The 288,358-nt window shown below is 37.5% G+C and overlaps 2 protein-coding genes, 1 non-coding gene and 1 pseudogene across 3 annotated transcripts; 2 read left to right on the top strand and 2 right to left on the bottom strand.

Annotated features, from left to right (window-relative positions):
- Positions 1–55,793: 55,793 nt before the first annotated feature.
- On the bottom strand, positions 55,794–237,064 carry VPS13C (vacuolar protein sorting 13 homolog C). The gene is made up of 83 exons (XM_061180247.1): positions 236,920–237,064; positions 221,487–221,530; positions 218,947–218,989; positions 215,538–215,633; positions 214,032–214,133; positions 199,088–199,197; positions 196,717–196,776; positions 194,206–194,265; positions 192,757–192,837; positions 191,771–191,828; positions 189,012–189,139; positions 187,492–187,598; positions 186,745–186,916; positions 185,515–185,577; positions 181,418–181,547; positions 180,365–180,459; positions 170,015–170,157; positions 168,973–169,165; positions 167,633–167,747; positions 166,914–167,050; positions 165,827–165,950; positions 164,349–164,466; positions 161,538–161,667; positions 160,651–160,729; positions 159,846–159,985; positions 156,478–156,631; positions 154,744–154,823; positions 153,096–153,155; positions 150,638–150,800; positions 149,757–149,873; positions 148,774–148,877; positions 148,401–148,568; positions 147,595–147,899; positions 143,239–143,386; positions 142,077–142,185; positions 137,528–137,664; positions 135,666–135,822; positions 134,616–134,695; positions 134,060–134,119; positions 133,198–133,354; positions 131,281–131,397; positions 129,731–129,834; positions 129,154–129,321; positions 127,632–127,936; positions 126,514–126,661; positions 123,344–123,494; positions 121,203–121,315; positions 117,162–117,331; positions 115,554–115,801; positions 114,175–114,404; positions 112,564–112,656; positions 109,591–109,956; positions 109,123–109,209; positions 107,314–107,469; positions 106,848–107,112; positions 106,049–106,209; positions 104,927–105,048; positions 104,120–104,414; positions 102,457–102,846; positions 100,836–100,940; positions 99,948–100,112; positions 98,292–98,420; positions 97,871–98,004; positions 96,005–96,131; positions 92,456–92,691; positions 80,867–81,008; positions 79,690–79,830; positions 78,817–78,898; positions 78,636–78,705; positions 77,896–78,007; positions 77,664–77,777; positions 75,569–75,708; positions 73,565–73,646; positions 72,476–72,589; positions 70,884–70,959; positions 70,304–70,467; positions 69,033–69,078; positions 67,307–67,430; positions 66,671–66,785; positions 61,789–61,877; positions 58,301–58,424; positions 56,881–56,964; positions 55,794–56,568 (listed from the first exon to the last, which is right to left on the bottom strand). Exons 1-83 carry the CDS (start codon positions 237,017–237,019, stop codon positions 56,467–56,469), a joined length of 11,133 nt encoding a protein of 3,710 aa, XP_061036230.1. The 5' UTR covers positions 237,020–237,064; the 3' UTR covers positions 55,794–56,466.
- On the top strand, positions 143,845–145,798 carry LOC133085140 (protein LZIC-like; annotated as a pseudogene).
- Positions 237,065–244,378: 7,314 nt separating the features above from the next.
- On the top strand, positions 244,379–246,188 carry LOC133085138 (C2 calcium-dependent domain-containing protein 4A-like). Its single transcript, XM_061182044.1, is given in 3 exon segments — positions 244,379–244,467; positions 244,938–245,431; positions 245,434–246,188. Coding segments are annotated over 2 exon segments (1,113 nt in total). The 5' UTR covers positions 244,379–244,467; positions 244,938–244,986; the 3' UTR covers positions 246,102–246,188.
- A 30,325-nt stretch (positions 246,189–276,513) lies between these two features.
- LOC133085913 (U6 spliceosomal RNA) lies at positions 276,514–276,620 on the bottom strand. The gene has a single exon (XR_009699712.1). It is a non-coding gene; the product is annotated as a U6 spliceosomal RNA (small nuclear RNA).
- Between the last annotated feature and the right edge of the window lie 11,738 nt (positions 276,621–288,358).

Raw genomic sequence — 288,358 nt, 5'->3', positions numbered from 1 at the left:
ACCCCCAGAGCACTGAACTTGAATCTAATACTCCCAGACTTGGTCCAGACTTCAGGCCTCTCTCAGGCCCACACCACACTCCTCCTGACCTGGTCCCAGCTGATGCCTTCCCCCTGGCAGCTCTCATCCCCACTAAGTGTTCTACGCCCAATTACAATGTGTGTGTGTGTGGAGGGGTGGAAGTTCCCACAAACAATGCTCCCCACCAGCTGGGTGCCCTACAATTCAAGTCAATTCTGACACTGTCTCCCTGGAGGATGGGATCAGATCCCACAGGTTAAGGGCTCAGTCCCAACCAGACTGCCCCCACTCCTACTTCAGAAGCCAATCTCAAGAGCAGCTTGTCACCTGTGCTTCTGGCCGACTTTCTGACAGACTAATCAAGGGTTCCAACGACCCACTCCTTGGGTTTGATTAACTTAACGAAAGCAGCTCACAGAACCCAGAGAAATATTTTACCTACTAGATTACCAGTTTGTTATAAAAGGATATAACTCAGGAACAACCAGATAGAAGAGATGCGTAGGGCAGGGTATCAGGAAGCTTCACAGAGCTTCCGTGCCCTCTCCAGGCGCACCACTCTGAATTCCATCTTTTGGGGTTTTTATGGAGGCTTCATTACATAGGCACAATTGATTAAATCATTGGCCTTGGCAACTGAACTCAATCTCCAGCCCTTCTTCCCTTCCCAGAGGCTGGGGGAATGGAAGTGAAAATTCCAGCCCTCTAATCACCTGGTTGGTTCCCGTGGCAACCAGCTCCCATCCTTAGGTGCTTTCCAAAAGTCGCCTCATTAACATACCAAAAGATACCTTTATGGGTCTCATCACAAGAAATTCCAAGGGTTTTGGGAGATATGTGCCAGAAAAGGCCACAGAGACCAAATATATACATTTCTTATTACAACTCACAATATCACACTCACCCATCTGGGGCTGGACAAGAGACAGTGTTCATGCATGCTCTCATGTAGTTCTTAAGTAGATATTGTTACCATTTTTATCTATCTTAACTACAATAGTAATATTTATTCTCTGCTCACAATGTTCCAGGATCTGTGCCTAGTACCTCACCGACAATAATTCACCCAATCCTTGCAACAGTCCTATGAAGTGGCCACTTTTATCATCTTCCCATTTTATGGATGCAGAAGCTGAGGCTCAGGCTTAGTATCTCTATGACCCTAGAGACACTAGGTGCTGGAACCAGAATTTGAACCCAGGTTCACCTCAACCCAAAGCCCATGTCCTTAGCCAAATGCTTCATTGCCAAATCCATCCTGGCATTGATCTTGCCAGAACTCTTTGTGGCATTTGACACTATCACCCATGTCTTCCTCCTAGGAAGTGCCTCCTCCTTTACAGGCTTCCAGGTGACTGACCTGGACAGAGTTTCCTCTCACCCCGATCTCTTTCACAGGTGCTCCTTGTTTTGCCCATGAATCCTGGTGTTCCCCAAACTCCCACCTTCTTAGACACAGACTCCTCAATTTCCACATTCAACATGTTCAATTCTGAACTCATTACTTACATCCCCGTCTCAGTCCCTGGCAACACCATCCACCCAGGCCCCCAAACCAGAAGCCAGAGTCAGCCCTATACAGCCCTGTCACTTAATCTCACAGCCCATCAAGGGATGCGGCAGCGGACTCTCCCTCCTGAGCACCCTGAGGCATCCCACCTGACGTCCCCAGAGCCTACAGAGGAGAGCCCCAAGCCCCCACCAGGCGCCCAGAGCGCACTTCTCCATCCTCATCATTTACTCCCAGCATCCACGCCTAGAGCCCTGGAGCCCTAGCTGCCTCCACCACCTGCCACTTTCCACTTCTCCACCCAAAAGCCTTTCTCTTGGGTTCTGAGCGAGGACGGGGCACTGTCATCTCTGCCCTCAGCTCTCCGGGGACTCACCAGTGTGGCCTAGTTGGACTTTCTTCTGACTGTCCTGCTCCAACAGCCCATGCCAGGCATCAGGATCTCTCCACGAGGCGAGGGGGCACGGGGATTCCCCTCTTCCTTTCTGCCTCCAGCCCCACCCCACTTCTAGCCTTCATCCAACATTTAGGTAATTAACCAACAACTGGCAACAGATACAAAAAAGCAATTTCTCACCCCAACAGGGGAGTGTAATGTTCAATTCTATTTTTCTAAGGGCAGTGATCAGAAGCCTGTGCACACAGAAGAGACGCTTTGATAGGGTCGCCGACATCTGAAGTCAGCAAGGAGGCTTAAATGAAAGAATTAAGAGAAACAGATCTCAGCTGGAGCTCTATGCAGGAGGCTATGATGCTAAAATTTGCATTTAATAGGGACCACATGGCAGAAACGTTCCATCATGACAAGAGTGCCACAGAATGACGTCAGCGGTGAGTCCCCAGTTCCCTAAGGCTGTGTCCCCATCTACAAACACACAACTCACCACACACCCCACACCGAGTCAGTTCCAAACTTTTGACGGATTGGCCCCCAACAGGTTGTTAAACTGCATCTCCTGCTAATCCCCAGTCTATTCCTTATCAGTTCAAATCCAAATGTTGAAATACTTCAGGTGGAAAAGGTAACCAAAAAAGAAGTACAAATGGCTAATAAACATATAAAAAAAATTCAACCATAGGAGTAATGAAAGAAATACAAATTAAGACATGATACTATTTTTATCTATAAAATTGGCAAAATTAAGACAATGATAAAATTCCTCCCTGCTAGAGAGGATGCTGGTGGCCTCAAGGAGCCACCCACACCCCAGAGCAAAAGAAACCTCGGTAGTCCTTCAACAGTCTTCAAGAGTTAACTTATCAGTGTCCTTAAACATTTCACCATTAGCAGAGCCTTGCTGAGCATGAGGTGGCTTATGTGTGTGAATGGGGAGGGTGGAGAGAGGAGGGCAGGGAATGACCACACACACACACACACACACACACACACACCCCGACACATCCACACTGTCTGACCATGAATGGGGCCATACTGCACCCCACCCTGCCACACTGGTCTGTTAAAGAGGGCATGACCAATTCTGCCTTTATAGGCTTACAATTTAAAAGTGCAGTCAAGACTCATACCCAAATCTGTAGAAAATAGGCAAACAGAATTAGATGCTGTCAGAGAAGAAAAAGTGCTGGGTGCGTTCAGAAAAGAGGAGATTATTTCCAACTAGGCCATCAGGGCGGAAATGAATTTTGTCAAAGGTATAGGGTGAAAAGTATTCTAGGGGCAAGGGAAAGATTAAGGTCACAGTCAAAGACATTTCAGTATGCATTAATTTAATCACTGAGGTCCTTTCCAGCCTTTACATTTTTATAATCTGATACTTCCTCTCCTGTTAGTTGGGTGAGTTCCAATGACCCCAGAAAATGGATGGACGCTGCAGTTATATGCCAGGCACTGTCCTTATACGCTATACAGATACGCTTGTTTAATTCTCAAAACACCTTTAGAGTAAGTGTCCTTAGGTCTGTTTTACAAATGAGGAATCTGAGGTTCAAAGAAGATTTGATTGCCCAAGATCACAGAACTAGTCAGTGCTGGGAGGTCAGACATGAACTGATGTCCACCTGACTTTGAAACCTCCATCCATTCTTTATTCTACAGCATACAGCCTCACTTCAAGATCACTTTCTTTTTTAAAGTAAAGCCCCCAAACTGATCTATAAATGATGCAATCTTGATCAAATCCCGGTAGGCTTTTTTGGTCAAAGTGAAAAGTTGATCCTAAAATTCTTATAATAATTCAAGGGACCCAGAAGAGCCAAAATAATCCTTTAAAAGAACAAAGTTGAAGAACTCACACTTCACAACTTCAAAACTTACTACAAAGCTACAGTAATCAAAACTGTGTGGCATAAAGTGCTGACATAAGGATAGACATAAAGATCAGTGGAACAGAATTAAGAATCCAGAAATAAATCCATACCTTTAAAGGGCAACTGATTTTTGACAAAGATGCCAAGACAATTCAACGGGAGAAAAAAGATAGACTTTTGAACAAATGGCGATGGGCCAACTAATACCCACATGCAAAAGAATGAAGTTGGAACCTTACCTTACATCATATAAAAAGCTGACTCAAAACAAATCAAAGATATAAATGTAAGAGCAGAAACTATAAAACTCTTAAAAGAAAACAGAGGGGTAAATCTCTGTGACCCTGGATTAGGCCATGGTTTCTTACTACCTAAAGAACAAGCAACCAGAGAAAAACAAAAATAGATAAATTGAACTTTTGATAAAAAAATCAAAAACTTTTGTGTTTCAAAAGAAATTGTCAAGAAAGTGAAAAAGACAACCTAAAGAATCTGAGAAAATATTTGCAAATCATATATCTGATAAGGGTATAGTCTCCAGAATATGTAAAGAACTCTCTTATAATGCAACAATAGAAAGACAAATAACCCAATTTTAAAATGGGCAAAGGATTTGAATAGACATTTCTTCAAAGAAGATACACAAATAGCTAATAATTACATGAAAAAGTACTCAATATCATTAGTCATTAGGGAAATGCAACCTGGAACCACAAGGAGATACCACTTCATACCCACTAGGATGGCTAGAATAAAAAAGAAACATTACAACAAGTGTTGAGAAGATAGGGAGAAACTGGAACCCTCATGCATTTCTGGTGGGAATGTAAAGTGGTGGAGTTGCTGTGGAAAGCAGTCTGGCAGTTCCTCAAAAAGCTAAATTTAGAGTTACCATACAATCCAGCAATTCCATACATAGGTATATATACCCAAGACAATTGAAAACATATGTTCACATAGAAGCTTATACATCAATGTTCACAGAAGCATTATTCATAACAGCCAGAATTTAGAAACAACCCAAATGTCCATCAACTAATGATGGATAGACAAAATGTGGTATATCCACACAATGGAATATTATTTAGCCATAAAAAGGAATGACGTACCAATACATGTTACAAAATGATGAACCTTGAAAACATGATTTCAAGAAAGAAAAGCGGGCTTCCCTGGTGGCGCAGTGGTTGAGAGTCTGCCTGCCAATGCAGGGGACACGGGTTCGAGCCCTGGTCTGGGAAGATCCCACATGCCACAGAACGACTAGGCCCGTGAGCCACAATTGCTGAGCCTGCGCGTCTGGAGCCTGTGCTCTGCAACGAGAGAGGCCGCGATAGTGAGAGGCCTGTGCACTGCAGTGAAGAGTGGCCCCCGCTTGCCACAACTAGAGAAAGCCCCCACACAGAAACGAAGACCCAACACAGCCATAAATAAATAAATAAATAAATAAATAAATAAATAAATAAATAAAAATTAAAAAGAAAAGAAAGAAAAGCCAGTCACAAAAGACCACATATCATGATTCCATTTTTATGAAATGTCCAGAATACACAAATTTAGAGATATAAAGTAGGATGGGGGTGGATGGGGAAAGTGGGGAATGACTGCTAATGGGTACAGGGCCTCTTTTTTGGGGTAATGCAAGTGTTCTAAAATTGATTGTGGTGATAACTGCACAACTCTGTGAATATACTAAAAAACACTGATTTGTACACTTTAAATGGATGAATTATATGGTATGTGAGTTACATCTCAAAAAAGCTGTTTAAAAATAAATAGGCCAGAGGGAGGGGCAAGATGGCGGAAGAGTAAGACGCGGAGATCACCTTCCTCCCCACAGATACAGTAGAAATACATCTACACGTGGAACTGCTCCTACAGAACACCCACTGAACGCTGGCAGAAGACGTCAGACCTCCCAAAAGGCAAGAAAATCCCCACGTACTTGGGTAGGGCAAAAGAAAAAAGAAATAACAGAGACAAAAGAATAGGGACGGGACCTGCACCAGTGGGAGGGAGCTGTGAAGGAGGAAAGGTTTCCACACACTAGGAAGCCCCTTCGTGGGCAGAGACTGCGGGTAGCAGAGGGGGGAAGCTTCGGAGCCACAGAGGAGAGCGCAGCCACAGTGGTGCAGAGGGCAAAGCGGAGATTCCCGCACAGAGGAGCGGTGCCGACCAGCACTCACCAGCCCGAGAGGCTTGTCTGCTCAGCCGCCGGGGCGGGCGGGGCCTGGGAGCTGGGGCTCGGGCTTCGGTGCTAGCCGGGAGGGAGTCCGGGAAAAAGACTGCAGCTGCCGAAGAGGCAAGAGAATTTTTCTTGCCTCTTTGTTTCGCGGCGCGCAAGGAGAGGGGATTCAGAGCGCCGCCTAAACGAGCTCCAGAGACGGGCGCGAGCCGCGGCTATCAGCGCGGATCCCACAGCAACAGGGACGCAGAGGGAAAAACGGAGAGATTCCCGCACAGAGGCTCGGCGCCGAGCAGCACTCACCAGCCCGAGAGGCTTGTCTGCTCACCCGCCGGGGCGGGCGGGGGCTGGGAGCTGAGGCGCGGGCTTCGGTCGGATCCCAGGGAGAGGACTGGGGTTGGCTGCGTGAACACAGCCTGAAGGGTCTAGCGCACCACAACTAGCCGGGAGGGTGCACGAGAAAAAGTCTGCAGCTGCCGAAGAGGCAGGAGACTTTTTCTTGCCTCTTTGTTTCGCGGCGTGCAAGGAGAGGGGATTCAGAGCGCCACTTAAACGAACTCCAGAGACGGGCACAAGCCGCGGCTATCAGCGCGGACCCCAGAGATGGGCATGAGACGCTAAGGCTGCTGCTGCCGCCACCAAACAGCCTGTGGGCGAGCACAGGTCATTCTCCACACCGCCCCTCCCGGGAGCCTGTGCAGCCCGCCACGGCCAGGCTCCTGTAATCCGGGGACAACTTCCCCGGGAGAGAGCAGGGCGCGCCTCAGGCTGCTGCAACGTCACGCTGGCTTCTGCCGCCGCAGGCTCGCCCCGCCTCCTCCGTACCGCTCCCTCCCCCCGGCCTGACTGAGCCAGAGCCCCCGAATCAGCTGCTCCTTTAACCCCGTTCTGTCTGGGCGGGGAACAGACGCCCTCAGGGGACCTACATGCAGAGGCGGGTCCAAATCCAAAGCTGAACCCCGGGAGCTGTACGAACAAAGAAGAGAAAGGGAAATCTCTCCCAGCAGCCTCAGAAGCAGCGGATTAAAGCTCCACAAACAACTTGATGTGCCTGCATCTGTTGAATACCTGAATAGACAACGAATCATCCCAAATTTAGGAGATGGACTTTGGGAGCAGGATATATTAACTTTTCCCCTTTTCCTTTTTTTTGTGAGTGTAGATGTGTATGCTTCTGGGTGAGATTTTGTCTGTATAGCTTTGCTCTCACCGTTAGTCCTAGGGTTAGGTCCGTCCGTTTTTTTTTTTTTTTTTGGCTTAAAAAAATTTTTTTTTTCCCTAATAAATGTTTTCTTAATAATTTTTTCCTTATTTTCTATTTTTAAAAAAATTTTTAATAAGTTTTTTCATATTTTTTATTTTAAAAAATTAAAAAAATTTTTTTTCTTAATAAAATTTTTCTAAATAATTTTTTTCTTATTTTTAGTATAAAAAATTAATAAATCTATTTTTAAAAATTAAAAAAATTTTTTTTTTCTTAATAAATTTACTCTTAATAATTTTTTTTCTTATTTTTTATTATAATTGCTTTATTTTATTTTATTTTATCCTCTTTTTTTCTTTCTTTCCATTTTTTCTCCCTTTTATTCTGAGCCGTGTGGATGAAAGGCTCTTGGTGCTCCAGCCAGGCATCAGGGCTGTGCCTCTGAGGTGGGAGAGCCAACTTCAGGACACTGGTCCACAAGAGACCTCCCAGCTCCACGTAATACCAAACGGCGAAAATCTCTCACAGATCTCCATCTCAACATCAAGACCCAGCTTCACTCAACGACCAGCAAGCTACAGTGCTGGACACCCTATGCCAAACAACTAGCAAGAGAGGAACACAGCCCCATCCATTAACAGAGAGGCTGCCTAAAATCATAATAAGGCCACAGACACCCCAAAACACACCACCAGACGTGGACGAACCCACCAGAAAGACAACATCCAGCCTCATCCACCAGAACACAGGCACTAGTTCCCTCCACCAGGAAACCTACACAACCCACTGAACCAACCTTAGCCACTGGGGACAGATACCAAAAACAACGGGAACTACGAACCTGCAGCCTGTGAAAAGGAGACCCCAAACACAGTAAGATAAGCAAAATGAGAAGACAGAAAAACACACAGCAGATGAAGGAGCAGGGTCAAAACACACCAGACCTAACAAATGAAGAGGAAATAGGTAGTCTACCTGAAAAAGAATTCAGAATAATGATAGTAAGGATGATCCAAAGTCTTGGAAATAGAATAGACAAAATGCAAGAAACATTTAACAAGGACGTAGAAGAACTAAAGAGGAACCAAGAAACGATGACAAGCACAATAAATGAAATTAAAAATACTCTAGATGGGATCAATAGCAGAATAACTGAGGCAGAAGAACGGATAAGTGACCTGGAAGATAAAATGGTGGAAATAACTACTGCAGACCAGAATAAAGAAAAAAGAATGAAAAGAACTGAGGACAGTCTCAGAGACCTCTGGGACAACATTAAACGCACCAACATTCGAATTATAGGGGTCCCAGAAGAAGAAGAGAAAAAGAAAGGGACTGAGAAAATATTTGAAGAGATTATAGTTGAAAACTTCCCTAATATGGGAAAGGAAATAGTTAATCAAGTCCTGGAAGCACAGAGAGTCCCATACAGGATAAATCCAAGGAGAAACACACCAAGACACATATTAATCAAACTATCAAAAATTAAATATAAAGAAAACATATTAAAAGCAGCAAGGGAAAAACAACAGATAACACACAAGGGCATCCCCATAAGGTTAACAGCTGATCTTTCAGCAGAAACGCTGCAAGCCAGAAGGGAGTGGCAGGATATACTTAAAGTGATGAAGGAGAAAAACCTACAACCAAGATTACTCTACCCAGCAAGGATCTCATTCAGATTTGATGGAGAAATTAAAACCTTTACAGACAAGCAAAAGCTGAGAGAGTTCAGCACCACCAAACCAGCTTTACAACAAATGCTAAAGGAACTTCTCTAGGCAAGAAACACAAGAGAAGGAAAACACCTACAATAACAAACCCAAAACATTTAAGAAAATGGGAATAGGAACATACATATCGATAATTACCTTAAATGTAAATGGATTAAATGCTCCCACCAAAAGACACAGACTGGCTGAATGGATACAAAAACAAGACCCATATATATGCTGTCTACAAGAGACCCACTTCAGACCTAGAGACACATACAGACTGAAAGTGAGGGGATGGAAAAAGATATTCCATGCAAATGGAAATCAAAAGAAAGCTGGAGTAGCAATTCTCATATCAGACAAAATAGACTTTAAAATAAAGACAATTACAAGAGACAAAGACGGACACTATATAATGATCAAGGGATCGATCCAAGAGGAAGGTATAACAATTGTAAATATTTACGCACCCAACATAGGAGCACCTCAATACATAAGGCAAATACTAACAGCCATAAAAGGGGAAATCGACAGTAACACAATCATAGTAGGGGACTTTAACACCCCACTTTCACCAATGGACAGATCATCCAAAATGAAAATAAATAAGGAAACACAAGCTTTAAATGATACATTAAACAAGATGGACTTAATTGATATTTATAGGACATTCCACCCAAAAACAACAGAATACACATTTTTCTCAAGTGCTCATGGAACATTCTCCAGGATAGATCATATCTTGGGTCACAAATCAAGCCTTGGTAAATTTTAAAAAATTGAAATCGTATCAAGTATCTTTTCCGACCACAACGCTATGAGACTAGATATCAATTACAGGAAAAGATCTGTAAAAAATACAAACACATGGAGGCTACACAATACACTACTTAATAACGAAGTGATCACTGAAGAAATCAAAGGGGAAATCAAAAAATACCTAGAAACAAATGACAATGGAGACACGACGATCCAAAACCTATGGGATGCAGCAAAAGCAGTTCTAAGAGGGAAGTTTATAGCAATACAAGCCTACATCAAGAAACAGGAAACATCTCGAATAAACAACCTAACCTTGCACCTAAAGCAATTAGAGAAAGAAGAACAAAAAAACCCCAAAGCTAGCAGAAGGAAAGAAATCATAAAGATCAGATCAGAAATAAATGAAAAAGAAATGAAGGAAACAATAGCAAAAATCAATGAAACTAAAAGCTGGTTCTTTGAGAAGATAAACAAAATTGATAAACCATTAGCCAGACTCATCAAGAGAAAAAAGGAGAAGACTCAAATTAATAGAATTAGAAATGAAAAAGGAGAAGTAACCACTGACACTGCAGAAATACAAACGATCATAAGAGATTACTACAAGCAACTCTATGCTAATAAAATGGACAACCTGGAAGAAATGGACAGATTCTTAGAAATGCACAACCTGCCGAGACTGAACCAGGAAGAAATAGAAAATATGAACAGACCAATCACAAGCACCGAAATTGAAACTGTGATTAAAAATCTTCCAACACACAAAAGCCCAGGACCAGATGGCTTCACAGGCGAATTCTATCAAACATTTAGAGAAGAGCTAACACCTATCCTTCTCAAACTCTTCCAAAATATTGCAGAGGGAGGAACACTCCCCAACTCATTCTACGAGGCCACCATCACCCTGATACCAAAACCAGGCAAAGATGTCACAAAGAAAGAAAACTACAGGCCAATATCACTGATGAACATAGATGCAAAAATCCTCAACAAAATACTAGCAAACAGAATCCAACAGCACATTAAAAGGATCATACACCATGATCAAGTGGGGTTTATTCCAGGAATGCAAGGATTCTTCAATATACGCAAATCAATCAACGTGATACATCATATTAACAAATTGAAGGAGAAAAACCATATGATCATCTCAATAGATGCAGAGAAAGCTTTCGACAAAATTCAACACCCATTTATGATAAAAGTCCTGCAGAAAGTAGGCATAGAGGGAACTTTCCTCAACATAATAAAGGCCGTATATGACAAACCCACAGCCAACATTGTCCTCAATGGTGAAAAACTGAAACCATTTCCACTAAGATCAGGAACAAGACAAGGTTGCCCACTCTCACCACTATTATTCAACATAGTTTTGGAAGTGTTAGCCACAGCAATCAGAGAAGAAAAAGAAATAAAAGGAATCCAAATCGGAAAAGAAGAAGTAAAGCTGTCACTGTTTGCAGATGACATGATACTATACATAGAGAATCCAAAAGATGCTACCAGAAAACTACTAGAGCTAATCAATGAATTTGGTAAAGTAGCAGGATACAAAATTAATGCACAGAAATCTCTTGCATTCCTGTATACTAATGATGAAAAATCTGAAAGTGAAATTAAGAAAACACTCCCGTTTACCATTGCAACAAAAAGAATAAAATACCTAGGAATAAACCTACCTAAGGAGACAAAAGACCTGTATGCAGAAAATTATAGGACACTGATGAAAGAAATTAAAGATGATACAAATAGATGGAGAGATATACCATGTTCTTGGATTGGAAGAATAAACATTGTGAAAATGACTCTGCTACCCAAAGCAATCTACAGATTCAATGCAATCCCTATCAAACTACCACTGGCATTTTTCACAGAACTAGAACAAAAAATTTCACAATTTGTATGGAAACACAAAAGACCCCGAATAGCCAAAGCAATCTTGAGAACGAAAAATGGAGCTGGAGGAATCAGAAATATAGATCAATGGAACAGGATAGAAAGCCCAGAGATAAGCCCACGCACATATGGTCACCTTATCTTTGATAAAGGAGGCAAGCATATACAGTGGAGAAAAGACAGCCTCTTCAATAAGTGGTGCTGGGAAAATTGGACAGGTACATGTAAAAGTATGAAATTAGAACACTCCCTAACACCATACACAAAAATAAACTCAAAATGGATTAAAGACCTAAGTGTAAGGCCAGACACTATCAAACTCTTAGAGGAAAACATAGGCAGAACACTGTATGACATAAGTCACAGCAAGATCCTTTTTGACCCAGGTCCTAGAGAAATGGAAATAAAAACACAAATAAACAAATGGGACCTAATGAAACTTAAAAGCTTTTGCACAGCAAAGGAAACCATAAACAAGACCAAAAGACAACCCTCAGAATGGGAGAAAATATTTGCAAATGAAGCAACGGACAAAGGATTAATCTCCAAGATTTACAAGCAGCTCATGCAGCTCAATAACAAAAAAACAAACAACCCAATCCAAAAATGGGCAGAAGACCTAAATAGACATTTCTCCAAAGAAGAGATACAGATTGCCAACAGACACATGAAAGAATGCTCAACATCATTAATCATTAGAGAAATGCAAATCAAAACTACAATGAGGTATCATCTCACACCGGTCAGAATGGCCATCATCAAAAAATCTAGAAACAATAAATGCTGGAGAGGGTGTGGAGAAAAGGGAACACTCTTGCACTGTTGGTGGGAATGTAAATTGATACAGCCACTATGGAGAACAGTATGGAGGTTCCTTAAAAAACTAAAAATAGAACTACCATATGACCCAGCAATCCCACTACTGGGCATATACCCTGAGAAAACCATAATTCAGAAAGAGTCATGTACCAAAATATTCATTGCAGCTCTGTTTACAATAGCCAGGACATGGAAGCAACCTAGGTGTCCATCATCGGATGAATGGATAAAGAAGATGTGGCACATATATACAATGGAATATTACTCAGCCATAAAAAGAAATGAAATGGAGGTGTTTGTAATGAGGTGGATGGAGTTAGAGTCTGTCATACAGAGTGAAGTAAGTCAGAAAGAGAAAAACAAATACAGTATGCTAACACATATATATGGAATCTAAGGGAAAAAAAAAAAAAAAAAAAAGAGGTCATGAAGAACCTAGTGGCAAGATGGGAATAAAGACACAGACCTACTAGAGAATGGACTTGAGGATATGGGGAGGGGGAGGGGTGAGATGTGACAGGGTGAGAGAGTGTCATGGACATATATACACTACCAAATGTAAAATAGATAACTAGTGGGAAGCAGCCGCATAGCACAGGGAGATCAGCTCGGTGCTTTGTGACCACCTAGAGGGGTGGGATAGGGAGGGTGGGAGGGAGGGAGATGCAAGAGGGAAGAGATATGGCAACATATGTATATGTGTAACTGATTCACTTTGTTGTAAAGCAGAAGCTAGCACACCATTGTAAAGCAATTATACTTCAATAAAGATGTTTAAAAATAAATAAATAAATAAATAAATAGGCCATTGTAAAGCAATTATACGCCAATAAAGATGTTTAAAAAATAATAATAAAAAATAGAGGTGATAATCAGAAAAATAAAATAAAATACATAGGCCAAAAAATTAAAAAGTAGCACATGCTCACTGACAGTTGGAATATACGGAAAAATATAACAAAGGACAGAGAAGTCACTCAAGACCACCAGAGCTAAGTGTTGCTCACATTTTGGTTTCCTTCCTTCCCAAATTTATCTTCAATGGTTATTTTTATGGTTGAAATTACACGTGGACACTATTTTACCTGAATTCACTTCTTGCCTCAGAATAACCCCTGGTGATATGGTCCAACCTTTGTCCCCACCTCCACCCAGCCAGCTCCCGGGGACCGTGTTCTCACCCAGATGGTGTCCTCTGCCTGGAAGGCCCTTCCCCTGATCGCCTGGCTGGAAACTCCCTACTTTTCCCCTCATCGTCTGCCCAGATGCCTCCTCAGTGAAGCTTCCCCAGAGCGCTCAGCATTTGCTGCTATTGATACGTCTCTCACCTATCACCCTTTGTTCCTACGACTGGCTTCTGCTCCTAAACTGGGCTCCCTGGGCGCAAATTCAGGATTTATTCCCCTTTAGGAGAGAGGGGCCGAAGGGAGAGAGCATTTGTGGGAGGGTATGGCGTGGGGAGGCTGACCCTTCTCTCCTCAAGAGCTCCCCCTCCTTGTGACTGATGTCCCTCCACGCACACAAAGGCGAGGGCCCTGCAGCCTTAGCCTAAGATCCCCCTCCTCATCCTCTAGCTCTTCCTGGATTTCCTGCCCCACCCCACCTGGGCGTTGCAGCCAGTGGCTGGCAGGCCCTCCTCCCAGGCTGGCCTCCCCCTTGCCTCCACCCTCTCTCTAAAGCAGATGGATGTCCACCACTGACCCCCAGTGAGGACTGGTTTGGGGGCCCTAGGAAGAAGCCAGGCCGCACGCCTGGTGACCCCACCGACCCCTCAGCTTCCAGGAAAGGGGCCAGGTCAGTCAGACTGAGTCCCTCGTGCGTCTGCTTGACCACAAAAATCTGGATCCAGTGTATTACAACTCACACAAGAAGATCGGTCTCCCCTTCTCTCAACAGAGATGGACTTACACTTACATCGCAGAACTCAGGAAATGGAGCCCATCTCCTTGTTATCAATGTAAAAACTGAGCTGAGCTATTTGTGATCTAAATCAAAATAGAACTGTGTCTGGCAAACTCATTTTTCTCAGGCCCCCGCAGCTCCCCAAGATACATTGTCTACTGATGCGGGGGTGAGGGGGACAGACAATGGCAACTGCCAGGAGCCATTGATCACTTGTTTTATGTGCAGAATGAATCCTTAATCACTGTCGCTTCAGAAAGAAAGGGGAAATTGAGATGGATTCTCAAGTGCCAAAGGCAGGGAGCTTGGTAATTGTAGCTCTTTCATTAAAACTTTGGAGCGTAATAAGTTAGTCAGTGGCTGTGCATCTCCGCGTTGGCGTCCGTGGACCCCATCTTGGCTCACCGCTAAGAGGCGACAACGAGGAGTCCTGAGAGCCACAGGGAATCTCTCCTCCTGTGAGCTGGGAGGTTCAGAATCTCATATGTCACCTGGAATTGGACATCTCAGGCTGGCATTTGAGGACCTAATTACTGGACCCAACTTACCCCTCCAACCCTGTCTCTGAGCCTGGGTTTCCTTATTTGTAAATGAGAGCAAAGCCCTGCATTGCCTCATTCACCTATGCTATTCTATTCTTTTGCCCCACTTCTTGCAGTAGTTCTTTCTACTGGTGGTGACATTTATGTATTCATTCATTTTGTAAATAATGATCAACAGCTTTATTACGGGCTCAATGGTTAGTAAGAAGAGTTTCAACAAGGGGCAATATTGCCCCTTTGGTTCTGGGGAGCAGAAAAAAATCATACTCTTTTTATGTATGAAGTCCAAATATACACGCAGTACATAAACAGATATGCATCCTATTTTTACATTTCATGAAGAAAGGTCAGAATGATTAGGATAAAGATGTCCGAAAAGGTTCCTTAGAGGAGCAATAATGAAAAGAAAGTCACTTGTCTACACTGGCTTAGAGTGGCTTTCTCTCCCCCTCATCTACCTCATGCATCAGAACTCAATAAATGTCTCCACCTCCAAGAAACTTTCCACGATCAATCCCCCATTCCTCTTTGGCCCTCCTCTTTGCTCCCCTGATGACCTCTACACAGCTAGTTCACAGCACTAATCTCTGCACACCCAACCATGACTCTGACCCATGGCTTCGTCTCCCATACTAGTCTGCAGGATGCACTCAGACAAGACTCTTGTCTTAGTCTATTTTAAACCTTTAGGGCCTAGGAAGGTACCCTGCATAGTAGCTGCTCAATAAATGTTGAATAAATGAATTAACGAGTGACTGACAATACATATCTCACTTTGTTATTCTCAAGGTAGAGAAAGGCAGAGTTAAGGGAACCAACACTTACTAAGACCCTTGGGTGCGCTAGGCACCATGATAATCCATGGCCCATCCTACCTCATGCCCATATTTACCACAGCCCTGGAGATTCCAGGGCAGAAATTATTACCTCTGGGGAAATAAAGATTAAACAGTGTTCCATGCAGAAGTGTACTGAAGCCAGTCCCTGTGGCTCACCAGAGCCTACTAAATTTTCAAAAAATTTTCAGGCCAGTTTTTAAACCATTGACAGTTTGAAATCAGCCATGATGAGAGTATTTACACCATGGAAATTGGCAAACATTACAAATCAAGGCTTTCTCTTTCCCCTGTGAGAGCCAGTTTACCAGCCTATCACTGCTTCCATGCCTGGCAAGTGGCTGCCACGAGAAAGTACAGGGTTTTTCCATTGTACCATGCTGCCTGCCTCCCAGTTGAGGGGGAGTGGTCAAAGGGAGATGTCCATCTTTGCATCATAAGAATTCATCCAGGATCTCACCTGATACCACTTGTCTTTCATTGGAATGCCTTTCCTTGCCCTTTAGTTAATTATTGTGAGGAAATAAACAAAGAAGACCCTTGAAAATTGCCCTTTTGAAAACCTGGGGTCACCACCGCTTTCTAGGAGGCAGAGGTCAGAGGAGAGAGTTCCAGAACCCTCCTCCATAATTGATGCCCCAAAGCCAAAGTCCAACAGGTCTTCCAGTTACCCTCACAGGGAGCCCTGCGGAAGCCTCACCTAGAACCTACAATCATTTATTTTGCCCATCTCTCTTGAGAGTATAGGTCCTTTAGGGCAGGGACCAAGGGTTTTTGACCTCTGCATCCATCTCTAGAATGCAGCCCAGTCCCTGGCATATTACTGAGTTAGCACTCAGTACATGCATGTGTTGAATAACACCCACCTGACCCAGACGCAGCTCATCAGGGGACTGCCCCATACCAAACCCAGGTATTCCAAGCAATGCCCCAGTGAAATTTAACCCACTGAGTCCACTTCGAAGCTCAAACAACTCTCTTAATTCCTTGACCCTTTTGCATTTCCCATAAGACTCAAATGAAACTTTAAATGCCTTGAGAACGCTCTAGCTGTATGTTCTAAATGCTAAATGTCTTATTAGACACAGGAGTGTGGGTCTGACTCCTTTAGAGTACAGACCTGCTCGGAGGAGCATCGGCAAAAGCTGGTATTTCACCACATCACAGTATCATTGACCACCAGACAGAGTTATTCAGTGCATACCTATTAATGTCAAGTCTCCGTTTTCTGATTGCTTGACAAGCCAGAGAGGATAAATAAAGCAGGCTCCTAATGCAGCTGGTTTTCTCTCACATTAGGTTCTCTGATGGGATCCCTGATTTAAGACCAGGATCCAGTTGAGAAGCTGTGCTGATAGCACAATAAATAATAGGAAAACATCAGGCCTGAATTGGTGTTTTGTGTTCATCCAGGACCATGTACTGTGTCATTATTTATATCAAGCAAACCCTTACTTTGGTCTCTAGAAAATGGCATCATGGAGAGAATTAATATTGAAAAGGAAAGGAAAAGGAAAGAAAAAGGCATTCATGGGAGGAAGAGTGTTTGTCCTTGTTGGGGAATGAGAGTCAACAGGTAAAGATATTTTCTATGGACATGTTCAAAATACTTATAAGGGACAGAGAAGGTTCTGCTTTTCCTGGCTGCTTTTGTCACGATCTCTACCTACGGCCTCTTGCAACTGACACTAGTAAAAAAGAATTAAGAGGATTCCTTATCAACAGTGATCAAACAGCCTAGATTTTTTTTTTTTTTTTTTGCAGAATTCCTAAGTGCTGTGAGTCTCTGAAACAAAGATTATTCATTAAATTATACCAAAATACAGTTTAATTCTGTCCCTAAGACTTTTCACAGCAATATATTCACAAATCAGAAAAAAAAAAAAATCCTAAGCCAGTTTTTAAAAAACTATATGGCCTCAGTCTTTTTATTCACCCTTTTATTCTCCCCTCCTTTTAAAATCTGTATGACAACCTGTGGGGTACACAGAGAATCACAGATGCAGGTACTGGAGTGCAGAGGTGTTAACTGCACGAAGATTCACGGCCAGCAAGTGCTGGCCCTGGGCTTCAATCCCCAGCCGCTGTCTCCAAGCACGTGACTCCCACCATCCTCGCTTCCACCTGCACCCCAGCCCCTGACGCCTTTCAGTCCCACTTGAGGGAACACTAGAGGTGCCCCACAGAGGCAGGGCACTCTGGAGAGCCCCTAGCCTCTTCCTTCGGCAGTGGTCCTGCCACTTCCAGAGAAGCGTGGGACCCATGCGTGTCACCCCAGTTCTTCCTCACGACAAGGTTGTACAGTAAGTGGTATCACCCCTATTTTGCAGATAACGCAAACGAAGCTCACAGGTGTGGAGTCACTTCCCAATGTCACACAGCAAATGGCAGGCAGGGCCAGGACTCAAACCCACAGCTTGGATTCCAAACTTCCCCCATTTTTCCACACTAGTATATAAAAAGTCCCAGTGTGGGCGACTTACGGGCTGGAAGGGCCAATTCTCTACACCTGTGCGGTTAGACCGACTACGGGCTGTGGAGTTACGAGCCCTGGGGCGAATGAATACTGCTCTGAGGCCTGAGCAAGTTCCTCAACCTCTCTGGGCCTGCGTCCCTCATTGCTCAAGGGAGGCGGAAACACCAGCTGCCGGGGTTGTTGTGAAGCCCTCGGACGACACCCATGACACCCCAGCAAGGCCATGCACGGGCGCAGGGGGAGGGGTGCTCACGCCATCCCCCTCAGGTCCCCGCCTCCTGCCGGGACGTGGGGCGTGTGCAGCAGCCGCGGAGCCTCAACCTGTCAGAGGCAGCAAGTGGGCACACACTGGCCCCTCTCACCTGCACGGGGTTCCTTCTGAGGGACCTTGTCCAGGTCTGATAAGGGGCCGATCCTCGCAGGAAGATCCCAGCCAGCAGCCGTCTCGTTAACCAAGGAGAGAAAACGAGGGAGCCAGGGCCAAGTTGACGCGGGACACATCGGGGCTGGGGATGTAGCCAGCCGTCGCTTGGGGCCTAATTATCTAGCAGTCAAAGCCCTGGTGACATCTGAGATCCCTATCAACCCTGAAACACTCTCCGCGGCCTTCCTAGTTTGAGTTCTCTCTCCAGGCATCCAAATGAACGAGGCACGAGGTGGCTACGGTGGCCTCCAGCGGCCATTTCTAGTGCGAGCGTTCTGAATCGCGGGCTCATAAAAAAGCTGTAGGTTTGGGTCTGCAGCAGAGAGGCTCCACCAAGCAGGAAAGACCCAGAAACATAAAACAGGAGCCCAGACACATCCAATTAAACCTCCTAAATTAACAGGTGAAGAAACTAGGACCGGGAGAGGGAGGTACCTAGTAAGTAGAGCACAGCTTAAAAAGTGGCACAGCTGGTGCCAGAGCCCCCAGCCCAGCCCTTCCAGCAGGCCTCCTCCCCTTCTCCACGTTGCCTCTTTGGTACTTAGATCCTGCCCTTGGCAGAAGCCATTGCCAGATGTGCTATCACAAAGACTCACTTTTACCTTATCCTCTGCCCAACACCTCCAGTGGCTCTCCCATGAGCTACTCAGTAAAGAACAAAACGCCTAGGCCAGCCAGCATTCAGGGGTCAACCTTGGTGGGCTTGACACCGCGTTTCTAGCCTTAGTCATTCATTCATTCACTCATTCCACAAGTATTTATTGAGTACAAAATTGAAGCAGGCACCAAAGGATAAAGTATTCAAGAACAAAACTGTTCCTGTCCTTTAAAAGCTAATTTAGTTCCAGAAACAGCCACAGAAACAAAAAATTACCATATAATGTGTTAGGGCAGGGAAACAGACATTTGCAGATACATGAACCCAGAGAAGGAATCCAATCTGAAGACAGAGGTTACATTTAGGAGAGTCTTACAGGAAGAAAGATGCCTGAGTTGAATTTTAAAGTGAGCAATGGTGAGTTTGCAGGGAAGGACCAGAGGGGCACCACGAGAGGGCATAGCTGAAGTAAGAGAAAGGCACAGAGAACATAAAGCCCACATCACATTCTTTTTCACCTCTGTGCTTTTGGTGACTCAATCTAAGGAATTTGGTTCTTCATAAATGGTCACCAGGTGAATAGATGACGCATGTGAGGAGCTTCAGGAAGGTCCTTGTCATTGTGACACCAAAGAGTGAACCAGGTGGACATGGTTACAGGCAAGGCCAGGCCATGGAGGGCTATGTGTATTATTCAAAAAGGCTTACACTTGACTGTGCAGGTCAAGGATTTTTGTTTAAAATTTTATTGAAGTAGAGTTGATTTACAATGTTGTGTTAATTTCTGCTGTACAGCAAAGTGATTCAGTTATATATATGTATATTCTTTTTTATACTCTTTTCCATTATGGATTATCACAGGATATTGAATATAGTTCCCCATGTTGTACAGTAGGACCCTGTTGTTTATCCATCCTATATATAATAGGTTGCATCTGCTAATCCCAAAGGTCAAGGATTCTTAAAGCCTGGCCTTCAGGGTCCAGCGTCCTCTCCCCTGAAGCTGTCAGCAAAGTTTTCTGTATGAATTCAGCTTTTATCAGATTTTAAAAGGGATTCATGACTGAAAGCATGCAAAGAATAATTGGGATAAGGATTGAAACACGTCAGAAGGTTTTAAGCCAGAGAGGGCCAGTGTGAGATTTATTAGTTATGTGGATCCTGCTGACGTATGAAAATAGGGTCTTTGTCTTTTTCACTGTTGTATCCCTAGCACGTATCACCATGCTTGGCACATGACAGGTGTTCGATAGGGAAAGAATGACAACGCTGCGTAGAATGGACTTGAGGGTACAGGAGCAGAGACAAGGGGCCTGTTAGGACGCTGCTGAAGTAAACCTCAATGGGGAAAGGGGGAGAGGATGGTTGTCGGTATAGAGTAAAAATGACATATTTGAAAACTGTTTTGGAAGTAAAATTTATGGGACTTGCTGATTTACTGAATATGGCGGTGGGGGTGGGGTGAGGGAAACAGAGAAGTCAAGGATGACTCCCACTTTTCCAGCTTGACAGACTAGCTAAATGGTGGTGCCATCAAATCAGGGAAATAGGAAACGGAGCATGTTAGGAGTGGTTGGTGTTTGGGTCTGTTGGGATGTGGCCAGCAGGGGGCGCCTGGATGACATCCAAGGGGAGATACACAGTAGACAGTGTCCTTGAGGCTGAAGTTTGGAGGTGAGATGTGAGCTGGGGACAGAGGTGTGGGGATCAGGAATATAAAACCGTTGAAACCCTGAGGGTGACTGAGGTCACCTAGGGAGAGTGTAGAAGGAACAGGGAACAGCCCAAGGACAGAACCCTCAGAAAGAACCAGCATTTGGGAAGTGCAGAGAGGATCAGGGACCTACAAAAGAAACAGTTTCCACGGGAGATACAATGAAATCAAGAGAAGGAAGCACTTGATGAAGGAGGAAGCATCCACTTCAGGCAGATGTGGCTGAGGGTTCAGCAGCCTAAGGATGAGAGCTAGACACTGATTTGCCAATAAAGAGGTCATCAGGGGCTTTAAGGAGAAGGATTTCAATGGAGCAGAAGTGAAAGTCAAATGGTGTGGGATTAGATGGGCAGTGAAGAAATGGCTACAATTCAAGGAGCCCATCCTTTCACAAAGTTTATATATAGACCAAAGGTGGAGGGAATTAGATTATATCAAGAGTGGACTTCAGGATAAAGGATGAACCTTTTTCAGATGAGAAAGACTTAACTTCTTGCTGTATTTCTCTCACTAGATGATCAATTCTTTAAAAGCAAGGATTGTAGTTAATGCTTTTTTTTAATCCCCCCATGGTACCTAGTAGCATCTGCAGAGAAAATGTGAGTGCTCATTCATTCATTCAATATTTATTGAGCATCAACTATATGCCAGGCACTGTTGTAGGCACTTGGGCTAAGTCAGAAACAAGATAGACTGCCCTCAGGGTGCTTAATTCTAGGGAAATGGGGTGGTGAGGGTAGGAAGCAGTGGGCCTCATTGAGAAAGCAAGAGTTGAGCAAAAGCCTGATGGGAATGAAGGGGTTTGGCTGGTAGGAATGTTGGAGAGGCATGTTCCAGAGAGATGTAGGATGATCAACGGCCTCAATTTGCCCAGGACCAAGGGGTTTCAGTACAAAAAGCCTAAGATGTAAGACTTTCAATACCAAAAGCCTAAGAGAGAGACCAGCTACAGGGCCAAGGCAGGAGTATGGCTGATGAGTCCAAGGCCAGTGTGACTGGAGGAGAGTGAATGGGGGGGGGGGGGGCAGGGGGGGAGGCAGCACAGACGCTCCAGAGGCCCTGGAATCATTCATGTGCCAGAGCAATTAAGCCCCTGTGCGTGTCAGGTATGTATACTGAGCCCGGAGAATATACCCACTAATAAAACAGGGGAAAATACAAGCTTCACACACAAGGGTGAAGGGCTGTGATGACCCTCAGGCAAATAACACTCACCTTTCCCAGCAGCTTCCAAGTGTGTTGCCCGCATCCCCCCGGGCAGCAACCCCATCCCATCCCCATGGGCTCCAAGCACAGTTCTGCCCTCTTAGTAAGACTACTGTTCACCTTCTCATCAGCTGCTTGGGGGAAAGGTCCTGAGCAGCAGGGCCAGCCTGACCCAGAGACAGAGCAGGATGTCACCTGTCACACACTTGTACCCTCCCCGCCCCACCCTGACAGATTCCACTTTGCTGGGCTGCAAGGTCCTTGGGGAGAGACAATGGTTCTCACAAGGGGTCTCCAGACATCTGGTGACCCATTCAGATGGCAATGAGGAGGATTTCTTATGAAATTTTCAAGGTTTCAAATAAGACACAGAAATAACGCCCACAAATTCTCTTTTGTTTTATAAAGTATAAAGATGCACGCATGTGTGGATCCAATTCCTACAAAGTTTGCTTCTTTTGCTTCTTCAGAAACATCTCCTAGAACGTAGGACTGGTAAGGAGAAAGATAGTGAGGGGGATCCCTAGTGTCAGCAGATTAGGAAATTCTGAGTTAAAACTTCAGCTAAAATGAAAGTGTGTTATCTGAGAAAAGCAAACGCATTAGGCTATCATCATTTATTAACATTTGAGTGTAAATTAGCCGGTGAGATTAGCTGTTCACAAATCAAAGATTCAAGTAGCACCAGGAAGGGAGAGGGAGGATGATTGGAGACAGTGAAGAGCCAGGACAATCCCAAATAGGAAACCAGGGGGAGGCATGGACCCAGGGTTCAGAGAACCTGAGGTCAAAATACCCTAAAAATAATCACACAGGCCACAGAGCAGTTTGACATTCTCTGCTTCATTTGCCCCTCCCAGTCCAGGATGGTGAGAATTATAATTATCCTCCAAGGAGCAGCGCGACATGGCAGACCCAGACTGCATCTCAAAGCCCAGCTCTGCCACTCAACGAGCTGTGTTATTTGGGAAACTTACTTAGCCTCTCTGTGCCTCCTACTCCTTATCCTAAAAGTGGAGATAATTATACTGCCCATCTTACAGGGCTGCTGTGAAAATTAGATGAGCTAAGTCCTGAGACACTCTTAGAACATGCTTGACACATGGTAAGCACTCAGTAAATGTTAGCTGTTACTTATAAATGAGGTTACAAGGCATCACCAGGTGGAGAGAGTTGGCCAAGGCCACCACCAGCAAAGTAGCAAAACCTAGATAAGGAGGCTTCACCTTTCCTGGAAGAAGAATCATCTGGGAACCTAGTTGCAAGATGCAGATTCCCAGGCCCCATGCTGGACCATCTGTGTGGGCGGGGCAGATGGGCTGGTGGAGCGGGTACCGCTATGCCCTAGGAGGGCAAGAATCTGCACTTCCTTAAGACAGGTAGTGCCCAGGTGATTCTGATAGAGAGGCTCAGCAGAGGACAGTCTGGGGAACACCAGCTGGGACTCAGAGACCTCTCCCATCGCACGTGCCACCGTCCAGGAGACAGTGGGACTGAGGCCAACCTCCTCCACACAACCCCTTGACCAACAGCTGGCCCTGCTGCTCCTGACTCACTGTGCATTTTTCTTTCTCTAGTTTCTAAAGGGAAAAGTGTTATATGACCATTGTCAGAGAGAGAGAGAGAGAGCGTTTTCTCCAAGACCAAGAGCTTTCAAACCAAACCCCACTTCAGAGTGGATTTCACCACCAGGTTCTGTAATGGAAATGCTGACATAATCTTAATTATGAGAAAGAATGTCTCTCGGATGGAAATGCGGTGACCTAGAAGACTCCATTTGCAAGTCCTCCTGACCTGTAAGAGAAGATGCCTGGTGGAATATTTTGGGTAATATATTATGCATCTACTTATCCTATGATCCCCATCTGTGGGCTTAGCAAGGCGGTATTTTGAAGACAGGGTGAAAAAACTATCAACACCAGGCTTGAGCAGACTCGCCTGGATCACAGACCAGGGTGAGCTTTCTACTCTGCACTGTTTTGCATTTCATATGAAGTGAAATCTATTTCAGGTGCTGCTGAAAATGCAGGACAAGTACCAGGGACTAGAGCCCTAGGAATTAAACTGGCCTCAGTTCAGAGACATGGAGTGGTCTCACACCATCTTTTCTGCATATTCATAATTCGCCAATATGTAGAGGTCTTTGTTACCAATAAATAAATAAATAAAGAGAAAGAAAGAAAAGAAAGGAAAGGAAAGGAAAGGAAAAAATTCCTTGGGAAGTATCATCTCATACGAACGAGGTGGTCCCCTTCACCCCAGCCCCAGAGGCTCCCACGTGTTATCAGCGTCTGTCCTCTAGCATTTGACTTTGTGCTACCCCTGCCCCCTGCCAGTCCCGTCCTTGCCGAGACAGGGATGGTGTGGGCTGCAGGTGGCATATATTTCTCAGAAAGCAAGGCTGCTTCCCCAGAGAGTGGGGCAGTATTTGCGTATTTAGCTCGTGGCTAGGATAACAGGGCAGAGCCCCAAGCTGGGATGGATAGCCACGGTGACTCTATTTCTTAACAGAAAGTGTAAACCCATGAGGCCATGCCGTCCTGAGAGTGGAGTCATCAGTTGGCATCTGGGGTGGGCTACAACTGCCTGGAAGTCTCTATCGATTGTACATTACCTAAGTAGTATTAAGTCACCGCAAGATTTTTTTTTTTTAAGCATACAGTTTGGTGAATTTGGGCAGATCTATATGTTCATTTACCAACACCCCAATCAGGATAGAGAACATTCCCATCAGCCTGGAATGTTCTGTCATGCCACTTTTTGGTCAATCTCCTCCTCTCCAGAGGCACCACTGTTCTGATATCTATCCCCATGGATGCATCATGCCTGTTCTGGAACAGTGATGTCAGTGGAATCATGTAGCCTGTGCCCTTTGTGTCTGCTTCTCTCATTCAACATGACATTCTGCAGATTCACTGTGCCATGGCGTGTGTCAGTGATTGGCTCTGGACTACTTTTTAAATATTGGGAGCTCACTCCACAGTCCCACTGCCCACAGAGGCATCCATGTTCCCGAGCAAACAAAGCCTCGGCTTCCCAGGAGCTCCAGGATCTGTAGCAGCAGCTCTTCTGGTTTCGGAGCTCATGGGGTGAGAGGGACCCCGGCTTTGAGGGAGCCCTTAACTTCCTGCCTCTTCTCCATCCTTCCCCACAGCTGTTCCCCAGTCCTGATGTGGAGCAGGGGTTTCCCCAGTAGCCCCTTCCAATCCCCAAATAGTTCATGATCTTGACCTGTGCCCCGTGAGTGAGGAGGGCAGGAGAGCCTGGAGGCACTGACAGTGAAAGGTCTTATTAGATGTGATAAGAAGCCAGCGGTGGGGACCAGGGAGGGCATGCTTTCCAAGGCCTCCAGAGTCTGTGCTAATTTATCCTTCCTCTCAAATTGCCTCCAAACTTCGGTAATAAGCGCGCACGTAGTTCACTGATGAAACATATTCTTCCAAAGCAATTTTAAAATAATCGTAGTGTGTGCTAAACCCTAAAAAAAAAAAAAAAAAAGAAGAAAGAATGAGAAAACCCTGCAGCCAAGTCATCCTAGACTGAGCGGCAACGACAGAATTTCATAATTAGGAAATGCAATGTCATTTCTGAACATTATTGCACCTTTGAAAAAACGGTATCAAACTGAGGCCTGCATATTTGATACCCAATTGATTTCAGGTTTCAAGTCAACTGCAGCAAAATAATGAGCTGCCTCTGTCGTGAGCGGCTGAGCTCCAGCTCAGAGGGCCTGGGAGGGAAGGCATGAAGGGGTACCGAGCCCCAGGGCCCCAAGGCCTCAGAAACAAAGCTGAGGGGCCACTGGGCTGGCGGGCATGCAGGATCCCACACTGTCTCCTGCGTTAATTTTTTTGCCCGAGGGGCTGATTTTGAACTCTTCAATTGTGCTTCAATTTTGCTCACCAGGGCTGATGTTGGGAATCAGAGGATCAAGGCCCTGGACGGGAGTCAGCCTGCAGTTCCCCTGCCTCTTATCCAGGGCTGTCCCCAGCCCGGGGAGCATGGGGGACAATGTGCACAGCGTGATCTCACAGACCTCCAACCCTGCTCCATCACCACCAGGCTCATCACCCACTACCCACTGCTCCAATGTCCATTAGAATTTCATTCATAAAATGAGAGCATCTTGGACCCAGAAAGGGACAGTGTATCATTCTTCTCAACACTCAGTTCAAAGCCAGCATGTCTGCACATTTTTTCCCAGATCTGGCCCCTCAGGCCCTGCTGCTGGGGGCTGCACTGCCTTGTGATGTCACCAATTCATGGAGCTCCAACTGTTAGAAAAGACCTCTTTCCCTTCACCACACATTTGCTTCCTGCAATTCTCACCCATATCACAGCCCTTCAAACATCTGAGGACAGTTCTGATGCCTGTCACACATGTGCTGGTACCATGCCTATAGAGCCTTCCTACTATCAGTGTACCATCTCTGAGTCTGGGGCTCTCTCTGAAGCCTTGGAGAGACCCCTGGGCACAGCCCTCAGTCAACGACAGATGCCCCAGAGCCCCCAGCGCTTAGATGGGATCACTGAGGTGTATGTCCTATGCCATCTCCCAGTTTCTCTGCAGAATTAAGCCCCCAGGTACCCACAGTGGGAGCTGGCTGGATAACACCCATTACTGGTTGCCTTCCCTTCACTGTCTCCCTTCTCCACTCCCCTTCCAGGGTTTTCTGTACTTCCCAAATAAAGCACGTACACCCAGTCCTTGTCTCACAGTCTATTCCTGGAGAACCCAACTAAGATGATGCTCTATTTAGGTTCTCTTCCTCAAGCCAAATAGCCCTCATGCCTTCTCCTATTCCTCATGTGATATTGTTCCGAGACCTATAACCTATAACCCTGGCCAAGCTTCTCCCCGGTCATTTCACTTGCAAATTTCTCTCCTACACTGTGGAGCTGGGACGGGACATGAAGCTCCCAGCACATCTATCTAATGCAGTGCAAGTTCTGGGGTGTCTCATGTTCTGAGCACACACTTCTCTTCTTAGTCTTTCATGATATCACACTCGTGGTTTATAATCTCCTCTTTGCTGGTGTGAAACTCCCAGACTTCTGACTTGACCTGCTAACAGGCCCAGTCTTAACTTTATTTTGGACTAGATAACCATGCTCTCTGTGTCTTTATCCAATTTGATGTAAATGCTACCTAGGACAGGCTCAAAGACATGACCCCCCAGTAGGGTACTAGAGACCTTAGGATGGTGGCAATTCATTAACCAAATCAGTTGAACAGCCAGGACACATATATCTAATTTTTGTCATCAAATCCACATTTTCGCTATTAGGTTCATAGGATATCATGAGAGACTTTGCAAAGGCCTTACTGAAAGCCAGGCCCATAGTCTAAAAGACTAGAATAAATCCCAGAATGTTCCATCATACCACCTGTCCTGTCTTCCCATGCTCCATGGTGTCACCTCCCTCAAGCTACTCCGATATCAAAAATGCTTTTTATATTTTTGTTCCAGGTTCTGACATTTTTTAAAATACATATGCTTTATTTTATTTTATTTTATTTTATTTTATTTTAGCCATGCCGCTCAGCATGCAGGATCTTAGTTCCCTGATCAAGGATTGAACCCGCGTCCCCTCCAGTGGAAGTTTGGAGTCTTAACCACTGGACCACCAGGGAAGTCCCCCGACATGTTTTCATAGGTGTTCTCCGGTGGGACAGTAACCTTTAACATAGGAGCCCTAGAAGACCTGACTGAGGGATGGAGAACGGGGGTCAGCACACTTTTTCTGTAAAGGGCCAGAGAGTAAATATTTTAGGCTTTGCAGGTCAGACGGTCTCTGTCACGACTACTCAACTCCACTCTTCTCACCCCAAAGCAGCCATAGACAGTGTATAAACAAAGGGCATGGCTGTGTTCCAACAAAACTTTATTTATGGGCACCAAAATTTGAATTTCATATCATTTTCACATGTCGCAAAATATTTCTTTTTCCCAACCATTTAAAAATTCCATTCTTAGCTCACAGAACATACAGAAATAGCCAGGGGGCTGGATTCAGCCCATGGCCATAGTTTGCCAGCCCTGCTATAGAGTAAGAGAAAGAACACAAGCTCCACTGATGTCCTGGATCCTGTATATCCAGCTGTGGGATCTTGGGCTCTGACTGTGCCCTTGCCCTCTGACTGTGCTCAGCTCCCAGAAGGGATACCAAGGGGAATAAATGAAGGCAGCCCCGTGCCCAGGGCTGGGGTGAGGAGTCCACATGCACAGGAGGTGATACATCTCAAACCTATTACCCCAGGCTGGCTCCTCCCTCTGCAACCTTTATTTCTAAATGCTCACAATTTAGATTCTGAGCAATTTGGGTTGTAATTTATTTTAGAATTTGGCTAACAGTTTATATCCAGTATGTTCCCTGCATGAAAAGCCGAATGCTAGCCTGCATCCCTCTCATCCCCTCTGGCTTTCTGTGATCTCTCTAAATTCTCAACAGGAGTTCATCAAACACATCTCCAGAAAATTCCAGCACCCTGAGTTGTAACAGGTCTCAGCCTAGAAGCTGGTTGATTTCAAGGTGCTTGGGTCTCTCTTCTTATCTTCAGCCTCAGATATCTCTCTTTTTTTTTTAATAACCTGCTTTTTTATTTGACCAAATGTTGTAAACAACATCCATTCATTAAGAAATCTTCATATCATTTTTAATGGTTGCATAGTATAGTATTCCCTTGTGACAATATCCCATAATTATTCACTTAATATCCTTTTATTGAGATATTTAGGTTCTCTGCCTGTCTTACTATTATACACAATGCTTTGCAGCAAAATCTTCGCACATATCCATGATTACTCCCTTAGGATAAATTCATGACTGTGTAATATTAGTGAAACGTAATTTAAACAGACAAACAAACAAAAAAGATACTGTTTCCCAAATCTTCAGTTATTCTTACACACAAGCTGAAGCTGAGGGTTCTCAACTCTGACGGTGCATCGGAAATAGATCAGTAACTTTCATCATCTTACGTGGTATCAGATCTCTCTTATACACTTAAGCTTTCCCTCTCCAGGTTAGAGATACTTCTCCTCAGCAAAGACAGAAGACAAGCAATCTGCACCCTGCTATACACGGTGCCCCCTCCACTGGCCGCCCACTAATTCTCAGTGTCCCCACCATGGCATCTAGATGGCCCTTCAGCCATTTCCAACTTAGCCTTCCTGGGATTCATCCTGTGGCCGGGCGGTGCTGTTAAACTGGCCCTTGGCTACACGCTCCTTGCTATGGTTACTTATGTGTCAACGGGGCTAAGCTATGGTGCCCCATTGTTTGGTCAAACACCAGTCTCGATGTCACTGGGAAAGTAGTTTTAGATGAGATTAACATTTTACTCAGTACACTTTGAGAAAAGGAGATTCCCCTCCATAATGTATGTGGGCCTCATCCAGTCGGTTGAAGGCTTTAAGGGCAAAGACTGAAGTTCCCCAAAGTAGAAGGGAATTCTCCTCCAGACTGCAACATAGGAACCTTGCCTGAGTTTCTAACCTGCTGCCCTGCAGAATTTGGACTCAAGACTGCAGAATCAACTCTCACCTGAACTTCCAATCTGCCGGCTTGACCTATGGATTTTGGACTTTCCCGCTCCGCAATCACGCGAGGCAATTCCTTAAAAGAATTACGTGTGTGTATGTATGGAGGTGTGTGAGAGAGTTTGCATGCACACACGTCTGTCCTATTTGGAGAACTCTAAGACACTCCTCCTCCCCTCTTCCATGTAGCTGTACTGGTTTCTTTACGAGCCTTTTCCACCTCTTTTTTTCTTGGTCGCTTACGACTGCATAAGCAGAATGGCCACGTAGAGGCTCCTGCCCTTGTAACCAGGATCATCTTTTAACACTTTGGGGGGGAAGAATCACCCCTCTTCTCTCCGACCCCTTTGCACTGGGTCCTGCTCGTATGTGGATGACATACCCCACTCCGTTCTCAGCTTCTCTTCCCTCCTAGATGGATGCCAAGGCTGGGGCCACAGTCCTTTGGGTTCTTGTTTTCTCCCACCCCAAATAGACTCCTTCTGGTCCCAATTACCAGTTTTCCTCTTTGCTTTCTCTCCCTTGGGAGATGAAATTGTCAGCAAGGCAAGACAAGACGTTATCTGTTTTTAGCTGCCTGAGACTCCGGCTGATGCCCAGATGGTTGAAGTCTTCCTTCACTCCTGGATCTTGCCTCCATGCCAGCTTTGTGTTAGGCCTTTAAAAAGTATTATCCATAGGCTCCGAAAATAGGACTCTTGTTGCTCTCTCCACCAGCGCCCTCCCTTCAGGTTGGGATTTGCACTCCAGTGAAAATTTGCTAGATTCCCACTCCCCTTCTATAATTTCCGGTTCTATTACTGTTAAACACATTTTATGATGTTCTCTCCCATTAATATATTCGACTGCTGAGTCCCAGAATCAGAGAACCCCAGGGTTAGAAGGGGGCTTACAGTCATCAGACCCTGGGACCCCATCTCCTCTATCAAAACCCCATCAAGAGGTTTGAGCACCTTCAGTGACTAGAAACTCACTTTCTGCCACCCTATGTGGCCCATTTCCATTTTTTATGGGTTTTTCTCACCAGGACTTGACAACAGTGGCACAGCCTAGAGGAGGGCAGACAGGGTGTTCACAGTTGGAATAGTCGAGCCACACTTTCCAAATCAGTCTTTTCAAACCCAAAGATGAATAGAGAAGGTAAGAAAATACTGGAGGGCTTTTTGCATTAAGTTCCCCCATAACAAAATCTGGCCAGACTTCCACTTGGCAACACCTGTGAAATTTATGTTTCTCCTTTGTTACATTCTTTTTCACTTTGTCACTCAATCTCTGTTTACTGGTATCTCTGAGGTCCTACAGATTTTTCCTAGCTTTCTGTAGCATTAATTTAAATGTAAGAATATGGGAAAAGAATTCAGCAAGGATGGTACATTGTATAAAAACTCAGGAACAGAGAAAACTGAAATGAATTAACAGATTTTACTGAATCAAAATGAAAACCTTATTTGAAAAGTAAAAAAATATAGTAAAATAGATTATAATGCTCAAAGTGCTTCTATGTCTTATACAAAAAGATCTGTAATAAATATATAATAAAAGTACTTTATAGAAAAACTAGGTAGAGGATATGAACAGAAGAGGAAATTTAAATGGCCAATAGACAAATGAGAAGATTCTCTAATTCATATCAAAAAGGTAATGAAAAATAATACGGAGGTTCCTTACAAAACTAAAAATAGAGCTGCCATATGATCCAGCAATCCCATTCTTGGGTATATATCTGGAAAAGACGAAAACTCTAATTCAAAAAGATATATGCACCCCAATGTTCATAGCAGCACTATTTACAATAGCCAAGACATGGAAGCAACCCAAGTGGCCATCAATGGATGTTTGGCTTAAGAATGTGTGAGATATATATATCATATTATATTACTATCATATTATATCGTATATCATATTACTCAACCATAAAAAAAATAAAATATTGCCATTTGTAGCAACATGGATGGACCTAGAGATTATCATACTAAGTGAAGTCAGAGAAAGACAAATATTTTATGATATCACTTATATGTGAAATCTAAAAAATAACACGAATGAATCTATATACAAAACAGAAACAGACTCACAGACATAGAAAACAAACTTATGGTTACCAAAGAGGGAGGGGAAGGAGGGATAAATTAGGAGTATGGGATTAACAGATACAAACTACTACACATAAAATAGACAAGCAACGAAGACTTACTATATAGCACAGGGAACTATATTCAATATCTTGTAATAACCTATAATGGAAAACAGTCTGAAAGAATATATATATGAATCACTTTGCTGTACACCTGAAACTAACACAATATTGTAAATCAACTATATTTCAATTTTTAAAAAGATGATCAGTGAAATGTATATTCAACAAAATACCACTTTTCACTCATAAGTCCAGCAGATCTTCTTTTTGAAAATGATAATATCCAATAATGTCATGGTCATGGAGAAATAGAATTGCAAATAGAAATTGGTGCCATCCTTTTGGGTGTTAATTTTGCAGTATTTATGAAGATCAAAATGGAGATGAATTCTGGTCCAGACACACCCACTTATAAGAATGTACTCAACAGAAAGATATGTAAAGATTTTGTACATATGTAAAAATATGTAAAAAATGTTTAATGAGGCATTGTAATAGCAAAATGATAATAATAGTACCTGAAACAAGCAAATTAACAATAAGGGAGAGGTAGAAAAATTACATTGCATTCACACACTGGAATGCTAAGCAGAAGTTAAAAGAATCAAGAAGATCAATATTCAACGATCTGGAAAGAAGGATGTCTATATATACTAAAAAGAAAACAAAACAAGACAAAAACAGTTGCAGACCAAACATGTTTGCAAAGACATGTCTGTTAACGACATAAATACATCTGTGTTACGTGAAAGTCAGGAAGGACGAGTCCAAACTGCTGCCTGAGATCCCTTTGGACCATGAGACAGGATGGCCCAGGTGAAGGCAGGGGACTCTCCTATCTAACTTCACAGAATCATGCCCACTACCCCAGAATAGCAGGAGATTATAGGACATTTTAATTTTTGGTGTTTTTCTCTATTTTTCAAATAGAAGGGTGGTCGGGAGTATTAAAGAAAATAACGGAGGTAAAAATACCTAGCACAGTGCCTGACACATGATCAGCACTATGATGTTAGCTCTCAGTCCTTTACTCTACTATGAATGCGTGTGTAACCCTTTCCTGGCAGGCAGTCTTGAAAGGGGAGGGAGAATGAGGAGGCTGTGTGTCTTAGGGAGGGCGCATCCCAACCAGGGAAAGGGCGAAGGAAGGACTGAAGTCCAGCTTTGCTGATGTCATAGGTTTGGCTCACGGATGTCATTTGCACTGATTTGCTTTGTCACCTTTTTGGGTGACATTCCCTCTCTTGTCCTCTCATTCTGGAGGGTAACAGTATCCCTGAGGTAGAGAAAATGATGAGAACCAATGTCTTTTCTAAGGAGAATTATCAGCAGGGCTGCATTGGTGGGGGCTTCTCATTTCTGGTTTGTGAGGTCATTCTTATGGACAAAGAAAGAAACCAGAACTTGGCCTCTGCCTAGAGGCACCAGGCCAGTTCTGAGCTCAGTTTAATTTGACCAGCCACAAATCTTTTTCAATGTCGTCCAACACATTACGGGCACTTGATGAATGTTAAACAATAACAATAACAAATCATTGTCTTCCACCTGCAGAGCCCCCTCTCAGCACCTAAGCCAGAGCTCGGTCCAGAGTTTTTGGAAGGAAATCCTGCTTATCTCCGTGTCCTTCCAGCACACCACCCAGGGGCAGAGAGCTCCCAGGCTACAAGTGATTACGGACCACAGCCTTGGCCCACACTAGACAGGGTCCAGCCCCTGCAAAAGTGGGCAGGCACCCAGGGAGGAAGGAGAAAGAAGTGCAGCAATGGTCCCAAGGGCTGCTACCCACCACCAGAGCCTCTTATTCCCGCTGTCATTCTGCGAACCCCACCACCATCAGCCAGAACGCCTCCATCTGCCCAGCTGCCATTTGGCCCTGGCTTCCCCACCACCCAGGGCAGCCAATTCATTTCATCTCACCTGTCAATTCCAATCCATCACTCATGGTTGCCTGGAGAACCGAATGAAGAAAGACTTTGGAAGAAGCTGCTGGTGGTGATTTTTGGGGAGAGGGGAGCAAGATGGCTTGGGAAGCCAGGATGATACCGAGCAGGACCCTGTGGGGCTCCTGGACACAAAAACCTATCTGTGTCCCCCATTTCTTTGATTACAGGAACTAGGCTTCATTCAGCCTCCATGACCTTCCTTGAGTTCCAATGGGCAGTTCAAGCAGTTGTTAATTAGGTAAGGGAGGGGATGTGCCACCAGGGAGAAACCAACAGTCAAGAGAAACAATAGTGCAGCCTTGGGGCAGGGTCCTGGTTCCCCATCAAGGGATACACACAACAATACCTTTGAGCTGTTTTGCAGATGCTGAAACCCCCGCCAGGTGGGAGAAGTTAACGATTAACGATGGTGTGCTGCCCTCAAGCACGGAGACCCCACACTGGTTAGACCTGAAGGTTGATGATGCTGACTCCTACTTACCTCACCACCAACCCATCAGAAGAATGTCCACAAGCTGATCACGCACTCTTTGAACCATTACTATAACACTTCTCACTACTCCCTCCAGGTGAGGACAGTTTTGAGGGCATTAGCCCACTGTGGCCCCCTTTGCCTGGCAAAGCAATAAAGATATTTTTTTCTACTTCACCCAAAACTCTGAGATTTAATTCGGTTTTGGGGTACAGAGGCCAGATTCGGCTTCAAGGATGGCAGAAGACCCTCTTCCCGCCATGCCCTTTTGCATCTTGCTGAGGTTTGTGTTATATGCATGTATGATCTATCAAAGAAGCTAAAATTCAAACACTTTAAAGGAAGGATGGAGAAGTTGCCTTTAAGAGAGATGGGACAGGGAACTGTGCTCTGTTACAAAGTCAGCCATTGTCGGGGGAGGGGCATGAGTGCAGAGATTCACTGAATTTTATGTTCTTGGTAATGGTTAACCTGAAAAAAAATCCTGGTTGAGTTACAGATGGCAACATGTGTTTTATCTTAGATCCCACCCCCTCCATGAGCAGACTTTCAACTCAAGCAGAATTGTCACCTCACCGTGGATGAGTAATGAAAGTACCCACCTGTGCCCTGTGTTTCTGCTTCTTCCTCCTTGCTCAGGAGAACAAATGATAGAAGAAATAATCCAAGCAGGGAGATTAAAAAATAAAAGGTTCAGAAGAGGCAGGAAGCAAGGGAAACCAATGTTCAGAGTTTAGAATATGTCACAAAGGAGCAAAACAAAAACGAAAAAAGCCCAGTGCCTTAAGGCATTGGCCACATGTAGTGAATTCACTTCTCGCCTCTGCACCCGGAATGGTCCTAGTTATGAACCATCCTGGGCAGAGTTGAGAAAACTGTCACTCAGATCATTTTCTGTGTTCTGTGGTTCCCGTGAGGAACCCCGGGGGAGAGGGGCTGCATGAGAACATCCAAATAAGCAAATGGGGTTCATCCACACAGGACAAACCCAGACCTTCCCAAGAAGCCATGGGGCCACAGGATAGAAGCCAAGATAACAATCATGGAACTGTCACCACGCTAATGAACATAATCATTCACCATTTTAGGTTTCCTCTGGCCTCCTTTAGACTAGAAACGCCATGAGGAAATGGCCTTGCTCACTGCGAATTCCCCCAGCACCCAGCCCAGCACAGGGAACATAGGAAGAGCTAAGTAAATACTCATAGGTGGAGATGAACAGTGGTTTGGCAGTGGTTTGGTTCAACAAGAATGGCTGGCCTGCTCAGCTGAGGAACCCAGAGAAACCCATTTCATAGATGCGAGAAGGAGGCCAGATGTAAAGCAGTCTCTGCCCCACCAACCAGCCAATGAGCGCCTTGTAGATGGTGACACGTCTCAGTCACAGTTGCGTCCCCTAAACCCACCCAGGACCTGGCATCTGCCTGTGTCAGCGGGACCTGTAGGACATGGGGATCGGGGAAGCAATCCGGGAGAGGGATGCGGATGGGGGTGACTGATGGAACCTCGGGCAGCATGGCCAAGGCCAGGGAAGAGCCCTCAGGAGAGTCCGAGGGGTCAGAGGAATTTCTGGCCCCCGTGGCCCTTGCCACAAGCCCTGCATATCTCCCTTTCTGCAGACCTTAAGCTTCGGGCTCTGTAGAAAATGAGCTTTGGGCTGGTTGTGGGTGAGGGAGGCCCCAGGCTCAGGGGCTTCTACCCAGGATGCCAACGCCTCCCAGTCAGCTAGACGGCCAGCGCGGGAAACCGAGGAGTCTGCGAGTCTGGTTGAAGGGAAGGGTGTCAGGGAAGGTGAGGCCCCAGAAGGACCCCCATGTGAGGCAGCAGGATACGGCGAGGTGGGGGGAAGGGAGGGGAGACAGCCTGAGAAGTTTGCTGAGATCAGAGTCAGGCAAGTTCAAAACTCACCTGGACTTGACTCCCGAAAGTCATGCCTTGCCTGTGTGATGAGGAGGGACAACCTAGGGACACGGCCAGGTGTTCTCACCCGGGGAGATCAGGAGTTGGAGGCAGACAGGGGACATAGCGGGAAGGCCTGGCTGGACCCTGCCAATGAGCCAGCCCCATGGGAGAAACCTCTCTTCAAGGATCACGGCAGCCTGGACATACCAGCTGGACTCACTGACACTGACCAGGCCCAGTGAGGGAGGCTGCAGGACAGTTTTTCTCCCTGTTTTACAGATTTGAAAACTGAGGCTCCGAAGGGTGAGATAATCTGCTGGAGGCCGCCTGGCCAACAAAGAGTAACCAGGAACTCAGGCCTGGGGTCCCTGGTGCTGGCCCTCCTGCAGGGTCTCCCTGACCCTCTGGGCCTCGCTCCCCATACCCCCTCCCCACCTCTCTCCAGCAGACACTTCCAGGGTGCCCCCCTGGTGCCTGGCACCCCCTACCCAGTGGATGGGTCAACTACTGCCCATCAGCCACCGCGGGCCTGGGCTTAGAGCAGCAGGAAGCCCCAGCGGACCTCAGCTCACAGCCCCTTGGAGCCGCCCTGATGGGAGCTGTCCCACCCTCTGCCCAGAGCTTGCGGTCCCTCATTCTCAACCCAGGGAACTCGGGACATAGCTCCTCCCCACACACCTTCAACACCTGGGGCAGGTGTGGCCCCAGGAAACCCTAGCTCAGATGTGCACACAGCGCCCTATCAGGGGCGCCTTTGCCCCCATGGGCGCCAGCATGGACCTGTGTCCTCATTACCAGGCCCTGAAAGGCCACATGGGGCTCCCCGACCTGGGGTTCTCCCAGAAATGGGAGCTCAGACCAGCTCTCAAGGGCATCCCCTGACGCCCTATAATCCTGTTGGCAGGAGAAGGGTCCTTCTGTGTTTCTGAAGGTCACACTCTCCTTAAGGGACTGCAGTTTCTGACACAGAAGCAATGCCTCATTGGGTGGCCAGGCTCCCAGCCAGGCCACCCAATCACAGGCTGGGGCCACAGCCCGTGTCCCTCACCCTCACTCCTTGCCCAGTTGGCCAGAGGGATGGGGTCAACTCTGAGCTCATTCTTTCACCACCTACCCCTCCCTGGTGGCCACGATGACGTGTCACCTCAGCGCTCCCAGCTCCCAGGAGACACTGTCCAGTTCATCTCTGGTCCTCACCTTAGCTGGTCCATAAGAACATGAGGATGCCTGTTAAAGAGGATCCTGGGAGACTTGAGATGACAGAGAGAAGGGAAGACTACGAAAGCTATGTATTCACTGAGTTCTTTCTATGTACACGATGAAAAGCCCTTTATCCTCATTCATTTGTCCTGACAACAATTTATTGATGTGGGGACTGCTCTTATCCACGTATTGGGATGAGGGAACCAAGGGAAAGACACACAGATAGGAAGAGCCTGGGCCGGGATTCACAGCCAGACAACCTAGCCCCAGCTCACATGCTCAGCCACACGGCATAGCCCTGCTTTTCTGCCAAACAAAGGATGGATTCCCAGGGGTCGGTCTTTTTCTAAAAATAAGCATGACTCTGATTCGTTTTAATTTGCCTGGCACACAGTAGGTGTTCTTTGAATATCTACAAAAGATTAGTAAATGAATGACATAAACATGGACACAAAAGCAAACACTGGAGGAGGAAAGAAGCTGTTCTGAAGCTTTAGCAGCAACGCCTCCGCTATTTTGTGCTGTGTGTGTGTGTTATATACGTGTGTGTGTCTCATACACAAACACAGGCACACACACAGGTCTATGATCTCAAATTTGAGAAAATGAATATTAATCACTTCTACGAAAAATGTTAGAGACTCCTCCATCCTTCAAGTTGGGCTTGAAAAATGTTCTCACGGTGAAATTCAACATTGCCTCTGCTAATCTTGCTAAGAGGACTAGAGCACATGGCACTAAACCTCTGCTGTCTTTATACAGTGGCATCCAGGGCTTGGCGGAACTGCAGGAGGTAAAAGCCCAGGGTTTCTTCGCCGGCCTCTGTGGGACCTGTCGGGCTCCAGCCCTCTCTATCTACCTGTGGGAGCCCAGTAAGGCCCATAGCATCTGGGGACCGTGGCTCACACCTGCACTGAGATGCTCACAGCAGGCCCCTTCAGGTCGAGGGTCCTCTATGCTCCCATCGTGGGGGTGTGTGTGTGTGTGTGTGTGTGTGTGTGTGTGTGTGTGTGTGTGTGTGTGTGTGTGTGTGTGTGTGTGCAGTGCCTGCATGTCCCAGGGACTCCAAATTTGTCCCACATTTAAATATTCTCTCACTATTCCCTTAAATACAGCCACGCATAACAGAAACATATGTCCAAATTTGGGGTTCAGAAATGGATTGTTGTCCCATTGGACTCTGCATTATCCTCCCCCCTCACTTTATACACACTTAAACTTTTAATAAATAATGAGTTTTAAAATGGGGAAAAGCAGTCTATAAAAGCAGAGCCCCAGGAAAGAAAGTTCAGACAGAGGGGGAGGTGGCAGCTCTGGAATTCTCCAGGACAGAGGTCGCTCAGCATCCTCCAGGTCGAGGGCCAGCGGGTGGGTCTGACTTGGCCATTCCGAGCTCCTTCCAAGGGCCTCTTCCACTGCTTCGGAATCGAGCACCCCGTCTCCTCGCTCCCTTCCAACACTGATGTTCTGGAAACAGAGATCTTTCTGCTCCCTTTTTAAGAGGTTTATAAACGGGAAGTCCATGTCACTCTGAACAAACTCCTAGCTGCTCCACTTTGCTCCCTTTGACTAGCGCCCAGCTTCCTGTCCTGACACTGAAAGGCGAGTAAGAAGCTTAAGTCAATCCGCCACCCTGTGGCCACTGGGAGAACTGCACTTTCCACAGGGGTCAGAAGCCGGCTCCAGAACAATGAAGTCGCAAAGCCGAAAACAATTTTTTAATCTATCATAGAGATGAGCACCTCCTGAAAGGCTCCACGGTAGTTATTAATTGGACTGGAAATTGCCTGTTTTCGTACAATTGCCCATAAATGTTCTTGCGTTAAAAGGGACAGTTTCGTCTGTTTCTGAGTGCTTTGTTCTACAGAACAGTATGGTTAGAAGCCACCTCCAGGGTTTGTCCAGTTAATCCTCCTGCCTCAAGGAAGGATGCCCTTCAACCTTTCCAGGAAAAAGACATCACTGACATTTTCTGAAGAGTATCTGGAGGGAATGTCACAATCTCCTGCTAACACACACACATGTGAAGGTCAGGGAGTCAGAGGTTTTCTCTGAAGTCAAACCCAACCATGAGCAATCCCTTTCGAATCAGATTATGTGAGTTCAAGTTGGAATGTCAGCACTTACTTGCTCTGAGCCTTGTTTTTCTCATCTGTGAAGTGGGAGGGGTAAGAGTCATGCCTGATGGTTGTATCAAATGACATGTGTGCAAAAGTATGCAGTAAGGCACAAAGTGCAGTGGAAACTAGGCTCCTGGTCATCCTCATCAAATGTTTCAAAGTGGCAGAAGTAATTCATACAGGGGTAGGTGGCTCAAAATTAGGTTCTCAAACACAGAGCCAGGAGAAACAAAGAATGGGGGAGACGTTCATCACATCCTCCTGCTTACAGAGCATGCTGAGAGGGAGCCCACCTATAGAACCAGTGACCTGTTAATTAGAATTCTAAGTCAAGAGTGATCACGCTCACCCATAAAATGCCAATGCGGAAGCAACACTGGCAGGGGGCAGGGAGACCCAGGGGCTCTGTGACAGAGAGCTTGCCCTGATCAGGGAAAACATCTATTCTGGATTTTCCTGAGTTCTGGTTTCAAATATTCCAGTCTATTGCTCCCATAAGGACATCTGTGTTTGCAGCGGTCTGGCAGTTGGGGTTCAGGAAATACAGTCCCCAAAGCCATGGGATCTGTCATAAGTCATCCCTGCAGTGCCCTTTTGAAACAAAGAGAGACGATCGAAAATGAAAAACCCTCACTGGGGTTTCTGAGATCCCAGTCCTGAAGGGCAGGGCTCTCACAGTTCCCGCCCTCCCCAGGGAGTTGGAGGGTGACCTCTTGAGGGAGCCCTGAACCCCAGGCTGGACCCAGAATCCTCCCAAGTCTGTAGCTGGCCCCAACTGTCTCCTTGGACCAGGATTGGAAAAGACCCCCTACTTGGAGCACTTGCACAGCTGGTAGCTGGGCGCCCTCTAGTGGAAGATGAGGGAAAGACAGATGCAAAATGAAACCTAACCCCGGCAAGCCAAGTGAGTTTTTCTCCCAGATTTTCTTTCCTCTGCTACAGAATTGCCAGCACACATCTGCTTCCACGTTGACTGGCGAGTAGACCCTGGTGCCTCCTACGATCCAGTCCAGGGAACGACCTTCGATTCATAACAAATCACAGAAACCTTGGAAATTTTTCTGAACAGCAGCTCTCTCCACCTCCAAGAAAAACAATGAAGTTGGGTTTTGGGAAGCCTGGCTCCCGTGATGTGTTTCTCACATGGTTCTCCTGGCTCAGGGAACTTTCAAGTCTGGGCATCAAATCCAGACACAGCTGTTTCACATAGGAGGTCTGAAAACCGAGACAAATAGTGGCTGTTCTTTTTAAAACGGATCATTTCATTTGCAAAGCGTTTTGGTCTTTTTATTAGTCCTTTTAAAGCATAAAATCCACTCTGCAGCGCACACCCATTCCTGTGAACTAGATTCCAGTAATGCTTCAAGCAGACACACTCTTCCTATTTTGTGGGCATGCACGGAGGTGGGCCTACATTTTCATGTAAGTTTAAAAATTGTCATCAAAATGGAATTATTTAAGCAGTATATAAGGGTTATTAATCTTTGTTTATGATATATTTTTGCAGTTAATTTTTGCATGGTTTTTGATACTGATACAACCTAAATGTAATAACAGTATTTGAATATGGATATTTAATAGGAATATTGGGTCAAATTATAAGATCAAAGACCACTAGGATTTAATTATTAGACATCTTGTACTTGGTTCCTCTGAGCATTGAGCACCTTGCCAAACACATTACATACACAATCTCGCTTAATCTTCCCAACACCCCCATGAAGCAGGTATTATTATCTCCATTTTATTGTTAAGGACACTAAACAGAGCCAGTAAATGATCATTCAGGGATTCACACCACACCCATCTTGTGGAAAAGCCTAGGATCTCCCCACTCTGCTTTACTGCCTCCTGTGTAAATGCTATCAATTCTGGCAAGGACAGCCTACTTCCAAAGTACCCTAAACCAGAGGATGCTGACTGAAGAAAAAATATTTTTTAAGACAAATAGAATTTCAAATCAGAAAAGTCAAATTAAAGTAAATGCTTAATCTGACCACAATGGCATGAAACTAGAAATCAACCACAGAAAAAGAAATGAGAAAAAAAATGATTACATGACACTAAACAACATGCTACTAAAATACTAATGGGTCAACAATGAAATCAAAGAGGAAATTAAAAAATACCTTGAGACAAATGACAATGAAAACACAACCATACAAAATCTATGGGACGCAGCAAAAACAGTTCTTAGAGGGAAGTTCATAGCAACGCAGGCTTTCCTCAAAAAATAAGAAAAATCTCAAATAAACAACCTGACCTACCACCTAAAAGAATTAGAAAAAGAAGAACAAACAAAAAGTAAAGTCAGCAGAAGGAAGGAAATAATAAAGATCAGAGAGAAAATAAATAAAATAGAGATTAAAAAAACAATAGAAACAATCAATAAAACCAAGAGATGGTTCTTTGAAAGGATAAACAAAATTGACAAACCTTGGGCCAAGCTTACCAAGAAGAAAAGAGAGAGGACCCAAATAAACAAAATAAGAAATGAAAAAGGAGAAATAACAACCAATGTTGCAGTAATATAAAGTAAATGCTTAAAAGGAAAAGACTGTAGTAGTAACATTCAGCAGAAGGTTTTCATACAAAGATGTCTTTAGAAATGTCCTAAATAGTGTCTCCAATCCAAATTACACAAATAGACTTGGAACTTTGAAGACCAAAATCAAACTGTACACAAAAGAGTGGTGAATATTCCCAGGAGGACACAACATCCAAATTTACCAAAAGCACAGCTTTTGAGTAATAGATTTGAAAACACATGTAGAGATGCTCTTTGCAAAAAGAAGACTTCGGCTTTTCTTTGTAGCATTTTCTAAAACATTATAAATAATGTAAAAAATAACTTAAAATGATTAATTAATCTTAAACTTCACCTTTCCTAAAATTAAATGCCTCCAGTCTAAAGGCCTGGCTGCTTGATCTAGGGGGAATTTCATTAGCATTTATAAACTGTTAGTGTAAATATCTCTTCAAGAGACACATATGATTATTTTAATTCAAGAAGCCAATTCAGCGTTTATAAAAGGTAACTAAATCTGTCAGCATGCCACTCCATTTTCTTTTTGCATTTGTAAGACTGTGCTTCCTAATTTAATTCTGAAGTGTACAATTCAAGTGTGTTTAGATTAATGATAATTATGCACATATTAATATATGTTTACTTTATGGCAATATAATTAAAATAGGGAAACTTTAATCTCAAAATTTCAAGAGCAATGAAAATGAGGAAGTTTCCTTAGACCTGATTGTTTCTTCCTTACTTTGGTGCCTCCCTAGGCCAAATGGCCCAGATAAGCAGAGACTAGTTACATGGTTGGTACTCACTGTTTCTTTAATTGACCTGTGCTAACAACTTCTGGGTTGCAGTTTTGATCCCTAGCAAAGTCTCTAAATGTCACCAAGGACAAACGTACCTGCCATTCTTTAGAAGAACTCCAAGCTCACTGCAACCAGGGCTTTTTACTCTTGGGTCAAACCAGTCACCCCACTGAAGGGTTGGCAGGGCTTTCAGAACCAATCTGTTAGGTGCCCATCAGGTAGACAGGCTCAGAGAGGTGAGGGCAGCCCTGAGACCCCTACCCAGGCCTTCCCATTGCAAACCGGTGCTCCTTTCTTATGCCTGTGCAGCTGGCACCTCAGGGCATGCCCACATCCCAGCAAAGCAGCATCTTCAAGATAAATCCCAAGAGCTCTTCTCTTCCACAATGGCTAACCAGCTGCCACATGCTCTGAGTGGGGTAGTCCAGGCAAACACAACAAGCAGTGTGATGGGCCTTGCTTCATGCCGAGGTAGGTGAGTGCAGAGTCTCTTCCGCTCGGCGGCTGGTGACTGGAAAAGGGGGCAGATTACAAAAGGGAATTTGAGGGAACAGAAGTGAAAATCAAAAAGTGCAATCAAATGCAGGTAACGGAGATTTGTCGGAGCTGCCCCTAATCATACGCTCCACTATGGTCTTGTGTTGGATTGGGTCTCCTGTTTGGATGATCTGCCCCACAAAGACAAGAACCATCCTGGAAGTAAACGTGCACCATTTCTTTACGCAAAGGCACTCTACGTATTCTGTCCCAGGAAGAATAAAAGACATGGCAAGCTTCCTCAAAGAGCAAATGAGGGGAAGATTATCTTTCTACAGGAGGCCACATTATCCGTGTTTATCGCTGTTTTGACAAAGAGGTTGAATCAAAAGCAAATGCTTCTCGAAGCAACAAGCTAACTGCCCAAAGCCCTGGTTTCTTAATTAATCAGCTCAGCCCAAAGACATGTCTGTTTCAAATATGTGCGTTCTGCTTTAGAAGGGGGAGATTGCCAATGGAAATGATTAATCGGTGGCTAAACTGAGATATACTTGGGGCTGGGCTGCCAGTGTAAATGCTAACAAGGGCCCGCAGAAGGTCAGAAGCTTTCTGAATTCGAACTAGGTTCCCGTCAGGCATAGTAGATCCAGAAATATCTTCTTACCCAGCAAACCTCCTTAGTGTGGACTGCCAAAGTGATTCAAGCCAGCCTCTGCTCTATCAGTGAAATTAAAAAGTTAGGTAGAGCTGATTAAGAGTGTAAACTATCACTTAACTTACCTTTCAAGCATTCTCAATTACCTTAGAAGCAGCAATTGACAATCACTCGCTATATGAGATATGAATCAACTTTATCTAATTCATTAAAGCAGGTTCCCCAGAGCCCTGGCCAGACCATACTTTGATAGCCTAGTTTAAGTGACTGAACCATTTGTACCTGAAAGCAAAAGAATCGACTTTCCTTAGATATTGCCTTCTGCACACTCTGGTTTTTTTTATTCCATTTTACAGCGTTTCTATCTTCCAGGAAACAAGTACCTGCGCTATGTGTAGTAGCAGATGGTCTGACTTCTTTTCCGTGTTCTCGTGTGCAGGCCCGCCTTTCCTGGGACTGAGTTCCTCGCTCTGTAAAACGAGGGGCCTCGTCTCCCAAGTTCATGGGTCCCCTTTGTTGCAGCTGCCATCCCGGGTCAGAATCAGACCCAGCCACTTTGCTGGGAGACCCTCACATGTCAGAAATCTCTAATGTCAACATCCCAAAAATGTCAGAAATCTCTTGGGAAAATCGGTTTCTCCGGAGGAAAAGAATATCCATCCTGACGGCCAGTGTTTGGGGAGCGTGAGGAAAGAAGGGGAAGCAGGCAGGGGTCTGCTTCATAAAAAATGTTAATTCTTCCTGCGTGGCGCTCCATTTTCAGTGTAGCACCTCAAACTGAGGTCAATTTCTCTGGGGCACTAACTGCCTCACCCATCACACCTCTGCACACCTGCCTCCTTCAAAGTCCAGAGAAAGGAGATTAGCTGGCTGTGAGAGGCTGGAGAGGAGAGATGGGGACCTAATTACTCTTTTTAAGACTTTCAGTGCATCCCCCTCTGTTCACTTCCACCCAAAATACAGCCTTCTTTACTCTTTAAGGCTTCCCAGTGCCCCTCAGTGTACTCAGCCGCTCACTACTCTTTGGTATCCTTCCAATCCCCACAAAACCATCTAAGTGTCAGCTCTATCCAGGCTGCTAAACCAGTTACGGTCAAATCTGTCACATCTCCATCCCTGTCCTCCCCTTGTAGGTCTGTTCCTTCTTCTTTCCTTTGCCGTTGTCTGCGTGGGGGGAGGAGGGAGAGCAGCTCCATTCACAGTTCCATCTTGCTCTGTTTCAGCGGACATCCCCAGCGGAGATCCATTATGTATTTGGTCCTCCCCCTCTCCCCTGCTTCCCCTCCTTGACATTTGCCAAGACCCAGAGTCACTTCAACATTCGCTGTCTCCCTCGCAGCCTCCCCTCTCAGCAGGAGCCACCCACCCCCTTGCGGGTCAGTCCTTTCTTTAGAGAGTGCGTGGGGCTCTGCGGAGAGAAAGCCCTTCCACATTCTGGGCTCCCTTCATCCAAGGATGAGGGCGTCCAACTTCCCCAGCTCTGCTAACAGTTCTTCAGTCCAAATATTATCCTGGCCACCAGGCCATGCTCTTCTTCTCTCCCTCTCTCTTTTCTTCCTTCCTCCCTCCCTCCCTTCCTTTGTTTTAAATGTGACATGTTTTGTGTACAGAAAGTGTGAAAAATAATCTTATAAACACTCATGTCCTTATCACCTGGATTGAACAGATACTGACATTTTGCCGTTTTGCTAACGATCTCTCTTTTGCTTGTGAAGAACAAATCATGGCAGATGTAACTTTTGGGGTTCACCTTCCTGTTTCTTGAAGGTCATATTTTAGTAATTTTTAAAAAAAGGATCTGAAAGTGGAAAACTTTTTTTTTCTGAAAATGGAATTATTTAACCCTCATTCTTGAATGATAATTTAGCTGATTAAAGACAAGTAGGCACACAGTTGGTTTTCTCTCAACAATTTGTAGATATGCCACTGCCTCCAGGGCCCTATCGTTGAGAATTCTGCTAATTGTTGATCCTTTGTCAGTCATATGTTTTTATCTGGTTTTCAATTTTTCTCTTTGTATTTGCACTGGTATAGTCTCAATCCAATGTGTGTTAGGTTTGGATTTATTTTTATTTATCCTGCTCTGGGCTCATCTTGTTTCCTGCATTTGTCAAATCAAATTTTTCTTAAACTCTTCTGGAACATATCAACCATTTCTCTATTCTCTCCTTCTAGGACTTAGATTAGAAATATGTTGGATATTCTCAGTCTGTCCTCTATGTTGCTTAACTTCTGTTTTATATTTTCCATCTCTTTTTCTCTACTGCATTCCAGGAAATATAATGAGTCAGTTCTATCTTCCAATTCATTAATTCTTACTTTACCTATGTTTAATTTACTATTGTCGCTCTGAAACTGTGGACCTCAGATTGGGACTTGAACCCACGCCTGGGACTCAGCCAAAACCCAAATTGGGACTTGAATCCACAGTCTTTTAACTGAGATCACACACCTGGTCTCAGGATTTAATGAAGCTCAGGTCCTTGATGTCTCATGGCAGAAAGAATTCAGTGAGAGACAAAGTGGTAAGTAAGTAGTAGATTTATTTAGAGAGAAACACACTCCACAGACAGAGTGTGGGCCATCCCAGAAGGTGAAAAAGGCACCAGGGTATGGGGTTGTCAGTTTTTATGGGCTGGGTAATTTCATAGGCTAATGAGTGGGAGGAGTATTCCAGCCATTTTGGGGAAGGGGTAGGGATTTCTAAGAATTGGGCCACCACCCACTTTTTGGTCTCTGATGGTTGGCCTTGGAACTGTCATGGCACCTGTGGGTGTGTCATTTAGCTTGCGGATGTGTTACAGTGAGTGTATGCTGAGGCTCAAGGTCTAGTGGTCTGCTATCTTGGACCTATTTGGTCCTAATCAGTTTATGTCATGTCCTTGGGCTTCGTCATTCTTTTAAAGGTTCTGCCCTGCCCCCTTCCCTCCTGTTTCAGCTGTCCATTGATTTTTTTATTTCAATGATATTTTTCATTTCTAGAAGATCTATTTGGTTCTCATAATTTGCCTTTTTTTTTTCTTTAATAGTATCTTGTTTTTAATCCTTCTTTTAAAGCATATCCATTTAAAATTTTTTATTGGATATTTCTTTTTCTAATTTCTTGGTAATTTAATCCTACCTTTTTGCTGATTTGGTAAATTAACCTGTGCAAATTAATCCACATGGGTAATATTTGTAATCCTTTCTCCAAAGCAAGGACTCCAACAAAATTTCAGATGACAGGGCTGGGCAGCAGGGGAGTCTTCTGAGTGGGTGATTGTCTTAGTCCATTTGGATTGCTATAACAAAAATACCATGAACTGGGTGCCTTATAAGCAATACACTATTTCTCATAGTTCTGTAGTCTGCAAGTCCAAGATAATGGCGCTAGCAGATTTGCTGTCTGGTGAGAGCCCACTTCTTCATAGACAAGATGGTGCCTTCTTGCTGTGTCCTCACATGCAGGAAGGAGGCAAGGGATCTCTTGAGGTCTCTTTCATAAGGGCACTAATCTCATTTGTGAGAGCCACAATCTCATAATCTAATTACCTTCCAAAGGCCCCAACTCCTTAATGCCATCGCCTTGTGGGTTACAATTTCAACAACTGAATTTTGGGGACTGAATTCAGTCCATTGTAGTGTTATCTCATGGAGAACGTAGGTTGGCCTGGTGTTACGTGATGACTGCATTACACAGCCTGGATCCTAAGACAACTAAAGGGCACTGCTAAGGGTAAAGCTCTGAGAAATAAGATCAGGATTCCATTTTCAGAGCAATAAGCTGGCTCTAGACTAGACCATTCCTCTTCACAGGCCATCAAGGGGGCTCTCTATTAGCACTCTGCCCTCTCCACACCAGACCATTCTCACACACGATGATTAGCCACACTACCTCACACTTCCTCTTCTTTTTCTATTAAAGGCTTTGTGGAGGGGAAGCTGGAGCAAAGTGAGAGAGTAGCGTTGACATATATACACTGTAAAACAGATAGCTAGTGGGAAGAAGCTGCATTGCACAGGGAGATCAGCTGCGTGCTTTGTGACCACCTAGAGGGGTGGGATAGGGAGGGTGGGAAGGAGACGCAAGAGGGAAGAGATATGGGGCTATATGTATACATATAGCTGATTCACTTTGTTATACAGCAGAAACTAACACAACATTGTAAAGCAGCTATACTCCAATAAAGATGTTTAAAAAAAAAAAAGATTTCCCATAGCATACCAAAATGTTCTTGTTTATTAAAATACTATATTACTGTCATCCAACTTTTCTGGAACACGTTTACCATAAAAAATGAGAATTTTCAAAATGCAAAAAATAAATAAATAAAAAAATAAAGGCTTTGTGGTTTAAAAAAAAACCACACACACACACACCTCATTGGTCATTAAAACATACACATGTCTATGGGGATATTGTGGGAAAGAGGGAATAAGACCTCCTTGAAGTAACACATCTCACACTTGGAACTAACAATGTTAAAACCCATCACTTTGTCCATAACTGTATAATCCATGCAGAGCACAAAAAGGAAGATCTGGTCCAGAGGTCTTATTTTTCAAATGAAGAAACTGAGACTGAGAGAGGTAAAGGGATTTTTTTCAGGGTCTTTTGATTTTTAAATTTGTAGTACCACACAAATTCACTATTACTTTTAGTAAGAGGTAAAAGGGATAGTAACATTCTTATATAAATAGAAGTTACAAGACTAATAAATTATAATCAAGAGGAGAAGTAGTACAATAGTGAGGACATTTTACTTCATGTAAGTTAATTAGTAAGTTGGGATACTTATAATATTACTATTAGAAAGGTAGTAGAAAATATGGGATTGCCCAGGTACCGGTCTGCCTAAGTTGTCTCTGGCAACACTCACTCAGATCAGGTACCACATCTGAGAGGGACATGGATGAACTGTTGTATTTAGGGAAGGGCCATCAAGATTATGGGATGACCTGAACTTATGTCTAATCAGGGATGGTTTAGGTAGAAAGAGATGAGAACTTGAAGACTTACATGCTTTACTGAATGAATGGCAGGACATGAGGTCAGCCTTCAATTCTATTACTCAGTGCTTCCATATACAGGCTTCCATTTATATAAAGTCATTGTTTTAAAGAATCATTCATTAAAGGATGGGTGGTTTTATCCAAGGTCAAGAAGATGGTATATATAATTTTGTAAAGATTCTATGGTTCCATCATGAAAGGCTTAAAATATCTGTGACTAAAGGGACTTCCAACTACTCTTACAATATAAACAGAGTTACTAGGTAGGCTCAGTATCCAGAATTTAAAGCCATTGGATTTATAGCTAGAATTAGGTCTTTAATTTTTAATTTACATAGTTGAAGGTTTTCACCTATTATGTGGGACTAGAGGGAGTAAATGTTTTTCAAGTCTTCAGTTGTAAAAATAAAAGTTCTCAGAGTTTAATAAACATTCCGTCATGTAAAACAAAACCTGTATTTCTTCTCTCTGAACTAGGAATACATGTGTAATGCTGGGGGGAATTCATCCCACGAGAAGGACATCAGCCAGCAGAGGAAAGAGCAGTTATAACTGGACTTCATCTGTATAAAAAGTCATTCTTAGTCTAATGGACCCAAGGATTGGGACTGAGTTCAAAGGATGGCAGCCGCAGGAAAACAGATCTATGCTTAATATAAGGACCTTCCAACCATGGACCATTATCAGTCTATGAATTGAAGTACAACTAAAACAAAGGCCCCCAAGGGAATTATTTTCTCCAAAAAATGAGTGATAGTACTAATTAAAAATGAATCCATTTGACATAAAAGCATTATTGGTGTTTCTAAAAGAGCTACATTATAATTTAACATTAATTGATTGAGTCATTAGTTTTAAATAGAACAGGCAATATATTCTTATTCACCAGTCTGTCATGGGTAATCAGTCTTTATGGCCCTTACAAAACAATGTTTTCAATAGTATCCATTCACCACCTAGATTGTAGTAATAGTCATGCAAAATTTCCACTCTGTTCATTTGGGGTCAGCTCCGAAGGAGCATTTTCTAGGTCTCTAAACTTTAACCAAAGGAATCTTTTACATGGGCAAGCAGTTATTTCCTGCAATGTATTTCCGGTCAATAATTCCAGATATATTAAAATGTCACAGAGACCTTATAACTATTCCAGAATCTCTCAGGAGTATGACTCCCTTATCTTCCCTTAAAGAAAAAAAAAAAATCTACTACTTCCATTACACAGCTACTGATATTCCAATCACTGCAGAGTCCAGGAAGTCTTTAATGAAAAAGTTAACTCTGTTAATACTCTAATTCATGCCCTCCTCCCTTCCCCCCCCCCCACTACTTCTGAAAGTGTGAATCACTGTGAATTGAATGAAGGAAGATTTGATCAGAAATATCAAAGTAGGTTAAGAATCTCCAAAAGAGCTCTGTAGGGAAGGGAGATATGTCCTGTTCAGGTGTGCTTCTTAATCTAAACCATCAGTAAGTGCTTGCTTATCTCATTTGCAGCACCATCCTCTGGTGAATCTAAAATGTTATAGCTTCCACTCAAATTGCAATCTTTGAACACCTGCTCATGTTACATTATTACTCTTTAATATGACCTACTATGCTTAAAAACATGTAACTTCCTCCAGTGAGGCCCTAGCTAGCTGGGATACAGTATGCATCTTGGGCATTTTTTTCATGCCTCTAACAACAGAACTTTCTAATGGCTTGATTACGGTATAACACCATAATCACGTATTTGATTCTTCGTTCTGACCATGCATTAGAAATAGAGACAAGTTTTAGGTCCTAGCCAAAATTATTTCTTGACGTTTACACCTCAAAAGCTCTATTTGCTAGTAAACTGTCACAGTAATATCAGATCAGGGCTTCCCTGGTGGCGCAGTGGTTAAGAATCCACCTGTCAATACAGGGGACACAGGTTCGAGCCCTGGTCCGGGAAGATCCCACATGCCGCGGAGCAACTAAGCCCGTGTGCCACAACTACTGAGCCTGTGCTCTAGAGCCTGTGAGCCACAACTACCGAGCCCATGTGCCACAACTACTGAAGCCTGCGCGCCTAGAGCCCGTGCTCCACAAGAGAAGCCACTGCAATGAGAAGCCTGCGCACCGCAACAAAGAGTAGCCCCCGCTTGCCACAACTAGAGAAAGCCCACACGCAGCAACGAAGACCCAACGCAGCCAAAAAAAAAAAAAAAAAAAAAAATTAGATCATATGTAAGAATTCTCTAAAGAAAAAAAAAATTCAGACAAAGGGCCAGTTTAGATTTCAAGTGCTACTATGGGAAGTGCTTGTGTCACTGTTAGACCTAAAACATAGAGTAGGAGAAAATACATAGATAATTTTGGGATAAGGGTATAAGGTTCTAAAAGAAATCCAAGAAGCCAACATCAGTCATGTTCATTCAATACTGACACAAGTATCCTCATTTCTAAGACGAAAGAAGGGGAAGAGGTGGAGATAAGAAAGAGAAGCTGGTAGGTGATGAATCCTAATTTCTGCTTCTATCTCACCATAGGATTTTGGGTAAATTATTTAGTGTCTTGTTTCTGTCCCATCTCTAAGATTAATTTTATATTGATAGTATAATGTAGAGGTTGATGTTCTTCTGTAAAGTTTCAGAGAGTAAATATTTTAAGTTTTGCTGGTCATATTGTCTCTGTCACACCTACCCATTTCTGCCATTGTAGTGTGGGAACAGCATTACCAATGCAAATGAATTACCAATGCAACAGCATTACCAATGTGTTCCAATAAAACTTTACTTACAAGAACAGATTATTTGGGGACTTCCCTGGCGGTCCAGTGGTTAAGACTCCGTGCTTCCACTCTAGGGGGCACAGGTTCGATTCCTGGTCGGGGAACTAAGATCCCGCATGACGCGCAGGGCACGGCCAAAAAAAAACAAAAAACAAAAAAAACACCAGATTATTTGGTCCATGGGCTGCAGTGTGCCAGTCACTGGTATAATATCTATTGATACTTAATAAAGAGAATTCAATAATATCCAGAGAGGTGCCATTAAAAAGAAAAGATAAAGAAAATAATGTATAAAGAAGGAAGGCTTAGAAGATAACAAAAGAGGAAAGCAGTTTGTGTGACAGAAAAACTAGTATTATAAGGTAAATGTTTTCTACAAAAACAAACAATAAAACCCAAAGACCAAGATCTGAAGTCTTTTTTTGATGAAAATTATTTATCATGGAACTTAAACCACAACTGGGGAAATTTAAGCATTATAGTCAATCTCTGGAGAAGTCACTTGGTCATTCTTCAAGATAAAAATAATACTAAAGAATTAAATCTTCTTTGTAAAGTATTCACTACTATCTTAGTGGATACTATCAACCTAGAGGATCATGTTGGCTTATTTCATTACCATTCTAATTATTTTCACCCTAGAGGTCAATTCTAAAAACTTTTCATCCACCAGATATTTACTTAATTAATACACTAGGGGATAGAAATCATGACTATGTTCTTCTGTTTTGTTTTTTTCTCCACAGTTGTCATGAATCTTTATGAAGCACCATCATATGGCAACATTTCAGTCTCCTACATGTCGATGCCAATGACTTTGAATGCTTTATCAAAACAATTTGCCAGCATAACTAAAATGAAACATTGATACGATCTGAAGAGGGAAGAAAATCCTGTTGTTCCTCATGGCTTCTCCTACAGTTTATGACGTTTCCAAAATTCGGGAAGCAACTTTAATAAACTGATAATTTTGAGGTTATACAGATTTACAATTTCTTATCTAACCCCTGGGACCAGATGTGTTTCACAATACAGAATTTTTCAAATTTTAGAAAGGCAATACGGTTTGTATACCACATAGCTTGTACCCCTCCAGTGAAGTCTGGAGCAGCACCTCATAATCAAATACATTAATTTTGCTACAGCCAAACTCATTTACACAAATAGAATAAAGACCACAAATAGCCTCATGTCAGTTCAGTTCAGATTTTGCTGTCAAATGTTTCTGTTGCAAACTTACAAAAAACCTTTTGGCTTTCAGAGCTTTTTCAATTTTTGAATTTTGTTAGGGACTGAGGGTATGTAAAAACAAAACAAACAAAAAGTTTTTCCGAAGGCTTTTTCAGTGCAAAGAGACGCTCAATGTTGAGTATTTGAATGATACAGCCTTGTAATGGAAGCATAAATTCAAGAACGATAAGCCTATATTCTACTATAGGCACAATTACTGAGAAAAATGGGCTCCCTCTGTTCCAGGGAGTCTCAATTTCCTTTCAGAGTCAATACACACATAGCATAGAATCCTCTTTCATCAGTATTAATCGTGATTCTGAAACAAAAGGGCTGGTGCCTCAAGGATAGATGATTTTGATATGAGTAATCTCCTATCCCTTAAAAATCTTTGGTTTTCTCCCCAGTAAAAAGATGGTTCTTCTAGCTCTGGCAGTAATTGCAATTCTGTAATTTAACTGCAGAGCTCTTCAAGAGTTTGATTACTTTAAATCCAGAGCATTAATTTTTTAGTCCCAGGTGTACCTTAGAAATACACATAAACCACTGTTAAAAATACAGATGTCCAGACAGCACCACATCAATACATTTAGAGGCCCACAGCACCAGAAAGGTGATAGTCACCTCCCTTATACATAATTCAAAATAAAAACAATACTAAATCATGAAACACGTGTAAATAAATCCATCCTAGATCAGATTTTTCTTATGAGTCTTTGAATCTTTTGTGCTTTTTTTCATTTTGATGCCCCTGTTTTGCTACATTCCTCAGGCTATTCTTCCTAGTGGATAACCCAGTACCGGGAAAGCCTTCAGACTTGTAGTCCGAGTTCCCAGTGGGACGGGGTGGAGGGCGGGAGACAAAAAAACAGAGAGACAGAGACAGATGGGGTGGAAGTCCCCCAAACTGCCGTGCAGTCTAAGAATGGTTCTGCAAGGCCACTGAGGAGTCTTCAAGCCGAAGTCGGCTGTCAGAGGAGCTCCCTGTCTCCCAGGGGTGGGCCTGCCCAGCATCCTTGCCACCCACAGTCAGCGACTGATAGAAAGCATGGAAGACATGGCAAGTGGGGCCACAAATTCAAAGTGTGGCAGCTGGTCACATCTGTTCTCTGTATTCTCTCAGTATTGAAGATCTGTGCCACTGGTCTCCAGTGTGGTAAAGGGGCTCCACACCCCCAGGAAAAACCTTTTCCTGCCTAGCATCTTTTTTTTTTTTTTAATTTATTTTTGGCTGCGTTGGGTCTTCATTGCTATGCGTGGGCTTTCTCTAGTTGTGCATGAGCAGGGGCTACTCTTCACTATCGTGCACAGGCTTCTCATTGTGGTGGCTTCTCTTGTTGCGGAGCACGGGCTCTAGGCGCACAGGCTTCATTAGTTGTGGCACGCGGGCTCAGTAGTTGTGGCTCGCGGGCTCTAGAACGCAGGCTCAGTAGTTGTGGCGCACAGGCTTAGTTGCTCTGCGGCATGTGGGATCTTCCTGGACCAGGGATTGAACCAGTGTCCCCTGCATTGGCAGTAGGATTCTTAACCACTGCGCCACCAGGGAAGCCCCTGCCTAGCATCTTTTAAAGCTCTCGGGAACTAAATTCAATATCCTGTGACAAACCATAGTGGAAAAGAATATGAAAAAGAATATATATATATATATATATACACACATACATACGTATATATGTGTAACAGAGTCACTTTGATGTACAGCAGAAATTAACACATTGTAAATCAACTATACTTCAATAAAATTTTTTTTAAAAAGCTCTCCGTAACTATTAATCTAACTTCTCACAAAAAGTAAAAGCAAGTATTATTGAGTATGTAACATAAACCCACAAAGTTTTCACACCTGTAAACAATACACCAAATGTTTTATTTCTCTCATATGCAAGCAGTTGACTCTCAAAGCATTTTAAAAAACACAATAGACATTATTGCACTTTACTAATGAATTACTTCTGTCCCAGGGGATTAAATCAAATGAAAATGGTACAAATATTTGGAAGTTTATTTCTGAGCCAACTGAGATGATGAATTTATGGGTTTCTATAAACTAATTTTTCTTAGTTCAATGTTTTGTACATGCCATCAGTACAATATAATTACTTAAATATTTAGGATATTGTCAATAGCTGTGATTCATATGAAAAATATAATCAGATACCTCAAATTCCTGATTAAGTCAGTTTTAAAAGATACAAAATATCAGTACACTTGAATAAACTGCAATTAACAGAAATTCTGCTTAAAGCTAGAAGTTTTGAATATAATACTTTCCTTGACAGAAAAAAAAAGTGATGTTGAAAAGGCAAAGACCGCCATAACATATCAAATATTTAGGGCATTAGTTATTATACCCTTTGTTTTTGGAGTCTACAGTAAATTTATAACTAGGAAAATTTTTTAAAGTTGTAAGGCCAGTCTTAAAAAACATGAATAAGGATAGCAGAAACATTACCACACATATCAACAAAAACAGAGCAAACCAAGTTTGTGCACAACTTCATTTCATCGTTAATTCAGTGATTTGAAGTAAATGCCATGTTAAAAACCATGAGCAAATTTAAAGATTCATCCAAGGAAATTAAGTACTTTTGAGCATTTTTTAAAAAGCTTTAATAGGCAGTGCATCTCTGACCAGCACAAATGAGATGCAGAAAGAACAAAAATGAGAGTGTACGGAGCTGATTCTTACAGGCCTGCTCGCTCAAAGGATACATCTACCAATGATTTTCCACAATGTTGTTAGATGCCTTACTTTATTTATATATAAAGCAGCTAGAGCTTTTTCATTATTCCTACTAAGCATTTAAAATACATTTCTACGTATGCATTAAAATTAAGTATTAATTATGATGCCCTTAAAAAATCAACTTATAAAAAACAAGTTCTGGAAATATAAAAATATTCATTTTTTTTCATGTTTCTGACTCTTGAAAAACTTAAAGTGCAATATTTTCATGCATCAGCACATTAATCATGCCATATAAGTTCATCTCGAAAGAGCATGTAAATAATTTCCAAAACTTCTAGAGAACAGAGTATAGATATTTTAAGGTTTGACTTTCCATTTGTCTTTATATTACAGTGCAAGGAGGAAAAATCAGCGCCAAATCAAAACATGTTTTTATTAGGAGAAAATAATGCTTTCATGAAAAGAAAATAGGAAACATGTCATGTCTCCCTTTAGTGGTTTTTCTTAAGTCAATCACCTGGTTTACCAAAAATGTTGTATCAGTTCAATTATTGAAAATATACAACATTCGTTCAAAGACCTGTCCAAAAAAGCTCTCACATAACACTAGTCATTCTAAGCTCCTTTCTTATTTTTCAGTAAGGACTTTAATTAAAAACAAGCTTATTACCCTTTGTTTCACAATTTTAATGGAAATTTCACTCTGAGTTTAAAGTAGTATTTCTTTAAGGGTCTGACCCATCCAGGTGGCAGTGTAGAAGTGGACTGCTGTCATACACACAGCTACAAAATTAGAGCCAAAACTAAGGGGGGAAAATGGAAAATCCAAAACTAACTACTCTAGAAAAAAATTCCAAAACTAAAGGCTTCCTTGAAGAAGAGTGGTTTACAGACAAGACTGTGATTGGTTTACTCCCAGCAGCAGCCCCCTGGGATCTGTGATTAAGATGGTATTTGGGGCCTGAGAAGTTTCAGTGATGATTGCTTCATCAATTTTTGCTGGTATCTCATTGACCGTGCATCCTCAATGGCACAATATGCTCTCTGGAAAACAAAATATTTACCATGAATGGTAAAGACAAGTACAGGCTCACGTGGTGGAGGAGAAAGGTACAAAACCAAGAGTATGAGCTCTCCACACAGGTCCAAAGACAAGAATACACAGTTAATACGTGTCATGCTAAGACCCTTCTGCCCTGTTAAGCCTACAACATATTATTTTAAGCATATATATCCATCCAAAGCTATAACTAGTTGATCTTTTGGGAAAAGTAATAAGTATTGTTAATTATAACATTTTTATTTCAACTTGCAGTGAAAACACTGAGAGGGCATTCTTTAAAATAAATCGTTTACCTCTGCTGTGGTGACATCCTGCAGGTAAATTTTCTGAACATAGCCTTGACTGGCACTGTCTCTTTTTTGGAACAGACCTTGTTTCTGTTTCAAAACAAACAATGACAGAAAAGAAATTATTATGGGGAAGAAAAAAAATCATAACCTTTAATTGAGTGCTTAAATGTCAACTCTATTTTATAATCACTAGACTAACCAAATACACATATTCGGTATGATAAGAAATAAATCATTTTGGTACAAGCATAGTGGTTCCATATGTGAGTTGTTAGAATTTATGAAATTGGATGAGTATCTATCTATCTGCATAAAATGATGGCTTTCTGCAGGCAATGATAAATAGCCTACAGAAATACCACTTGATAACTCATCACATCTGACAAATCAAAAAACCCTTCCTTCATTTCCTTGGCCGATAGATAAAATTCTTATATAATGTAAAATGCACTGAGTCAATTCTCACCACTGATGTGAAAGAAAAGTGATAACTGAGGAAACTGTAATATACATGCATAGTGACACAATCTTTCCTAGTCTAAAAACTATGTTTCATATACCAAGGCATTTAAATTTTGAAACTCTACAATGAGGTAAGGCTAAAATACAAAATGGAATGGTTTCACGGTAGTTTCTTTTACTTGTAAACTTCTATGAAAAGAAAGTAAATGTAAATTAAAGGATAATAGTACTTACATCTCTAACTATTGAATTTTATGATAAATATTTTTCAGATAGTTTCAGGAAGAGAGAGAACAATTACTGTTTAGGAAAAAATATAGAAATTACCATCTTTGGAATAGTAATTTCTAGTTTTTTTTAAAGGGGTGAAAATAAATTTATATCATATATAATAAAAATTATACATTTCAAAGTAAAGTGAGTCTACGAACTAAGCAAAAGATGGGGTATCATTTTTGCTAATTACTTGCTATATAATTAAAAAGTTTTTCCATAGAAAATGTAGAGGAAAGACATGAAAGCATTATGACATACTTAAAATGCATTAGCTTTCTATAAATGTCAAATATTATTAAATGTGAGTGTTTTAGACATAATGTTTATAATAATCTCCTAAAAGCCTAAAATGGGGAATCTTTCCAGAAGTATCTAAGATTATAGCAAAATAGTATCCATATGAAGTTAAAAAAAACCCCTTCTACTCAATAACGCTTTATTCTACCAAAAAGAAACCTAATTCTTTCAGTGAACAAATTTATTATTTCACTCAATGCAATCAAGGGCTGTCAGAAACTAAAGTACAGAACACAAATAGATTACATCTTTCCTTACTTTTCAGCATATAATAATAATAATACTTCAAACATTTTATTCAGTTAACTATAAAACAGAGTCAGAAAGCACTGGTTTCCATTCATTTAACAAATTCCTGGCTCTAAAGATGTGATTCATGTTTTCTTACCTCAACTGAAATTTTGAGCAGATTTCCATCAACAATAGGAGACTGTACAAAATCTTCAAATGGATATTGCCAGTCTACGGACACATGGCCTAGGATTTCAACTTCCGTTATACACAACACTCGCCTATTTTGCAAAAGGAAACAAAAACATACAGGTAGTGATAAAGACAGTTAATTATTCTAATATTTCACTCTGCTGGACGGAATTACTTGCTCAGTAAGCATTATAACCTGGCACACTAAAAAATGTATGCTTCACATTTAAAAAAAAAAAAGGTAACTCAAATAAAGAGCAAACATGGCACAAGTAACAAAGCAGACCTTCAAAAATTCCCCTTCTGCCAATCTTGCAAAATTCAGAAAAGTGTGTTTTCTTTTTTTTTTTTTTAACTGACCAGAAAACTGAAATCATTCTCTTTAAAACACATGAGGAACAGGCTATACTCTCATCTGGGAAGCAATAAAGGCAGAAGCCCCTGAAAATGTTTTACTTGGAAAATTATTAATTGCTTTTTACTGTCAATCACATATGCCTTCTAATCAAGAAAGAAATGTCACAAACCTCAAATGTCAGCAAAGATTCACGTTAGGCCTACTAATAAATATCAGGTTTGAACACTTTAATACTGATGTACTATATCACAGAGTGAGCATCCCATTTTACTCAACAGCAATTAAAAAAAAATTCACAGAATCCTTAAAGGGCATCCACACTGATTTCCCAGTGTGTGATTCAGATTTGTTACTGATATAACTATACTTGATTCTAAAGTTTCTATTACAGAAAGCAAAACTAGGAAAGTAGAACTGTTCATTCTACAAATGTGTATGGTACTGGAGAAACAAAGAAGACAGGGTTTCTGCTTGAGAGGTACCCATAGGCTATAAGGGGAAATAAACCTGCAAATAAATGCTACAGCACAGTTAGATAAGAACAAGGGCAGAGTGTGTAGAAAATTCTTTCGGCACACGGGAGAGAGGGACTGACCGTGGTGATAAAGTAGGTAGCGTTAAGAGCTGATTCTTGAAAGGAAGAAGTTCTCTAGGTAGGAAAGGGGAATTATACTCTAGACAAAGGAAACAGTGCATTAACATATATAGGAGTACAAAAAAGGGAAGATTTGGGACTTCCTTGGTGGCACAGTGGTTAAGAATCTGCCTGCCAATGCAGAGGACATGGGTTAGAGGCCTGGTCCGGGAAGATCCCACATGCTGCGGAGCAACTAAGCCTGTGCGCCACAACTACTGAGCCTGCACTCTAGAGCCCGTGAGCCACAACTACTGAGCCTGTGTGCCTAGAGTCCGCGCTCCGCAACAAGAGAAGCCACCGCAATGAGAATCCCACGCACCGCAATGAAAAGTAGCCCCTGCTCGCCACAACTAGAGAAAGCCTGCGTGCAGCAATGAAGACCCAATGCAGCCAAAAACAAATAAATAAAATTAATTAATTAATTTTAAAAATGTTTAAAATATATTTCTAAAAAAAAAAAAGGGAAGATTTATCTGAGGAATGTGGAGGTCTGTAGCTGGACTACTGGATATATACAGAGGTGAGAAAATTAGCTTAGCGCCCGATCTTGAAGGATTTTTGTTTTTTGGTTTTTTTTGCAGGGGTCGGGGGTGGGGGAGGCTTTTAGGAAATTTTGACTTTGGCTGTGAGAAGAAGAAAGAGCTAGATTCTAGATGTTTATAAGGTAGAGTTGAATGAACTTGGTGACCAATGGGGTGAGGACTGATACAGACCCCTGGCACTATATTTTTCAGCACAGGTGCTACTGAAATTGCGGGACTGTGTTGTGCACCGTAGGAAGTACACCATCCTTGGCTCCAGGTTACTAGGCGCCTGCAGGGCCTCTAATCATTGCGACAACCTCCAACACCCCTACACATTCCAAACAGTCTCTAGGAAGTGGACTCCACCCCCCACCTCCTGCCTAGTAGAGAATCAGATGATAGAGCTAAGAGTTAAAGATAACTATTACAAATCACTGCATCAAACGCAATTCACCATTCTGATTGTTTTAAAACTCTACTCTTGACCATCATACTCTTGAACAATATTATTGTTCTCCTGCCACCTTCGATCTCCTTCACTTTCTTCCTCCTGCACCATGTTTGCCAGAGTGCAAATCTTGGTCTTCTTCTGTTTAACATATTCTCTCAGGATGGTTTCTTAGATCTCAACTCCAGATCTTTACCCAAACTCCAATTATCTACACTTAAACCTGTATCTATATGTCTCCCTGACTACTGAGGCACCTCTACTTTGATATCTCAAAGCTATGTCAAACTCATTAAGCTCAAAACAGAAACAAAATCATCATCTTTTCCCTCAAATTACTGTAAATGGTACTCAAGCCAAAACCCAGCAAACTCATCTTGTATTCCCTTCTCTTCCATATTCAGTCACCCAACCCTGGTCTCTTAAGGCTATCCACTCATGTCTAAGGGAGACTGTCATTGCACTGGTCAGGAACATTATTTTTCTAATTGCCTCCTGAAAAGCTCTATAAGGGATTAGATTTCAAATTACTATGATTTTTCAATTTATTTGAAGAAAAACAGATGTATAATGTACACATTAATATTCCTACCAAATGCCTAAATCAAACAAATACTGAAGTATTACATATTACCAAAAAAAAACCCAAAAAAACCCACTGATTTCCACTGCTTAGTGCTGAATTACATAAAAAGTATAAAAACCATAAAAACTACTTTTTAGATTGTTTTGTGAATATTTTACTTCTTAATTAATGGGCAAATCAGAAGACTAGTTAACTCTCTCTTAGAAACAGCTTGTAGGTTTAAGCCTGAATCCTAATGCTTTCCTTTCTCTCCTTGCCACCTAAATATATTTAAATGCAATAGTAAGGAATCTAATGCAGATGTTACCTACTGTAAGTGCTTTGCCTTAGTCCTACAAAATACATAACTTAGAATGTTTTGAAAATTATTAACCTATAATTAGAATAAGTGATGTAAGGTAAATCTCAGGAAAATAAACTTAGTAGTTTAGAACAAGCTCTTTTACTGGGAAAAATTATCTACCACTCCTAAAATACTTAGAAAAAACTGGAACACAAAGAAATAATACCATCCTTTTAAAAGGTATGCTAATCATCCAAAATAAAACCTAGTGAGAAAAAGTGATTCATGAATTCACCCTCCATAACTGGATTTATAATTCACATATAAAGGTATCACTACTGCACTTATAAAGTCTATTCTAGACTCCATCTCTCAGAAGTTGTATAACTTGGTTAAGCCCCTAAACCATGCTAAGTCTCAGTTTCAGCACCTCCAAAATGAGAGGGTCAGAATAGATGATCTCGAAGGACCTATCCAGATCTGTATTTCCGTGATTGTATGACAATGAACATTTTGCAGTTGAAGCATAGTTATCTAAATCCTCTGCCATTTTAATCTCCAAAATTCTTATAATCTATATAGTTAGCATTTTAAAAAATGTCACTTGAAGTCAATACCTATTTGTAACCATAAGGTTTGTCTTCTTCCTTCCCAGAATAACACAGTGGTATCGGTAAGTCTCTCCTTCTAACTTTTTGATATGATTCTGAAAAGAAAAGAAGACTCAAGATTTGGGTTGTACATGCATCTAAATAGTATTTCCAATACTCTATATTAGCTAATCATAATCACAGTGCCAGTTAGGAAAAAATTATTAAAACCAAAAGCACAATTCTATAGATTGGCACGTGAAGCTAGAAAAATATTCATAGTGTAAATTAACTTTCACTGTGCCTTAAAAGACAAATAAGTATTAAACACTTACTAAGTGATCTTCTAATAAAATACATCTTGTTGCATAACTCAGAAGCTTTTGAATATTTACCAGAAATAATCAGACATTTTCATTAATATGAACCTATACTAAAACTGGACATTAACATTACAGGGGTCTTTACCCTGGGGTCCATGGAAGGACTTTGGGAGGTCTATGAACTACCATAAAAGAATATAAAATTTTGAAAATGTATTTCTGAACTTTTTTCAGAGGACAGTTCATACTTTTCATTAGATTTTTAAAAGGGGTCTGTGATCCTTCTCAAAGGTTACGAACCACTGATTTACAGAGAGGTAGATATACACATAATAAAATTCCAAGATAACTGATATTTAATATTTTTGAATAATTGGTCTTATACATTAAACATGCATGAGAAGTACAAGCGTGTATTGAATTATATTCCTGGTAGAAAAGAAAATTTAATGACAATCTTAACACAAACATGAAGAATTTCTAAGATTTCAAATAGCCAGCACAATTTATTACTAAAGACAATTACAAGCATAAAATAATTCAAGTATAAATAGTAGCACATTAAAATACATTTATTTTTTAACTATCTCAAAACTATTGTGACTTTAGTCAACACACATTAAAATTAATAAAGTTATTTTTATAATTAATGCTAATGAAATATTATTGATACTATATATAATAATTAAAAATCAGATGAGATAATATATATGAAAATATAAAACATAAACATACTTATAAGATATTAACATTTTATAACCAAGACTACAACATCAATATTATCAAAAGGAGAATATAATCAATAATAATAATCACAAGCAGAGAAAGCACACTTGTTATTATTTCAATACTAAAATACATAGTTTTTTAAAGATCCTTGGTTCCCAGTCATTCCTTGACAATTACAAAAAACCAAGAACAAGGAAGATGAATCCCCAGAGAATGGGGTCTCAACCTCGGAATGAGTCTCAGAGAGAAGTGGAGTTTAATAGTCACTTGTTTCACATCTTCCCTGTGTGAATTAGCTAAAATCTTTTAACATTTATACCTTAATTCCTTTAAAGAGAATATGGGAAATGAATATAACAATTTAGTGCTTTTATTTTCAGCTTTGAAATTTAAATATGTTAAAATATTTAGATTTGAGATGAAATGTACAAGAAATACTACCCACTTTCCATCTTGTATGCATTTTCATTAGTTATCAGGCTTTGCACTTTAAAAAAACTGAAGCTTTTAAAGTATATTTATCACCATAATACATTATAGAAACCTGGTTTCCAGCACTTCTAAAACCCACTACACTCTGAGATTCAGTCTTTGTGGCAGATTAGTTTATAAAATATTTACTCTCCCTTCCCAAAATGCAACTTGAAGAATTTATAATATTTAGCAAAACCATTCAATTTTTTCAAGTAAATTCTAAGGAAATAATACAAGATATGAAAAAGCATTACGTTTAATGATGTTTATCACAGCATTCTTACTGTTAGTAAAATAACAGAAACAATTTTAATGTCAAGAACTGGGAATGGTCAAATATACGAGGTAAATTTACCTCAACAGACAGTAATGCAAGAATTAAGAATGAAGCATTTCTAAGAACATGGAAAAATATAATTAAAACAAAAAAGCAAGGAACACCATTTTAAATATTATATAATCATAACTATGTGAATCAAGATGAATATTAAATAAAAACTGGCCATATATATATACATAAATATATATGTATGTGTGTGTGTGTCATGATAATTATCCTAGGAGAACAGAGGATAAGTAGAAGAGTATATCCTATGAAAACATAGTATATAATTCAGTAACTTTCAAAGATCAGTATTAAATTAAAGAATACAGAGCAATACTCAGGAGAAAAAGAAAATGGGGTAAATCAAAAGATTCCCAAATAAATTATTTAGAATGTACCCACATTACAATAAGCACTAGGAGGACATAATTTTACGCTCAAATGCTCTTTAATATTTACACATTTTGTTATACTAGGTCCCTTAAGGACAGAAGTCTCCTTTCTTCTGTATATCCAACACAGTCTAGATTATCAAATACTTTGTACCCAACTAACTGATCACAGCAAAATGGGCAAGGGATGAAACAGCCTAAATTTCTTAATTATCCATGCCTACCCTTGCTACCCATGGAAAAAAATTACCAAGTTCTGTTCTTAATGTACAATCATTCTATTTCTTCCAGTTCTCATATCTTAACAAAAACTACTAAATCAGATAAGATGACTATATTTAGCTAAAATAATAAAGTTTCTTGAAGTTTTGTGCTTACTGACATGCAGTTGTAAAAAGGGAAATCATGAGGAAAAGAATAACATAAAGAGCTAAACAATCAAAAAGTAAACAATAAAGAAAAAACTTTTAACAAGTTATAAGATCTTCCAGAAGTCTCATTAAAATTGTAATATATCGAGGAAAATTAAAAATCATTACTTTTACCTAAGAAAGAAGAATAATTATTAGTGATGATTTAAGACAGAATCTTGAATTAGTTACTGTGCTTGATTCTCACAGAAACTGTACATGAGGCAACATTTTTGCCAACCCTCAATTATTCAGGCACAAGAAAAGTCTGTCAGCTATAGTTCTAGGCTAGTCTTTGAAGGTCATTCTTTCTTCTTTAAAGAGTCCTTGTTTTAAATATGAAGGATTCAATTTATTCTTTTGATAACTATCGTTTAAAAAATATATAATCCAACTGAACAGTTGTATGTTAACAGCTTCATTCCCTTTACATGTTACAACACATTAAACCTAAGTTTATACTTTCACTTTTGGGAGGAAGCATGAAAGTTGCTAGATAAGATACTGCTAAATCAAACATTTCTATCATTTATAAAAAAGAAAAAACAAAATATAACTTATATTGAAATTAACTATGGGGCCACTAATTTCAAAATGATAGTTTATAATTTTTTTGTTCTCATTAGGATAATGAATCCTCTCGCAGGATTTAAAAGCAAAAGTGGTTGGTTTTTAAAAATAAAGACATCTATAAGCCCAAAAGCCACATAAGTAATCTGCTTAAATACATGTTCAACTTCTATTTACATTAATTAAAACTAATAATTGTCAAATAAGCATAACCAATAAGGAGACTTAATTTTTAAAAGGTATAAATACAAAAGGCTAGGAATATATATAACATAATTAGAAAATGATAGCCACTTATCCAGCAAGAGTACCAAGGAGTTAAAAAAAGAAAAAGAGATTAAGGAAACATATTCTCAAAATTCATGTGCCAACTCTTATTTGAGGTCTAAGGACAGACCCAGAGCAACTGATACTTCATTTCTTAAAATATATGCCCCAGTCAGTAGTTCTGCAACTTGAGTAAATTTAGGTGATTTGTGAAACATATAATAGTTATGTAACTCTATCAGCAGGACTCACATACATAAAGAACACATAATAGACTGAACATAAGAATTGTTCTTTTTTTTCCCAACTTTACCAGAAATGCACATGAATACCATAAGAAAAGATGAAATTCTCAAAATGATAGTAAAAGTATCCACTTGTGAGTTCAATAAAGTGTTCCTCCAACTAAATGTAAAAGAGAGTTGATTTCCTATATCCTTTCATCTTTTATATTGACCTCTTATTCCTGTACAGTATTACCAGGAATATCACAATTTTTATCTGTAGTCAAGCCACTACAACAAAAAGTTCAGATAGAGGTGAGAAATGTAAAGAAAACTTCATTTTAATGGACTCTCACTCTAAATAAACCAGGACAGTCAATTAATACCACAGTTGGTTTTGATTTTTAAGGATGAAATCAAGTAGCAGTATAGAAAACATTTAGTCCTGTATTTCCAGTTCTTGCTGTGTAGGCAGAAAAAGAAAGAAAATAAAGTTAGAAGCATGCAGAAAGATAAAATATAATCACATACTATAAAAGTCAAAGTCTAAGAAAAATGGAGTCATTTTATTTTAAAGTCAAAGTAGGAAAATATGACTAATTTTATTTTGGAGGAAAGCTAGTCATGGGAGAATAGCAATTTACATATGTGTGTATTATTTAAATACAGTAAAAATTAAAACTAAAATAAAAGCCAAAAAAATCCTTAAAAAAGTTTTTAAGGTTTAAAAAGATTAAATTGTACATAATAATCTTTTTTTCTCTCCTCCAGCTTCTGTTTACCTGAATAAATCTAGATTTACAATATAGTCCAAATAAATTAATTTGGTTGGGAGAAAAGGAAGCAGTGAAATTCCAATAATTAGCTACAAAGCAAGAGACCAAAGTTAACAATGTAAACTAAAGGAGCTAACGTACAAATAGTAATAAAGCCTATGACTTCTTTTAAGATTATCCTTTCTGCACTAAAAAGCTTTGATCCTGTGCAGAAAAAAAATGATGAGTTACTCCCATTTAATACATTATGCTAATATAATAAAACAAATAAATAATCAAATTCTACCCTACCATTGTTCCCTGTGTCATCTTTAAAGAAGTTCATGAATCAGGAACTTTAGGAACCACCCATGAAATCCTGATCCTAGAAATCTTTAAAATTAAATTTCACTCATGACCATGAAGAATAGAATTTATACCTCAAATAAATCATAGCCCTCAGATTCCTGTCTGTCATAAGGGCGAATGATGCCGTCCTCATGGATCAGGCGAGGGGAACGGAGCCTGGTCACTTCCTCAGTTGATTCTGCCACCCTGTGTAAGGCAGCAGAGTAAGTACATATAAGAAAACATGTGAGAAACTTTCAAAATAATACAAATATATATGTGTTGATTAAACACTGTACTACATAACACAGCGTATCAATATTTGATAAACACAGAGTAATTTTAAATAACTTGCCCAAAATAATGTGACAAGTATTAAAACCAAGTAGGTTTGACTCCAAGTTCCCCCACCTTTTCTTAAAGAAAAGAAAATGTCAAAATAATAAAGGCAGGGAGTAGGCCATCCACTCATTGTATCTGTGGTGTCTAGCACACTGCCTGGCATATAGTAGGGACCAATAAACACTTGTTGAATAAAAGAGAAACTGGCTATAAAAAAACATCTCTTCTTAGTCCTTTCTGGGGGCACTCTACCTTGTGAACCTGTCAGAGCTTTCAATTAGACTTTAAGGTCCTCACGCACAGGCAGAGTATTTAACCTACTTATGTATTCCTAGCAACAATTAGCACATAGACACATAGCTTGCACACAGTGTGCACTTAATTACCTCTGAATTCCTTGGAAGGTGCTGCTGGCCATATCTATTATTCCACCAGTTGGACGAGCCACCGCACCCACAAGCCCTTTTCCAATTCCTTTAAAGAATCCAGCAGCTCCTTCCTTTTTGGCACCTTCATAAAACCAAAGACAATGAAAGAAAAGAGATTTTAAAATAAGCAACTTTGAACTCAACAAAAGCCCAAGTCAAATACTGACCTGTTTTACCCAGGAAGTTCCTAGAATTTGACTTTCTAAAGAAGTTGAATTTAATCCTAACATGTGATACAACAGCAGTTTTCAAAGTGTGTTAAAAATGCAAATTATTAGCCTCCACTCCCAGCCAGTAATCTGTGCTTTAACAAGCCCCCAAGGTAACCCCAAGGCACACTCAAATTTTACAACTACTGATCCAGGAGTCTAGTCAGTACCTATGACTGGAAGATCTAAGAACTGACCAGAAAATATTGTGGTTTTTTTTTTTTCTTTGCCAACAATCAGGAGATTTTTCAAGCAGTGCACTTTTAAAAAAAATATAAGAACTTTATTAAAATATAATTCAAATACTATATAATTCACCCATTAAAGTATACAGGTTAAATGTTTTTTATAGTATATTCAGAGTTGTGCAACTATCACCATAATGAATTTTACAAAATCTGTTATTATCTCAAAAAGAAACCCCATGCCTATTAGCAATCATCCCCCATCATTTCCCCCTAAACCCTCTTCTCAATCCTATGCAATTTACCTCCTTCCTCCCCACCCTGCAGACCTAGGCAACCACTAACCTACTTTCTATCTGTATGGATTTGTCTATTCTGGTCATTTCCTACAAATGGAATCATACAATATGTGGTCTTTTGTGACTGGTTTTTTTCACTTAGAATCATGCTTTCAAGGTTCATCCATCTTGTACTTATATCAATACTTGATTTCTTTTTATAACTGCATAATAAGTTATTTGTAAGGATATACCACATTTTGTTTATCCATGCATTAGATGATGGACATTTGGGTTGTTATTACATTCTGGCTATTATGAATAATGCTTCTATAAACATTTATGTACAAGTTTTAAAAGCGAACATAGCTTTTTAATTCCCTTGGGTATATACCTAAGAGTGGGATCGCATATATAAACTCTATGTTTATATTCAGTTGTCCCAGCACCATTTGTTGAAAAGGCTATTCTTTCTCTATGGAATTATCTTGGCACCCCTGTCAAAAATCAATCTACCATAAAAGTAAGGATGTATTTCTGGAATCTGAATTCTATTCCATTGGTCTATATGTGTACCTGTACGCCAGCACCACCTGTCTTAGCTACTTTAAATTTATAGTAAGTTTTAAAATTGGACAGTGTAAGTCCTCCAACTTCTTTCTTTTCTTCCAGATTGTTTTGGCTATTCGGGGTTCCCCTGAATTCCTATATAAATTTTAGAATCAGCTTGTCAATTTCTGCAAAAAACCTAACTGGGATTTTGATAGGGGCTGTACTAAATAAAGTAATGTGCTTTTTTTTTTAATAGGATAAAAAAAAAGAGTCAACAGCTATTGATGGCCCAAGGGACTCTAGTCTAACTATGGCCCTGTTAAAAATAGCATCCAAAGTCTGAGACACAGTCTACTACTTAACCTCTTCATATCCTGAGGAATGTTACGCTCATTAAACAACAATTTACCATGTATCAACTCCTCAGACTCTGTACAGGAAGGAAACGTTCTCAACCTACCTTCCACTGGCTTTGTTATTATTCCAGTCACTCCACCAACGACTCCCTGAGAGAGAAACCAATCAAGTCAAGCCCGAAAGGAAGGTGCTTAATTTTAAACCAACCACTAGAGGTCTCTACAGACATACTAGAAATAACTTTTTTTAAATGAGGACTTGACAGAGAACAACATGTACATATAAGTGAGCACTATGATTTTTAAAATATTACATCATAGCAAATTTTAAACGGAGCACTTTGTAGAACTTTAAAATAGACAGAGGAGTAAAGCAGGTGAAAATTTTCTACATCTGACTCTGACACCAATCAGCAGTTGATACAATCTCTTTAAGTCTCAGTTTCCATCCATATCAGTAAATGAGTAAGCTGAGAAAATTATACATCTAATTATAAGTTCTAATGAGGTTACTCTATAATCTAGTGAAAGTATGGAAAACTGAAAATGAAGGGACCTCTGAAGGATAGCAAATATCCTGACAAGTAAAGCACTTTAGAGGAGACAATACACAAAACATTACAAATCACTGGCACAAACACAGCAGTTACAGTCTCCTGAATTATTTCCAAAATTTAAAAAATAATGTTTGTACATTCTTTAAATAACTGTCAAGTAACGGTAGTAACTAAAAATACCTGCATATTATATAAACACACAGAAAAGGAACTGAAGGATATATACTATATTGAAAAGATTAGATACCTCTCAGAAGAGGTGAGGGGTAATCAAAGAGTACTTCATAGCCTTACCTATGTTTCCATTACTCGTTTAAAAAAAGAACTCATAAGTTCTTATTATTACCTATAAGGAGGACAGTCATATATTACCTGTATAATTAAACAGTATTCGTATATACTTTATAATACCTGTACCTAAAAAGCAGTGAAAGGTAGTTCCTGGTTTATAACCTGTAGCATGTATACCTCCCTTCCATAGAAACGGTTGACTGATGATGACCTGAAGAATTCCTCCCCCCTCCAGTTACCACCACATTCCTCCGCTCTACCTGCCCCCTCCCCACTAGTGCTAACCTGCCATCATTACAGTTTTCACTCCAGCCGAGTGCCAAACTAAGTCCAGGAATTGGGGGGTAGATCTGATGGTGACAAAGGGAAGGAGAACAAAAAAGGAAACAGAAAGTCCACAATTTATCACTACTGCTACTCTGACAGACCTTTACTCACAAGCAGTATTCCAAGTGCCAAACAACCAGTACATATTCTAAAGTGTATATAAAAGTAAGCATTTCTTGAAGATTCAGCAGGAGACTTACACGCAAGAAGCCCTTTCCCCCTCTGGCCAGGCTGTCACCAAAATCTTTAGGCTGCCGACCCATCTCTTCTCTTCTTTTTTGCTGATATTCTTTGTCCATTGTAATTGCTGCCAAACCTTTTCCAACAGAACCAGTGATTCGAGATACCACTCCTGCTGCACCACCTATCAAAAGGTCAAGAGAAGTAAGTCACACTGTTTCTTTAAAGAGCATTACCACAATTTACAGCATGCGGCTGCTTTAAACTAACAGGTGCTTACAATTCTGTCTCATATACAAAAATGCATTTATTTTTTCCATTTCCCACTTACCAAGAAGAGGAATAAAACTATTTAAAGTACATTGATTCAACACAACAAAGACATATTAAAAAAAACTCAGCAGGTCAGTGTTAAACTATTTTCCACTTAAGAACAAGGGAGCACATCTTTTAAAAGGATTATTATAAAACTAATCCCTCTTTTATTAAACATAATCATTTGTTTTTCATAAACAATGCATTTTATAATAACTATAATTAAAAATATGTATATATACACACACACACACACGCACACACACACAAATATGTGATACATACCTACTGTGTGTCCAAAGAGACTTCTTACTCCAATTACTAACCCCTCAGCAAATTCTTCAGGGCCTTGAACAGCACCCTGGCCGGAAAAAAAAAAAAATGGTATACCTATTGTGTTTGAAGATACTTTCAACCCACATGATCTCAGCAAGCCCTTTAAGATGACAAACATTGGAGAGGAGTAAATCACTGGCTTCAGTCACAATCTGAAGTTGGCCTCCCAGGACCAAGTGCCATCTGACTGCTAAAGCAAGCCACACTGACAACAAGACTAAGAGCCCACACAGTTTTGGCTCTCTTGTTCTCCCCATTTATTCTCTTTGCTTTGTCCTTCTAAAACCCTCACCACACTAGGCTCCTGGATCCTTTAAATGGAGGAGAACAGGTTAGAGGAAAGCTTGACTATGAAACAAAGTCAGCTTTTAATGCCCCATTGTCCTTTCCATACTGGTGAAACAGCCTTGAAATGGGTCTCAAACTACCTAGGCACTCTTCCTTACAACTACATTAAATCCTAGAAAATGTGGGGATGTCTTCCAGACACTAGAAGTGCTCAATTAATTCTAAAACAATCTTTTAATGTCATCTCTAGTAATTTAAAAAAATATATTAAATTGATATATTTGTTATTTGAACATTATTCAGTCCCCAGATACAATTAAAATACAAATTACTTGTCACAAAAAATAGAACATCCATTTTTCTATACTACACTTAAAATAAATAAAAGATCAGAATGGCCATCATCAAAAAATCTAGAAACAATAAATGCTGGAGAGTGTGTGGAGAAAAGGGAACACTCTTGCACTGTTGGTGGGAATGTAAATTGATACAGCCACTATGGAGAACAGTATGGAGGTTCCTTAAAAAACTAAAAATAGAACTACCACACGACCCAGCAATCCCACTACTGGGCATATACCCTGAGAAAACCATAATTCAAAAAGAGTCATGTACCAAAATGTTCATTGCAGCTCTATTTACAATAGCCAGGACATGGAAGCAACCTAAGTGTACATCATCGGATGAATGGATAAAGAAGATGTGGCACATATATACCATGGAATATTACTCAGCCATAAAAAGAAACGAAATTGAGTTATTTGTAGTGAGGTGGATGGAGTTAGAGTCTGTCATACAGAGTGAAGTCAGAAAGAGAAAAACAAATACAGTATGCTAACACATATATATGGAATCTAAGGGGAAAAAAAAAAAAAGTCATGAAGAACCTAGTGGCAAGACGGGAATAAAGACACAGACCTGCTAGAGAATGGACTTGAGGATATGGGGAGGGGAAAGGGTAAGCTGTGACAAAGTAAGAGAGTGGCATGGACATATATACATTACCAAACGTAAAATAGATAGCTAGTGGGAAGCAGCCGCATAGCACAGGGAGATCAGCTCGGTGCTTTGTGACTACCTAGAGGGGTGGGATAGGGAGGGTGGGAGGGAGGGAGATGCAAGAGGGAAGAGATATGGGGACATATGTATATGTATAACTGATTCACTTTGTTATAAAGCAGAAACTGACACACCACTGTAAAGCAATTATACTCCAATAAAGATGTTTAAAAAAAAAAAAAAAAGATCAATACCTGGAAGGGTTCATAGAATAAAGCTTCAAATCCTTCTGACAGACCTCTAATTAATCCAAATGGGTTTCCAAGCACATCTAAGCCCAATACAAGGACATACATCTGTTTCAAGAACTACAGGGAAAAAAAAAATAAATGAAGTCCTTTGCAACTATTGTAAGGAACAACATCATGATGCAGTAAGAAAGTGGGATACTGACTAAATTAAGTTTGTTAAAGGAAAGCGCTGCAGAATAACCACCATTATGACCATTAATTGATCTTTCACTATGTGCCAGGCGTTATGTTAGTACTTTTACATGGGTCTTTCAAATTGGACAGAACTAAGGTTTGAGGCAAAGTCTGCCATTTGGCAGTTATGCAACCTTGGACAAGTCACTTAGTCTCTATAGGCCTTCCTCTTTTCATCTATAAAATGGGAGGTCTATTATACTGACCTTGCATGGCTGAGTATGCATATTAAATGAATATATATTTCAATAACTGGTACTTACTTTTGTTATTATCACTATTTCTATGAACTAGATGGGTTAAAAACAAAAAAAAAAAAAAAAGAAAAAAATATCCTTATTTGAACATGTAAAAAACATAATGTCTATACACCATAAGAGAAAGGACCTGCCAGCAGAGGAAGGAAAGAGGAATGTCACCCTGGAGTTCCACAGTATAGCAATGGAACCCTAGTGCCCCAAAACAACTACTATGTGTCTGTGCATAGAACTCGAACCATGGAGTAACAGGCAAAGGGAGGAACCTGGCTTCCTCGCAATTCTACTAGACTATGCTTAGAAACTATAGTCATTGAAGGAATAAAATGTATTGACTCCTATGTTACTATTCTTTCCCAAAGTGGTAAATGTACAATTGCAAAGGGAAAAAACACTAAGGGAAACTTTTAAAAAAAGTTTACACGGGGGTGGGGAAAAACTAAAGAAATAGAAATTAATCATTCAAGAAAACTACTAAGTAATGAGACTGAGAACTGCAGTAAATTAGGTAAACGTCACACACTGTACAATCACATACGAATGTTTTGTTTTGATATTTTATGAAGTATATTCCTTATGAGTTACTATGATAGGAAATTACCTGTTCACTGTAATGTCTGACAACACTCCACATGAGCTGATCTCTGTTGTAAAACTGATATCGAATTTCATAATAAGCAAGTCTGGGAGGAGAAAGTGTCAAAAGTACTAAGATTATTTTTTGAAAAAATAAGAGACTTAAAATTTCAATGATAATCATTGCTAATTCACAATTAGGTTTGTACATATAATTTGTTTGAGATCTTAAATATTAGGATAACAAAACTACTATAAAAATAGTGCATTCTCATGCAAATCTTTCATAAACACATAAAGAGTAAAAAGGTTTAAAAAAGTTGACCATAATCCCACCACACAGTGGATTTTTTTAAAAGTTTTTTCTTCTTCTCATTTTCCACTTTGAATTCTTTCTTTTCTGTGCAACTGAAAAATATTAAAACACTCTGTATGCATTTTTACACTCAGCATTGTGGATAAATATTCTTCTGTGTTTTCAAAATCCTATGTAACCATTTTTAATAATGCATAGCATTCCATCATGTGAACGTGTCATAACAAACGATTCTTCCACGGTCAGACATTTTTAAATTTTGACATAATAATTAATGTTGCTATGTGTATCTTGAATATAACTTTGGTTGCATTTCAAGATTATTTTTGGACCGAATTCCCGCCCAAAATAATTAATGAGTGAAAGACTACAAAAACATTTAAGGCCCTTTCCACTGATATAAATAGTAAAAAAAAAAAAAAAAAGTGCCCATTTCTTAGATCCACCCCTCTCTAGTACTAGGATTTCTAATATTTTGAAAGCTTTGATAACTTGTTTTAATTTGCATATATTCTTTGATAAATAATAAAGCTAACCATTTCTAATATCTATTAGCCACTGTATCTTCCCTTTTGTGAATTATCTCACATTGTCCTCTGGCACCTATGGCATTGGAACTTTTAGGTTAAAAATTAAGATTATTATCTTTTGTTATACTTGTCATATTTTTCCAGTCCTTTGTTTTTTAAGTGTTTTCATTGATTTTGTTGTAAGAGTTTAATTTTTATGTAGTCAAATCAATTTTGTATTTTTCCATTGGGATTTTTTCCATTGCTTTTAAACATAGAAAGGTTTCCTTTTATTCAGAGATTTGATAGAAATTAACTTCTATTTTTCCTTAGTCTTTGTTTTTCTATTTGAATTTTATGTTTAAGCCTTCAGTTCCTATGAAATTTGATAGTGTACAAGTGAGGTGAAAATAATATTAATGAATTTTTTTCTCCAGTACCACTGTTGAATATTCAATTCAATAAACATTCATTGAATTTATATGTATCTGGCACACACAAATATTCTTATATTAAATGTAGCAAGGAGCTATTATCTATACTTTGCCATATAATTATACTGAAATCTAATCCTGTTGCTATATATTTCTAAATATAATTCCTTTTAAAACATGGTCAATTTATAATATACTACTAAACTAATTCAATGTTTATACTATATTCATGTATTATCTAGATACTGATAACTGCAGAAGATATCAGACTCTTTACCTTATCTTTATGAGTAAAATAAGTATACCTAAAGGGCATAATTAGAAAGGGACCAAATTATTCAAGAATAAGTAGTAAGAGGGGCTTCCCTGGTGGCGCAGTGGTTGAGAATCTCCCTGCCAGTACAGGGGACACGGGTTCGGGCCCTGGTCTGGGAAGATCCCACATGCCGCGGAGCGACTAGGTCCGTGAGCCACAATTACTGAGCCTGCGTGTCTGGAGCCTGTGCTCCGCAACAAGAGAGGCCGCGATAGTGAGAGGCCCGCGCACCGCGATGAAGAGTGGCCCCCACTTGCTGCAACTAGAGAAAGCCCTCGCACAGAAACGAAGACCCAACACAGCCATAAATAAATAAATAAATAAATAAAAAGAATAAGTAGTAAGAATTATCATTTTTCTAAGCTAACATTCTAGCACAAATGGAGAGAATTAATATCCAGAAACATCATCCTGATATAAAAACCTCCCCAATACACTTTAACATAACTCTTACTTGAATATAAGGTCATCCACATCAGTCAGAGTAGCACCTATGCTTTTCAACAGCAGATTGACAGAATGAATTGGAATCATTTCCTGGTTTTCTTGGTCTGACCCTTCATTGCCAGAACCCAAAGACAAGCTCAAGTGCAACTAAAAGAAAAATAATGTTCAATAAATGAAACTAAAAACAAAAATATTTACATACATAGAAGCCAGATCATCCAGATACAAACAAATGTTGTATCTTTCAATTAGAGTCCTAAAGAAAACTACTATTTGTTACTCAGTAAATTACACTGAACAGCTCTGATTCTCATATTTACCTTTTGATAAAATACAAATCAGTCTGTCCCAAAAATTGAACTATAATTTTATTCAAAGCCTATAAATACCATTGTGTTTATATGGAGGAGACCAAAACACTTTGCAAAAATAGCATCATCATTTTAAGGAGAAAAGTGTGTCAACTGGCCCACAAGTAGTCTAACACTTGAAATAATGGCCAATCATTTATTTTAATCCAATAAGATAAACAACTTATGGTAACAACTAACAATAACAACTGTGGTATAATCATACAATAATAACAAGTAACAAGAACATGACAATTATGGCAACAATTAGCAAGTTCTAAACAAATTTTTTAAAGAGTAATAAGTTTTTCAGCTTCCACAGATCCTTCAACTCAGTACTTAACCATGAGATTTTCACATTCCCATTTAGCTTCTTCTACTTTGCACTGCATCATTATTAGTGCAACAGTGCCAGAAGGCAACAGTACCAGAAGACACAGGCGTAAGGTAATTCAACATGTGTAAGTAAAGCAGATAACTCTCCCTTCTCATTCTGCCATTCTCTAGGCATTTTCCCTCATCAACACAGAGCTCAACAGAGGGGACTTAGGGTAAAGCCAAGAAAGCCTGGTTGTTGAGTTTTTTTCTCTGATGTGGACTTTTGCCCATCTTCAGAGTCACAGACTGCTGGGATCCAGGAAAGGTAATCTTAGGTGAAAAGAGATCCAGCTTTTTCCAGGGCAAAGTCACCATGGAATAAGAAAATGACCATGGTTCATGATCTTAATTATTCAACTTCATGGCACAATTCCCAGTGCGCCTAAAAATACGTATAGGTAAGTCATCAATCTTTAATACCCCCTAGATTATAAACTCCATAAAGTCATTTTACACCTTCCACAGCAACTTTGATAGCAGGCCTTCAGTAAATAATTTGTTGAAGGTACTGCTCAATCTCATAAAGAACTGATTTTCATTTAATAATGGAAAAGAAGTTATGCATAATACCACATAAAACAATATCAATTTTAAACCTAACACTATGCATATGTCTGATAACACCAAACTAATGTATCAATTTAAAATAATAATTGCATTTTATAAATCTATTCATTTAGCTGAATGGACTGGTGAATGCAACTAAAAATAATGTGCTATAAACAGTTTTGGAGACTGTAAAGGATCATCAATATTTTAAAAGAGTTACTTAATTGTAAATCTGGCCCATTACACAAGTTTAGAGCTTCATGGTTGACAGCATTTGTGAATTCTCTAAGCAGTCACCTTCCCCTATAAAAGCTAAAAAGAATAACAAAAGGAGATAAGGAAATGGGTTCATAAAGTACAAAATCAGGCAAGTGAAAGGTATCCAATTTTCCACTCTCTTAGTTACAATCAAATTTTGGAAGGGTGAAAAACACCGCACCAACAGTATAATACTTACTTCAGCGTTTTCACATTCTGGTTAGGAAACCCATTATAGCTTTCTATTCAGACAGTGACAGTAGTTACAAAGTGCAACCAAAACATTAAACATTGGTGAGCACTTCTTCGCTTAATTAAGAAATGCTTTTGTCAGCTTTTTCCTTGAAGAAAGGGGTTATTAATTCAAGACTAGAAAGCATGCTCTGGTGGTTTCTCTGTGGGAATTATGGTTGTACATATGTCAGAGAACTGTCTTAATTATTTCAATTAATCAAACAAAATTCCCACCAAATACTTGGTGCAACAAATTAAAACCCACATTTGTACACAGATCCTTTAAAAGTTCTACAATACTGTCAAATTTTCAAAATAGTAATTATAACAAACCTTAATAGGAGAAATATGGAAATGTTCAAAGAAACTAAGAATGGACGTATCAGTCACTGAGGTCTCCACTAATTCTGTGTTTATAGCATCAGAGTCTTCCTGGATTAACTCTGTCTGAAAAAAATTAATCAAGAATTTCTATTTTAATTTTTTTTCCTACTACAATTAGTGCAAAGAATGGTTGATTTAATTTTTTTACTTTAAAATTTTCCCAAGAAATAAAAATTATTACCCATTTTCTTTCGGCTTCAGGGTCAGCTGTTGGGGTAAACAGTGCAGTAATAGCTCCTAGAAACCCCTGATCAACTTTTAAGGCCATTTCCTGAATGAGAACCATAAAATACCTAAGGAAAAAAAAAATTTTAAGTAGAAAAGGTTTTTTTAAAGATGAAAAAGGCTTTCTATCAAACCTTGTAATTTTCCATGTTAAAACTTTGATTTTGGCCAAAAACCACAGCGAGATCTTGTTCCTTGATCTCTAAAAAAAGTGTTATGTTAAGATCAAAGTCTACTTAGACTGAGAATTTTTTTTTTTCATTATAGTGAAGGTTTCACTAGAGGTAATACTGCTGTATTAACACTTAGCATTTAAAGTTCCAAATTCCATATTTATCATGATATAGAAGAGACAAAAGCAAAGATGATGTAGCATGTATTACTTAATTTTTAAAGTCCACAGGAATTACTTTAAAGAACACACTTCACAAACACACTTATCATTTATATTTCACTGACTATTTTATATTCTAATGGAAGTTACAAAGGAGAGAAAGTGGTTGAAGGAATTTTACTTTAAAATATATATTATTAAAATAAGTTTCAATATAGAAAATCACTTGACCAAAAGTAGATTGATATGTTCAGGTGGATAATAATTTTTATATAGAAGTCACTTTCAAAAGAGTAAAATTTATTTTCAAAGTAGATTCTCATTTTAAATTCCTTTAGATAAATAAGGGAATCTTTACTTACTTGAACTGTAAGACTTTACTGTACTCATTAAATCTTGTGATGACACTCACATCAATGAAAGGTTTGGGCTCTAAAAGGAAGAAAGAAAACAGGAAAAAGGCAATCAAGCTTTATAGTAGGTCAAAATAATGTCTACTCAACTTTTATATATAGGGTATATCTCAATTTAATTTTTTTTTACCTGAATCCAAAGCAATAGATTTTGGAGGGGCCACAGGATGAAATACAACAGGGAACACTGTACCTGGTAACTGACTATCAACCTGACAAAAAAAAAAAGAAAGAAAACTGATTCAGCAGGACTTGAAATAATTTAAATTTAAACTTTTGTTTCAGAGACAATATTATAGACGATGCCACTAATTACATCATAAATAAGTATCTGTATGTATATGTGCTGCTATTAAAAGTTTCACTTTAAATCTAAAGTTCATATAAATCTCACCAAGGGCAAGCTTTTACATAAAGGAATATATAAACATCCTCATAATTGCATTAAAATTGTGCAGCATGAACACCATTAATGGAAATATTTGTATCTATGGATCATGTGAGATTTCATCTATCTATTATTTAAATAAAAATGTAAGTAGAGACCAGATATGAAATTAGAGGTTAGGTATTAAGAAAAAAATTAAAACGTCCTAAATAGTAGTAATCGGTAGTTAAAAGCAAGAGATGGAGAGAGAGAGGAAGGGAGCAAGCAAACAAGCAGACAAAAACAGCCTCCAATAAAGCCCTGCTCATTCCCATATAGAAGGACAAAAGAAAATCCGATTTTGGGATCCCATGACAAATACAAAGGAATATTAAAAGTAACAATTTCAGTGTAAGAAAACACTCTGGCAGGCTAACTGGTCAAATTAAAGTCTCAACGGTCATTTAGCCTTAGATGGTGAATCTACAGGATATGTGGAAGAAGGAGAATAAACATATAAACAAAAAGAAAGATACCAATTATGATGCATGATAAAATCTTGTTTAAAAAAAAAAAATTCAGACCCAAGATTCCCAAACTGATTAGATATATCTACTGAATAGATGATAATGTTACCTGAAGCCAATACAATCTGGCCCTTAAACTTCTTTGGTGAGGAGACTGCTTAAATTCAACCTGAATTCCTGATAAAAAATCTCGCTTTATAGGGCACCGAACAGGGAGGCGCATTTCCATTGGGTCTTTGCCAAAATTTACCTGGAAACAAAGTACATGTGTTTGTGATAAACTGGTATGAGCAGTGAAGCCCATTGTAAATATCCACTCACTCACAAACTGAAAAGGAAAAATATCTTAATCTCTTGGTCTCATCAAAAGATCTACCTTAAGATGATCTACAGTTGAGATACTGGAAGCAGAATCATCACTTTTCTACCAAGGTTATAGGAAAACAAGAAAACAATTGGAGAACTTTTCAACTATATAAATGATACTTAAAGAAAATAAGCCATGCTTTTTAAATTTTAAAAACCTTAATTGTAATGGATAATTCTAGATAACACTTAAACTTTGTTTTAACAAAGTTAAACAAGGAATAGTTAATAGCTTATTTACGTCTGACACTAATTGTAGAGTGTTTTTTCATTTGAGCATGACCAACACTTACAGGGATGGGGGCGGGGTTGGGGAGCATATCTGGTGACAATGCAAACTCAACCATTAAAGACAAAGAGTAACCCAAATTGTATGACTGAACCTGCAGTCAAGCTTCTGGGGTCTTCTTGGAGCAAAAGTGACTTTCAGTTTCAACAGTGTAGGGGCCTATGTAGAGTACACATCTATCTGTGGACATCTACTCATGTCCTACAATCATTCACATTTAATGAATTTAATTGAGCAAGTTTTCTATAGGGTTTTCATCACTGATATATACAATTTTGCACAGCCTTTATTTAGCAATATATATTGGTATCATTCAGAACAGGAAAACTTTCAATAAGTAATCTTAATTTCTCCATAATCTTCCTAAAAACAAGTTACATGAAACTATCTGCTTTGCAAACAGAAGAAATTATAAAAATGCAGATAAGAAACATATTTAGATAATGTTTCATACTATATGATTCAACAATGTATTTTAATTTAAAACGTACTAATAAATTTTATTAGTCATGCCAATCCTACAAATACATTAGTTTCTGCATACACATTTTTATGTGGATAGTGAAATTTTATTTACTACCACCAGAAGCAACAAAATACATATATAAGAAACAAAACAATTTTGGTATACCTCAAAATTATCATCTAGTTTAATCCAGCCAAGGTCTCTTGATTCTAGATATTTCTTATAGGACTTTTCCAATAAAATTATCCGCTTTTGACTAAACGGCTTCCATTTCTGTTTTGGTTTCATCTCCCAAACAACACCAGAACTAAAATAATTCACAAAGAAAATTAATTAAATTAAATACATATTTAGGTTGTGGAATTGTCATTCAACTCCAAATTGTTGCAACTGTCAACCACCTATGAAAATCACATTTATACATGAGATTTTTTTAAAATACCAAAATATATCTGTGTTATAAAAGTGCATAAGGAAAAGAGGCAGGGGAAAATCTTTTTCTATCACACGTTGACATCAATGAGCTAAGGGACTAGCAAACTTTTTTCATATGGGGATATTTTAGGCTTTGTGAGCTGAGACAAAATCAAAGTTATTATGTAGGTACTTAAATAACAAGAGAGGAAAAACACTTCCACACATTTTTTAATTGATGAAATTCAAAATGTAAAAATAACAATCGGATACAATTTTTAAAAACAAGTCTATTAGTGAGAAAAACGCTTTCTCCCTCCCTTCCTCCCTTCCTTTTTATTGAGATATAGTTGACATATAACAGTATTTAGTTTCAGATGTACAACAAAATGATTTGATATTTGTATATACTGTAAAACTATCACCACAGTAACAGTTAACATCCATTACCATACATAGTTACAAAAAAATTTTTTTACTTCTTTTGTGGGGGTGACAACTTTTCACTTAATTAGGGCTCAAAGTTAGTGTTCCCTATTACCAAATTCTATTGCAAATGTTCATCTGTTAATGTTGGTCTGTAATGAGCATCTTTAAAAATGTCCTTTTGCGCAGAGAGATACTGTCAAATACTGATCTCAATCTAAGAGAATATTAGTTTAACTAAGCATATGTATTGCTTGTAATACATTTGTAAAATTCTATTCTATATTAGAAAAATTCTAGATCTAACTTTAAATTCTGTTTCCTACCCTATTAGATTCTTCTCTTGATTGTTGCCTTTTAGCATGTCAATACATTACAAATCAATCACATCCGATTGAAGGTTAGGTAGAAGCTCTTTCATTAATAGTTAAATGAATTTTGAAATGTGGAAATTTTCTTTGTACTTGCACTGGGGTTGGAAAACATGTTGTTGGAACTATAGTTGTAGGTCATAGAATATATCCACCAACTCCAAACTTGTGTGGGGCTGGAGACCTCACTTCTTGTTTTAACTTTGGACAGCAGAGGAAATATATAAAATAGACTAACATTATTTGCGATTCAAATGTTAGTCGTCATCAAAATGACTTTGCTGTTTTACTTTCTGCTTTTAGGTTTAATTTGCTATCAATTCTGCAGCAAAAGCTAACTTCCAAAGCCATTCAGTGTTCAATAATAGTGGCTGAGGGTGGTTCTTTTCATTTAGAAAAATTTTAATCTTGACCAGGAACTCAAAAAAAGTACAATGAAAAGTATTACCGTTACACAGTCGAATTGCTGTGTGTTAAGTAAGGACATTCGGCTTCTAGTTCTGACAAAAATTCGCTGAACTAATGATGGTTAAGTCCACAAGAGTGAATGAAGTTCCTTATTGGGCACTACTGGTTTGATAACAAATGATCAATTCAAATATTTTCTACAAAGTACCTGCTGACAAACAACATAATGAAACTATACACATTCAACACGACATTTTCACAAGCTTTGTGAATTTGTCCAACTGTGTCTTCTTGTGTTTCACACATTATTTTCTCATCATTAGTTGTAATATATCTTCGAAGATTCCACTTCATGTACTGAATTAGTATTACTTCAACTTGTTTGAAAATATTCTCACCTGTATTGTTCTATGTTGACTATTTATAGAGGCTAACTCTTCATTCACTTTCAAACTCAGTACTGGCTTCTCAAATATGCAACTGAGCGTATTGGTAACATCTATTCACTCATGAAGAGCCAAGGAAAACCACTCAAAATTATTTGCCTGTTTTCTAATTAACTACTGATGTTGCTCCAAATGTCCTCAATTCTTCAAGCAACTGTTCTCACCAAAAGGCTAATGCTCCTAAGTTTATATGCTCTGGACACATTTCTTTAGTTGCTACAATCAGACACGATTCAATTAATCCACCATAGGTAAAAGGCTTTCTCTGCATGGCTTAACAAATGGGTCACTCCGAAACTAACTTTGGTTGCGGCTTCATTTTTGTTTTGTTTTTTTAATCTTATAAAGAAATTCTTCTGTGATGAGATATTTTGTCTTAAATTTTCTAATTTTTCTGGCCGTTGCTTTCCTGTGAGTTGGATATATTCTGATGCATACCTAGTTTGCAAATGTCAATATATATTATATTCTTTAACTACACACAGTGTCATTACATAATAAAATAATGCTTTGCCATTTCATTTGATAACTGTGTCCTATAGGAGAGACATTCAAAGTCCACTTTTCTTATTTTGACGTGATGAGTATGCATTAAAAATAAAAAATAAATAAAAGTTGCAGTAGAGCTATATGTGTGGCACTCAAACATTCTCAAGTTATAACTACATCACTGTCATTTGTTATGCACTGAGCAGCAGTACAAAAGCAGTCACAGACATGCAAAAGAATAAGCAAGGCTGTTTTCTAATAAAACTTTACTTATAGGCAACAAACTCTGAATTTCATATACTTTTCATGTGTTACAAAATATTATTGTTCTTTTGATTTTTCAATCATTTAAAAATGTAAAAAAATCACTATTAGATCAAGGGCTATACAAAAACATGCAGCAGACTAGATTTGGCTCTTAGGCCATACTTTGCAGATCCCTGATTGGAGAATGTTTGCATGAAGATAAAACATAACTCCATAATGCATTAATTTACATAACTTGTTGATAATAGTCATGATAGTGTTAACAATGTCCTCACTACATAACGTGCTTAAGGGACACCAGTCAATGAAGGTAATGAATAAACTACCTACTATAAATTATATAAATTCAACATGATAAAGCTTCCACAAACTAGGAAGAGAGGGGAACTTCTTCAACTTGATAAAGAACATCTACAAAATACCTACAGTTAACACCATACCTAACAGTGAGAAACTAGATATTTTCTCGCTAAGATCAGGAACAAAGCAAGGATGTCCACTCCCACCAGTCCTAGTTAACATTGTACAGGAAATCCTAGATAATGTAATAAGACAAGAAAGTGAAATAAAAGGTACACAGATCGAGAAGAAAGACATAAAGAACTGATGACTTTGTTCTTAGATGACACAAATGTCTATGTAGAAAATCCCAGAGAATTAACCAAAAAACTCCTGCAACTAGTAAGTTTCAAGATACAAGGTTAACGTAAAAAAGTCAAATACTTTCTTATATACTAGCAATAAACAATTGGAACGTGAAATTAAAAACACGATAATGTTTACATTAGTACCAAAGAAATGAAATACGCAGGTATAATAAAATCTAACAAATCTGTATAAGATCTACATGAGGAAAAACCATAGGAGTCTGATGAAAGAGATCAAAGATCTAAATAAATCAAAATATCCATGTACATGGATATGAAGATTCAGTATTGTCAAGATATCAGTTCTTCCCAAGTTGATCTATAGATTCAATGCAATCCCAATCAAAATTCCAGCTAATTATTTTGTGGATGTTGACAAACTGATTCTAAAGTTTATATGGAAAGGCAAAGACTCAAAATAGCCAACACAATATGAAAGGAGAAGAAAAAAGTTGAAGGACTGACACTACCTGACTTCAAGATTACTATAAAACTAGAAAAATCAAGACAGTGTGATATTGATGAAAGAACAGACAAACAGATCAAGAGAACAGAACTGAGAGCCCAGTAACAGACACAAACAAACAGTCAACTGATTTTCGAAAAGGAGCAAAAGCAATTCAGAGGAGAAAGAACAGTCTTTTCAACAAATGGTAATAGAACTGGACATTCACATGCCAAAAAAGTGAATCTAGACATAGACAAAGAGCTTACATATTTCACAAACAACCCCTCAAAATGGATGACCTAAATATCAAACCCAAAACTATAAAATTCCTAGAAGATAACATAGGAGAAAGTCTAAGTGACTTCAGGTTTGGCAATGAATTTTAAGATATGACACCAAAAACACAATCCATGAAAGAAAAATAGATGTGGGACTTCAATGAAACTGAAAATTTCTGCTCTGAGAAAAAGACTGTTAAAAGAATGAAAAGACAAGCCACAGGCTGGGAGAAAATATTTGTAAAACACATATCTGATAAAAGACTGATACCCAAAAAATACAAAAACTCTTAAAACTCAACAATAACAAAAAATTTTAAATTGGGCAAAAGATCTGAACCTCATCACAGAAGATGTTCAAATGACAAATAAGCATATGAAAAGGTGCTCAACATCATATGTAATTAGGTGTTCAACATCATATGTAATTAGTCAAATTAAAACGAGATATCACTACAGACCTATTAGACTAGCCAAAATCCGCACAATGACAACACCAAACGCTGGCAAGGATGTGGAGCAACAGGAACTCTCATTCATTCCTGGCAGGACTCCAAATGGTGCAGCTTCTTCGGAAGACAATTTGGCAGTTTCTCACAAATCTAAACATACTCTTACCATATGATTCAGCAGTCATGTTCCTTGATATTTACCCAAATGAGGCAAAATCTCATGTCCACACAAAAATCCAGCACATGAATATTCATAACTACCAAAACTTGGAAGCAACCAAGAAGTCCTTCACTTGGAAGCAACCAAGAAGTCCTTCACTAGGTAAATGGATAAATAAACTGTAAATAAACTGTGTTACATCCACACATGCCACATTACTCAGTGATTAAAAAAAAAGAATCATCTATCAGGTCACAAAAAGACATAATTAACCTTAAAAGGATATTACTAAATGGAAGAAGTCAATTTGAAAAGGTTACATGTACGATTCCAATGATAAGATATTCCAGAAAAGGCAAAACTTTGGAGACAGTAAAAAGATCAGTGGTTTTCAGGTGTTCAAGGGGAGGGAGGGAGGAATGAATAGGTGGGGCATAGGTGATTTTTTAGAGTAGTGAAATTATACTATATGATCCTGTAATGGTGGATACATATACATTTATCAAAATCCTTAGAATTTACAACACAAAGAGCAAATGCAAACAATATAAACAACAGACTTTAGAAAATAATAATGTATCAGTATTAGTTCATCAATAGCAACAAATGTACCACACTATTTCAAGATGTTGATAACAGGTGAAACTGGGGTGATGGGTGGGGAGAAGGGATAAAATAGGAACTCTGTACTTTTTACATTCAATTATTTTGTAAACCTAAAACTGTTTTTTTAAAAGTCTATTTTTTAAAAAATTATGTAACTCATTTTCCTCAGTACACATCCTACTGAATGTGTACTGAATGTGTAGTGTGTCAGAAAAAGGTAATCAAGTTCTTTTAGATGAAATTTTAAAATGTCCTTATAAATAAAGGTCAATCTAACAAAATACACTAGCATATATAATATTAGAGGAAAAATAAGTTATATCAAAGAACAAGAGAGTGGAGAAAACCGGATTTATATAATTTCAAAAAGATTTTCGAACTACAATCCTGCAGCCTCTGGAACAAAAACCACATTCACAGAAAGATAGACAAGATGAAAAGGCAGAGGGCTATATACCAGATGAAGGAACAAGATAAAACCCCAGAAAAACAACTAAATGAAGTGGAAATAGGAAACCTTCCCGAAAAAGAATTCAGAATAATGATAGTGAAGATGACCCAGGACCTCGGAAAAAGAATGCAGGCAAAGATTGAGAAGATGCAAGAAATGTTTAACAAAGACCTAGAAGAGTTAAAGAACAAACACCTAGAAGAATCAAAGAACAAACAAACAGTGATGAACAATACAATAACTGAAATGAAAAATACACTAGAAGGAATCAATAGCAGAATAACTGAGGCAGAAGAACAGATAAGTGACCTGGAACACAGAATGGTGGAACTCCCTGCCGGAGAACAGAATAAAGAAAGAAGAATGAAAAGAAGTGAAGACAGCCAAAGAGACCTCTGGGACAACATTAAATGCACTAACATTTGCATTATAGGGGTCCCAGAAGGAGAAGAGAAAGAGAAAGGACCCGAGAAAATATCTGAAGAGGTTACAGTCGAAAAATTCCCTAACATGGGAAAGGAAATAGCCACCCAAGTCCAGGAAGCACAGAGAGTCCCAGGCAGGATAAACCCAAGAAGAAACACGCTGAGATACATAGTAATCAAACTGATAAAAATTAAAGACAAAGAAAAATTATTGGAAGCAACAAGGGAAAAACAACAAATAACATACAAGGGAACTCCCATAAGGTTAAGATCTGATTTCTCAGCAGAAACTCTACAAGCCAGAAGGGAGTGGCATGATATATTTAAAGTGATGAAAGGGAAGAACCTACAACCAAGATTACTTTACCCAGAAAGGATTTCATTCAGATTTGATGGAGAAATCAAAAGCTTTACAGACTAGCAAAAGCTAAGAGAATTCAGCACCACCAAACCAGCTCTACAACAAATGCTAAAGGAACGTCTCTAAGTGGGAAGCCCAAGAGAAGAAAAGGACCTACAAAAACAAACCCATAACAATTAAGAAAATGATAATAGGAACATACATATAATTATCTGAAACGTGAATGGCTTAAATGCTCCAACCAAAAGACACAGGCTCGCTGAATGGATACAAAAACAAGGCCCATATATATGCTGTCTACAAGAGACCCACTTCAGACCTAGGGACACATACAGACTGAAAGTGAGGGGGTGGAAAAAGATACTCCACACAAATGGAAATCAAAAGAAAGCTGGAGTAGCAATACTCATATCAGATAAAATAGACTTTAAAATAAAGAATGTTACAAGAGAAAAGGAAGGACACTACATAATGATCAAGGGATCAATCCAAGAAGAAGATATAACAATTATAAATATATATGCACCTAACATAGGAGCACTTCAATACATAAGGCAACTGCTAACAGCTCTAAAAGAGGAAATCGACAGTAACACAATAATTGTTGGGGAATTTAACACCTCACTTACACCAACAGACAGATCATCCAAACAAAATATTAGTAAGGAAACACAAGCTTTAAAAGACACAATACACCAGATATTTAATTGATATTTATAGGACATTCCATCCAAAAACAGCAGATTACACTTTCTTCTCAAGTGCACATGGAACATTCTCCCGGATAGATCACATCTTGGGTCACAAATCAAGCCTCAGTAAATTTAAGAAAATTGAAATCATATCAAACATCTTTTCCAGCCACAATGCTATGAGATTAAAAATCAATTACGGGGGAAAAAAATGTAAAAAACACAAACACATGGAGGCTAAACAATACATTACTAAATAACCATGAGATCACTGAAGAAATCAAAGAGGAAATCAAAAAATACCTAGAGACAAATTACAATGAAAGCATGACAATCCAAAACCTATGGGATGCAGCAAAAGAAGTTCTAAGAGGGAAGTTTATAGCAATACAATCCTACCTCAAGAAACAAGAAAAATCTCAAATAAACAATCTAACCTTAAACCTAAAGGAACTAGAGAAAGAAGAACAAACAAAACCCAAAGTTAGTAGAAGGAAAGAAATCATAAAGATCAGAGCAGAAATAAATGAAACAGAAACAAAGAAAACAATAGCAAAGATCAATATAACTAAAAGCTGGTTCTGTGAGAAGATAAACAAAATTTATAAACCATTAGCCAGACTCATCAAGAGAAAGAGGGAGAGGACTCAAATCAATAAAATTAGAAATGAAAAAGGAGAAGTTACAACAGATACCGCAGAAATACAAAGCATCCTAAGAGACTACTACAAGCAACTCTATGCCAATAAAATGGACAACCTGGAAAAAATGGTCAAATTTTTAGAAAGGTATAAACTTCCAAGACTGAACCAGGAAGAAATAGAAAATATGAACAGACCAATCACAAGTAATGAAATTGAAACTGTGCTTAAAAATCTTCCAACAAACAAAAATCCAGGACCAGATGGCTTCACAGGTGAATTCTATCAAACATTAAGAGAAGAGCTAACACCCATCCTTCCCAAACTCTTCCAAAAAACTGCAGAGGAAAGAACACTCCCAAACTCATTCTATGAGGCCACCATAACCCTGATACCAAAACCAGACAAAGATACTACAAAAAAAGAAAATTACAGACCAATATCACTGACGAATATAGATGCAAAAATTCTCAACAAAATACTAGCAAACAGAATCCAACAACACATTTAAAGGATCATACACCATGATCAAGTGGGATTATCCCAGGGATGCAAGGATTCTTCAATATACGCAAATCAATCAATGTGATACACCATATTAACAAATTGAAGAAGAAAAACCGTATGATCATCTCAGTAGATGCAGAAAAAGCTTTTGACAAAATTCAACACCCATTTATGATAAAAACTCTCCAGAAAGTGGGCATAGAGGGAACCTCCCTCAACATAATAAAGGCCATATACGACAAACCCACAGCAAACATCATTCTCAATTGTGAAAAACTGAAAGCATTTCCTCTAAGACCAGGAACAAGACAAGGATGTCCACTCTCCCCACTATTATTCAACATAGTTTTGGAAGTCCTAGCCACAGCAATCAGAGAAGAAAAAGAAATAAAAGGAATACAAATTGGAAAAGAAGAAGTAAAGCTGTCACTGTTTGCAGATGACATGATACTCTACATACATAATCCTAAAGATGCCACCAGAAAACTACTAGAACTAATCAATGAATTTAGTAAAGTTGCAGGATACAAAATTAATGCACAGAAATCTCTTGCATTCCTATACACTAACAATGAAAAATCTGAAAGAGAAAGTAAGAAAACACTCCCATTTACTACTGCAACAAAAAGAATAAAATACCTAGGAATAAACCTACCTAGGGAGACAAAAGATCTGATCTGTATTCAGAATCTATAAGACACTGATGCAAGAAATTAAAGACGATACAAACAGATGGAGAGATATACCATGTTCTTGGATTGGAAGAATCAATATTGTGAAAATGACTATACGACCCAAAGCAATCTACAGATTCAATGCAATCCCTATCAAATTACCAATGGCATTTTCTACAGAACTAGACAAAAAAATCTTAAAATTTGTATGGAGACACAAAAGACCCCAAATAGCCAAAGCAATCTTGAGGGAAAAAAACAGAGCTGGAGGACTCAGACTCCCTGACTTCATACTACACTACAAAGCTACAGTAATCAAGACAATATGGTACTGGCACAAAAACAGAAATATAGATCCATGGAACAGGATAGAAAGCCCAGAGATAATCCCACACACCTATGGTCAACTAATCTATGACAAAGGAGGCAAGGATATACAATGGAGAAAAGACAGTCTCTTCAATAAGTGGTGCTGGGAAAACTGGACAGGTACATGTAAAAGAATGAAATTAGAACACTCCCTAACACCATACACAAAAATAAACTCAAAATGGATTACAGACCTAAAGGTAAGACCGGACACTATAAAACCCTTAGAGAAAAACATAGGAAGAACACTCTTTGACATAAATCACAGCAAGATCTTTTTTGATCCACCTCCTAGAGTAATGGAAATAAAAACAACAAAAACAAATGGGACGTAATGAAACTTAAAAGCTTTTGCAAAGCAAAGGAAACTACAAACAAGACGAAAAGACAACCCTCAGAATGGGAGAAAATATTTGCAAACAAATCAACGGACAAAGGATTAATCTCCAAAATATATATACAGCTCAAGCAGCTCAATATTAAGAAAACAAACCAAATCAAAAAATGGGCAGAAGACCAATCAAAAAATGGACAGAAGACCTAAATAGACATTTCTCCAAAGAAGACATACAGATGGCCAAGAAGCACATGAAAAGCTGCTCAACATCACTAATTATTAGAGAAGTGCAAATCAAAACTACAATGAGGTATTACCTCACACCAGTTAAAATGGGCATCATCAGAAAATCTACAAACAACAAATGTTGGAGAGGGTGTGGAGTAAAGGGAACCCTCTTGCATTGTTGGTGGGAATGTAAATTGATACAGCCACTATGGAGAGCAGTATGGAGGTTCCTTAAAAAACTAAAAATAGAATTATCATATGACCCAGCAATCCCACTACTGGGCATATACCCAGAGAAAACCATAATTCAAAAAGACACATGCACCCCAATGTTCACTGCAGCACTATTTACAATAGCCAGGTCATAGAAGCAACCTAAATGCCCATCGACAGAGGAATGGATAAAGAAGATGTGGTACATATACACAATGGAATATTGCTCAGCCATAAAAAGGAACGAAATTGGTCATTTGTAGAGACGTGGATGGATCTAGAGACTGTCATACAGAGTGAAGTAAGTCAGAAAGAGAAAAACAAATATCGTATATTAATGCATATATGTGGAACCTAGAAAAATGGTACAGATGAACCGGTTTGCTGGGCAGAAATAGAGACACAGATGTAGAGAACAAATGTATGGACACCAAGGGGGGAAAGCGGTGGGGGGTGGTGGTGGTGGTGGTGTGATGAATTGGGCGATTGGGACTGACATGTATACACTGATGTGTATAAAATGGATGACTAATAAGAACCTGCAGTATAAATAAATAAATAAAATTCTAAAAAAAAAAAAAGATTTTCATATTTAGTTCAAAATACTCTACAATAATGAAACATACAGCCAAGAGAATATATCAGTCATACATACATAAATGTACTAATATTACATTAATGGTATGTATAATACCATCTATTGAACCCTTAATCTGTCAGGTGTTGCACAAAGAGCATTACATACATGATCTCTTTATTTCCTTAATTTTCTACTTCACTGAAGAAACACATGATTATCGATAGACCCTATGCTGGTTATACTTGGTAACCATTCCCCCCAACAGTCTCCAAAGAAGAATGAGTCTTTTACCATAGTTAGTGTGATTGAAATACCAAAACAGTTAAATTCAAATATTTTTCTTAGATAGGTATAAGCACAATCAGAGGAAATACCTGGCTCCATCATTATTAAAAAGTTCTAAATGAGTAGCCAATAAAGATTATGTACCCACGTGCACTACTGCCTGCCTGCTCTATAAATAATCCTTTCTACCGGCGTATGCGACTTGTTGTTGGCATCCCCCACCCATACCAGTTTCTCCAGCCTCTACAGCACCACTGCACGTGCACATACTTCTTTGTAGCTTTTCTTGGTGTTTTTATAATTCATTCCCAAAAAATACAAACAAACAACAAAGAAAGAAGCAAACCTCTTTCTTCCCCCAGCAACTGATGAGTATTATAAGGGCAAAGACATGACCTTAGTCATCTTTCAGTCCTAGGGGCTTTTCAACTAGCAGTGAAAACAGTTGTTCAGTAAGTTTTGCTGAAAGAATTGCATAGTAAGCAAATTCAGAACAGGTATCTGTCTATGCTCATCAAACGTGATATTACGAACTCAATGCCTTTTCAAGATTTCTGATACCTTTTCCTTCTTTCATACCTGGTTATCCCAATATACGAAACTTCTTGCTTGTTTTCATTGTTAACCAGTGAAAGCCCAAGACTATGGAGAGAAAAAGTTATTTCATGATTGGCCTGCTCCATTTCTTCTGCCTGCAGTGCTTTGGAAACCAAGGCAACATCATCAGTGAAAAGCAAAACTCTCTGGCGCCCATCTAGAAATGATACCCAGTGTATCTGGATGTTTGCATCATACGGAAACTGTCCACATTCATCCTGTGGGAAAGAGAGACTTCATATTAAAACCACAAACAGTAAGCTTTTATTACATAAAGTTGAACTGTAGTGCTGAGAAAGCATGACTATAAATCAGAAAATTATCAAAATAACAAATTAAAGTTATAATCTGTTTTAAAATATACTCACCAATTTTTTCAAACAGTAACAAAGATTAATAGTGCTTAATTTTTTTAAACCTTAGTTTGAGTTACCTCGTTAGTGCTCAAAGGGCACTTAGCAGGAACAAGAGTATCCTTCAATGGCACCAATGCCATAAGATGCTTACTTGTCTCCCAGATGGAGAACAGAATGGTTTAGAAATTTACTGGAAAAGTAACCTCAGGTAAAACTAACCTGGTTTATTTTTAGGTTTTAATAATTTATAACACTGCAAATACTTATATAAATCACATTGTTAAATAGTCAAACTATGGTGATCAGTTTGTACTAAGTTTCACTAAGAAGAGCCTTCTTGGCTGACAGTCTCATATAGCATTTAAAACTATGAGGCTTGATTTGGTGAGTGTCTTCAAAGATTTAGATAATGATTTTTCTCTCATTCTGGACTTAACATAAATATAACAACAGTTCGTTTCAGCAGGCAGTATAAGTTCCTAATATGTGCTTTTCATTTCATGCTTTCTTGGAAAACCAAAACCAAAACCAAATAAATAAAGGATGTTACCAAAAGAATAGGAATGGTTGGTATTTGTTGTTGTCTAAAATTTACCTATTGTTTTTAACATATGTCAAAGTAGACTGTGTAATTTTTTTACTCTAACATGATCAAATTTTGTAAATGTTCCAGAGATACCTACTAAGAAGGTGAATTCTCTCCTTGTAAACTACAAAATTTGATACGTAGCTTGGTTCAGTCTTAGTTATCATTCAAATACTCTCTAATCCCATTTGTTTTTCATCTATTTGATCGGTTAAAAATTAAATGAGGTGTGTTAAAATATCCTCAGGCAACTGTGTTTCAGTTGACTTCCAACACTTTAAGTTTCACATTTTGATTCAATATTCACTGCATGAAGGTTTATGGCTATCATGCCTTCTTTGTCACATTATCATATTCTATTTAATGACTTTTGCTTCGAATTATAGTTGCTCAGAAACTAAAATCAACAACTTTCCTTTTTATTTTTGTTTGTCTGTTAAATCTTTACCATGTCTTCTGCTTTCAACTTTTTGTATTAGTTCAGTTAAAGCAGATCTCATGTAAGTAGCATTTGGTTAGAAACTAATTTTTAACTTAATCTGAATGTGGTCTTTTAATAGGAGAATTTAAACCATTTTCATTTACTGGCATAATTGATGGGAAGCATGGTTTAGTGGGGCAAGTCCATGAACTGTGAAGTCAGACAGACCTGGTTTTGAATTCTAACCAGCAGTTCTAAGTTCCAATCATAAGAATTAATGATACTATATGACAAGCATTAACACACGATATACACTCAATAAAAGGTATTTGCCACTTTCTATATACTTCCTTAGGTTTCCTTCTTTTACTATAAGGGCAAAATTTTCTTTATTTTCATTTTCTCAATTAATTGTTTTAGAATTCTTTTATCACTGATTTTGGTTCTACTAATTGGTATCAAAAAAACCCCATCATCTTTGATCTATATTTCCTAAAATTTAGGATTAAATGGTGTTAATATAGTATGTTCAGAATATATTGTTTCCCTGTTCCCCTTTCACTTTATTTTGTTGTCTTTTATTTCACCATCTTTCTCCTTTTTCATAGTTGTCATATCTTTATAACTTTGGGGATCTCAGGCATACATTCTGAAATTTTTCTCTGGTCCTCCTGTAGTAAAAAAATTTTCAGAAGTATAAACAGCCTCTGAATCTTTAGGATAATGTTACGTTTTTCTCTTGAACTATTTTTTTCATAAACTCCATGGTTTTTTTTTTTTCTGTTTATTCACACTTAATGAGGAAAGGGCTTTCCAATACTGTAAGGATTTTCTCTGAATTCCCACCTGGGCCTGAGCGGAATTCCCTTCTCAGATCAACCCAGGGGACAAGGAAATGGGTAACTGCCTTGCTTCTAGCTCAAGTTTCATAATCTGGCAGATTACCTGCTGACTGAGGCACACTTATCTACTTTTCTTACTGCCTGGTTGTCTAACACCAAACAGAATAGAAACATTTAAAACCACAATCCCGTGAATACGTTATTACCAGGATTCTTCATGATTTTGCCTTAATTTACAGACCTGGATATCCTCCTTCAGGGTGGCATTACCACTTTCTCTCCAGGGCCTCTATACCACTTTCCGGAAGCTGTGGTTGCTGAGGAGCATGAAATGTGAGGAGAAGGAAAATAACACCAGCATAGTACAGGGACCCCTGGTTGAGCTACCATGTCTCTGAGCCAGAGACCTAAGAGTAACAGGGAATTTAAGCTCCTCTCTACCACTTATAAACCTTGAAGGTTCTTCTGTTGTAAAAAGTAAAGCATAAGCAGGCAATAGAGCTCCATCAAATTGTCATGGCAAAAATCACTCCAAGAATCTCATAACTATCAGTCTGATTTTTCAAAGGTGGGTAAGTCTACCTCTTTTATGGGTATTTCAGAGGGAATACAGGAGAGGATAATTCAGTCCCTGTTGGCCAATTACTATTTTAAATAACCAAGAAAGCTTTTCTAACAACTGGCATTGTCAGACAATGGAATATGGCACTGTATGAATTTCTCAGGATAGAATACATTCCTACAGAAACTAGGTGCTCATGGAAGAGCAAGGCCTATATTAGAGGGAGGCTGGCAGATGAATTCTTAAGCCCTTCCCAAAGTCTAAGAGTCTAGGAAATAACATATTGAATTAATTTAGCTACCTAAATATTGTTTCAATAAATATTTTATTAGATTTCTTATATGGGATAATTTGCATATTGTCAGACTCCTTTAATTAACAAAACATATGGCTTTGATAGGGAAAACATGCCTAAAAATTCTCACAGCTAACAGTGGTACGCACATGTTCAAGATAAAGTTGTTTTTCACTTAGGCTCAAAATTCCTTTCTTTAAAACAAAAGTAAATAAAAAAGTACTTTCCTGGTCTTAGGCAAGCTGAAACAGGCCTATTTTTTAAAACTGTAAATAAAGTATTTTGACTGATCTAGGACAAAATATTGGTATGAACTCTTTGCAATCTAAAGCCAAAAAGTAACTTATTTTGAAAATACTTTCAATTCATTTTTAGTTCAGTAAAGACAAAGATGACTATGTGAAGCTAACTTGTCTACTTCCTTTGTTCTCAGGTACTTCACACAGCACTCATTCACATCAAATGGTACCTTTAACAGATCATGTTCCCCAGCATTTGCTGCATAACTCCATATAAGTTTTCTGGTACCAGTGGGATCTGCCCAGGCAAAGAGTCGAACTTGTCTTGGCAGTAATACCATTTCTTCCTGTGACCCACTGAAATGCAAGCAACAAAGGGAAGATTAAAATATCCTGGCCTTGAGACACCTAGACCCGTGGTTTATTGAGGAAAGGACTGGCGCAAATATCTTATAAAACTGCCTTTGTTAATAAAACACAACTCTGCCTAAAAATAAGTACCCTAAAATGTCCAATTAACTAATGATTTTGAAGCTTGAGGGAACAGAATACTGCCCTTTCTGAAGTTGCAGTATACTCTGAACTGATCTAGGCAAGATCACACTAATGAAATTCATTAAAGTAAACAGACTGCTACATCAGAGTTCATCTATAGAAAAGGCTGTGAATAGTAAAATTTTTTTTTAATTTTTAAAAAAAATTTATTTGGCTGTGCTGGTCTTAGTTGTAGCATGCAGGATCTTCATTGCCGTGTGTAGGATCTTCACTAGGGCATGAGGAATCTTTAGTTGCGGCATGTGGAATCTTTAGTTGCGGCATGTGGGATCTAGTTCCCTGACCAGGGATCAAAGCCGGGACCCCAGCATTGAGAGCACAGAGTCTTAACCACTGGACCACCAGGGAAGTCCCAATAGTAAATTTTTTAGTAGCAGAAGAACTTTACTTGGTGCTCAAATTTAAGATTTTAATCAAATGCAACGCGTAAGAAATAAGCTCAGAGGAAAAAAAATTGGGTCCATGCACCACTGCTACTCAAAGTGTGGTCTGCGGACCAGCAGCATTAGCATTACCTGGAGGCTTGCTGGAAAGTGCATAATTCTGGGCCCCACTTAAAACCTACGATATCAGAATCTACATTTTAACAAGATTTCTAAGGGATCTGAATATTGATACTTAAGTTTAAGAAGTATTGGTCTAGATAATACAAAAGACTTTCCAGAGAACTAAAATAAAACAAAAGGTAACCCAATTAAGGTTTAATCCCAATCTATGCTTTTAAATCTCTCAGCAGACTCAAGCCATGAGAGTTATGAATACGTTAAATCTGCAAGGCATTATTTTATATATATATACATATATAATGTATATTATTATTTTATATTTTATATATACATATAAAATAATGCCTTGAAGATTTATAATAATAATTCTTTGCAAATATATATTACATATTTTAAGGATTTAAAGCTATCTGTTATATCATTATTTAATGGCATTACCCAAGCCAAATGATAGCACAGACAAGAACGACAAAATTCCTATCAGCCTGGACTATAATACATTCAACACCACTATTTAATCTTCTACTTTAATCTTTCTTTAATCTTCTGCTCTCTTATTTAATCTTCTACTATTCCTACCAAAAAACTAGATACAGATTTACAGGGAGAGGTTCACTGAGCATCACCAGACTACAAAAGAATGATAATACTTAAACAGGTTCACAATTCCTTACGTGCAATTCTGAAGTTTAAAAAGCTCCAAAACTCCAAATATTTTTCTCTAAGTTTGGTGTCAAACGTCATGTGGCAGCAAAACTTGATCTGAACTGATGTGAAACTGTTAACGGTTTCATTTATCCCACTTACTGTGAAGGTTCACAACTTCTGCTACAGGAATACTAATGCGTTTGGTTATAGAGTACTGTCTCAAAACCTGCTAAGGGTATTAGCAATAAACATCATGTATCCCTATTACCTTTCTAAAATCTGGAAACATGTAGAATGTGAAACACATCTAGCTCCAAGTATTTCCTAGAAGGGACTGTGGACCAGTAAAAGCAAATCAGATTTTCCAAGAACCCTTTTATTTCATACCTCTGTTTATATGTGAGGATGTCCCATGGTGTGTGGTTTACTATTAGGGCAGGTGCGGATCCCTCATGGTAATCAGAAAAGCTTATGACAGTTGAATGTGGAGCGGTATCTACATCCACCAAGATACCCCCATTCTATTGTAGAAAAAGAAAAGAGTATGTTTGAGGTGTTGGTTTAAACTGCACATGGTACATTTAGAATTTCAATCACTTATATAGATATTACAAAGTTGGTTTTCTTAAGTTCTTACTGAAAAGCACACTGGCTCTGATCTCTTACAAATATATGTACAGCATTATATATTGATGTTTTAGTATACCTTCAATTAATTATCAGTGTATTTTATAGCATGTCTTAATAAAATATTTTAAAGCAAACTTTAAAAATCAAAGACATTTTATTTTAAAACAGGAAAACTTACCAGATCTTCTAAGCTCAATAAAGTGCCATTATCCTGTTGGTTATAAAAGAATGGCTTGGAGGATCCTTCATAGCCCACCACTCTCACACAAAGTTTGCCTGAAAATTTTTCAGGCCAAAATGGAAGGTACTGAAAATATAAAAGTTAATATCAGTCTTAAAACAATACTATAGTACAAATAAAACAGTGGCTAATAAAGTTTCCAATTCTAATTCAGATCATGATTCAATTATTACTAAGTTTCTTAAAATAGCCCCTCTACATCTAATATTAAGATTAATGACAATATAATGATTATTTATGAAGCCAAAGAAACTCCATCAGAAGAACAGATATATTAGTCTTTTCATACTTATGGAATAATTACAATATGAGAAACTGAAGTGCTATTAAGAACATCTCAAGTATCTTGAATATTAAAAATTATAATCTTAATAACATTTGCTTTTATGTATAACCCATTTTAATTCCTTAATCACTATGAATTCTTTCACAGAGTATCTTATCCTAGATAAACCAGAAGACAACTGAAGGCAGAGGACCTTGCTGGAAGTCCTGACACTATCCTCCAGGCTGTCTGATCTTAATCAAATCATGCACCTTTTTGAGCCTGTTTCCTTATCTGTAAAACTGAGATCTTAGTTCCTAAAAAGAAAGTTCCCTCTGTTATAGAATACTGGGTAAATTCTATTTCTAAAAAAAAATACTACTTCTATCAAACTCACATCAAAGATAAAAAGATAAGGAGCATTTATTTGTTGCCAAGTCTATGGAGATCATTCCAAGCGCCTTGGAAAGGCCATGCCTCTTAGAGGTCTAACTGTGTTTGTAGTGTAATTGGAATCCTTCTCTTAAGCTTTTGCTAAATATTTTTAAAAATAATTTTAGAATTCTTTTGAGATGTACAGAAGAACAGTCCTATCCTTAAGTCAGGTGGCTTGGTTGAAAACTTGGGCAAATTCAAGCACTAACACTTGTCTTTGCATCTGTCCTCTCCCCACTCTTTCCTTATTCTCTTCAGGTTTCATCTTGTTGAGTCTGCAAAAGTTTAGTTCAAATGCCAGCTCTTCTATGAAACTTTTACTTTTGATCTAGACCACAATGATCTCAACCTCCAATACCTTTACTGACCTAAAAAAGTATGAGATTCCATTTCCTTCTCTGTAAAGCAAGGTGGTTGAATTTTTGGAATTTTTCAAGGAAACTTCCAGCTCATCTATTTAGAGATCCTATAACCACCTATAACTTACCATACACTATCTTCTTCTCCATGTATTAATTTATATGAGTCTTAAGCCCTCCAACAAGATTAGATACTTCTTGAATACAAAGACGTTACCTTGCTATTGACACAATACATAGTACTTTATGTACATTTTACAGTACATACCCATGTTTATACATATAGGAAGAACTAGAGAATGAGTGTTAACAGTCTAGACTGAGCTAGTGGTAAATACTATCCACAATTTTTTTCTTCTTTTTTAACATATGCTTATAATATGAAAGAAAAGTCTTTCAAAGCTGGCTGTCATATTTTAACCCACAAATATGGTAGCAAAGTGAGTATGACAAAGAGATATATATAATTCTTAATTATATGTCTATATTTATTTGTACATTTTAGGAGCCAGCTGTATTAAAGGAAAATATTACCTCTGAAGAAGCAATATAGTTCCATTTATTAGTTGGCATTGAGCCATCAGATGCAATTTCACCAACTTCTAGTTCTAGTGATGACTTGTTCACAATAGTATAAAAGGGAGTCAAAGTAACTATTCGTGTAAGATTAAAACTGCTCATTTTGATGCTAACACCAACCTGTAAAAAGTAAACAAGCTTATCATTTCCCAGTACTTTACACAGCTTGAAATATACACACACACACACCCATTCACATACAGCCTTCTTAAAATATTTTAAAATAAGATTTCTTAAATAAAGTAACTGCTAAGAGCCATATTCCATGACTGATTATCTTCTAAGAAGAAAAATTTTGGTTCCTTAGTTTGGCTCCATCAGAAACAAATTGAAGAAATATCACTCAGTAATTTAACTAATGATGACTTATAATAACAAACTTAATTTTTAAAAAATCCTTTACTTTTTAACATTCCAAAATAAATTGTTTTAAAATTAGTGTACAGGCTCGATTTTTGCTGCTTTATTAACTCTGCTATCAATAAAATAAAATAAAAATTTCAAAATGGTAATAAAACAAGTCAACTTGTATCAGATTATTCAAATTTTTGCAGTCAAACTTAAGATTTAAGAAACATTTGGCAGGGAGTGGTATGGAATGCAGATTCTAGTATATTCTGAATATTTACCAAGTTGCTTACTTGTATGGATTCAACTCAATGCCTTAAACTTTGACAAATTTAGGTTTTGCTTTGATACTAGCGGTCCTAGAAATTAGTAGAGAGATATAACTGTCCTCCACGTAATACTTTGAATTCACATTTCTGTACCCCTTAGGATCCAGCTCATTTACTGATGAAAATGTGAATGAAATCAGAAGTAAATAAGCAAGCAAAATCTTACCAGGTATTCCATATTGTTGGCAGGACACTTCACACACCCATAATTTCCCACTGTATCCAATGAAAAACCACTGGACCATGAACTAGTTGAAATTTTTAACTGTACCTACACCAGAGAACACAAACAATCATATAAGAAATCTAAAACACTATATTAATTTTATTTGATGGAATGCTGCTAGACCACTAGAAATTTATTTAGTAACATGAGACAGAAAAATATAACAAAAGGTATGCTGCAAATGGGTATCAGACCCACAGAAACTCTAGGGGACAACGTAATATTTAAAAGCAGAGCTCTGACCTTCCCATTCACCTATGCAATGAGTATAGTGAATTTAAAGATGTATACCAATGAGACCTTCTGTTATTTGAAAAGGAATTATAATGTAAAATGATATTTTCCAGTGTTAGACTTTTGATACAGAGCTAACGAATTCTTAAAGTTTTAGCACACAGAGAATTTATGCTTTTAACATTATTCAGCAAACAATAAAGGAAAAGTGTTGTAATAAGCAGAACGGAAGACACAATTCCTGTCTTCAATGAGCTTCCAACTAAACAAAGAGATAGGAAATACATACTAATAATTATGATGCGAGACTCAATGTGATAACAACTATATAAAAGGGATAATATGCGATCAAGGTGAGAGGGTAAAAAGTTTACTTCTGGCTATGGGATTCAGATAAAGTTGTAGAGAAGAGATCTAATTCTGCTCCTGTATTAACCTCCATCTACCCAATAGATTATAAAACACCTGAGTACAACCAGAGGTCAGACACATCAACAGGTACAATATCAAGTAGTAATGAAAACTCTAAGACAGGGGTTCTCAAAGTGTGGTCCCTGGACCAGCACCATCAGCAACACCTGGCAACCTGTGGAAAATGCAAATTCTCAGACCCTACTCAGACCTACTGAATCGAACTATGGGGGTCTGACCCAGCAACCTGTTTTCAAAGCCCTCTAGGTGATTCTAATACACACTGACATTTGAGAAGCACTGCTCTAAGAGAACATGGATGGAATATCTAGCCCCACTTTAGATGGTCAGAAAATCCTTCACACATGTCAGGCTGGAGCAGACTGCCAAAGGATGAACAGCGGATAACCAGAAAACATGAGGCAGACAGGCAAAGCATAGGGCAAGAGGCATTCTAGGCAGAGAGTGCAGCTATACAAAGGCATAGGGGTAAACAATACCAAGATATGAGTCTGAAAAGGAAAGAAGGGACCAGAGCATGAAGGGTCAGGCCTTACGCATTAGGTCTCTCTCACGAAGGCCTGCTTTAGTGCTTCACACGTAGGAGGGCTCAGTTAAAATAAACCAAATTCAACTGTTCTATCTTTTGCAATGCCATTGCATCACTGGTAACCTACATAAAATCAAGGTTTCTACTCGACACTATGTCAAGAACAGAAGTAATTCTAGGGGCACCAAAGAAAAAGGTAACTCAGCCTTGGGACACTATTGTTGTTAGTTCCTAATATCCCACTTAACCGTGTATTCCTTAAAAGTCCTCTTGGACCTAATTCATACCTGTGACACTGAGCAAAGAGGTAAGCATGGCATTAGATAAACAATGGACAGGTAATTTGTTTTATCAACAAAAACACACCTTATTTTTACTAAAAATGTTCTTCTTCTTGAAAGAGAATAAAATAATATCCCTAAAATCAGCTGGATGTTTCACATGAATTTCTTCTGAACGATACTGGAGAACCCGAGAAGTCTTGTTGATTAGCCAATAGGGACTAAAGATGGATAGCTCCATCTGGCTGCCAATTCGCTTGACATGTATTGACAGGTCAACTGTCAACGCTTCTGTGGAATCAGAAGAAAAATACACAAGAAAGAATTCGGGAAGTGTATCACATATACGGAAATGTCCACTCCAGTTTTTGCCCTGATATTTCACCAGAACTAATTCCATTATTTCTCCACTGATTCTCGAATGTAGAACATTGGCAGCACTGCCTTCTGCTAGCTCATGAGTTTCTGCTGTTCCCTAAAAACAAACAAACAAAAACTAAATTTGCTTACCAATTTTTTAAAAACCTCTGCAATAACGTCCATATTTTATACAAATACTAAGTAACCTACGAGATTCACATTAACTGACAAGTCTTCAAGGTACCATCTTTACATATTATGAATATCCAACAATTACTAATGATTAAAAATAAAACACTATATCATAGCCAAAGTCCGAAACTGTCTTTTGGTCATTAGCAGGCCAATGGTTATAAATTTTGAGAAAAAGACCTGTGCCAAGAATCAAAGGCTGGATTCCGGAACACTGGCTGTTTTCCATTAACAGCTATGTCATTAAATGAGCCACTTAATTGCCTGGACTTCAGCTTCATACCTTATTCACATACTACACTTAATGGTTCTCATACAAATAGAATAAGAAAAGTGATGTCAAGCTATGCTGACAAGCTATCTGAGGTGGAACTACTTTAAAAATGAGTAATAGCAACATAATAAATTAGGCTTCCTTACCGAAAGCATCTCTTGTATAAATACTACTTAGTTCATCTAATTAATTTTATTCTCCACAACTCAGGGATGGCTCATTGTCAGATAAAGAAAATAAATTTAGGTTCCAAATACTTTCCAGATCTTTGTATTTTGATATGTTGTGGCATGTACAAATTTAAAAATATTTATCATATTTCATTACTAGAAAATGTTCCCTAATATTTTTTAAGACAGTAATTATTTTTCAGTTCAACAGAAACTTGAACCAAATAATCATCACTTTAAAGCAAAAAACTTTAAAATTAACTTCATAATAAATTAAGATGAAGTATTTTCTCACTGGCATTTTTCCATACTTTAGCTAAGAGAATTATACTTAGATAATAAAGAGACTATTATAATTATTAATTTAGAGCAGATGCAGCAGAGTTCAGTGGTGGAGAACAAGGAACCAAATTGCTTAGGTTCAAATTCCAGCTCTACTATTTATTAGCTGTGGGATCCTGGACCTGTCACTTAACCCCTCAGTTTCCTCATCCGTAAAATGGGTCTAATAACAGTACCTTCTTCAGGAAGTTATTGTAAGGACTAAATATGTTAATACATGTAAAATACATGACATAGTGGCTGGCACAAAGTAGATGTTATACCAGTTTTTGCTATTATTAATATTATTAAAGCATTACAAGTAGGTGAATGTAAAACACTGACCTCAACTAAAAATACCATTAAAAAAAAAACAAACTAGAATTCACTCCATGTAATAATAAAAGTCAAACAAAATGCAAGAGGCATACCTCAAGTAAATATCTTAGAGAATATGGGAGAAAATTCCGCAAAGTGACAGTAGGGTAAAGATGAATGATGTAAGCTGGATCCCAGTCTTTCCTGTGTGTACATATATAGCTTAATTCATCCGGTACAGCAACTGTATTGACTATAAGAGGTAAGAAGTTGACTTCTGTTGACGGACACTGCAGCATGCATCTGACTTCCTTGCTCCGATGAAGTTCTTCCTTCCAGGAAATATATGTGGTGGATTCTTTGTACTGATTCTCTAAGATACCAGCTGGCTGAATGAACAACTGACATCTACAGAAGAAGAAAACAGAGTGGGAAAAACGTTTTTATTGAGAACGTAAGAAAAAGAATCTCATTAATTCTTCTTGATAACTCTACAAGATAAGTACTATTATTCCTATTTTTACAGATGAGAAAAACAAGCCTAAGAAAGTTTAAGAAACTTGCCCAAAGTCACACAGCTGACTCATGGAGGCACCTTGTGGGAAAAAACACTCTGTAAAAAATGACAACTTAAAAAAAAAAGTCATTTCAAATACAAAGGCAATCTAATAAAAATAAGTCTCAGAAAATTCTAAAACATCAAGTATACAACAGGAAATTTCATCTGGTAAATTCAACAATATAAATGTATTTCTCTATATGTCTCAAAACTGGCTTTTACAGATCTTTAGATAATAAGAATTATTATTATGTAGAATACAGATATTTTACTTTATTCTAGAATAAAGATCCTAATTCACAGAAAATGAAAAATATATATTATGAACCTTTTATATCAACATATTCAAGGAAGTATCTACCTATATGAATCTAAAGGAACATGGAACTCCTCTTCAGGTCTGGCTACTCCAATGCGCTCCAATAACTTCACATTCTTAACATATTTATAGATGATGAAAGCAATAGAGAAATGGTTTTTAATCTGTTGGACAAAAAAACATACAAGTTATTTAAAAAGATGCAGACGTTCAAAAGAAAAATGTGAGCCACACACAATCACTTTTAGATCTAAAAAATTTCAAGCCCAATATTGGAAGATATTTTTATGGTAATTGAAAAGTTTTAAGATATTTAAGGAGCTATATATATGAAACTTGATGTTTAAATGGAAGTTAAAAATTATTAGGATATTCACATGTTCATATATTCCAGACTGATTTTTTTAGTGTGTATTATTAGCTTTCAAATACATATTAATCTTTGAGGATTTCAGCCATAATATTTTCCTCATTACAACCTTTTCTCAATGCACCATACAACTAAACAGAAAAGGATAGTAAAGGAAACATGAGGTAAATAAATACAGTACAATCCTTCCTTAACTACAGTGTAATATAGGTTGGAGCTAATAGTGAACTGAGAGACAATGACCAAAATTGGAAATCCTTTCATTTTTATCTGATGTTACAGGTAGGAAGAAATATTCTTCTGCTGACCATATGCTGAAATCTGTAATAATGCAGAGAAAAAGAAAAGTCGATAAAGCCTTAAAGGTAGAAAAAAAAATTTATACAGATTAATATGCTAAAATTTTTTTCTGGGGAGACCATTTCAATATTCCTTCATACATAGTTGAAAAATACAACACAAAGAGAATGGAATGTTATCCTATTTGACAACCAGCTATTACTGCAATATTCCTCAGTTCTGAATCTTTAAAGGAATAGACAAAAAGTTTCATTAATTTTAAACCCAGGAGACAACAAAAATGGGCTTTAAATTAACAACAGCATTTCATGAGACATTTAAAATGAAGAATATTACAAAAGTAAGTTGGACAGGAAATACCCAGTTCAAACTATTATTTATTTCTGAACAATCAGTACTGACCTAATGAAGTTTTATTACATTCCTATATTCAGCCAAATGATTTAATATTTCTTGATATACTTAAAGGAACACAATTCACTTTAATGCATTACCTGCAGAGGAGAACGAAGGGTAATTACTTTGTTCCCTTCAGTTGCATCAATTTGTACCACGAGTGAGTCAGAATGACTGGCATTGGGATTCCATACATTATACAATCGCCGTCCAGGTCTGGCAACAGGGACTTTTGTAACTTCTGTATATCCATGAGGTGCTAAGTCAGAGCATAAGTGAGAAGCATTCCAAATATTAATTTACCTAAATTTTTATACGACAGATCAGGAGCAGTAACTCAAAATAATGACAAGAGTATTCTTCCTCATGACTAGAAATGTAGACTACACAAAATTATTTTCTAAGACACAGGAGCTAACAAAGAAAGGAAACTAGTTATTATTATAAAATTTTTTGACCCCAAACAATTTCTCTTGGGGTTTTAAATGTATTAAAACAAACAAAATCCAACTTGTTCCTTATTTTCTCAACTATATAACAATAAAAATCGCTTTTTTTTTTGGAATGGTGATAACTACTGTCAACATTTTAAGACTTCTGAATATAGTTATTTTCTCTCCTCACTGAACTCCAGTCCTTTCTGAAGCGTACTACATTCTGTACTATTTAAGCACATAGAAATAATCTAGTTTTCTAAGGTAATTCTTAAATTAATCAAGTTTAATTTTCTCAAGTTTAGAGGAAGAAAACAAAAGTTTATCAACTATTTGTTTCAAGCCTTTAGAAATGTTGTCTCTCAACGGTATCTGCAGCAAATATTTTTCCATGTTTTATCAAAAATAAGCTGACACCAATAATTCCAAAGATACCTTTAAAAATAGCATAAATATAGCATACCAAAGGTCATAGAGAAGAGGGAGCTCTCCTGACGGCTCAGTGTAGATAGTTTCCCTTGACATGAAGGTTCCATGCTGGCATATTCCAATTCCAATTTCTGACCGGCATCAACATCACACACATCACTTTTCTCAAGGGAGCCCATCACTCTGAGATTATGATTGGGCTGCACCTTAATGGGAACACCTACAGAATTTGTTACTGTAAAAGGTGCCCTGTCTTTTAAAGAGTAGTCAAAAGTAGAAGCAGTGCCCTCTGAAAAACCCTGAAAAGGAACACAACAACACAATAAAATTTTTGCAAAATTCAAATTTTTTTTCAAAAACTAAATTTCGACTACACATTTTTTAGAAACAAGTGTTGATGACAAACAAAAATAATGCATACGTTTCAATTTAAAATTCCATTTGAAATAGCCCAAGCAAGAACCAAACTATAAAATAGTCCAAGCAAGAACCAAACATACTTTTGCTAAATTGCTGAAAACATTAAGACAGCTTTTGGATATTGTTATATTCATTGTATCTCCTGAAGAAATATCAACTTCTGTTTCTGGCTCAGGAAGTAGAATAAAATAATCTCCTGGCATCAAACTTTTATCCTGGACTGGATTCTTCTTTACCTATGAGGATAAATACATAGCAATTTTATTAGCCAATGAATAATAAAATTAAAATACTCTCGATAGAGTCAAGGTTAAATTCTCCTAACCCTGTCACTTTATATTAAGGTTCCTCAAAAGTCTCATTTTCAAAAATATTCAGTGCTTCACCTTGACTTAGCGCAGGTCAGCATTCTTTCTTTCAGTGTGTAGTCCATGCATAGGGAAATGTTTAGAATTGTGCCATGGAAGGACTCCAAGTGAGTTACAGTATTTGTCTTTTGTACATTCACCAGAGAAAGCTATTTACCCAGTGTCACCTAATCGGTCATTTTATGTTGATGAGCACTTTAAGAGGACCCTGAAGTCTAAACTGATCCTTATTGGAAGTAACGTCTGGAATTCCTTCTACTTTTTAGCAGTAACACCTATAAATAAGTAATATGATAAGCTTTCAACCAGCCATCAGATTCCATCATAGTTTTCGTTCTAAAGGCATTTCAAAAGTCTTGTAAAACATTCTTTGTTAGCCTGCCTACTCCAAAGAGAGGTAGGTCAGAAATATTACTTCTACTTTATTGAGAGGAAATTAGGACACAGGTTAAGTGACTGCTCATCTTTAAAATAAGAATCTGCGGGCTTCCCTGGTGGCGCAGTGGTTGAGAATCTGCCTGCCAATGCAGGGGACACGGGTTCGAGCCCTGGTCTGGGAAGATCCCACATGCCACGGAGCAACTGGGCTCGTGAGCCACAACTACTGAGCCTGCGCGTCTGGAGCCTGTGCTCCGCAATAAGAGAGGCCGCAACAGTGAGAGGCCCGCACACCGCGATGAAGAGTGGCCCCCGCTCACCGCAGCTGGAGAGGGCCCTCGCACAGAAACGAAGACCCAACACACCCAAAAATCAATAAATAAATAAATTTTAAAAAAAAATCCATTAGGTAAATGATTTAAAGATGTCCAGAGTAGCTTAAAAAAAAAAAAAAAAGAATCTAAGTCAATTTCAATGCCTCACACTTGGGTCAAGTTGCCCCAGAGAAGTGTGCTGTGATAATTTGTGAAGGGTATAAAACTTGTGTTTCTGTTAATCTAGGGAGATGTGTTTCAGTATCTAGGACTCTGCAGTGTTCTCAAGAAGTACCACAAAGAGATGACACAAAGAATTCATGAACCAGAATAGCAGTTCTTGGATTTTTTGGTCTCTTAAAATGACTGAGGATCCCAAGGAGCTTCATTTATGTGGGTTATTATCTATCAGTATGTACTCTATGAGAAACTAATACTGAGAAAATTTAAAATATTCATTTAAAACCAACAATTACATGTTAACATAAATAATATTTTAATGAAAAATAACCATTAAAAATACATAGTGAGAAGAGGAGTATTTACAAGTCTCTCCAGTGCAAGCCTTAAGAGAAGACAGGCGGACTCATTTCTAATTTTGTATTTAATCTGCTGCAAAATTGCATAGTCTCTGGAAAATTCCACTGTATGCTCATGAGAGAATGAGAATGAAAATGATATATAATGTCTGAATATTATTATGAAAAGAATTTTGATCCTCTAAAAGGGCCTCAAGGATCCTGGACTACATCTTGAGAATCTCTGAACTAAAAATATATATATATAAATGAATGTACACAATGATATTATTTTATTATGATTTCCTTACAGCAAGCCTTAAATTCCATGGTCTCTTCCCCTCCACTCTCTCAATCAGTGGCTCCCATACAGCATGGGTCTCATTGTAATAATGAACCTGGAAAGGCACAGAATTATGAGAGTCTTTAAACATCAACTACATATTTCTATAACCAGTAGGAAAAAATATTAAGTAATGTTATATGCCAATAACCATTTTAACAACACACCTAAGGACACAAAGGATATTTATAAGGAGGGTGCATTTTATTTTACTCTTACTTTGCTCCATAAACCAATTATTTAGCAAAAGAACCTTTAAAAAGTAATGACCAAATAAATAATACTATACATGAATAAATTAAATGTTAGAATGTATTATCTATTCATATATATAGTTGCTATGGTCATGCACACAAAAAAGCTCACTTCTTAATTCCTCAATTGTACTTTTAAGGAAGTTGCCTCTGAAGGTGGGTAATAATTCATGTGATCATACCTCTAGTGTCATGTCAGCAGAAGCAGCCATTAGGGAAGTCCAATTTTTAACGTTTCCTGAAAACTTAGACTCTGCCAATAATAGAGGTACAGTTCGATGCCCAAGGCCACATTCTAAGGTAACTTGAACTGACTGGACAACAACAGCACAATTTTCCTCTATCAGTGGATTTTCAATGTCTCTGAAATTTTCTGTTATTTCTGTGGCCATGTCAACACCAAGAAACCAAGAGTTGTAATCACTAATAGATTTGACACCCCAAAGATGTTCCGTTTCCTTAGATATATCTTTGGATTCATCTTCTTTTGTCTTTGGAGACAGAGCAGCCATTATTGTCATCACAGTATTAAGAATTATGGGTGAAATCTTTAAAAAAGAAAGGAGAAAAAAATTCAGAATAAATTCTTTCCCAGATGAGAAGAATTAATACATAACACAAAAAATTTAAAGTAACTAATTAAAATTTTAAATATATTAAATTAATAACTGAGGAAAACAAAAGAGAACACACAAAATCATGTGTCAAGTCAACTAACCTCAAAACAGTGATTTCTGCCCAGGTTATTCTAGAATTAAGTGACTAATGTGCATGTCAACTGTTGAAACCTAAAGTTAAATCAGTTAATTCAGAGTGAAACAGTGTTATGTGAACAGAAAAATGTAGAAGTATAACTGAATTTTTCATTTTTCAACCAGCTGCATTAACTAAACCAAAGTATGTGATCCTCATCAAGATATACACACATGGTTTTCATTTGTCTTACCGACATAGGAAACCTGAGAATCACCATGGACTCCCTTTCACCCTAAGATCTGAAAATTCCACCTCCTATTATCTTTGGATAGTATCTTTGCTCACCTCTTCATTCCAATCACTGTGCCTTAGTTCTTAGCAACAATGATGTCTTCCATGTCCTGTCAGCACCATCTCAGCCCACCCACCACATGATTTTCCTAGAACCCAAATCTGAGCATGTCATTGCTATGTTTAAAATCTTCAACAACTCCCCATAACTTTCAGGGTAAGATTAAAACTCTCTTTAGCTTAGGACACGAACTTCTTTGTGACCTGATGCCTAATCAGTTAAGCTACCCATGGTTTCCCAAAGTTTGAGCAATACTGGGTTAAAGAAATTAAGTGGATTCATCTACTGTTCACTTCTCACAACCCTTACTTGTTTAATATGCTAAGGAGATATGATTACATCACCAAAAGAAGGAGCGAGTATGCAGTACTTCCCAAACTTACCTGTCAACTGAATCCTTTTCTTCATTGCCTTATTAATGTCACCTATAATTAGTGCTCTCAGTCCTACGACTCCACCACACCATTCTCCCCATCCACATGGGATCACCCCTCCAAGTCCTTAAAGGATTTTTCAAGCCTTTGCCTTTATGCATATTGTTGGTTCTGTCTAGGTAACCCTTTCCCTCTCTCTCCATCTAACCGCCCTCAGATGTTCAAAGCTCAGTTCAAGTAGCCCCACTTCCAGACAGCTTTCCCTGATGTCCTAGTCTGAGCTGCACCCCCAAGAGCACCTCATGCATGCCTCTAGCACTGAAAGCTGAAAGTAATCACTCATTTACTTCTTTCTCTCACATATGTCACTAAGTTTTTTGAATGTAGGGACCATGTACCCCCAATGCCTTGTACAGGACATTCTTCATACACAGTAAAGGCTCAAAAAACGCGTGCTCAATAAATAAGTAAAGTGATATACAAAGACATGGAAAAACAATCCCTCAGCACTTTAACCCAGTGTCGCAGACAAAAAGCATGCAAATCCAAGTTTTCTCCCCATTTAGCATTTTAAGTCTGTAGAAAAGTAAATCTGTTAACAAAATACCATCTAAGACAAACTAGTAATTTAAGATATTGAGAGAAAAGTACATTGGAGAGCAGATTGCTTTTTCAATACTACAAATGTAAGAGATAAAAAAAATTCTAATAATTTATTTCTGGCATACATCTGTCATTATAAATATTTTATAAGACAAATAAAACATTTAATCACATAATTATTAAATTCAACCAAACTACACCTCAAATAAAAGCCTAAAAATAACATTGCAAATAAAATAAGAGCAACCTCATTTTTCTATCCTTCCTTTCCTTCTCTTCCCACTTCATCTCTGCTCTCCCCACCCAAACCCAATCTCCAACACACACACAAATATACTAGATAAAAACTGTCCTGATCATTTGTATATATTTAAAAGTGCGGTTCACCCTGAGCAACATGGATTTGAACTGCGGGGGTTCACTTATATGTGGATTTTTTTCAGTAGTAAATACTATGGTACTACACGAGCCACAGTTGTTTGAATCCACAGATGTAGAACCTCAGACATGGAGGAATGCAGATTCTGAGGAACCGCATATATCGAGGTCTGACTATAAAGTTAAAGCACTGCTGATCCCCGCGTTACTCAAGAGTCACCTGCACTCTTTCAAAGAAAACAGAAACATTTGCATTAAAGAAAAATGTATTTTAATATGAGGTTTTTATTGATTACTAAACATGTGACTAGCATAATGCTCTAGATGTGAGAGTCATCAAAAGATAAGAAAAATAAGAATTGATTGTGGGGCTTCCCTGGTGGCACAGTGGTTAAGAATCCACCTGCCAACGCAGGGGACACAGGTTCACGTCCTGGTCCAGGAAAATCCCACATGCCGCAGAGCAACTAAGCCCATGTGCCACAACTGCTGAGCCGGCGCTCTAGAGCCTGTGAGTCACTACTGAGCCCGTGTGCCACAACTACTGAAGCCCGCGCGCCTAGAGCCCGTGCTCCGCAACAAGAGAAGCCACCGCAATGAGAAGCCTGTGCACCGCAACAAAGAGTATCCCCCGCTAGCCGCAACTAGAGAAAGCCTGCGTGCAGCAACGAAGACCCAACGTAGCCAAAATAAATAAATTAATTTTTAAAAAAAGAATTGATTTTCACCCAAATAATATGATAGGCACTAACCTTAATTATAAATTCTTCAACTTCAATATTTATATCTTCTTTTCCTGAAGCCCATGTACATTTTTTCATAAATAGAGAACAGGGCTGTAAGACCTAGAAACAAATAAATGAAATTTACTTATGAACATGTCTTACTTAATTGAGATCTTTAACTATAGTCTACAACTAAAAGCAAAAAGGCAAATGAAATTAGCTGAGAATCTCTTGTGAGCGCTCCTCTAAACTAAGACAAGTCTATGGCCATTGTAAAGGAGTTTAAGCAGTTCTGATGAATTCCTTTATGCCAAATTCTTAAGTAGTAATGCACATTTACTATTAGAAGTTTAAAATGTTTCCTTTTGCTAAAATGTGTTTTAAATGATGCCCTATGTAAAATACACTTTTAAGATATCTACAAAAATGAGCTAAGGACTATGGTAAGGTCTTACATTTGCAAAGAGGTAAATAAGGAAATGGAAATGGTATTTCATTATAATTTTTATGACCACTGAATCACTTGAAAATGTTATTCGAAACAAATAGTTCTGTTAACACCTTTTAAAAAAAGACTATAGTAAGGTAGGTAAATGAATAGTTTCCAGATGATTACCAACAGGTCAGTCTTGAATTTCCTGTAAGGTCCTTATTAGAATAGATTTCAAATCTTCAAACTCAATGATTTATTAAAACCATGAAGGCTATGTTATTAAATATCATTAAAGAAACAAATAAAATGCACCTGAACTGAATGGGGGAATTAGTATGCATAACTTTCATTTTTAAAAAAGTGGGATGAGCTTTAAATAGAATGATTAATATAAGCTTTCTGTGACATGTCAAAAGATGATCCTGGGACTTCCCTTGTGGTGCAGTGGATAGGACTCTGCACTCCCAACGCAGGGGACCCCTGCTCAGGGAACTAGATCCCACATGCATGCCACAACTAAGGAGCCCGCCTGCCACAACTAAGAGCCGATGCAACCAAAAAAAAAAAAAAAAGAAGATGATCCTGCTAAAGAATGTTTCATGATACAGTATAGATTAAGCTTAGCACTGCACTTCTTTATGCAAGTCACTTTGTCCACGAATTTTTTAAAATTTAAATAACACTGCAAATGAGTCACATTATATAATGATGCTCTTGAACATAAAATTATCAATTTAACATTAAAAAACATTTGGTACAGTAATTAATTTAATTAACTAAAACTATATTTTTCAACTATAATGTGAAAGCACAGTTGAAGTTAATTTGTAATAAAGCAAAACATAATCTCTTTTGGGCACATGACTCTGATGAATTTTTTGGTTCATTCATCCATTCACTCATTGGATATACTGTGGTGAACAAAAGCAACAGCTGAAAAGGAATGTTGATTTGTACTAAAGTTCAAATACTGTTCAGCAAAAGACGGTATAATGAAAATGAGTCTGGAGATAGTCTACAGTTCTGTCACTACAGACATGGCTAAATCATTTAACATCTCTGGAATGCAACACCCTTATCTGTAAAATCTCAATCTGGAGTAAATACTCTCTGAAGTCCTACAGAGCTCTCACATTCTGGGATTCTATGAATCAACCATTTCTGCCATCCTTCAATCCAAGCTTAGAATATAAGGTAATTCTTACTGTGGTAATGTTTTCTCCTCTCTTTTCTCTGAGAAAAGGGCAAGCAAGCACTTTAAGATCTCTCACAGACGCTTTCATTATTTGCTCGAGTTTGGATGTCGATAGACAGAGGTTACACCGGAATGAGGCTGTCAGAGCAGGGGCATCAGCCTTTGTCAGGTTGGCAACAAACACCACTTCTGGGTCTGTGATCTTGGCGTTTAAAGTCATATTTGGTCTCACAGAGTCATCTGAAGAAACAAATATAGGAACCATAAAAGTTCTAGCAACGTAAACCTTGTCACTTGGGTACATGTTATCTGTAAGTTGCTAAGTTGCTTCTAATATCCTGCTATTATGGATATGGTGAAAGTAACAATATTAATAACTGATTGGTAAAGACTAACGATAAATGATTATTAACAAATGCTGATTACGTGGGATAATGCAATCTTGATCCCTGTTGTTAAGAAGATCATTCCCACTTCAACCTAGCAGAAATCATCTTGTTTTGAAGTTCTTTTTGTCAGAATTAACGCATATATGCGATGCATGTGTGTACACGTCTGAGCGTGTCCTATGTCATGCTGCAGGAGCAAGGAAGGGAAAACAGGCGAGGGGAGTATCAGGAAGAGGACAGGAGACCCTGATAAGTACACAGGCCATTATTACTTGTCTGCCTTGATTTCACCCTCAAGTCTACAGTTAGTGTCATACAATCTATAGTATAAATACATTACATGCATATATGAATAGAGATATCACATGATTACTGTTTAAGAAAGGTAAATGGAAAAATAAAATTCTGACCTTGCCAGTAAACGGCAGTTTTCCAATCTTACTGAGTTACACATTAGAGAGAAAAATGCCTGACCTTAGACAATCACAATTTAACAGAGGAAATCACTGATCTACTTTGCAATGCTGGAATAAATGGTTTACGGGTCAGGGAGTGGCATCAGCATACACGGAGACCAGACCTGCGCAAACCCTCTGCTAACTTTAAGGAATCTAAGGTGATGTCCAGGGGTGTCATGTTGGGTCCTCCAATACTCCCACCCTCTGCTTTCAGCTGTTTAATTGCTCTTCAATATGATTTAATTCTTCCAAATATTTTCTTTGAATAAAAGATTCCCTTTTTATAAAACAGGCTGTATTCCTGGATGGGTAAAGAAATGTTAATGGCAGAGTTGGAACTAGAGCAGAGGTTTCCTGGTGCCTGATCCGATACATATTTTTACTCCACCTCTCTCTTAAAAAAATCTGTGCTTACTAAGGTTTTTCTGCTGAATGCATTTAAATTTGAAAGAGTAATTTTACATTCTTAAATTCTCCATTTCTCTTTTTTCCAGTTTGTAATTTTGGTAAAATATACAAGTTGACAGATAAATTCTGCTAACCTTTCTCCATCTTGATTTTTGCTAAGGCAGTCTGTCGCAGTGGAATCTGTGATTCTTTAGCCATATTTTCTGGACTCTGAGGTACAGCTTTGATAAAGAAATCTGCCACAGTCATCAGAAATTCCACACTGGCACAAACATACAGCTTGTCAAGAACAGCATCAATATGACTTCCATTCTTGTCTTGTGTGTAACTTATGTCAATCATAGAACTGTTGTTATCTGGGCCATTCTTCTTATCAATCATTCTGAAAAAATATATACATTCATTATTTTATTTCTGCTAAAAGAATTAAAAATTTCCTATACATTTTAATCATTTTTCTTTCACCTTTCAGTTTCCAATCTGTGAGTAGAAAACAGATCAGTGTTAACTTGAGTCTAATTAGCTAATCAGCAACCAAGACATGGTCTCCTAATCTCCACAGCAAGGTTCATGATAATAAGTAATTATAGAATACTTTATAATTATAATGCAATACTAGAAAAACAAATCAATGACTGCTGAAAGGAAGTTTAGCAATTAACAAAACACATTAATGTGGTGCCACAAAATTTAAAAGACAACCTCTTTATATTATTTTACAAAATAAAACCTCCCTGAAAGAATTTGTCTCCAAAGATCACCCTATACAATTGACTCCCAAATTATTCAATGTGATTCAAATCAGGCAGCGTTCATCAAGTGTCTGCAATGATATAATAATTCCCACACATCCTCATGTGCACTGCAAAGAGCACGCTATGAAACAGAAGGACGGACTTTATCACCCTTGCCTAGGCTGCTACCCCAAGACATGAAATTTGCAAATCAGAAAAGCTGGTTGCATGATAGCACTCCTTCCTCATTTATTCATCTCTTAGAAAAACAAAGGGCTCACAAGTATTCAATACATATTCAACGGGTCCAACTTCAAGCAGCAGAATAGTTTTTCTCCAAAAAACAACAAGGACAAAAATATTAGGCATCTCATTATTTGGGAAAGGAGTAAAAATATAATTAGGCTATTGAAGTTGCATGCTTCTCACTTTATAGTAGGGTGATATAAATTAATCTTTCAAAAATGAGTTGATAATGTGAAAATTAGGGATTCCATTTTTTTTTTTTTAATCCTGTAGGGTCTTTTTTAAGTATAGTTGATCTACTAAAACTTTTAAAGAAATTTCACAAAACTGTTTTAAAATATATAGACAAAATAAAACAAAAGAAAGATCCATAACTTTAAGGCTTTTTTGAAAAAAAGATTCTGCCTACTGTGAACAATTTAGAAAAATATATCACCAATGAACCACCTCATGTGGATTTAACTATTAAAATTCTTACAGTTTCTTAGTTCCCACTTTTAAGACAATACTCTATTTTATTATTAAACTTCCTTTTATTCAAACTTTAAAGCAACTGAACCTGAAATTAGCACTACTTCTTGATGCACTTCAAACTGAAGTATGACCAAAGACCTCTTTTGATAATCCCAAGGAACAGAATCCCAAAAAGGATGATCAAAAGACCCCTTCTGACAATCTTAACCTGAGCAATCAATGCCTGGTAGCAATGCCAAGTGCAATGTCAACCTTATATAACGTGCGGCGAATTCAGAGATGACAAACCTTGATGTTGCTCTCTCAATTCCTTCTCTGAGATCATCAAGGGTGCATGTCTTAAGTTTAATATTGACATTCATTGAGCCATCCTTAAACATCTTCCCTGAAGAGGCCATAAGATGTAGTCTGAGTTCACCAAGCCGGAAACTGTCATTATGAAATGAAAGTTTGGATTCCTGTGGTGTATTTTTCAAGCAAAAGAATCAATTATCTTCAGGTGTTACGTAATTACTTTTAAACATATTTCTTAACTCAGAGGTTAAAAGCAAATCCATACCACAAATTTTTAAAGTATGGGCATTAAAACTGGAACAAAGAATAATATGCATGTTTGTGACTGTATATGCACATACAAATAAATATATAAGTGTGTGTGCTGATCTTCAACAAGGGTTAATACATAAAAATTTCTAATTTACAATTCAATGCAAATAAAAACAACCCAGGAAACTGTCAATCAATCATGCTAACTTACAAGTATTGGGTTGGCCAAAATGTTCATTTGGTTAATGAATACACTGTTCAATAAAGTTCTTGGTGAAAATGAAAAAGGTCTTTTATTTTTACTTAAAACCAAATGAACTTTTTGGCCAACCCAATATTTAATGAGCTCTTCTGTAAAACACTCTGTGAGAGGAACTAAAGGCTTTATGAGAAAGGATAAGGCATGGTAGGTGATCTCAGTGAGCTTATACTCTAATTGAAAAAAATACAATAGAAATACATTACAAGGAACATCCCAAGGAGATGCTATAAGTTGTAAATAATTAAAAAATGATATATCATCACTTATTTATTCAGACTTATATCTTCCCATATTCCACAAAGGATATTAAGTGATTAGGTAAAGAATATAAACAGCAAAAGCTCATAGGGTCAAAGAGATCATTGTGGGCTGGGAAAAATTCATGAAGAAGGTTGAGAACTAACTGAGCTTGAGAGACTGAGTGGAACCAGATAGACTACGAGGGGTAGAAGACATTCTAGATGGGGAAAAAACATGAGCAAACAATTCAAGATGCTCTGAGGGCACAAGGTACAGACTGGCATCTTAGGCTTAAATATTCCAATAAAAGAAAGGTAGGGAATGACGTCTGGAAAGAAATGTGGAGGTCTAATTGTGGTCTCAAATCCTAAACCAAATATTTAAACTTTAAGGAAAAAGGACCTCAATCTTTATTTCACCATAATACATAGCTCCACATTCTGTAGGTGTGCCGAGACATTAAAAGAACAAAACCCAATCAACCAACCAAAAAAAAAAAAAAAAAAAATTCAGGGAAGTAAAGTTCAGTCATAATTGCTCACTACAGACCATGGCATTGATATAAGGGTACTGGTGATGGGCAATTCTTGGCACACTGGTTATAACTCCCTATATTCTCTCACTCAAAAGAGTACAATGCATGTAAGTGGGTCAGAATGAAATTATTATTGGAAAACTTGGAATGCCTTTAATTTATAAAAATGTAAATAATTCACAAACTTGTGATCTGTAACTATTAATAGAAATGACCAGTGACACATCTACTGATCACAATATAATAGCGTTTGTGATATGGTTACTGATGTAGACAATTTGGAGCCAACGAATTTTTTAAATAAGTTAAAATTCACATAACATAACACTGAATGCTTTCTAAGTAGAATGGGAAGTTGTAAACGGCTACATAAGATTAATTGAGGAAACTGGCTTGTGCCAATGTCTAGGATGGATGAAAGGAAAAAGAGCAACAAACAAGGAAGCCACTGCAGTACTGTGTGAGCTAAGAAGTTTCAAATAAAGCAGCAGTGAAAACTGCCAGGAAAGAACAAATGTTCACTCAAAGAAAAAACTGACAGTACTCTATCTAAATGAATAAAGAAGGTCTACAAAGAAGGAAGTAAAAGAAGACACCAAGATTCTAAGGCTGAGAAACCAGTAGAATGATAGTACCTTAATTGAAATGAAGAATCCATTTAACTGTTCATTCTCCATTATGTCATTTTCTGATCTTTTTTTTAACATTAAACATTAGAAATTAAGGCAGTCACCTCACACCAGTCAGAATGGCCAACATTAAAATGTCTACAAATAACAAATGCTGGAGGGGGTGTGGAGAAAAGGGAACCCTCCTACACTGTTGGTGGGAATGTAAATTGGTGCAGCCACTATGGAAAACAGTATAGATGTTCCTCAAAAAACTAAAAATAGAGTTGCCATATGATCCAGCAATCCTACTCCTGGGCATATATTCAGACAAAAATATAATTCGAAAAGATACATGCACCCCTATGTTCACAGCAGCACTATTCACAATAGCCAAGACAAGGAAACCACCTCAATGTCCATCAACAGATGAATGGATAAAGAAGATGTGGTACATGTATACAATGGAATACTCCTCAGCCATAAAAAGGAATGAAATAATGCCATTTGCAGCAACATGGATAGACCTGCAGATTACCATACTAAGCAAAGTAAGTCAGAAGGAGAAAGACAAATACCATGTGATATCACTTACATGTGGAATCTAAAGTATGACACAAATGAACATATCTACGAAACACAAAAAGACTCATAGATAAAGAGAACACACTTCTGGTTGTCAAGGGGGAGGGATGGATTGGGAGTTTGGGATTAGCAGAAGCAAACTATTATATACAGGATGGATAAGCAACAAGGTCCTACTGTATAGCACAAGGAACTATATTCAATATCCTGTGATATATTATAATGGAAAAGAATATAAAAAAATAATATATATATGTATAACTGAATCACTTTGATATACAGCAGAAATTAACACAACACTGTAAATCATCTATACTTCAATAAAATTTGAAAAAAAAAAATGAAATTAAGGCAGTCCATTGCACAAATGACAGACACTAGCCCAAGGCCCAAAAATAACAATATATGAATATTGTATAACTTTTAGAAAACAATATGAAACATAAGAAAACATATAAATGGACATAAACAACAGATATAATACTTATAATCAGTGCATATTATGGGTACTATATGTATGAGTATTATGATATGAGATATTAATTGATATAATCAAAAACATTTATTAGAAGACACTACCTATATAATAAAAAAATAGCTTTCTAAACTATCAATTACACATTATGTGGTTCAAATCATAATGGCACTAGACCCTGGTTCCTCAATTCACTCATCAGCATCCTTAATATGTATCTACTACATATAAAATTTATTCAAGAGAAACATAATTAATGCTTATATATCATGGATAATCATGAATTTAAAAATAATCCTCTAAGGTTCCAAAGCCACTACTAAATTATTTTCCTTAGTTAAATATGCATATATATCTAGCTACATAATAAAACTGTACATATAATTAATTAGTCATATATAAAATTCTTCTCCTAGAGATAGGTTTAAGTGTTTTAGTGCTGATATTACTTGGAAAAAAGTAAGAACTCTTCCTTGGCCTAGTAAGATTAAAAACACTGGGACTTCCCTGGTGGTCCAGTGGTAAAGAATCCGCCTTACAATGCAGGGGACGCAGGTTCCATCCCTGGTCGGGGAACTAAGATCTCACATGCCATGGTGCACCTAAGCCCACGCGCCTCAACGAAAGAGCCCACACGCCTCAACGAAAGAGCCCGCGTGCCGCAAACTACTGAGCCCACGCGCTCTGGACCCCGTGCTCCACAACTACAGAGCCCACGTGCCCTGGAGCCTGTGCGCCACAACTAGAGAAGAGAAAACCTGCATACCACAACTAGGGAGAAGCCCACGTGCTGCAAGAGCCCGTGTGCTGCAACAAAAAGATCCTGCATGCCACAATGAAGACCCGACACAGCCAAAAATAAAAATAAACAAATAAATATTTAAAAAAAGTAAAAAAAATAAAAACACTAACAAAGTGAAATCAGAGAGCAAGACCAATGCATATTCTCTAAGCCAAATAGAATTTAATAGACACATCAATTGTGAGAAGAAAAGTCACATCAAAAAAATGACAACATTCTAAAATTGAATATCAAGAGCTAAAGACGTATTCCTAGATGCAGACATTAACTACATACCTGGCGGGGATCATTGTTATAAAGTATAATAGAAAGAGATTCAAAGTGAAAGTCAAACTGGAGAGTGACATTCTGGTCCAAAGAAAGCTTTGAGTCTGTCCCATTTTCTTGTTCTGATGGTTCAAACATAAATATGAAAATTAAAAAGCTTTTAAGTATGTATACGATTTTATACATATTTTAAAAGCTAAGATTCTAAATTTATATCATATTTTCAAGGATTCTTTAAATCATTATGAGACAATTAACAAAAATGGCATGTATTCCATATATATTTAATACAGGGCAAAGTGACAGAGCCAGACTATCTACATTAAAAATAAAAAGAGAGAGGGCCTTGCAAAGAGTATCGAGACAACTTTTTTAAAAAAGTCCATCCAGAGCAAGACTACTTCATTATAGTTTATAATTATCAAAGCATTTCACTTAACTGGTTACAAGCCATTCTCAAGAGATTATGAAATTGGAGGTAGAGAAAAGTAAAATACTTTGTCCTACAATAGACAGCTAGTCAGTAAAAGATCCTCTGCTAGTGTAGCTCATGTCTCACTATCTTTAATTACCTATATCACCCAATCCATTACCTTTACAAGAACAGAATGTAATTCAAAAGCAGAGTCGTGGAGAGCTCAAATATAATTTGGGACAGGGAGCCTTCGGAATTCTGAGGTGAAAGAGACTTCGACAAGTAATTCAGTCTCTCCCCTCATCTTTAGGCAGAAACTTTTTAGACAAAGAACAATAAATATTGCTTTCAATCACTCTTACAAAGTGATTCTGCAATCTCTTTTAGAGATTGATTCTATTCTTTTGGTCATTTATAGGAAAGTCTATTCTTACTGTACAAGTTACTGGAAAAGCAAACACTGCATAGCTTTAACCAGATAAAGGCTTCTCCAAGTTGGAAAGCTCTAGGGTTTTTTCCTTTACCTTTCCTGAAAATAATTTACATTCCAATCTTCATCATCTTTGTAGCTTTTTCATCTGAACTCACAAGTTTTCCCAAGTACCACATTAACTATATAGCCTGAACCAGAGACACGAATTGACCACAGCTGAACATAATGAGATCGTTAATCACATAAAGCTTGCCTGCTACAGTTTATTCATGTGTACATAGTTCCTGTCTAACCAGAGCTACAGCCTACTTATCTAGCATTTGTCTATACAGTGGCATGAACTCAACCTGGGAGAAGATGCTGACCTCACTAAACTCATGTAGTACTCTTAACTATCCTGAACGAAAAACCTTATTTTTCACACTGCTCTAGTCATTTGTTTTGTGATTTCAAAACACACCAGGCCTAACTATAGGTGAAGCAGTGCTGGTACAGTGTTATTAACTGGCGGTTTTACCGACTGCTGTCGTAAGTAACCGCTGATGACCTGAGCGTTATAAAAGCACAGCAGTCTGGGGCCATTTATTATACGGACAAGGAACACTTCATCTCTTTTTAGCCATGGAAATATTAACCTATTCACAGTCTAAAATAAAACATATGATATTCACGTAACGATTTTAAATGATGAAAAGGGTGCAATTATAAAATTATTCTATATAATTGTTCAAGAAAGTAAAAAGAAACCTTATATTTTAGAAAAATTATCTTTTAAAAACGGCTGAATTTAAAAGGTTCAGCGTTTTTGAAAGATTCAATTTTAATAATCTGGGAAACTCCCTTATGTATCTGACTATATCACACTCCCCAATGAAGCCAGATAAGTAATGCTGTTACTAAACAAGAATACCTTCCTTTTATATGGACCAGTCATCTGAGTATGACACCAAGGTCCTTTTCTCTCAGTTAGTTTGGGACCTTACTATGCTGCATGCCTACTTTGCTTTTTCTCAAAGTACACCGCCTCAGTGCCCCTTGAATTGGACAAATTCACCTTTCACAAAGAGCAAATATGCATCACGCAGGCAATAAGAGGTGGCCCCTCCCTTTAGAGCAATGAGCCTATCTCCTTCCCCTGGGAGCTTCAAGGCAGCCCCAGCTGATTTTCCACAGTAAATAATACAATACTGGATCAGTTCACACCACATTATGCTGGACAACTAAAAACAACACTAAATATAAATATGGCATTAACACTAATTTTTCTCTATAATCAAAGCAAAAATCTCCATCAATTTATACCTTTGAGGTGGTCAGGTCTACTGGAAACGTCTTTTCTTACAATTATAGCCTCCTGGGTAGACTGTGTAGGGCTTGGCTGTGAAGAAGCTTCTCCAAGATTCTCTAGCAAAATTTTCATTAAAACTGTTAAGTCATCTTTACTGAGAGCAACCTAGAAAGCAACAATAGGCTGTTGTTAATACAAAGTAATAAAAAATGCAAAATATAATATCTATGCCTTAATTTATGGTCCCTCAAATTAACTAATCATACATCTAACTAAAAAAAAAAAAAAAAGCAATTTGGGACCATGAATACCAGGATAAAAGTACTTCACTTCATAGTATTAGACATTACTCCTGTGTGAAAACACGCATCTGCCTCCACTCATATCCAAGCCCCTACCTCCGGTACTCCCTTCTTCCTGCCTTAACTGCTACTATCTCTCTTGTCCTGTTCCTGGACCTGTGTCCCTCTCCCCTCTCCCTAGTTCCTCATCTCCATTCTGCTTCTCTCTCTTTTCATCCACTATCGGATTTCTCCTCCACATTATTTACTCTCCTCCAAACTCAATACAGGAAGAATGCTGTTCAGTTTCCAGTCTCCACCAAGAAGGAAAAAGATGCTCTCCTGCAATGCAGCTCTTTTTTGTTTGTTTGTTTTTAATTTATTTATTTTTGGCTGCGTTGGGTCTTCGTTGCTGCGCACGGGCCTTCCCTAGTTGGGGTGAGCGGGGGCTACTCTTCGTCACGATGAGTGGGTCTCTCACTGCAGTGGCCTCTCCCGCTGCAGAGCACCGGCTCCAGGTGCACAGGCTTCAGTAGTTGCGGCTCACAGGCTCTAGAGTGCAGGCTCAGTAGTTGTGGCACACAGGCTTAGCTGCTCCGCGGCATGTGGGATCTTCCCCGACCAGGGCTCGAACCCATGTCCCCTGCGTTGGCAGGCAGATTCTCAACCACTGCGCCACCAGGGAAGCCCCGCAATGCAGCTCTTATTCTCAGTACATATGCATCTGCAGACTTAAATCATTTAACGTATCAAGATGATGCCTCTTTAGAATAACAAATGCATCTACAAAGAATTTTTAAAAACCAAAACACAGACCAGGATATGAGTATCTTGCTAATTTCCAACCTTTATAAAAGGGGATATGTGGCAAAAAGGAAAAAAAAGAAAAAAGCAAGAGCTTTTGAGTCAGGCAGATCTGTATCAATAATACCACTTTCAAGCTGTGCTACTGGCTAAGTTTCTTAGCCTCCTTAACTCAAGTTTCTTTTCTTTTTTTTTTTTAATAAATTTATTTATTTTTTTAATAAATTAATTTTTTTGGCTGCGTTGGGTCTGTGTTGCTGCGGGCGGGCTTCCTCTTCATTGCAGTGTGCGGGCTCCTCAGGGTTTATTGCGGTGGCTTCTCTTGTTGCAGAGCATGGGCTCTAGGCACGCAGGCTTGAGTAGTTGTGGCACGTGGGCTCTAGAGCGCAGGCTCAGTAGTTGCGGCGCACAGGCTTAGCTGCTCCGCGGCATGTGGGATATTCCCGGACCAGGGCTTGAACCCGTGTCCCCTGCATTGGCAGGCGGACTCTTAACCACTGCGCCACCAGGGAAGTCCCTAACTCAAGTTTCTTAATCTTTAAAATAGGAATAATATCATCTACCTCATGGGTGGCTGCAGAACAACATGAAGCTGCTAGAACAAAGATGCTACTGGTTGCTAAGATCCATTAAACCTTTTAATCCTTCCATCTTTTGTACACTTCCCCTACACATATAGTGGTCCAAAAGGCCTTTTTCAAGTACCTAAACACAAATTCACACAGATACATTCACAGCATCTTTTCTTCTGAACATCAGAGTACCCTATGTCCCCCAAATTAGGTCCCTATCACCAAGGAAATTGCCTGATTCCCAGCCTAAATGAAACTGGGGAGATATTTTAGCAAGAGACAATGACCAGGGATTTCTTATTTGCTCCAAACCCCAGTCCTTAGATAACAGATGTCACTTTAACTCCCTAGGACTTCTTTGTATATTCATTCCCACTTGTGACACCAACCAAGATATCACAGCTGCCTGAAGAACAGCTAACTTCACCACCTCCTAACATTTGAAAAGGATCAAATATTAGTTCTGGGAGCTAATCTTAGCAAGGGAGAATTTAAGAGAACAGTCTCATATTCCAGAATAGAAAAGTCTCTATCAATACCCTGAACAGATGTTCTTCTTCATATATCATATCTACTCATACTACAGATAGGGATCTTTCATTCCTACAACAAACTTCAATTTTAACATCTTCCCTAGTAGGACTCTGATCCTTTGACCCTTCTTGTTTAATCTTAGAACTAACTCTGAAATAATCACAGACATCAAAAACCATAAACTACTAAATTTTTATTTGTCTTTCACACATTCTGTTCAGTCACCCCCTCCCTTTCCCTATGCCCTACTGTTTGGCTTCAACAGTTTCACACACAGGCACACAAGAACCATAAGATTCCTACACTTCCATGACCATCTTCGACCAGTATCATCTCTTCCTGTGAGCCTACATATGACCTGCTAACTACAGTATTAAAAATATTGCTGTTTACTCGGTGCTTTGTGACCACCTAGAGGCGGGGGATAGGGAGGGAGGGTGGGAGGGAGACAGAAGAGGGAGGAGATAGGGGGATGTATGTATATGTATAGCTGATTCACTTTGTTATAAAGCAGAAACTAACATACCATTGTAAAGCAATTACACTCCAATAAAGATGTTTAAAAAAAAAGTATTGCTGTTTATATGCTTACCAAATAAACATATTCACCTATTGAAAATGTCTACTTTTCTATAAAAGAGTGCTTCTATACATTAAAAATACTACTAAGGTGCTTTGAATGTGGTATCTAAATACCACTTTACAGTGTCTTATAATTTAACTGCCTTAAAACTTTAATAGAATTTTCTAAAATTACTAATAATATTTTCTGTAGACTCCACAGCTTTTAACCTCAGAGTTCTTGCTTGGTTTTACCAAATATCCAATTAATGTGAAATAAAGAAAAGTGTGGGAAACTAAGATAACTTCATTTTCAGTTAACAAAGCATTCCCTTTAAATGTATTATCACTTCTGATGTCCACTTGAATTACACTGTGATCAATGATAAAAGCCTCTCTAGCAATTTTCACGTATTTTATACATATACTTACCTGCATAGGTTTTAGTTTTCCTTTTATCTCCATCCCTGGAATTTTCACATACCACGATGCTGCTAAATTTCGCTGTATGGATAAAAGCATGTTGACTGGTTTTAAAATTTCAATGTCATGCTGTGGTAAGCCAGCCTGCAAAATTGTTCTGAAAGATAAATAATAATTTATTTTACATTTCTAAAATCTATATTTTAAAATGAAGACTATCATATTGTGTAACAGTTTCCACGGAGCATTTTTCTAAACACTAAAGGCTGCTATCAGAGTTCTTTTAGAACATGTTTCTTTTCACAAATCAATCTGCATCAGAATAATTCAAGTTTATATGCAGAGCTATGTAAAACAAAGCCTATGTAATGCTGATTTCAAAGAGACAAATTTCATGAAGTATGACTATTGCACTATTTACTATCTTTCACAAGGATATTTAATAGCAACTAGTCCAACATCATACAAACAAATGTTACATCCTCCTAAAATTGGAGGACAAAGAAAGTGATACTCTACTTAGCCCTTAGGTTTATGTTATTAGTACTTCTCCAAAGTCAAAGGGAAAAACTCACCAAACCTAGAAGTTAAACAAGCATATTTTAACAGTCATATCTAGCCTGCCTGCCAACAAACATTTGAACCATCAAATAAGTTACTCTTGTCCTTCAGCAGAGCGAACACTTTCCCATTTGGATTTGATAATCCATTAGATATCTTACTGAGAATTCCTAAATGTGACAAGGTTTGGAAATGAGAAATAAATCTTAAATTTTATTACATTTTAAGAAGTTTTTGTCTCTGTACAGAAATGAAAATAGCTATGTGCAGAGCAAATAAATAAACAAAAATAAATCTCAATTAAGTATTATTGAGTAAACTATAATTTTATAATAGGAAATTTTTATAGAGTGAAAAAAACACGTTATAAATTTAGTAAGACAAAATGTAGATTCTATGAGATCCACCATCATAAACCACTAACCGAAAACCAACAGTCAAGGTTTCATAATTAGAAGAAATAAGGAATAAGAACCATAAATCACTAGAGTGTTTTACCCCTGGCAAAGATCTTATGAAAATTCTATCGCTAGTAAGTAATTTGCCATTGGATTATATATTTATACCTGGACAGCTTCAGCTGAGTGAGTTGGATGTTCATTTTATCAATGACTGGGGGAAGAGAATGCTGTTCCACAGAAACTACACTAAATTGGTTTTCAACTTTGATTAAACCCAGATCTGCTATAACAGCATTAGGTGATACTGAAGACTGAGGAATGAGAATAACTGGTGCTTTCAAGTTGATATCCATCAAAAGGCGGAAGCTCTTTTCAGCCAAGTCTTTCATGCTGGAAGCAGCTCTTTCTGCAGCCTGGACTGTAGCGGTGCTCAAAGCTTCTTTGGCAGTTTGAAAATTGTTGAGGAAGTTCTGTTGGAAAACACTGGTATTTAGAGTTCCCCCAAAACAGGATTTATTTTTAAAAGGAAAAACTTTAAAAAAGAAAAACTAAATAAAAGAGGTGATATACAAGAGACGTTATTTATGACTGTGTGCATGGAGTAAAGTCTAGAAAGATACACTCTGTGATAATTAACAAGTGGAAGAAAGAATCCTTTAACTTTCACTTTATGCATTTCAGAATTATGTGTTTTTTGACAAATTTTGGTAACAATACTTTTTAAAGTATCCCTTTTACTCACGAATGTTGTCATCTTAATTCAAATTTAAATAAAAAGATGAAGGAGAACTCTTTACATCTCCCAAAGTTGCTTTAATTCTGTAACTCTAGGTCATAGGAATAAAGTCTATTAGTTTTAGTCTTTAGTTTTAGAAACTAAGGTTTTGCCTGCTTATGTCTAAAGGTTCTTTTCTTAAGTGTACTCTAACATGAGCAAAGGTGCTGAAGTGTTTACAATCTTTCAATCATTAATAAGAGTCAAAAACTCTTTATTTAGAGTGAGATGCCTTTCACCTCAATTTCAACTAAAAACAGAAAGATTTTTCCCAATGGAGAAAAGAATTGGAAGCAATATTCTTCCATTAATAAGAAAAATGGTTTATTTAGTTTATTAAACTAACCCCCCTCCAAATAAATTACTTCCCAGAAAAATAAAACATGATGGTTTAAATAGAAATCCATAACTTAAAAGCTTTGATTAACAGCCCTGCTAAGAGGCATAGGCAAATTAAACTCTTCAGCCCATGACACTTACATGGAAATAAATAATTAAAAGTTTTATGGCCTTGTTGATCATAATTATAATCAAAAGCTGTAAGTTCCAGTATTAGTCCTTCAAATGCCTGATGACCTCCTTAAAAGATTCTTTTTGCTAAATACCTTTTAAGGGTCTCCCATAAAACAATAACACTGAAAAGCCCTAATTAAAACATCAGAAAGTACTTTCAAAATATATAACTACGGAAATGTTAAAGAATGATCATTCATAGGTTCAAAACAATGATAACAAAAATTCATTTAGTTATCCATCATGTAAAGGATTTCCTTAATTGTAATATTCTATTCAGCATTTGGGAGTTTATCACACAGCCCTATTAGTAAAGATTTTGACTACCTAGGTTCAGATGTATAGGCAAAGATACTTAGGTGTCAATGAGAAATAAATATATCTAAAAAATACACTTACCAAAAGAGACATGAAGAATTTATGAACATAAACAATTTGAATACAACCCACTTTGAGAGTAAGTTTGCCATCTACTTTAGACATATCAGCATAGGCCTTTCCTTCTGTGGCGTCTGGATAAAGAGTCATTTGGAACCTAAAGACTTCATCTCCCAAAATAGAGACAGCCTAAAAGTATTAAATTAACTGGTTATTATATCAAAAGAGCTGTATCACTGTACTATAAATAAGTTTCCTTATTACAGAATCCTTGATATATAAAGAAGCATCACTTAAATTCAACCTTCAACAAATTATTAGTTAAAAACATTTAACTTGACAATAACTTTTTCCTATATCTATAAAAAAAGTTTTATCAATGGAGATATCAATCACTTAATTGGTTAGAAATAACTTTTACAAATCACCTAGTCTATATACACTGTGAAAGCAGATGATGACCATATTCACGCTTACTCCCTAACAAAATGCCTGACACATGACAGATAATAAATATACACTGAACAAATGATTAAAGGCAGCTCAAGCCCCCAAAAACAAAAATAAATTTCAATATAGAAACGTATCTTTTAATTACCTTTTTGTGAATGGAAGTCGAATCAACATTCGTAACTATGATATCCTTAAGTCTGGCAAACATGTCGGTCTGCTTTGGCCTCACAGAAATAGAGGCATCCATTCCTGTGGGAAACACAACACTTTTCACCTAATCCAAGTGAACTAATTTAGTGGTTTTTAATTCAATAATATACTACCAAGATAGAGAATAGATAAAAATCACTCACTATCAGACATATTAAAGGTAACAACTTCTTTTTTTTTTTTCTGGCCACGCCAAGTGGCATGTGGGAATGTGGGATCTTAGTTCCCCGACCAGGGATAGAACCCGCGCCCCTTGCACTGGAAGCGCAGAGTCTTAACCACTGGACCACCAGGGAAGTCCCAAAGGTAACAACTTCTATGTATGAGATACCTAAGAAAGATTATAATATCTTTAAGTGCTAGAAGCATCTCATACATAAACTTTGTGGAAATTTTAAAACGAAAGAAATCAAATGTCAAAGAAAATTAATCACAGGTCTCCAAACACAAGTATCCTGTGCATTATTAGTAAGATCAGAATTGGTCATTTATGATGACACCTAACATTTGTTAAACAGTTATTTCACAAACATTATATAATGAAAACTATTACTCTGAAAACTAAACATAAATATAATTTGATGAATAAATACTATTCTTTCTACAGTAAACTGTATCTAAAACACAATCTTTTAAAATTTCTCTCCAAAAAAATGTTTGTCATTCTCATAACTTCTAAAGGCATGATTTCTAAAACCACTCCTCAGAGTGAATGAGTGAATGCCTACAGCTAAGCCCCAAGAATGAACCTAAATCATTACCATGCTATGCATAAATAGATACTCAGTAACATCTGTTGAACGGAACTGATTTTCTAACCCCTTGTTAACTGCTTATTATGTACATACCAGGCACTTTTCTTAATACATGTAAATTTGTAAACTTAATCCTCATAACAATCCCATGAATAATTATTACAACTATCTCCATTTTACAGAAGAGGGAACTCAGGCACGGAAACATTAATTAATTTGCTCAAGGTCAGCCAGTAAGTGTTAGAGCCAAAATCTGAACCTTGGCAGGCTGGCTCCAGAACCCATGGTATAATCTGAACTCATCTTTATATCAGGCTGATGATGAGTAAAGCTTACAAAATTTCTTTTAGAAACTTCTTTTCCTGACGCTATATAAGCACAAAAGACAAGGGAAACAGGATAATGACATTTTCTTTACTCAGTGAGATGTTATGATATTCATTTCTCAGTTTAAAGTTATATTATTCTGAAAATGCAAACAGAACATGAGATTAAGCCTTAGACTTATTCTGAAAAATTTTTTAAACATAAGGACTGTCTCACATCAGTCATGAATCATAACAAATTTACTTCTAACATTTCAAAGCACATCTCTGAAAAGTTTGCAAGACTCTTCAATATAAGTAAACCAAAAGACGACTAATGAGAAATCTACCATGCAACAAGCTCATTCTTCCTGAAGGTCTATGTAAAGAAACAGAAATACCTACACTAAGAAAAAATTACTTACCATGTATTCTAATATCTGCAATATTACACTTCTGATCACAGACAAAGACATTAAATGCATTTAATTCAGCTATGACCTTTAAATCAAACACATCATCTTGAGAAGTGTTGCTGGATACTGAAAAGTAATAGAATTCTAGTGATTAGCAAAGTGCAAAGATGATATAACATAAAATAATCCCCAAATCACTAAAATAAAAGTACATTATCAACTATGAAGAACCAAAAAGGTCTCCATTAAGATTACATACAATTAATATTATTTTAAAATCAATTTTCAAATGCCAATCAGACAGAAAGTAGCATATTTCCATCCAAATTAAAAATAAAGGCAACGTTTACTAGCACCTTGTAAGTATAATTTTGCTAGATGGAAACCTTACTATAATTTTTCTTGTGGGTAAAAAGGAAACCCCCTATATTAGAATTCTAAGATTCCATTAGAGCTAAATTTTGATTTGGAACTCCTTTTCATATCATATATTAGATCAAAGAAAAATATTTCATGAAAAATTGAAATAGTGATGACTTAGTAAATATGTATTATTAACTATGACACATACATTTTATTAACTATAGAGACAACTTCCCTAGATTACATTATGTTTCTCCATGAAGAATCCTAAAAAAATTTCTATAAGAAATGAACATAAACGGCTAAAGTTAAGAAAAAAACAAAAAATTATTTTATAATGTGTATTTGTGTCTGTGCACATGTGTATAAAAATCACAATCAAATGGATTCCCTTAATCTATTTTAGTCTAGGTCCTGATTGATAAATTTAAGATATAATTTCCTAGAGATTTGTCTTGACTGAAGGAAACACTTTTTCCTATAAAACTGTAAAAGTATGGGGACATCAGTCCTTAATCACCGAGATGATAAAAGGGATTTTTCTTTTCCTTTAAGATTTAAAGTAGCAAAATCAAACCATAAAAAACAGCTATTTGGCATAACTAGAAGATTGTTTCTTTGGATTACTATTTTTTGTAGTTTATTGTGAGCTTAAACATTGCTTTTTCATTTATTCAACTGTGTGTGTGTGCGTGTGTATGTATGTATATGTTATGTAAGTATTTCCATGGATATTAATGTAACAAGTACATTAAAGACAAAGAAGGTAAAACTCTTTTACTCTAGTTTAATGCAAAAATACTGCTCTGCTCCCTGGTTAAAAAAAAAATCTCATCCTTGTATCAGATCTAATATTACTAACAGTTTTCACTTTAAAGATGCCAGTAATATAGATATAATACAACTAGGTAATGGTCTGAAAATTAAATTACCAGATGTTAGATACTCACATCATATGACATGAAAGAAAAATAATTAAAATGATATTTGGCTTAAAAAGAGGCACATGTTCACTCACGCTACACCACATCTAATATTTCACGGCACAAATTGTGGCATGTGCCCATATCTCTATGTGACTTAAATACACTTTTGGTTAGAAACCAAAGTGAGTCTGTCTCTTCCATGAGATTGTTCCTTTTGTGTTTTGCAAAGCTGAAAACTGTTGAGCACCAGGTAGTTTTAACTGACTGACTGAAATGGGCCTTTGTTACTACGCATGATTGTGTTCATATTTTAATTACTTCCTTCCTCACTTTCACTGGAGTGAAGGTTACAGAGACATCAATGCAAAGTATACACAACTTTATTTTACATAAAAGCTAGGCAGTGAAATCAAATATAAATACGTGGTAAATATTAAACACTTATTTAAAATCTCTCACTAAATTACCCTATTATACCATAGGGATAAAAACTGCTTTCTTTTGAAACCAACCTAATCTGTCAAAGCAGCTAAAACATAAAGGTGATAAACAGTTATCTTAGCTTGAAAATACATGTTATTATATGATTATTAAAGTTCAGATAGAAAGTATTAAACCATGACTCAAAAGTTAATACCAGTTTTCGCAATGATACTCCTGGACTCCCCCGTAAGTGGCTTCAGCTCCGATTCCTTCTTAGAAGGTTCAGAGGATGGAAAAGCAGATGATAAAAAATCCATGAAGGACAGTAAAGCTTCCAAATGAAGAACTAAGTTTAAGGATGAAAATGAAACCTAAGATAATGAACAATTAGAGAGGCAGATTTCAGATACGGAAACATTTTTATGTCAAACCTCAACGTATACAAGTAGCACAAGAAGAGTTCAACTAAGGACTTTTTTTTTGAGAAAGAACTCACTATTACTTTGTTAACCTTTACCAGACAATAAACCAACACTGCCCACTCCCACACCCAAACGATAATTCTAACCTCAACGGAACTTGATAGGCTTTAAGTAACGATACAGGAAGTATTATCAGCCTTAGGTTGGTTGGTCCCCTTACAGATGGTCCCAAGACAGACCATACACACTCAAATGGATGGTGACCGATGTCTGTACCGAGCCATACTTTTAGCCTTACCCTTAATTTTTTTCTAATCCTAAAGCCAATTAATTCAAATGTTTAATGCTTCCATCAACACTACGCCAAATAACCATAGTGAACAAAATTTCCTTAAAAAATATTTTATTTGTGTACAACAAGGAATCATTAATTTATATCTGGGAAACAAGGAGTCTTTTAGGAAATCAAGTCAACTTTTGTAATAACTTTATTTCAACTTTCCACCCATTTCTTTTATCTACAAAATTAAACCTATTATAATCACCACCCTTATTCTAATTTTAGAGCTCACAATCTCACAACTGAAGATGGCTTTGAAGCTAGATTTAATCATTACTATAATCTAACCTTATAGGGAATTCGAAAAGATTTACCTGAAGTCTTTGTTTGGTATTGTCATGGATGGTTTTAAATTCTGGTCCATCACTGTCTGCCTACAAATAATGGAGGATAAAGCCACTGGGTTGCAAACATTAAAAATTCACACACTGAAAAAATATATATATATATTCTTTACTTTTCAAAGTATGTATGAAAACACTATAAACATATTTCTTAAAGGCAAAGAAGAACATGCCAAAAACATGACCACATAAGCATTTCTTATATTCTACAGAAGCAAAAACCCAAACTCCTTATCCTACTTGGGAGGAAATGCTAAAGGTAGGGGAAACTGTCAGTGTATCTAGATAATAACAGATTTTGCTTCAAATTACAATGGAACTTTGTATACATCTACTTATTCAAAAACATAGGATTAACTCAGAAGTTTATTGAAATTATCCAGGATTGTCACATGCTTGCATAAATCACTATAATCAACCAGTTTTAGGATGAAAAACTTTACGGGAGAAAACCAAGACATTATATACAGGGGAATGACATAATTTCATACATGCAAATATTAAAGAATCCTAGAAATGAAATTACCTTTTTCAATAACATTTTCAGAAGGGGTTCATCTGTTACATTAGAAGAGTTAATAATGTGAAGAGGTTCTCCTTTAGAGTCTAAAAGAGAAAAAAAAGAGGGTAGATTCATTATTAAGTCGTTTAGACATTTCAAATGTATTTAAAAACAGACCAGCCAATTACACAAATATACATTTGTCAAAACTCAGAGCTGTACGCTAAAAAGGGTGAATTTTACTGTATATAAATCGTATCTCAATAAAGCTGGCTCTGAAAAAAAAAAAATTAAAGAAACTCCAAAAAAACAAAAAAACCAGCACTGGCCAATTATAAATGCTGTAACATTTGGTACTACTGGTATTACTTATTTGAACAAATCATAATATATTAAAGAACAAAGCTATAAAATACTTAAACTAGCAATTATTCTCAATACAAGTTTGCTTTACTTAAAGTTACCCCATAGAGTTCCTATAAACTTTAAACACCCACACCAACTTTAAAAGTTGTCTTGGTGCAATTTAGAAAGTGAATTTGAAAGGTTGAAGAGACTACAAGGTGATGTTAAATTTTTCCTCTATATATTTCTGGGTTGTTTAATTTTTATTTTTTACAAGTATATATTAATGTCATTAAACACAGATAAAAAACACTTATGTAATTTTAAAATAAATAAAAAACCAAAGAAAAAATGTTACTTCCTAGTAAATTAACTCACCTTTCAAAAAGGGTCCCTGGGCTCTATACCTGGGTACTGTTCTCAGAGCACAGTTATAATGTAATGTTGCCTTCCATAAGTACTGGAGTGTTATGTACTGAAGACATATGCCTCATTTTTCTTTTAGATATATTCTACTTTGTGCTAAATATTTAGATATAGACTTACTTTATGATAAATAACTACACAGATAATGAATTTTAACTATCAAATTACTTCGTATTAATGTAATAAATTTAAACTAACTAAATAATTATGGTGACACTAATAAATATGCTTCATGTTGATAAAAAGGTAATGACCATCTGCCTATTACATGCACAATTTACAGAGACTATACTTCACACTTACCAGTGAACTCAAAGCATTGCATACTAATTTTTTTTAGATAAGCTTCAGCAGTCAGGTCGTAGGCTTTAACTCTAGCTTCCAGTCCAAGCTGCAGGACATTTAGTTCATGTAAAAGCCTTCCTTTCTTTTCTGCTTTTTCCATCAAAGTAATCACGACCTAGCAAAAGGTAACATTATTACCACAAACTATTTCACTAATATACATTGAAGATAAGTTAACAATTTAATAACCATCCAGAATGATATTATCAAAATATTCACACAGCATAAAGATGTTCACTTCTATTTGTGCCTGGAAATTACCTAGGGTTATTTACTTTGGAAGGGCCACTTACTTGTTCAGACTTTTAAAGCACTGTCACTATATTCTAATGGATTTCAAGATAGTTATGAAAAAAAAAAGTTGTTCTGCCTAATTCCCGGAAGTCCTAGTCTGATGGATGGTGTCAGACTAGATCTGAAAGTCTGAGATAAACAGTCAATTTTTAAACTACTCCTAAGGCAAGGTTTCTCAACCTTGGCACCACTGACATCTGGGGCTGGATAATTCTTTCCAGTGGGGAGCAGTCCCATGCGCTGTAGGCTGTTCAGTGGCATCACTGGCCTCTACCCACTGGCTGCCAGTAGCCCACTCTCTCTCTGGATAGTGACAACCAAAAATGTCTTCAGACAATGCCAATTATCAGCTTGAGGGGAGGCTGCAAATTGCTTCCCCCCACCCTAATCACTGTCCTAAGGGAAGGGAACTGTAATTATATGTATTACAAATGATACTAAAAAGGACTTATAGGTTTTCTATGTACATACGTTAATGAAACCCATTTGCAAATAGAATTATTCATTTATCAATGTTTCAATTATCAAAGCCTAAAAATCTTCAATAACTGTAACATTAACCAGAAAAACAGCAGACGTTTAGCATGAAGGAAGTTAGTTTCAAAACATATATTTCAGATCAAAAAAGTAGCACTCATTTATTTAAAAGTTTATTATTTTTGACTCAAAGATAGAACATAACCTCTACACAGCTATTTAACGATGAAGGGATTTTGGAGAAAGTTTTTCTAAGTCCCTGTATCCGCGATGCTTTCCCACATACACACGTGTATGCCTGTCCCTCTTTCTACCCTGTCCCAGCCCCTTTCTTAAACTCCTTTTCTCAGACTGTATCTTCTTCTTTAAAAATTCAACTAAATCTCACTTCCTCCAGGTAATCTTCCCTGACTCTTTCAGACTGCTTAGATGCCCTCTTCCTACCATCACTGCCACAAGCTCCCTGGGCACATTTTTAATGGGAGTACTTAACAAAAATTTTAATTGTTTTCTTGTTTGAGTTCAGAGTTTATGTCTTTTACTTCTGTATCCTTAGCACTTAGTACATGCAATGAATATCTGTTATGTGTGTGAACACAGATGAGGAAAATTCATTTAACCCTTCCTTAAGAATCTGCAGATGGAAAGCAGGTAATGGTAATATAACATTTTTTAAATGTAGGCATATTGTGTTTTATTCTATTAATGGTTTCTAAAATTTGCAAAGAATTTCTCTGTCATTTTTCCCTTTCCTGCCTTCGCTATATAAAATCCAAAGCAGGCCACATTCCAACTGTCCTAAAATCATTTGAAAAGCCAGTTACAGGGCATATTACCATTTTCTCTGTAAATATCATATCCCCCAAATATAACTCATCTTCAGCAAACTCTCAAATTTTTAAACATTATTTCTACATACAAATTACAAATAGCCTTTGTAAGCTTTTTCTATCCATATCAATAATCTGCAAGTTTACTTTATTAGAGGTAATTCCAAATACCCATTATTTATCCACCTCATTTTATAAAAACAGAAGAAAATTACACACCTCTTTGATTTCAAATTTCAGCAGCACATTAACGATGTCTACAGATCTAATTTCTTCCACTCCAGCTGTTAAACTATCTTGTGAAACATGCATATCTTGTTTTAATGTAGAGATTTCAAGCGGCTCTTTAGTTTCACCTAAAGATGTTTAAAAGAAATTCATTCACTTCTATTCACACATTTCTTACATGAATACTCAACAAGGACTTATACAAGTACTCTGGACTTGGTACAGGCATTGAAAATCCACAGATCAGTCATACACAGCTCTAGCCCTTAGAAAGCTCATGGCTTACTAGAAGAAACATACATACTTAAAATACAAACAAAATAAGAAGGCTCCACCTAGTCACATTAAATGGACAAATGTTAATAGTCTCTAGATAAAGTACGTAGAAAGCACAGAACTAAGCATGACATTGTCATGAGAAGGTCAAGAAAGTCTTAATAGGAGAGTTATAATTCAAGTAGAACTGAAGGAGCTCCTCACACAGAGAAGAATAAAATAAGAGGTAGTGGAGAACCACAGAGAGATAACACATCAGGATAGGTTTTGCAAACAGAATGGAGTTTGATATGGTTACATCATAAGGAGGATAATAAGAGCTAAGGCTTGATATGAAAGAAGGGGGGGGGAGTTAAAGCCTCTTACGCCATACCAAGAAGCAAAAGTAAAACCATATGAATATGACCGGGTTGTCCTGAAATTCACGCATCCTGAAATGCAGTAAAATTGCTTTCTAAACTGTAATACACAACACTAATAATAGCTATCACTTGCAAAGTACTTAACCTCTGTGTTGAATGTTGTGCTAACAGACACACGGACTACCTCATTTAACTCTTATAACAACACTTTAAGGTAAAACCTTTACATTGTCCTTATTTCACACATGAGCAAACTGAGGTCCAGACAGATTCAATACTTTGTCTAGTGTTTTCCATATGGAAAACCACTGCTGTTAATTATTACCTTTGAGAAAGCAATGCACAGGGCAAGGTTTCTTAACTATCACCTTATTTCAGCACTGTTCCAAACATAATGTGATTGAGGGAAAATAATTCTAGCCAATATTTTGCTTCTACAAAACAATTCCTGGAACAGGCAAAGATTTCTTAAATAGGAAATGAAAAGCACTGATCATTTTTAAAAATTGTGTATTATAATTCATTAAAATTAACTAATTCTATTAAAAGAAAACCTATTAAGAGAGTGAAAAGGTAAAGCACAGATAGGGAGAAGATATTTCTACACATATACTAACATGTATACATATAACACATATAACCAGCAAAGGGCTCCTAACCAGAATGAATAAACAACTCCTATACACCAGTTAGAAAAAAGACCATACCTCAATAAAAATAATGGTCAACAGACTTGAATAATCATGTCACAAAAGAGGATATCCAAATGGCATATGAAAAGGTTTTCAATTTCATTAGTTACCAGGGAACAAATAAAAACCAGAGAGATACTACTATATAACCACCAGGATGGCTAAATTTTACAAGATTGAGGATAGCAAGTACTGGTGAGAACGTGAAACAACTGGAACTCTCATACATTGCTAGTAGGAAAGTAAATTGGTTCAACCACTCGGAACACTGTTCAGTAGAGCCTGGCGTAAGTTACTGAAGCGAAACGTAAGCTAACATATGACCCGGTAATTCTACTCCCAGCTATATGTCCAAAAGAAAACAGTATATAAGTGTGCCAAAAGACTGTACAATGACATTCATAGCAATTTCACTCATGATAGTCAAATACTGGAAACAGGAATAAAAAGAACAAACTAGCGCTACAGACATCAACACGGATGAATCCCACAAAATGTTGAATGAAAGGAGCCAAGGGATCCGCGCGTGGCAGCGCCGCGGCCGCGCAGCTCTCTGCCGAGCCCCAGAAAGGCCGCGCCGGCCCCGCCGCGCTCACGGTCGCGCGGCTCCCCTCGCCGCGAGGCGGGAGAGGGCTCGGGGCGGCGCAGGTGCCTGCCGCCCTCCAAGGGGGCCGTGGGGGCGGGGCGCGGGGGCTCTGCCCCCGGCCCGTGCCCCTGCCCCCCCGCCCGAAGCAGCGCGCGGCCCTCGAGCCCCCGACCCTCCGACCCCGAGCTCGCGACAGGAAGCTCCGAAATCTCCGGCAAGGCTCCAAGGAGGCACGAGCTCAGGCCCCCTCTCACGGAGGTACAAATGATGCAAAATGGACACCTGGCCCCAGAGACAGATGAAGATGATCTTTAGTCTGGCTATAATGACTACAATCCAACCTATGATGCCGAGCAACTGGAGAATGACACAGCTTTTCAGCAAGCTGTGAGAACTAGTCATGGCAGAAGACCTCCCGTAACTGCTAAAATACCAAGCACAGCGGTTGCTAGACCTGTAGCTACTGGGTATGGGTCCAAGACATCCCTGGCATCGTCAGTGGGAAGACCAATGGCAGGGGCTTTTCAGGATGGAGTTACTAGACCCATGACAGCAGTGAGGGCAGCTGGTTTTACCAAAGCAGCTTTGAGAGGCTCTGCGTTCGACCCCGTCGGTCAGGCGTGGGGCCCTGCACGGCCCCTGGAGGCCAGGAACGAAGACAGCCGAGAAGAAAAGATGAGACAATTAGAGAAGAAAGTAAATGAGTCGGTAGAAGAAAGCTGTATTGCTAACAGTCGTGGAGACTTAAAATTGGCCTTAGAAAAGGCAAAAGATGCAGGAAGAAAAGAGAGAGTCCTGGTGAGACAAGGAGAACAAGTTACAAGTCCAGAAAACATCAATTTGGATTTAACTTAATCAGTTCTTTTCAACTTGGCCAGTCAATATTCAGCTAATGAAATGTATGCTGAAGCACCAAACACCTATCAAGTTATAGTGAAAAATAAGATGTTAAAGTTTGGATTAAATATACAAACTTTAATTTTGCACAATGTCAAAACTTTAAGTGTATTCTGTTCTCTGAGTATGGATTTAGATTTTGTTTTGCTTTTTTAATGGAATAAAAACATGTGAAAATTAAAAAAAAAAAAAAAAAAAAGAAAGAAGCCAAAAATGAAAGTAAATTCTCTATGTTTCCATTTATATGAAATTCAAAAAGAGGCAAAACTAATGTATGATATTACAAATCAGAATGGTACTTAATTCTGGGTGGATTCAGGGGCAGGGTGGGTGTTTGGTATTGATTGGTAAAGGCATAGGGAGAGCTCTAGGGTGCAGTGCTGGAAATGTTCTATATCTTAATCATGGTGATTACACTGGTGTAGCCATATATAAAAATACACTGAATTGCACACTTTACTATATGTATTAACATACTGTAAAAAAGGTTTTCCCCCCTAGTATTTTGGGGTTTTTCTGAGACACGATTGACATGTAATATTACATTAGTTTCAGGTAAAAAAAGTTTTTTAAAATTGAAAAAATACAGTGAGATACCATTTTTCACTCAGCAGCAAACTGGCAAAAATTTTTAAATCGGATAATACACTGTGTTAGAAAAAGCACAGAAAAACCACCTGATGGGAGTACAAAATGAGTATAAGTTCTATGGGGGTCAACTGGCAAATCTGTCAAAATGTTAACAAAATTAATTTTATTAAATGTATTGATTGAATTCAATTATTATTTTAATTTAATAAAAACGAAATACCTTTTAACCCAGCAGTCCTGGTATTTCCCCTACAGATAAACATGCACTTGTAAAAGTGTATGTACAAGGATATTTAATGCAACATAGTAAGAGTGAAAGACTGAAAACCACCTGAAATGTCCATCAATAGGGACTTGCTAACTAAATTATGATACTTCAACAGAATTTAATACCAAGAAGCCATTAGAAAGAATGAGTCGGATCTATACATAGCATATATATAGATATGGAATGAACACCAAGATACACTGTGTATGTGTATATGTGTACATATAAATCAGCTTAAAAAATAAGTCTGGTAGTTACTTTGCCTTTAAGGGCCACTGTATCTAATAATTTAAATACTATTTGCATTTTTATTGCTATACAATTTTTTCAGTATCTTTGTTCAGTGGTATTTTATCAACCACTTCACTTTGTACAGTTAAAAATCAGATCAAGGGACTTCCCTGGTGGTCCAGTGGTTAGGAGTCCGCACTTCCACTGCAGGGGGCATGGGTTCGATCCCTCGTCAAGGAACTAAGATCCTGCATGCCACACAGTACGGCCAAAAAAATTTTTTTTTAATTTTTAAAAAAATTAAAAAATAAAAGTCAGATCAAGTATGCTACAGAGCCTAGTGCCAACTTAAAATGTTTTTTTCTCTATACATGCAAGTTCAAAAATTTTTCCAGGAATTCACCATTGATCTGAAACCCTTCTTTATGGCCTCCTCCTAACTCATGCAACTTAGAAATAACTGACTTTACTCAACTTAAAAGCAAACTATGGTTTTATTCAATAGCATCTTATTTGTTTTCTTGGTAATACAAATCGCAATTTGTAAATATATGTTTGTTTACTTCATTTTTATTGTTTGTCTCCCCTACAAAATTGTAAAAAACATTTATTACACCACCTACTGTCAACCTCTTACCTGTCTCTTGCACTCTTGGTTTCACTTTATTCAAGTCTTCAGTAGCCTCACCGAGATTTTCTGCTAGTATTCTAAATAAAAGATTAAGATCTTCTTGATTTAGATTAACCTGTGAAATATGATGTTCCAAGAAAAGATAAAGATATTTCATTCTAAAATGAAACAATTTTAATATGGAAAACAAATCCTTAGTAACAAAACACTAAGGACAGGATACTCTAAACATTGACTAAAAAATTATATAATCACTGTACACTCAAGTATTTCACTACTTATTTCATGTTAAAAATTTCATTTTCAAATACAAGACAGTGTTTGGAGAAAAACAATGTGATTTACAAGTCAATTTTAGTTTCATCTACTTAACCAATATGATCCTTAGTGAAAGTTAATAATTATTAAAGAAATCAGATCACTTTTTTTAATAAGTGACTTTCAGAACACACATAAATTCCACTTTTTAAACAATAACAATTTCAATGTAATAAAAGGCCACCTTCAATATGAAAAATAGGCATTTCACTCAATGCTATAATTATCTGAGGGGTACTCAGATATCCCTAAAATAAAAGGGTGTGTATATAATATATAGAATGAGCTATAATTATAATACACTAATAAATAATTTACAAACAGATCTCTGCTAACGTGTACACATAACAAATTTAAAAGCTAAGTAACATTTGACTGAAGATTAAATTCTACTAAAATTAATAAAGATCCTGTTGGACAATATCACACTGAAATTTTCCTTACAACAATCAGTAAAAATTCCACACTTCATTTAGATTTAAAATGAGAAAGTCTTCAGAGTCTGAACTTTCAATAAGAAAGCTTTTTCTGGGACTTCCCTGGTGGCGCAGTGGTTAAGAGTCCGCCTGCCAATGCAGGGGACACAGGTTCGATCCCTGGTCCGGGAAGATCCCACATGCCGCGGAGCAACTAAGCCCGTGCGCCACAACTACTGAGCCTGCGCTCTAGAGCCTGTGATCCACAACTACTGAAGTCCACGTGCCTAGAGCCCGTGCTCCACAACAAGAGAAGCCCACGCGCTGCAACTAGAGAAAGCCCACGCGCAGCAATGAAGACCCAATGCAGCCAAAAATAAATACATTTAAAAATAATTTTTAAAAAAAATTGTTTTTTTCACTCATATACTCACATTCATTGACTCAAGATGACCTTTAATTTCCACAACAGGCACCTTGTGGTACCAAGATGCAGCTAGATTCCGATTTACAGAAAACTCCAAATTAATTGGATGCAACAGCTGAATATCAGGATGGGAGAAGCCTGGCTGGATCACTGTCCTAATGAAAAATATAATTGATATATATGCATAAACATAGGGGTAAATGCAACATATCATTAAAAAAAACACGAAGTCCAAAGTTGCTGCTCTAAACATTGATTTGAAACAGCACTGTTTTAGTGTTTTCTAAATTTGGCCTATAATTAATTTAATCTACAATATACTAGCATGGACAGATTTAAACACAGCTGTCCCTTGAACAACACCGGGGACTAGGGTGACTACCCCTCCATGCAATCATGTAACTTATAGTTTGCCCTTCATATTTCGGTTCCTCTGTATATGCGGTTCCTCCACAACCACAGTTCTAAACAACCACAGGTTGTATAATACTGTGTTATTTACCACTAGAAAAAAAAAATCTGCGCATAAGCAGAACCATGAAGTTCAAACCCGTGCTGTTCAAGGGTCAACTGTATATGATATACAATTAGCCTTTAAGAAAACTTTTTTCGCTCTTGTACGCGTCCGCCGAGCGGGGCCCCTCAGCCAGCTCCACCCCCAGGTGGTTTGAACTTTGAGCCTCTTACAGTCCTGATGAACAGTTTCGCTTTCCTCAAGTTTAAGACACTTGGAACTTCAAGAATTGGAGGTTTATGCAATTTGAGACCGGTCAGCACTGAGCAGAGTTCAGAGGACTAAGAGACAGAGAGTAAAATGGCTTCCAGAGGAAAGACAGAGACAAGCAAATTAAAGCAGAACTTAGAAGAACAGTTGGATAGACTAATGCAGCAATTACAGGACCTGGAGGAATGCAGAGAGGAACTTGATACAGATGAATATGAAGAAACCAAAAAAGAAACTCTGGAGCAACTAAGTGAATTTAATGATTCACTGAAGAAAATTATGTCTGGAAATATGACTTTGGTTGATGAACTAAGTGGAATGCAACTGGCTATCCAGGCAGCTATCAGCCAGGCCTTTAAAACCCCAGAGGTCATCAGATTGTTTGCAAAGAAACAACCAGGTCAGCTTCGGACAAGGTTAGCAGAGGGATCGAACCCGCGTCCCCTGCATTGGAAGGCAGATTCTTTACTACTGGACCACCAGATGGATAGAGATCTCATGGTAGGAAAGCTGGAAAGAGACCTGTATACTCAGCAGAAAGTGGAGATACTAACAGCTCTCAGGAAACTTGGAGAGAAGCTGACTGCAGATGACGAGGCCTTCTTGTCAGCAAACGCAGGTGCTATACTCAGCCAGTTTGAGAAAGTCTCTACAGACCTTGGCTCTGGCGACAAAGTTCTTGCTTTGGCAAGTTTTGAGGTTGAAAAAACAAAAAAATGACATGGTGTGAAAACTTGGGACATTGATCGCATTCTTGTTGTGAATGGCATTTTTCTTCCGGCGATTTTGAGTCATGGCAAAGAAGTCAAGAGATTCATGAAATGTATTAATAACCTAAGAAAATGTGACAGAAAAACGTACTTAAGGCTTTTGTTTATGCCCTTCATCATTGTGCTTTGTGTAGGGATACCCACTTCCGTGATCCTGGACTTGTTGGGATGGAGGGGCTCACTGGACCTTATTCATTATGGTTTATCCGTTTAAGAGAAAACAAAATAGTGTCTCTGCCTGTCTTTATTGAGCCTCCTTGTTTTTAAGTGCTGGTAGTAAATGAAAAGATGTGAACTGACGATTCTTTTCTGCTTATAATTTATCCCCACTTGTTGGAGTAAATAACGTAGCAACATCAACAGACCTCATATGTGTTCACAGAACTTTAGAGTTCTAAGTGATCTTAGAATCATTTTCATTTTACAAACAAGGAAAGTAAGGCTCAGAAAGAGCAAGTGACTTTCTTAAAGTCACATTAGAGACAGAGCTGGGGATAAGACTTAGGTGTCCTGTCAGTTTAGTGTCCATTGAGTTTTATTTCTTTATTTTGTGCTGCTTTTAAAAAATAATTCACACATATCGGTGCAAGTCCGTGTTTATGAAAATCCAATGTCCCAAAAAAAGTTGTCACTGAGGGACCATTCCCCAGCCCGTAAGCTCTCAGTATGAATGGTGCCCATTGTATCTCTGAGTTTTGAGCTTGGAACAATGGGAGCCCTGTTGAGAGTCTCCTGAAGTAACTTAACCTCCTGCGTTGTTTCACCAGGGAAGCAATTGGAAGTGGCAGCTCGAGGCCCTCCCTGTGTGTGACCTCTTTGCTGAAACCCAGAGGGTGGTGACTGTAAACTACTATTTACTCTTCAGTTTTGGGAGAAACACAAAATAAGTTATGAGAAGAAGCCGGTTTCTCTCCTGAGTGTTTACATCTCTCTGCATGCTCAGATATATAGATTTTTCCCATATGCATGTACGTCAGCTTATTTCCTAGGCTCTGGCCACTTTATATTCTTTCACATTTTTCTCAATATTCTTTTTCTTTAGACTTTATACAAATTAAAAACATTTTTAAAGCTTCCTGTGTACTGTAAACTCTACTAGGTGCTCTGCCAACTGGACAAATTAGGGGACCTCAGCTACATTAATGCCTTATTTGAAACTTTTAATGGGTAATTTTTTATATATTGGTTTATGATGGTCACAAACTCATTAAATTGTGACAAACTAAGAAAAAAAAAAAAAAGAAAACTTTTTTCTTTAAACAGAAGATAGATGACAAACTGAGTAAATTTTTAAAAGAAACTGATATTTTTGAAGCTATGGGGGAAATCATCAATACAGTTGTTAAAGGACTGATATGTGTGCTGGTACAGAGATTAGAGAAAAAAATGGCAAGATGAAAAGTAAGCTATTTCTAAGTTTATAAAGTTCTTCAACCAGGATTCTTTTCTGGACTTGTCTTATAATCATTCCTTTTGTATTCAAGATAATTAAATCTCCTTGGATGGGGTAGAAAATGATTTTAAAATGAACATACACACTTTCAAATGTCCTCTGGTGTGAGCCCTAGAGATACATCATTACTTACACAGCATTCCTGCCAAAAATGTATAAGCTCAATTAAATCATGAGAAATCACTCAGACAAAACTAAATTGAGAGTCATTCTATGAAACAACTAGACTGAACTCTTCAAAACTGTCATCATCATGCAAAACAAAGAAAGGCTGAAGAACTATCCCAGAATAAATGTCTATCAGTACAGAAATCCCCCTCACTAATACAGGATACAATTAAATGCCACATGTTATCCTGGATTGAGGGGAACATTCTTGGAATAACTGGTAAAATCTAAATATTGAATGCATATTAGATAATAGATTATATCAATGTTAAATTTCCAGAATTTGATAATTGTGGTTATTATGTAAGAGGATTAATGTCCTTGTTCTTAGGAGACACATGCTAAAGCACTTTGGGGCAAAGGGTTAAGATATCTATTCTCAAATGGTTTAGCAAAAAATGTTTTAATTTCCAATTATAAAATAAATCTTGGGGATGTAACATATAGGATGGTGACTATAGTTAATAACACTGTACTGTATATTTGAAAGTTGCTAAGAGCATATATCTTAAAAGTTCTCATAACAAGAAAAAAATTTTCTGTAAATATGTGTGGTGATGGATGTTAACTAGACTTACTATGGTGACCATTTAGCAATACATACGACTATCAAATCATTATGTTGTATACCTGAAACTAATGTCAATCATACCTGAATAAAAATAAAATTTTAAATTTTTAAATATTTTAAATGATAATATGTATATACACAGAGTAAAAGCAAATGTAAATAATTGGTGAATCTAGTTGAAAAATTATAGGTACTATTTTTGCGATTTGTCTGTAGGTTTGAGATTTTTCAAAATAAAAAGTTGATTTAAAAAACAGTTCTGGGCTTCCCTGGTGGCGCAGTGGCTGAGAATCTGCCTGCCAACGCAGGGGACACGGGTTCGCGCCCTGGTCTGGGAAGATCCCACATGCCGCGGAGCGATTAGGCCCGTGAGCCACAGCTACTGAGCCTGCGCGTCTGGAGCCTGTGCTCCGCAACAAGAGAGGCCGTGATAGTGAGAGGCCCGCGCATCGCGATGAAGAGTGGCCCCCACTTGCCGCAACTAGAGAAAGCCCTCGCACGGAAACGAAGACCCAACACAGCCAAAAATAAAATAAAATCAATTAATTAATTAAAACAAAAAAAAACAGTTCTGTGCTACAGACGTATGTTGAGCATGAATTTCAATAGTCATAAAATTTCATAGACAATATTAAATCATACTTAAATATCAATACATAATTATTGAAAGAGTATACCTAGAAAGCTTAAGCTTTGTTAGCTGCACGTCCATTCTATCAATTACTGGAGGGTCTGAGTAGTCTTCACCAGATATCAGACTGAACTGATTCTGAACTCTGATTAACCCAAGATCTACCACTACTGCACTGGTGGAAACGGAAGACTGTGGGATGACTATAACTGGTGCTTTCAAATCAATATTGATAGAAACACGAAAGCTCCTCTGGGCAAAATCTTTCACACTTGTGGCAGCCTTTTCTGCAGCCTGAGCAGTGGCAGCACTCAGAGCCTCTTTGGCTGTCTGGAAATTGTTCAGGAAGTTCTGTGGACACAAAATAAAAGGAGCAATTCAAACAGGAGGACAAGCGCATCATTTCTAACACCATCTTCTTTTTATTTATGTGCTAATTTTTTTCCAATAAATAACTTTCCATTTAGTCCTATCTTTCTAGTTAGGAAAGAATTACTGATTATCCATCCATATTTATGAGCTACCTGACGAGGGCTAATTATAATTAGACTTATATGGCTGAGGAACAGAGAAAAAAACATTTTTAATAGTTTTTGCACTTGAGAATTTGGATTCATTATATTCCAGCAAAAATAATTCCAGTTCTAGACAATGCTAGACAAAAATCATTATATGATTCAGATTTCAACTGTTAAAGAGAGGTTTTGACCTCTACATGAATCCATAAATACCATCAATAATCAAATCAATGCACAACCTAACATTCAAAGTTTTAAGATTTGCAATCACAATTATCAGACTTATTTTAAGTATTTCTAAGTCAAAAAATCTATATATAAATAGTGATTTTACCAGAAGTGACATGAGGAATTTATGGAGATAGACAATCTGAATACAGCCAACGTTCAGTGACACCACACCATCCACTTTGGACATGTCAGTATAGGAATCCCCCTCAGTAGCATCTGGATACAAATCCAAGTTAAAATGAAAGACTTCATTTCCCATTATTGACACAGCCTGAAAAGCAGAGATTTGAATGCACTCCATCCAATGGACAATGACAATGACAAAATAAAATCCCAATTTAAAAGGGTTTATAATCATTATAGAAACATTTTTCTATCAAAATATATTTCATTAGTATTTTAAAAAATAAAATATATTTTAAAATAAAGTCTCACATTCAATCATCAAAAAATATTAATGATTTACTATCACCTACTTTTTTATGAACTGTCTTAGGATCAACATCTGTGACAATAATATTTTCCAATCTGGCAAATAGTGACTGTTTTCTTGACTGAAGAGAAAGGGAAGAATCGAGTCCTGGAAAAAAAATTATATTATTATAATTTCTATAGATACCATAATAAGATCTGAACATTTTTCTTCCATTGAATAACTTTATTCTGTAGGTGATATTTTTATAAATTTAGCAATGTTTGAACTCACAATTGATAAATAAGTGCAATATTAGATATTTTTAGTTTTATGAACAATGAAACCTATAAACTCATTAAAAAATAATTATCTGAATTTTCAACCTTGTGAAAAAACTACATCTAGTGCAGATAGATTATCTTAGGATTTTAGTAAATTCTTTACACCTTATATCCAGTCATTTACATGGAGACTATAAGAGTTTCATGAATCAAATTCAGACTAGTAGATGCACTGCCAGTTTAGAAAGAACAAAGAAAAACCCTAGTTTTCTGGGTTTTAAGTTCTTCAAGAATTGTATTAAACATATTCTTTACCTTTACCAGATCACAATGAGCTGGTAAAGATAGAGTCAGAGAAAAAAGCTGCATTCATTTTAGCAGATTTTGCCTAAAAGAACATAATGGGCTCATAGGATTTGTTCTTCATGATAAGGTTGCTTTGCATTTGTACCAAGATAAAGCGTATTCACAGACCTTAAACTGAATTCTGGGTTGACACTTAGCTCATCAACAGCATCCCTACATTGACATTAGTATTCCTTTCACCTCTGAGACAACTCTCAAAACGGTCCAAGACACCAGTATGTGTGGTTCAACTCTCAAAGAGTTAAGAAAACATGCAATCCAATTATGTCACAAAATAAAATAATCCAGTTTTCACAGCTCAGAGCCTTCCATTTTATATATACTTTAGCATTGCAAAAAACAAAAACAAAAACAAGCTTATCTTTTAAACAATTTTTAATATCATGAGAACTTTTACCTTGAATCTTGATTTCAGCAATATTGTTCTTCTCATCACAAACAATAACACAGAAAGCATTCAACTTGGCAAACAGCCTGAAGTGAATAATGTCACTCTCCTTAGAGGATACAATCACTGCATATAAACAAAGCAATTCTATCACAGTGGATTCTAGTAATATACACTCTATTAAGGTTTCTTCCCTATATTAAGTGAACCATGGTTCTGTTTAAAATAATTTTAAAATTCTCAAATTCTTAAGTATTTCAAATATTTTTTTTTGCTTTATATATTCTTTTATATAGTTTGCATTTTTAATAGTGAGATGTACTACTTTGATAATGTAAAAGCAAGAAAAAACTTAAAATACATAAAGATAATGACACTGAAACTCAAGGAAGTTACTGAATATTAAATAATATGCCTATGGTCCCATAGTTTAAGTAGCAGAGTCAGGATTTAAACTGAGTTCTTTCTGATCCAAAAGTTGGGCTCTTATCCAATTCGATGCTATCCCTGCACCCTGGCCCTCATGTCTCTGGGTCTTGATTTCCTTATCTGTAAAATGTTAGGGAAGATTAACCCTCTATAGAGTCCTTTCAGGAGCCACTGAGAGGAGGAAGAGCTCAGAATAAATACAGGTCTTCTTCCCCTAATACCCATATAAAGGCATCCCCCATCACCACCAGAATAAGAACAAAAACATTTTTTTTTAAACAACAGTATTAATTACATTTATCTTACATATCAGGCACCCACGTATGACTCAGTTTGAAGGAAAGAACAAAGGTAGGCAAAATGGCATGTAAATGACTAACTAGATGGTCTCTAAGATTCCCCATTTAGCTCTATAATTCTAAAACCCTTACTAACAAGAAACAAAACAGTGTTTTTCATACTTTTCTGCAGAGCTGAATTTTTTTGTTGCTTTTCAGTAGAAACTTGTACTTCCTTGGTATCACCCATGTTTTGGCCATCTGATGGAATAATGGTTGTCAGGTAATTAATAGAAGAGAGAAGAGCTTGTGTATGCAGCAACAGGTTTAAAGATGAAAAAGCCACCTAGAAGTATTTTAAAAAGAAAATTAGTTTCCCAGGCCAATTATACGAGTAGTCTGCATGATGTATGCAACAGGCTCCTAACTAGGCTTGCATCACTGCCGTACACCACTTAAAAGGAAGAGAGAAGAGAGGAAGACTCACAACTCACAGCCTTAAACAGGGAATATATGGAGAGTAAATAATACTTACACATTTGGGGGGTTCATTTGAGTATCAAGGTAACCTAATTACTCCACTTCCCAAGCCTAATTACCATAGAGCCTACAATCTGCCTGTCATGGCCATTCCAATATTCAATATATATATCACTTTTTTGAATCTTCAATGACTACTATTATGATTATATAAAACATATAAGTTAGAACATGAAACTCCAGAATCACCATGTATTACCACAGTGTTAAGAAATGATTTCAGGCTCTGCACATGGCTCTGCACATGGCCGTTGAAGCTACAGTGTCGGCAGAAGCCGGTTCGCACTAGGAGCTCTGGTGTGAAGGGCTGGGCGCGAGGCCTCTGCACGCAGCCCCCTATGAGCAAGTGCATCTAGACTAAGCACAAAGGAAAAAGAAAAAGCTTGCGGGATCTTGGTTCCCAGGCTGGAGGTCAGGCCTGAGCTCCTGTGGTGGGAGCTCCGAGTCCAAACCGCTGGACTAACAGAGAACCTCAGACCCCAGGGAATATCAATCGGAGTGAGGCCTCCCAGAGGTCCTCATCTCAGCACCGAGACCCAGCTCGACCCAACCGCCTGCAAACTCCAGTGCTGGACGTCTCAGGCCAAACAACCAGCAAGACAGGAATACAGCACCACCCATCAAAAAAAAAAAAAAAATGAAACAACAAAAAAATATGTTACAGACGAAGGAGCAAGGTAAAAACCTAGAAGACCAAATAAATGAAGACGAAATAGGCAACTTACCTGAGAAAGAATTCAGAGTAATGATAGTAAAGATGATCCAAAATCTCGGAAACAGAATGGAGAAAATACAAGAAACATTTAACAAGGTTCTAGAAGAACTAAAGAGCAAACAATGATGAACAACACAATTACTGAAATTAAAAATACTCTAGAAGGAATCAATAACAGAATAACTGAGGCGGAAGAACTGATAAGTGAGCTGGAAGATAAAATGGTGGAAATAGCTGCCAGGCAGCAGAATAAAGAAAAAAGAATGAAAAGAATTGAGGACAGTCTCAGAGACCTCCGGGACAACATTAAACTTCCTTAACATGGGAGAGGAATTAGCCAATCAAGTCCAGGAAGCACATTGAGTACCATACAGGATAAACCCAAAGAGAAACACGCTGAGACACATATTAATCAAACTATCAAAAATTAAATACAAAGAAAAATATTAAAAGCAGCAAGGGAAAAGCAACAAATAACATACAAGGGAATCTCCATAAGGTATGGGGATATGGGGATATATGTATGCATACAGCTGATTCCCTCTGTTATACAGCAGAAACTAACACAACACTGTAAAGCAATTATACTCCAATAAAGATGTTAAAAAAAAAAAAAGATTTCAAATGTGACATTCATGAGATTTAAATATAAAAAATGCAATTAAGAGTGAGTTCTCAGTCACTAAATAATCTTCTAAAACCACAATTATGGTCCTATCATTAAAAAAAAAGAATATATAGCTTATAGGAGAAAATATATTTTTAAAAACAATAACTCCAGAAACCTAAAATAGCAACACAAATTGCTTTAAAGAATATATGATTTTATAATAGCAAATTGAAATTTTTTAAAAATCACTTTTTATACAAAAGGACTTCTTTTCATTGCTTCAAGACACTAAGTGGATATCAAAATTATTCAAAGGAAGATTCAATATTCAACAGATTTTCCCATCTCTCAAAAGTATAATCTGAAACTCATTTCTCTCATTTTCTTTTTACTGTATCCTAAAATTACATTTTGCCTCTTCTTCCTCTACTTGTGTACCTTAGTATAGCTCCAGAAGTACTCAACATCTCTCCTTGTATTTCACATACTTTCTGAGCCCTGCATTAAAAGGCAGTATCTAGTTTGGTTTGTTCAGAATCCTGTTGGTTCTTTGTAAATCAAAGTTCCCTCATCTACAGCATTCCCTCCTTTAGAAATAATTAGGATGTGATACAATGAGTTAAATAACTGTATTATTATCCTGAATCATAAACACAGAGCATGGTAGACATTTATGAGGCTAATTTATAACTTTTAATGGTTCCTCAAAGGATACTGAAGACTTCCAGAGTAGGTTATTTTCAAACAGGATCAATTCTTTTAACAGAATTTCTTACCTTAAGTGTTTGTTCAGTTTTTTCAAAACTAGTTTGAAAACTGGGTCCATTCTTATCAGCCTAAAAAAAAAAAAAGAAAGAAAAAAAAAGTTCTAAAGAAGGAATTAAGACCAAAGTAAATAAATCATTTACTTATAATCTTTACTTAATTTATTTATATTCAGTTATAACTATTTTTAAATACATTATATATTTAATTTTATTATCATTATTTTAAAGTTACATCCAAATCTATTTATTTATCATTAAGAGTAAAAACTTGTCCTCCTCTTCAAACAGAGGAGAGCATGGCATCATTCACTTTTGGGAAACTGCAGCTAGGGATCAGAATGATAAACTCTGAGGATTAGAAGGTTTAAAGGTAGTCTAGCCCATCTATCACCTAATGTTTAAATACCTTTAGAAAGTCTTCAGCAAGTCTATTTTAGGATATCTCCAGTGAAAGAAACCTCATTTTCTTAGAAATCCAAACTTTAGAGAAGTTTGATTTAATAAGGTCTTCACACTGAATCAAAAATCTGTCTCCTGGGACTTCCCTGGTGGTCCAGTGGGTAAGACTCCGTGCTCCCAATGCAGGGGGCCCGGGTTCAATGCCTGGTCAGGGAACTAGATCCCACATGCATGCCGCAACTAAAGATCCCACATGCCGAAATGAAGATCCTGCGTGCCACAACTAAGACCCGGTGCAGCCAAAAATAAATAAATAAATAATCAATCAATCAATAAATATTTTTTAAAATCTATCTCCTACCATAATAACCAATTGGTTCAAGTTATGTCCCTTGGGAACATACACAGTAAATTCAAAGTTTTACCTCCTGTGAGAAGCCTTCTGGCTAGATCAATATCCCTGCCTCCCTGCTCCCATAATGCTTTGTGTTCTTCCTTATTAAAGAATCAAACACATTATATATTTTTTGAATTTTACTTTATTTTTTTATACAGCAGGTTCTTATTAGTTATCCATTTTATACACATCAGTGTATACATGCCAATCGCAATCTCTCAATTCATCACATCACCCCCCCCCCACTTTCCCCCTTGGCATCCATAAAACACGTTATATTTTAATTGTTGTTTACCTATCTCCCTACTGGTCTATAAATTCCTTGAGAATAGAGAATGTTTTTCATCTCTGTATCCTAACACAACCTGACACAAAAGACGTTCAACAGTTATTGAATAATTAAATAAATCAACTAAGCGTGAATGAAGCTGAATACCATCAGTTCATATAACGTTCTTCAACATTCTTCATATAACATATTTTTGAGTCCTTCCGAATCCTGGCAATTCTCTTCTGAACCAAATTCAATTTGACTTTATCCCTTTTGATGTAGGATACTTAGCCAAGTATCACCTACACATACAATGAATGTAGGTAGGTGAATGTGCCCCAGAAGACAGTAGTAAGACCTACTTCATCCCAGGCTTCCATCTCTGTGGACAAGAAGTGTGACTTTGTAAAATCCTAGTCCTTACTTGAGTGAAAAAGAAAGAGGTGTGCAAATGGACAGAGAAACAGTAGATATCCCTATGATTCAAATCTATGATACACAAGAGCCTTTAATAATCTACTGTCATCTTTTTCCTTCCAGAGGATAGTTTAGAGTATACAATAAATATATAAACATTCTATGACCCTTACCTTAATGTATTCTGCTTTTAAGAGATCTAATCCAGGTTTGTCAGAAGAGCTAATCAAGTGAAGGGGCTTCTTTTTGGACCCTAGATTAAAGAAAAAGAAAAAAAAAAGTGTTTCAAATAAATTGCTCTTTTTTACATTTGGAATTTTCAACATGTCTTTTTCTTCTTAAAAAATGTTATTAATTAAGCTTTAAAAGACTATCTGCACATATTTTCATGGTTATTAAATATTAAGGTCATCACTGGTAAAGAAATAAGCCAATCCAAATCCTTACCTTACCTCTGACATCCAACTTACTTAAAAACATGCATACTGTATTTATTTTCTTTGATCTTACATCTGAGTTCAAAAGTAATCAAAACTTCTCTAGATATTTTTTAAGACCATACGTGCATTCGTAAGGCAGTAGAAGACTACGGGTGCTAAGAATCAGGAAATATGAATTCTAATTCATCTCTACCTTTACCAAAAGCTATTTAACTTCAGTTTTCTCAACTACATAACAATGAGGTTGAACTACAAAAATATGTAGTATTCTGTTGAGCTCTAAAATTTCATTCATATTAAAGAAATTTAAATAATTTTCCTTTGTTTAGACTAAGAGAAGGCTTACACAGAAGAGGAAATAGTTTTTTGAAGGGAGGGGAATTGTTAAATTTCTTTAAATTTAAAAACAACAGGTACCACCAGATGTCCTCTATATCCTCATGTACATGTCCCAAGGAATTACCTCCAGAAGCCATGGAGGGAGAAGTGATTTATCCACTCTTTTATCCATCTTTTATTATTTGCAGTTTTATAACTCCTGTTTCTGAGATATCTCAGAATTTTCCACTGAAATAACCTTCTCTAAAGGAAAAAATAGCCTAGAAAATTTATTATTTGTATTTTTCCCCTTAAGACAGTAATGTAAACTCCATCTCTCCATAGTGCTTATAGGAGCTTACTAGCACATAAAACATTTTTCTTCTAAGCTGAGGTTAATTTTAGTTAGAGCTATTTAAAAAATAACAAAAAAATAGGTCTTTATATTTGACTAAAATACTAGGCAAATATTAGGTAACCTTAATTACTGTAGATTCACCCATTCCTTCATTCCTCATCCAATGAGTATACAAGATGTACACTGAAATGCATAAACCATAAAAGCTTCTGAAAGAATTAATTTTATGTCCCACCATTTTCATTTTTATAACCTGATGCTGCTTCTGATATATGAACACTATTGAATCAAAAGAACAAGAACTTCAATATTATAAGACCAGAGATAAATTCTGGGTTTTGCTATTCGTAAGATGCATGATCTTGAGTAAGTCACTTAATCTCTCTTTATTTAACCTTCCTTTGTTTGTAAAATGGGAATAATATTCCCTATATAAAGGGGATTTATATGGACTCTCTGAGTAGATCATAGTAGTTAAGAATACAGACCCTAGGGCCAGATTTCTAGGGTTTTAATCATGGTTCAGCCACTAACTAACTAGCAGTGTGACCTTGGGTAAATTATGTAACCAATTTATGACTTTGTTTCCTCTTGTGTAAACTGGAGATAATAGCATTGCCTATCTTACAGCATTGTTACAAGGATTAAATGAGTTATTATTTATAAAATGCTTAGAACACTGCTAGCTTTTATTTATTATAATTATTACTATACAAATGAATGTGTTTCAGATACTCAAAAGTGATACTAAATCTGTTACTGTCTATTATTTCTAATTTTATGGCTATTACCTTGAATTTCATGGTAATCCAAGCTGATTTTCTTTAAGTAAGTTACCGCAGTTAAATCAAATGTTCTCATTGTAGTCTCTGTTCCTAACTGAGTAACATTAAACACTAGAATTGTATCCTCTTCCTTCTGTTGTTTGGTAAATTCCAAAATCACCTAAAACAATCAGGACAGCCAATGAAAGGCAGATAAGTACTTTGAATCATACTTAAAAATACAAAATCCTTCTTCATATATACAATCATGACCATAGTAGAAATTTTGCTCATACTCTTCTATTACCATCAAGTTATTTACCATGATTGGAAGCTATCCTAAATTCTATTATTGAGAATATAACTACATCTATCTAAAAATCATGATGAAATTTTATATCCTTATTGATTTACTTTTTTAATTTAGTAAAAATAGGCATGTATGAATTCTTCCTGAATATGGTTTCTTAAAACCTTTATCTCAAAACTAAAAGTCATGTCTGGTGATATAAGAATCATCTCCATTAATGTCAAAAAGTACGACAACGACATTTACTATTACACTACTATTCAAATTTATTGTAGAAATGATAGCCAGTATATTTAGCCAATGAAAAATAAAACATATATGTTGCCATTTTTAAAACATGCAAGTTCTTTGATCTCCATCAAGAGATGGAGGTCTTTGCCCCACCCCCGCAGAATTTGGGCAGGGTTGTGACTGCTTCAATCAATAGAGTACAGAGGAAGTGATACTATAAGGATTTCCAAAGTCAAAAAAGGCCATGAAACTTCCACCTGGGATTTCTCATTCTGGGGGAAGCTAGTTGCCATGTAAAAAGTTCAACTACCCTGAAGCTGCCATGGTCAGGAGGCCGTGAGTTGGTACTGTGGTCAACAGTCCCAGCCGAGGTCTCAGCCAACATCCAGTATCAACTGCCAGCCTCATGAGTGAGCCATGAGGCCCTCTGAGAGTTCAGGTCACTGCTACTCTAGTCAAATGTGACTGAAAGCACGTGAAAGACTACATGCAAAAATTACTAAGCTGGGCCCTTCCAGAATTCCTAACCCACAAAACTGTCAGCAAGATAAAATAGTTGTTTTGAACTATCACATTTTGGGAACACCTATAAGCCAGCCACAGTAACTGGAAAAACATAAATGCTGAAAAAAAAGCAAAAACTAATATTATTAGCAGTGATATAATCATATACCTAAGAAAAATCAGGAGCGTCAACTGAAAAACAGAAACAATAAAACAGTACAGTAAGATATTCAGTACTGAATTGATATACAAAAATAAATTTCAAATAAATCAGTGATTTAAATGAAAGCATTAAAATCATAAAACAATAAATAAAATCATGGGTAAATATTTTTGTAATGGAGGATAATTTTCTAAACACACACTAAAACTAGAATATAAAGAAAAAATTAGATAGATTTCACCACAGAAATATTTAAAACTTCGGAATGGCAAAAAAAGGTCAAATTGGGAAAAATATTTCAAACAGCACTACTATTTTTTCTTAGATGATTTTGATTGTTTATCACTTTAGTTCATTCATTCAATACTCAATAAAATATTTATTGAGCATCATCTTCCATGTATGAGGGTGTGCCAGCCACTAAGAACATCAAAATGACCAGGACAGACAAAGTCCTTGTCTTCAAGAAGCTTACATTCTAGGGAGGATGGGGAAAAGCAAAGGTTGCTATTTTGTGTTGCGTGGTCAGTCCTTTCCAATAGGATGCCATTTCTAAAGGAAGTAAAGAAGCAAGTCATGCAAGAAAAGAGTTTTCCAGGCAAAGGAAACAGCAAGCACAAAGAATATGCTTTGGTATATACAAGAAAGAACAAAAGGCAAGTGTAAGCTCCATGAGGAAGAACTCTGCTTACTGCTGTAGCTCTAGTATCTAAAACAATGCCTGGTACATGATGACACTTGATAAACATTTATGGAAGGAATAAATGAAATATGGCTGGAGCAAAATGAGCAAGGAAGAAGAGAACAGCAGATGAAGCCAAAGAAGTCACACGGTGTGACTTGTAGACCATGTAAGGCTTTGTAGGCCATGGGAAGAATTTAGCTCTTTACTGTGAGTGAGATGGGAAGCCCGTGTAGGGTTACAAGCAAAGCAATGGCATGATCTGACTTTCCCTTTAAAAGAATCACTCTAGGGACTTCCCTGGTGGTCCAGTGGTGAAGAGTCTGCCTTCCAATGCAAGGCACACAGTTCGATCCCTGGTTGGGGAACTGAAATCCCACATGGCATAGGGCAACTAAGCCCACATGCCTCAACTAGAAAGAGAATACCTGCACGCCACAACTATAGAGAAGCCTGCGTGCCACAACAAAAGATCCCGCATACCACAACTAAGACCCAACGCAGTCAAAAAAATAAATAAATATTTTTTTAAAAAAAGATTAAAAATAGTATCACTCTAGCTACTGTGTGGAGAACAGAGTACATGATGGAAGCAGAGAGACGGGGGGCTATTGCAATAGTCCAAGCAAGAGATGATGGTGATGTGGACAGTGCAATAGCTGTGGAAGGAAAGAGCAATCATTTGAATACATTTTGAAGGTAAAGTCAAGGGGTTTTCTGATAGATGAGAGTATGAGTGAAAGAGAGAAGTCAAAGAAGTCTAAACATGGAGACATATCTTTCTTTAAACAAATACCAATAATACTTAGATATAAAGCAGTCAATAAGAAATACCTCCTTTTTATACCTTTTGTGTTTTATTCCAAAGCAATGCATATTCATTTAAAAATTTTTTAATATCTATAAAAGCAAACAGGCAGAAATGAAAAACTATAATCCCACCACATAGAGATGAACACTGTCATTTATTAAAAAAAAGTGTGTATGTGTGTGTTCATTTTCTAAATGGAATCATAATAGCCTTGGAATTGTAATCGCTTTTTTTTCCCCCAAATAAAGATATGCGGTGACCATCTCTCCATGTCGATGTTTTCTTTTACTACTACCGGACTTTTAATGGCTGTAAAAGCCATGTTGCAAATTTAGGCTGCTTACATTTTTCTAAATTATAAACATGACAATAAACTATATTATTTGGCTTAAAAGTTGAAAAATATTAAAGTAAACATGTCACAGAAATTTTCTACAGAAAAGAAAATCCTAATTAAGGGTCTCGAGCTTGTCCAGAATAGATCAGATATACCACAGATCACACTTATATCAGTTTTTACAAAATAACATTTCATTTTCTTAGAAGTATGTGTGTGTGGGGAGGAGGGGTGGCAGTAGGGAAGATAGAGTACCACATTTTAAATATACTTAACGTTTGGGTCTAGCATGAGACGGTTTATAAGGACAGCAGTAACAAGAATATATTTATTTATGGACAATACAAATATACATACCTCTTTAACTTCAAACTTCAGTAGAAGATGAATGAGCTCCTCATTTGGGGCCTCAGCAACCTTTTTTATGTCTGACCCTTTCATACTTTTACCAGTCTGTGTGTCTCCATCCTCAGCATCAAAATACTCATCATCAGACTCTAAAGGAAGAAGACAATTGACTTGAGAGAACGTCCATCGAAAACTGCATAAAACACTCAAACTGAAATCTCTCAAAAGTAAAATTCATTTATTAGACATAACCTTCATATTCAGAATCAGAATATAGCTTCTTTCTGAGTCCCACACAGTGACTCAACCCGGCATGGGATAATCATATATAAAATCAAACTGCCCTTCTATTTTCTTCTTCAACAATTCTGATTGTTTTTCATTTTAGTTTATTCATTCAATTTTCAATAAAATATTTACTGGGTATCATCTATCACATATCCATCTGTACCAGCCACTAAGGACACCAGGGTGACCAGGACAGACATTATCCTTGTCCTCATAAAGTTTACATTCTAGTTCAAAATCAAAAAAGATCAGTTAGACCAGAGATAGAGAAAAGAATCAAGTAGAGATCAGGGCAAGAAAAAGCAGCTTATTTAGAATCTTAAACACTGTCCATCACAAAAATACTTTTATTCAAACAAAGAAACTTGGCCTTAAATAAAAATAAATGACTCGAAGTCTCACTGTTGGCTAGTAGCACAACCGGAAATAAAGCCAGTAAATTACTATAACACTTTCACAATTCCTTTATTTTCTGAAAAGTTTATCTCTAGGTTTGGTTTAATAAAGAACATTTTACCTTCCTCACCTGATTCCACTCCATCTAGCAACAGTGGCGTACCAAGTAGGCCTTTTGTCCTAGCTGGTGTAATAGGAATTGAGGATACCTAGAAAATAATACAAAAAGTTTTCTAAACATACTAATTTAGCAGGATTAAATGTACATAAATGAGAGAAATACTGAAAAAGTAATAGAGGATAGAGAGAGATGGAAAGACACATACACAGCACACAAATCTTCCAACAAAGAACGTTATGCAATCACCTAAGTAATGGCTGGCTGGAGTTTACTTATTAAGACCACCACCTGCATTTACAAGGGCAGAACCATGTACAACTCTAGTAGGTAAGTCTACCTATCATTGTGTGGCATTCAGTTGCTGTCTATTACAATATTAATTATACATCTTTTTGACAGGTTCCTGGAAAATGGTATCAACATTAGTTGGCTCTCTCAAATTTCATTTCAAAGTAAATGGAAGTCCGACATTTATGTTGTAAAGATCAATTCCAAGTAAAGTGATCTAGAACTTTTAAGTCTAACATATAAGAAAATTTTATAATGATCATTATATTTTGCAACATTTTAAAGATTTGTATATTTAGCTTTATTTAAAACACATTTCCTAAATTTGAAAAACATTTTTCCTTTCATTTATGTATCTTTCTTTCCGTTATTCCCTATAACAGACTTTCTACCACCACTCCAAAATGACAATAGGCTACAGTCTTTATTTATTCAATGCCATATGCAGTTCTGTACAGAATCAACCACATTAAACCTCAAAAATGTATCAAATAAATGAAACTGGCCCTAAACAATATTGAAAAACAAAACAGCTCACAAAAAGACGAAAAAAACTCACCATATATACAAATATAAAGATATTTAGCATTTTTATTATCTCCATTTACCTGTCTCTCTGGAGACTGTGCAGATGATTTCTGTGGCAAGGGTATACTGTTAATCAAACGGAGCATGTCTTTCATCTTCTGATCAGAAATTCTCACGTGCATCAGAGGAAGCCCTCCAGATACTTTAAATCTAAAAACATAATTAATTCAACTATAAGGTTTCAAGGTCCAGCTTCTCTATATTATGGAGGTGGGGAAGGGAATGGAGAAGAGACTACATTCTGGGGTCAAAGTTACTTTGGATATGTTTTAATCTAATTACATTAATGCCTCAACATTGTCAGGGAACGGGAAGCTCCATGTAAGCCAAGTTTTGTATCCTTCTTAAGCAGCCAAACCTTAAGTTAACTAATTTTTAGGAAGATATTTTCAAATACAAATTATCTATGTTTTAAAACCTAAAACACTATACATAACATTTCCTGGTATCAAAGATTTCTCATTCTAAACATCAAAGAGTATCTACCCCATCATTCTCTATCCCCTCACCTCCCATTATTTCCTTTCATAGCATTTGTCAGCACCTGACATAGCATACGTATACTTGTTTACTTTATGTCTCCTCTGGTTAAAATATAAGCTCCATGAGAAGGGTATCTGTTTTATTCACTGCTGAATCACTGTTGTGCTTTCATCAGGTGCTTACTTTTCAGCACGTGCTTCTCTTCTGCTTCCCTATTACACCTAACTGCCTGGGTTTGCTTGTCCTAATAACTTTGTGGCAGCTATCTGCTGCTCATAAAGCTCTTTCAGGTTGTTTATCTTTGACTTCCTAACTAAGCTGTGAACAGCTCAAGTTGACAGATGCCTAACTACTAAATGAAGAATGATTTTTCTGTATAATGCAACCACTAATGTTCAAAAGAGGCCAGTTAGCTGTTCCTACCTCAAAGGATTGAACTTTCTGTGAAAGTACTCTGTAAATTGAAAAGCACTGTAAAAATGTGAGATGCTTCTTTATTAATTATTTCTGAAACATTGCATAAAACTAATATCATCCCAAATAGAGGGACTAGATAAACCCTCCCAACTAAAATAACTAAAAAAATGGACAAAATATGTGAAACAACTGTTTCAAAGACACTGGACATCAGTCAACAAAGGAAAGTTGAAAGATGGGAAACAAATGACTAAAGTCGTACAAATACCCAGTCTACTGACTGAAGAGTTTCAAAATGTGCAGGGTACAGTTAAGCAGCATTTCAAGGGAAATTTAAAGCACTAAATGCCTGTATTAGAAAAGAAGAAACGTCTCAATTGAATGGTCTCAGCTTCCATCTTAAGAAACTAGGAGAGTAAAACAAATGAAACCCAAAGTAAGCAAAACAAAAAAGCAATACTGTATGTGAGAGTGGAAATCAACAAAATAAAAAACAAATACAATAGAGAAAACATTTGAAACCAAAAGCTGATTCTTTCAGAAGATCAACAAAATTGATAAACCTCTAACCATACTGATCAGAAAAAAAAGAGAAAAGGCACAAGTTACTAATATCAAGAGTGAGAGAAATAGCAACACTACAAATTCTCCAGTTATTAAAAAGGTAAGATGGAAATATTATGAACAATTTTAAAACAATAAACTCAACAACTAAGACATGAAAGACTAACTTTTTCATTGCAATGCGAACTACCAAAGATCACTCAAAAAACAGATAATCTGAACAGCCCTATATGTATTAAAGAAATTGAATTTAAGTTAAAGAAACTTAATTTGTAGTTAAAAACACTCCCCCAAAAAAGAAAACTCCAGGCCCAGGTGGCTTCACGGGCAAATCCTACCAAACATATAAGGAGGAAAAAATACCAATTCTACACAACTTCCCTCTATGAAGCCTGATACATTGATGCTAAAACAAGAAAATAAAAGCACAGATCAATATCCCTCATAAACAGAAATATAAGGTTTTAAAACTTCATAACAAAATTTTAGCAAGCCAAATCCAACGTTTTAGAAGAATAATACATTACTACTAAAAGAGGTTTATCTAGTAATGCACGGTTGGTTTAACTATTCATTAACTCCAACTGTTAAGAGTATCAATGAACTAAAGATACACACACATGAATAAATCTCAAATCAATTATACTGAATGAAAGAAGTCAAAAAAAAAGAATTACAACTCTATGATTTTATTTATATAAAATTCTAGAAAACTCTAACAAACCTTTAGTGTCTGCAAGCAGATCAATGTTGCCTGGGGACTGAGGGGAGAGGAGTTAGCAGGTAGGGATGTGAGGGAGAGAATACAACGGGACACAAGGACTTTTGAGGATGATGGAGGTGTTCATTATCTTGACTGTGGTGATGGTTTCATAGATAAATACTTATGTGAAAACTTATCAAAATGTACACTTTAAACAAACGTAGCTTATTAAATGTCAATAATACTTCAACAAGGCTGTTTTTAAGAAGGCAGCAGATAATTTCATAATTACTACTTAAATTCAAAATTCAGTTTCTACTTTCTATTCCCTTAGATTATTCTCAAGATTTTATATGGTTTCATAATCAAAAGAGCCTATAATTTTTGAAGATTTTATATTTCAATATTGAACCTTGAATTCGATCCATTCAAAACAGGGATAACCAACTTTCACAAAATGTAAAAGCCCAAATACTTCTGAAATAAGAGAGTATCATATATAATTCAAATAAACATTTCCTTAAAAATGTATTTCTGCTGTAAGATAATCATTATTTTTTTTCTGTCCTTCAGAAATCTAGCTTTGCTTTCTTAAAATTCAGTAACTGATGCAGATATATTTCACCTTGTTGATTTTATAATATAAAGGAAACTCATACATTACCTAGCCATTCTAATGTCTTTTTCCACCATTGCCTTGGCCAACTCAACATGAATATCCATGGGTTGCAATATATGCATAGTTGATGGATGCTGAAATCGACACTTTTTCCAGTTTTCATCTTAAAAAAATTTTTTTAATTAAATGACTACTTTTTATTTATTAATTAGTTTTAGATTATCAGATGTTCTATGGAAAAGTAACCTATTAGAAAATAATTAACAAATATATTCAATGATACTGACTTTTACTTCTTTCAACATACACGCTAAATGACCTATATTTTTTAACACAGATTGACAAAAGTCAAAGACTATGATATAAAAATAATTCTAAACATTTATTTGAAGAATGTTTTCTAATAACATCTTACATTTTAAAGCAAACAGGGAAAAAAACCTAAGAATTTACTACCTTGATTCCAGAATTAGAGATCAAGGTTGGGGGGTTGCAGTGAAAAAAGGGAAAAAAAGACAAGAAAAAAAGAGGTTTCTGAGGGTCCTAAGTGCAATAATTCTAAAGCAAAAATGAGTTTTATCAAGCAAGATTTTATGACAGAAAAGTGTAACAGTCACTTTTCTTCCAAATAAGAAGGTTCCAAAGACAGACTTCCAATTACTGAAAGAACCCTACACTGATCTTAACTGATGGCAATGAATGAACATCTTTTACTGCTTATAATTCAAACAATTATTATTAAGTATGTACAAAAGAAAAGGCAGCTTTAATGGTCTGTATAGGTACTTCTCTTCAAGGAATTAATAGGCTCAATCTATAAAACTAAGTAGAGCATTATATATTTACATTTTAATAAATCTCATCACTCCCACTACAGTATACACTCTGCACACAGAAACTATGTCCTTTCCTCCAGTGACCTACCACAGAGTGATATACTCAAGGATATTTTGCAAATACTTATTATTGCTTCTAGAAACTAAAGAAATACAGACAACCAACAATCTTCCTTTAAGCAGTAGAAACCACCAAAGCTTTTGGAAAATAATTAAATTCACTACTTTTAGGGTTTAAAGAATATATCCATACTGCTCAGGTATCTAAAAGTAAAAAACATACTACTACTCAAATAAAGACTAGGCTAATAGTAAAATATTTAAAAATAAAGGCAGCAAGGGAAAACAACATTGAGACATCCCAAACACACTGGGACAGAGGAACATGAGCCAACTGCAACTTCTATTCCGTATTCTGGGCAGTTTTATGTCACTTAAAAAAAAAAAAAACGCAATGACTGGACTTAGATTCAAATGGTACTTAGTACCCTAAGATGAACAGCCACATCTCTGTTTGTAAGTGTGACAAAGATTTTCACTGATGGGCTCCTATTTGGTTCTCTTAAGTGACCAACAGTATATGTGTTCAAAATGTTATCAGGGTTGATATACACGTAAACATGCATATCTATTTACCAACGCTACTCATCATAATTTCAAGATCCTGAAAACTGAGCAACAGTTTACCTGATCTTGCAAAGAGTAGTTGCACACTTTTTATTTCCACATCAAACTTGTCATATGCCTTATCCATTATTTCTTCCAGAGATGAATTACTAGTCTTCTGCAAACCTTGATCTTTACTGTTAAGCTGAAATGGAGAAAAACCTTCAATTTTTTTAACAGAAAAATCTTTATATCAACATACTTTAGTTGCGTTTTCTTAAAGCCTAAATAAAATTAAAACATTGCCCTTAATGAATTAGTATTTTGCTTAATTTTCTAATAATTATTAGCAAATATTTTATTAGGAATATACCATTTCAGCATACATCTCTATTACGTTTGGGTAACAGGTGCTCAGCACATTTAAATTAATGACAAGATGAGTTACACAGCTGTCTATCTCAAATAACCCGTCTAGACATGCGACTCTTCCTGGCTCTCAGGAGTTGTCACCACTTGTGGCTCAAGCTTCCCTACCAGCTCTCCTAAACTCTTCACCATGAAACAGAAGATTTTATTCCTTCCTCTCCCCACTATATAACTAGAATTATTAGGCCATTAGAATTCAGCTCCAATCTCAACTTGCTTTTCCCTCTTCCTAAAGGAAACAAGGATCAATTCAGGACTACATTTTTTGAAATCTTCACTTTTTCTCAGAAGATTGGATTTCTAGGAGGTTCAACACCCAAACCCTTAGAGTTCTCGTACTCTACTTAGTTGATGTCAGTGATTTAACAAACATATATTCATATCTGTATAATTTTCTATTCTCAAGACATATAAATTAACAAAGAAAACTATGTAATTAGATTCTGGAAACCTAGGAGTGCTTGAAAACTAGGAGTGCTTCTCTCTAATTAGGAAAAGAAAGCAGTAACCCAGTCCTCAATGTCAAATCATCCACCATTTCAGAAAATGTTAGGTTTTTTTTTTTAATAGCTGTAAAATGCATACAAACTACACAATCTAAGCTAGGCTTGACAAAATGCTAATAAGAAATAAATCTAGGTTTAGTTTAAGTGAACTCTGAGGGAAAAACAGCATACTGTCAGACAGCTAGCTACTAAACTGAGCAAAAATGGGCAGACAGAAATGCATATACACCTACCTGAAATGTACCAAAATCTAAGATGAGAAGATCTGACTTTTCATGGTGGAAACCTGTCTGTGGAACTATTAGATACGAGGGCTTCAGATTTATCCTTAAATCAAGAACTTTTCGGGTTTCAATAATATGTGTAAGTCCTAAAAGAAGAAAAAGAAATGATGAAAGATTATGCAGTCAAATTGAAATATGTAATCATATTATTAACAATGAGAATAAGAATATCACTTGAAAAGTATGTTGGAGAAGTTCTTTTCACAGATTAGATTCTCCATTCAGCATGTAAGGTGAAATTGCATATGGTCAATGAGGAGCAATCATATCGCATAATATAATAAACCCAACACAGCTAGTATTTTAGCCAGAGATAGAAAAATTCATTATTTCTTTAGTTAAGTAACCAGATACAGTAGGTGGCTTAAGATTAGAGGCCATAATGCACAAAAGTATGTATCTTTAAAACTTGATTCACACACAGTATGGTGAACAGTCGCTTAAGAACTGAGACAGGGATGTTTTCCAGCTCAAGTTCACTCTGCAGCACAGGTTCCTGAAGGTAACAGCAGACAGAATCATCTGTGCCCCATATTATTCTCTTTCTCACCCAGTCTGGCAGGTATATTTGAGAAAAAACTACCTACACTATTTTAAACATAGTATTTACATTAGAACAGCAAAAAATTTTGAGAGTTTAGATGACATTTATGCAGTCAATTCTTTACCTGTAGCTGTTCTCTCTTTAATTTCTTCCAGTTTCATCAATGTAGCTGATGTTATTTGCTCAAGATCTAATCCCCTATTTGACTGAAAGAATTCAACCACTGCATTGATGGTTTTCTGTAAAATCATTTAAAATATAAACAAGTTATACAGAGTACTTTCTATATTACAAAATTTAAAGTTTCAGTTTAATTCTAATCAACTCTGGCTCTGAACTGAGGTGGTACCTCCAAAGACAATCCACCCTACTACATCTCCCTCTGGAGTGAAAGGGAACCTGAAAAAAGGTATAGCCCACTTCACTTTATTGGAAAGGCAACAAATGCGTGCATATCGTTAAGGTGACCTTAAGTATGTTCTACGGTATCATGTTGATGTAGCAATGGGGCATTACTTCTAGACTTAGCCTCCAGATTAGAAGGTGAAACTCCACCTCTCTATACTGCAACTGGATTCTCCTGCAGTTTGAAGTTTAGAGAGGAAATAAGAAAGCTGTTCAGTCCTTACCTACACCCAAAACTTGAACTTAAATTCAGACACTTTGCAAGAAAGAATGAGTTCTGGGCATTGGATGTACAATGGTGTGAATGTACTTAACCCTACTGAACTATACACTTAAAAAATGGCTAAGATGGGAAATTATGTTCTATGTATTTTACCAAAATTTAAATTAAAAAAAATTTTTTTTTAAATCACAGAACACCATAAGTTCTGCCTCCCACCCATACTGTGAATTTACTTCTAAACTGTACAGTAAAAATAAGTCAGGGATCTCAATGGCAGAGTGGGGCCAACCTACAAGTGATGGAACGAGTGATGAACCACACCCTTGCTGCTGGCTAGCTCAAGATGAGTTAAGAGAGTCTGAATAAAGATGGAGCTACAGATACAGAACTGGAGCCAGCATTTTCAACAGCAAAGAAATGGCAACGCTTTTTTCTCACGGGAACAGTATCTAAAATTCTTTCATTTGCTGCTAAAGCTCTTTAAACTGGTTCCAAACATTGAAGAGAAAGGGAAAATAAGCAAAAAGAAACTGGAGTAGGAAACTGGTGTGTAATTATTTGTGAATAGTTAGCCGGTATAATAAACACAGATTTCTTTAAGGGTATATTACATTTTTTAAAACTTTAACATAAGCATACAGTAGAAAAAAATCTGTAGCATATGAAAAATCAAAATTAACTGCTAAACATGTACTGCTCTTTAATCAAGAAAAAAGTGTCAGTAAACTGAGCTGCTAAGTAAATTAAGGTTAAATATGAAAAGGAAAAAAGAAGAAAACCATACGTCAGAAGCATAAGACGTGTTTAATAAGGATTCACTTTCTCCTTGTACTCACAGCATCGTAGATGACCTCCACAGGCTGAGACTGAACAACCAGAGTCTGGTCAGCAGTACTATTCTCTGGATTGGTTTCAAATTCAATTTTAAGCAAGGATGATGCAGTATCGCCAATTGAAGCCACAAGTGATGGTATAATATCTTGTTGTCTCAGACCTGTTATATACCAGTGTTCTAATTTTGCTTCCACCCTACAATCCAATGCGGAAAAAAGAAGTATTACAAATAAGATCCCTGTAATATAATAGGTTAAAATACAAATTTCCCTTTTAAAAAACTCCTTTGAGAGCCAGGACCATGCCCATGACCCAGAGTTGAAGTCCAAACTCCGTAGCCTGGCATTTAATTACCCACACAATCTGGGGCTTCTTTCTCTGATTTGGTTTATTTTTTTATTCTCCTTATCCTCATGAAAAATCCACTTTGGCCAACTTCAGAACACTGCAGAACTGCCGCACGAATACATGCTATACTTAACTCATGGAACTCATCTCCCTATTTCATGCCACCCTGCACACTCTCCTCCCTCATCCCTGCATCTGTTGGTCCCTTCCATTCAGTTAGCCTAAGCCCCAAATCTCCAAGCCCAAGTTATTCCCTTCTACAACTGAGCTTGTGTAGCATTAACCCTAAGGTATTTCACATTACAGTACCTTCTTACTTATAAGCTCTCAAATATTATACAGATCTTAAATTAACTTTTTGTTTCCTCTCTTATCAACTACAGTATAAACACCTTGAAAATAGAAAGTTATTGTTTCTATGCATAGCCTTCATAGTAACAAATCTATGAATTAAACAGTACACAAGAAATATTTGTGAAGGAAAAAAGGAAGGGGAGAACAAATGATGAGCTCCTCGTATAGTTCCGTAACAAAACAAACTCTAATATAAAATGACTATCTTCACACACAAAAGGAAAAGAAATTAGAGACAAACTACTATTAATCAGGTTTTTTTACACTAAGTAACACTATATTTTTTTGGCCTGAAGTCAAACTTAGAAATAAAAATTAGAATAACAAGTTTTTAAAACTTACTTAAGTGCTTGTGCTCCTGGTCGCTGAGATACTTGGGTGCCAAGGCCAATTATCTGAATTTTCAGTATTTCTGGAATATTTCTGTTTTCTCTTATTGTAACAGAGGTGCTTACTAACTTCAGTGCCACAATATAAGCAACATACTAAATGAAAGAAAATGGTTAAATTTTAAGTAATTCTTTCATTTCTTCATATTTAAATCTGTTAAATTATAAAATGATCTAAAAAACATATGTTCATTGTAAAAAAAGAACATTAGAAAACTCAATACAAAATTGCTTGCTCAAATAGGACATTTACAAAAGATTCAAAATTAATTTCTCTTAGTTTTAAAGGTAATAAAAATGAAATCTGATAAAATATTTTGTGGTCTAAAGATTCAATTCAGCAGCTTTCACTAAAGCAAATTAATTCAAACCAATCCTCTAGCTCAAAAACTGAACAAAATACAAAGAATATCTGCTTGATGACTTTGGAGAGTTAGTAAGACATTGAGAAAAAAAAATTCTGCCCCCAAAATTGAAAGGTCAAGACTACAGGTAGGACAGGTAACTAGAGAGATGCTTCTCATCAAACCACACAAGAAGAGAGGAAGTAAGGAACAAAGAATCTATGAAAGAGTCAGAAAACAATTAACAAAATGTAAATAGTAAACCCTTATCTCTCAGTAGTTACTTTAAATGTAAATGAATTAAATTCTCCAATCAAGAGACAGAGACTGACAGAATGGATTTTTTTTTTTAAAAAAGATACAATGATCTGCTGCCTACAAGAGACTCACTTTAGCTTTAAGGCCACACACAGACTGAGAGTGAAGGGATGGAAAAAGATATTTCAAGCAAACATTAACCAAAAAAGACAGAGTAGCTATATTTACATCAGAAAAAAAAAATAGACTTTAAGTTAAAAATAGTCAGAAGAGACAAAGAAGGTCATTATATAATGATAAAGGGGTCAATCCATCAAGAAGAGGTAACAACTGTAAATATGTTATGTACCCACTGGAGCACCTAAATGTACAAATCAAATACTAACAGAACCAAAAGAAATAGACAGCAATAAAATATTAGTTGGGGACTCCATTCTCAACAAAAGAGATATTATCCAGACAGAATCAATAAGGAAACAATGGATTTGAATAACACTACATGCCAAATGGACCTAACAGACATAGAGAGAAATTCCACCAAACAGCAGCAGAATAAATACTCTTCTGGAATAAATGGAATATTTTCTAGGATAGATCATACATTAGACCACAAAAAAGTCTCAAAATATTCAAGAAGGTACACATTATATCAAGTGTCTTTCCAATCACAATGAAATGAAACTAGAAATCAGTAATAATAATAAAACTACAAAATTCACAAATACATGGAAATTAAACAACACACTCCTGAACACACTCCTGGATCAAGGAAGAAATCAAAAGGGAAAATAAAAAGTATCATGAGACAAACAAAAATGGGAATACAACATACCAAACTTACTGGATGCAGCAAAAGCAGTTTTAAGAGGAAAGTTTATAGTGATGAACGCCTATATCAAGAAAAAAGAAAGATCTCAAGTAAACAACCTAAATTTACACCTCAGAGAACTATGAAAGAACAAACTAGGCCCAAAGTTAGAAGAATAAAGGAAATAATAAACATTACAGCAGAAATAAATGAAAAAGAGAATACAGCAGAAAAACAGAAACACAATGGAGATTAACAAAACCAACAGTTGGTTCTTTGAAAAGAAAAGCAAAACTGACCAACCTTTAGATAGACTAACCAAAAAAAAGAGACAACACATATAAATAAAATTATAAATTAAATAAGAAACATTACAACTGATACCACAAAAATACCAAAGACCATAAGAGTGATTACTATGAACAGCTATCCATCAACAAATTGGAAAACCTAGAAGAAATTAATAAATTCTGAGAAACATAATCTACCAAGAATGAATCATGAACAGAAAATCTGAATAAACCAATAATGAAGGAGATTGAATGAGTAATTAAAAATATCCCAAGGAAAAAAAGCCCAGGACCAAATGTTTTCACTGGTGAATTCTATCAAACATTTAAAGAATCTACACCAATCCTCTCAAACTCCTCAAAAAAACAGAAGAATAGGAATACTCCCAAACTCATTTTACAAGTCTAGCATTACCCTGATATCAAAGCCAGAAAAGGACACTATGAGAAAAGAAAACTACAGGCCAATATCACTGATAAACACAGACACAAAAATTCTCAACAAAATACTATCAAGCCAAATTCAGCAGCACAGTAAAAAGATCATATACCATAATCAACTAGGATTCATCTCTGGGATGTAAGGATGGTTCAACATACGAAAAGAAATTAATGTAATATATCACATGAATAAAAAGATATAAATCACATGACTATCTCAGTAGATTCAGAAAAAACATTTGACAAAATTCTACATCCATTCACAATAAAAACTCTCAATAAATTGGGTATAGAAGGAATGTACCTCAACATAATAAAGGCCATATATGACAAGCCCACAGCTAACACCATACTCAATGTTGAAAGATAAAAAGTTCTTCCCCAAGATCACGAACAAGACAAGGGTGCCCACTCTCACCACTACCATTAAACATAGCATTTGAAGTCCTAGCCAGAGAAATCGGGCAAGAAAAAGAAACAAAATGTATCCAAATTGGAAAGGAAGAAGGAAAATTGCCTCTCTCTGCACATGATATGTCTTACGTAGAGAAAATCCTAAAGACTCCACCAAAAAAAGTTAGAACTAATGAAAAAATTCAGTAAAGTTGCAGGATACAAAATTAGCATACAAAATCAGTTGTGTTTCTATACACTAATTTGAAGAAAAATTTTAAGCAATCCCATTTACAACAGCAAAAAAACAATAAAATAATTAGGAATAAATTTAACAAAGGAGGTTAAAGATATCTACACTGCAAACTATAAGACACTCATGAAAGAAACTAAAGAAAACATAAACAGAAAAGCTATGCTCTGTTTATTGATTGGAAAAATTAATGCTTTTAAAAACGTACATACTACCCAAAGTAATCTATAGATTCAATGCAATCCCTACAAACTCCAATGGCATTTTGCATGGAACCACAAAAGACCCTGAATAGCAAAAGCAATCTTGACAGGAAAAAAAAAAAAACACAAAGCTAGACTAGGCATAACACTTCCTAATTTCAAACTATATTACAAAGCTACAGAAATCAAAACAATATGGTCCTGGCATTAAAACAGACACACAGACCAACAGAACATAATCGAGAGCACAGACATAAATCCATGCACATATGGTTAATTAATATTTGAAAAAGAAACCAAGAATACTCAATGGAGAAAAGATAGTCTCTTTATTAAATGGTGCGAGAAAAACTGGATATTCAAGTGCAAAAGAATGAAACTGGTCCCCTAACTTTTTTGTTTGTTTTAATTCATTTATTTATGGCTGTGTTGGGTTTTCGTTGCTGCACACAGGCTTTCACTAGTTGTGGCGAGTGGGGGCTACTCTTCCTTGCAGTGCGCAGGTTTCTTATTGCGATGGCTTCTGTTGCAGAGCATGGGCTCTAGGCACGTGGGCTTCAGTAGTTGTGGCACATGGGCTCAGTAGTTGTGGCTCACAGGCTCTAGAGCACAGGATCAGTAGCTGTGGTGCACGGGTTTAGTTGCTCCGCAGCATGTGGGATCTTCCCAGACCAGGGATCGAACCTGTGTCCCCTGCATTGGCAGGTGGATTCTTAACCACTGCACCACCAGGGAAGTCCCTGGCCCCCTATCTTACACCACTCACAAAAATTAACTAGAAATGGGTTAACGACTTAAATGTAAGACCTGAAGCCATAACTCCTAGAAGAAAACACAGGGAAAAAGTTCCCTGACAGCAGTCTTGGCAATGATTTTATGGATTTGACACTGAAAGCAGAAGCAAGAAAAGCAAAAATAAATAAGCAGGACAACATCAAACTAAAAAGCTTCTGCATAGAAAAGGAAGCAACAAAATGAAAAGGCAACATACAGAATGGGAGAAAATATTTGCAAACCACATATCTGATAAGGGGTTAATAAGAAAAATATAAAAGGAACTCATACAACTCAATAGCAAAAAACAATAATAATAATAATAATCCAATTAAAAATTGGGTGAAGGACCTGAATAGATATTTTTCCAAAGAGGATATTCAAATGGCCAACAGGTATATAAAAAGATGCTCAACATCACTAATCATCAGGGAAATGAAATTCAAAACCACAATGAGGGAGAAGATCAAGATGGCACAGTGTGAAATGAACTCAACTACCCAACATGAACACATCAAAATATGTCTACATGTAAACAATTCTCATTGAAAACTAACTGCAGACTGGCAAAAAGACTCCTGCAAAACCAAGGCTGTAAGAAAGACCCACATAGAATCAGGTAGGAAGGGAAGTCCACTAGTAAAGGCAAATACATAGTAAAGGCTGAGAATCAATCAATTAAGCTATCATGGAGATGAAAACAAAAAAATTATAAAATCAACTGTAACTATAACAATCAGTAAAGGGATAAACATGAAGATGTAAAATATGACATCAAAAACACAAAATGTGAAGGAGGGGAGAAAAAAATGTAGATCACTTAGAATGTGCTTGAGCTTAAATGACTTCCTATTTAGAACAAGTAAATACAGTTATAGGTCAACATACGTGAACCTTGTGGTAACCATAAATCAAAAACCTACAATAGATATACAAAAAATACAGAGTAAGAACACAAGCATAGCACTAAAGAAAATCATCAAACCAAAAGGGAAGAAACTAAAAGGAGAAGAACAGGGAAGAACTACAAAAACACTGGAAAACAGGTAACAAAAAGGCAATAAGTACACACCTATCAATAATTACTTTAAATGTTAACAGACTAAATGCTCCAATCAAAGACAAAGGATGGCTGGTTGGATAAGAAAACAAGACCCATCTTTATGCTGCTTACAAGAAACTCACTTCAGAGCTAAAGACACACACAGAGCTAAAGACTGAAAGTGAGGGGATGGTAAAAGATATTTCATGCAAATGGAAATGACAAGATATTGAGGGGAGCAATACTCATATCAGAAAAAACAGACTTTGAAACAAAGTCTATTTAAAAAAGACAAAGAAAGGCATTATATAATGAAAAAGAGATCAATATAAAAATAGAATATAACACTCATTAACATATATACACCAAATACAGGAGCACCGAGATATATAAAGCAAATATTAACAGACATAAAGGGAGAAACTGACAATAATACAATAACAGTAGGGGACTTTAACACTCCACTTACATCAATGGACAGATCATCTAGACAGAAAATCAATGAGGAAACAGTGGTCTTAAATGACACAACAGACCAGATGGACTTAATAGATATCTATAGGACATTCCATCCAAAAACAGAAAAATACACATTGTTTTTAAATGCACATGGAATGTTCTCCATGATATATCATATGCTAGCCCACAAAACAAGTCTCAACAAATTTAAGAGGATAGAAATCATATCAAGCAATTCTTCCAACCACAGTGGTATGAAACTAGAAATCAACTACAGGAAGCAAAGAGGGACAAGCATGAACACATGGAGCCTAAACAATATGCTATTAAAAAACCAAAAAGTCAATGAAGAAATCAAAGAGGAAATCATAAAATATCTCCAGATGAACGAAAATGGAAACACAACTTTCCAAAATCTATGGCATGCAGTGAAAGCAGTTCTGAGACAGAACTTTATATCAATACAGGCCTACCTTAAGAAATAAGAAAAATCTCAAATAAACAACCAAACTTACCATCTAAAGTAATAAGAAAAAGAAGACACAAAGACCAAAGTCAGCAGAAGGAAGAAAATAATAAAGATCAGAGAGGAAATAAATAAAATAGAGACCAATAACTAGGCTCACCAAGGTGAAAAGAGAGAACCCACACAAACAAAACAAGAAATGGAAGAGGAGAAATAACAACCATTATCACAGAAATGCAAAAAGCATAAGAGAATACTATGAACAGTTATATGCCAACAAATTGGACAACTTTTCTAGAAGAAATGGACAAATTTCTAGAAACATACAACCTTCCAAGACTTAATCAAGAAGAAACAGACAATCTGAACAGACTGACCATTAGTAGTAAATTTGAGTTAATCAGAAATCTCCCAGCAAACAAAAGTACAGAACCAAACATCTTCATAGCGAAATTCTACTAAACATATAAAGAAGAGTTATTACCTATCCTTCTCAAACTATTCCAAAAAACTGAAGAGGAAGGAACACTTCCAAATTCATTCTCTGAGGTCACCAATACCCTGATACCAAAACCAAAGACACTACAAAAAAAGAAAACTACAGGCCAATATCTCTGATGAATATTGTTGCAAAAGTCCTCAACAATATATTAGCAAACTGAATTCAACAATATATAAAAAGGATCATACACCATGATCAAGTAGGATTTATTCCAAGGATGTAAGGATGGTTCAATATTCGCAAATCAATCAATATGATACACCACATTAACAAAAGGAAGGATATGAATCACATGATCATCTCAGTAGATGAAGAAAAAGCATTTGACAAAATTCAACATCCATTCATGACAAAACTCTCATCACAGTTGGTACAGTCGGAACATATCTTAACATAATAAAGAGCATTTATGACAAACCCACAGCTAACATCATACTCAATGCCAAAAAGCTAAAAGTTTTTTCTCTAAAATCAGGAACAAGACAAGAATGCCCACTCTCACCACTTCTATTTAACATACCATTGGAAGTCCTAACCACAGCCATCAGACGAGAAAAAGAAATAAAACGTATCTAAATTGGAAGGGAAGAAGTAAAACTATCACTGTTTTCAGATGACATTACACTATATATAGAAAAGCCTAAAGCCTCTGCCTAAAAACTCTTAGAACTCATAAATGAATTCAGTAAAGTTGCAGGATAGACGATTAATCAACAGAAATCTGTTGCTTTTTTATACACTAGTAATGAATGATCAGGAACAGAATGCAAGGTAACAATCGCATTTAAAATCACATCAAAAAGAATAAAATAGCTTAGGAATAAACTTAACCAAGAAGGTGAAAGACCTATACTCTGAAAATTATAAAATGCCGATAATGGAAATTGAAGATGATACAAAGAAATGAAAAGATAACCCATGTCCTTAAATTGGAAGAATTAATATTGTTAAAATGGCCATACTACCCAAAGCAATCTACCGATTTAATGTCATCCCTATCAAAGTACCCATGATATTTTTCACAGATCTAGAACAAATAATTCTAAAATTTATATGGAACCATAAAAGACTCCGAATTACCAAAGTAATTTTGAGAAAAAAGAACAAAGCTAGAGGTATCACGCTACCTGATTTCAGAGTATACTACAAAGTTACAGTAATCAAAACGGTATGGTACCTGCATAAAAACAGACACAGGGATCAACAGAACAGAATAGAGAGCCCAGAAATAAACCCACACACTTACGGTCAATTAATCTATGACAAAAGAGGGAAGAATATACAATAGAGAAAAGACAATCTCTTCAATAAGTGATGCTGGGAAAACTGGACAGTACACGTAAAAGAATGAAATTAGAACATTTCCTCACCCCACATACAAAAATAAACTCAAAATGGACCGAAGACCTAAATGTAAGACCTGAAACCATAAAACTCACAGAAGGGAACACAGGCAGAATATTCTCTGACACAAATCGCAGCAATATTTTTTTGATCTGTCTCCTAAGGCAAAAGAAACAGAAGCAAAAATAAATAAACAGGCCCTATTAAACTTAAATGCTTTTGCACAGCAAAGGAAACCACTGACAAAATGGAAAGGCAACCTACCATATAAGGGAAAATATTTTCAGGTGATATTACCAATAAGGGGTTAATATCCAAAATATATAAACAACTCATACAACTCAATATCAAAAGACAACTAACCTGATTAAAAAAAATGGGAAGAACACCTGAGTAGACATTTTTTTCACTGACAATACAGAGATGGCCAAAAGACACATGAAAAAAAGTTCAACATGCCTAATCATCAGAGAAATGCAAGTCAAAACTGAAATGAGGTATCACCTCACGCCTGTCAAAATGGTTATTATCAAAAAGTCCACAAATAACTAACAAATGTTGAAGAGGGTGTGGAGAAAAGGGAACCCTCCTACACTATTGGTGGTAATGTAAATTGGTGCAGCCACTATGGAAAACAGTATAGCCGTTCCTCAGAAAACTGAAAGTAGAATTGTCATATGATCCAGCAATTCCACTCCTGGGTTCGTATCTGAAGAAAACGAAAACACTAATTCAAAAAGATACATGCACCCCAATGTTCACAGCAGTATTACGTACAATAGCTAAGATATGGAAGCAACCTAAATGTCCATCAACAGATATAGAGAACAAACTAGTGGTTACCAGATGGGCAAGGGAAAGAGGGATGGGCACAAAAGGTGTTTGGAAAATAAAAGGTACAAACTATTATATATGAAATAATAAGCAACAAAGATATATTGTACATCACAGGAAAATATAGTCATTATTTTGTAAGAACTTTAAATGGAGCATAATCTATAAAAATACTGAATCACTAATGATGTACACCTGAAACTAATATAATATTGTAAATCAACTATACTTCAATTAGAAAACATTAATAACTTCATATGGAGGGAAATACATTTGCCAATGTTCTTTAGGAAAAAAAAAAATAAGAAACCACAATGAGATATCACCTCACACCTGTTACAATGGCTATTATTCTGTACCAATTTATATTCCCATGCTTGTACACTGTGGGTGGGAATGTAAACTGGTATAGTCACTATAAGAACCAGTAAGGAGGCTCCTCAAAAAACTAAATAGAGAAGTACCTTATGATCCAGCAACTCCACTTCTGGATATTTATCTGAAGGAAATGAAATCAATATCTCAAAGAGATATGTGCACTCCCATGTTCACTGAAGCATTATTCACAACAGCCAAGACATTATAACAACCTAGGTGTCCACTGACTGATGAAAAAATAAAGAAAATATGGTGTGGATATACACAATGGAATATTATTTAGCCATAAAAAAGGAAGGAAATCCTGCAACAACATGGATGTAGCTTGAGGACATTATGCTAAGTAAAGTAAGTTGAACAGAGAAAGACAAATACTGTATGGTCTCACTTATATGTGGAATCTAAAAAGACCAGAGAATAGACTGGTGGTTGCCAGGAACAAGGAGCAGGGTATGGGGGAAATTGGTGAAGGTAGTCAAAGGTACAAACTTACAGTTATAAAATGACTAATTTCTAGGGATGTAATGTAATTTAACAAATACATAAAGGACTCCTACAAACCAATAAGGAAAAGACAACCCAATAATGAACAAGAGACTCAAAAGCTACTTCACAAAAGAGGATATCTATCAGGCCTACAACAGTACAAGAAAGTGAAAAACCTCTTCAGTCATCCAGAAAACACAAATTAAAACCACAATGAAATACTACATACTCACCATTTAGAATGGATAAATTTAAAAGACTGATAATGGTAAGAGTTGGTAAAGATGTGGAACAATAAGAATCCTCATATACCACTGATGGAAATGTTTTTCACATTGGAAAAGTATTTAGCAGAATCTATTAAAGTTAAACATACTCATATCCTATGATACACCAATTCTACTCCTAAGGATATACTGAGCAGAAAATCTCATATGCCCACTAAAAGACATTTACAAGAAGTTAATACCAGCATAACAACCAAAAATCAAAACAACCCAAATGCCCATAAACAAAAGTATGAATAAATAAGTTGCGGTATTTTCAAATGAAAATACCTACACAACAATGAAAGTGAGCAAAATACACACAGTGAAAGAACAGAGATAGATCTCACAATAATGCCCTATCTATTGCACAGTCCATAATTTAACCATGATAGTAATTACACAGCTGTTCTTTATGACAAATCAAATGAGCAATACATTTTGGTTTTGATGACTCTTTTATACATGAGTTACATTTCACACACACAAATTTTTTAAGAAAAAATTTTTAAAAGACTTAATTTACCTCTATAATAGGTACTTTTTATCAGGTTATTCTCACATTCCTTAAAGCAACTAAATCTAAAGTTGGAGACAGTTTTAATTGGTAAGGTCTGACTGAAACATTTAACAAAAAGTAAAGCAGAAGCAAATTGTAACGTATTTTTATTAGTTACTTTAACAATCAATAACTTGTTTAACCCAATTCAAGAGAACACAGAAAAATGAAACCACCTAAATAATTACCACCTAAAGAATTACCTGCTTGGGTAAAGTTAGGTTGTGGGTGCTCTCACTATAACCAATAGCCGTGAAGAGCTTATCTTTTTCCTCTGGTGTCATAAGGTCATCAATAGCTACAAAAAGATAATATTTTAAGAAATCAATTGCTTCAGTCGTACAGATACAATAAAAAAAATCAAACCAAACTAACGAGTGGCCTAAAATCAATAGACACAAATGCTAAAGCAAAAGCAGCAAAGTAATTTCCTCTAATATACTATTTTGACTTGTTAAACATCATGTATTTGCTTCTTTAGGTCAAGAAAACGCAAAGAGACACTATTAAGGGAATTCAGCTGTCACATAACAATTTTATAATTCCCTAAGTATTTTAAAAATTAAGTGAAACATCTAATTAAATATCCATGTAAAAAAGTAACGAGGAATGCTACCTGTGAGATTTCTGAATTTCAAGTTTTAAAATTTCACACAAGTAACTTTTCTCAAAAATTCAAAGTTTTTGGGCTTCCCTGGTGGCGCAGTGGTTGAGACTCTGCCTGCCAATGCAGGGGACACGGGTTCGAGCCCTGGTCTGGGAAGATCCCACATGCCACGGAGCAGCTGGGCCCGTGAGCCACAATTACTGAGCCTGCGCGTCTGGAGCCTGTGCTCCGTAACAAGAGAGGCCGCGATAGTGAGAGGCCCGCGCAACGCGATGAAGAGTGGTCCCCGCTTGCCACAACTAGAGAAAGCCCTCGCACAGAAACGAAGACCCAACACAGCAATCAATCAATCAATAAATCAATCAATAAATAAGAACGTGAATTTCTTAAAAAAAAAAAAAAAAAAAGCAGGAACCACGTGCGGCTTGTAGAGAGGGGAATATTTAAAAAAAAAAAAAAATTCAAAGTTTTATTTTAGTTAAATAAACATGGGAATGTTCCATCCTGATGTATTTATTTATATGTTTACTATACTAAGCTACTTTTATTTCAAAAATATTATGAAATAAAATTCAACTAACTGGCTAAAACATAATTTATATATTTTTTCCTTATCAGTGTACAATAAACTATCTGACTTGGAACTTACTTTCAGGAATCAAAGATTCTTCATCTTTTTTCTTAGATTCCTTCTTACCCCAAAACCCACTAAACCAGCCTCCACGTTTCTCGCCTCTGTCAGTAGACTTTTTCCTTAATTTTTGCCCAGATCGAATCACCTAAAAAATAAAAATCAAAAAATTTAATTAAAGAATAAATGCCCTCTTCACTTTCAGGTGTAGCCAGGTAAGAACAATGGTTAATTTTTTTAACATTAAATTAAGTTAAAAGCAGTCAATAAAGCTAGTTCCTTCTGAAACGATTCTCAACATTATTTGGTTAATACAGTCTATTAATTTATATACTTGTCACACCTACTGATAGCTTTCTGACGAAGTTGCATTTTGTGAGTAAGTTAAGGTTTCAAGTAAAATTCTTCTGAGCAATGTGTCTTCCAAATTTATAAGGTAAGGAGCTACTGTGACAGCAGATTTTTAAAATGAAAAGTTCCCTGAAAGGAAGATACTTCCACACTCAAAAATAAAATTTAACAATCCTATTTCATAATTCACATACATTGTTGACTTGCTAACTATGAACATGTTTGGGGGACAGAATATAAATAAAATTAGAAAGTCCTCAAATCTCATTTCATCCTGTTTCTCAACAAATCCTGGCTTGATTATCTGCTGCTCCTTGTCTTTACCCACTTTTCAGTAAAATACAGACGAATAACTCAAAAGTGGAAAACAAAAGGATTAAAAGAATATAGGGCTTAAGTAATTTAGACTCTATCTTCTCATTTCCTGAATAAGTAAATAATTTTCCCACTTTAACTTTAAAATATTTTAAATTGGTAGTGAATTGGTAACATACTGTAAGCTTCTGTGTGTACCAAAAAGTGAAATAATCCAAAAGACAAGTTAAAGAGCTGAATTCTATAGTAAAGAGAATAAGTTTGATTAACAACTCAGTTTAAACTAAGTTAATTAAGTTATCTTTGACAAGTAGACATTAAACAAATAATCAGGGAATAGGTCTATATCTGCCCACAAAATCATTGATGGTCCCAGTTATATCTCAGCTCTAACTATCTTTTGTCAAGCTTAATCCATTTTCAGCAGTCAGAAATGTAATGGGTAAAAAAATATATAGCTGATTAGTTTATATTTTATATGAAATAACATTTAACTTCTTTATTCTCCTAGCATAGAAGATTAGTATGCGTTTTTACTTTTCACAGTAAAATATATCTATGAGACCATAAATTTTAAAATGTGTATAAAATTTAATATGAAGAGGTATGCAGAACCCTTTCACTTTTTCCTAAATACCACCTCTGTTGCCTTCACTTCCCTTCCCTGTCCAGCTAAGAGGCCAAGGTAAATAACTTCATCCAATCCTCTGCCTACATTTTAAACTCTCTGGCCCTGCAGATTTTCCACTATAATGAAAAACATCAATCTTGGATGAATCTAATTGCCTTCTCTTCATCTACACCCCATCCTTCTTTAGCCACAGCATCCAATAATTTATCTTCTTCCTTCAATTTTGAAGCAACTGATAAGTAGTATTAAGAACACCCAATTAAACTGAAGCAACTTAATTTAGGGAGGATTAGAATTATCTGTTTCTTCTGGCAAAATGTTTCTCTAATTCGCAGGAACAAATCCACAGTAGTAGCAAATACCTTTTAAAATATTCACACTCTCTGCCCCACCTTGGGGAATTTGTCCTTAAGAAAATAAGAGACGTTTGAGAAAATGCAAAGACAAGGCTCCTCATTGTAGTGTCATTTATAATCAAATATAACCAGTGGGAAATAGTAAGCAAATTCTGGTATACGAACAGAACTGAATACTAGTCAGTTATTTAAAATTATGTTGGATAAACAATTCTATGGAATACTATATAAAACGGAACACTATAACTTTTTTTTAAAGAAAGAAAAGCAACTTACAAAACCTTTTCTTGACTCCACAATCCCCACGAGTTGCCACTCCCTTCATCTTGCTTTCCACTTACAGTGAAGTATCATAACTGTCTGTACTTAGTCTCTCCAGTTCCTCATCTTCCACTCCCTCTCATTCCTATCAAATTTCTACCCATACTATTCTATAAAACTTGCTCTTCAAATGATTTCTTTATGGCTAAATCCAATGATGAACTTTCAGTTCCATGATGGCCTAAGCCCTCTACAACACACCCTTCATTGCTTATTACAACAAAAAATTCTGGACAAAACATAAAAAGCATCTACCACAGACTCTGAAAAGTTAGCAAAGTAGGCAGATGGTGGAGGGAAGTCAACACTTGGAGAAGTGACCTTCTCAATAGTGAGTTCCTCACATGTTGTACTCATCCCCCACCTGCCCTAAAACTTCTCCCTCCTGGTGTCCTTACCCTTGGACAGTCCCCTTCCCTTGAGTGTGGGCATAACCTGTGACTTGTTTCTAACAAATAGAATATGGCAAGGGTGATGAGATGTACATAATAGGTGCATAGAATTGTGCCAGGCACATAATAGTCTAAGTGGTTTATATGGTTTATCAGGTACTCCACACAATAACCCTATGATGTAGGTACTGTGAATTAATATTGTTTTACAAATGAGGAAACTGAGGCACAGGCAGGTTAAATAGTCAACCCAAGGTCAAACAAGTAGCAGACAGCAAAGCTGGGATTAGAATCCAGACCATCTGACTCCCAAGTCTACACTCTTAACTATTATGCTAGTACAACAGGCACTCAATGAGCATTTACTAAGTATATGAATGAACAAGTGCATATGCTTTAATCCCATTTAAAAAAATGAGTATGTGTATAAAGATCTATGACTATAAAAAAGCCTGGAAGAATACACAAAAAGGTATTAACAGTAGTTATCTTTAGTGTGTGAGATAATGGGTATTTCTAGTTTCTTTTTTTGTGGATCTTTATTTTCTAACTTTTCTATAATGAGTTTATTGCACTTATCATTTATTTTTTTGTTTACCAAAAAAGTCATGTTACAGAATAATAGAAATGACATGGAACAATGAGGACAAGGTACCAAGTGGGATAAGTCAGCAATTACAAAACATTACAAACAGATTGAGACCAATTTTAGAAAAAAAAGAAAGGAGAAGAAGAGGGAGAGAAGGAGGGAAGGAGGGAAAAAAAGAAAATGGGTTAAAGAAAGGAGGAAGGAAGGGAGGGAAGAGGAAATAAAGGGAAAGAAATGGGGAATACAAAGTATAAATAACTAGGTATATATGCATGAGAGAAAAACTAGAAGCCTACATATCAAAATGTTAACACCAGCATTCTGTGTTGCCAGGATTATGGATGACTTTTACTTACTTTCTTTTGGGGGGTTAGCAAATTTTTAGTTATAAAATTAGAAAATTTGCCCCTTCATATTAGTGGGGTTTTTTCCTCCAATATTCCAATTAATTTTCTCCTGAGACTAAATTAAGACATGAAAACTCAACCTTTATTCTCACGTGAGTAAATCTAAACAACTTCCCATGAAACTTAAATTTCTTGATCCCAGGTTTAAAGGAGTAGTATTAACATGTTTAAAACATAAAATCAGCTAAAAAAAATGATTGACAGGGCTTCCCTGGTGGCGCAGTGGTTAAGAATCTGCCTGCCAATGCAGGGGACACGGGTTCGAGCCCTGGTCTGGGAAGATCCCACATGCCGCGGAGCAGCTGGGCCCGTAAGCCACAACTACTGAGCCTGCGCGTCTGGAGCCTGTGCTCCGCAACAAGAAAGGCTGCGATAGTGAGAGGCCCGCACATCGCGATTAAGAGGGGCCCCCACTTGCCACAACTAGAGAAAGCCCTCGCACAGAAACGAAGACCCAACACAGCCATAAATAAATAAATAAATAAAAATGACTGACATATATACACTACCATGTGTAAAATAGATAGTGGGAACCTGTTGTATAGCACAGGGAGCTTGGCTCGGTGCTCTGTGGTGACCTAGATGGGTGGGATGGGGGGATGGGACAGAGGTCCAAGAGGGAGGGGATGTATGTATACATATAGCTGATTCACTTTGTTGTACAGCAGAAACTAACCCAACACTGTAAAGCAAATATACTCCAGTTTAAAAAAAAAAAATTATCATGAAGAAAAAAAAAGAAAAAAAGATTACCTCAACTTGTGCTTGTTGCCTTGCTAAAATTATGTTAAAAACATCTAGTGGCCTCTCCAAATCCTAAAAAACAAAGAGACACTTGTAAACAAAGAAAATGGTCATTAGATTAAAAAAATTTTTTTCTTCTATGATTTCTAGGCTTATTCTAGTCCATGAACAAACAGTATTTGTGATCTATTGAAAGTATAAATTTGAATGTACACTTGGCTTTTACATTTTTATTTTTTGCAATGTGAGAAACAGTTTTTCAAGAAAGTAAATGCTTGTTAAATACCATATGAAAATAAGAATTTTAATGAGACCACTGTAATACAGAGATAGCCATACATGCAAATGGAAACAAAAATATTTAGGAGGGGGACCTGTTTTAGGTATTAGCCTTATGGGTGTTACTTCTGACTCCCCCTTTTCTGTGTTATTTCACAATCATCGTACTAAAGGCACCTTAATAAAACACAAAATTTAAGCATGTGAAATTCTTCAAATCACGTACACTAAAGCAGAAACCAACTTGGGGAATTTATGTAACAGGAATCTAACATGTAGTGGGTGACCTGTGTGTCACATGCTCTATGTGTTACTTCATGCAATTCTCACAACTCTGTAAGACAGACACTGTTTCCATTTTATACATGAGAATACCAGATCTAAGATACTGAGAAACTTGATGCTTTTTCTAATATATAATATTAGTGATTGTTATATATTTCAGAATAACAATTCGATTAATTCTTTATGTTATGAATTTGTAGCAAAAACAGTGATATAATCAAGATCAGATGATATTAAGCAAATTATGTATTCAGTGTAGTGTTTTTCTATATTTCAGAAGGGGGTAAATAAGACTCCTATCTTGAGGATAAGAACTATTTTTTACAAATAATACTTTGAACTCTTAAAAAAAAAGCCACTAACAAAACTAACAATACACATCTAGCTAATATTAAACACATGTTTGAACAGCTCTGATATTGATTTTCTAAACATTATTATAAAAACCAAACACATTTCTCCAAATAGTTTACAAGTACCCTGATATTAGGAAGCTTTTTTTCAAAGGAAAAAACAAGGGAAAAAATACTCTGCGTTTTCCATGCAATTCTCTCAAAAAGAGTTCAGTTCTCTTCTTTCTAAAATTATATTTAAATTTAAATTTAAATTAAATTAAATTAACATTAAAGGATGATTTAACAAATAATAGCTCTCACCAATATATGCAAGATATACCTGAATTTGTTTCTGTATTTCTTCTGGGACTTTAGTCTGGGTTAGCTTATTTTTGTAGGCACTTTTATAACTCTTGAGCAATTGCCTGTGTTTTTTTATGTTACTCCATGACCACATCCGTGTATACCTTCTTATATGAACTTCAAGAACAGAATCAATTGCATATTTCCACCTGCAAATCAAATTTTGTTAATGCACATTTGAATATGAAGGTTTAAGAAACAGCAGGAAAATAGCTTTGACGTTTTAGAGCTACACTGTTACTTTTTTTGTTCTTATTAACTGTATTCCTATAAAAGCTCAGCGGTAACATTTCAATTCCCCAGTACTTCAATTCTCTGACTTAAATAGATTATGAATGGAGCAAACCACTCCAGGAAGAGGATATGCCAAAGCAAAATCATAAAGACACAAAATGACATGTTGTGTGAAATTAATAGTATCCCAATATGGTTGCCACATTGGAGTTCATACCCATTAATGAAGGGCAATAAGATCAAAAAAAAGTTGAAAGTCTTGAATATTGAGTTAAGAATTTGGGAATAATCTAGGAGCAGGAGTACAAGAGAACGTGTTTATTAAAAAAAAAAAAGTAACAAGGACATAATATAAAAGATATCCCTCTCATGTCTCTAAAAAAATAAAGTGGCTTCATTACATGGCTTTAAAGGTCTCTTAGCTCTGAGAGTCCCTAACTATATGATTACATGGTTCTCATAAAACATTTTTTTAAAAATTCTAACTTACCATTGTCGACCATTGGTATGAAGTGGTAAATAAGGCTTATATTTCCTGTAAGGAGCATTTCTAACCATATAATCCACTGATTCCAAAAGGTCAATCATACTTAAGTACTATTAAAACAAAAACCAAGTTATGTTTGTTACATCACACACATGAATAAACACCAAATTTTGTTATATTTTCAGTATAGTGAGACTTCAAATTCTCTGAACAATGAATATCATAGTTGTCTGGTAATTCAATAATATATTTCATCAGATTTAAGACAACAATGATTATAAGTTGTAAGATAATTTTAAGTTCTACTACAAAAGAAAACAGTACTGCCAATTAAACTGTCATACCACCAATAATAATATACATCCTATTTTCAAATATATTAAAGTGTGAAATAAATGTAAATCTTAGAATCAATGAAATATGGTATCTGTAACTACTAACATGAAACTTGCTGATTCCTAAAACTACATATTTTCCTCTGGACCATCATTTCAAGCAGTGGCTATCTATAAGCTGAATTTCAAATTGCTCCAGAAAATTATTGCATAACTAAAGCAAGATAACCACCTTAACCACCATCACAACAACTCTGTGTGTATCTGGTAAACAGCTCAAATGGAGGGAAACACACACACACACACACACACAACTATAGGTAAAATAAAGAAAGGGGAAGTCCAGCATCTTCTCCATTTTTTCTTAACGCCAACTCTACCTATGAGTTACCACACGGCTCTTCAGTACTTAACATGCGGATAGTCTGAACTTAAATGTATTTGTAAGTATAAAATAAACCCCAGATTTTGAAGATTTAAGAAAAAAATAAAAATATAAAATATTGTAACAATTTTTAATTTTTATTACATGTCAAAATGATAATATTTGGGGTATGTTAAGTTAAATAAAATGTTATTCATTTTAGTAACTGTTTTCCTCTTTTCTTCTTATTTTGCTAATGTAGCTACTAGAAAATTTAAAATTACACATATGACTTGCATTATATTTGTACTGGACTGCACTGGGCTAAAAGCTCAATTAGCTAAATCCCCCATCCTCCTTTCACTTCCAATTCTCCAGATGTCTAATCCAAACTCCTTAGGCACATAACCAAACTTGAGAAACAAGTGAAGGAAAAAAAGCTGCCAACATAGCTATTCTAAAAATTAAGTGAACAATATTTAATGTAAGAGTGTCTGCTATTAAAATCTGAGGAAGAAAAAAACTATTAAAACCCTCCATCAAGAATTGGGAATTACAATGGGAATCATGTCATTCACTACAATTTGGTAAGATTCTCCACCAATAAGGGAAAAATCAGATAAAATGAAGGAAAACTATTTCTTATATATGGTATTTATTTTCTTTTAAAAATACACATATAATCTATTTTTAGAAGATATATCAAATCTCAACATAACAAACCAAAAGAACCACCAGAGCACTGGAGAAGGAATAATCACAGAGGACAAAAGCCATTGAAATTCAAGGTTAGTCAAAGCTATAAATACCCAAATGAATCTTACCTGAGGTTTGGTCAATTCAATGGCAATATTTTGTACTTCTATGTTCCAATCAAGTTTAGGTGTTTTGAGCTCTGTTTCTGCATAAGGATTCATGTAGAGTTTTGCAGAGGCTGATACTGGCTGGAAAACTTATACAACATGGGAAGACATAAGATATGTTTACATGCCCTTACATATGAGCAACTGTAAATAATTATGAGAACACTGTTACTTTGAAAGTAAAGAAAAATGATCAAAAAAATGTAAAAAAATCACTACCAAAAACTATTTAAGCATCTACTTATCTGCATAATACGAACTGTCAAACTCAATGGTAAAAGTGGAATCTCCAAGGAGGAAACTGGTGCTCTATGCTTCTAAGTAAGGAATGTACAAAATATAGACAATCTAATCTTGGTTATTCACAGTCTGTGTAAAATTATGTTTCCCTTCCTTGCTACAAGACATTTAATGATTTTAGTATTCATTAAAAATAATAATACAGGGGGAGGGATAAATTGGGAGATTGGGATTGACATAAACACACTACTATATATAAAATAGATCACTAATAAGAACCTACTGTATAGCACAGGGAACTCTACTCAATACTCTGTAATGGCCTATACGGGAAAAGAATCTAAAAAAGAGTGGATATGTGTATATGTATAACTGATTCACTTTGCTGTACACCTAAAACTAACACAACATTGTAAATCAACTATATTCCAATAAAAATTTAAAAAATAATTATAAAGTATTGCCTGACATGCCCCCTCCCAAAATACTAATACAAGATAGGAAACAAAATTTGATGACTTTCCATATTATTTAATCATAGTCAGAATTTAGGAACAGAATCATGAATGAAATTCATATTACCCAGAAAAAAATTGCCTACTACTTTATAATTTTCAAAGTGATCATTACATATATAATCTTAGACTCAACTAAAGGCAATATTTTTGAAGTTGAGAAGTAGTATGAAAAAGAGTATTAGGGAAGATGACAGCACAAAGTAATGTAATAAACTTTAATTGCAAATAGTATTAAAATTATATAAATTGTGGTATCTTATAATATTTACAATTTGCGTAAGACTGTATAAAAATTTTAACTTATTTAGAGGTTATTTATAAATGAAATGTCTCAGAATAAAGTTGTAGATTTTTCTGAACAAGTTCTTTCATGAGGGAAACTAAATGCTCTCACAAACTAACAGTATCTGAAAACTCTGTCATCGTTTAATAGAGAGGTTTGTGGACATAAAGAGAAAGTGCCAGCTCTCATATAAAGGCAATTAGCTATAAAAGAATAAGAAGAAAACAACAGTGAACGAGAGTAGTATGGAATATAGAAGAACATGGGCATGAAAGCTGAGAACAAACATAAAGAGGTACACTAAATAAAAACAAAAGAATAGCATCTTTAGAACAAAACTGAAATGGAGAAAATGAATGGGATAAATAAATACAGAGGCAGCTTTGTTAGAGATCTATTTAAAAATAAGTAAAGGTGAGGCTGCCAAGAAATAGAAAAGCTTACTTAAAAAAGATCTGTGGAGAAATATGAATCAAAACAACAATGAGGTACCCCCTCACACCTGTCAGAATGGCTACTATCAAAAAGTCTGCAAATAACAAATGCTGGAGAGGATGTGAAGAAAGGGGAACCCTTGTGCACTGTCGGTGGGAAATGTAAATTGGTGCAGCCACCATGGAAAACATTATGGAGGTTCCTCAAAAAAACAAAAATAGAACTACCATATGACCCAGCAATTCCACTTCTGGGTCTATATCCTGAAAAAATAAAAACACTAATTTGAAAAGATACATGCACCCCAATGTTAACAGCAGCACTATTTACAATAGCCAAGACATGGAAGCAACCCAAGTGCCCATCAACAGACGAATGGATTAAGATGTGGTACATATATACAATGGAATATTACTCAGCCATAAAAAAGAATGAAATACTGCCATTTACAGCAATGTGGATGAACCTAGAGAATATTATGCTTAGTAAAATAAGACAGAGAAAGACAAATATTATATATCACTTATATGTGGAATCTAAAAAATAATACAAATGAATGTATATGCAAAAGAGAAACAACTCACAGATGTAGAAAACAAACTTGTGATTACCAAAGAGGAGAGGGAAGGAGAAGGGACAAATTAGGGTTATGGGATTAACAGATACAAACTGCTATACATAAAATAGATAAGAAATAAGGATTTACTGTATAGCACAGGGAATTATACCCAATATCTTATAATAATCCATAATGGAGTATAATCTGTAAAAATACAGAATCGCTATGCTGTACACCTGAAACTAACATAATATTGTAAATCAACTATAATTCATTAGAAAAAAAAGCTCTGGAGTAGTCAGTCTGTCTTAACACTGCAATAGTGACATGCTCAGATCCTGAGTATCAAGATCTCAGAGATTTCGTTATTAAACAAAGAAAAGAAAACCTAATTCCTAAAACAAAGTAGACAATAACAAGGTAGGAAGAAAACATGGCGGTCAAGGGGGTTAACTGTTGGGAGTGAACTACAGCCACAGTGCCCTTCTCACTCTCCAGTGGTGTTAAGTGTTATAATCTATTTTTAAATACTAAATTATATACCAAATATGCTGTATCATAAAACTAACATACAAAATTAATACTTTCTCTTTGTCAAAATAACTTTATCAGAAAAAGTATTTTAAAATAAAGTATTTAATTCCATGCTTCTTATAACATGAAATAAACTTTTACCATTACTTACTGTATTGATGGTTTGGGGGTATATTGCTACTTGTAAGAATTTCACTTTTCAGCTGACCCTAAACAAAAAATTTGAATTATATGAGAATGAAAAAGAAAATGCATACATATTCAGCCACCCACACACACACACACAAATTTGGTCCTAAATCCATATCTTTATTCCCATCTTCGTAATTATTAGTCCATACGAAAAACACACTGAGCACTATTTACAGATATATTTCTTTAGCATATTACTTCAGTAGATAATTTTTATAAATTCTAAATATCTGGAAACAACATTTTAAGACTGTGCTCCCCTCTGACTTAAAATGTATATATGTGTACATACATATATACACATATATATATATACATACACACACACACACACACACATCCATGAATTAGGATCTCAAACACTTTCTAGACAAAGGCAAATTAAACTAACGTTACAGTACCTTTCTGAGAAATAAAAGATAGAATCTTGGAATTAATTCAATTCAGAAAATTCAACTGTTCTTCCTTTCTCCTCTAAGTAAATAAACATGCCTAAGACTGGCTTAGCACGCTTAGTTTTGAATCAATCATTCACTATTCAAGAATGCATCATCACAAATGCTTAAAACATTTGCTAAGAACACATTTTTTAGATCTGAAAGGTATCATCTTTCTTTACAATACTCTTCAAGTAATCATTCTCATATGAAACTCCACAATGCAACCAGAATGCCATCAAAATGAGAGTGTACAAAACCATAAACACAGTTTTAATGTGATAGTATAGGTTCTCATCTCACTGTCAAGTGAATGATTTCACAAAGATCTTCAAAATCAAAAGTGCTTTTTTTAAAGATAGAGTGATTCCAATAACTGTGTTGCACACTTCTGACTTAGTTACATACAACTTAAACAAAAGACTGATATCCTGTCCTCATTAAAGACCGCAATGTAAAGCAAATCTAGGGAGTGTGGTTAGCTCTTCAAGGTATGATCTGAAATTACCAAGATCTGTTCCCTTGACCCCGGATAAGACATGCCGCAGTTAACGTTCCAGTAGGCACTGAGACTATCAAGCCGTATAAGCTATAGAAGAAAATGGAAAAGGTCAGGTAACTAACACACTGAAATTATGAATCAATATTAAAAGATTATTCTCATGTTCACTACCCCAAAATTCTCCAATTGCCACTTTGAACTTTTAAAGGAAAGGAGATACTGCAAAAATGGAGGAAAATATATGTATGTTATACAGAGACTTTATTATTAATCTAGCATTTGCTAAATTGTGCTTCCAGGAACACTATTCCCAAGGGGATTCATTCATTCAGTGATCAAATATTCATTGAGAATTTAGTATTTAACAGACTGTAAATATTTCACTGAATAAGAAAGACATGATTCAGGACTTCCCTGGTGGCGCAGTGGTTAAGAATCTGCCTGCCAATGCAGGGGACATGGGTTCAAGGCCTGCTCCGGGAAGATCCCACATGTCGTGGAGCAACTAAGCCCATGCACCACAACTACTGAGCCTGCGCTCTAGAGTCCATGAGCCACAACTACTGAAGCCTGCGCGTCTACAGCCTGTGCTCTGCAACAAGAGAAGCCACTGCAATGAGAAGCCCGTGCACCGCGAGGAAGAGTAGCCCCCACTCGCTGCAACTAGAGAAAGCCCGCGCGCAGCAACGAAGACCCAATGCAGCCAAAAATAAATAAATAAAAATAAATAAATTTATTAAAAAAAAAAAAAAAGAAAGAAAGACATGATTTCTCCAGTGGGTACAAATGGCTGTTTCAAGGGAGGGGTGAAGGGAGAGGATTCTATGATCAACAAAGGTGGGGAAAGCTACATACTAAATATCCTTCTTAAAGATTCACAATGTTTATTAGCATATTTAAAGTACTGTGAAGTCCTGGAGTTTAAAACAAAATAAAACGTACCTGTTTAACTATGTACAGCTTTCTGCTTTAGTCAGTAATCTTACTTGACCAGAGAATATTTTTTCAACAAATCTGATATCTTAATTACCTAATGCTCCATGAAGTACAATTTGGGAAACATTAATTTTATTCAGTTTCTTTATATTCTAGGTGAAAAATCTAAACCTCAGAACAGGTAAGTGATTACAGAGGGTTGTCACATAGTAAGTAGCAGAGCTACAAATGGACCCAAAACTTTTAACCCATATTCCAATGGTATATTATGCTCCATGAATACCATTTGGGAAACATTAATTTTATCCGGTTTCTTTATATTCTAGGTGAAGAATATAAACCTCAGAATAGGTAAGTGATTACAGAAGGTCACATAGTAAGTAGCAGAGCCAAAACTGGACCCAAAACTTTTAACTCACATTCCAATGGCATATTCTGCTCCATCAAGGTTTCTTGAAGAAAATACATTAAGTGTTTGTACTTAGGAAAATAACTGGATTAAAAAGTCTAGTCTAATACCTTATATATAATTTTTTCTGCTTCATTTAATATGCACGGAGTCCAGTGTTCATTTGCAGTCTAAGAGAAAAAAAGAGAGTAACTGTGAAATGAAGTATATATATCAACAAAACAGTGCTCTAATAACCGTAACAAAATAACCTGGGAACAACAAGACATTTAGCTAATGATGGCTAATGTTAGTTACCTGTTTCTTTACATATTTATATTACAAAATCAAAGGAACAGTGAAAATGGAATTGAGGAGGTTCTTATCTAACTGAGTTCATTCATTCAGAAAATAATTACTGAGCTACTCTGTGTCTGCGCGTGGAAGGAACTGGGTATGAATAAAAACAGAGAGCTAGCCTATAAACTATTGAAGAAGGTCCACATTCTTGTAAAAAGTAAATAAATAAATAAATAAATATTGCAAAGTAGGAAGAAAACCCGGAGAATATGGAAATCACAGCATGACCATGTTTCTACAAAGTCAGTATGGTCAGCAATGCCAAAAGCTGCTGTGAGATAAACTAAAATAAACTCACTTAAGTGGCCAGGGCATTACCGATGAACTGGTTAAGAGCAGTTTCAGGGGAGCAGTAGAATAAGAGTATAGTGGGTAGGGAGTCATTAGGAGGTGGGGAAATAAAAGAAAGCAAAGGTAGAGAATTTTCTCACCAACTTAGTTAGAAAGAAGAGAAGGAGAAGGCAATAGTTAGATGGGGCCTGGGTGGAGTGGGAGAAGGTTAAGGAGAGGCTTTTTAATTTTAATATAAAAGAGACACTTGAATGCATTTAAATGCTTAGAAGAAGGAGGTAGGGAAGGGAGAAGAGGGAAGAAGAAGGGCTGAAGATTTAGGAAAGAGAAGGAAATTGACAGAAATAAGGAAGAAAAGGCAAAAGGTAGGAGGGGGTGAGAGAAAAGGGGGAAAAAGGCTCCTAAGGACATGGGGGACGACGGGATCCAGATCAGAGGTGGGAAGATTATCTTAGATATAAAAGTTAGTTTGTAAGTGGAAAGATGGAAAAAAGGAATGGTACAGATACAGAAAGAGTTAAGTTTGCTATTATTGTTGTTATGATAGTCAATGTAGTAGCTGACGCAGAAACTGAGCCAGACAATGTGCCAAATGCTTTACACAAACTATCTAATTTCATCATCACAAAAACACTAAAATATAGGTACTATTGTTTCAATGAATGAAGGCTGGATAGAAGGAAACCAACATGGTAACCAGTTCAGTAATGTTTCACAGGTGCTTTGATAAAATATAATGGGGAGCATAAAAGAAGGAATGGTAACTTCTAAGAGTGCAGTAAAAAAAAAAGAATGAGAAAGACAGTAATATCTGAAGGAACTATTAAAACCTGAATAGAATCGCCAGCCAGATTAAGGGAAAAGAATAACACAGGCAAAGAAAACCATATGAAGAATCTGAGCAAAGATACAGAGGATCAAACAACAGCACACACTAAGGAAACTACACACCATCCTTAGAATGCCTGTTATCACTCAATGGGCACTATGTGACTATTTTGTATTTTTCATTTGGCCTGTTAGAAGCTCAACATTAAACAGGGAGCTCACTTATGACTAATATTGCTGGTCTCATTTTTCTGGAACAATGATCTCTCTGCCTTTCAGAACACAGATTCTGGTTTCTTTAGAAGTGTTATAGCATTGTCTCTTTTTTATTGAAAGCTACTTCAAATTCATTTTGGAAACAAGCAGAGGATAAACAGTGTATTAAACACTAGCTTCCCTGACTCCCTTTCCTTTGTTTCTCCAGTACCTTTTCTTTAATTTTTCTGCTTTGATCTTCAACTGATGTATACCTCTACTTCTCTGCATGCATGTATCTTCTTAAGGTCTCCATGTAACAATGTCCTTTTTCTGTTTAACAGTCTACTTCTCTTTCTTTTTTTCTTCGTCTTCTTTCCCTACTAAGGCCCTCTTCATATAACTAATCAAAAGGCAAAAATGTACCCAGTATGATCTACTCACTGTCCTTAACTTTAAAACATATTTCCTGCCACTAAGTTGTCCATAATAGGAAAAAAATGTCCAACCTGGATATACACACTCTATATCCTTAAAGACCTTCAAGAGAAAAACCAAACTGCATTATAAAATACTTCATCAAAATAAATTCGCTTATGTACATTTCAATATAATAAACAGATACACATGTATAAACTATTTGGAAATTATACTGTGGATAAGAACATAACTCTACAGAAAACTACCTTCCTCTAATTTACTACAGATTTAAGATACAGCTTTTAATACTTTCAAAACACTTGTTCTTGATATTTTGAAATCTGTTAAATTCAAAGATAAATCAAAATAATTAGAGAATATAATGAAAGTATCACTAAAAGTTGTAAATTCCTAGAAAAGCTGTAGAAAGATTACACATAAAAATAAAACAGCTATTTGTAGCAATAGCTGATTTTAGGAAATTCACCCTGTGACTTGAGAATAGTATTTCACAGGTTCCACAGAAATTTTAAATAAGGTCACTTTACCAATAGACTAAGTTCTCCCAGTGTGACACCAAATGAAAGAGGCCGCTTTGGATCTGTTACCTATCAAAGAAAAAAAGGTGACATTAAAATATACTGACAGTGAGGGTAAATCCATTCTCCACTCTACAATAGGCAACATAGGACAATGAGTTTAAAAGTAACGTAACCAAATGGATTTGTGGAAAAGAAAGGGAAGGAAGACAGTAACATGGCTGGGATTTTCCATATTTTGTAGGCATGACACTAACATGATACTTTCCTAGTGGAACTATTTTCTTACTAGAAGTGAGAAGATTCACTAACTAGCACTAAACAGACTCTTGTCTACATAGTTTAAAAGAGACAGTCTCTTTATGTATATACCATTAAAGATGTTCTCCATAGATAAATAAAACAAGGAGTTGTAGATAAAACCGTGCCACTAAATTATTTTTAAAACATTTAAGATTTTCACATTTAGAAATGTGAACTGTCTCTTTAAGCCTTTAATTTCCCGGACACTTTAAAAATGGTTTGTTAGAAGATGCTTGAAGATTCTTAACATTTAATTTCCTCAATCCCTTAACTCAAAATATGCCAATGTTAAACTTCTGATCTATTTCTCATCTTCAATACCTAAATTATATTTATACACAGTGCTTAAACTGTGCCATGGTGTGTACGATGTCATTGTTTTCAACATCTCAAAGATGTCCAAAAGTCAGTGTTTTTTGGTCATGAAAGAAAATAGGGAAACTAGAGAGAGGAGAAAAATCATGTTCTAAATCATCCACCAGAGACTTGAGTTTAGTCACCTAAATGCATGCTCTGGTATAGCTGCAAAGCACAAAGAGCTTTGTGAGCTTTGTTTTTAATATTAGATATATTACGATTTGTGGCAAAATGTATTTCCCTTCATTCCCATATTCATCTTTTTATACCTATGGATATCAAGCTCAAAATGACTTGCAGCTATTTCAGAAGGAACTTTAATAAAACACAACTCCTCAGCTGCTAATGCACTACCCATAAATTATTGCTATCATACAAAGAACATCTTTATGATAAATTATTACACTTTCCCTACCCCCATTTCTATATTTTTCACTATCCTTCTAGACACAAAAATTAAGGTAATCACATTGAAAGCGGCAATATAAGGAAGATCCCTTTGTGCTTTTAATATTTTTCCTTTAGATTATTTTAATATATTTTGTCGCTGACACCAATTTAAATGTAATTGATATTACTTGTCCCACTCCTATGCATCTCTGTATTTCTTCATTAAAGAGAAAGAAATAATGTACCGTTCGAATTGTATTTGCTCAATAAAAAAGCTTAGTTTAAGTTTAAACTGAGATTATCATTCACCAACATGCCATTAGCTTTAAGAATAATTCTTTTACTTCCATGATGGGTTGAGTCAATTTTATTTTCCTAAGTTTGTTTTAAACAAGGAGATTTATGAATTTGGTTTTTAGACATTATTTGTTAGCAAAATTCAGTCTAATAACTACAGAAAAACCAAAAGATAAAAGTCAGTGTAAGAGAGAGATGGTGTATCTTGAAAAACTACAAGTGTGTCTTACTGAATATTAAGTTACAAAAGGAACTTATGAGGAAAGTAAAATAAATTCTATATATGGCAGTATGACTTTAATTCAATCCAAACTTAAAGCAAACTAAAAACAAAAAAGAAAGCAAACTCATTTTTGGAAAAGATGAAAAAGCATTTCCAATTTTTTAGGTAAATGAAAAAAATTCAAGGCTTCTCATGTATGTTTCGAACTTTAAGACAAAGTGCATATTAAGTTCAAAATATTTGTTACATTTTAACTAAAATTAATCAGTAAAATAGATCTTAATCAACTAATGTTAAACTTTTGCTTATAAGTGAAGTGTGGTTTCTAAATATTGCTACACATGTGTGTGAGTAGCTGTGGGTGTTAAAATCCAACATGGTGGAATGTAAAATGAATGAGACTAGCAGCCAACTGACCTGGATTTTAGTCCCCTCTCTACCAACTACCATTATAAACAATTACTTCATCACCTCTGGAAACTAATTTTTTGTCATTATTAAAAAAAATTAGTTCCTTAAAGTTATATTAGTCTAAGTCTTTAAACAAAATTCAAAATAAATGATAGAGAAAAATCCAAAAATCTCTTAAATTAGCTTTAGAAAGGAACATATGGCAGTTTTATGATATATGTACACACATTAATGCCGGATGAAAAAAGCCTAACACAAGGAAGGAGATATGGTAGTGCACTAATCAGAAAAAAAAATCTATCTTAGATTTAAAATTGCTATTTATGGGCAAATCAAGAATTAATGTCATAAAATACACACTTAATTACTAACTTAAACCAAGTAAACTAAGTTACTTACATCATCTTCATATTTAATGTGAATGTCTGTGATTTTTACTTGTACATTTTTAATTACTTGAGTTGCCAATTTTTCCAACAACGTATCCTTTTTGGCTTCTTTTGGTTTATCTATAAAAAACAGGAAAATACAAGTTCAAGAGTTGAAATTCTCAAACAGAGGGCAGAGAGCAGAAGCAAGAAGAACTACAATTCTGCAGCCTGTGGAAGGAAAACCACATTCACAGAAAGATAGACAAAATGAAAAGGCAAAGGACTTTGTACCAGATGAAGGAACAAGATAAAACCCCAGAAAAACAACTAAATGAAGTGGAGAAAGGCAACCTTCCAGAACAAGAACTCAGAATAATGATAGTGAAGATGATCCTGGATCTCAGAAAAAGAATAGAGGCAAAGATCGAGAAGATGCAAGAAATGTTTAACAAAGACCTAGAAGAATTAAAGAACAGACACCTAGAAGAATTAAAGAACAAACAATCAGAGGTGAACAATACAATAATTGAAATGAAAAATACACTAGAAGGAATCAATAGCAGAATAAGTGAGGCAGAAGAACGGATAAGTGACCTGGAAGACAGAATGGTGGAATTCACTGCCTCAGAAGAGAATAAAGAAAAAAGAATGAAAAGAAATCAAGACAGTCTAAGAGACCTCTGGGACAACATTAAACGCAACAACATTCACATTATAGGGGTCCCAGAAGAAGAAGAGAGACAGAAAGGACTTGAGAAAATATTTTAAGACTTTATACTCGAAAACTTCCCTAACATGGGAAACGAAATAGCCACCCAAGTCCCAGAAGCACAGAGAGTCCCAGGCAGGATAAACCCAAGGAGAAACATGCTAACACACACAGTAATAAAATTGACAAAAATCAAAGACAAAGAAAAATTATTGAAAGCAACAAGGGAAAAATGACAAATAACATACAAGGGAACTCCCATAAGGTTAACAGCTGATTTCTCAGCAGAAACTCTACAAGCCAGAAGGGAATGGCACTATAAATTTAAAGTGATGAAAGATAAGAACCTACAACCAAGATTACTCTACCCAGCAAGGATCTCATTCAGATTCGACAGAGAGATCAAAAGCTTTACCAACAAGCAAAAGCTAAGAGAAATCAGCACCACCAAACCAGCTCTACAACAAATGCTAAAGGAACTTCTCTAAGTGGGAAACACAAGAGAAGAAAAGGACCTACAAAAACAAACCCAAAACAATTAAGAAAATGGCAACAGGAACATACATATCGATAATTACCTTAAATGTGAATAGGTTAAATGCTCCAACCAAAAGACACAGGCTGGCTGAATGGACACAAAAACAAGACCCATATATATGCTGTCTACAAGAGACCCACTTCAGACCTACAGACACATACAGACTGAAAGTGAGGGGATGGAAAAAGATTTTCCATGCCAATGGAAATCAAAAGAAAGCTGCAGTACCAATACTCATATCACATAAAATAGACTTTAAAATAAAGAATGTTACAAGAGACAAGGAAGGACACTACACAATGATCAAGGGATCAATCCGAGAAGAAGATATAACAATTATAAATATATATACACCCAACATAGGAGCACTTCAATACATAAGGCAACTGCTAACAGCTCTAAAAGAGGAAATAGACAGTAACACAATAATAGTGGGGGACTTTAACACCTCACTTACACCAATGGACAGATCGTCGAAACAAAATATTCATCAGGAAACACAAGCTTTAAATGACACAATACACCGGATAGATTTAATTGATATTTATAGGACATTCCATCCAAAAACAGCAGATTACACTTTCTTCTCAAGTGCACAAGGAACATTCTCCAGGATAGATCACATCTTGGGTCACAAATCAAGCCTCGGTAAATTTAAGAAAACTGAAATCATTTCAAACATCTTTTCCAACCACAACGCTATGAGATTAAAAATCAATCACAGGGGAAAAAAACGTAAAAAACACAAACACATGAAGGCTAAACAATACATTACTAAATAACCATGAGATCACTGAAGAAATCAAAGAGGAAATCAAAAAATACCTAGAGACAAATTACAATGAAAACACGACGATCCAAAACCTATGGGATGCAGCAAAAGAAGTTCTAAGAGGGAAGTTTATAGCAATACAATCCTACCTCAAGAAACAAGAAAAATCTCAAATAAACAATCTAACTTTACACCTAAAGGAACTAGACAAAGAAGAACAATCAAAACCCAAAGTTAGCAGAAGGAAAGAAATCATAAAGATCAGAGCAGAAATAAATGAAATAGAAACAAAGAAAACAATAACAAAGATCAATAAAACTAAAAGCTGGTTCTTCGAGTAGATAAACAAAACTGATAAACCTTTAGCCAGACTCATCAAGAAAAAGAGGGAGAGGACTCAAATCAATAAAATTAGAAATGAAAAAGGAGAAGTTACAACAAACACTGCAGAAATACAAAGTGTCATAAGAGACTACTACAAGCAACACTATGCCAATAAAATGGACAACCTGGAAGAAAGGGACAAATTCTTAGAAAGGTATAACCTTCCAAGACTGAACCAGGAAGAAATAGAAAATATGAACAGACCAATCACAAGTAATGAAATTGAAACTGTGATTAAAAATCTTCCAACAAACAAAAGTCCAGGACCAGATGGCTTCACAGGTGAATTCTACCAAACATTTAGAGAAGAGCTAACACCCATCTTTCTCAAACTCTTCCAAAAAACTGCAGAGGAAAGAACACTCCCAAACTCATTCTATGAGGCCACCATAACCCTGATACCAAAACCAGACAAAGATACTAAAAGAAAATTACAGACCAGTATCACTGACGAATATAGATGCAAAAATCCTCAACAAAATATTAGCAAACAGAATCCAACAACACATTAAAAGGATCATAGACCATGATCAAGTGGGATTTATCCCAGGGATGCAAGGATTCTTCAATATACGCAAATCAATCAATGTGATACACCACATTAACAAATTGAAGAATAAAAACCATATGATCATCTCAATAGGTGCAGAAAAAGCTTTTGACAAAATTCAACACCCATTTATGATAAAAACTCTCCAGAAAGTGGGCATAGAGGGAACCTCCCTCAACATAATAAAGGCCATATACGACAAGCCCACAGCAAACATCATTCTCAATTGTGAAAAACTGAAAGCATTTCCTCTTCGATCAGGAACAAGACAAGGATGTCCACTCTCGCCACTATTATTCAACATAGTTTTGGAAGTCCTAGCCACGGCAATCAGAGAAGAAAAAGAAATAAAAGGAATCCAAATCAGAAAAGAAGAAGTAAAACCATTACTGTTTGCAGATGATCTGATACTATACATAGATAATCCTAAAGATGCCACCAGAAAACTACTAGAGCTAATCAATGAATTTGGTAAAGTTGCCAGATACAAAATTAATACACAGAAATCTCTTGCATTCCTATACACTAACAACGAAATATCAGAAAGAGAAATTAAGGAAACAATCCCATTCACCATTGCAACCAAAAGAATAAAATACCTAGGAATAAACCTACCTAAGGAGGTAAAAGACCTATACTCAGAAAACTATAAGACACTGATGAAAGAAATCAAAGATGACACAAACAGATGGAGAGATATACCATGCTCCTGGACTGGAAGAATCAATATTGTGAAAATGACTATACTACCCAAAGCAATCTACAGATTCAATGCAATACCTATCAAATTACCAATGGCATTTTCTACAGAACTAGACAAAAAAATCTTAAAATTTGTATGGAAACACAAAAGACCCCAAATAGCAATAGCAATCTTGAGAAAGAAAAACAGAGCTGGAGGAATTAGGCTCTCTGACTTCATACTATACTACAAAGCTACAGTAAACAAGACAATATGGTACTGGCACAAAAACAGAAATATAGATCCATGGAACAGGATAGAAAGCCCAGAGATAATCCCACACACCTATGGTCAACCAATCTATGACAAAGGAGGCAAGGATATACAATGGAGAAAAGACAGTCTCTTCAATAAGTGGTGCTGGGAAAACTGGACAGCTACATGTAAAAGAATGAAATTAGAACACTCCTTAACACCATACACAAAAATAAACTCAAAATGGATTACAGACCTAAAGGTAAGACCGGACACTATAAAACCCTTAGAGGAAAACATAGGAAGAACACTCTTTGACATAAATCACAGCAAGATCTTTTTTGATCCACCTCCTAGAGTAATGCAAATAAAAACAAAAATAAACAAATAGGACGTAATGAAACGTAAAAGCTTTTGCTAAGCAAAGGGAACTACAAACAAGACTAAAAGACAACCCTCAGAATGGGAGAAAATATTGGCAAACAAATCAACAAAGGATTAATCTCCAAAATATATAAACAGCTCAAGCAGCTCAATATTAAGAAAACAAACCAAATCAAATAATGGACAGAAGACCTAAATAGACATTTCTCCAGAGAAGACATACAGATGGCCAAGAAGCACAACGAAAGCTGCTCAACATCACTAATTATTAGAGAAATGCAAATCAAAACTACAGTGAGGTATCACCTCACACCAGTTAGAACGGGCAACATCAGAAAATCTACAAACAACAAATGCTGGAGAGGGTGTGGAGAAAAGGGAACCCTCTTGCACTGCTGGTGGCAATGTAAATTGATACAGCCACTATGGAGAGCAGTATGGAGGTTCCTTAAAAAACTAAAAATAGAATTACCATATGACCCAGCAATCCCACTACTGGGCATATACCCAGAGAAAACCATAATTCAAAAAGACACATGCACCCCAATGTTCACTGCAGCACTATTTACAATAGCCAGGTCATGGAAGCAACCTAAATGCCCATCGACAGACGAATGGATAAAGAAGATGTGGTACATATATACGAGGGCATATTACTCAGCCATAAAAAGGAACAAAAGTGGGTCATTTATAGAGACATGGATGATCTAGAGATTGTCATACAGAGTGAAGTAAGTCAGAAAGAGAAAAACAAATATCGTATATTAATGCATATATGTGGAACCTAGAAAAATGGTACAGATGAACCAGTTTGCAGGGCAGAAATAGAGACACACATGTAGAGAACAAATGTATGGACACCAAGGCGGGGAAGTGGCGGGGGGTGGTGGTGGTGGGAGGAACTGGGAGATTGGGATTGACATATATACACTAATATGTATAAAATAGATAACTAATAAGAACCTGCTGTATAAAAAATAAATAAAATAAAATTCAAAAAAAAAAAAGAGTTGAAGTTCTCACATAGTTCATAATCAATGACCAAACGATAGCTAAGGCACTACTCAATGGAAATTACAACCTATTCCAGTGTCCTTCTATTATTTTAGATTTTAATATGCATTTCCAACTTAAAACTTATTTTTGAAGTTACATTGTAATCTAACATTCATTTGACCTTTGAAGACAGAAATCAAGTGGCAATGTGTATAAATAACACATGGCAATAAAAACTACTTTTACCTACCTTTTGAGCGATCAAGACCTTTAAAATGTTTCTTAAAATGTTTTTTGTGCTTTTTACGTTTACGTCCTTCTCAGTGGAAGCATTTTAGTGAGAAAAGGATAAAATTCAAGTTAGCAGACTAGAGGACAGAAAAGAAAACAAGAGACTTCTTCCTGACAGCAAATTTTGGTACAACTCACCTTACTTTATTCTAAACTGATCTGTTATTTCAATACAAGTAGAAATTCACAAACCTTCTTTAGTCTAGAATAACCTTCTTTAATCTAGAAAATAACTTGGCAGGTGCAATTATACAAAAATTGGGTAAAATATCCATACAGAATGCCCTTTATAATATTTATGACTGTTTACACCATGAAGTTTAATTTCTCATTTCAGCGTTACCAAAATATTGGAAATGTAATAATGACAGAATAAAAAGACTTTCAGAGAAAGGTTTTGATAAGTGTGTGGTAGGAACACAGGAACACAAATGAAATGAATGGGTAGGCTGCCGACAGATGACTTCCTCTGGATGATACACCTCACAAGCAGAATCCTTTAATAACTTGAGGACATAAAGAATACAAAAAGGGCAAAAAAAGTACATGGACTTCTACACTGAAATTAGCTTAATAATTCCTTTAACACCTCATCCACTTTTATTTGGCACTGCCTCACTTCATGGCATTAACCCAAACCTATCTTACCCAACTTACAAATCGTTACATTCAACTGCCTATTACACATCAACTCCAGTCCACACTCTTGGGGCAGCCTCTGTATGGTCTCCCCTGCCTCCAGTCTCCACTGTTACCTCCAACCTAACATCCTTCTATACCGCCACCAGACTTACATATTCTAAAATACTATTCAGGCCTGTTAATTCCCTGCTCAAAATTCTTTTAAAGTCTCTCTGCAGCCTGCCAGATAAAATGAGAAAGTGTTTGCATGACACAAAGGTCCTTTCATGATCCGACCCCTATCGCCCTGTCCTGTTCTATCTCCTGCCACTCATCCTTGCACTGGATACTACTTATACTTTCCAAAACAAACCATAACTTTCTAATGCCTAATGCCTCTACAGGTTTCATTCCCTGAACTTGGTTTCCTCTCCCTGAAGTTCTTTACCAGGCAAATTCCTAGGAGGCTTCCAAATCTCAGATCCAGCACTACAGCCTGTGTGAAGCCTTCTTTGACTCTTCCAAGCATCTCCAAGGCCATCTACCACTGCACCTTATATAGACTTCCATTAAGCAGTGATTACACTGTATTTGAAGTGTTTGCACAACTGTCCTGTTACCAGGCAGGAATCTTCATCAGGACAGGAATTATCCTAACATCTAGGCACAAAGCACATGATACGTATCTGTTCAAATGAATCAAAAAAATCCACATCTGAACATTATAATAAAAATATAAGCTCAGTTAATGTTACATATATTTGAGAGAACATACATGATATTTAGCTTGAAATTTTAAATTTGTTCTTCCTTGATATTTTAAAGCAAATTGTCCTGCCACTACAAAAAACTAAGAATCAAATCCTGGATTTTAAGAATAAAACCCTAAGTTTCAAGAAGAAAATATTTAATAAACATATAAGAAAATCTGGACTTTGCTATTACCAGTAGTTGTCACAGTGATGTTCCCTAAGTCTTTTTCATTTATAAATTAAACATTCAGAAAAAGACTAAGTTTTCAAAGAACTACCATGTGAAAAGAAACAGCTAAGAAAGCCAGAGTAGCCCTGAAAACCATCCCACTTAAGTAGAAAGCTTTCGGAGACAGGAGTTCCGCTGCCTGGGTTTAGAATCTACCATAACTCACTCTTCTCACCTGACCTCCTATTATCTTTCTGGTTTCACATTTGTTCTAGCACCTTGTTCTGTCTTTGATCTCAGCGTTAGATGCACCATGTTTAAACATCTTCAAATAGTTGCAAAATCTAATCTGAGTACTACATATTTCTTTAGAGAGAGTTTGTTTAATCAGATGGACAATAAATTCATGATCCCCAGTCACTCTCTAAAGCAGTTCTCAAATGTTTTGGCCTCAGGGTTCCTTTAACACACTTACAATTTAAGAACCTTAAACAGCTTTTCATTAGTGTGGGTTACAGCTATTGATATTTACCATATTGGAGATCAACACTGAAAATCTTTTTAATATTAACTCATTAAAAAACCCATTATGTGATAGTACAGTTAACATGTATTTATGAAAAATAACTATATCTTCCAAACAAAAAGTTGTAGTGAGAAGAGTGGCATGGTTTTACAATCTTACAAATGTCTTTAATGTCTGGCTTAGTAGAAGACTGCTGGATTCAAATATATGCTTCTGCCTTTGCTCTTTTGGTACATGTTGTTTAGACTGAAGTATGTGAAGAAAATCTGACCTAACTACAGATATGTAATACGAAAAGGAAGGAACATCTTCACGGTCTTTTCATGCAATTATGGATACTACACCAAACTCAACTAGTGATAGCTTCTTAAAGTTGCACCTTGTTAACTGAAACTCTATCAGTGTATCTTTCGTCTGAATTAAAATCAGTCTACCTTGCTCTTTTATACATTCATAATTTTTTACCACGCACTGATAATATGGAAATATTGCTTCATTGAATTATGCAGATCTTATAAACACTGAGTCACTTTATTATTTAATATCAAAAATCACATTGTTAATACCACCACAAATCTCATCAGAAAAGTCTTTTAAGTATGGGAAGCCATCAAGCTCAAAGAAGCAAATACAAATTCTCCAAAATTCTAATTTTTGTTCAGAAACTCAAATCTTTTTGCTGGCAACAAACACTGTCAGTTGTTTTCTCTTAAAGTTGTATTGTTGAAATGTCTACCAAACACCCAAATCTGAGTAATAATAGTCTGTCAGCCATTCTTCCAAATAAAATGGCTTTCCATGAAAAAAGCAACTGGTTCCACTGACAACCCAAACAACTGCACAAGTATTTTTCCTTGAGACAATTATCCTGCTTCAGTCTGCAGAAGTACCTTGTGTATGCTTCCTCTTTTGTCACAAAACTTCAAAGACACATATGCTCAAAAGCTGTAATTTATTAAAATTAAATTTTTTCTATTTCATCAATGACATTCTTAAGTAAAATTGGTTTTTCCATTTTGTTTTGTTTTTTACTGTGAGTGATTGGTAAGGAACAATACAATGGCTCCTAATAGTATAGTTTAGTGCCACTGCCTCGATTCATGCTAAGGCAGCCAGCAATTTTACACAACATTGCTTTTGCACCATCAGCACCAATGTCAACACAGTGAAACATCAAATAATGTCTTAGCATTATTATGAAAATAGTTTTGACTTTTTGAAAACCACTGCTCTAGAAGTTTTGGGTTTTTTGTTTGTTTGTCTGTTTTTTAACGAGGAAGGAATGTACACTCAGAAACTGAAAAAAATGAAAGGATTATAAAGTACACACAAAGTCCTGGACAACTAAATAAAGATATCATCAACAAAATTATTCTCATTTCAGAATCATCAAATTCTAGGCCTAGTTTTTTTATCCAGGCTAATATACCTTTTTGGAATAAAAGGAAACTCTGAATCAATGAGGTTTTACTTTACAGTGACCTCTGTCTGTTTTGTTTTGTTTTTAGCAATGCTGCCCAATGATTTTGTTACATGTTTGAATGGGCCAGTGGAATTCATTTGTATTCTGGAGGCAGGTTGCTCCTAGTAGGATCAGAAAACACTGCCCCTGGCAGACTACAGAAAGCTGGTTCAATTACAACCTACAAAACGGGACAGTGAACCATGAGTATCTCCATGCTATCTTTTATATTAAACAAAGTGACTCGAAGACAAATTAACATAGTCAGCCACACTTACTCAAAGGGCAGATTTGTACAAAGAGAAACTCCTTTCAGGGTAATTTCATTCAATGCTGTGAAATCTGCATGCAGATTTTAAAATTATTATTTTAATGTGCTTGGTAAACTTCCTAGGATACAAAAGAATCCTACTGTTAAATCCTAAAGCAGTCAGCCTTCAAATTTGCCTTTTGTGAGGCTGTCCAGGACAGTAGTCTACAGGTGCCTCCAAAGCTACTGCAGAGGTGAAGCAAATCAGGGAGGACATGAGAAGAAAGTCACAGAAACATCTCTTATCAAGGTTCTAAATAAAGTCTCACTCAAAAACTAAAAGGTTCCATTTTATTGCTTTTTACAAAGTCTGAAAAGCACTGCTATAGGAGAGGAATTGCTTAATTGAGAAACTACTATTCTACAGAACTAAAGTCAAAAAGGCAGTCCAGATTTGAAAGTTATCTATAGATCAAACTGTAAGCTTCATAAGGGCAGTGGATTGTGTCTGTTTCACCTCATGAATATTCACCATCCAGCATAGTGCTTGCTACTAGAAGACATTAAGTATTTGGTGAATGAATAAATGCAGAAGGTAGAGAAAAGGAAATGATGGTAAAGGGGAAAAACATGAATTACATTTCCATATTTTCTAAAAGGATGACACGTCATATGAACTCCATTAAAAGCACAAGCATGGATAAGAATATAATTTTGTATGTAGCTGAATATAATTAACCATGCATACCCACCAGGCTTGATGTCCTTGTAAACAAAGTTTTCCAAGCCATATATGAACTCCCCTGAATGTGCGCCTGCATCCGCATGGCAGCAATAACCAAAATGCAAAGCGTTTAAAAGACACCTTTAATTTTACACATAAATATGTCTAAACTTAATTCAAAGAATTAGAAATCATGTAACAGAACAAGTAAAATCCAGTGACACCAAAACAACTTACTTCTAAGGAAGTATTTTCAGTGATACCATTTTCATTCTTTCAACATATAAACTTTGTTTTCATAACATTAAAACAAAAATTCTTAATAATTAAAATTATAATAATAATTTCAAATTAAGCAAAACAGACAAATATCAATTATGGCTAATGTCTCATTGATTTGCCAAATTTTCAAAGAAAGCAAAAATCTGCTGTTTTGGTTCCCTTTTTCCCCACCATTTTGCCCATTTTCAGAATGAAATATTGCTGTGATATTTACGCTAATTCTAGAGTCAGCTGAAATGAATTCATCTTACTTTAGTGTACGTTCCCTTTCAGACACATTGTCTGAATCCTTTCTATCCATTCTTGTCAGTGATGGCTAGGTAGCACCATCTTCCATTTCCCTCCTCAAATCCAGCCTAGACACCACTACAAGCTTACCTTCCTAAAACACAGCTGTGATCACATCACTCTCCAGATTTTTTTTAAAAAAGTAAAACTTACTTTCTCACTGACTACCAATTAAAGTCCATTATAAACCAGAGTCAAGAGCCAGACTGAGTTCAAATTCTAGCTCTGTCATTTTCTAGCAGCATAACCTAGAACAAGTTATTTAACTTCCAGCTTTCTCAACTATATAATGGGAACAATAAAAGCCTTTATATCACAGAATTATGACTATTAAATGAGTAAGCTGACATAAAGCATTTTGAAGAGTGACCCGCAAATAGTAAATTCTCAATAATTATTATCATCACCATCATGGCATTCAAATCTCTTAAAACTGACCTAAACTTAGCTTTCCAACTCACGTCCAGCTACGCTATGAAACTTCCAAATTCTTAGCTGCTCCCCATACATGCTCTACATTTTTTCATTTCACTGTCCCCTTTACCTAGAATGCCCTCTCTCCTTTCTGCATACTCATCCTTTAGACTCAGCTGAAATATATACCTTCACAGTGTCCGCCCTGATCTCTGGCTGAATGTAATATGCCCGTTATGAACTCCCGTAACACTCTTATCTATACCTCTTTGATGAGACGCAACATTCTCTCCTATTTATCACTATACATGAAGTCTTTCAACAGTAGGCTGCAAGAATTTTCTAATTTTTGTGTTTCCAACAATCTGTTGAACAGAATGGCATCAGACTTCTCAAAAGTACTTGGAAGTTAGAAGATTTTGCCTTCAAAATTCTAATTTTAAACCCAGCATTCTATCCCCAGCCAAATCAAACAAGTATGGAAGTAAATTACAAATCTTTCAGACTTGAAAGGATTTTTAAAATTATATCCAGTGTATCTTTTCTTAAAAGCTATTAGAAATGTTCTAGCAAAACAAAGGAACAAACTAACAAAGAACCAAAGGCAAGGGATCCAATGAATTAAAACAGAAGAGCAGTGAAGACCAGTTCCAGGATGACAATTATGTAGCAGAACTAAAAAAACAACCAGTTCAGAGAAAGATCTCCAAGAGGGACAGGGGGACAGGGAGAGGACCAACAAATGGGTTTGGCCAATTGGAAAATAACACTGATAGTCATATGATAGATAGATTTCATGTAGTACACAAAAAGAACTGAAGATAAATTTACAAAGAACACCAGGCAAATAGGAAAGAAGCATTTACAAATTCAAGAAAAACAAAAGGCTACATAGCAAAGGAAATATAATCACAGTACATTATTTGACCTATGCAGTGAACAATAATTATACTGTCATAGTAATGTAAATTTTGACTCATAATTGGCCAAAAATTATGATATAACCATATTGTGAGAAGACAGAAAGGGGAATTTAGGGTGAAAAAGTTGTAGGAGAGGTGAACTCCTTAACTACTGTAACAGGAAATCCAAGATAGTGCCTTACATTAATACATTAGACAACCACAGAAAGTTAATATTTCTAAAATGATGGTTCCCTCTAAGGAGTGGGTCTAGAGGGTAGAGAATGGTGGAATACGAAATGACATTTTTCATCATAAGTCTTTTTGGAAAAACTATTTGATTTTAGAGTTAATGTTAACTCTAAAATTTTAGGGTTTTTGATAAAATTAACATTTTAAAATACAGAATCTATATAGCATTTGAAAATCTTTTGGTCTCACTAGGAATTTAATATTTCCCTTTACTTTACAATAGCCTTTCCAGGAAAATAAACTCACTACAATGAAATAAAAGAAGAAAAATATCAAGAAAGTTTATTTTTACAGTTAAGCAAGCTCTCTAGAAATGAATTTATAGTTATATTTCAATTTTCTTTTTTTCCCACATAATAGTGGGCAGCACTTTATTTTAACAAATGAAACAAATTAAGTAAAAATACTTTTTTAAAGCAGATCAGCCTGAGGACTCTATTTTCATTTTTATCATCTGGTGCTTATAATTGAATCCCTCTCCTTACCTCCTAGTCTCTATACATACACGATAGTGCTTTTGTGCTTTTAAAATCAAGAAATAAGTGGAAAAATAATAAGTATGAAAAATAAAGTATGGTAATCAAGTCAAAACTATTAATTAATAATGGTGAAATAGAAAGCACCTAAAGGCCAGGGTTGTCTTATCATTCGTACGAATAACATTACATGAACATAGGATCCATATTCACACAAACTAGAAAAAATACTTATATGCAGTCAAGATAATTAAATGTATTTCTTGACAATTAAAGGAAAATAACCTCTATCAACATATTTCCCAATTCCTGAATTCATCTCTTTTATACTCAAAACATTTTTCTGACAAATCTAATGTAATAATGTTAAAACTGAGTTTCACTTTCTGAATTTTAGTTCTACCCAACAAAACCTAAATTTTATCATCCAAAAAGCTACAATGTAATGATTATATATTATATAAGCCTAACAGCCCCATTTACACAAGCTTAATACTACAGATGTTCATCCCCTATAGATTTATCAAATCATCCTTTATAGCCTCTCTGCCAGACACAAACATATAAGTTTCCTAAGTATTGAAAACCCAGGAGTCAAAATTTCATAGGCATTTAATACAAAATGTATAGCAGGTTATCATTTTGCTGATTAATTTGTCAACTACTAAAACAGGAGAGCGTATATACCATGCTTTTTCTTACAGTTCACTGGAAACACTAAAATATTTTTTAAGCAATCACAGCTATTTCCATTCCAAAAATAAATAAATAAATAAGTTTGGGGTTTGTTTCTCAAGAGGGAAAATATAACTTAATTATACATATTATAAATTATTTTAAGTGTATAACTACATGTTACAGCAATATATCCAAGCATATATAAATACACCTATCGATGACTACATATAATTATATACATTTGTGTTAAGAAAACAGATTTAATCGGAATTGATTCAAGAAAGAAATGAAATTTTAGTGCTCTCCAAGCCTTTTTCCTCATTTTTATAAAATTACTTCTAATTAACCAAAATTGAATAAAAAGAAATACTCACACTGAACTGTCATAAAACAAAACCACTACCACTTTGCTTTATTTGGTACATAAAAGTACTAGAAATGAAGAAAACTGTTTTCATGGAAATATAGATCCTTAAGTTTCAGCAGAAACATTAGATATAGTTAAATATGAAAAGCGAAAGGAAAAAACATGTTTAGGCTTTTAAAAAATTCTACCATTAAGATAGCCTCTGTATTTTAAGTATTTTAGTACTTTTTTGTAAAAGAATCAATAATTCTGAATAAGAGAAAAACACTTGTTGCAAAATGAATGAGAATCACTGATAAAGAATTTTAATCAGCAAGCTATTTTTAAGAGAGATTTCTTATTGATTTAAATAAATATCAGCAGCTTAAGCTAGGAAAGATATTATAATATCTAAATGTAATTTTTGTCATTTCTAGCTCAACATTTGCCATATCTTTTAAGAGAGACCAAAGAGAAATGCCTTACATTTCTAGTACCATCTTCTTTCATCACAGAAATATATAAACATGCTACCAAATGACACAAAAATGATGTAAAATGCTATAACTCTCACACCCCAATCTGCAATTGGGGTATGATTTGGCTTGAAAGAGAAAAACAAACTTAGAAAGGCTTGGAAAAGTCCTTCAATTCACCATCCTATAGACTACTCTTTTTCATCCTATCCTTATTGTTGCTCCATAAACCAAATTAAAATAGTCACCAGATTTATTTTTAGATAAAAACAAAACATTAAAACTTGAGACAAGATGTTAAAATGTTGAAATCTGAAAAATCAAGTTTTTAAAACTATCATGTATAATATAAAGAGATAGCTAGGAAAAGAATTACAGCACCATTTCCTCTAAACATTATTTCACTATATTAATATACCAAACCTTATTATCTTTCAACAACACGTGTGAAAATGCAGACAAAGAAACCATTAACCTTTGGGAAAAACAAACAGGCTTGCAAGAACTCAAAGAATTTGGGAAGTCTCCATTAAGTAGCACAGTAGAAATGACTGGTAAGAAAAGTAAGACAATTTAACTGGCAGTGAGATAAAATAATCACAAAGGCAATGATTCCCAAGTGTGAGTCATTAAAATCTTTACAATCAATATTGTGAGATATGATTTTAAAAGAAGATTCTTTCTTTGGAACTACAGCTTATGAAGGCCTACGAAAGAACCCTCTTTACAGAGCATTAAATATATCTAAAATGTAGGTATATGTACATTTATCTAAAACATAAACTTATTGTACCTTTCTCTGCTGCTTTTTGAAGGGCTTCTTCAATTCGGCATAATTCTTTCTGTTTAATATCTTGCAAGGATTTTTCTTCCTTTTCAGCATCATATTTAATACCTAAAAATGTATAGTTAATTCACACGTCAAGAATGGCAATTAATAAATAAACAAATAAGAAAAATTCAGCCTCATTATAATATTGTATTGTGTGTGTAATAAGTAATTTTTTTAAGTCAAAAAACATTTACATTCTTTAGATTGGTTTTACAAAAAGCTTAAACATAAATGATTCCTATTTATTTACAAAGCTTATATCAAAAGGAAAAGGACAGAAGGAAAGGAATTAAAGGGAGAAAGAAGATAGGAAAAAGGATATTTGGGGAAAAGGGTGAGTAGAAAGGTGAAAGGGAGGAACAAAGAGAAGGCAGAAAGTATACCAAAAAATTTCCAGTAATTATATCTGAGTGGTAAAATTTTGAGTAACTACAAAAAACATGTAATATACAATACCCGCTGGTATCAATGTAAGTTTGATGAAAAGACTTTCAGAAAGTAATTCAAGAACATGTATCAACAATCATAAAACATATATATCCTTTTAATCTAGTAATCTCATTTCTGATCATGTATCCGAAGGAAGTAACACAAAATGAGTAAGGTATCTATAAGAAGGAGGAGTTTATAATGTTCACTGTAATAGCAAAAAACAGTTGGCAGACCAAAACGGAATATCATATAGCCTTTCAAAATTGTCACTATCACCATGAAAACTGTGAAACATATCAAAAATATATATATTAACCAAAAAAGCCAGATCCATGTTGTATATATAGTGTGATAAATGCTACATCAAATCAAGTAAAGACTGGAAAACAAAAGGTAAAAATAAAAATTGTTTCTTTTATGGTTGAGAAAATATAAGTAATTTTTCCCTAAAATACCCAAACTTTTCTTAACATTATATTGTACTCAAACTGAAAAAACATTAATAATGAAAGATATCACTTTAAAAAAAAATCACTACTTCAAAAATTAAAATACTATCGTTTATAATGAAAAAAATTATCTACACACATTTTTGAAAGAACATTCACTCAAAATCAGAAGCAACAAAAAGGGAAAAAAAATTTTCCAGTCTGTAGATTAACACATTTTTAAAAACTTATTTACTTTCATTCCCAAAAGTAAAAGTCTAATGTATCTCAACTTAATAGGAAGCCTTAGTTGTAGAATAATTATTCACTGAGAATAGAATAAATTTCACAAATGGTTGAAATTATTCTTTCCAACAATAGCATAAAAATATTTTATATAAAATGTGGCAATATATGTGTGTGTATCTGTAAAATGTCTGTATTGTATATGTGTACATATATGAATATGATTAGTTTATTTCTATTATCTTCTATTTTACTAAACATATGAGAATACTTAACGTAGGTAACAATTTAATTTTACTATGATGCTATATAATTTTACTATGATGTTTACTATAATGTTTATAAACCTAAAATAACATACTTGCCCCAGGGACAACAAGCAGGTATAATCCCTCAAGGGTCGCAACAACAGCTTCTCCATAAAGATTCTTCCAAGGAATCTTCAAAGTTAATTTATCTAAAGGAACATAATTTCAACCTTCTTATTTGGATGCTCAAGAAGATATACATTTCTCACTTTTCATTAAGAGAAAAAGTACACAAAACCCTTCACACATATAGCATGTACATCACTCAGAAAAAAAAAAGAAAAAAAACCCCAACACAGTTTAAAACATCTTTTCCATATTATATTACCATTAAGGTGACTATTCACGTTGTGCTTTATATTTTTCAAACCTTTTGATAACTATTAATTCATTTAATATTCCCAAACCGTAAGAAAAATGAGGCAACTATTACTTCAGTTTTGAAAAAAAAGGAAACTCAGTCCCAGACAGGTTAAATTATATGCTTAAGTCCACCCAAGTCATCAATGGAACCAGAATTTATGGTCTGAATATTGTACATGCTGTTCTAGCCACACCTACAACTTCATCTCTACAGCATTAGTATAAAAAAAAAAAAATCTGTTCAAGATCTCAGGAATTGAAGCGGCAACACAGAGAAGAGTACCAAAGGAATAGAACTTTGACAGTATGCCAAATTGCTACAACTGGAAGAGGCCAACCCTAAAGGCAAGGTATACTGTTTTATGGTTACTAGTATTATGAGTTACAGGAGTTCAGACCAGTTATATTCTAAATATCTACTTATAAATCTCATGAAAGGCAGAACACATCTTCTCTCTTAGAAACAATGGTATTAATATCAGGTCCTTCAGAAACTTACCTACAGAAACTTTCTCACCCATAATAATAGATGAACTATGGCCCTAACTGTCACTAAGCCAAGTTTGGGGTTTTACAGAAAAAAGCTACGCAAAGCAGGAGAGAAGACAAAAAGGGCATATTCTCAGCTAAATTTTGAAATGGGCAAAATCTGTCTTTGGTATCTTTCCACATTTATTTCTTTACTCTCTTTCCAATCTTTAGTATGCCCTCTTTCCAGGTCTCCAGGTAGCCAATGTCCCAATCTGCCCTCAACTGTATTAGAGCAATTCTATCCAGACCTTTTCTACCCCACAGTTTTCCAGGTTCCAAAATTAAATACCTTCTCTCATCACAATTTAAAAAATAATGACCCTACAGTCATTATACTGAGAGCTATAGTTCTCTCAGTGTTGCCGATCAGACTCTTAAGACAAAGAATCTGATTCAACTAAGTCATGCTAATATGTGAATGACTAAGCTACTTACACCACCAGAATCATTGGCACTTTTAAATAAAGATGCTGAAAGCTCAAAAAATTGTTAAACAGGATAAGAAGCTGAAGAGGAAATAAAATAATGCAATGCAAAGGGAGGATATCTTGATTCACCTGAATGGACGCAAGCCAGTTTTAGCTGGGAATCTCTTACCAAGGTTAAAATCTCGAATTATTTCTCCACCTAAATTTTTATTTTTCTCCAGCTTATAAACCTGATGAGTTTCTTAAATGGTTCCCACTTCAGAGGACCTAGAGGTAATGCCAGTCATTTCTAAGTCTGTTGATTTTATAGTGAGTACCACCTATATTTATAATGGATAGTGTTTTATTTGTAGTTATCTCACCAACTCCTCAAAACTGATTTGGTTGCCTTCTTGGTGAGCATGAGACTGAAAAAGTGGGAAATGCCCCTTTAACATACCAAAAAGAGATTACCTGTTCTCTAAACCTTTTCTTCTCTCCTTTTACCCTAACTCATTATCCTCCCATTCTTAATTATTCTGTATTCCACTGAAATTTAAGTTAGTTATGTTACTGCCTTCCTTTTATAGATCACAAAATTTTTTAAATTTTTAAGTAAAAGGAGTATCCACAAATATGTCTAGCTCTTAGAAAACCAAAACATCCTTGAGCCCACTTAGCCACACTAACTCTACAGGTTAGGTGTAATATTTTAACCTAACAGCAATTTAATAACTAATATAAATGCCTCATAAACCCAAAAACAGGGATAAGTAGAAAGAAAATAGGTTTTGCATCCTTACATGTAAAGGGTCTCTCATAACTCAGTGAGTAACCTTGAAGGAAGCCATTAAATTCTTATAATACTTTAAAAGCAAAGAGAATAAACTCTGAACCATTAGAAAATCTCTTCCAAAATATAAATCTAGTTGTAATAATATAATTAATAACGTATTAAGTTCTTTAGTCAAAAATAACTCATCCAATACCCTGGAAATGACAATGCAATATTTTGTACTAATTTTAGATCTCTATAACTTCTTTGAGGACAAAGATATCATATGTAGCCTTGCTTCTCCCACAGCTATGTATCTCAAAGGTAAAAGAATGAATGAATGGCTATAACTTCATTCAAGGATTTCGATAAAGCATGTAGGGCTGCAACAATACTTCTAGAACATTGCTAAACATCACCACCTCACAAAGCACAAGGCTCTGTGTAACAGATGAACAAAAAATCTAACGCGAGCCCTAGGGATACTTTAGATCTAAGGGAAATTTTTTCAAGGAAAAAAAAAGGAAAATTTATATTAAAATTTTTTAGTTGTTATAAAACGAACACATATATATGATATAATGTGGATTCACAGAAGTATTCAAGTAATTACTAACAGATACTAGAACAGTAAAAGACAAAGCCTCCCTTGAATACAAAATAATGAATGAAGAAGGAAAGTGATGTGGTGAAGTAGCAGGGTGATGGGGATAGAAGGAAGGATGGTGGCATAAGTGAAAATTCTAAAGTAAGGGTAAGTCATCTAGGGTTGTAATTTATATTTTTTTAAAAAGTAAAAACCAAGTAGTATGGACTAGTTGAAAGGACTTGATATATTAAACTTCCTATTAAAAAATTTCTCCAACAAAGATGTATGCTTAGTTATGGCTGATCTTAGTGTAAGAGCTTAGCTGCAAAGGAAGACTTTCTGCTTAACAAAACATATCCTCTATGCCACACTGCTGCACAATGTATCAAGTGAAATGCCTGAACAAAACATGAGGGAAATAAGCCACACTTAAATTCTCTTTACTAGAGTTTGCAAATTACACTACTTTGACATATGAAGAAAAATCACACAAAATTTGCATTTCGATTTTGAAAATGAAGATATTTTTGTGTGGTGGAACCAAGCCTGAAAAACATCATTGCAGTTCAAATGTCCTTCCACTTTAGAGGGTAATTTTTTAACCTTTTGTGAAAAACTTTGATGTATGTACTAGGTATAGTATACATTCGGCTCAGAACTCAGAAAGCTCTAATCAACATAAACCAAAAACCTCTCACATTTTTTTCAAGCTAAAAATGATGTTTGAGATTAAATAACAGGAACAATAAAAAACTAAAAGGACGAAGAAAAATTCAAATGAAGAGTGAAGTACTTACCAATTTGGCCAGCCCTGACTTTAAAAGGAATATCCAATTCACTCTTCAGAAGAAAGAAAAAAGATTAAAGAACATCTTAAATTATTAAGCCCCCAACCAAATCACCTTTCTATCATCATTTAAATACACAATCATCTCTAAGGAAAAACAAAATAAATTTTCTATATTTGAGTAACTCATAAAGGATATGTTTCTCAGCTGAAAAAAAAAGTTCTTATTAACTTACACTTGACTTTAAAGAAAGAATTCATAAGAGAAGCAAAATTATAAATAAGAACAACAGAAAAAGAGTTTGTAGTTAAAGAAAGTAATTGGGTAAACTGGTTAGTTGTTTTAATAAACCAAACCAAGCCAGATGGAAATTCCATGAATTTTTAAAGTAACAGATGGACACTGCTTATGTGAAATACTAAAAGAAAGGAAAAGGAAGATTCTTTTCACTTAAATAAGTTGAAAACAATAACTGAACAACAATCCTCTCTCAAGTAAAATATTCAGTAAATGAATAAACAACTCTTAAAAGGCAGATTCCCAACATATTATCTACCATATTAGCATTTACTTTAGATAAGTTACTAACAGGTACCAATCAATAAGGATGAACTTTCACTTATCTAGATTCCAAATCACTGGCAAGTTCAAATAACTTTTTTATTCACAGAGTACTAACCAATAACTGATATTCACAATGTTCGCTTGAGTCTTTAAAATAATTAAAAATTCAACCAGTCAGAATAGGCTTTCTGTTAGGTGTACCTTACATGCTAATACTATGGAAATCTGGCAACTTAAATACATACTTTAGGTAAGAATTAACCAATCAATTAAAAATTAACTAAAAAATAAATAAATAAATAATTAACTAAAATAATCAATTTACCCACTCATCTGATTACTCAACTATTCTAAGTGAACAGAAACTGAAGAAAACACTAACAGATTTTGACAATAAACCTTTTTTTAGACCCAAACAAAAAATCCTCACTGGTAATGAGAGAGCAGCTCTACCCTCCAGGGGTTGGGCAGGGGAACGGGACAAATAAATTCAAGGGTCTTCATATCATACAGGATACCAATGGAAAACTATACACTTATATAAGTGTGGTCTCACACTCATTTTAATCTCCTGAAATAATTTTTCACACAAAATAAATGTAAAGAACCCATATCAAAGTAAAACCTCACCAAGCTGGATTAACTGGGGAAAGGAGGCTAGTTTGAATTAATGGAGAATATAAATTACAAAATAATTTATTAGATTTAATCATAACCAAAATTCAAATTAGGCTAACAGAGTTCAATATGTCATCTAAGTATATTAGATACCTATACCCTGGAACCACAATTCTATTTAGACTTATTATCTTCTAAAATATTTTCGTTAAGTAGAGTAAAAATAGCCTTTATTCCAATCCCTAGCAATGGAACCTTAAGTTCTAAAATTTTGGATAAAATTTTTTAAATTATAGCATCCTATATAAAGGGAGGGAAAGAAAATTTAAATATTTTGAGAGTCCACTACTTGCCAGGCTCTACTTTTTATTTTATTCAAGCCACAAAGGCACACAAATATTATACTGTTTTGTATTATTAACTTTGTTCTAAAGATGATTAAACTGATGCTCAAAGAAATTGAGTAACTTGCCAAAAGTCACACAGCTGGTCAAAGCCAGAGCTACCACTCAAACCCAGGTCGGCCAGAGTACAAGGTTCATGACCTTTCCACTATGCCAGTAACAAAATAAACTGTTACTTCTTGAGTTCTACTCCTAGATCTTCAACATCCAAAACTGGCTTCCATGAGACCAGTCATGGGAGAACTTTGTGTATAAGGCTCTCCTTAATTACACAGTTCATCATGTAGAAATTCAACCAGAGGTCAAAGCTAGGATTATAAAACATAATGTAGGTTAATTATAAATCTGACCTATTGATTAAAGAATAAACTCATTCTTAAGACATTTCATAAACTCAAATTAAGTCCAAGAGGCTAAAGACAAAGGGGGGCAGGGATCTTGGAAGATGGGGAGAGTTTTGTTTTTAGCTCAATAGTAAATGACCCAAATTACTGTCTAGAGCTAGATTCCAAAAAAATCTATTTTACCTCTTAACATTACCATAGTATTACAAGGCTGGACTGCCAATATATTTCCAAAAAATACAATTATTTATTAGATACATTGTTAAAATAAAGCCCTTATTTACCTGAAAACTATTTAAAGATAATTCTGAAGAAAACTATTTCATTAAAACAAATATCTACTACAAAGCTATACAGTCCAATATATAAAAGGGAAAAACATTATTATTTTCCAAGAGATACTATTTCGATCATCAGGAAAAAAAATTTTTTCCCAAATCTTTAATCTCAGATTTTCCTAGAGCAAACAGTTAAAAAAGTAATCCTTCTTTGTGCGACTCAATCACTTCATCTGGCACCTGGTACCAGATACCTAGTAACCAGGGTTTCTAAGAGCTTACCGAATTAACTGAGTAGTCAACATAGTTAAAAAAAAAAAAAAAAAAAAAAAAAAACTTACCAGAGCATTTTCTTTTATTTGTAGATTATCTAAAGCCACATTACCTTTAAAAAATAAAAGACAAAAATATGAAGTTAATACACCAAATAGTATACCCTGTCTTAATGCAAAACCAAACACTATGACACTATGCTAAATGCTAAGAAGTGAGAAAAGAAAACTTCAAGAACTTAAGAAGCTACTGGCACAAAAGAGTTGCTACTTATAGACAAGAAGTATTAGTTGTAAATATTTTAGGTTAGCCCAATGCAAAACAAATTACAAAATAGTTAATCAGGCTAACACTTAATGAGAAAGAAGTTGAAACACACCACTGTAAAGCAATTATACTCTAATAAGATGTTAACCAAAAAAAAAAGAAGTTGAAGACTTTCAGACTAAAGAACTTTAGAACAAAAGAAAGTATCCATCATTTTTAATGATTAAGCCAAAATCTCAAAAGAAGGAAGTAAAGAGGTGACTATTATAACAGATCAAATATCCTGTAACCCAGGATTCTTTCCTTAATCATGGTGTCAGTGAATATTTTCTACAAGACAACAGTGTTAATCTTTTAAAACTTCAAACATCCTACTTTCCCAGTAATTATTGTTTATGGTTCTAATATTCTTTCATTAGTCCAACTTTTTAAAAGTCTATTCAGATATTAAGTTATAAAAAAATAAAGCCACACTGACATGATTACATGACTCAAATTTTAAACACTGCACCTATATGTTGATACACAATATGTAAGTATTCTTGCTTACATAAAAACTTAAGCAAAAGAAAAAAGTTTTCATTTCACTTAAATTCTCTAAAGATTACTAAAACTAAAGTTTCAACACTAAATACAAGTATAAATTATACAGTTATGCATTTTCTTAATCACTCATGACACATTTATTTTTTAAAAAAATACTATGCTTCTTATAAACAGATAACAAACAACTACAAGACTAGATAGTAAAATAATCACAGCTGTTATCGCCATATAATAAAGTTCATTTTCTTTGTATAAGCACATTGTAAATTTCCTAAGATAAACTTAAAAACTTCAAAAGGAAAGTAAGAGGTAAGAAGCCTCACAAATGGGAAGAAAATACTACAGCATAATAACAGGAAGAAAGCATCTACAATATACTGCAGAGAAATTAAAACCTGAAGTAGGCAATAACTTCAGAGTCAAAGAGATAGATTAAAAAGTTATTTTGGAGATAGCCACATCCACCACAGCGCAGACAGCAGAACCAAGAAGAACTACAATCCTGCAGCCTGTGGAAGGAAAACCACATTCACAGAAAGATAGACAAAATGAAAAGACAGAGGACTGTGTACCAGATGAAGGAACAAGATAAAACCCAAAAAAAAACAACTAAATGAAGTGGAGATAGGCAACCTTCCAGGAAAAGAATTCAGAATAATGATAATGAAGATGATCCAGAATCTCAGAAAAAGAATGAAGGCAAAGATAGAGAAGATGCAAGAAATGTTTAACAAACACCTAGAAGAATTAAAGAACAAACACCTAGAAGAATTAAAGAACAAACAGAGATAAACAATACAATAACTGAAATGAAAAATACACTAGAAGCAATCAACAGCAGAATAACTGAGGCAGAAGAACGGATAAGTGACCTAGAAGACAGAATGGTGGAATTCACTGCCGCATAAGAGAATGAAGAAAAAGAATGAAAAGAAATCAAGACAGCCTAAGAGACCTCTGGGACAACATTAAACACAGCAATATTCGCATTATAGGGGTCCCAGATGGAGAAGAGAGAGAGAAAGGACCCGAGAAAATATTTGAAAAGATTATAGTCGAAAACTTCCCTAACATGGGAAAGGAAATAGCAACCCAAGTCCAGGAAGTGCAGAGAGTCCTAGGCAGGATAAACCCAAGGAGAAACATGCTGAGACACATATTAATCAAACTAACAAAAATGAAAGGCAAAGAAAAATTATTAAAAGCAACGAGGGAAAAATGACAAATAACTTACAAGGGAACTCCCATAAGGTTAACAGCTGATTTCTCAGCAGAAACTCTACAAGCCAGAAGGGAATGGCACTATAAATTTAAAGTGATGAAAGATAAGAACCTACAACCAAGATTACTCTACCCAGCAAGGATCTCATTCAGATTCGACAGAGAAATCAAAAGCTTTACAAACAAGCAGAAGCTAAGAGAAATCAGCACCACCAAATCAGCTCTACAACAAATGCTAAAGGAACTTCTCTAAGTGGGAAACACAAGAGAAGAAAAGGACCTACAAAAACAAACCCAAAACAATTAAGAAAATGGCAACAGGAACATACATATCGATAATTACCTTAAATGTGAATAGGTTAAATGCTCCAACCAAAAGACACAGGCTGGCTGAATGGACACAAAAACAAGACCCATATATATGCTGTCTACAAGAGACCCACTTCAGACCTACAGACACATACAGACTGAAAGTGAGGGGATGGAAAAAGATTTTCCATGCCAATGGAAATCAAAAGAAAGCTGCAGTACCAATACTCATATCACATAAAATAGACTTTAAAATAAAGAATGTTACAAGAGACAAGGAAGGACACTACATAATGATCAAGGGATCAATCCAAGAAGAAGATATAACAATTATAAATATATATGTACCCAGCATAGGAGCACCTCAATACATAAGGCAACTGCTAACAGCTATAAAAGAGGAAGTCAACAGTAACACAATAACAGTGGGGGACTTTAACACCTCACTTACACCAACGGACAGATCACCCAGACAGAAAATTAATCAGGACACACGAGCCTTAAATGACACAATAGACCAGATAGACTTAACTGATATTTATAGGACATTCCATCCAAAAACAGCAGATTACACTTTCTTCTCAAGTGCACACGGAACATTCTCCCGGACAGATCACATCTTGGGTCACAAATCAAGCCTCGGTAAATTTAAGAAAACTGAAATCATATCAAACATCTTTTCCAACCACAACGCTATGAGATTAAAAGTCAATTACAGTGGGAAAAAATGTAAAAAACACAAACACATGGACGCTAAACAATACATTGCTAAATAACCATGAGATCACTGAAGAAATCAAAGAGGAAATCAAAAAACACCTAGAGACAAATTACAATGAAAACACGACGATCCAAAACCTATGGGATGCAGCAAAAGAAGTTCTAAGAGGGAAGTTTATAGCAATACAATCCTACCTCAAGAAACAAGAAAAATCTCAAATAAACAATCTAATCTTACACCTAAAGGAACTAGAGAAAGAAGAATAATCAAAACCCAAAGTTAGCAGAAGGAAAGAAATCATAAAGATCAGAGCAGAAATAAATGAAACAGAAACAAAGAAAACAATAACAAAGATCAATAAAACTAAAAGCTGGTTCTTTCAGTAGATAAACAAAATTGATAAACCTTTTGCCAGACTCATCAAGAAAAAGAGGGAGAGGACTCAAATCAATAAAATTAGAAATGAAAAAGGAGAAGTTACAACGAACACCACAGAAATACAGTGTCATAAGAGACTAGTATAAGCAACTCTATGCCAATAAAATGCACAACCTGGAAGAAATGGACAAATTCTTAGAAACGTATAACTTTCCAAGACTGAACCAGGAAGAAATAGAAAATATGAACAGACCAATCACAAGTAATGAAATTGAAACTGTGATTAAAAATCTTCCAACAAACAAAAGTCCAGGACCAGATGGCTTCACAGGTGAATTCTATCAAACATTTAGAGAAGAGCTAACACCCATCTTTCTCAAACTCTTCCAAAAACTTTCAGAGGAAGGAACACTCCCAAACTCATTCTACGAGGTCACCATCACCCTGATACCAAAACCAGACAAAGATACTACAAAAAAAGAAAACTACAGACCAATATCACTGATGACTATAGATGCAAAAATTCTCAACAAAATACTAGCAAACAGAATCCAACAACACATTTAAAGGATCATAGACCAGGATCCAGTGGGATTTATCCCAGGGATGCAAGGATTCTTCAATATACGCAAGTCAATCAATGTGATACACCATATTAACAAATTGAAGAATAAAAACCATATGATCATCTCAATAGGTGCAGAAAAAGCTTTTGACAAAATTCAACACCCATTTATGATAAAAACTCTCCAGAAAGTGGGCATAGAGGGAACCTACCTCAATATAATAAAGGCCATATACGACAAGCCCACAGCAAACATCATTCTCAATGGTAAAAAACTGAAAGCATTTCCTCTAAGATCAGGAACAAGACAAGGATGTCCACTCTCGCCACTATTATTCAACATAGTTTTGGAAGCCCTAGCCACGGCAATCAGAGAAGAAAAAGAAATAAAAGGAATCCAAATCAGAAAAGAAGAAGTAAAACCGTCACTGTTTGCAGATGACATGACACTATACATACATAATCCTAAAGATGCCACCAGAAAACTACTAGAGCTAATCAATGAATTTGGTGAAGTGATAGGATACAAAATTAATGCACAGAAATCTCTTGCATTCTTATACACTAACAACGAAATATCAGAAAGAGAAATTAAGGAAACAATCCCATTCACCATTGCAACCAAAAGAATAAAATACCTAGGAATAAACCTACCTAAGGAGATAAAAGACCTATACTCAGAAAACTAAGACACTGATGAAAGAAATCAAAGATGACACAAACAGATGGAGAGATATACCATATTCTTGGATTGGAAGAATCAATATTGTGAAAATGACTATACGACCCAAAGCAATCTACAGATTCAATGCAATCCCTATCAAATTACCAATGGCATTTTCTACAGAACTAGATAAAAAAATCTTAAATTTGTATGGAGACACAAAAGACCCCGAATAGCCAAAGCAATCTTGAGGGGAAAAAAACAAAGCTGGAGGACTCAGACTCCCTGACTTCATACTATACTACAAAGCTACAGTAATCAAGACAATATGGTACTGGCACAAAAACAGAACTATAGATCAATGGAACAGGATAAAAAGCCTGAAGATAATCCCACACACCTATGGTCAACTAATCTATGACAAAGGAGGCAAGGATATACAATGGAGAAAAGACAGTCTCTTCAATAAGTGGTGCTGGGAAAACTGGACAGCTAATGTAAAAGAATGAAAATTAGAACACTCCCTAACACCATACACAAAAATAAACTCAAAATGGATTACAGACCTAAATGTAAGACTGGACACTATAAAACCCTTAGAGGAAAACATAGGAAGAACACTCTTTGACATAAATCACAGCAACATCTTTTTTGATCCACCTCCTAGAGTAATGGAAATAAAAATAAACAAATGGGACCTAATGAAACTTTAAAGCTTTTTCACAGCAAAGGAAACTATAAACAACACAAAAAGCAACCCTCAGAATGGGTAAAAATATTTGCAAATGAATCGACAATGGATTAATCTCCAAAATATATACACAGCTCATGCAGCTCAATACTAAAAAACAAACAACCCAATCAAAAAATGGGCAGAAGACCTAAATAGACATTTCTCCAAAGAAGACATACAGATGGCCAAGAGGCACATGAAAAGCTGCTCAACATCACTAATTACTAGAGAAATGCAAATAAAAACTACAATGAGGTATCACCTCACACGGTCAGAATGGCCATAATCAAAAAGTCTACAAACAACAAATGCTGGAGAGGCTGTTGAAAAAAGGGAACCCTTTTACCCCGTTGGTGAGAATGTAAATTGATACAGCCACTATGGAGAACAGTATGGAGGTTCCTTTAAAAACTAGAAAAAGAGCTACCATATGGTCCAGTAATCCCCCTCCTGGGCATATACCAGGGAAAACCATAATTCAAAAGGATACATGCACCCCAATGTTCATTGCAGCACTATTTTCAATAGCCAGGACATGGAAGCAACCTAAATGCCCATCAACAGATGAATGGATAAAGAAGATGTGGTACATATATACAATGGAATATTACTCAGCCATAAAAAGGAATGAAATTGGGTTATTTGTTGAGACGTGGATGGATCTAGAGACTGTCATACAGAGTGAAGTAACTCAGAAAGAGAAAAACAAATGTCGTATATTAACACATATATGTGGAATCTAGATAAATGGTACAGATGAACCGGTTTACAAGGCAGAAATAGAGACACAGATGTAGAGAACAAACGTACGGACACCAAAGAGGGAAAGCAGTGGGGGGCGGTGGTGGTGGGAGGAACTGGGAGATTGGGATTGACATATATACACTAATATGTATAAAATAGATAACTAATAAGAACCTGCGGTATAAAAAAATAAATTAAATAACTTAAAAAAAAAAAGAAGTAAAAATAAAAACCAATTCAACAACACCAACAACAAGTTACTCTGGAGGCAGAATTGACAAGATGTCATCACTGACCAAATACAGGGATAATACAGTAGTCATGGAAAACTGACATGGTTGAGAATTGGGAAAAAATCCTTAAAAAGCATTATATGTATAAAAATTATATAAAGTGGAAAAATATTCCTGGGTTTAATTCTGTCAGATGGCGAATTACAAAAAATTACAATTGGGAATTCTACTCAGGCCTAAAGAATTGATCTGCACATAAGCTAGTGCATATTTGAAGGAATCCAAACCAATTTAACACGATCTAAGACCATACGGAGACTTGTAAACTTGCTCATGAATTTTGATTGTCCTACCCATTAATTTTTAACTAGTGGGTCAAGGGTCACCAGGAGTGCTCACAAGTAACCTGCAGTAGATATGAAGCATTTTCTAATAATTATTAAGGCACTAACATAAGTACCCTCATAAAAAGCACACTTTCTACTGCAGTGACATTCTCGTTCTTTAATGAAGTAATAGATGGTATTCAACATGTGAAATACTGAAAACTACCAATATGGCTAACAGAGCTAAACAAGTATATTTAGAAAGGCAGATAAAAAACGGTAATGGCGATTATTGCTAGGAGGTAGAATTAAGAATTTTTTATTAATGTTCTTCAGTATTTTCTAGTTTTTACAATAAACAGGTATTACTTTCATGTTAAAAGCTATTATACAAATTGTAATATGAAATGGGGAAACAAAACAAGGTAAATTCTCATGTCAATATGACCTCAATATGTTTTATATAAATTCTTCCTATATTTACTATTTACCTTCTCTACAGACACATAAAAAAATCTATTTCTACTACTTAGAGTCCAGCAAACAAATGCATACTTCCTCTCTGAAAAATGTGAATGTTATCTAACAAACAGTAAATATAACAATGAAATAAGAATGATACAGTCTATGAATTATTTGCACTGAAGGAAGAGCCACTAGTCCTAACACAAAGAAAAGGGGAGGAACAGCAGTGTATTTCTGATTAACACCAGGGTAAAAGTGCATTCATTCATTCAACCAGTAGATGCGTGCCTTATCTAAGTAAGGCACTGTGCTAAGAAGTACTCTTCCACTAAAATGCATGCTTTTCTGCAGATACAGAAAGCAGACTCCCTCCTAAATATCAACCATCTTATATTTAACTCAATACTAGGGAAAAAGTTAAGATTTAGCTTTCCATTTCTATTCAAGATAACATAATTCTATACACATGCAAATAACTTTAATAACTATAATCAGATCACCCTGGGCTAAGAACACACAGAGGCCATAGGAAGTTCCTGAAAACCTAGAGGAAGGGTAAATATGTGTCTAATATTTTAACAATAACCAAAAAAAAAAAAAAGGCGAGTGGAGAATGACTAATAATTGGAGATGGAAAGACTTAACTCTGCCAGCAAGGAAGGCACTAAAGCCAATCCCACAATCAAGTGTCCCTAATCCCATGAATTTCTAAAGAAACCAAGGTGAGAGACAAGTAGAGAAGTTCTGTGAAATGATTTCCTTCTACGATGGACTGGCCAGACTAAAGGATGACAGCAAGCAATGAGTGTAGTCTGGCTTCAGAAGACAAAGTTTCTGATTTTTAACCCTGTATGATACTCATAAATAAACAGAAACATTTTGGATGAGCATACATGACTAGAGTCACATATACAGTTTCAAAGCTTATCTTGAAGGATATTTTAACAAGTATCTTAAAAAAGTAAATCCTGGATCAAAATTTATCTAATAATCTTTACAAATGAACCAGAAGAGGGGAATGAAAGTAAATCCATTAAATTAGCAAATAAAACCAAGGCAAGCAGAGTTGGAACCATGTCAGAAAAGTTCAATAGAAAAAGAAATGGTTGCTAAATTACAGAAAATAACAAGGTTAGCATATTTATGAATAAGAATCAAATGGTACTGGCATAATTTGGAACAAGCCCACCTCAGTCCAAGAATGGCTTTTAAAACACAAAATGGCCTACAAAATAAACGCAAGAAATATAGTGCTGATGTTAAATACCTCCAGTCAGAAATAACCTATCTGAACTTTCACAGAAGTTTCACTACACCTTTCTTACGGCACTTAACACTTAACTATTTAAATCCCCAACCTGATCATAAACTCCTTATTGATTCTCCTCATAGTAGGTACTCAATAAGTCTTGACTCAATTAATGAGAATGCATATTGTACTGAAATAGGAATGACTACAATAAGAACATAAACCTTTCTATTTTAGAAAACACTTTCAGAGCTATTACACTACTTGATCCTCACAACCTCCTGGTGAAGGAGGCAGGACACAGAAAGAAACTGGGGCTTAGAGAGCTTAAGTGACTGGCCTAAGAATACTATGTCAACGTAGTAAATGGTTATCCTGATGCAAGATTATGCATTTTCTGTTAACTAATTCTGGACGCTTTTCTTCGAGTGCTGCTTGCAGTTGGTCTAATTGGGAGCAGTACTTGTTGAAATTAATCGTTTGGTTTTCCGGAAGGAGCTCATAATAGAGGACTTCTTCCAATCCCACCATTACACAACATCACCTTCCTTGGACGAAGACCAGCCTTTGGTGTGGTTGGTGGTGGTTCATTTCGCTTGCCCCACGATCTCTTCAGTTCCATATTACTATACAATATCCACTTTTCATCGCCCGTCACAATTTGTTTTAAAAACGGAACGTTTTCGTTGCGTTTCAGTAGAGAATCGCACGCGGAAATATGGTCAAGAAGGTTTTTTTCACTTAACTTAGGTGGAACCCAAATATCAAAGCGATTCACATAACCAAGCTGGTGTAAATGATTTTCAACGCTTGATTTGGATATTTTGAGTATGTTGGCTATCTCCTGTGCAGTATAATGTTGGATGTTCTCAATTATTGTTTCCATTTTATCGCTATCAACTATGGAGCATCGTCCAGGGAGAAATCTCCAGAACGAAACTTCGCACACCACTTTTGACACATTCGATCAGTCACAGCACCTTCTCCATACACTGCACAACTTTTTGTGCATTTGTTTCATTTTTACCTTTCTTGAAATAATAAAGCATAATATGCCGAAAACGCTGCTTTTTTTCTTCCATCTTCAATATTAAAACGGCTACACAAAAATTCACCAATTTTGAAAACTCTTTTTTTATATGCATGCTGATATGAGAGCTGTCACATACAATCTAACAAAATTTTTTCAAATGAAGTTAAAGAACTAAGTGCTACTAGAGCCATCTTACAGAAAAAAACGAACAAACCTTTTGGCTCACTCAATATTTAACCCAAATTAACCCATCTAGACTCATTTTAATAGGAGTTCACAGTAACTTTATCTTGGGAGGGGAAGCTAAGGGAAGGAGAAGAAACAACTGACTCTCACTCTTCCATTTCCCTATTGAAACAGGAAGTTTTGGCAAAGAAAGGTGGAAAGCTGCCATGTCACCACTGAACTTTCTCCTTTTGAAGTACATTTCAGGGCTTTCATAAGAGTAGTATGGCAGAGCCTCCTAGCAGAATGGTTACCCAAGTACCACCTTCCAGCTCTATTTGTAGAAAAGAGGTGAAGTTTTAATTTATGATACTATTCAAATATGTGGAAAGTTGTTTTCAATAAAATTTTAAAGTGTTGTTTTAAATAATGATAACTAAGCCTAAGTACATTATAATATTGAACTTTTTGTTGTTCACTTTACGTACTATAGGACAAGCTAATAAGAAATGTGGCTTTCACTACACCAAGTGTTGGCTGGGAGGAAAGGAATAAAAAAAAAATTCCTCAATAAAAAAAAAATTTAGAAACACTTAGATACTGCTATGTTTTATGGATCAAGGTAAAAAGAAGCAAAGAGGCCTGTTTTTTCTTGCATTCTCAACCTGCCCTTCGACTACCTGTTAAGACTATATATATAGATTTGGATTCGCAAATAATCAGCATGAGGCTGAAACTTTATTTTTCTTGTCGTATTTCATGACTGTGGCTCTCTGCTCACTGGTACCGAGTGAAGAACAGAAAGGAAAGAAACATGATCTGACTACCATTTCTCACCATGAATGCAGAGCAAGTGGCAGTACAACTTAATGAAGGAGCTCACGCTGCTCTGGCCTTATTCAAGTCACAGAAGTTCAAAGCGAGAAGAAATGACCTTGCCTCACCTTCTCATTTACAGATAAGAAGCTAGTGGTCACTGGTCAGTGACTGCCAAAAGCCAATGAACCAGGCAGTACTGGATATGTAATTAGATCCCAGGTTTCCTCCTTCCTTATCCTGCTGCTCCAACAACATCTGGCAGCTGATGGAAAAGTGTCAGGGGTGGAGTGTAGGACAATAGGGTAATCAGCATGGGCTCAGCCTGGTTTGCAGAGCTACAAGCTCTGAAGGCACTCCACCTGGCTCCTAATCCTACTGGTGGCCAGCAGGTCACCATAGGCAACTCTTGCATCCAACACATCACAGCCTCTATGTATATTCTACCTGTCAAATGGAAGTGAGAGCAGCAGAATTCTGAACGGACATCTTCTGATGACTTTTCACAGTAAATGACTTTGAAAAATCAAACTGACAAAGGTTCTACATTGCAACATTCCTACTTAAACTAAATTGCAAAAGATCTGGTGTTTCAACATACCTTTTCAAATATATGTTACTCTTAAAACAATTAAATCCTGGACACTCCAAAAATAGCTAAGAGCTGTGCAATTTATCTCCTGGTACCAGTCTGTGGGGAACAAAAATCTAGATAAACCTTGTGACCTGCATAGGCAGCAACATGCCCACCAGGCATTTTTCTGAACCTTTGAAAATCTGACTGACAAAATAACTGGCAGATAGTATAAGTACTGTAAGTGTAAACTCATATGCAAATAGTTTTTTTTTCTTTAAAGAACAATTTTTGGAAAGTAAGATATTTTTAGATATGTGGTGTTTAGACACGTGGTGTTAACTCTACACAAAATTATCACACTGCAGAATGTGAAAACCCTGGAAGAAATATACTTATGAAAATACAGGCATACCTCATTTTACTGCACTTCACTTTACTGAGCTTCACAGGTACTGTTTTACAAATTAAAGGTTTGTGGCAACCATGTCAAGCAAGTCTACTGGCGCCATTTTTCCAACAGCATTTGCTCACTTCATGTCTCTGTGTCACATTTTGGTAATTCTTGCAATATTTCAAACTTTTTCATTATTATTATATTTGTTATGGTGATCAGTGATCTTTGATGTTCCTATTGCAAAAAGATCACGACTCATCAAAGCCTCAGATGATGGTTAGCATTTTTTAGCAATAAAGTATTTTTTAATTAGGTATGTACATATTTTTAGACATAATGCTCTTGTACACTAAAGAGACTATAGTACAGTATAAACATTAACTTTAATATGCACTAGAAAACCAGAAAATTCATGTGACTTGCTTTATTTTGATATTCACTTTATTGCAGTGGTCTGGAACCAAACCCACAATATCTCCAAGGTATGCTTGTAAAATAAAACAAGCAGGCTGGTTTCCATCACTTGGCTAGGTTTGTGTATCATCACTATTACTGTCAGTATTAACAATTTAACAATTATAATTACAAAGGATTTTCACATGACTTATCTTACAAACACAGAGTGTTATTTCCCCATTTTAAAAGGGGGATAAGGAAACTGAGGCTTAAAGAATTAAAATTTTTCTCCCATGTCCCACAGCTAGTAAATAATTTTTCATTTTTCTACAACAGCAAGAATTTTTTAAAAAATCATTATGCTTAAATCACTTTTAAAAATACATAGGAGTTGCTTGGCATTAAAAAATCTTTAAAAGAATAAAAACAAGAAAAATGATAAAGTTTTCTTTTTTTTTTCTTCTCCAATTTAAGGCAATACCGACAGTATACTTCCTGATTCTAGACATTCCAATAATTTTCCCCATCCTTCTCACTCTGTAATTTTTTGTTTATTGTGGATTTCATTGTGAATGCCTATATATATATATATATATATATATATGAATATATGCACAGCACGTTTTTCAAATTATGTCAACACAACATTTTGATTTCTAAAACTACTTCCTGATATCATCCAAGCAAAGACTATGCATTTTTACTGACATGATACCAAGTCACTTCTGAAGACTTCTGTTTCTCTCTTAAGTTATAAATTTCATGAAACATATAATTCCTCTAAGTCCTTTTTTACTTCCTACTACAACCTGTTCAGCACCAGAAGGTCTCCTATAAATGCAGAATACAATCTTAATATTCCCCTTAGACTAGGGTTTCTCAACAAACATTTTGGGCTGGTAATTCCTTGCTGTGGGGAGCTGTCCTGTGCACTGTAGAATGTAACAGCACTCAGGAGTTCACCCACCAGATACCACAAGCACACCTCTCCCCACTGTATGACAGTCAAAAGTGTCTCAGACATAACCAAATATCCTCTTGGGGGCAAAGTCATTCCTGCTTGAAAACCACTGTCAAAGCTAGGCAAAGAAGTATCCATTTATCCCTTGTTTGGAAAGAATAGTAAGATCAGCTGTGTGAAATTTTTGCAGGTTGAATTATTCCCCTCCTCAGGATATGAAAATTTAACAAGAAAAAAAACCTGAAAAAGCCAAACTCTATGACTCATAAACCTTATCTACTAAAGCAAATAGTTTTCAAGTAAGGTCATATAAAATTTTAAATTCTTTATAAAACTTGTCACCGTCATAGATGTCACAAATATCAGCTGCTTTCTTAAATAACTTAATAATCCCACTTGTTTACTATAAAAAGTTTAAGATAAATTTCTTCAAAGAACAGAAATAGTCAACTCACAGTTTGCCTTTCTATTTTAATGAGGGAATTGGGGTTATAAAGAAAATATTTGAGCAATAACTGTAAAAGCTCATGACTTATTGCTTCCTTTATGACTATCACAAAACTTTACAGAAGCACAGCTATGGGCTGATAAACCTGATTAGACTTCCACTGGAGGCATTTCCTAAAAGAAATGGGTTTATTTGCTCTGGCCTATTGTAAAGTTGATGTTGGCCATGGGCAGTACACTTTATTGTAAAAAAACAAAATAAATCGCAAGAAAAGAAAGTTTCCTTTCCTACACTTCACCAAAAAAGAGGGCAAGAATGATGTAAAGTTATTATTATGGCATTTTAATTTCTAACATGAAAAAATTCAAAATCCTCAGGCAGGATACTTCACAATTTCACAGTATATTTACAATTAGAATCACAGAGTATTGGCACTGGAAGGACCCTTAGATGTTACCTAGTCCAACCCCTAAGTGTTAGAAAAAGAAAAAGGAAAATAAGATATGGGAGGGAAGGAATCTTCGAATGTATCCGTAAACTTTATTTAATTTTTAAAAATCTGAGATAAATAGGGCAAAACGTTTTAACTTGGGTAAGCAATTCTGAGTAGTGATTACATAGGAATATTATATTTTCTGGTATGATTTTTTTTTTCTATTAAAGGTGAAATTGAGATGAAGAAATTAAGGAGCAGTGAGGTAAATGGATTGTCGAACACACCAACCTCAAACACAGGTTTTTCCTAAATGCTAGCCCAGAGCCTTTTCAGATTTCAAATAGTGTTTACAAACTACAAGGAATAATTTGTATTATTAGACAGTAGTATGAAGAAACACTTGATCCCTGCAGAAGGCACTGGCCATTTAATTCCTTAAATGTCTCCTTTACTTCTCTTTCTCTTGCACTAAGCGTGAGGGGAGGGCATGTAAACAACGTACGTTATTGCTGGGCAAACCACGCTGAACCAATAAAAAGATCAGTAAACTACTAAAAGCAGGCTCCTCCGTAATTTAGGGCAGCACAATTGCTCAATATATATATATGGTCCATATACGTAATTATAAATTTTAGGAGTCAGATTTTTTTAAAAAGTAAAAAGAAATGGGGGAATGAATTTTAATGATATATTTTATTTAACCCAATATATGCAAATATTATTATTTCACCATGTAATCAACATAAAAAATTGTTGAGATATTACACTCTTTCTCCTACTAAGTATTTTCAAAACTCGGTGTGTACTTTATACTTCTAGCACACCTCAGTTTGCACTAACTACGTTGCAAGTGCTCCTAGAGTGGCTACTGTATAGGACAGACCGAGCTAGGACTACTTGTTGACTGAATTAAAAGCAGTTCCATCCACTTGAGTAGTTCTTTAGATTTCCCTCCAAAGCTGACAAAATGCCCAAAAGTCTTCTGCAGAGTGCAAAAGTATCCCCAATGTCCCCAAAGCTTAACATGTAAATGGTGCAAACAATTAATCTTTTTGAAGAATGGAGACGCACACTACAGTCTATTTCTATACACAACCCCTAGGGTATAAGAAGCATTGGTGTAAATTCTTCGGCGTGCAACCAAGCAGCACCTAATGATGATGCTGGTCGTGGCCTGAATTTCTCTCTATCGCTCCAAAACAAAATTGAAAGTCCTCTTCCTATTGAGAGAATAAGCAATATTAAGGGAAGCTATCACTTTCTCAGAAGTTCAAAAGTATTATGAGTAAGAATCCCTACCGACAAGCCTTCCATAATGATCCTCCCCTGCCTGCCGATCCTTTCCCAAACCCTGCAATCTTAAAGAAAAGCCAGCTCCTGCTCGCTATCAACTGCCAAAAAGATCACTGCGAAACACAATTTCTTTTTTCTTCTTCCTTGGTGCCACTTTGAACGTGTGAGGCCACGCAGCCATCCTCGCTCCACGCGGTGCGGGAGCAGGGAGGGGTTCTTTATGCTTCGGGGCCAAAGGGGCCAGGCTGAGGGCAGGGAGAGGCCGCCCAAGGTGGGCAGGTGGGACGGGGCAGGGGCTTCGGCCTCAGGGACGCGAAACCCGGGAATCCCGGCAGCCCGAGCGGACACCCCGTGGCGGCGGAGGCCAGCGCAGGCCTCCCCACGCCCCGCACCTGCGGCCCAGGGAGGGGGCCCAGCCGAGCGCCCTCCCCGGAGGCGGAGTCTCGGGCGGCGAAGGGAGCACGGCCCGGGCTGGAGCCAGGAAGGGAGCAGCCCGCGGCGTGGGCCCCTCGGCCAGCGCCTGCAACCCCCGACAGCCCGCGGCCGCGCCCTCTCGCTTACCGCCCCAGATCCCCAGCTTCAGCTGGGACTTGTTCAGGTTCTCCACATAGTCCCCCAGGAAGCGGTTCAGCAAGTCCGCGACCACCGACTCCAGCACCATGGTGCCCAGAGGCGCGGGAGAGGGAGGACCCGGAACCGCCCGGCGCAGCTGAGGGCGGCTACCAGCGAGGCGAATGACAGCCCCCCCAGGCGCCAACCCGCCCCCGCGCCGCGCCGCACCGCGCGTGACTCGGCCTATGCGCAGGCGCACCGCCGCCGCCGCTGCTGCCGAGAGCGGGAGGTGCGTGGACTCGCCGCCGACTCGCGGCGTCGTGGTAGCCGCTTCCTGGGCAATCGAGGATGGGCGGAGGAGCCGGTCCCCAGAGGAAACGGATGTTAGAGAAAGAAAAGGAGGAGCAGGAGTTACTGAGCACGGGGACATCTCTGTGGCCGCTGTGCTTCCCTGCTGTCGCCTTCTGTTGACCTCGGGTCCGCAGGGCTCAATCGTCCCGGCGCGAAGCAGCTCTGCGGCCTCGGAGCCGACCCTATGGGTGCCCGGCGCTTCCTAGGCCTCCAGTGCACCCTGAGCGCCTAAGTAACCACCCTTTCAGGAGGGGAAAAAGGAGACGCTGCACCCTCCTCCTGCTACATATCAGCTCCGCCTAGCACCATCTCTCCTCTTACTTTTGCTTCCTGAAAACACACTAATAATTCACAAGTGGGAGGAGGAGGAACAGAACCGCATCATAAGATGGCAGATAGCATGGGAACTGAATGTGCATTTCGTTAACTCGTTCTTTTACTCCCTTCTGTTGCTAATTGGCTCTTAGTTAACTCATAAGCCACTTCTTAGTTACATACCTCGGTAGGGAAATAACAAAACGACGTAGTACTCCTTTTTTTCCTTTAGGTGTAGGTGTATTTATCTCTTTCATGCAATCATTGAACTGTTTCTGGTGTGGCAACGCTTTGAAAGTGGGGTTTTTATAATGCAAGGACTTTCACGTTAGTAAAGTTTAGCTGCTCATTGACAAGCCAATACTCTTTAGAGAACAGGACTTCTTTTTCTAAAATTTGTTTCAAAAAACTGTTGAGATACTGTAAACACACATGAACCTAAGAAATAATAAGATTATTTGTAGTCACAAGTTTATTAAATGCTTTGCTACACATAATGTCTGAAAAACTGTGAATTGCTCTTAAACAACTGCTATGGACATTGTGTACCCCCAAAATTCATATGTTAAAATTCTAACCCCTGTTGTCATGGTATTAGGAGGTGAGGCCTTTGGGAGATAATTAGGTCATTAGGTAATTAAGCAGAGCCCTCATGGATGGGATTAGTACCCTTATAAAAGAGACCCCAGAGAGCGCCCTCACCCCTTCGGCCGTGTGAAGATATAGCAAGAAGACAGATATCTAGGAACCAGGAAGTGGGCCCTCACCAGACACTGAATCAGCTGGCACCTTGATCTTGGACTTCCTAGCCTCCAGAACTGTGAAAAATAAATTATTGTTTTTAAACCACCCACTCTATGGTATTTTATAATAGCAGCCTGAACGGACAAAGAGGATCAAAAAGAAAAATCATTCCTTAAATACAAAGTCCATTGGAGAAGAAAAAAAGTCAAAATGTCTACAATTGGTATTATGTAAAATGGATGTAAAGGAAAAAACCAATACTAACCAGTACTGGTGCTATCAGTAACCACCTGCATCCTTCGCTCCTGCACACAGAATATAAAACCTTAACCGTTTGTTTTTCCGAGCTTAGTCACCCTGACATACCTGCAATGTATTTTGAAGCACTTCATACTTCCCTCCTTCACCATCCACAAACAATTAACAGCCAAACCTGGCTATTCTGCTTTTGCCATATTTCCTAAATTCTCTTTATATCTCATCCGAACCATGCAATCACCCTCTAACTGGCGTCCTGGCCTCCAGTTTTTCCCTTATCCATCCATCTGCACATTGTCACTGGAGCTAATTTCCCAAAGCACAGATGAGCTCAGGTTAGCCCCCTGCTCAAAAAGACCCAATAACTTTCCAATGTTCAGAAAGCCCTCTTCAACCTGTACCAAACTTGTTTCTAATCTATCCACAACAACCCCTCTCCCCTTGTACGTGCACACCAACTATGTACTGAGGAGAATGCAAAAAAATATATATATATGTATATGTGTATATATATATATATATATAAATATATTAAAAATATATAAATATATATCCTTGTTGGGATAGGCATGCACCAGAAAAAGATAAAAAGCAAACAATGCAAGGATGTATGAATAACAGTGCAAGATCATATGAAAGATGCCATGGGCAGAAGAGTATGGTCAAGCAAACGGAACAGAAGGAGTAATCTGCTGGGGAAAAGTGGGCAGTACTGATCCTTGTGTAATAATTTCTTGTACTTCTATGGTACTTTACACTTTTGAAAGAATAATGCATGTGCCTGCCTTTATAAGCATTATTCCGTCTTATTAATACTTCTCCAGTTATACCTCATGAGCTATCATGCCATTATTATGCCAAGGTATGCATTTTCAAGTAAGCCTCACGAAAGATCTGTGAGACAAGTAATGCAGGTAGTAGTATTGTCTTCATTTATAGGAAAATTAAAGTTAGTGATTTACATAAAATTAAATGATTTACATAAAACTACACAGCAAGTGTTTCTTTCCTTCAGTTCCCTGAGCACTGCCACTTTTTCTCTTTTAATAAGTAGAGTTAAATCACCACTAGGTGATTTCTTGCTCTGAAAGGGTGATGACACAATGGAAAATCTCAGGGTGGAAAAATTCAGCTCAAAATTGTCAGTACAAATAATGCTATTACCATAGAGGATAAAAAGCTTTTAAGTTTTAATATTTTTAAGTATGTTTTGAGGGATTGGTTATTATGTGCACAGAGTAATGCTCCAAATTTCCCATACTTCTTGAAAAAATCCTAATCCAAAACAAACAATAACCAATGTTAAGAAACACCATTAGGGCTTCCCTGGTGGCACAGTGGTTAAGAATCCGCCAGCCAATGCAGGAGACAGAGGTTCGAGCCCTGGTCCGGGAAGATCCCACATGCTGCGGAGCAACTAAGCCCGTGTGCCACAACTACTGAAGCTTGCGCACCTAGAGCCCGTGCTCCGCAACAAGAGAAGCCACCGCAATGAGAAGCCTGTGCACCGTTGCTCAGCAACAAAGACCCAACGCAGCCTAAAAAAAAAAAGGTCATGAAGAACCTAGCAAGACAGTAATAAAGACACAGACCTACTAGCGAATGGACTTGAGTATATGGGGAGGGGGAAGGGTAAGCTGTGACAAAGTGAGAGAGTGGCATGGACATATATACACTACCAAACGTAAAATAGATAGCTAGTGGGAAGCAGCCACATAGCACAGGGAGATCCCAGGGAGATCCGCTCGCATAGCACAGGGAGATCAGCTCGGTGCTTTGTGACCACCTACAGGGGTGGGATAGGGAGGGTGGGAGGGAGGGAGATGCAAGAGGGAAGAGATATGGGAACATTTGTATATGTATAACTGATTCACTTTGTTATAAAGCAGAACTAACACACCATTGTAAAGCAATTATACTCCAATAAAGATGTTACAAAATAAAATAAAATAAAAAAGAAACACCATTAGCACTCTAACGCACAGATGCCAAAAGGAATTTGGATACAAAGGTTAACTAAAGGAAATGAACATTCTAGTAATTATGGCTCTTACATTCATTCTGGCTTCAGAACAATGAGAAGGTTAACAAAGGCAATTGCAAAGCTAAACTGCAAGGAGGGACTGAGCAATAAAAACAGATGAGCAAAATATTCTTCCTGTTAAAAACAAAAGTCAAAATTAGGGACACTTTTTAAAAATTAACACTCTTGCTTAAAAATTGAAAAATAAGAAATTCCAATGTCACACTACTACCTCATACCCACACGCCATTCCCCAGCCCTGGAATTTGCTGAGAAAAGCAAAAGGGATTTGGGGGGGGGGGGGAAGGAAATGGAGGAGAAAGCTAGAGAATAAGCATGACAGCATGGGTTTTCAGAAAAGTTAGGAAGTTTAACTGGGAGAAAGCACAGAAGTGGATTGCAGAATGTCAGAGACAGAAGCAATCAAATATCATCTGGTTAATCCAACCTCCTCCTTTGACAGAGGGGACACTGAATGCGAGAGAGAATTAAGGGACTTGCCAGGGTCCCACAAGAAGTTAGCGACTATCAGTGCTAAACCCCAGGTGTCCCAACTCCCTGGTCTGTTTACTTTCCATTACTCCACACTCCAATTCTGTTGAATGAGATGGATAAGTCAGAACACCAGTATTTTATTGGGTTATAAACTCTCTTCTTGCTTTCCTTGACACCCAACCTCCTATATGTTATTTTGCAGTTCTGCTTTAAGTGGTTCCATATCCTTCCACTCCAAGAGCACCTCTGACCTCGATGGTGTGTGATCTATTTATGCTTACTTCGCAGAATTTTTTCAGCTCCATCAGTGAATGTTCCCATAGCTGTGATCTCGAAATGATAACAGTCTTCCTCTGAGTAGATTTGGGTGTCCCAGGCACAGGGCCTCATCCTGTTACACCATCCTCCCAAGTACTGCATGGCTCATGCTTCCAAGGTAAGTAAAACATAAGGCTTAATGTGGTCACAGGAGACCAGCCATGCGAGGGCATGTCTCTGCTGTTTCAAGAAATCTTATATAGGAAATGCTTCCAAAGTGTTATTACAGAAGGTGAATTATTAATGAAAACAAAGTAATGCTGCTTGGCTTGGCCAGAAAGAGAAATGTTTTTAAGGGAATCCATGTGTGAATCACCTAATTCCTAGCCAAGCAGACCTGTATAATAACAGCTAAGTGATAGCCAACACTTACTGTGTGCCAGGCATTTCATGCATTTTTAACCCTCACAACAATCTTGTGTGGTAGGTATTATAACCCGCATTATACAACTTCGGCTCAAAGAAATTAATTAACTTGCTCACAGTTCCATAGTTAAAAAGTTGCATAACATCTGAACCTAGGATAGATCAACTCCAAAGTTTATGTTTCTTTACCCCTAAATCATCTCTCTCTTCACGACACAGCTCTGCTTAACAACTTCTCAGACAACTTCTCAGATTGTGAGCCTCACCATTTTAAACTAGGGGTCTCTGGGCTCTCATTTGCTGAGCTAACAGCATCTTGTCTCCTGAGAAAAGATGAGTCAAAACACATTCACGTGACCCTCAAGTATATAATTTGGTAATCATTCTCCCATAGATTTGGAACTGGACCAAGAATTTTGGCCAGGAGTGGCGCTCATATAAAGACAAGTAGCTAGTCAAGGGCATGGCAAACCCAGGGACACACCAACCCTGCCCCCAGACTAAATATATAAATAGTGTGCAATAGTCTCTTCTCATTTCTGCCTCAGCCAGATGGAGTTCAAATATGTCATCCTCATCATTTCATTTCTCTTCTGAAAGATGTACATAGTTGATATGATGTTGTACAGCCTGGATCTTCCTGCCTAGCACAGTGGCTGGAACCCAGGAGGCATTCAGTAAATATTGCTTTGAATGAATAAATGGACTAACAAACATTTGCTCTCTTCTGTAGTAACAATAAATGTCTGACATTGTGTATATCAGGCTCTATGCTAAAGTTTTCACCTGCATTATCTTATTTTATAGATAGATAAATAGATAGATACTATTATTATCAGAAGGGGCAAGGGAGCTCTCCTGGGTCTCTTTTATAAGGTCACTAATCTCATTACCTCTCAAAGGCCCCACCTCCTAATTTTACATTTGATACTGTGGCTTGGAAAGGTTAAGTAACTTGCTCATGGTCACATAGTGAGTGGCCATTCTAGAGTCAAAACCACTGATTTCGGACCTAATTTTCTTTTCTTTCCTTTTTTTTTTCTATTTATTTATTTATTTTGGCTGTGTTGGGTCTTCGTTGCTGCACGTGGGCTTTCTTTAGTTGCGTCGAGCGGGGGCTACTCTTTGTTGTGGAGCACGGGCTCTAGGTGCGCGGGCTTCAGTAGTTGAAGCACGTGGGCTCAGTAGTTGTGGCTTGCGGGCTCTAGAGCGCAGGCTCAGTAGTTGTGGCACACGGGCTTAGTTGCTCTGCAGCATGTGGGATCTTCTTGGACCAGGGCACGAACCCATGTCCCCTGCATTGGGAGCGCAGAGTTTTAACCACTGCACCACCAGGGAAGTCCCTCCCTTCTATTTTTATTAATGATACTAATAATCACAGCTTATATGTATTTAGCACTTACCATATTCCAAGCACAGCGCTAAGTATTTTACCTTATTAGAGTTGTTTAATCCCCAAAACAACTCATTTATGCCAATCAGTATGTATTTTTCTTCCATTTCCCATCATTATGGGAACTTGGATACCTTACTAGGAATAATCATAATTTGCAGGGTTTGTGTGACAATTCCAGAGACTATGTAAATCATCAAGTACAGTGGCTGTGTACGCATATATCCTGGAAACAAAATGCACATGCCCCATCCTAAAATCACCTTTGCATGAATTCAGTTTAATTTACTGAACATCCTTTGGATAAACAATTAATTTGCAAGGCGGTATCTTAGGCAGAAATAGTGTACACCCAAACAAACGCTGAACAAAATGCCTCAGATCTCTTTCAGCCTAAGCTAGTTGGAAGCAGGTCTCTTACAAAGGAACACAGGTCAGTTTTCAAGAGAGGAAAAGGATGTCTCAGGTGGGCACAGCCTACAAAGGTGCCGTCAAAGGATGGTTCCAACAGCCCAGTTGTATGCAGGAGTATATTTTCCCAATTAAAACATCAGCTCACAAGGTTTAAGAAGTTGGTTGTTATTTTTTAAATTGAGGTATAAGACACAATCTTATATCTAATCTTAAGTGTATGCTAGATAATTTTTTTTTTACATATGGATACACCCTAGTAACCCCACCCAGATCAAGATACAGAATATTTACAGCAGCCCATAAGGTTCCCTGTATCCACAGTAGTTTGTAATCAACAAACAAAAACGATTTAAAATCAGAACAGAAAACCAGAAGGTAGGTAAGGAACTTCGAAAGCTGGGCAAACTAAAGGCTGGATTTGGGGGAGGATATTAAGTAAGAATAAGACAGATTCGACTTCCATCTCCTCTTATTGGTGGGTGTACAGTGCTTCTGTGATTCACACTCATTATGTCCATCGATCCTCACAATTACTCTGCCATATAGTAAAGACTTAGCCCTCTTTTGCACGTGAGTAAACAGAAACATCCCTACCTGAAGCAGGAGAGAAAAAGAACTGCATGTCTAGAATTTGCGCTGCGGATCCAGCCACGTGGCAGAGGGAAAGTTGGAAGGCCTGTCGTCAGGTTACTTATCAGTGCCAATCCGGCCCGCCCACTGGCGGGCGTCCCAGGCCCCAGGTATAAAGGCTCAAGCCGACTGCCTTTAAACTGTACAGAATCCCGCCGCACGAGCTTTGATCTTCCCAGAGGCTGTGCGCCTCTCTAGGTTGGTGCCCCAGGCGGATCGGTGCGGAGACCTATCTGACGCTGGACCCCAGGTACATTATGAGAGACCTATAGCCTTGCTTAACTCCCCCAGGGACTCGTTTGAGGCTCTTTGCGCTTTAAGCGGGGAGCAAGCCGAATATCTTGGAAAGGATAATAATTATTTTAATTCTCTCTGAGGATTTGAGTGCAATAATCCAAGGATTCAGGAAACTATTGCACAAGCATAGTGCCACTTGGCACCGAGGACAGCGCGAGGCAAACATTTTGAGAATCTCCTCCTTAGGCCAGCGAGGACAGGTCCAGATTAAGGCAACAAACCCAAAGTGTACACTACTACAGAATAGAGAAGAACGATTGTTTTACCGTCAGGGAAACACTGAAACATTTGCAACAGCAGCGTGAGGGGCAATTTGCCTGGTCCGGGGGAGGCAGGAGGAAGCACCCCATAAGTAGAGGAGACGGGCATTGCTGCGCCCTGCAAGGCTCACTATGACGATCCGTGTGTGCTTGTGCATTGCAGGCTGACCAGCTCCAGCAGAGGTTCCTCTGGAACCGGCACCTGCTGCCTGATGTGGTGCCTGGAGCGGCTCCGCTTGGGACCCGAGCACCTCCTGCGGGGCAGAAACCGGCTTTTCCAGGATCAGGCTGGCCGAGCCACTGCTCTCAGGCCCGCCCGGTGCGCAAACGTGCTCACCCCGGACCGCATCCCCGAGTTCTGCATCCCCCCGCGACTCGCGCCCTGCCCGACCCTGGCTGCGATCCAAGACACCAGGCGCGAAAAAGCAGGGACAGACGACGGCGCGGGGCGCACGGACTGGGACCCACGCTCGCAGGCCGCGCTCTCGCTGCCTCACCTACCCCGAGCGCGCACCGCCTATGGCTTCTGCGCGCTGCTCGAGAGTCCGCACACCCGCCGCAGGGAGTCGCTCTTCCTCGGGGGCCCGGGCACCGCCCCGCTCCTGCCCGCGCTCCGCCCCCGGGCCCGCACCTTCGGCGGCGGCGGCGGCGGAGACGCCCCCCTCAAGCTCCCGGGAAGAGCCCCCATTGCGCCCCCGGCGGCCCCCGCCCGCACCTGGACGCGCTCACTCTCCGACCCCGCGGCCGCCGCCTCCTGCGCGCTCCCGAGGGGCTGCTGCGCTGCGCGCTGCGGGCCCAGAGGAGCAGCGGCCTGGCCCGTGCCCGCTCCGTCGCCAGCGGGGACGACGACGACGACGAGCGCGGCGCCGGCTCCCGGTCCCCGGCCCGGGCCCCCGCCACGTCCCCTCCGCCACCCCCCGACCCGCGGCCCGAGCGCCTGGAGGCCGAGGGCACCGTGACTCTGGACCGCGCCGGCGACGCCCTGCGCCTGGCCGTCGAGTACAGTCGGGACAGCGGGCGCCTCCGCGTCCGGCTGCTCCGCGCCGAGGGCCCGGCCGGAGGGGCCGCCGAGCCCCGCGCCCCCGTCGGCTGCCGCGTCAGCTTCGTCCTGCAGCCGCCGGGCCAGACGCGCCGGCCGCGGGGCGCCGTGGTCCGGCGGAGCCGCCGGGCGGTCTTGGAGCAGGACTTGTGCTTGGACGGGCTCTCGGAGGACGAGGTGCGCCGCCTGGCCGTGCGCGTCAAGGCCGAGAACCGGGGCCGCGGGCTGGAGCGGGGCCGCCTGCTGGGCCAGGGCGAGCTGCTGCTGGGCCCCCTCCTGCTCCTCTGAGGGCGCGCCCTGCCCCTGCTCTGCCGCTCGGACACAGCCGACTTGTACAAAATAAACGTGTTATTCTTCTACTCTGGCCTTTGTTTCAGTCTAGTATTGGCAGAGATAATACTGGATTAATTACCATTGTAAAGGGTGTTATATTTTGTGTACATACTGTCAATATTCTTTTTAAGTAAACGGTATGCTGTTTTGCAGTGGTGTTTCCCAATGTAGATAGCCAATGGCATTTCAGGTGTTCCACATGGTACTATTGAGAGATAATGAATCACATGAAGTATTAAAATTAGAGGGTTTCTTGGTGATCTATTTGCTCCAATATCCTCATTTTGAAGTTTGTGCATTCCATAACATCCATTGAGACAATCTTAGAACATGTATTACTTTTTTTAAAAATTAATTTATTTATTTTTGGCTGTGTTGGGTCTTCGTTTCTGTGCAAGGGCTTCTTCCAGTTGCGGTGACCGGGGGCCACTCTTCATCGCGGTGCGCGGGCCTCTCACTGTCGCGGCCTCTCCCGTTGCGGAGCACAGGCTCCAGACGCGCAGGCTCAGTAGTTGTGGCTCACGGGCCTAGCCGCTCCGCGGCATGCGGGATCTTCCCGGACCGGGGCACGAACCCGTGTTCCCTGCATTGGCAGGCGGATTCCTAACCACTGCGCCGCCAGGGAAGCCCCGAGAACATGTTTTACTTTTGAAACATTGTTTTAGATCCTGAATAAGAAAATGAGACCCAGAGGAAGTGACTTGTTCAAGGTCAACAGTGAATTATGAGTAGGAGCTCCAATCTGATATTCTTGGCTACATCTTGCTGGAAAAGCATAGGAAGAAGTGAAACCATTTTAATATTATAAGCCTAAATAATAATTATAATAGTTTTACAAGTATCAACTTATTTCTTAAAACAACCCACAAAATTGGTACAGCTATCCCCATTTAACAGATGAGGATATGGAGGCACAGAATAAAGACAGAAGCAGGATTTGCACCTAGGTAATCAGTATTTTACTCTTTACTCTGTATTAGTAATACCACAATGTTGGAAAAGCTCATCTTACTAAAGTCGTGAAACTGCATCTTATATCTGAAATTGTTGACTCTGGGGTTGAGGTCTCTTCACATTTCTCACCCTCTAATAGAAAAGCAAATAGATTAAAATGAGTGATTTATCATCTCAAGCTACTGACTTCAGGCATTGAGATGAGCTGGGTCTACGACTGAGGCAGAAGCTAAAGACTTCAGAGTCATAGAAAAAGGGGTACCAGCCTTATTGGCACCAGATGAGCTAATGTACCAGGGCAGAGTGAAGAGTACCTGTAACATTGTTCTACCTCCTCTGGCTTCTGATAGTAATAATAGGTTTACTATGTTTTAAAGGATGATTTTCCTTCATCTCTCAAATTCATTGCCAGCCAGGCATATTTCTTCCTTTCTTAGGCATATAGGAGGGAAATGTGTCCTAAATGAGGGCTGAAAATATTTAAATATGTGGTGCACTGTTAAATATGACTACTTTATCAGTCTGGGTTCAGAAATGGTTTCTGCTTTCACTAAACTGCTGACAGTTTTAACCATTGGTGCTCGTGAAAAATACTTAGAAAAGAGTTTCAGTTTTAATAACAGCTCTAGCATAAACTGAAAATGGGTTATTGTGGTAGATATTTATAATGACATTCATTGAACAAATGCAAAGAGTAACTGAATTAATTGACTGTCAAAATCAATCACATCAGGACTTCCCTGGTGGCGCAATGGATAGGACTCCGAGCTCCCAGTGCGGGGGGCCCGGGTTCGATTCCTGGTCAGGGAAATATATCCCACATGCATGCTGCAACTAAGAGTTTGCATGCCACAACTAAGGAGCCCACCTGCCGCAACTAAGACCCAGTACAACCAAATAAATAAATAAATATTAAAAAAAAAATCAATCACATCCAGAAGCTCAAAATGGTTGACCAAATGAATGATGACATCACAGTAGTTCAGATCTTTAACATGCTCTTTTATCTACTCTCAGTCACAGTTTCCTTGGTCTTCAAGCCAACGATTTTTTAAAATATACATCTATCTATCTATCTATCTATATATATATACACATATAACCTTCTTAATGATTTTAGAATTTTGGTAGAGTAACTAATACTGAGTTCACATGTGTAGTGCTTTAAAAGGAAAATAAATGGAGAGTGAGAACAACCTGGGTATGCACAAGATCATTGTGGGGTTTTTTGTTTGTTTGTTTGTTTTAATAAAAACAGATTGTATTGATAGCTTAAATCATAAAATTTATTGCAGAAAACATTGCAACCACTATTGTCACTAGATTATATACAAGTAACAGTTTGGGGGCAGAAGTGTCATTTTACTAAGAAGGAAAATCAATGCATATCAGGGACCTAAGTTTTCCATGAAATAACGGTGGGTATTTCCAAACAGAATCTCCACTAATGTCAAGTTATGGGTGATTGAATAATGTAATAGCCTAATCAACAAGATTTTAAATGACTTAAATAGAATCATTAATCATAAAACCATGGAACTTCAGAGTTGAAAAGAATGCTAAGAATCATTTTGTACAAATCCACATATCATAGAAGGGGACCAGAGAGGCAAACTGTAGATTGCCCCATATCACGCAGTTAGTGAAAGAGCTGGGACTGAAACCAATTCTATTTTCATTTTGCTCTTGCCACTACTTCCAAGAAAGGAGAAATACTAGTGCATAAATTATTTTACATCACTGATCTAATCTGAATTTTTTGCATTTAAGAAATCTTACTTGCAGTACAAATTTTTGTGATAATACAGTAGCAGCCTTTCTGGGGGCAAATTTAAATTTGATTTGCATTTTGCTGCCCTCTAGTGGATCCCTCTTGTGTTTTGTCAGTGGGTCTATATTCTTCCTATTAGACCATCTCAACCAATCTAATGCCAGGACCCAATGACCTTGAAGATGTGTGCTAATATCAGATTACAGGAAGAGTCACATCACAAAATAACTAAATATAGCTATCTGAGCAAAGAAGGTGCCAAAATATTTTAAATTTAAAAAAACAAAACTTTTCCCATTAATAATGAAGCTGGGCGTGTGTGGCAAACAGCATGTTGGTTGCAGAAAACTGCTTTAAGAGTTCTCATGTTTCCCATTGGGCTTTAGGTACCCATATCTTTTCCACAAATGACACAGCACAATCTTGTCTCTTTGAGGTTTAAATATCTGAACATATTCAAATAAAAACCCTATACAACAACGGGAAATATGTCAGTTTAAATAGTGTTAAGTACAAATTTAAAATCAAATCATTTTTGTCACTTAGTATTACAAAGATAATTCATTCTACACCTAAAATACTAGCTTTAATATGACTGAAATCTGCCTAGAAGATTGTTTCTTTAGAATCTAATTTTCTTTTACCCACATTCAACAATTCTAAACATTTTCCCCATATCCATCCCCAGGACCTAGGTAAAAATACTCCTTTGGTCAAAGATATTTGAAAAACAGAGCAAAACGTGGGTACTATGTGATCTCTATGACATTAAAGCAATAAAAATATATAAGTGGATAGAAAGGTATCCAAAAGGTTAATTTAGAACACCTATCATATTCAAGATTCTAGATTTATAGCTGTAACTAAGACACAAAAGGTCCTTGCTCATATGGAATTAAGTTTTCAAAGGCAGGGGAGCAGATAGACAACAAACAAATAATTTTAGTAGTGCTTCAGAAAATTAAATGTGCTAATGGGAAAGAGTGTGACTAGGGTGAAGGGGCACCTTAGATTAGATGGTTAAAAAGACCTGTATGAGGACCCAACACTGAGCCTCTTTTCTATGGTCATGTACATATTGCTGTCATATTTTAATCCAGTGTGCTGATCTGGGGACTTCTGACCGCCCAGGGGAACCTGACAACGGTTTTCCTAGGAATTCTGCTAGTATGTTATCACTAGTGAGAAATACTTCCTGTGGGGTTCAGCCCTGCTATGTAGAAGATCTTCTGCCTCCAAGTTTACTAGTTCAGCAGATGGAATTGACCTGAGACAGCCCATGGGGTTTACAAACCCAGTTTTCACTACCGTGCATCCCGTAGCTCAGAATTTTATTATGGTTCCATGATGGCTCTGGCATTAATTTGAGAGGATTACAAACTCTGGTCAGATTAGGCCTTCAGGACATTAGGAAGCAAATAGCAACATGTTTTTTGTTTTGCTTTGTTTTGTTTGCAATGTTGTAGTTTTCAAGCAAATTTTTAATCCTGTATATGCTTAAATCTTCTCAAGTTTGGGCTAGTTACTCTTATTGTACTCTTATTGTACCTGGGGTAGATGCTGTAGGTTGGCTCCTTCAACGCACAATCCAACCCCTTATTGCTTTCTTTTCTGTGCTATAGAGGCTAGAGAACAAAAACTTGCCTTCCCAGGCCCTTTTCCAGCTAAGGATAGCCATGCGACTCATCTATGGCCAATGAAAGATGGGGAGAAGTCACTTGATGGTGCCTCTTCCCCTTCCTCCCTCTCCCTGCTGGGATACACAAGTTGCCTGAGGAATGGCAGCCATCACTAAATGATCTTGGTTCACCAGTAATATCACTGATCCTCCATGCCAGCGCTGGACAGCCTACACCCAAAGTTCATGTCCATGAGACAAATACATCCTTTACTTGTTTCAGCCATTGCTAAGTTTTCAGATATATATGAACACAATCTTAACTGACAGAGACAGTGTCCATTTTACAGAGAAGGACACTTCTATTCAGAAGAATTAAATAAGTTGCCTGAGATCATGCAAGTAAATCATGAATTTAATTACAGACCTCTCAAAACTCCATGCTCACTGCTTTTTTCACTTCACCATCTTTCCTCATGTAAGCTATTTTTAAAAAACTTTTTTGAAGTACAATTGACATACAATAAATTGCACTTATTTCGAGTATACAATTTCATGAGTTTTGACATACACATGCACCCATGAAACCAATACCTCAATCAAGATAATGAACACAGTCATGATTCCTAATAGTTTCTTCATGTTCCTTTGTAATCCCTCTCTCCTGCCCCCTTCACATCCCCTCTCTGGTCCCCAGGGAACCATCTGCTTTCTTCACTACAGATTAGTTTGCAGTTTATAAAATTTTATGTAAATGGAAAAAATATATATTTGGAGGGGGTGGGGTTTGGCTTCTTTCACTTAGCATTAGTATTCTGAGATGTACCCATATTTTTTTCCCATATCAGCAGTGTGTTCCTTTATATTGTTGAATAAAGAGCTATTGAATGGATAAACCACAATTCTTTTCTTCATTCACCTGTTTGTAACCATTTTCTATTCCTTGCACTTGTTATTTGTTTCTTTTTTTTCTTTCCCTTCTTTTTCTGCATTGTCTAGTTTAAACTGAACATATTATAGGATACCATTTTCTCTTCTCTCTCAGCATATCAATTATATTTCTTTAAAAAATTTCTTTAGTGGTTGCCCTATTGCTTGCAGTATACATTTACAACTGTACATCCTCTAAATCCACTTTCAAATAACACTCTACTGTTTTGTGGGTAGTAAAGGTATGTTATAAAAGAGCATTCCCAATACCTCTCTCTCATCTCTGATAATATTGTTCTCATTCATTTCGTTCATCTATATATTTTAATCATCCAAAATATTATTACCATTGTTACTTTGAAAAAATTATCTGTCAAATCAGTTAAGAAAAAGTAAAATATTTCATTTTGTCATCATTTATTTCTTCTCTGACACACTCCCTTTCTTTATGTTAATCTGCGTTTCTGACATATATAATTTTTCTTCCTCTTGAAGAACTTCTTATGACTTTTTTTTGTGGGCAGATTTGTTAGCAATGAATTCTCTTTTGTTTATTTTTATTTCTTCTTCACTTTTTTTTTTAACATCTTTATTGGAGTATAATTGCTTTACAATGGTGTGTTAGTTCCTGCTTTATAACAAAGTGAATCAGTTATACATATACATATGTTCCCATATCTCTTCCCTCTTCCTTCTCCCTCCCTCCCACCCTCCCTATCCCACCCCTCTAGGTAGTCACAAAGCACCGAGCTGATCTCCCTGTGCTATGCGGCTGCTTCCCACTAGCTATCTATTTTACATTTGGTAGTGTATATATGTCCATGCCACTCTCTCACTTTGTCACAGCTTACCCTTCCCCCTCCCCATATCCTCAAGTCCATTCTCTAGTAGGTCTGTGTCTTTATTCCCATCTTACCCCTAGGTTCTTCATGACCTTTTTTTTTTCCCTTAGATTCCATATATATGTGTTAGCATACGGTATTTGTTTTTCTCTTTCTGACTTACTTCACTCTGTATGACAGACCCTAGGTCCATCCACCTCACTACAAATAACTCAATTTCGTTTCTTTTTATGGCTGAGTAATATTCCATTGTATATATGTGCCACATCTTCTTTATCCATTCATCTGTTGATGGACACTTAGGTTGCTTCCATGTCCTGGCTATTGTAAATAGAGCTGCAATGAACATTTTGGTACATGACTCTTTTTGAATTATGGTTTTCTCAGGGTATATGCCCAGTAGTGGGATTGCTGGGTCGTACAGTATATAATTTCACTGGATATTGAATTCTACTTCAATGTTTTTTTTTCCTTTCATTACTTTAAATATTTCATTTCACTGGCTTCCTACTTGCATGATTCCTGACAAGAATTCTAATATAATTCTTATCCTTTTTCCTCTATAGGTAAGGTATTTCCCCCTGTTTGGCTTCTTTCAAGATTTTCTCTTTGTTTTTGGTTTGCTGCAGTTTGAATGTGACATTCCTAAGTATAGATTTTTTTTTAGTATTTATCCTGCTTGGTGTTCTTTGAGTTTCTTAGATCTGTTCTTTGATATTTGTCACTCATTTTGGAAAAATCTCATCCATTTTTAACTTCAGGTACTTCATTTGCTCTGTTCCCTCTTCTCTTCCTAGTATTCCAATTACTCATACGTTACACCTTTTGAAATTATCTCACAGTTCTTGGGTATTCTGTTCTGGGTTTTTTTCCTTCATTATTTTTTCTCCTTGCTTTTCAGTTTGGGAAGTTTCTATGGACATGTCATAAAGCTCACTGAGTTTTCCTTGCTGTACTCATTCTAGAGATGAATGCTTGAAAGCATTCCTTCATTTCTGTTACAGGGCTTCATTTCTAGGATTTCCTTTTGATTTTTTCCCATCTCTTTGCTTACATTACCCATCTGTACTTGCATGTTATCTACTTTTTCTATTAGGGCCCTTAACATGTTAACCACAGTTATTTTAAATTCTCTGATCATTCCAAAATCTGTGTTTATCTGAGTCTGGTTCTGCAAGTTTTGCTTCTTCAGACTGTTTTTTGTCACCTTCTAGCCTGCCTTGTAATTTTTCAATTAAAAGCTGGGTATAATGTATTAGACAATAGAAACTGAGGTAAATAGGCCTTTAGTGTGAGGGTTAAGTTTACTTGGTGGAGTTATGCTGTGTTTGTTTGCTGTAGCCGTTAGGTGTCTGAGGCTTCAGTTTCCTTTAGCGTTCTTACTCTTGTCTTACCTGTAGTCTTTGGGTTTCTCTAAGATCACCTTCTTAAATAGAGTATCTGCCTTGCAGCTCTTTCAGCTGTTACCCACTGTTATTATATGGGGGCCCTACACTGATTTGGTGGTAAATATTGGGGTGGGGAAGCAGTCTATCATCCCATGATTAAATTTCAGTCCTTTTGTGGGCCTTTGTACCTAAGCTGTGAACTTCACAAATGTTTTGCTGTTGTTGTTTTATTGTGTTTGTCTGTTTACTTTTTCCCCCTAGATGAGATGGAAAGAATGGAAAGATTGGAGTTGGGTAACTACCTTTTCCCCCAAGTCAATAGGCTCTGGTCAGGTCTTTTTCCCTATAGGGTAGGCTTTTGTTATGGAGAATGTACTGGGAGTATTTCAAAAGGGTTACTACTAAGGTTTTTGCTTAGCTCTTCACCATAGGAACCTGGTGGTGTTCTTGGACATGAAAGTATATCAGCCACAAGCTCCCCTCCTCCGAGACTATGGATCCCAGGAGTACCTCACTTACGCATTAGTCACACTCAGTCTCCAGCAATTTGTCAAAATTAAGTATTCCCGTCAGTTTATGGCTCCAGCAGCTTCTGTTTTACTCAGTCTGATCTTGGCTGTGATTCTCCACATGCTCCTGTCTGTCTCTCCAGATTTCAGAGTGATGGTTTGTTTTGCTACCTCAAATCTCTGATGAAAAAGTCATTAAGTCATGAATTTTCAGTTCAGACTTTTTTCTTGTGAGAGTGGAATGACAGCTTCCATGCTCTTTACATACTGGAGCTCATTCCAAGCTAAAGAAAAGTTGACTCCAAATGGATGAACAGCAAGGTTCTACTGTATAGCACAAGGAACTATATTCAGTATCCTGTGAAAAACCATAATGGAAAAGAATATAAAAAAGAATGTGTATATATATATATATATGTATGTATGTATAACTGAATCACTTTACTGTACAGAAAAGTGAACACAGTAAGCAGAAATTAACACAACATTGTAAACCAACTATGCTTCAATAAAATACACTTTAAAAAAAAGAAAATCTGACCCCATTTAGGAAGCTAGACTTCCAGAATCAGCATCCATTCTCCTATAGATGGAGATTTAGATTGTTTCCAGTCTTTTACTATTCTGAATAAAGCTGCTGTGACTATTCATGTACAAGACTTTGTGTGAGCATATGCTTCCGTTTCTCTTGGGTAAATACCTAGAGTAGATGGATGAATCATCATGTGATAACCTTTTAAGAAACTGACAAAATGGTCGTATCATTTAATTTTCCCACCACCAACATGTGAGAGTTCTGTCTGCCCTACATCCTTGCCAAAACTTGCACATATGAGGACCTTTTGAAGGAAACATATACTCAAAGTTTCTATTTTTTTTTTACCTGTTACAAAGTTTCGATTCTGTTACCTATGTGTTGTTACAACCATGTACCTCAGTCTCCTCGAGAATATTGATGACAGTTTTACTTTAATAATTAAAAAGTAGCAATAACAACTAGGCAAAATCCCCATTTAGGGCAGAATTTCAAAGTAATGTAACCATTATTATCTCTGTATAAGATATCTATAAAATATCTGGGTTCATTAAAAAAATCCTAGAACATCAGAATTTTAAAAATATTCAGTGCCGATTCAATAGTTTTCAAGTTTCGTAAGAGTCATTGAGTTTCTTTCCCAAAGCGATTAATTTAGTCATTTAAAATCAATTTGGATAAAAGAGATCTATCATAGATCAGGATCAAATTTTGTGAGAGTCAGTTAAAGGAAATAACAGTTATACCACTAGAGAAAAGTCTGAATTGAGATGGGGGTTCGAGACACTCTTGCTTTTCTTCTAGGTAGGTTAATAGAAATCACCTTTGTCGAAGAATTGACAATCTCTTCTTTCCTATCTGTATCACCCTGAAGCTGGGGGAGCAGAAATATGAGCTATCTGGTGACATCAGAGCTAGAATACTGCTGCAGATCCAGTTTCTGACAATCATTATTCCAAGGTGCCACTCCATATTCAAATCTGGGCCTGGATATTCTGCAGCAACTCTCCAAGTGTTGGTTGCTGATAGTAAATTCATTTTTTAAAAGAGGAGTTTATATTCAAAATCAGAGGAATGTGGGTTCCAGATCTCAGCTGCTGTTTTCTATCCGTGTCTCTCAGTCGTGTCAATTAGCCTTTCTAAATGTCACTTCTTCATTAGTAAAGATGTAGTAATATTACCTACCACATGGGATTTGTGTAAGGATTAAAGAAGGTAATGAATTCAGTGTCCTCCACACAGGGCCTGGTATGTAGAACCACTCAATAAATCCTAGTTCTATTTTTGGCTCCTTCATAATGGATGATGTTTCTGGACTTACCCCCAAGCTTTTAGCATGTTTAATAGGTGCTTATCCTATAGGTGGAACCCTACATCTAAGGGATTTAGGAGATAAGTTATACACATATGAGTCATTTCAGGAATAATACAAAGTGCCAAAGCAAGCAGACAAGGATTCTTTAAAAAGTGTATTGGGAAATGAGAAAGGCTCTGACATTTATTTAATATTGATGTTCCAGACATTATACTAGAGACACATTCAGTATTAGACATCTTTGTGCCACTGCCGAGTGAGGAAAGAGTTTAAAAGTAGATTCTGATGCTCAGAGAAGATGCATGGTCATATGGCTGGTAAAGGGGAAGACATGGATTTGGAACGGCCGGCATACATATGACCACACAGCCTTTGCTCAAGGTGGGCTGGATTTGGGTTTAAAGAGAAAAGGGAGAAGAGCAGCCTTAGAAAAGGAACTAAGGTGGATGGAGTTAGAGTCTGTCATACAGAGTGAAGTAAGTCAGAAAGAGAAAAACAAATACTGTATGCTAACACATATATATGGAATCTAAGGGAAAAAAAAAAAAAGGTCATGAAGAACCTAGTGGTAAGATGGGAATAAAGACACAGACCTACTAGAGAATGGACTTGAGGATATGGAGAGGGGGAAGGGTAAGCTGTGACAAAGTGAGAGAGTGGCATGGACATATATACACTACCGAACATAAAATAGATAGATAGTGGGAAGCAGCCGCATAGCACAGGGAGATCAGCTTGGTGCTTTGTGACCACCTAGAGGGGTGGGATAGGGAGGGTGGGAGGGAGGGAGATGCAAGAGGGAAGAGATATGGGAACATATGTATATGTATAACTGATTCACTTTGTTATAAAGCAGAAACTAACACACCATTGTAAAGCAATTATACTCCAATAAAGATGTTAAAAAAAAAAGAAAGAAAAGGAACTAAGTTTTGGATCAAGATAAGAATTAATAAACTGTGTTGTGGAAACACTGCTTCTTAGATCCCCAGCAGCCCCTGGGATCATCTTTGGTGATCCTGTCCCACCTGTGGAGAACTTTGACTTGCCGACTTCCTGGCACATAAAAGTAACATATAGATATCACTGTGCCTTGCAACAATTAGAAGAGAATGGCTCATCCTATGTTAGCAGTCATGATTTATTCACTCATAATATCACATCGCCCTTGGACAGCACTATTTCTCCATCTTTTAAAGGTATTTTACTGCATGATTAACTATGTATTCAGCAGTAGGTTCTAAGTATGAGCTTTTCTGAAAAATGGATAAATCACAGCTTTTTGCTTAAGAAAAAATGACTGGTTTTGAGCCAAGACAGATATATTACTTTTTATTTTAGGTAACCCAGTTCTCTAAGCTTGAGTGAGGCTTGAAAGTTTCTTTTTTGGACCAAGGCCCTGAAATTTGACACGTATTTACCATCCTTAAACATTTTTAAACACTTTATTTTTAAATTAAAAATAAAATTTTATTGGAGTATAGTTGATTTACAATGTTATGTTACTTTCAGCTGTACAGCGAAGTGAATCAGTTATACATATACATATATCCACTTTTTTGTAAGATTCTTTTCCCATATAGGTCATTACAGAGTATTGAGTAGAGTTCCCTGTGCTATACAATAAGTTCTTATTAGTTATCTATTTTATACATAGTAGTAAAACACTTTCAAATGTCAATTTAAATAAAGAAGAAGGTAAGTCCATGAAGATAATAGAATTTAGATCAACTTAGAAAAAAGTTGCTCAGTGTCTTCATTTTATAGATGACAGAAGTGAGATCAAACAGTGAAAGGATTTTGCAGGGTCATATTGCCAGTTAGTGACATATCCTGACTCCCAAATTAGAGCCCCTTCTTCCTTCATCTGCCATAATACTAATTACACTGGTGAGCTCTCAATTTTCTGTATTATTAAAGAACATTTTGAAAAATGATCACCATCAAAACACAAACATTCCCCTGCCACTCTGATGTAAATTATTTTTGTCTTTATTCACTACTTTCCAGTCTTTGTTCATAAGTATACCAGTACTTATATAGTTTCAAGAATAGTGTATACACACATAGCATTTTTTTCTATTTTTTATTTATGATTATAATTTAGTTGTTCATGTTGCCATTGGCCTTTGGTATCATAGCCCTTAAAGTAAATATATAATAATAAATATCACTATGTCCCTATTGTTGAACACTTTTCACTCTTCCCAATATTTTTTCTTCTTTTGATTTTTTTTCTTGAATAAATTCTAAGTGATGTGATTTCAGGATCAAAGGCTATGAACAAGGTTATGTCTCCTAATACACCTTAATAAACTGCCTTTTCCAGTTTGTTAGTATTTTCTTTTACAAAGTGAAATGGGGAAGAGAAGTACTGTGAGGAAGGGAGAGAAAAACCCGAAATTTAATAGGTTTGTAACTAAAGAACTGAACATGTTTGTAGAAGGCACAGTGTTTCCAGAGATAAAATAGCAAGTGAAAAGGAATGAGTATGGCTTGGTTGCTATGGTAAGTAACACTATTGTTACATATTAATTATTGATATTAAGGACTCTTTCTCAAAGGATTTGCTGGCCTGGGCTGCTTCTGAGCAAGGGTCCTCTTCCTCTCCAGTCTCCTTTTTCCTGTATCAGGGTCTAGTTTGCAGCAAGAGCCTCCAAAGTGCAAAAATGTTATTTCTCTTGGGATTTTAAAAACCCTACTCTCTTTAATTACTGTTTTGTTAAGAGCCCTTCTAAGTGCCTGGAGAAAGAACCGGGAAGAACAATTTGCTCAGATGCATCCATCTTAAAATAACTTGGAGGAGAGTAAACTGATTTCATGCAAATATGTTTTTAGACTTATGCTTTTTAAATCTAATTTTCATTATGAATGTGATTGATGTATTTTTTTTTTAATATCTAACCTGCCATATTTAACCAGGAAGGTTTTGTACAACTACAGACTCTTTCCATGTGTATGACTGGTATAGACTATGGCAAGCGGTGAGAGGGGCATATACTTTAATAGGTTTGGGATATCCTCTGTGGACCTCATTACAGAAGGAAAAGAGTTTGAAAACTACAAATTTGAACTGAAATGTCAGATAATTCACAATCATGAATTAAGCCGCCACCCCAGGCAGACCCAATGATATTAAATTACAATGTCAATAGCATTGTGAAATACTCTGCTTTCCAAATACCTGAGTAAACTCAGCCCTAAGAAAGATGGTCATAGTGTTTGTTGAGCACCCAGTATGAACCCAGCAACTGTGTTGGGCACCCTTGGGGATATTAACAACACAGCATGCTTAGTGATGCAGAAGAAAGAAGATGACAAGAAATAGGAGACACTCGTTCTAGTTCTGGCTCTGCACACCGTGAGTAAGTCACTCCCTCTTTGGGCCCTAATTTCCTCATTTGGAAAATGAGAGGCTTGGAGTAGATCCAGGATAGCAAGTGGATTTTATCTCAGGTGTAAGCTCCACTGAACTTATAGTGGTGGCCTGGAGTGCTATGGTGAAAAGAATGCTAAGACAACATCTGGGCTTAGGGGGAGAGAGCTCTGTGATTGATTAGCTATGTCTGTATAGGTTCACACTGAAGTATGGATACATGTACTACTACTTATTGACCCTGGGCTCATGAGCTCTCCAACTCTGATATTCTTTGATGTTAATGAAGATAAGATTCTTGCCCTGAGTAACTTAAAATCTGTTTGCGGAAGTAAGACCAACAACCAGAAATTAAATAAATTGAATAGATCGAGGTGGAATAATTATGAGGGCTAATTTGTGTGGCACAGATGATAAATGTCAAAATACAGAGAATACAAAGATCAGTTTATCAATTCAGACTTGGGTAGTTAGGGATATTTTCTTGGAGGAAAGAACACTTGAATTGGGTCTTGAACAGGGAAAGATAATACTAAGATAAATACTAAAAAAGATCATATATGATTATAGCACTTTAGAATTTACACATTATCTTGGCATATATTATAAAATTTTGAGAAGATTTCAAGTGTGTTTCATATTTTCAGGATGTTCTATAATTTACAGAGTTTTCACAACCATTGTAACATTTAATCTTCACAATAATCCTAGAAGTAGGTATCATTAGCCATATCTTACAAATGAGGAGCCTGACATTTAGTAAAGTTAAGTGACTTTTCAAGAAATGTCACAAAGTTAATAAGGGGTATAGTGGGAAACAAACCTACCTTACCCACAGTTTAGAACTAGACTAAGGGAGGTGTACTGATTAGGGTTGAGCATTAAAAAAAAAAGTCCCCCTTAACTTAGGAAAAGACTGGTATGTAACTACGGTAATGAGAAGTCGCAAAAACTTCTTTTTTTGAAGCAACTTGCCTCACTGAACATGCTTCTGCAAGCCAACCAATCAGTGTCAACCTTCACTTCTGGAAGCCAGCCAATGAGAGATGGACTCACCTCAGTAAGCCTACCTCTGAGTGACAGCCAATCAACAACAGTCTCAGCTGAGTAACCAAGCGGCTGCGGAGAACGTCATCAGTTTTGCCTCTAAAATTCCTCCAATTCCTGAGCTCCGTGCTTCCCCAAAACCCTACAAGATGTTAGCAGACTTCTCAGCTCAAAATGAATGTGCCTGACCAGCGTATCCCTCCCTTACTATAGTAAGCAATAATCTCAGCTTTGGTTTGTTTATTTATTTATGGCAGTGTTGGATCTTTGTTGCTGCATGTGGGCTTTCTCTAGTTGTGGCGAGCGGGGGCCACTCTTCGTTGTGGCGCGCAGGCTTCTCATTGAGGTGGCGTCTCTTGTTGTGGAGCACGGGCTCTAGGCGCGGGCTTCAGTAGTTGTGGCTCGCAGGCCCTAGAGCACAGGCTCAGTAGTTGTGGCACATGGGCTTAGTTGCTCCGGGGCATGTGGGATCTTCCCGGACCAGGGCTCAAACCTGTGTCTCCTGCATTGGCAGGCGGATTCTTAACCACTGCACCACCAGGGAAGCCCTCAGCTTTGTTCTTTATTTCAGATACTGAGTGGTGGTCTCATCACTTGTTGACGAGGTCCAGTCAAAACAAAGCCGCTTTGGATATTTCAAACAAAGGTAAGAAAATACAGAGGATTGCTTCCATGGGGTGGGAAGGATTGTGTCTGCAAAAAAGGGATGTTGAGATGACCCAGAGATGAATAATTCTAGATGAGGTACAAGCTTCTAAAAGATTGGTTACATGAATGTAACTCATGCCAACCCTTCTTCCAGGCACTGGAATACAGAAAGGAGCAAGGAAGAGAGGTCCCAGCTCCCATGGGATTGAGAACGAACAGTGAATGAGTTTTTAAAAATAGCTAAACAAGGTACGGGAAGTAACATGAAATGACACAACAGAGTGATGTGATAGATTGGGGTCAGGGAAGCCCTGTCTCAGGTGAAGGTGATAATACAGAGGCTGAGGCAGCTCAGGCCAACCCTACTACCATTATAATGCTGTGCCACCAGCAGCATAATGTTGTCCCTCTGGGTCAAATTGTTCCCTCCAAAACGTCAAAATCTCACTGAGATAAGCATTAACAATTCCTTTGTGGATTTTTGTTTTTCTTTTTCTTTAAAGTTGGAAACAGGACAAAGCCCGGAAAGTGTCTGGCTGGCTGATTAGCCAACTGTTTTTCCCGTAAGATACCATAAAGGAGAAGAGAAGGGGAAAAAAAAAAAAAAAAAAGCAACCAAAAAAATCCTGGGGAGGAAAATACAGAACAGATGGTGATGTTTATTACTTCATTAACCTTTGCATATGTGAGAAGTGCTTGCGAAATTTCTAGGAACCGGGCATTGCCAGAAGAAAAAAAAAAATATATATATAAGCTAATTGCTAGTAATAACAGCATCAGTAAACCTAATCACACCTGAGGTGGTTGAGCTGGAAGCAGAAAACCCAGCTATCACATACTTGTAAACCTGTCACTTGTGGTAACCAGAGCTTAAAAAAGAAGGTGGGGGAAGGTGAAAGCTTTTCAGAGAGCAGCTCCTGTTACTATTTCTTAGCAGTGAAACTCTTGATTGTAATAACCGTGAAATGATTCTTTTTTCAAAGCAGGTGTAAAAATTTAAGGAAGAAGTAGGGAAGGCATTTAGGCGGGCGTGATGAGGATGCAAGAGACTGAAGAAGGCTGAGATCATAAATCAGGAGAGATGGCTCCTCTTCTGGTTCTGCTCTAGCAGGATGTGTGCGTCCTCTGGGCCCAGGCCCCCGAATATATGTAAATGGAGCATTGGACCAGAGTGGTGGTTTCTTTTTTTTTTTTTTTAACTGTATAGCACAGGGAACTATATCCAATATCTTGTAATAACCTATAATGGAAAAGAATCTGAAGAAGAAGAGAGGGATTATATATATGTATAACTGAATCACTTTGCTGTTCACTTGAAACTATCAGGCCATTGTAAATCAACCATACTTCAATTTTTTAAAAATTAAAATTTTAAAAAAGAGGGTAGAAGATACTACAATATTCAAAGTGATGTGTAGCAACCAAAGGGAAATGTAATATTTCCTAGGAGACAAGATTTTATAGCATTCCTGGATCTTTTTTGTATCTGATTGTTGAGGTCTTGACAGCTTTTCAGTTGAGGAATACGGTCATGTCTGTTAAACAAATTGTAGCTCTTCCAGAGTGGTGGTTTCTAAATGGACTTTTTAGCTGCTGAATCTTTTCTTCAAATATAATCTTATGCAGAAACCTAACATCAGTGCTAATTTTAAAGATGAAGTTGCTCTGGTTGATGAAGAAGTGATGGGCCCAGAAACCCATTCATTCATTCAGACACTAATTCAACAGATATTTTTTGAAATCCTATTATGTGTCAGGCAGTGTTCTAACTGCCTGGAAAACATCAGTGAGCAAAACAGATAAATATCCCTGCCCTTATGAAACTTACTTTTTAGCAAGGGGAGTAAATTGTTTAGACAATAAACAGAGTAAATCAACATATAGTAAATATGTATGGTATGTTAGAAGGTGATAAATATAACAGGAAACAGAAAAGTATACCAGAGGAAGGGGAATCCAGAGTGCCCAGCTGATATGGGGAAAACTGCAATAGAGAAGGTAGTCAGGGAAGTTCTCATAGAGAAAGTGAGGTTTGAACAAAGATTTGAGAAGGGAGCGAGGAAACCACCAAGCAGGTGTCTGGGAGAAGAGCATCCAGGAGAGAGAGCAAAGGCCCTGCATGGAAGCACACCTGCACAGTGGAGCAACGACAAAGATGCCAGGGTGGCAGGAGGGCAGTGAGTGACGAGGAGAGGAGCAGGAGAAGAGATTGGAGAGATAAAGGGGACTAGACTGTGCAAGGCCTTGAAGAGTCTGGCCGGGAATCTGGCTTTTATGCTGAGTGAAATGGGGAACCACGGCAGGGTTTTGAACTGAGGAATTGCCTAATGTGACTTCTGTTTTAACAGGCTCACTGTAGCTGTTGCGTTGAAAATAAGCTAGATGGCAATGAGGATGAAAGCAAAGAGACTAATTCAGGGCAGAAATGAGGTGGCCCAGATCAGGGCGGTAGCATTGGAGATGGTGAGAAATATGTCCGGGGTCTGGACATAGTTTCAAGGCCCCACCCCTTAGCCTCCTACTCACTCCCATAGCTGCTTCTGGGGTCCTCCTGGAATCCCTTGGACTTCTAGAGCATAGTTTGCAAATCCATGGGCATCCTGACCCGCCAGCTTCCCTACTGGCCCTGGTTCCTATCTCCAGTAGAGCCAGAGCACTAATCACGAATGTTCAAAGAGCTGCCCAGGGAATGGTATGATCTGCTGGACCTAACTTTTTCTCTAGCCCAAACATTTAAGTTTTGGATAATGAGAAATGTTTTGGCTTATAAGTCATCACCGGAGTCTACCTCAAGCCTCCACACCAGCCGTTCTGGCTTGGAGGACAGCCTCGTGTGCCTCACTGCAGGCAAGAATTCCAATGAGGGCCTCAAATGTGCAGTAGGCCCTCATGTACATGTTCCATCCTTCCTCCTCCTGTGGATGACAGAAAGGGACCAGCATACACTCAAGACCCAGATCCCTCCACAGACGGCCTCTGGGCTTTCTGCACTGTCATATTGGTAATAACTCCATGTATTCCATACAGAAAGTTCTCAAAGGAAATAGGTTGTGTTGATTCAAATCCATACCAGTAGCTCCACATAAAAACAACATTATAAGCAGCAAAATTGCAGAGTCATAAAGGAGGATGGAGTTTTGTTTTTTGTCCACTTTAGTTGAATCTTATAAGCTGCTTGTGAATTGATCTGAGGGGCACATAGGGCCCACCTGGCTAAATTATTTATCCCATAGGCTTCTATTATTTCTACAATTATCCAAATTTAAGCCAGGATGACAGAATTTATCTCAAATATCAAATGTGATCAATTAGTAAAGGTTATCTGGAGCAATGTGTTGAGAAGGTTAGTGAAGCCACATCCAGGTTCAACAACAAGAAATAAAAAAGAACTGTAATTGATTAATAGTGTCTGCCATGGACGTGGTAAGAAGGTATTGTTACATATTTTATTCCTATTTTAAGCCTTTCTCTTATGTTCAAAAGCCCTATATTTAGAAGGTACCATTTAAAATAGAAATGGACAGAAAAAAATTACTAGTAATGAAACCAGTTGAACATCCATTCACATGTTATATATGTTTTGAGGGGTAAACTCCATTTCTTAAGTATGTATCTCAATCCTTAAATTGGATGTAGCCTGGCCCAAATCTGCTTGATTAGGAAATAATTGTTGAATGCAAATCTGATAACATTCAACCCAGCTGTTTTGTCTATTGCCTTTTGGCATCATATCTTTCACGGAAGTTACTTTTTGAGCACCCAGTGTTTTCAAGGCACGATTCAGGTACTTTCCATATATTATCTCAAATTCTCACCACAATCCAGCAGAGTAGGTGTGACTTATGTCTGTTTTACAGAGAAGACTCTGGATTGTCACACAGGTACAGGTGGCAGATAAAGGTTCTGAACCCACCTCCCATGCTTTGCTCTTTCTTTTCAAATTTGAAATTGGCGCTATGAGCTCATGCACATAATTTGCAGAGGTAAATTATCTACTAATGGATGTCACCAGCTGACAAAATGATGAAGTTGTTCATCTCATAGATGACTCTAGTAGCATAAGCCTGATGATCTTTGTGATTTCACTAAGTAAAGCCCCAAGGGCTATTAACACTGATTCAATAAATGCTGAAGCCCTTACCCAATCATTTGTTTGCATCCTTCAATAAAATGGAAATGTCAGCTGGATGTGACGCACCTCATTCTGCTGGTGATATTTTGAAAGAGATGACTGTTTTCTCAGAGCTCATATTTCCTCTCCGGTCCCCTCCCTTCGCCACTCCTCCCCAAGCCACCACCTGTTGGATGGTTGCTGGGAAGAAGGTCAGGTTTCCAGATGCTGAGCCAGGACTGGGAAATTTCCCAGAAAGTGTGCCTGATATTCAGGTCTACAGTTCTGATTTTATAGGGCAGAAACATTTAATTGCAGGTTTCCACTGTCACAGATAATATGAATTTAGGGCATAAAAAGCAAAATTCCAAATGAGTACTTTTGCCTTATACATCTTTAATAAAGCTTGTGAGAGGGGTCACCGAGTCAAAACATAGCAGGCTTCACCCACAAGCATTTAACCCATAAGTGCCTACTGTGTGCTCTTCCTCACATACTGTGTGATGTAGTCATCAGCCTCTTTAGAGGTTGCAAGGGGAACAAAGGACCCAGGATTCACAGACCTTAAACTCTACCCAGAGAGGCAACATGGACACCGAAAACATTTGGAGAACATCAGGTTGATAACAAATAACACTATACAGTAAGCGACAGATCCTGCTCTAAATGCCTTACATATATTAACATGTTAATACATGCAACAACATCAAGAGCTAGGTACTATTTTTTATCCCCATTTTACAAACAAGGAAACTGAGGCTGAGGTCACACTGCTAACAGAGGTCAAGCTAGAATTTGAACCCAGACTCTTAACCACACTCTGTGTTGCCTCTTATGTTACCTGCTTGGTGAAGTGGCCAGAAGGGTAAATAAAGCTGAGACAATGGGGAATTTAATGTAGCCTGTGTAATGCAGGAGGGCTTCAAGGAGGAGGCATGAATTCCTATGTCTGCATCTCTCATATTGGAATCTTGGAAACCTGACTGAGGCTCTGGGGTGCAACTTCCTAACTTCGAATGTCAGCTCTACCTCTTACTAGCTTTGTGACCTTGGACACATTTCTTAACTTCTCTGTGTCTGTTTCCTCAACTATAAACTGGGGGTAGTATTTCTATTAGGCTATACAAGTTCTGGAGTGGTTGTAAGAACAAAATGTGACACTGGGAGTAAAGGGCTTAGCATAGCTTTAAACATCATACAAGCTTAGTGAGTATTCACTGTTATTGCTATTACTATTATTGTTTACAGTTAGGTACAGGGTTCAGATAACTGTTGCCTTATGCTGGCAAGAAGGGTGCACAGGGTATTGTCAAGCAGGATGGGAACTTGGATCTTCAAAAGATATTTGGCCACAGCAACCACAGTCTGTGGTTCTCTCTGTCTCTCTCTCCATCTCCAACTCTCCTACTGTGATCAGGTTTCTTCCATGGAGTGGAGAAAATGATGGGTGGAGGCCATGGATGCCAACATTTTCAGCATATACTCAACTAACCTAATGACCCCAGAGGAAAGAAGAGCAACACGGTCCCCAAGGAAGCCTCTGATTGGCTCGGCATAGTCATGGGACCCTCCCTGGGCCAATCACCATGGCCAAGGAAGGGTACCACTGTTGGCAGTAGGACCAAGAACCTCACGGAGTAGCGGAGGGGCAGTTCCTCCAAGGAAGGGGGTGTTATCTCAGGAGAGACAGCACAGGGATGTGAAGCAAAAACAACAGATGTTAGTCCTCCAACACCCACCCCTAGTACATAAAAATAGGCTTACTTTGCCACACATGGGAACATAACTTTATTAATAACCAAATATCATTATTTGTGGTGAAGGAAAAATTACTACGTTTGTCAACTTGGAAGCTTGAAACCAACAGCAGCAAAAAGTAAAGAAGATATTCTGTCAAGGCAAAACAAACTTTAAAATGTGAATCAGATCATTGATAATTTTATAACTTCCTTTTTTCAGCTGCCTAGCTTTTAATTCTAAGTTGTGGTAACTTGTTAAATTTTCTTGTCCTCCAGAGTTCCTTAAAGAGTTTTTATTTGGGAAGAAAGAAACTATTCTGCTAGTAATGCAAGTTGTCAAAAATAAAACTTGCAAAGAATATGCTTCAAAAAACCTTGCCCTCGTTTCATGGTATGTACTGCTATCGTAGCACATTTACAGATAATTTCAATTTCTCTTTTTGATGATCTTGGGTAAATGATAATGATGTGCAGGTTATTTGAAATATATCTCTTATACCTTTTGCCGAATTTGTATTGCTTGATTCAATACATTTTTCTTGAAGTTATACTATGTTGTTTTCACCAATTTAAATGACATCATTTGGAGTCTGGAATGTGAACAAGTCAGTACTGTTCTAACCCTTGAACTCTTATGACTTTCTGAGTGGTCCTTTGACTTTATTAGTGCACTTTAATCATGAGAACAGTATTGAAGTGCTCCTAAAGGAAAATATGATTGTTGTATTTATGTCAAAGAACTAATTAAAGCCATAATTTTTTTTCTTAGTTTCTGAGAAGGTCACATCCTATGTGCATTGTCAGCTGAAAAATAAAAGCAGCTCACCGGGAAATCACTAGAAAAAAAATGCTCAGTAGTCACTCTAAAAAGTGATATATCTTTCAACTGGCCTCAAGATAAAATTGAGTCTCTTTCAAGGCAAGAGGTTACACTTTCCAGCAAGATTCTGATTCCAAAGCAGTCATGTTTATGTAGGAGAAAATCATGTAAGCCCCAATTTTTCAAGTGTCTAAGGTGCGTGCATCTTTCTCCAAATCCTCATATCTCACATGATTACTATGATATTGGTAGGAGACCAGTTGAATCCCTATTGGAAAACCATATGCAATAAAGTTAAGTAAATTATCTACAGCAAGTTGCTAATCCAAAAGCAGCAGCCAGGGAAATATACAGCACACTTTCTTTTCACAAACTTAAATTATGACTGTCTCAAGGGGCCATGTCCTAATCCGTTTTATATTTCCCTCCTTACACATAGTAGGTGATTAATAGTTGTTTGCTGATTTATTTATTTATTTATTTGGCTGCGCCGGGTCTTCATTGCAGCACTCAGGATCTACTTCCCCGACCAGGGATCAAACCTGGGCCCCCTGCATTGGGAGCGTGTAGTCTTAACCACTGGACCACCAGGGAAGTCCCGGCATTTGCTGATTTAATACAGAGTCAGAATGATTACAATCAGCAGTGACCAGGAGGTAGCCATGGCCTGAATCATACAGACCAAAAAGTCCAGGACTGCCTCTAGGTTTGAGCCTATTGTGTACTGGGGGTGGGGGAGGGGAACATTCACATTGTAGACAGTACAGATCTGTGGATTTATTATGACCAAATCAGCATGTTACGGCGTTTTCCTACAGAAGTGTCTAGGGGGTGCCTATTAGTAACTTACAGGAAGGCACCATCATCACCATCGTATGGGTTAGCAAGGCTCTGGACAGAGGAATTGATGGATGGGCATTCAACCTTGAAGAGATCTTGAATCTTTAAATCACTGCAAGTGGGAGGAACAGCAAGAGGAATCCTGCTGAATAAGCAGTTGTTGCACTTGCGGTAAAAAGTTTAGGAGTCAATCAATATGCATCCTCTCGTGGGGTACGTGATAGAAACCTCTGCTCCTCCCTCTCCCTGGCTCACATCCCAGTCAGTGGACTCTGTGTCACTTGCCTCTAGAAGGAGGGGGTAGGTGAGAGAGTGGGATGTTAATGATGCTCAGAACCACAGCAGCTGGGTCACGGCCCAGGAAAGCCACATCAGCCAGGCAGGCGCTGGTCAACAGCCTTCAGCTCAGGCCCTGAGGTCGCACCCGCATCAGAGTGGGGAGGGAAGACAGGCTCTTGACAGAACAGCTGGGGGACCGGCAGATTAGATCGTTTCATGGCTTAAAGCAGTGGTTCTTAATGGGGTGATATATCTCTGGGGGCATTTTGGTAATTTGAAGAAGGGCTTTTGGTCAGCACGATGATTATAGGAACACTGTGCACATGTGGTGGATAAACTGGGGATACTAAATGACCTGCAGTTTGACAGTCCCAGACAACGAAGAATTTTCCCAAGTCTGGCATGACGTTTGAATGTTCCACCAGGTATTCACATACTGGAAAAACCTCTTTATCATTATACAAGCCTAGAACCTACCTCTGTTTTTACATATAGCATGAAGTAGGTTTTTTGTTTGTTTGTTTGTTTTTTATCCTTTTTCTTTTCCCATTTAGGTTGTTACATAATATTGAGCAGAGTTCCCTGTGCTATACACAGTAGTTCCTTGTTGGTTATCCATTTTAAATATAGCAGTGTGTACATGTCAGTCCCCAATTCCCTAACTAGCCCTCCCTCCACCCTTCCCCCTGGTAGCCATAAGTTCCTTCTCTAAGTCTGTGAGTCTGTTTCTGTTTTGTAAATAAGTTCATTTGTATCATTTCTTTTTAGATTCCGCATATAAGCGATATCATACAATATTTCTCTTTCTCTGTCTGACTTACTTCATTCAGTATGACAAACTCTAGGTCCATCCAACATGAAGTAGGTTTTGCTTTGTTTTAACAGAAACACTGATTTTTCCAAGAGTACAACTACCATGCAAATCAGTACTTTGTTTTGTCTGGAAATATATCAAAAGTTGTTCATCACTGTGGAGAATCACTCCACTTGCTGGCTTTGTACTGCACACACCTGTGTTAGTTTGTACTTAGAACTGTCTCACGTAAAAATGTAACAGAAGACATGTGAAACTCCCTTTTGCAGATTTAGTAGATTCTTAAGCAGATTTAGATCCAAATATTATTAAAATATGGATATATATTAAATGCATAAACATCATGGAATTTCCTTAATAAAAGTTTTTCTTAATATTTACAATTTTACTATCACTTATTTATAATTTTTTAGAACAATGATAAGGAACCTAGTATTGCAATTATACATTTAGGGTTGCCTGGGTTCTTTTCCATCTTACTCTACAAGGACCTTCAATGTCTACTCTTGAATGACTGTTCTTCTTCCAGTCTATCTTTTACCCTCCAACACTATTGAAGTATATCGTCCCCAAAGTTGTTCTCACGTACTAGAGATGGAATTTATAAAAAACGAAAAAAAATACTCACCATGTGGCAGGATTTCAAAATAGGAAGGTTTCCATAAAACTCTGTCCCTCCTCAGTTCATCTCATAACAAAAGCAACAACTGATACTACGTTTATGAATAAGTCCCAGCTTATTAGGGAGACGGTGTCACACTTCCTCATTTTCTCCACTATATTAGTATGTAGTTTATCTTGGCATGTTATCCCTACTTCAGTTAAGGTTACTTCCTGCTTTCTCTTATCACAGATAAATGGCTCTGGTCTGCTACTATGTATCCTCACACTAGTTCCTCCTTCAGCAACCTGCCCAGCTACTATTGCTCTTTCATTCTCCCTTATATCTTGTATATTGGGTGGTATCTTATCTGTTTCCTTCTTTTAAAGCCTGACTCATTTATTAAGCATAGGTGCAACCATCTGACCAATTCACTATGTCTTTTAGTGAAATTGTTCCATACCATTTCAATGTTGAAATAAATTTTATCATTATTACATTTATTTCTCCATTATAGTTGTGGTATTATATTACTTTTTTAAAGTTATAAGTATAGGTAGGTCTTATTTATGAATTTTATTTCAGGACCTATTTAAAAGAGTTTTTAATATTTTAAAATTTTTGGCTGTGTTGGGTCTTTGTTGCTGCACGCGGGCTTTCTCTAGTTGCGGTGAGCGGGGGCTACCCTTAGTTGCGGTGTGCAGGCTTCTCATTGCGGTGGCTTCTCTTGTTGCGGAGCACGGGCTCTAGGCGCGCGGGCTCAGTAGTTGTGGCTCATGGGCTCTAGAGCACAGGCTCAGTAGTTGTGGCACACGGGCTTAGTTGCTCACGGCATGTGGGATCCTCCCAGACCAGGGATCGAACCTGTGTCCCCTGCATTGTCAGGCAGACTCCGATCCACTGCGCCACCAGGGAAGCCCTCAGGACCTATTTTATTTGCTATAAAATCTAAAGATACAAACTGCCAAGGCCAGGTGAAGAATACACTTTGGCTGGAAATTCCAGAGTATCTTGGATACTTGTCCTTCTTACAGCCAGGCAAGACCTTTATTTGGCCCACAGTCACTGGACGGGAATTAAGTATGGGGCAGTGGAGGTGGTGGTAGAGCACGTCCTCCCTTCCCCATGGTTAGCAAGGTCCAGCTAGTGCTCCAGGCAGTAGATGGGAGTCTACTGCAAAGTCGGACCTGGAGAGCAGTCATGATGCTGCTTTAGAAATAGGTTACCTGAGGACTTCCCTGGTGGCGCAGTGGTTAAAATCTGCCTGCCAATGCAGGGGACACGGGTTCGATCCCTGGTCTGGGAAGATCCCACATGCCGCGGAGCAACTAAGCCCGTGCGCCACAACTACTGAGCCTGCGCTCTGGAGCCCGTGAGCCACAACTACTGAGCCCGTGAGCTACAACTACTGAGCCCGCATGCCTAGAGCCCGTGCTCCGCAACAAGAGAAGCCACCGCAATGAGAAGCCTGCGCACTGCACAAAGAGTAGGCCCTGCTCGCCGCAACTAGAGAAAGCCCGCACACAGCAACAAAGACCCAACGCAGCCATAAATGAATGAGTGAATGAATGAATGAATGAATAAATAAATAGCTCTGCAGCATGTGGGATCTTCCCGGACCAGGAATCGAACCCGTGTCCCCTGCACTGGCAGGTGGATTCTTAACCACTGTGCCACCAGGGAAGCCTCTAATTTTTAAAAAAAAATTTTAAAAACAAGAAAGAAATAGCGATTTCTGAGATCCAGAGCCTGCATTCTCCATCTCACCTGCATGTCGGTAGTTTCTGAGACACTTGATTGTTTACCCACTCACTCGGCCATACTTATTTATCTTCAGGTAAACATGTAGCAAGGATTTCCAGCTGAACCTAACTGGGATTCAGAGAATGGTGCTGGGCCAGTGCCCCACCCACCCCACTGATTCAGTCAGGGTCTAACCAGGAAAACAGAAACGACCCTGAGTACTTAAAATCACAGGACTTTAAGGCAAGGAATAAATTACACAGGTGTTGGGAAAGCAAAGAGCCAATAGAAGAAAGTGATCTAAGAACAAGCAAGCTCAGGAGAGGCAAACCCACGCTGGTATCTCTTTGCATGTGTTGATAAGCATTGGAAGAAGGAGATCTGGGAGGAAGAGGAAGAGAGATTAGAGCTAGAGATGACAGTTTATCAACCCTCTAAATTTAAGGATGTCTGAGCCGGGGACCAGGGATACTACTAGGATTTTCCATGACTTAGTACTACTTTCTCAGTAAACAGAGCTGTGACTTGGCCCTGGATGATTACATGTGACAGAAATTCCTCCAAGCTGACAATACAGAGGACACTTTCTGTGGTTTCAGAGTTGATGCAGTGTCTTCTATTTTTATCTTCCTTAGATCATCTGAGTCAGTTTCTAGGAAGCGTAGGCAGCTGGACATCCATTCTTTTGCCTCTCTCTTTCCCAGTATTCTCCCAACAGATCCAGATTTTGTGTGTGCAGGGCAAATTCCCAAACAACTGCATCCAAAGAGTTTCAGATCTCTTCCAAACCCAAATTAACAGATTTTTAGAGCACTTTAACTATTCTTTTATTATTTTTTCATTAAAATGCTATGCATAAGCAAAAGGAGGTGAGTCCTAAAGTGAGATATTTGCAAGTGGTGTGATGGTGGGCACACCAATGAATAGCTTTAAACGTTAGATTCCTCAGTGCTAAAATAGGAATATTAAAGCTTACCTTGCAAATAAGTTATGGGAAGCAACTTCTACAATGTCAGGGATATAGTGGGTATCCAACAAATAGTACGTGTTATTACCAAAATGATCTGTGACAGTATTTAATTTTCACTGAAAGATTTGTGGCAATAGATGAAAACAAATATTTGGTAAAACCATCTTAAAAACAGAAGAGTCCTGGGACTTCCCTGGCAGTACAGTGGTTAAGACTCCACACTTCCACTGCAGGGGAGATGGGTTCAATCCCTGGTCGGGGAACTAAGATCCCACATGGTCAAACCCAGTGGCTTTCAATTTTTTTTTCTTATCATGACCCACAATAAATAATACATTTATATCATAATATATTTCATGCATGAAACTAAAATAAATACTACATGGAACATTCCTACTCTTACTACATGTGAAGGATGCTGATGTTTTCTATTCTATGCATTCTTTTTTAAAAATGTGTTTAGAAGGAAGTCTGCCTAATTCATTGACGTCAGAGGAAGTCAAGCAGCCACGAACAACTCAAAAGGAAGTTATTGCTCGCCAGGGGCTTAACATGAATGTAAACCCTAACCTTAGCTACATTCACTGGGTTTTACTACCAGAATACAAGTTCTAAATCATACAACTGCTTGTCATGTAACATTTGGGCAAGCTTGGAGGAGTCCCATTGACAGGGACTTGTCTCTGGCTGAGTCATTAAAGATGGCATATGTCCCAACATCTCTATTTGCATCCACCAGGAGAGTGTTAGTGATTTTTCTGTTTTAAGCAGTGAAGGATTTGCCTTTGCATTCAAGGTGATTTCTGAGCCCCCTAATTGCCAATAGGTTTGGTGCGATAAGTACGCACTTAGTGAAGTCACATTATAAAATGAGTTGCTCAAATATTTAATCAGCTGTGCATATAGCCCAGCCACATGGTTCCTTCTGTATAGCATTCTGTCCACCATGGTGAGGAGTTGCTATGGGTTACAGCTCTCCTGTCAAACATGAAAAAGCTGGATTCGGGAGATGAGTTCCAGCAATGGCTTCCTCTTAACTGAAGAAAGATTCACAGGTAAGACTCTTGGGCCAAGAGTGCAAAAGTCATGGATTCTTGTCACACATATCCTTAATAGTTTTCTGGGAATCATCAGTTTTTTCCTCAGCTTCATTCATTCAGAGGGAAGAGCATATATTCTGCACCAAGCATGTGCTGAGACCTTACATAAAGGTTAAAATAATTTCTCCAAGGATATCTAGTCAGCCAGTGAAAGAACTGAGATTCTAAGTCTAAGTCTGTCTTGCTTATTTTGAGTGCCCATTATGTGGCCAGGCATTGTTGGGGAAAATGCAATATAAAAAGAACTTTTGAAGGACCTTGAAGTCTAGTGGAGGAGGAGGTAGGTCCATAAACACACTGACATAGACTAAAAAAAGAGTTCTCATGAATGGAATGAGCAAAGTAGCGTGGGAGATCAAAAGGCTGAATGACTAATTCTGTCGTGAGTTTTTGTGCTCTCTCTCTTTCTCTTTCTGTCTTTCTCTCTCTGTCTCTCTCTCTGTTTATATATAGGGATTCTTGGTGTCCTGGGAGGTTTGAGAAGCAAGATTAATAAAAATTACAAGCCAGACTCCTATTGAATATGAACTTTATTTTTTAGTAATGAAATCCTAGTATTTCCAAGCCTTGCCTCATAAGAAGGGCCCTCCCAACTCAAACATTCTACGTATTAAATGTGACTCGAAATAGGTGGGTCACTGGGTTAAGGTTTATGAACCTTTTTTGCTGTAAAGAGACTGGCTTGTCTTGCCCTTGGCTGGGCTCACTATTTACTCTTAAAAGTCAAGAAGCTGGATGTCTTCCCCTTTTTAAGAGAATCAAATTCAGTTTTTTATTCATCCTCCTCAGTTCCGTTTCTGGTGTCTTCTTTCCTTTGGTAGTAATCTTGATGTCTTTCAATTGAACAATGGAACATGAATTCCCTTTTCCCACATATTACGAAGGAGCAAAGAAGGCTGAATTTAGCCAAGTTTTCTCCCTCTTTCTGAACTAGGTCACACAGTGCTGCAATCCCTTGGACACTTTTAATACTTTATCAGACCTCACACCTACATCTCTTTCCCAAAAGTTTCAACAAAAGACTAATTGAATATCATGAATTCTGACTGAGTCTCGTGCCCATCCCAGAGCCAAAGGTGGTGGCCAGGAGGTCTTGGATATGGGACAGGTGCTCCAACCCTGAATTTTGGAGGTAGGTCCCATTCCACTATACAGACTAATAAAGGGAGAAGAGAGGAAAGACCAAAAATACTGTCACTAGAAATAGGGTGAATAGATGTTGGGCTACCCTAAAATAACTACCATGAGTATAGAAGAACCTACCCAGGAACTGTAGAAATCTTGGGGAGGGCATTATATTTTTTAACAAAGCCTGGAATAGGAATTTGAGCTAAGTCTTATAGAGATCTTAAGAGGCAGGGGAGTCTAATACGTAGTTTGCATAGGGAAAAGAATGAGATAAGAGTAGATCTACCATGAAGCTAATGAAGCTTAAACTTTCACATTTGACAGCAATCCTAAAAACGTTATATGACACTACCATTAATGAACTATGACGCTGAAACAAACTTTTCTAAGCCATCAGTAATAAAATATTTAAATCATCCATACTAAAGGAAAGACTATCTTTCTTTCCTCACTATAAAAAAATGATACTATTCAATTATTGTAATATAAAGAGGTGATCAAATAGTATATAGACTAAAACATGGGGAAAGTACTTTCAAGGTGTGTCAGATATTAATTAAATAAAATGTGCTGTTTACCCGGATTTTGTGATGTTTGTGGTATTTGTCAGGTCTTTCCCGTTTGTAATTTGTGATGACTTCTTTTCTCATTCTAATTAAATGTTGACATTAGTACTTATATATTTGTAATTATTGTTCATTTTCCTAAAAAGAGCACCAAAATCGTGTAAGCTACAGATCTCACAGGACCTGCATCTATTCCTGGATTCTTCCTTTGGCAGGGCCCAGAGGGTGGCTCAGAGCTGCAAGTTCACTTCCAGTAGTCCCAGCAATTTCTGGCCAGACATCCTCACACCACAAACCCAAGGAGGAGAAAGTGTCTGTGCCCCTGCATTCCCAGCTTAATTCCCAAGGTTACTTTTCTTGGACAAGCTTAATTGCCCTCCCTCCCCTTGAACCAACCATCATATGGGGAAGGGATATGTTGACTGGTTTAAGCCAATCACAGCCCATTCCTGGGTTGGGGGTGAAATCAATCCCACCCAAACCACACAAATAAGAATAGAGACAGAGGGGTAATTTTCCAAAGAAACTAGGTGTCCTGGTACCAGGGAGGAAGGGACTAAATGCTGGACAGAAAGCAGTAGGTATCCCAGAGCTGGGACCTTCCTTGAGTGTGAAATTTAAGAGGGCACCAAAAATTCAACAAGTTAAATAATATTTTAATGCACTATTTTTAAAAACTGAACTAGCAAACTGCAGCCTGAAAGCTGGTTGCCTTTTTCTAAAAAAAATATGGAACTCTTCATAAATTTGTGTGTCATCCTTGCACAGGGGCCAGGCTAATCTTCTCTGCATTGTTTCAATCTGAGTATATGTGCTGCCAAAGTGAGCACCTGGCCGCCTGTTTTTATTACAGTGGCTGGGCTGCCTCCTTTGGGAGTTAGGCTCTGCCTCACGACTGCCTGCAAAATTGTTGATGTTCTAGAAGAAACTGTCTGGTCCCTGAGGCTTCTTGGAACCCAGGAATTGTGAGATGCTCTTTTCCTATGACAACTCTAAATTGGCCTCCTGACTCAGAGAGGTGTGGGAAAGCAGAGGATGCCCCATGTCCCTAACAATTAAGATCAAACTCCATATTAACAGCACAAGCCATTCACTAGATTTTGAAGAAAGAAGAATGGTGGGAGGCCTTGGATTCAAGCTAAGCCTCTGCCTAATATCTCTAGCCCCGCACTCAGGCTCCTCCACCCCAAGCTGATGAGGGCAGGCTCAGCCAGCTTGCTGGCGATACAACGTGAAATCTGCTGGGGACAAATGGAGGAAGAGGCAGACCCTGTCCAGTTTGCTGCCAGACCAAGGCAGTCCTCGCTATTCTGTGTGGGCACGTTATGGCTTCAGTTACTGAGCCAGGCTTTATCCTCTGTGACAGCTCATAAAAAATCAACACAGTCTTAAATGCTATCAGAAGCCTGTGCTTAGAAACAGCTTGTGTTGATGAAAGGGAGAAAGGCATCTTTCCTTCTAATCGCATGTGTGACTAGAAAGCCAGTATTTCATTAACAGGACCACAGGTAGCCAGTAGAAGAGACTAGTAACTCATAGGGAAGCCAAACATGTCACTTTAAATAACAATCTCTATTTACTTCTAAGAAACACATTCCTGGAAACGTCATTAAGAGCCATTTGTCAGCTCTGTGACCCTGGTGAGTCAACTGGACACTTAACCATTTGGGTGCTCGGTCTCTCCAGGTGTGAGGTGAGGGACAGGACTTGACTGATCATCTCTGAGGTCCTTTCCAGCTCTGGCATGCTACAGTCCTACCAGATGGGGGGTCATTTCCCTTCCCTCCCTTCCCAAGCAGAGGTAGGCAGCCCCATAACAGCTGTGGCGCCAGAGGACCAGGGCAGGAAACATGGTCAGGGCATAAAACCTGTATATACTGGCAAGTAGGACTGATGTGCAAAATAAATTTGCACTGTCACCTACTATTAGAACTTAGTTTAAAATAATCTCAGGGGGACTTCTCTGGTGGCGCAGTGGATAATACTCCATGTTCCCAATGCAGGGGGCCCAGGTTTGATCCCTGGTCAGGGAACTAGATTCCACATGCATGCCGCAACTAAGAATTCACATGCCACAACTAAGGAACCCATGTACTGCAACTAAGGAGCTGGTGAGCTGCAACTAAGGAGCCCTGGAGCCACAACTAAGGAGCCCACCTGCTGCAACTAAGACCCGGTGCAACCAAATAAATAAATAATAAAAAGTATAAAATAAAATAATCTCAGGAATGTATTACATTCCCAAATAATTTTTTTTCTACACACTTGTGATAGTTTGGGTCCTCTGAGAAGCAGATGCCAAGAGGGGAGGGAAACACCTGTGAGGGAAAAGGAACAGGGGGAACTGGGGGAGGTGGAGAGAACCTCCAGGACCCAAAGCAAGTCTGTCAGCTGTGAAGGGAGAGGGAGACACAGGAAGGCTGGGGAGGAAGGGTCTCAAACCTACAGCACCATTCTGAGAATGTTTCAGATAGACTGAAATCATTTTCCTAGGGCTGCCAGAACAAAAGACCATGGACTGGGTAGCTTAAAGAATGGAAATTTCCCCACAGTTCTGGAGGCTACAAGTCTGAGATCAAGGTGTTGGCAGGACTGGTTTTATTCCGAGGGCTTTCTTCTTGGCTTGTAGATGGCTGTCCTCTCCCTGTGTCTGCACTTCATCTTCCCTCTGTATAGTCCTGTACCCTAATCTCCTCTTCTGATAAGAACACCAATCGTATTGGGTTAGGGCCCACCATCATGATCTCATTTTAATTTAATTACCTCTTAACAAGTCACATTCTGAGGTACTGGGGTTAGGACTTCAACACATGAATTTGGGGGGACACAATTCACTCTGTGACAGACAGGTAGGGTGTCCTCAAGCCAAAGTTGCCCATTAGAGGAGCCATGCATCTCACAGCAACGGGACTGCATGAATATCCCCACCATGTTCTGTCCTTGGCTGGAAGCAGCCCGCAGGAAGCTTGGCCTTGTGCAAACACCATGGTGGATTCAAAGAGGCTGTAGCTGGGGCCGTCAGTTAATTATCCCCCTGCTGGCAGGAGATCTGTGGCGCATTTCCAAGCTCACCGCGACCTTCAATCTTCATTTACTAAATTGCTCAAGAAAAATAAATTGACCACCTATTAGGTACTAGGTGAGTGAGTCTCAACCCTGATTACATGACAACAAAATTAGCAGTGGAGATTTTGTTTTCCAGTGCATTTTTCTGGGCCCCATCTCTGCAGGGGGTCACTGAGCTTGAGAGCTGGTGTGCCAGGGGCTTGGGTGGGGAGGGTGCTGAATGGGACAGCCTTTGCCCACTAGGAGCTCCGGGCCAGTGGATGAAAGTGACATCTTTAAAAGCCTCGTGCACAGAATAGCGGCCACATTACCATGCCCTGGTTAAATCAGTAACTAGAATCAACTGGAGGCAAGAAAGACTTGTTATGACTTATCAATCAGTAACAAATATAAAGTCCCACGAGGATAAGTTCAGAGGCTCACACTCATCTTGCTTTCTCCCTCAGTTCTCCCTTGCCGGGAGCTTAATCTATACTTCTTCCAGCTGAAACCAGGAGAAATGACTCAACTCAGATTGCCGTGGGATTCCCTGCAAAGGCCAAACCCCAGTACCAACATGTTCATTCCTACAGTGCATCCCCAGCTGCCCTCCAGCTTCATCTGGTGGCTACCATCCTGGCCGTGTTCACAAATCTCCAGTGTCATGGAAGCACATTCCCCTCCTATTTATAGCAAAGGGAAGAAAGGCTACAGGCTCTAGCCTCTGCCCTGACGTGGAACGTGAAGGAAACACCGGGCTTTTCAGTCCCGTTTTGCCTTTTACCAGGCAGACCCCTTGGAGCAAATTATTTGCTCTCTCAACATCTCAATTTCCTCACCAGTAATTTGGAAGTAATAGTAACTACCTTGCAAAGTTGTTGTTGTGAGGATTAAAGAGATCACACAGGTAAGAATGTCTCCTACCACAGTGAGTTCATAGTTGGTTCTTTATGAATACTGAGCCCCCCACCCCAATCATCAGAAAATTATTTTCTCTAGAGTTAGAACAAAAATTCTCCTGTCAAAACCACTGGGGAAATCAGAAAACTCCAGTTTCCACTGTCCTTGAAATTCTCCCTTTTTACCCCATTTATATAGCTGGGAGATTCCACAGCAGCCAAAACCTACTCCCCGGGAAGGTCCTAATGTCAATCTTTTCAACCTCATGTGAATTTCTACTTCTCTGGACATTCCTTCCAGAAGCATGGCATGATAACTATTCAGCCTCATCAGAGAAAAGAAAGGCTTTACCTCTTGGTAAAGAAAACCACATCAATAGCAAGGACCTTTCTGGTGGCCTCAAATCACACCAAATAGGCGTCCCCCTCATACAAGGGTGGCCGCAGCTGGAATGGCAGTAGAAATAGGAAGGGTCATCACCCCAGGGGACTGCAAACGTTTCCAGTAGGAGATATCTCTCTTCTTTCAAACTAAATCTTACCCTAGATACTGATATTTGTGAAACAGAAATGTATCCTATTTCATTAATATAAAAAATTTCAGTGCAAATGTATAACTTTTGCTCATTATAACCCAAAAATGTATGAACAGGAGACTGTGTTGAAATTAGGACATTAGATGACAGTTACATTTTCTATCATCTTCAGTAACTTGTTGTTTGGGTTGCTCAGTATCAAGGAAACCCTGCTGCACACTGTTAATGGTCCCAGGCTTTTAACAGCTCTTCTGGCAATCTTGGGAGACCCTCTGAGAAAACTGTCCCTAAAGCTTGAAGACATATATACCTATATAGCAAAAAGCACCCAGAAAGCAAAATCATTGCTTAAATTATCTATAACACAATATTTTCCCATTGCCACATGTTTGCAATTCACTAGTTATCCCACAAGCGAGAATTACTCTTTAATGATGCATCTGAGCTTGGCCCAGCCTTGAATCCAGCGTGGTCCATGGGGCTGTGCTAAGACACATGCATAGCCTTGACTTTCACACAAGACCAGTGAGGAGTGGCAACCTTCCAGGTCAATACCCATCGACAAGAGATTTCAATATATGCACAGCCGAGGGGACTTCCCTGGTGGCACAGTGGTTAAGAATCCGCCTGCCAATGCAGGAGACACGGGTTCGATCCCTAGTCTGGGAAGATCCCACATGCCGCAGAGCAACTAAGCCCATGCACCACAACTACTGAGCCTGCGCTCTAGAGTGCACGAGCTACAACTACTGAACCCGCACACCACAGCTACTGAACCCTGCGCGCCTAGAGCCCGTGCTCCGCAACAAGAGAAGCCACCGCAATGAGAAGCCCGTGCACCACAAGGAAGAGTAGCCCCCCGCTAGCAGCAACTAGAGAAAGCCTGCCTGCAGCAACAAAGACCCAACACAGCCAAAAATAAACAAATAAATTAAATTAAAAAAAAATATATATATATATATGCACAGCGGAGATATTCCAACAAGATTTCTCCAAGGCCACAGAAGAAGTTCACATGGAACTATAAATTAATGTGCTCATACGTCCTATGGTTAAAATTACAATAAATCTGTTTGATTATTCTGTCTTTTATTACTGTTTAAAGGCACTTTCATTTTTAAATGAAATTTGACTCAAGAGTTTGCAGAGTCCCCGAAGCATCTCTGCAGGACCCCGATCCCGGCCCAAGCTGAGCCCAATACAGTTGGAGGAACCAGGCCCAGAGAAGCACAGGGTCTTGCCGGGCTCACACAGCCCATTAGTGGCACAACGACAACGAGAACCTGAAATTTCAGCCTCCTCGGCGGTCAGTGCTCTTAGCACGACACCAGAGTCCTGGGAGGCTCCCTGTGTCCCACAGTAAGGCCAGCAGTAGACATCAGCATGTAGCCAAGCATGAAGTCCTTTCCCACAGGGGAGAGAAAATTCTCGAAATGACCGGTGGCTTTTATGACTCAGCCTGTGCTGTGGAGTGTGGAAAAATCATGGTTTGTTTGGTTTGGTTTAGTTTTTGAGAAAGAGAGGAGCCAAGCTACATCACGCCAAGGTGTGGTCATGCTGGGTCTGCGCTGGACCCCTCAGTAAATGTAGGGAGGGGATGCAACCACTGTGGACTGGAGCGGAAGGTGGGGGGTTGGGGGCCGGCTTTGAGTTTGGGTCAACAGAAGGGCAAGCCCAGGAGGCCTGGGGCAGCAATCTCTCCATCTGCCAGACAGTTGCAACAGCTATTCTAAGCACTGGCCTGAGGCCAGCCTTGATTGATTTCAGCAATAAAATAACATGTTCCAAAGCTCATCTGTTTTGGACCATAAATGACAAAGAGAGCTATTACAGAATGTCAAATTTGTCCCTCTGTTTGGGACATATCTCTGTATTAATACTTGTTTGGCCTCTACAAGTGATTCATGTGGGGCAGCAGAATGACTAAGTCACTGTCAGAATAATTTACTCACATCTCTCTCATCATTATTGTACGTTCTCTCCTAGAGCCAAACATTATTCATGTGTCTCTTTGACCATGTGAATATTAATGTCACCGATGGGCTCTGTTTTCTCTCGGCTGAGCTGAGACATGGTAAACATGAGAATAAAATGCAAAGCATTTCCAATGATGGTTATGAAGCCCTGTGGTTAAAGGGTCAACTTACATTTTCTAATCATGGAACAAAGGAACGATGACCAAACTTGGAATTAATAAAGAAATTCGGGCTTCCCTGGTGGCGTAGTGGTTGAGAACCTGCCTGCCAATGCAGGGGACATGGGTTCGAGCCCTGGTCTGGGAAGATCCCAAATGCCGCGGAGCAACTAGGCCCGTGAGCCACAACTACTGAGCCTGCGCGTCTGGAGCCTGTGCTCCGCAACAAGAGAGGCCGCAACAGTGAGAGGCCCGCGCACCGCGATGAAGAGTGGCCCCCGCTCGCCGCAACTAGAGAAAGCCCTTGCACAGAAACGAAGACCCAACACAGCCAAAGATAAATAAATAAATAAATAAATAAGCTTTCATTAAAAAAAATAAAGAAATAAAATAAAGAAATTCCACCTCTGTCCACACCTCAACTATTTCAAAGGCCTTTCTAGTGCTGCCTCAGTGAAGCCAATTTTCCCTCCTACCCACAGGCATCTTCTCGCTGCCCCAGGCTCAGGAAGCAACTGGGCACCTTCCACTTTGTTCAGACTCCCCTTCCTTCAGGCAAAAAGAACAGAAACCCTCTCCAACTAGCTCAACAAAAAACAGGGACTGTGTTGGAAGGAAACTGGGCTTCTCTCGGGAAGCTGAGCTCATGAGAAGACAGGGCATACCTGGGGGACCAAGAGTTCCTTCTCTAAAGAGGTACATTTTCAACAATTTAAGGAGACATGTTGGTAGGAGGGTCACTGAGCTTGTGTTGGAAGGTTAGAGGAAAAAGTGTGATATCAAGAAAGAGTTTGACAAGAAGTACAACCCCACCTGGCACTGCATCATGGGGAGGTAGTTATGTGACACATGAAATCAACACTTCATCTACTTCTACCTGTGCCACGTGGCCATTCTTCTGTTCAAATCTGGTTAAAAGCATGGACTGTGCCACACACCCAGTGATCCATCCAAACACAAGGACTGCAGCCTAAATTCCAAGTACCAGAGACTGAAATCTTCAGCTTTGCCTAAGAGAACAGCTCTATCCTTGAACCTTTATTGTGGTTTGTTTTTTTTGTTTTGTTTTTTTAAATCTATTTGGCTGCATCGGGTCTTAGTTGCAGCACACAGGATCATCGTTGAGGCATGTGGGATCTTTCGTTGTGGTGCACAGGCTTCTCTCTAGTTGTGGCGTGTGGGTTCTCTCTCTCTAGTTGTGGCGCGCAGGCTCCAGGGCGTGTGGGCTCTGTAGTTTGCGGCACACGGGCTCTCTAGTTGAGGTGCGCGGGCTCAGGAGTTATGGCGCGTGAGCTTAGTTGCCCCATGGCATGTGGGATCTTAGTTCCCCGACCAGTGATCGAACCTGTGTCCCCTGCATTGGAAGGCGGATTCTTTACAACTGGACCACCAGGGAAGTCCCTATTGTGTTGCTTTGTACAGGGCATTCTCTGTACTAATTTGCTGTGGTTATAAAGCAATTAACAAAACAGCTTACATTTGTATTTATTTTCTATTCTATACTTTTCTGACACACGTTTTTTTCTCTTCAAAACCCATTCCTTTAAAGAAAAAAAAAAATCTGTTGGAGAAGTATGTGTTAAAAAAGACCAAAAAATAACACCACCAACAAAAAACTGTCTAACAACTGACATGCCAATGGTCAAACCTGTGGCTTGTAGAGAAGGTGGTCAAACAGTGATATACAATGTACCTACATCCACCCACCAGCACTTCAGGGCCTACCCTCAGCCAGGCCCCAAGCTCACCATCAGACACTCAGGGCCAGGCTTACTGATGTGTTACTCCTCCCCAGGGTTAGACTGTGGCTACACTCTGGTCCCCAGAAACCCCCAAACTGCCTAGAATCCAGTTAGCTTCCCTCTTTCTCAATTGTTTCTTAATAGCTTGCCATGTCCTGCTCATTTTGGGGGGCAATTTTATGACTTCATGTACAAGTAGTCTTGCTCTATGATTGCCCCCAAAATGGAAGACCTAAGGCTTGTATAGGGTGAAAAGGAAGCTTTCCATCGTTAATGCAGCACACACCAGTGCTGTTGTGGTGTGTTCCCTCATGCTTGGAGGGATACCCCATGTGTACATTTGGATTTCAGGTTTTGTTTCTTCAAAAGATGGGTGCATTTTTCCAAGATACTACTAAAAATATAAATGGAGAATGTTCATGAGTGGAGGAGAGCGGAGTAGTTGCCTAGATGTCTGATGGGCAAGGGATATGGGGGTAGTTTGAAAAGAAAGGGGACATGGGAAGAGCAAGAAATTTGGCCTAAATGGTTGCCGCCACAAGGAAGATGGCTAGCGTCTAAGCACGACTTGCCATGTGAATAGGAAAGAAAGACACATCTCATTTGAACTAACACTCCTGGAGCTCTAGGTGGTTTCCTTGAGGAGTAGTGGGGTTGTTAGGTACAACCACCATGTTGCTGGAGATGGTATTTCATCTCTTGCACAAGGGAATATTCTATTGAAGTAATGGCCCTGGAAGGACAACTGGTGGCCTTGACCCACCAGCCATGGAGCTGTCAACCCTGGACCCACCCTCCTTGTCAGGTTTTCACAGGAGTGTTTGCCCCAACCCTGCTTAGAAATGGGGCACTGCATCTGGCTTCGGCCAGCCTATCGTTGTTAAGAAAAGTAAATGGAAAAGAAAAAAAAGGGCAAGGAGAAGAGCCCAGATGAACTTCCTTTCAAGACTCCCTTTGTGCCAGGCACATGCTTCCCATCAGGCACCTGAGAATCCACTACTGTCCCGACAACACGGGAGTTGGTATTACTCTGCCCTTCAGACTAGAGAGGAAAGAGAGGCTCAAGGAGTTAAATGACTTGCCCAGGGACACACAGTTGACTAGTGGCAGTGCGAGGATTCCACCCTGAGGGCCCCTGACTTTAAAGCTCGTGAGCACTCATCACTGTTCCCACTCCTGGGGATTATCTCATTTTTCTTGTCTGGCTGTCAAGGAGACCTTGCAATTCCCTCACGTCTCATCCTTTCCATTACCATCACCCTCACACGGCAACACAGATCAGGCGCTGCCAGCCCATGGTCAGCAGTCACCCCCTGCCGATGGCTGCCCCACTATTGGTCCTTTAGGCCAGCACACCACCTGCACATCCCATCCATTCCACCCATAAGATGACCCAGGCCATCTCCATGACCTCTTCCTCCCACTCACTTTTGCTCTGGTCCCACCTCCACTGGACTCCTGATAGCCAAAGAAGACAGCTAAAGGGACAAGAAATACACAGTGAACAAAACTGTCAGCACCCCAGAAATCCGTGGGAACTAAGAGGCACACCCATGGTAGGACAGCACCTACAGTGAGGAGAGGGCCTGGAGCCCAAGAAATCTGTCTTCCCAGCTTTCTCTGCTGACTTCCTCCCCCATGGCTGGGGCCCGCTCAGCCTGTGTGGGAGAGGACCCCCTGTCTATAGAGCCTGGCCCTGGCGCCCCTTAGAGGCCACAGAGCACAACCCCTATTCAGTCCAGGAAATCACTTGCCACATCATCTGTAAGGGGTTCTTCAGCCTTGTTGATCTGATAGCTCCAGTGACAGGGAGCTTACTACCTCTTTCCACTGCCAGACAACTCTCACCATCAGAAAGACCACACCAACGTTCTCACTCATCTGTAGTCCTGACCTTCTTACCTAGATTTATGAAAATGACTCTTCATTTTCCCATAGGTCTTCTCCTTTAGAAGCTAAGCATTCCCGGGACCTTCAGTATTCCCTCGTAGGGTGTTTTCAGGGCCCCAGGACATCCCAGTGTCTGTTCTGGGATATCCTCCAGTGTATCGAAGTCCCTTTTAACTTTCAGCACCCAAAACTGAACCCTGTGCTCCAGACGTTGTTTGCCCTGCAAACGAAGGATGGAATATTTTTCATCCAAACACCATACTCCTATTTTAAAAAAATATATTATCAATTATTTTCTGGTTATTGGATACAAATACTTGCAACAAGATTCCAAGGCTTGAATTCAGTTTTCTGGTATCCAGAACGTACTGTTGGCTCTCACAGAGCCACTCATCAATCAATGCAAAACTTTACATTTCCATCCAGGACATTCTACCTTGTTGACATCAGGCTGCTGTCCCACCTTGCTGAAATTATTTTGGGTCCTAATTCTACCGTCAAACTCACTATCATTTATCTTTATATAAACCTCAAATTTGATAAGACATACTGTGTGCATCTGAGTCATTGATATGAACATTGAACATGACTGTTCAAGATCAAAGCTCGACAGAGTGTATTTAGAAACCTTCTTCCAGTCTGTCACTCATTCTTCAATCACTAATGCCTTAGGTTCCATCTTTCAAAAAAGTCACAGATTAACTCTCTCATAACTCAATCAGCATTTCTTCACCTTGTCCATTGAATGCCTCCTTACAATCCAGATACACCATACCTGTTGCACACCCCCAATCTGACTGGCCAATAGTTCTTTTGAAAGGGGAAATGATCACTGGGCATGATTTACAGCAAGCCACTGCTGTCTCTTGGTGAATTTCTACCGAGAATTCACAAAACATTCATTTAACAATTACCTAGAGAGTTTCTAGATTCCACCTTCTTTCCTTTTTTGACAATTAGGGCACTGTTTTCTTACCTTCAGTCTTTTAGTACTTTCCTGTTTTCCATAATTCCTCAGAGATGACTGACAGGCATTCTAGTTCATTTACCCACAATTTGCCTGAACGAGGATATGAACTTATTCAAAACAGTTAGGTTTTTTTTTTCCCCATTCCTTCCCCTATCTTGGGCTTCCATTTCCTGGTCTCCATGTTTTTCACTGTGTCGATCATTAACCTTGATACAATGGCAAAGTTAAAAAACAGCTGCATTTTCTCTTTGTCATCTGTAAACATGACATCATCTACCCCAAACAATAGGCTCATGCCTTTGTAGTTCTTCCTGCTCTGAACCAAATAAAAACAGTCATTATTCTAGTTCTTCAAGCCTAAGTTCACCCTGCACTTTATTCATCCTGCCTCTATCTTTACAAATTTATTCATTCATTCATCCATTGGATGAACTTTTATTAGGAAATCTATATCTTGCCCCCAAGTAAGATAGTTAAAGTAATTACATCCTAGTGACACATTCTCCTTTTGCCAAATTTTGGTATTTGCGTTATTTGCTTCTACACATTTTCTCAGCACCCAGAATATCACATGTTACTCCTTTGGATATAATTAGGGGGAAAAAAGGTTGCTGGAGAAAAAAAGAAGTAAGGTCCATATGGCAGGGCAGGAGTAAAGGTATTTACAATGCATCCTGGGGAGAGATTAAGAATGACAAGGGGGGCTTCCCTGGTGGCGCAGTGGTTGAGAATCTGCCTGCCAATGCAGGGGACACGGGTTCGAGCTCTGGTCCGGGAGGATCCCACATGCCGCGGAGCAACTAGGCCCGTGAGCCACAATTACTGAGCCTGCGCGTCTGGAGCCTGTGCTCCGCAACAAGAGAGGCCGCGATAGTGAGAGGCCCGCGCACCGCGATGAAGAGTGGCCCCCACTTGCCGCAACTAGAGAAAGCCCTCGCACAGAAATGAAGACCCAACACAGCCAAAAATAAATAAATAATTTTTTTAAAATGCAGCTTATATTTAAAAAAAAAAAAAGAATGACAAGGAAAGTAAACCTTAGCATTTAAACCACATTCCCCCATTCGTGAGAAGGAAAAGAGTTAAAGCAGGCATTTAAGCGGATTTCTTCTGGTGGATGACAAGAATCACCAGTTTCAAGTCATAAAATCAGATGAGAAAAACAAAATACCTCTAGGCATGCGTGTAAAGTAAATGCATACACAAGCTTCTCACTGAAACTGCAATAGAGGTAGATTCTGAAACATTTCTAAGGAATTATTACTTAGTGTGTGCAAAAATATTACCGATGGTTTAGTAATGATACTTGTTCTTGTTATTTTGGTTAGTTAACCATAAAAATTAAAATAAGG

The sequence above is a fragment of the Eubalaena glacialis genome, chromosome 2 (assembly GCF_028564815.1).
Source record: "Eubalaena glacialis isolate mEubGla1 chromosome 2, mEubGla1.1.hap2.+ XY, whole genome shotgun sequence".
NCBI classification, from domain to species: domain Eukaryota; kingdom Metazoa; phylum Chordata; class Mammalia; order Artiodactyla; family Balaenidae; genus Eubalaena; species Eubalaena glacialis.
Note: the sequence above shows the minus strand (reverse complement) of the source record. Positions and strands in the feature narration are given on the sequence as shown.

Coding starts and splice junctions, on each gene's coding strand:
- VPS13C (XM_061180247.1), bottom strand. CDS start 237,019: ATGGTGCTGGAGTCGGTGGTCGCGGACTTGCTGAACCGCTTCCTGGGG. Junction 165,951..166,913: donor TAGATTTTGGTACATTTCAG/GTAGGTGTATAT, acceptor TCTCCATTTCAG/CTTAACAGTAAAGATCAAGG. Junction 109,957..112,563: donor TTGAAGAATTTATAATTAAG/GTTAGTGCCTAT, acceptor TCTTTTTTAAAG/ATTTCACCCATAATTCTTAA.